This window comes from Dromiciops gliroides, chromosome 5 (assembly GCF_019393635.1).
Source record: "Dromiciops gliroides isolate mDroGli1 chromosome 5, mDroGli1.pri, whole genome shotgun sequence".
NCBI lineage: Eukaryota > Metazoa > Chordata > Mammalia > Microbiotheria > Microbiotheriidae > Dromiciops > Dromiciops gliroides.
In genome coordinates, this window is record NC_057865.1 from 144,305,459 (window position 1) to 144,593,816 (window position 288,358).

Here is a 288,358-nt window from a genome sequence, read left to right on the forward strand (position 1 = left end):
CATGACCAAATGGTCCTGCTCTAGCTTCTGTCTCTGTTGTCTATTCTTTCCTGCTGTTGATGAAAATTTTCTATAGATGGAATACAATAGGCTGTGACCTTGGTAAGTGTCAAAATATCTTGCAGTGGGAATCTATGCCTCCCTGCTGTGCCACCTGCTCTCCAGCCTAAGGTGAGAAAAGGAACTAGACCTTCCTCTGACTGGACTCTTTCCACCTCCTGCTTTGCATGTCCCTTGAGGGAAGATGGCTAGGGGCCAGGCTGGGCCAACTTCAATCTCTCCCAGTGCAAGGCAACTTCTACCTCCTATTGCCAGCCTGATCTCCCAACTGGAATGCGGAGAACTTTTGGTGCTAGGATGGGCAACCTTCCCTTTGACCTCAGGTCTTTGATCTCCTACTGTACCTGCCCCTTGAGGTAAGAGGAAAGTCAGTAGGAAATGGCACTTCCTTCCCCTACTGTGCAGGGTCAACTTCCATCTGCTGTTCCATTTCCTGCCTGGTTTCCAGCCTTCAGAGAGAAGAGTAGCAGTACAAAGGGGCCTCCCATCTGACTGCCTTCCATCCCATTCTACACTTGTCTCCAGCCCAATCTCCAACCTTCTTTGGGAAGAGCAGTGACACCTTCTACTCATTCAGTAAAAATCTCCACATCCCAGGGATTCTGAATCCCTGCAGGTCGTCATCCAAACCCTACTTCCCATTCCCACTATGCAAATTCTTTATTCCCATCATCCTCAACCCTCCACCCTGAAATACTATTTTCCCCCTTCCCCTGGCCTTCTGGAATGCTTGTTCCATTGGCAACCAACTTCACTTCATCCTAATTTTTTTCCTTTCAATTCCCCCCATATTTTAGCTATTACTAAAACCTACCCCCTACCATAGCCCAATGACACAGCACCCCTAGCCGCCTTTTTCAGTACTGGTTGTACCTTTCCTCATTCCCCTAAACTCACTGGTAAAGGTTGGGGGAAGAGGGGTGGGTTGGAATACTTCTTGCTCCCCACTGCCACTTCCAGGTTCTTCTCCTACCTCTATCACTCAATAACTTTTCCTCTTTTGAGGTTCACAATATTTATCTCTACCACCCAATCAAAATTCTGATAGCTCACAATTTTCCTCTCCTCCACAATTTAGTTCCTCAACCTACTCACTTCTAATGACCTACTACACCATACCTCAACCACACTCAAAGATTGTCATACTCTTGCCATCACCCACAAATGTACCACTTGCATCTTCAAGAATTCCCACATCCCCTTATCCAACCACAATCTGTTGCCTTTCAACCTCTCCCTCTGCTTTCCTTCCAAACTCTACTCTTAATCCAAACTGTGACCACCAATCCCTTGACCCCTCAATTATTTTCCAGGCCTTCTCCCCTGTAATCCTCATTCTCTCTGCTTTTCCCCATCTTGACCCCTGAATGACAGTTTTATTCTATTCTGTCCTCTCTTCTTAAGTCCCTAACCCTCTTATTTCACCAGTTGTGTTGATTGCTCTCTTCCAAGCCTCAGCCTTGGATTACTCTCACCATCCACTACCTTTTATCCCACACATGTGCTGCTAAACGAAACTGAAGAAAATCACATAACCCTTTTGTCTTGGTCTGAAAATGTATGTTATACAACCTCCAGTGGGCCCTCGCTGTTGCTAAGTAGTTCTATTTTACCTCCCTTATCAGTTCACTAGAGAGAACAGCTGCTCTTCTAAAGCTTTTCGTCTCTCCTCAAACCTCCTATAGCTCCCGCTCTAACCACTATCTCAGCTGAGAACCTTGCCTCATATTTTATGGGAAAAAATGAGGCTATTCATTATGAAGTGGTTCTTCTCCCCTCTTCTTCAAGTCACGGCATTTCTCTAGTTTCTGCCACTATCTCCATCTTAACCCATTTCACATGAGATGGCTTTACTCCTTACTCTTCCTGTTCAAGTAATCCCATTCCATCTTGACTCCTCCAATAGATTGTCTCCTCTGTCATCTTCACTCTATCACTTGTTTTTTTTTCTTTCTTTCTTTTTTTTTGGTGGGGCAGTGAGGGTTAAGTGACTTGCCCAGGGTCACACAGCTAGTCAGTGTCAAATGTCTGAGGTTGGATTTGATATACAACTCTTCAAGAGCATAGTTATTGCCTTAAAAGAAGTGTACAACCATGGCATGATTAAATAGCAGCCTCCCTGACCTAAAAGAACTAATGGACCCCTAGGGATATGCAACTGACTCTCTTAATTGGCTATGGAATCAAGCCAAGTTTCCAATGTCAAGAGAAATAGATCCTCACTGATATTAAACATAATTGTGATTCTTGTTGATTGGATTTTTACACGCACACACACACACACACACACACACATTAATTAATGAAAAACAGTAATGCTTACTCTGTGCCAAGCCCTGTGCAAATAGAAAAAGGAAGATAGTCCTAGGTTTCAAGGAGCTAAATGGGGTAGACAACATATAAAAGGAAGTTCAGGAGTAGGGTGAATGTAAAGACCAGAAAATCCTCAGAAGGCATGGTTTGACAGGTGTTAAGTTAAAGGGGTCCTCAGCATCTTTCTTTATATAAGTTAAACACACAATTCTCTTTACTATTCCTCAGGTAACATGGCTTCCATCATCCTAGTCATCATTCTCTGTATATATTCTGAATAGCAAATGAGCCTTTTGAAATGCACCATCTGGACCTGTGCTCCATGGGTAATCTAATAAGGATAGCATAGAACCAGATCATTCCCCTTGCTTTTACATGAAATAGAATCATGGGATTTATGCAGAATTATATCCCTCTCTGAAAGCCTTTTCAAAATAATAATAGCATTTGCATAGGCTTTAAGGTTTGAAAATCACTTTACAAGTATCTTATGCTCATAATAACCCTGTAAGGTAGGTGCTATTATTATCTTCATTTATCGATGAAGAAACTGAAGCAGACATTAATTAAATGATTTGTTTAGGGTTGCACAGAGCTAATAATTGCTTGAAGCTGAACTGGAACTCAGGTCTTCCTGATCCCAGGTCCAGAGCTATGTGCCACTGATTTGCTTTCAAAACAGATTTTAAGACTTGAGTCACTAACTGATTCATGATGTTTAAAAATTTTTTTTCAATACTGGACAGTGCAAATTTTCCTTTTTTAAATGAAGTTTTCTCTTTTTCAATTGATAAGCATTTATTTTCTCTCTCCCAGCAATATTTTCTGTCTCGAAAAACCATCAGTACTACTTAGCTCGGTCTTACTGGCATTGGCTTTGGCTGTGGCCACTTTAACCCAGTAGTTTGCTTCATTTCCTTGTCGGTGCAGCCTGAAGCAAAGCTCAAGCCACAGACGAGAAAATTTCAATTCACGGGCTCTGCTTTACTTTGTTTTGAGAGTGCAGTGTGTAAACGAAATGAGATTTTTACTCTCTTCTAGTTAAGAAAGTTGAGGATACATTCAGGGTTTCTCAGTCTGTTGTAGTTGTTATTAACACCATTCAAGTTGTATCTGTCAAAGAGCTTCTGTTCTATTAATTACATGCCACACGTCATCACCCGTATGAATGTTGTCCATTGTTCTCTTCTAGGCGATGCAGGGGATTTAGAAAACTAGGTAGCAGTTCCAAAAGCATTTCCTAAAAATGAGTGACATCAATAGTTTACTAAATTATAGTTTCTTGCTCTCAAAATATTCACTATTTGCATTTGGGGTTTCATATTTAGCCTGTACATATGTGACTCACTATACCAACCATTATCATGGGGGTGATGGTGTGAAGAATCTGAGATGTGGGTCAGGAATTAGACTGGGAACCAAACATTCTCTGCTTGATCTGTCAGTGACTCACAGTTGGTCACTTCCTGGCAATATAAAGTTGAATTGTTTTGAGTCCTATATATTTGTGTGTGAGTGGCACCCATTGGCCATCCCTAATGATCACTGAGGTTTATAAGCTAGCTTAAAACAATTCCAAAGTTTGAACTCAATCATTTTAGTTTTCTGGAAACCTTTGAAGATGTAACAATATATAATTTGAGCTGTCCAACCAGTTTTGCTGCTTTTAAGTCTTGTGAAACCAGTAAATATTGTCTTGCTACTATCATTTGAAATCCTCTCCTTTTGCCAAAATAACGCTGTTTGTTTTCCATTGCAACTTCTTTCCCTGACCCCAGAGTTGTATATGACATCCTTCTTTACCAGGTTAGTAGCCATGCCTGGAATGCTCTTCTCCCTCCCCTCTGTCTTCCCTGGCTTTCCTCAAAAATCAGCTCAGATCCAACTGTTGTATAGGAGATGTTTCCTGGTGCTCCTCCCTCCTCCAGCTGCTAATGTCTTTCCTTTTTTTCCACATTTTTCATATACTACTTTATATGTAACTTCCATGTACCTAGTTATTAGCATGTCTCCACTCTTAGGATGTATGCTCCTTGAGGTCAGGGATGGTTTTATGTTTTACTTTGCATCCCCACTGCTTAATATGTAGTATGTGACTAATAAATGATTGACTTCTAATTAAAAAACCAAAAAAACAAAGTCTTGTCATTTTGTACTGACATGCTAATTCATGAATATGTGTTTAGAAGAATAACATGTTATTTTACAAAGCTTTGGATTATCCAGGAATGACTTTACCCAGGTTTGCAGACTTCTCATTGGCTATGAGAATACTGAAAAGTCATTCAACTTCTGGAATAAAATAGGTGCTTTCAAGGTCAAGTATATATGATTAGCTCTCCTGTGAAAATTAGGAGAAAGATGAATTTTCAATATACGGAGAGTTTCTACATAACCCTTAGTTTTATACCTTTTCTTATAGGCTGGGTGCCTTATCCTTTTCCATGGTATATTCCACTTTCCACATTTTAAAATATCTGAGAATTAGAGTTCACAGTGCTCAACAACATTACTTTGATGCATAGATAATACTTGAAACCCTAAATACACAAAAATGAACTGAAATGATTACTATTAACCTTGGGTAAATCACAACCTTTCCATGCCTCAATTTCCTTATCTGTACAATGAGGGGTTGAAATTAGATGGCCTTTAGAGGTGGCTCATGGATAGGAGTCAGGACCTGAGTTCAAATTCAAACTCAGATACTAGATGTGTTATCCTGGGCAAGTCACTTAATCTCTGTTTGCCTTAATCCAATGGAGCTGGAAATGGCAAACCACTCCACTGTCTTTGCCAAGAAAATCCCATGGACAGTACTGGAGTGCTGTGGTCCACTGGGTCATAAAGAGTCCAACATGACTGAACAGCAACAAGGTTCATTCCAACTCTATAATCCCAGGAAATGATTTGAATTTACACAAAATATATTTAATTCAGTCTTTTTCACCTAATACAAAGTAGAATTTACAACATGAAGTATGTCAAGTAGCTTAGGTAGTAAAATGGGGAGAGCTGATATAGTCAGAGAATATCACAATGATATTCTCTGAAATTGGCTCTTCAGAAACAATGGGATCCAATGTTTTGTAATATGTCATCAAAATGCATATAACAAAGGAGTAAAACATTCAGGTCTGAATTCTGAGGGCCAAAACAAAACTACAGCTACTCATTAATTAATAAAGAAACCTCCTCTTGTGGGTCCCTCTCTAATTTTTCTTAAGTAATATTTACACCTACCAGTGAAAAGATTTAAGAAGTCTATTTTTCTAGATTTGTTTCATTTTAAAATATGGGCATACTAAAAATGCGATACATTGCTACTAATAAAAGGCCCATCTAGTTGAAATACATATCAAGTATTTGTAACAAAACCAACAATAATTTTTCCTTTTTTTCAAGTTTTAGAAAATTTGAAATCCTTACAATGCATAGAAATGAACATCAGTGGCTCCAAGATGTCGATTACTGCCTTAATACTGTTTCACATCTTAAAATTTACATTATGTAAATTACATTGTGATAGAACTCATCAGGTGCCTTGGATTTTATTAACATCTTTTTTTCTGATAATTCTCAAATCTACCTTTCCTGCCCTAGTTTCTCTGGGGACCTCCAAGTTCATGTTTCCAACTGCATTTCAGACTTCTCAAACTGGCTGTCCAATAGACATCTGAAACTCAATATGTCCAAAACAGAACTCATTCTCTTCCCCCCTAAATCTTCCCCTTGCCCTCTGATCTTTCCTATTACTGGTGAGGGCAACACCTTCCCCCCAATTCCCCAGGCTCACAACCTAGGGGTCATCCTGGATTCCTCATTATTTCTTGCTGCTTTCCCCTGTTCTCCCCCCCTTCCAATGTGTTGCCAAAGGCTTGTTGATTTCAGCTTTGCAACATCTCTCCAATACACTCCCCTTCTCTCACAGATACTTGCTACCACTCTGGTGTAAGCCCTTATCCCCTCATGCCTGCATTATTGCAGGAGCTTGCTGGGAGGGAGGGGGAGGTCTGCCTACCTCAAGTTTCTCTCCAGTCCAATCTATTCTCCATTTAGCCACTAAAGTGATTTTTGCCAAAATGCAGATCTGACCCCCCACCCAAAACCAACCAACCAACCAACCAAAGAAACAAACAAACAAAGAAACAAAAAACGTCAGTGCCTTCTTATTGTTTCCAGGAAAAAATACAAAATGCTCTGTTTGGCATCCAAAGTCTTTCAAAACCTAGCCCCCTCCTACCTTTCTAGTCTTCTTACACCTTCCTTCCCAATACTTACCCTTTGATCCAGTGACACTGGTCTCCTGGCTGTTCCACAAACAAGAAGCTCCAGGCATTCATTCTGGCTGTCATCCAGAATGCTCTGCTTCCTTTAAATCCCAGCTAAATTCCTGCCTTCCACAGGTAACCCCTCTTTAATTCTAGTGCCTTCCCTCTGTTAACTATTTCCCACTTATATATATATTGCTTGCTTTGTATACATTTGTTTGCATGTTGTCTCCCCCATTAGATTGTAAACTCCTTGAGGGTAGGGACTGTCTTTTGCCTTTTTCTGTATGCCCAGTGTTTAGCACAGTGCCTGGCACATAGTTGGCAATGTTTATTGAACTGAAAATTTAAATTGTGTCTTCATTACTTTACATAGGTAGTGGAAGGCATGACAGAAAGCTGGCCTCAGGATCATAAAGACTAGGGTTCAAGTCTTACCTTTGACACATACTAGCAAGTTACTTATGTTCTTAGTGTCCCTGAGGCAACTCTCTAAGCCTTTATTCAATAAAGTCAATAAACATTCATTTCTGTCAATAAACATCCAATGTCCTAGTTGGGCAGCTAGATGGTGCAGTTCATAGAGTGTCAGTCCGGAAGACTCATCTTTCTGAGTTCAGATCTGGCTTCAGACACTTCCTAGCTGTTTGACCCTGGTCAAGTCACTTATGCCTATTTGCTTCAGTTTCCTCATCTGTAAAATGAGCTAGAGAAGGAAATGGCAAACCACCCCACTCTCTGCCAGGAAAATCCAGAAAAAGGGGTCACGAAGTCAGACACAACATGTGGTAGGCACAGTGCTAAGCTCCAAGGATAAGAAAAAGAAAGAGTCCCTGCCCTCAAGAAACTCACAATCTAAATTGGAGAAGACAATACACAAAAGGACACTGACCCCCTTCCCAGATTTAAAAAAAACAAAAACAAAACGAGGGTAGAGGAGGATTGAGTGGAAGGAGCGGTAGGGGAATGATGTTTGTGTGTTCTTAGAGTCAAACAAAAGGAAGGCTTTGGGAGGAGTTTATTGCCACACCCTCCAGCTCTCCAATTAGAGGAGAGAGGCAACTGAGCAGGCTGAGGAGGTGTTGAGTATCAAGGCTGACTTAATCTACAAGATGATGATGATGAGATTTCAGGTGAGGGCCAAAAAGAAAATAAAGAGAGAGAGCTGGTTAGCATTGGTAGGAGTTCCTGATAGGGAATTTCCTACACAGATGAAATTCCAAATCTAATTAAAACAACAACAATTGAGTGCATTGCAATGAAGCAAATTATGTTTGATTACAAATATGTTTCAGAGTGCACCTGGGTGGGATGGGGGGGGGGCGTGAAGGTGTGGGGGAGCTATAGGGATGTGTGTGGGGGTATATTTTAAATGTTACAAGCTATAAAATCAGTTGGAAGGCCTATGGAACAGTAGAACTGGGATATGAAATGAAAGTATTATGCTCAGCACCTGACCCCCTACACATGGTGTCTACGGTCTTAGGCAATGACACAAGATATACACACACTCATCTCTACCATTTTCCATTATACAAAAAAGGCCTTAGGGAGGAAACACCTGTGTTTTATTTAACAAGTCCTCAGATGGAAAACCAAGCATTTCTTTAGCCAAATGTAAAGTTTCAGGAAGCATATTTTCTTGGATAAGATTTTTACAGAAAATTTCCACTTAGCAAGGCCTACTGAATACTAATTGAATGAAAATATGAAATCCACAAATCCAAACTACAGGGATGCGTGTGCATGTGTGTGTGTGTGTGTGTGTGTGTGTGTGTGTGTGTGTGTAACTTTCCACATATACTAGCCAGCTCAGTTAAACCTCCTCCTCTTGAGCATTCATAATGGTCAAGTTTCGTCTGCCAAAAATACAAGATTTTTTCTCATGAGTGATAAAGAGTAATATAAGAAATGGTAACCTAGCCATACCTTGTGCTTCATCATATCCAGCATTCCGATTCTCTCCTTTCTCTTTCTTTCTTTCTTTCTTTCTTTCTTTCTTTCTTTCTTTCTTTCTTTCTTTCTTTCTTTCTTTCTTTCTTTCTTTCTTTCTTTCTTTCTTTCTCTCTCTCTCTCTCTCTCTCTCTCTCTCTCTCTCTCTCTCTCTCTCTCTCTCTCTCTCTCTCTCTCTCTCTCTCTCTCTCTCTTTCTTTCTTTCTTCCTTTTTTTCGATTGAATTACCTTATCTTTGCAGAGGCCACCCATGGACCCTGTCCCATTACTGATCAGCACGGGAACTTTGATCTGCTCCAGTTCTCTCCTGGGCCAGTTTGCCCCTCCTTAGGTACTTGTTGGCTCTAGCTCTCAGACACTCATCTTATTGATACCATATTTAATGCCAATACCTAATCTGTTTAGTCAGCTGTATCTCAGGACTCGTAGCTCAAGAGATCTCCCACATTTAGCTTCCTTGTGTAATGATTGGAATGATGCCACCTACTGGAGACTTACTATAGGAAAGCTCCACCATGAGGAGAATGCCTCAGAGGGCAAGGCCATGTAGCTTTTCCTTGGCGTCAGGAAATGATGTTTGCTCATGGGTGCTGTCTATCAAGGCTACCTGCCAATCAACTTGAGGAGCCTCCTATTTTCTGGGAGGAGAGAGGAAGGAGGAAAGAGGGCCTGCGTGGAGAGTTCTGTCTCTTTTGGGTTCCTGACTTGATGGTGGTGGTGGCGGCAGAAGACTTCACAGGAAATTTGAGGAAAGATAGGAATGCCAGGCTGTTGGAATTCTGTTCTCAATCTTTCTCTTTCTATTTTTCAATAAACCCTTAAAAACCTAAACTCGTTTTATCAATGATTTTAGTCAGTTTCCCCCAAAACTAGGGGAGCAGATTAGAATCCACATTTAGAATCTTAAATTACACACTTGGTAGGTGGGATTACAGGCACACAGCATCGCTGATAATAATGTAATCTTTTCATAAGACCTTCAGTTCTGTTCTGTTTTATGAATCATAATCAAGGACAATGGGGAAAAAACCACTGATGTGTATTAAAAACAACAATTAAATCATTTACTATAAAAGTGATTTATTATAAGGAAACTTTAAATATAACCAACAATACTGAAAATATTGTGACTGGCATTTACAACCTTGATCAGAATTCTTTGTTGTACAAGTATTTATCATTCTATGAATAGTTAACAATAAACTAGTGCAACAGAACAGATAACCTGTTTAGAAGTAAGCATACAGAATGATAAACTGAGAGTTATGGTTACTTAGTGTTTTTCTCCTTGTCTAAGACACAGCATTTTAAAATAAAATCTGAAGTACAAAGGCTAACAAATTATCATCATGTGTGGAACTTTTTTTCTCCCTACAAGTTAGCATGTGTTAAAAAAAAAAAAGTTAATACGGTTAAATTTGGCTGAAGTTATACTTTTAATTATGTTTTGTATACAACTTCAGATAGGTACATTGTTTTCTAACCATGGTTTTATATTCAAATAAGGCTGAAAAGATTTTCCATACAGAGCACAGTAAATAAAATATTTAATTAACCTCATCTATGTTGAAGTTGAAAACTTGTTTTCAAGGAAAATGAAAAAAAAAACACCATTCATTTATTTTAATCTTAGTGCAAACACACAGCTTGTTAACATGAATATTGTTAGTGAATGATATGACACAAAGACATTTCTTACTAACTTAAGGGAAGAGGGCACATTTTGTGAAGCAGATAAAGTTCTGGTCAAATGACCTGAATTTGAATCCTGCCTTTGTCACTTACAACCTCTCTAGGCTTCTGTCCCCTCTTTGTGTGACTTTTAAATTCCTTTCAGCTCTAAATCTAACATCCTATAAACTAACTTCTTTCCAAATTAAAACAATAGGAACATTAAACAAGAAGAATATTCCTTTTCACTTGGCAATAAACTAATGGTTTGTGCTCAGCTCCTTATTTAAGTATGTGCCCTCACATAAGCAAAGAAAAGGGTGGGGTGTAAAGTGGTATAATCATGATATATGCGGAGGGCTGGGGATAATAAGATCACAAACCAGATTCATTTTTGTTCTCATTTCACTCCTTTGCTATTGTTTTTGAAATGTTTATTTCTGGCATTCTGATGGGAGTCTTCTCTAACAAAAACCGAGAGACTAGCTGTTGATTGAGAAAGTTGCTGTTCAGTCTTAACTTTCTACAGACAGATACCACAGTTAATACATGAGAAGATAGAAGCATTTTGGTTTAAATGTTGGAGAGATTCAGCTTGTGTAAATCCAGCCTAAGGATATAGAAATAATATTCACTTAGGTAAAATATTAGACTTATCAGATTAATCTTGCTATGGGAAATATTTTATGGCAAGTAAAAGATTTCTGGGATTTCAAACATAAAATGTCACCTTTAATAAATGTTTAACGTTTTATCAATAGTTCTCAAAACATGAATTTGTACTGATAGTTATTTTGTGGTCCAGGAATGTGGACTTATTTTTATTTGAAATTTGAAAGAAAAAAAAGTAACCAAAATCTGCTATGAAAAGGATATCAAAGTCTAAAGCAAAACGTAGAATTTTTTAAATGTGAAAAATAGTAGGAATTGCAAACGATAAAACAGGAAAGAAGGGAGAAAAGGGTAAGATCAGGTTGCTTAGGAAAAATGTGACAATTACTTGTCCAATTAGTCAAAATGTGACAATTACTTGTCCAATTAGTCAAAATGTATTTTTTTTTGCAAAAATATATGAGGCCTTAACATTCCATGTTGAGTTTTATGCTATTTCTCAAAGAGACCTGCATCAAGCCAGAAACTAAAAAGGATAAAAACAGACTCACCACATATAGACTTTTAGAAATAATGTAATATCATGCTTTATAACTATGATCAGCTTCCGAGTTCCTTTTTGACTTGGTCATAATAATTTGAATCCATCAGAATGAACCCACTTTTATATTCCTAGTACTATGAGTATTTTACTAACTTTGTACGTACTAATACTTCTAAGATGCCACAATCATTAGAACAAACTTTTCAGCAAATCTTAATAATTTCGTAGAATAGAAACTAATTTAATTAACATAATGATTTTTAAAAACCTGCTCTTTCTGAAGTGTTGTAGGTAAAGCCTATTATCTATAAAATCACTATTTCAGTTACTGATACATTATATTGTTATGTAAAAAAAGCAAAAAAAAATTTCTGACATCACAGGAAATGCTCGGCATCTACAACAAAGACAGGTTTTCAGTGGACAACCACTACTGTGCTGTTCTGTGATATTAGCTCTTGTCAAGTGATATTTCTCCTTCACGCTGTGGAATCAACAATGTCCATGTTTGTTCCAAATAACGCAACTAACTGTTCTTCATAGTTTGCAATGTTCCTTTTCATAATTTCCATGCAGGGTCCCAAAAGCCTTTCGAATGCTTGCACGTCCATGGCTAAAATTGATCAGGGCAAGGGGAAAAAGAAGAAGAGAAAAGAAAGTATTATTTGCAAATTTGTAACACTAGCAGGAATTCATGATTGTAAGACAATATCTACAAAATCATATAGTATGTAATCATTTATGTAATACCTTATGACAAATGAGTCAACAGCCATTAAGTGCCTACTATGTGCCAATTACTGTAATAAACATGTAACATATATAAAAGCACACAAACTCATCCAATTTCAAGAGCAATCCATGCTATGCTCATCTTCTGGGCAAAGTCTTATAAGTTCCACGTACCTTTGTATGTAATAGGATATGTGCTGATTTAATCTTGAGATCTTGGTTCCAAGAAGAAAAAAGGACATTGAAAAATAATAGTGTTTTCACTATTGTTAAACTCTTAAATTTGTTCATTTTTTTAAATGAGTTGAATTTATTTCAGCTTCTCCTTTGACTGTGAGTAGGACCGCATGGAAATTTGGCTTTCTAAAAGATATCTCTACATCCCTGGCTATTCTCTTTAGTTTGGTCTTTCTCTTCTCATTTCCCACTCCCCCCAGTACACTGGGCTAGGCACAGGCTGCCAGATCTGTGCTCCCCAATGCCAATTCTGGACTATCCTCTGTCACCTTTTTTGAGGGGTAGACTCAGTGGATGTACTTATTTCTCAAATTCAGTTCCTTGTTGCTGTGATCTATTGGCCTCTAGCTGATTCTTCATGCTTTCCTCCTGGCTCAAAGTCTTCCCCTCAACCCCTGACCCTGTCCTCATAATTGAGGATTTGTTGGCCTCCTAGTGTTTTCATCAAACTCCTCAAATACTATGACCTATATTTTTGCTCCACCTTAGATCTCACCATCATCCATAACTCTGTTAAGTCAATGATCTTGAACCCTGAAATTCCTTCCTCTAATTTCTTGTCCATCTTTTTCCTGTCTCATTTCTTAAACACCTATTTTTCATCATTCATTCACTGAGCAAGTATTTATTTTATTCCCTGACCCCCCCCCTTTTCTTTTGCAGGGCAATGAGGGTTAAGTGACTTGTCCAGGGTCACACTGCTAGTAAGTGTCAAGTGTCTGAGGCCAGATTTGAACTCATGTCCTCCTGACTCCAGGGCCACTGCTTTATCCACTGCACCACAGCAAGTATTTATTAAGCACATATCGCAAGAATGCTAGGAACCGAGGATACAAAACCATAAAGGAAACAGACTCTGCTTGAAAGTAACTGACATCCAAATATATAGAAAGATATAGTAACTATATTGTAACACACAAACACTATATATAACATATACATATACATATATAAACTAAATACACAATATATATGGAATAAATGCAGAGTAATTGGTAGGGGGTAGCACTAGAAAATGGGGAGACAAGATCAGCCTTGGGTAAGAGGTAGCACTTGAACCGAAGGAAATTGGGGATTCTTCATGCCTCCCAATTCTCCTAGTCCATCACACCTACCCTGGCCTTGTCCTTCTCTTCACTCCCACAGCCACCACACTAATTCAGACCCTTTTTATTTCTTACAAATAGCAATGTCCCCCTAATTGATCTCCTTGCCTGCCACCAAAGTGATGATCCAGGAGCATAGAGCTGACCATGTCCCCGACTAAGTTCTAGTGACTTCATATTGCCTCTGCGATGAAGATTGTACTACCGTATTTGGCATTCGATATTCTCCACAACCAGGCTCCAATTCAACTTCTTCTGGACTTATTATATATTACCCTGTTTCATACATTCTTTGATACTACTGAACCGGCCTTCTTGTTGTTCCTCACATACAACATGTTCGCAATGTCTGTCTGTCTGTCTGCCTCTCTCGCTCTCTGTTTCCCTCCCTCCCTCTCTCCTTTTTTTCCTTGCCCCTCCCCCTCCCCTAGCCCCAATAACTCTGCACTGTTTGTCCCCTAGCCTGGAATGTAATCCCTCTTCAGATGCACCTCTTATAATCCCTGCCTTCTCTACACTGTATCTCCTCCAGTGCTACACATAGTGGCTTGCACATAGCAGGCATTTAATAAATATCTGTGCTAGTTTATGGCTTAAAGGCCTTTATACGGATAGCTTTTTTATGACTGGAATAATCTAATATCCTTTATGTCCATGTAATTGTTCATTATAAAGTTGTTTAATATCATTCTTAAGGTAGGACTCCAAGCTCAAGATGAGTCAACCATATAATATGGCAGCCAAAACCCCCTAATATGATATTAAGGATGAATGAAAGAATCCAGGCCTGTGACAGTCTTACTGTATTCTAACCTGGTCAGATCCCATCTGTAGTATTGTGTGAGGCTCTGGGTGCCACATACTAGAAAGAATATTGATAAGAAAGAGAATGTTCAGAAGAGAGAAGTGAAGATGGCAAAGGGCTTCTCAATCACCCTAGAACAGGATCAGTTGAAAGAATTGAGAATGTTAAACCCTGAGAAGACTTAGGAGTCGATGTGATTCCTGCCTTTAAGTATCTAAGGGTGGTAAGACTTATCTATGAAAGGAAAAATAGAACAATTAGAACTTCCTCAAAGAGGGATGAGTTGCCATTGCTCATAGCTAGTGGACTCTCCCTTTCTTCAAGTAAAGGTTGGATGTCCACTTACTGGAGAGTCACAGAGGGGATTCTTATTAGGTACAGGTTAGATGAAAAGGTTTTGGAGACACCTTTCAACTCTTCTGTGCTTTCCAATCTAATATAAAGCCACAAAGCCGTTTAAAAGTGTTGAGTCTTACAGTAATAATAAAGTAAGGAGCCAAACCATTTCTCTTATGAAATTACTTCCTCAGACATTTAAAAATTCATAATTCTGTTATCCTACCCCTTTCTTTGGTGTTTCAAACTTTTCTTTCAAGATCATTCTTTTTTGGGGGGGGCAGGGCAATGGGGGTTAAGTGACTTGCCCAGGGTCACACACCTAGTAAGTGTCAAGTGTCTGAGGCTAGATTTGAACTCAGGTCCTCCTGAATCCAGGGCCAATGCTTTATCCACTGTGCCACCTAGCTGCTCCAAGATCATTCTTTTAATATTTCTTGGCCTAATAGACATAACACAGATATATGTATAGTCTTATTTATGTATAGTTATAAAATTTATTTGGGAAAAAGATTGATAAAAAGCACTGAAAGTTATTGTGAAATGTGTTTTCTTCCTAAAAGAAATTAAAGTTAACAATATAGTAAGGAAGGATTTAAGCACACTCCCCAAATACATTTATTTCAATACTTTAAAAGCTAATATTGGACAAAAAATATTAAAAATCCTTTTGCTCAGTGGCATTTGCTGAGCCTCTAACTGGTACAGGAAGTTAAAAAGAAGGTAATAAAGTCAGTGATTAATGCCTACGAAAATGCAAACATGATGAGAATTTATACATCATTTTGACAAATCTAAAACTTTTCTTCTTGACACAGTAGTGATAATTCTTACATTTGAGCTTTCATCACTCCTGACCAAATCTTGCTCTTTCTAGCTCCACATTTCCCATGTCTAATCCCTTCTCTCTAGCTCTATGGAGCTACCACATTAGCTCAGGCAGCATCACCTCTCACAGAGATTACTGCAGTAGCCCCCAATAGGTGTGTCACTGCCTTAAGTCTCTGCACTCCAGTCTACCCTCTCCATAGCTGCCAAAGTCATTTTTCTTAAGCATTGATCTGACCATGCCACTCTCTCCTCTCAATAAATGCCACTGGTTCCCTTTAGGATTAAATATAATCCTCCTTTCCTTTTTAAAGCCCCTTCAGAGCTTGGCCCCTACTCATCTTTCCAGACCCACAGGTCTTCCCCTCCTCCACTCTGTGCTCTTGCCAAACTAGCATCTCTCTGGGCCTTTCTCACATGACACTCCATCTCCTGTTTCAAGCCTTTGTACTGGCTGTCCTCTAGAAGCTAGCTTCTTAAACTGTGAGTTGAGTAACTGAACGTGGTGGGGAGGGGGAGGTCACGAAAAATTTGGCAACAGTAAAAGGTTAAGAAACTTTGTTATATACCTACATATCTGGGGTTGTGTAAAAGTTTCTCAGGTGAAAAGGGATCACCCCTTTTGGAAAAAATTTTAAGGAGCTCTGCTCTAGAACACATTCCTTCCTCATCTCTTCCTCATTGAAGCCCTGTCTTCCTTAAAGAAACACTTTCTACATGCAGCTTTTACTGATCTCCCTGCAGCTAGTGTCCTGGCTCCCCAGCTACCCTGTGTTTATTTGTATTTATTCTCTCTACACTTAACTTACTTGCTATTTCCTCATTAGAATAAAAGTTCCTTGTGAGAAATTTTTTTCATTCTTTATTCCCATCACTTAGCACAGTGCTTGGCACATAAAAGGCACTTAATACTATTAACTGCTTCTGCAAGGGAGGAGCCACCACTACCAAAGGTTGGAAAAGAAAGTCCTTGGTACTGTCCAATGGTACTATATCAGAAAATTATATGATTTTATCAGGGGAAAGGACATATTTAGCATCTGCTCTGCTGCTGCACTCAAAGGACCATGGGATTTTTCCATCTGACTTGCACCTGTAACCTCCTGGAAGTGCTGGCACCATTAGAACATGAGTTCCTGGAAAGCAGGGACTGTCTTTCCTTTTTATTTGCATCCTGAGCATTCTGTACACAGTCAGCACTTAATGTCATTCATTCATTCATTTATGATTATTCTTTGATCACAAAATCTCAAAGAAATTTAAAAATAATGGCTTAGCTCCCTTTATGATTCTATGAGACAGGGAATAGTTATCCTTTAGTTTTTTAAAAAAATGAGCTGTTGATCAAAGACCAGGAATGGCATTCTGAGTTATATTGATATTCTAATCACTAAAACATGATACCTTTTCATTTCTTCATTCTTTAGTGTATGTAATGCAGCAAAAATGCAAATTAAATGTGAAAGCTTAAAAAAGGTTAAGTAGATCTAATAAGTTATTTCAATAAAGAAAAGAAACTAGAGCTCTCATCAGAAAACATTCAACCTATAAGCATAGCAAAGTTATCTGTAGCAAATAAATTAAGTACAGCTGTGATCATTTGAACCACATGAATTATACTTGAATTAAATACCTAAACATTTGACAGTTCCAACAGCGTGGGCTGAAGCTGCTCGGGGTTTGTTTGTTACCAAGGCGAGTTCTCCAAAATACTGCCCCCTGGAATATCGGGCAATTTCAATGGCACCATTCTCTTCGACTTCCTGTTTGTTCTGGAAATGCATTAAACATTTGTTCAATTTCTTTAAAATAATTTAAACATTAACATAAATATGCAAAGGAAATCTAGATCAGTGTTCTGTATATGTTATTATATGGATTTTAGTGGATTAAGGAATCTTACCTTCCTTTTCATAGATATTTTCACTTCTCCAGATTCTATAATGAAAAAAGAATCAGCTGAATCTCCCTGGTAGGGGGGGAAAACAGGAAAAATTCAAGCTCTGTTCTTTTTATTTGCTTACTTCAACCTCTGCAGTCTTTAAACAACCCAACCATGAATATAAAGCTCAACTTCTTGCAAAAACAAAACACAGTATAATGAGAAACTTTTTTTTTCTTGGCAAAAGAAATGTTGTCAATTACATTATAATAATAGTGGCATAATATTTTGGACAGTTCTGCATTTTGTATCCCCCAAATACAAGCATCCCTTCATTAGACTAATACATATTCCTCTCTTTCTGGATGTGTATCTACGTACATATTTATTCATTCATTTATTATATATATATATACATATACGTGTACATATGTATGCATGCACATGTGTTATAGATCTGTGACTTCACTGTTGTAGGCAATTCCTAGCATGAAAACTCTCTCTACTGATGAAGTTTAGCAACCCAGCCTTCATTTGTAGTCCTAGATTTCAACCTGGGGCACTGACAGGTTAAATGACATGGCCATGGTCATGTAGTCAGTACATGTCCCAGAGGTAAGACTTGAACTCTGGTCCTTTCTGGCTCCATGGCTAACCCTTTATCTACTATATCATGTTGCCTCTCAAGCCTATGAATACATGAGTACAATAATTTTAGCTTGGGAAATAACTATTTGAAATTGAAAACCTGGCAGTACCACTCTGGGTCACAGCCAGGAGTGTGCTAGAGCCAGCTCAAATGGGCTCATAAGAGCCAATTGTTAAATTTTGAATGTGAGCATTTAACACCTCAGAAATTGGCAAATGCTATAAATCAGGGCTTATTGTTTTGTTGATTGCCTAGATTTAAGAAAGTGATGGAGAAAATGTTAATAATCCAAATTAAACTTAAAAGTGAGTCACGTGCATTTTTTTCCTCCAGAGAGCCAGTTGTAAAACACCTACCAGCAGACTCCTGGATATATATGATTTTATACAAGGATCACAGGGCTTAGAGCTGAAAAGGACCTTAGAATTCATCCAGTTCTTCATTTTACAGATAAGGAAACAGAGGCCCAGAAAAACATTAAAAAGCATTCCCACCATCATACAGAAAGTAAATTCTAGAGTTTGGGCTTTATTCTCCATCCTTGAACTGCAAATCCAACACCCCTTTCCACTATGACATACTATATACCCCTTGACACACTACAGAACTGCTGTCAGAAGTGTTTCTTTGGATTTGGGAAAGGAATCCTATAGTTTCCTTCATGCCTGGAACACTTGTATGATCTGATACAGAGTAAAGTCAGCAGAACCAGGAAAACAATATACACAGTGACTACAACAATGCAGATTAAAAAAAGAACAATAAAGTGAAAGTGAGTCCTATGCAACTATAAGGACCAAGTTTTACCAGAGAAGATATGAGAAAATAAACTCCTTTCACTGGAGAAAGTTATAGCATATGCTGCTAAATAGGATATATATGTATTTTAAAAAACTAATTAAACTTAATTTTTTTTTGGCCACATGGGAAAGTTTTCTGGTTAGGGGAAGCATACATTAAAACATGTTACAGAAAATGCATTAATAAAACAAAAACCAGTAACAACATAACCCCCCCATACCATCTGTTGCCCATGTTTTAAGGGGATTTTGTGGATGTTGAATTCAATTCTATTGCTTTCTTTGTAATCTGTATGCATACGTGCAAGCTGATAAAACAAAAGTCAGTCAAATTGTCTTGTTGCTCTTCAGGATTTCTTGGCGTCTTAAAATATTTTTGGAAATAAGCTTTTTTCAGATTCTTTTCACTATTTTTGAATTTAAATATATAGCTGTTTTGATTCTCTTTACAATAAGTTAATAAATCATGTCACAAAATAACCTATATTGGGGGTCAAAGTTTACATAAAATAAGATTTTTAAACTTACGCTTTTGTCTAGACCAAGAAATCAGGCACCTGTCTAATGAAAAGCAAGGAACAGATGTAGAGATTCTAAATTTTATTAACTAGAATAGGGGGTCTTCATGGGAATATTTCTATGGTGAACTTTCCAGTGTTAGAGGACTAACCTCCAGCCATGTAAATCATTGGTTTCTTAAAATGTTCTCTAAGTTTATCACTTTGTAGGGAATAAACCAGCCATCTTCTCTACCTCCCTCAAACTAAAATAACATTCCTTCTGGCCAACTCCAAGTACCTATATCAAATAAAGTGGGGAAATTTGCTTGTTTAAATATCTCTGAAACAATTAGACCACCTGGTAAGCTGACTCAGTCAAGAAGATGAGACCTTTTGGTATGTCTCTTTATATTCAGCAGTTTATGAGATCCAAAACAGTAATTAAGTGTCTTCTTTTCTCTTAAATCCAGTGGAGAACAGTTTAAAATGTGTGAATAGTTAAAAGTAGTTTGGGGTAATACTTTAAATGTAAGAAAGTTCACCAAAAGTGTTAAAAGTTGGTAATAATTTTGGAGGAACTGATTTTTAAAAATCCATTCAATGATATCTATAAAAATAGAACCATCATTGTTTGAAAGTGATATATAATTAAAATACATGATAGATACTATACCTGAGCAATAATCTGTTCTCCATCTTTGTATACTTTGGTGCCTATCACATCAACCACTTTCAGACGTTCTGAGACCTTCATGAAACAAAAAAGGTGATATTGAGTATTAGGAATACTCAATCTTCGAATTTTATTTTTGATGTATCCATTTTTAGTGAAAAGCATAATGGTTAATTCAATGACTATACCTATCATAGAAAATCAGTTGACTTGTACAAATGTACTTTGTAATAAAAATTTATTAAAAATCTTGCATAAATTTGAAAAGTATTGAAGCCTCATTTATTAGTTACCCAGAGAATGGCATGCACAAAGATGCCTTTCCTGCTTATAGCTACTGATCATGTGCACATGACTCAATATCAAGGCTTTGAGATAACAAGTTAATCCCCGCAATGGCCACTGAATAGTTAGAGTTGATAACTCAGTGGACCTTTAGGGGTATTTGCATTGGTCAGTCAGAAGCAGTAATGACTATATTTTCATCCCCTTCCAAGTTCATAATGAATGAAAAAGCCTTATTATGTGTCAGTCACTGTGCTAAATTCTAGAGTTAAAAAAAGAAGCAAGGAAGATAGTCCTTTCTCTTATAGGGATAACATTCTAATAGGAGAAGACAATACATAAAAGGAAACCAGACTTGGTAAAGGAAAAGGAAGAGAGAAGGCTTTGGAAATGGATAGGAAGGCTCATGGTAGCCTGCTTTTGAGATTCATTTATCAGAGCTCAGGATCCCAGGAGTAAAGTTTGAGTTTCAATGGAAAGAAGAGGAAGGCCAGAATGATACTTTTACAGGGGAGTATGAGAAATAAAATATTTGGGGTTGGGGATGGGGATAGGGGTGGAGGGAAGAGGGAGAATTATGACAAAGCAACCTACCATTCCTTCTCTAATGTCTCTGCTTCTGGCCTCCATGAACTTGAACCATATTAAGTGCATGGAGATCCCCATTTAGCTCATTCACATGGTATCATGAGTTCCATCAACTGCTAAGAAGCATTGTCTTTTCCTTCTAAATACTTTAAAAATATTTCTATTTTATTTTAAATATTTCTAATCTATTTTGGAATTTTCAATATCTATTTTATTTTATTTTTTTTTCTCTTAATAGTATTTTTTTTCCTCTTAATAGTATTTTATTGGGGGCAGCTAGGTAGCGCAGTGGATAGAGCACCAGCCCTGGAGTCAGGAGTACCTAAATTCAAATCCAGCCTCAGACACTTAACACTTACTAGCTGTGTGACCCTGGGCAAGTCACTTAACCCCAATTGCCTCACTAAAAAAATAGTATTTTATTTTTTCCAGTTACATGTAAAGATAGTTTTCAACATTTGTTTTAATAAGATTTTCAGTACCAAATTTTTCTCCCTCTCCCCTTCCTTCACTGCTCCCCAAGATGGCAAGCAATCTGATGTAAGTTATACATGTACAATTACATTAAACATATTTCCACATTAGTCATGTTTTAAAAGAAGAATCAGAACAAAAGGGAAAAACCTCAAGAAAGAAAAGCATTTAAAAGTGAAAATAGTATGGTTCAATCTGCATTCAGATTCCACAATTCTTTTTCTGGACATGGAGAGAATTTTCCATCATAAGTCCTTTGCAATTGTAAGAAGCATTTTTTAAAGAACTAAAATACATAATGTATGTTTTTTCTATATTTGTATGTATTTTGGTGATAGGGAAAGGTGGGAAAAGGCAAGATTTGTAAGAAGTCTTTTTAAAAAATTTCAGCTAGAACAATATTAATAAGGCCAAAGTTTGTCAAGCTCCATCCTTTGCTCTGGTTCAAGATATAGATCAGATTTTTTACATGCCACTGATCCTAAGAGGGGTCAGAGAAAAAGAATCAGTACAAATTTAACAGCAATCTAGAAAAAACACCCAACCCAACTCAAGTTGCATACTCTAATGACTTTTTGACTATAAGCATTTATATTATTGGGATAGAGGGAGCATCCTTGAGAACTGGTAAGCACCATGAAGGCTGGGGCTTTTGCTTTTTTGCTTTTGTGTCTCCAGGGCTTTGTACAGTGGCTTGCAAAAAGTAGGTGCTTGATGGCTATTTGCCAAATTGAACTGAACTAAACCAGGAAAGAATCATCCTGTAAGGAACAGGAAGAAGCAAGAATAGGGCTATTCAAAAGGTGAAGAAAACAAAACTTAAACTGGGACTCAAATGGGCCTTCTCATAATACTGTGTGTAGAAGACAACATTAGAATCATGCATTTTTATGTGTAGGAGAAGGAGATACAAATGCATGAAAATAAAGGATTGAGAACTCCCTCTTTGTCTTACTTGGTCCACAGTGGTTTATCATATTAAGTTGGTAAACATCAAGGGGATATGAACTGTGGAAAGCTGAGAGATATCTGTATAGCAAAGTCAGGCTCTTTGAAGAACAGAACTAGACTAAGGAACGAGAACAGTGTACAGACGTTATAGCATATATTTTGGGTCACTGGCTTATAACTTGAAAAGGAATATGGTATGCAGTAAAAATCTTTGAAGCTCATGCAAAGGGACACTTTATAAGGAACCCCAACACAAGTCCCTGGGCTTCTACCTATATGAACAAACTTTATTTATATAATCCATAATCTATAAACAGCAACTGAAAGCTCTGTATTTTTGTAACTTTTTAGCATATATTTGTTTTGTTTAGATGATGAATTTCTTGAAGGAACAGCTACATTATAAATATGTTAGAGATCTTCACCAAGATTTAGTGGGCATTTAAAATAACAAAACTAAAAAACCGTGGTAGACAATAATGGCAACTATAAGTAGGTTTAACAGTAAAGATCATCAGTATAATCTACATATAGTGCTCTGATATTTTGAAATGAAAAATGTTGGATGCACTGGCTTCATCTACAAGGGATTTTATGCATACCTAGGTTAAACTAATCTTATAACAGACAATTTAAAGAAATCTTAAAGAATCACTAATAGAAATACTTACTTCTAGAGATTTAAGAAATGGTAGTGACTCAATAAAACTTTCATACATTTTTCTTTTTTTGGCATTGTTTTTTACGATTATCCTCCTGAAGGTTACCCTGTCCTAAAAAGCAAAATATGAGATAGAACAATAGAAAAGGTGAATGACAGAGACAAAAAAGATAGTTTAATTTACTTGAATTATATGGCTTTAGTTAATTTCCAGTGAGTAGCAGACCATGCTCTAAAATCAACCCAGTTTGTGAGTTGTGAGACAAAGAAATTATGTACTTCTAGATAATTAAATACAATTAACTTATTATTTTATATTGAAATACATAATATATAACAAATTCATATAAAAACATTCTGATGTTCTGCATGGCATACTTTTATGATAAAATGAAAATGCTAGTTAGCTTTTGTTTCTAGACACCCAGAGTTTAGAATTTTATTGAGAATATTAATCTACCACTAGGGGGTGTTGTCAAACTTCAAAAAAATAATTCACATTGGCCATGAAAGCTGATACTGGATTTCTAAGACATTTAGAAGTCACATGTTCCAGTTTCCTGACTTTATTAAGAGTAAAGTCTAAGACATATGGTTATTTTCTTTATTTGAAGCCTTCTAGGGGCTCAAAAACTACAACCTTTCAGGATAGGGCCTTTCAATGTTTTACTATAAGATCTCAGGACTCAGAGCTGAAAGAGTCGGAGTTCTTCCTTATCTACATTATAAAATACCTCAAACTGCAGAAATACATATAAACTATGGGGGAAAACAACAACAGTTTAAAAAAACCCTTCAAAAATATTTTGCTACAAATTTCACTCACTGTGAACAGATTTCTCAAAGTGTTATTTAAGTCTTTAAATAAAACTATCTTACTATTTGTTAGTTATGTAAAAAAACACTGAATCTGAAATCAGATGCCTAGTTCTGAATGTCTGTGACCTGTGTGACCTTGGTCAGATCACTTAACCTCCTTGGGTCTCACTTTACTCACTTAGGAAAGGAGACAGTTGGACTAGCTGGCCTCTGAGGTCACTTTCTGCTTTAGTCCATGAACCTGTCTACATACCTCAGATATGCATTAACTCAACTAATAAATAAATTGTTATGGCAAAAAGACAATACCAAAGATGTAGCCCACAAAACCACTTGGCTCCTAAATGGTTTGAGTCTCAGCAGACACTTGATACTAGTGCTCCCCAGCCTGCAGAATCCAAAATACCCATCCTAAAGTCCTAAAATTCTCTGATAGATGCAGCGGACCCTGGTCATTTCATAAGTTGCCTCGCACACAATATAACATTTGAGACCAGCTAATATATTGCTGCTAACAATCTCCAGATTTTTGTTTATTATTATTTTTTCTACCCACAAGGTCTCCTTGATAGAATTGCCATCATTTTTGCTCTGGTCTGACTTTCAGTTTTAAATGCAAAATTCTGGTTTGTAAATGTGTCTTTCCTGAGAAAGTTGTGCATTAAACAAGCTCCCTGTACTGATTGCTTTTGGTTATTTAAAAAAATATTATGCTTTGTATGTAGCACACTGAGGTGGTTATCATAAACGATTCACAATTGACAAACCGATCATAAAAATGCCTTGCTTAAATGGTATTCTAGGGTCTTGAAACAGTGCTTTTCTGGAATACCTAGCACACAGAACAGGGAATGGTTAGCCTTCATAGTCATCTAAAATTTCCTTTAAAAAAACCCCACACATTCTTTAAAAAAGTGTTCCAAATTCTCTTCCTCTAGCCCTCCCCCTTGATTAAGAAGGCAAGCAGTATGATACCCATTATACATGTGAAGACGTGCAAGACATATTTTTATATTAGCCATTCAATTAAAGTTTTCATCAGAGTTAAAGATTTTCCCTGAGGAGAAAACCTACCTTCAAAACAAAGCTGGTCCCATTGATTAAATGAAAGAGGTTTCCTTGGTCCTATTTTCATACTTGACCCAAATGATTAGATTTTATAACATTTACCTTTTTAGATTATTAGCATCATTTTCTTCAGATGACTTTACCAGTTTGAAAACAAAAGCCATCCCCTCAATTTCCCTTTTTAGTCTATTTCATGTTTAAATTAGTTTTGAGATTATGATGTCTTCCCATTAAGTAGGTTTGATTTTTCTTCTATAATTTAAAATAAAGGTTCTAATTTCAAGAAATTATTGCTCAAGAATTGTGATCATTTGTGTCCTGGTAGGGACAGACTATCTACATTCCTCAAAGATAAGAATTCTTGAAAACAACCAAAGAATCAATTCTTTATAACTTCATTTAAATTTCAAGAAAAAAATGTAAACGTTGCCCCCAAATATATACTGGACAGAGGCAGGCCTTATGTGTAGGAAAAAAAAACTGCTTTCCAGGTAGGATTTGCAAAGCATAGGTAAGGCACCCTTCCCCAGAAACATTTCCTTAACCCAATGCCAAAAAACCTAAAATCCTAGTATTATCAATGCAAAAGTCTTCTATAAGACTTATTTCTTTTCAAATGTGAACTTACTGGACAATCATTTAGAGCATTTTGAATTCCTCTGATATACTTTCTTATAGCACTATGGGTACAAAGGAAATGGGAAGAATTGGGTGGGGTGATGGCATGAATGTCAGAAGGAAGTAGTTGTTTTGGAGCATGGAATACTGCCAAAAGATGGTGTGCCCACATAGATCCCAAAATGGTAAAATGGGGATAGGTAAGGAGGATACAAAGAAAGGGGAGATGTTAGGGTAGAGAATTCAATTTACCAACCTAGGATGATAGGTACATAGATTTAGAGCTGAAAGAGGACATCAATCCAACCCCCTTCCATTACCAATGAGAAAATCAGACACAGAAAGGCTAAATGCCCTTGCCTGGGGTCACACAGCTACTAAATATCTAATACAGGATTTCTACTTAGTACTATGTTATCCACTGTACCACCTAGGTGGCATCTAATGATGCTATATTCTACTGAGCAGGTGATCAATAAATATTATTAAGTTGTTAATAGATTCAAAATAAAGGAGGGGGTAGTTAACACATTGTATGATAGCGTCAGAATTCCAAGGTGTGTAAAGGCTAGAACACTGTACCACATTTGAAGAAATAACACTGAACAGGAATAAATATAAAGACTTACATTTGGGTTGAAAAAAGGTTTTTCTGGTATAAGATCAGATTTAGAAATATAAGAACATATATGTAGAGATGGAAAAGAGCTGGGAGATAATCTGGTTCAACTCCCTCATTTTACAGGTAAGTGATTCAGGTGGCAGAGTGGACGAGGCAAGGAGGGTTAGATATTAGTGGAAAAGACCTAGAGGTTTTAGTGGACTGTAAACTCAATATGAATCAACAGTATTGTGATCCAATCAAAAATGCTAATGCATTCTTAAACCTCATCAATAGAGGAATCCCATTAAGAATGAGAGAGGGAAGCGTTCTACTGGATTCTGCCCTGGCCACATTTTAGGAAGGAAGGACATTAATAAAGTCCAGAGATGGATAATGAGGGTAGTGAATGGCCTAGAGTTCATGGACCATGAGGATCAGCTGAAGGAACTAAAAAGATTTAGGCAGAATAAAAGATGACTTTAAATATTTGAATGGCTATCACACGAATCAGAGATGAAATATTTTACATGTCAGCAAAGGGCAGGACTAGAGGCACCTGACAGAAGTTACGGAGAGGCAGACACCATAGAGAAAAGATTTCTGATCAAGCACAGGTTACACTAGAAATCTTTTGAGGTCCCTTCCAAGTCTGAGATGCTGTGATCCTGCAAAGTCTACTGGTAAGTTAAAACTTTCAAAAAGGACTCCATCTATCCATTTGCTGTTGTTCAATTGTTTCCGTCATGTCTGGGGAAAACCCGTCTGGGGTTTTCTTTACAAAGATCCCGGACTGGTTTGCCATTTCATTCTCCAGCTCATTTTACAGATGAGGAAACTGAAGCAAACAAGGTCAAGTGAGTTGCCCAGGGTCACACAGATAGTAAGTATCTGAGGTCCTCCTGACTCCAGGTCCAGCACTCTACCCACTGTGCCACCTAGCTGCCCTAACACCTATCTATTATTCAAAGATAATGATAATTAAACAGGTTTTCAAATAACAGCCATAATAAATATTACTTACCAAACCCCATAGAGCACCAGGAGAGGTAGCAGTGATTGTAGCTGCTCTAGGTGTATTGTACATTAAGGCCAATTCACCAAAGCTTCCACGGTTATCATAGTTACCAACACACCTTCCAACACCATCACACTTTACATAAATATCATAGGTGCCCCTGTTGTATAAAAACTAAAGTTAAAATGATATAAGCAAAATCTCATCACGATAAAGATGAGTACAAAGAAGAGTTCTGTAGAGTAAAGCTCTTTCTCTCTAATGTTAAAAGGTATTTAAAATTAGCTAAAGTGGTATCAGGTTGCCAGAGGCTATTGTGCATGTCAAAGTTTAGCTATTATGGACAAGTGCAAGAATTATTTCTCCACACTTTTAGAGGAGGCACACAAATAGACTAACCAAGGATGATAGGTATATCTGGTAGGAAAAATGAACCAGAAATAGAACAATTTTTTTGGACAATTCACAACTAAAAGCAGCCAAATGTAATTATGGATACAACTATAGCTTTGTTGGCTAGAAGCTGTCACAAAGTACTAGATGTTCCAGAGGTTACTTATCTAAGATTCCTCAAAATATAAAGGGCTAGAAATGAAGAGTAAGCTTGAATTTTAAAGTGCTTAATATACTGTTAGATTATGATGATGTTCATATCATAGGTCTTTTGTTTGTGCCTGTTTTCTAATTTGCCTTTCTTTTCCATACAAATGAGATTCAACAGAAGTGAATTTGCATCTTAGGGTACTTTCTGCAGCCTACAATCTGTATTTATATAAACTACATTTTGTGTGTGTGTGTGGGTGTCTTCCCACACACTATCTTCTAGTGGGGAGAACACCATTTTAGGACCTACTTGAGCATATGTGAATGCAGGTGTTAGAGGATTTCTTCTGTTGTAGTGTGGCTATTCCCTAAAGAAAATAAAAATCCCAGGGATACTTGAAAAGTAAAAGGATTAAAGATGAGAAAGGATTAGAAAAAGAAGGGGACATGTGAAACAGAAACAGGGTGGCTGGGAAGAGAAGTGAATAATGTGTTTTCATAATTTAATGACAACTGAACCTTTCATAGATATCAGTTAATACTGAATAATTATTCACACTACCTGTTTTATTTAAATCTGACCACATTCCTCTCTTTTGAGGAAAAATAAAGTTTTCTGTATTTTGAACATAAAACCATACACAATGTAGTGACTACCAAGAGAGAAGTGAGTAACTGAATTAAAACATATGGAACAATACATCATTCTGATATTAGTGACCCATGAAGCACGGTCTGGTCAAAATAGGACCAGGAATCTAGAGAATTGATTCTCATTTTAGCTGTGAGTCATTATAGGCCATGTGACTCTCTCTACTTCAGTTTTTTTATCTGTCAAACTAAATGCTTCTCTCTTAAGGTTGTTTTGAGGATTGAAAAGAAATAAAAACACTCTGGAAAGTTAAGAGTGCGATGCAAATGAAAGGCTATTATTATTACTTACCCAGTAAAAACAATCATATACTCTTTTCTTATTGTACCTCCATAAATCGCAAAAGTTTGAAGATTGAAGCTCTGTATATTACTGCATTTTATTAATGACAATAAGATCATTGGTTTGATCCAAATGTGGACCAGACAGCTTGGAAATGTGCAGTCTTGGTCACGTGAATGAATGTGTGTGTGTGTGAATGTGTACAAATTCTTGATTATTACAGGAGATATAACCCAAAGAACACGTCATAGCAGATGATGTTCATTTGTTTATATGACTTACTACCTATGCCTACATATTACATTTCAAGAAACAAGATGGTAGGAAATAGGGACACAAGAGGTCTAATAGGCACATTTCTGTATAGTCTGCTCCACTTAGAGAGGACTTGTGAATAACAAACATCAGGATGTCTTTAATTCATCACCGCTCACCACAGGCAGCCTAGGAAAGCAGATCTGTTTACTTAATAGAGGCAAACTGTGCTTCACTGTGATATGTTAGGGTTAATGATTCCTACGTTATCATTCTGCATGCATTGTTGCGTTCTGCTTACTTTTTTTTTTTTTTTTTTTTTAGTGAGGCAATTGGGGTTAAGTGACTTGCCCAGGGTCACACAGCTAGTAAGTGTTAAGTGTCTGAGGCCGGATTTGAACTCAGGACCTCCCGATCCACTGCGCCATCTAGCTGCCCCTAAAATATTTTTTGTTTGTTTTGTTTTGTTTTTTTCACACAGCTAGTAAGTGTTAAGTGTCTGAGGCTGGATTTGAACTCAGGTACTCCTGACTCCAGGGCTGGTGCTCTATCCACTGTGCCACCTAGCTGCCCCTCTGCTTACTTTTTAAATAGTAGAAGTATACAATTTGGCAAATACCCCTTACCAGTTTTTTATTTACTTGTTCAAGACTAGCACCTATTTAAACATACTTGATAAGGCATATTTCTATGAAGTTAATTTTTCAAAGATTTAGTTTCAGAATGACGGATTAGTTTGTGTTTGGGGCTTGAAAAGCAGTTATATTTTTCTCCTAAATTTTCTGTATTGTAAAATACAGGGTTTTCAATTAAGCTGCTGTTTTTATGTGGAGGTTTTAAAAATAAAGTAGTTAAATTAAAACACCATCAGAAAAGGGAAACACATCTGTTTATACTGTGGGGGCAAATCCAGTCCTCTGTAAATCCCATTTTCCTTATCAAACCATCTATAAATACTATTTTCTCCAAACTACCCCGCTATGTTGTGGGATCAAACAGATATATAAAAAAAAACAGTCAGCCCCTGGACATTGCTTGCTGTTCAGACTTGAAAAGTAAGTCAGAAACCCAAAGTTCCAGTTCCAGCTTTGTTACCACCTTAAGCACATCACAACTTTTGTGGACACTTAGCTTCCTCACCAGTAGGAAGGTGTAATACTTATAAGACCTATCTCACAGGAATATCTGAAAGGAAAAAGTATGATAATGTATGCCAAGCATATGGTAAACTAGAAAGTGTAATGAAAATATCAACTGTTATTTAAATGATAAATAAAAATGTACCACTACAATAATCCCAAGGTCAGAGGACAGACCATGACACTAAACACTTCCCAAGATTCCCTCTTGTTTCTAGGATAAAAAACAAACTCCTCTGGTTGGCATTGAAAGTTCTTTGCATGCTTATTGCATATCATTTCCCGTTACACATTTTATGTTCCCACTCACGCTGGCCTACTTGTATTTCCTTGTACACAATATTCTAGCTTTTGCTTCTGCTTGGAATGTATTCTCTCCTTAGACTCCAAGCTTCTTGTAAAACTCAGTCCAAGGTCCACCTCCCGTATGAGTCCATTCCAGACTTCCAAATCTACTAAGGCCCTTTGGAATTTATTTTTATTTGCCTTGTATACACTTTTTTCTGACATATGGATATATATAGTTTGACCCAATACAACATAATCTCCTGAGTGCAAGGACTTTGTATTTTGTTGTCTAGCTGCCCGACACTATTTTTAAAACCCCTCTATTAGGGGGCAGCTAGACGGTGCAGTGGTTAAAGCTCCGGCCCTGGATTCAGGAGGACCTGAGTTCAAATCCAGCTTCAGACATTTGACACCTACTAGCTGTGTGACCCCGGGCAAGTCACATAACCCCGACTGTCCCGCCAAAAAACAAACAAACAAACAAACAAACAAACAAACAAACAAACAAAAAATGTATCAAAAATAATGTCAGTGCTATGGCTATAAGTAACTTACCTGTCAATGACGTAAAAGTTGTCACCATCATCCCCTTGATCAATTACATGCTCTCCTTCTTTGACCAGCTTTTCAAACATGGCATCCAACACTTGAGACATCTGCTCCTATTTTTAAAAATGCAAATAATACAACATATAATCTTTACAAAATTATATTACATATATGTAAACCTGTGGAATCAAAGGCTGTATAAAACCCCTAACAAAGAAAAATGACAATAGAGAATCATTGTTATTTTCAGTAATATTACATGAAAATTATGTTAAAGCCTAAAAGTACCTAGCTACATATTTTTTATATCTTATTGGATAGTTAATATCAAAATGAACATATCAATACAGGCTTATATTCAGAATGATCCTCATGTACAGGTCTGACCATGCCCCTTCTCCTGCTCACGAAGCCTTAGTGACTCCCGAACACAACTTCCTCTAGGACTTTTAATGCTTTTCACAGTCTGGCTCAGACTTATCTTCCCAGGCTGACGACACATTATTCCTCCTACAAGCTCTGCCTTCCAGCCCATGAGGCCTACTTTCTGTAACCTCTACATGACACTACATCTCCCACCACCTGGAATCTTTTAATATTGCTGCCTTAAGGTTCCCTCCAAAATTTTGCTTCTCTGACACCTCCTACAAGGATGTTTTCCTGATCTTTCCTGGTATTAGTTTGCCCTTCTCCAAAAGTCACTTCACATTTTAAATATATCACGTGTGTTTTGTTTTGTTTCTTCTTCTTCTTTTTTTTTTTTTTTGGTGAGGCAATTGGGGTTAAGTGACTTGCCCAGGGTCACACATCTAGTAAGTGTCAAGTGTCTGAGTCTGGATTTGAACTCAGGTATTCCTGACTCCAGGGCCAGTGCTCCATCCACTGTGCCACCTATCTGCCCCTGTTTTTTTTTTTTTTTCAATCAGTGTATATACTGTTCCCCTCAGTAGAACATAATCTCTTTAACAATGAAAGCTGTTCCATTTGTTCCTAGTACGGTGCCTGGTGCATAGTAAATGCTTAACAAATTCTGGTTCAATTGAATGCTTGCCTCTGTTCCTGTTTTAAATAGAATAAAATGCCCATCCTCAAACTGTCATGTAGCTTATATACAGAATGACAATCATGCCTAAAGGAATGAACCCATTTAACAAGAAACTACGTGTTTGTTTTTGGTTTTTTGCAGAGCAATGAGGGTTAAGTGACTTGCCCAGGGTCACACAGCTAGTAAGTGTCAAATGTCTGAGGCCGGATTTGAACCCGGGTACTCCTGAATCCAGGGCCGGTGCTTTATCCACTGTGCCACCTAGCTGCCCCCTGTTTGCCTGCATGAAAGACCATTTAAAAAATCCTACTGTTACTCCTCTAGATTTACCCAGGAAGTCTTATGTTTGCTTAGTGAATTCACCGACTGATCCTAAACATTATGATTATGTGTATGTACACAAGTTCTCCTATATGCACACATATCTACTCTGACAGATGTAATTCAAATACTGGATATGTCAACAGGCAGTCACACCTTCATGAAACTTCTGTGAAAACTAGGTTTATAACAAAAGAAATGAACATGCATGTGGAAGCCAAAGAGTTCACAAGCCATACAGAAGTTTGTATTTTTATAATAGCAGCACAAAGGAAGGAGGAGATATCAGAAATCAATAGTTACTGTATCTATTTATCCATCTTTCTATATACTTACATTTTTATGCATATATATACATACAAAAACACATTTATGTGTATAACATTTTCTAAGTAATGACTCTTTACCTATGTAAAGCAGATTTATTACAACTAAAAGCTAGAAACACTCCTCAGTGCATACATTAAAAATATGACATTATTTCTCAAGTACTAAATTGTTAATAAGGCTTAGAGGTAAATATTAATGCATCACCACTCTATCCTTTTTAAGAAAAAAATAATAGCTTGGGGGCAGCTAGGTGGCGCAGTGGATAAAGCACCAGCCTTGGATTCAGGAGTACCTGAGTTCTAATCTGGACTCAGACACTTCACACTTACTAGCTGTGTGACTCTGGGCAAGTCACTTAACCTCATTGCCCCTCAAAATAAATAGATAGATAAATAAAATTTTAAAAATAAAAATAGTAGTTTAATCTGCTTCAGGCACATAACCTTTACTGTACAAGTAGCAAACAAATATACTTATCTGGGAGATTTTGGTATCTGGAAAGTTTTGGAGGTTTAGGGTAGAAAACAAAAATGAAATGAAGAGACATTCCTTCTTGTGTCTCCCTCTTTTAGGTGGTCACATTCTTTCGAGACCATACCTTTCTCCTACCACTAGGGTGGCCAAGAGGAATAACCATCCTTTGCTTCACTCCTCTATTCCAACCCTCAATGAGAAGACTGCCCAGTCTAAAACACCTACTTCTGGTTCACTTATGACTCCTTATCCCAGGCTTCAATGGTCCCCAGTCATGTGTTTTTTCTATTTTTGCTATTTAGGACTTATAAAAGGTATTAATAAATAAACAAAAGATTCTCTCTCAATTGATTCATTCCACAGTGGGGGATGGGAAGAATGATGATTTAGAAAGAAGGGTTTCTTTCTCAGATGTAATTAATATAAAGTTTGAGAATGCACTGCAAATGCCAATGTTTAAAATCAAGGACATTTGAAACATTTAGTGATGGTAAACAAAAGTTACTTTAAAAAGGATGACAAGAGGCAGCTAGGTGGTGCAGTGGCTGAAGCACTGGCCCTGGATTCAGGAGGACTTGAGTTCAAATCCAGACTCAGACACTTGACACTTACTAGATGTGTGACCCTGGGCAAGTCACTTAACCCTCATTGCCCCACCCCCCCACAAAACAAACAAACAAAAACATGATGAAAACCTAAACCAGGACAAAATAGAGAAACTCCAATCCTTGATTTTTTTAATATGATTTGGAAAAAATATCAAGCTTTATGTTTATGTCGCACCTTTCACTATTGTAATGACAGCTTCAATAACCTGCCCATGTAGTATAGATACTGTTGCTGTGTCTTTAAGTGGATTTTGAATCTTATATAATTTAACAGTCATTACTAGAGGAGTCTGGGAAGAGATGGAGAGTTTTAGCTATCATTTGGTTTTTTGTTCCATAAAAGTATTTTGTCATTTTCCAGTTACATGTACAGATAGTTTGTAACATTTGTTTTTATAAGATTTCTAGTTTCAATTTTTTCTCCCTCACTCCCCTTCCTCCCCTCTCCCCAAGACAGCAAGTAATATGATATAGGTTATATATGTACAATCACATTAAACATATTTCTTTTAGCTAGCATTTGTAAAGAGAATGTGCTTTAACTGTTTTTTGTAAAGAAAACGAGTTTTAATTGCAACTGTGAAGAGGCACTTTACTTGTTATCCATGTAGAGTCCATGGAGAGCTGTTCATGGATCAAGAGAAACTATGAGAGAACAAAATGAAAGAACTTTTCCCTGAGAGAACTGGGTTTACCCTTTACATTGAATACATAAGAAGAGAACTTTTGAGAGACTTTTTGCTGTTTCCCTGAATGCTGAATTATGGGATTATGTTCCAGAAGTGAGAAGTCAAAGAGAGGAGTGATGGTTAGAGATGACCGTGGCTATTATCTCGCTTAGCTGAAACTTTAAATAATTATTTCTTTGTTTTATTACTTCTTATACTGATAATGAATCAATAGCAAAATTTTTACTTATTTAAGAAGAGATGGAGAAAAGGAGAGGGGGAGGGAGGGAGGAAAGGAAGGAAGGAGAGAGAAAAAAGGAGGAAGGATGGGAAGGAGGAAGGGAAAGAGAGACAGAGTGAGATCAAAGCACAAATGCTTATAGAAAAAGAGGTTTCTTTTATTAAATAAGGGATAGTTAATAAATTGGGGGTTAGAACTTGATTAATGAAATATTATATTATAATTTTACTATTAAGGAAATACCCAAACATACCACGTGATTGCTTTCTAACTCAGGATGATAAAATTAATACGGCAACAAGTACCAGGCTGAGGGATAACCATCTTTAGGCTCCATAAAAGTCTGATCAACTCTGAAACCTTCCTATTCATGGAGCTCCAGTAGGGCTCCTAGAAATCTAAGAACCTTTGGCATGACAGCATTCAAAGGGTAAAGGTATAAAAATAAGAGGCTGCTTATATAGTGTGGTTTGAAGGGTGTTAAAAAGCCCCCATGCACAAAGGTTTATCTTTCCACTCTTTCCACTCCTTGAGATGTCTGACATTTCATTATAAGCTTATTAGATTTATAGCTACAGGGGACCTTAAGATAACTCTAATTGAACTTCCTCATTTTTTGTTTTGTTTTTGTTGTTTTTTTTTTTTTGTGGGGCAATGAGGGTTAAGTGACTTGCCCAAGGTCACACAGCTAGTAAGTGTCAAGTGTCTGAGGCTGGATTTGAACTCAGGTACTCCCAAATCCAGGGCCGGTGCTTTATCCACTGTGCTACCTAGCTGCCCAGAACTTCCTCATTTTTAAGAAGTGGCAACTGAGACCCAGAGAGAGTAAGTGACTTGCCTAAGGGTTTTTCAGTTTTCAAAAATCTCCTATTATTAATATTAACTATTACTAATACTTTATATTTACCTATCTCCCTATGGTTACAATGCATTTTCACATATACTAACTCATTTAATTTTCATAAGAAATGGGAGAAGTATTATTATTGCTGTTTTATAAATGAAAAAAACAAGGTTCATGGATATTAAGTAACTTGTCCAAAGTCCCAGAGGCAGTAAATTATTAAAGGCAAGATTTGAACCCTAATAATGTGACATCAAATCAGTGTTCTTTCTACTACATTACCAGTTTTCCACCTAGTAACATCTTTAGTTATTATTAGAAAATATTAGAGTATTTTCCTTATTAGGAAATAACAACTAGTGATTTTTCAACAAGATAATACAAACAGGGAACCAAAAAGAGCAACAGGACACTCAAGGTAAACTAGTCCTACTTAATATATATTGATTATTAATATATTAATATTTATTTATTTATCTATCTGGCAGGACAACAAGGGTTAAGTGACTTGCCCAGGGTCACACAGCTAGTAAGTGTCAAGTGTCTGAGGTCAGATTTGAACTTAGGTCCTCCTGAATCCAGGGCCAGTGCTTTATCCACTGCACCACCTAGCTGCACCACTACTTAATACTTTTGTCTGCTGCTGGCCCTGTTTAAAGGATAATCCCAAATTAGGGATTATTAAGGGGACCCCATATTAGTTCCAGTTAAGAAATTAGAGTGATATTGAGTCTTTCAATTAAGCAGTTCAGAGATTGAAATAAATTTTTAAGTATATTTTAAAAGCTGACTATTCTGCGTTAGTTCTTTGATCTCCCATGTCCTTGGCTTAACCGATGCAAAATAATTTTTATCTCATTTGTCTTTATAATCACAAGATACAATAGTTTCATTTCCCTTTTTTCTAAACTTTCTCAGCTACACTGAAGTTACAGCCTAAGGAAACAACATTATGAGTAATCACTAACAGCGCCAGAATCAGTTTTCCTAACTCCCAAACACAGAACTTTATAATAAAATTTTATATATTATTTAAAAATATTTGGAAATTTTAAAATATATTAAATTATAATAAATAATTTCCTATTAGACTGTCCACTCCATAAATACACTGGTCATGTCACAATCACCTTCTATCCCATCACAATGTCTGTCTGATTTCATGAACAGTGAGAACAGTGTGTCTGGCAGTCTGACACACTCTGCTTCTAGTAGTCTAAACACACACATACACACACTTCACAGTTCATTGTCCAATTAAAACATTTTTTTTAAAGCAGCAACAAACTAGATATGATATCACTTGACTAAAAATTTACATTCCCTATCAATCAAAGTTCTCTTGCTAATGATAATGCCAACTAGCAGGGACATAGACAAATTCAAGAAGATGGGAAAAGTACAAAAGGGGTATAATACATTTTTACTGAAGAATAGTTTATTTTGGGGGCAGCTAGGTGGCGAAGTGGATAAAGCACTATAGCCCTTGATTCAGGAGGACCTGAGTTCAAATTTGGCCTCAGACACTTGACACTTACTAGCTGTGTGAACCTGGGCAAGTCACTTAACCCTCATTGTCCTGCCCCCCCCCCCGAATAGTTTACTTTAACAATGGACCATTATTTTTAAGTGTTTTTCTTTGCCTATTACTCATCCATACAAGCCTAATCATGATATTTACTTCCTTTTCTAACAAGGGTAGTAGATTTATGCTAAGCTAGTTTCACTTTATTCCCCATCTAACCATATCATATATCTGTAAAGATGGTTTGCTGTGACTAAGGGTGCTGTCTGTGTGGCTATAGAAAAATTTCTCCTCTTTTATGAAGCCAATTTGGCCTGTAGCCATTGTTTTAACCAAATGTGCTTATCAGCCCAGACATTACATTATTATCGTCTTTATCAATATTGTCATATCAGTTTTCTCTTGCATGACAGAATTTATAAATTTTTTTTTTTTTTGGTGAGGCAATGGGAGTTAATTGACTTGCCCAGGGTCACACAGCTAATAAGTGTCAAGGGTCTGAGGTTGGATTCGAACTCAGGTCCTCCTGAATCCAGGGCCTGTGCTCTAACCACTGCGCCATCTAGCTGCCCCGAATGACAGAATTTAGATATAAAAAGTGCTGGACTAGTTACTATCTTATCTTCTTTGATATTTAATGTTATGTGGAGCATTGCAGAGGTAGATTAAAAAAACTTGGGGTTTTTTTGGTAACTGAATGAATAAAAGTGATAGGGAATAAACTCATTCTGTTGTTAAACTTCAGCAGCATGAAAGATAACAGGGATAATAGGTACTTTTATTTCTTTCTCCACATAATTTTGGTTAAAAATGGTTTCATAGGTGTTAATTATTTGAAATGTGTCCATTCCAGTCAGATTTGATTTCAGGGTACCAATAAATTTTTCATATGTTTAGCTATAGCTTTCTCACTGATAGCTTTAGGCTTAATGTGTCTTGCTTAGGAGAAACCAAGATATATGTAGGCATGACCTTTATTCACCGGCTCAATATGATCTTCAGATTCAAATCTGAAGCTTTAAATCATTATCTTTCCTTGGTATCCATTAAGAATTTATACCTTTGAGGCAGCTAGGTGGCGCAGTGGATAAAGCACTGGCCTTGGACTCAGGAGTACCTGAGTTCAAATCTGGCCTCAGACACTTGACACTTACTAGCTGTGTGACCCTGGGCAAGTCACTTAACCCTCACTGCCCTGCAAAAACAAACAAAAAAAAGAATTTATACCTTTTAGGTTCAAATGACATTCTGATATAATTGAAGAAAATTACAAGATGAAGGAGTTTTTGAGTGGAGTTTGATATTGTATAGGTACATGAAGTCTGGTTTTGTTTGGTTCCTTTTTTAATTTGCAAGCCATATTTAATTATGTTTAGGATAGATGATAAGGAGAGGCTGATAATTGAGAGAGCCCAGTGTAATTAACAGAATGCTGGACCTTCAGTCAGGAAAATATGGTTTCAAATTTTACCTCAGACACTTTGTAGCTATATAGCTCTAAGTCATTTTATCTCTCTGTTCCTCAGTTTTCTCATCTGTAAAATGAATGGGCAGGACTGAGTTATGTCTATCATCCCTTTCAGCTCTAAATCTATGATTATGATCATGAGTTTAAGGCTAGACAGAACATAATGGACTTAATCTGTCTCCCTGAAAAATACTATATTTTGTTACAATTATTTTTGTTATTATTATCTTGATTTCACATTTTAGACAAAGAACTTCCTATGTAGCTATAAAATACTCTAGCATTCTCAGTGTACTAGGATCTATTTTATATATTTGCAGTATATAAATAAGTCATGTGTGCAGAACTGAGTCAAAGGTTTTGTGATAATTAACCATGGCAGTATTAATGTTATAGTACTTTTGAGTGGCTTGTTCAATAATTACCAAATAGAATAGTAAGTTAGCTTTTATAACCCTGGGACTTGTTGGCAATCCTTTTTGCCCTTCACACACTTTACTGTTTTCTAATAAGTGTTCATAGATTTTGTTAGTGATATAGCAGTGAATGCTTTGTATAAAATACATAATCGGGTATGTTCAGGGACGTCATCAATGTTCTCATCTTGTAATACTACACATGTGATTCCTTCTGTTATGATGAGGGGATCAGGCTCGAATTTAAGAGGAAGCTGGTAAAGTACTTTACCATTAATTTGTATGTCATTGTGTAAGAAGATCAGCCAATAATTATGGACCTTATCTGGCTCCACAAACCTTTTCTGCAGAGAAGTTAGAATTTCAGTTGCTTCTCACAGCCTACCTATTCTGTTGTTCATTATAATAACTGTACAAGCTTTCTGTTTCTTGTTTGATCTAATCCCCATTTTCATCATTTTGGACTTCTTGCAAATAGATAAATAACCTAAAATTCCCCACATCTTCCTTCTATGGGCTTGCTGAACTCTAATAAATGTACTTCTCAAATCTCTATAGTAAAGATTTTAATGTCAAATTGTTTATTTTCTTATTGATGCTTCTTTGAGTCCTTTTATCACCTTAACCTTCTGACTTGCTTTCAGTGCTGAGTTAGGAAATCATCCCAATGCCTTCATTTATAAAGGGCTGAAATTGGAATCTCAGTTCACTCCACTTTTCATCTTCTGCCCTGCCTGGTTTCAACCCCAAGGAACAATATGGCCCACCCAGGAGAAGCTCATCCCTTCTAATTTTATCACCATGATGCTAATTCAAGCCTTGATTGACACCATCTCCCTCAGCCTCCTCTGACTGGAGGGCCTGGAAGGCAGAGTACAACATTCCTTCCAATGTCTTCCTTTATAGAGGGCAGAAACTAGATTCATCTCATTCCATGTTGCATCTGCTGCCCGGCTTGGGTTTTAATTCCATGGAACAAAATGCCCTTGTCCCTTGTACTCTCTGGTGTCTCCCCACCTAACTTCTCTTTGCTGCCATCTTTTGTGTGTTATTTCTCCCTTTAGATTCTGAGCTCCTCAAGGGCAGGGACTATTTTTCTTTTTATTAATTGTATCCCCAGTGCATACCACAGTGCCTGGCACATAGTAGGTGCTTAATAAATATTTATTGAATTGGATTGCCATAGTGCTGTTTGTGGCCTGTCTTTAGGGATATACTTTAGGGATATTCCTCCTGCATATACTGTAAGGTGTAAATCCTGAAATGTTTTTAAATGTTCTATTAAATGTTGTGGAGGACACATCCATTCATAATGGTTATAGCAGATATTAGCTTTTTTGAATTACTCTTTGCTGTGATAGCCTATCAGATGAATTTGTGCCACCACACACAAAGTGGGTTTTTCAGGTTTACAGTCTTAAGTGTACCCATCTCCTTTTCAAAATCATTTGAGATAACGGTACTGTTTTTGATATACAGTTCATTATCTGGCATATCTGGAGTTTGCTATAAGTAATGATTTTCAATGACATTAGGGTCTTCAATTTTTCCCTCTTCAGATTTTAGTAGTCTAAAATTTTTATCTCTTATTTGTCTAATCTAGGATTAAGGATAAAGCGTTTTTATATGATTGCATGATGGTACCATTGATCAAGAGGATCATGAAGTCCTTGATTGATAAGATCAATTTCCAGTTTTGTTATGATACAGAATTCACAACTAATGAAAGTATTTACATATTGAGTCCTTTTCATAGTTAGCTCTTTTTCTTTGTCAGTGCAATCTACACTGAATCATTTCTAGTAGGTGGGATATTGGCATTTTTGTATTGTTCCAACCTATCTTTCTTTCTTGTAGCACTAGAACACAAAGGAATACCAACTCTATGCCCTCTATGCCCTCCTGATCAGAATGAGATGAAATAAGTAAAGCTCTTTGCAAACCTTTAAGTGCACTAGAAATGCAAGTTGTTGTTGTTAGTGTTAAAGTGTTTGGGTAGGGACAGGTTGCAATCTCATGTCATCCCTACTCAGTTCTTAGTTTCATTTCACTAGGCTGGATGTGATTCCAGAATTGGCAGAGTTCAAATGGGCAGCATTGCTGGCTTCTTGCCAAGCTTTCACAGGAACCATAGCAATTTCAAGGAACACAGGGTTCCTGCTGTACATCACCCTAGCCTGCAACTCCTTAGAGTTTATCATTTCTTCTTTCAACACACTGATGATGGGTTGGGCCTGGAGAGTTCTTGTTATAATTAGTCTAGATTTCTGATTTCATTGAAATGGCTGAAGTCCCAGAGTTAGAAACACCCTCTACTAATGCTGTAATCTGTAGTTTTACCAAGTTGTATGGGGCACAAAGAGATTAAGTGACTTGGTCACAGTCATATAGTCAGTATGTATTAGAGGAAGGACTTGGACCAAGGGCTTCCTGGCTCCAAGGCTATCCTTAACCCACTGTATTACTCTGATTCTCAATTTAAATTAGATGAGAGACAAAAAAATAATTTGTGGATTGATATATTCTTCCTCTCTACCCCCTATTTAAAGTTGGTGTAAAATCAGTTATTTTTGTTAATTAGCAGTTCCTGTAAATGTCAGGTTTAGAAGTGGTCCAAACTGTGTGTTTTAAGGTATTTGTGGATCTGCTTAGCTATAACATGTCTCTTAGTTGCATCTGTTAAACTGAATATAATAATATGGAGAGTTCACGCTTGGATACCTGAAAAAGCAATTTCAGAAAAGTCAAATGCTAAGCAAACATTTCTTTCTTAGTGTTTCTCTTTAGTGTCTTAGTATATGACATATGTCTTTATAGTCAATCAAAATCTAATTTCCCCATAATTATGAATATAGTGCAGAGAACTTAGGAAACATCTAATATGCTGGGGTTTATCATAATGACTGACAACTACTTTAGGAAATCCACGGTGTATTCTTAGTTCCTTGTTCCCACAGTATGCAAATTGAACAGAGCTAAGTAAAAGGGTTCTTTGACTCATCTGAAAACAACAATTTACTCTACTTTTAACACAAAGAATCTGGCTTCTGTAGCATGGAAAAATCATTTCAGTATGCCTCAAATTTAAAATATTGCAAAAAGAAAAACTGCCTACTGCGTCCAGCAATGAAATATTCATGAGAAAAAAAAACTTCAAAGAGATTAATCTCAGAATGCTGTGCTCTAATATATGAATGCACAGCACTCTAAGGAAATAATGTACTGAGGCATAGTCTGATGAGAATTTTTAAGATGAAGAATGTGACTTCAGAAAGTCCAATGAAATCATAAATACCAATCTAGCAGCATTCTTCTTGCTAATTAATGAGGACAATAAGAAAAGCCAAGCATATAAACTGAACATACCTAATAAACTGCACTCTATAGTATGCAAGGTATTGTGAAAAAATAGGTATGTCTTATTATGAAGAAAACCAAAGTATTAAAGACTATTGTATCACTGCATGATTGAAACTGCATGGGTAATATTGCTTAAAAAATGAGTTTTAGGATAAAAACTTTAGTTCCTTGGGTTTTAGGATAAATTATTTTAGTTAAGAAAAAGTTGTTTTTCCCTTGAATTTTTTTTTTTTTGGGGGGAGAATCATTTAACACCTAGTGTCCACAAAGAAGTTTAAAAAAATAATAGGATGTTCTCAAAAATCCTCTTTCAAAGCATTCAGAAAAAAATAACCAAAAATCTAATTTTTGTGCCTGTGACAGAAAATAGCATTCAGGAACACTTTGATACTTACATGTAAGCTTCTCAATTTCATGATGAAAGAGACATTAAATATCTTTTTTTGTATTGCTTCAAATGTTCAAATACTTTCCCCTTTCAAAGCATTTAAAAATAGTAAAAATTATAATGGTAGGGAAGATTCAATTAATTTAACAACTGGAACAGAACAAGCTGCATATCAGAAAAGTCAAACTGACATTTAACTCTGCCTGACGTTGCTGATGGGGACAACACTACAGCATTTAAGTGGGTATGGTATCTGATTGTACCATAGATTAGTTACTAAAGACTAATCAACAATTTTAATCAAGTGGGAATCAAAGGAAATGATAAAAAATGGAGTTTAACATATCACCAAAATATGAAATAAGAAAGAGTACTTTTACATCTGGATCCAATAAAGCATTTTCTCTTGCCAGGCTCTCTGAAATTCTTGACTTTTATTCTCAAGGAAAGTTCCCTTGATTTACTGAGTGTAGTCACTTAGTATATTGTACTCCACAAGACCTAAGAGAGAATACTTGTGACGGCTGCCTTAGTACAGTATTTGCCTCTGTAGCTAGCTATATAACCATAGCTATCATTTACCAGGATGAAAATTATTATGTTAATCAAAATTACTATTATTATTTTTGATACAAATGACTGTCTTTTTAATCTTACACTAATGGGTCTTTGGAATTGTAGGAGGGATCTTTAATGCTATCTAATAGAACTTTGCTCTCCTCCACTCCTTCATTTAGTCTCATTCATCTTTTTTTTTTTTTGGTGGGGCAAAGTGGGTTAAGTGACTTGCCCAGGGTCACACAGCTAGTAAGTGTCAAGTGTCTGAGGCCACATTTGAACTCAGGTCCTCCTGAATCTGGGGCTGGTGCTTTATCCACTGTGCCACCTAGCTGTCCCCTCATTCATCCTTTAAGCAAGATCAATGCTACCATGCTAGAACAGTGAGATTTTGTCCTACTTTTAAGTCAATCCTAGGAAACTGTATAACTTCTCCATAGTTAATTCTTCCATTTTTAAAACATAACAAAAGCAGGTCTTCTTTATATAATTTAAATTCCTTCCTAGCTCACAGTCTCCCTCTCCACACCAACTCCTCTCCTTGTTCAAGGGGACTTCGATATACATATTGATACTCCCTCAACTACAGTATGCTGATAATCTCTCACACACCCTAATTTACCAGTTTTTAAATATGTTCGATTGACTTGACTTATGCCTCAACTTTACCTGATATTCAAAGGATAGTCAACACCTTTGACCATGTCAACATTCATAAGTGTTCCACTTTTATGATCAAGAACTTGAAATTTGTCTAATTACAAACACCGATCATTCTATTTTTCCCTATGTCTTATCCCCACCAAACTTGTTCTTTGTCCTCATCTTGAACCAAAATCCCTTAGTACTTTGTTAGGTCATCACCTCTACTCTGGCTACTCTCTCCTCCCTTCCCAATCTTGACCCCTTAGTGAACCAGTTCAATTTTACTCTATTCTCTAATCTCTTGTATCCTTGTCTTATTATCACTTATACCATGTCAAATTCCAACCCTGGATTAATCTCACTATTTGCTTTCTCTGCTCATACTTGGGTGATGCATAAAGGAGATGAAGGCAGTCATGCAAGTAGAATTTGATGCTTCAAGGAAAATGGGGATTCTCTGAGGCAGAGGTGAATTCCAAGTAAGGAGCCAATATAAGAATACAGCAAGTGTGAGAAACAGAGAGAAGGGCAGTTTGGTTGGACCACAGAGAGTAGCAAAGGGGTAATATAGAAGGAGAGTGGAAAGACAGATTGGGACCAAATTTTGAGGGAATCTTCTCAATAAACATTAGAGGCTCTCTATTGCTCTATAATCAAATAAAAACTCCTCTGCTTGACATTTTAAAGGTCTTCACAAATTGGGCCTTTCCCTTCTAATCTACTTACTTATTACTCGCCTCTATTCACTTTTATATCTATCCATCCTGTATTATTTGCTGTTGCAATGTAGAGTGGTGGCTCTGTCCACATAATCAAAATGATCATTGTTCACAAGATGCTTAGCATCATAACCTTTCCCATTCATATTACAGGACACACAAGTTTGAAACAAACATCTGGATAACGAATTCTAAGGACCTAATTATTTCCCACATTAAAAATGTAAATTTACATCCATAAGTAGCAGTTCTTTCCTTCCCCAAATGTATGTTTACCACTGTTGTAGGGAAAGTTTATGACTTAGGAAGTTGAAATAATCTAGTCAAATTCTAGGAGGTCTGAGGAGGCATTTTCATACACTCATATGGATCTTATATTTAATAATTTTTTAGTACCTGATACACAGGATCAAATAATTGGTACCTAAAGCAAAGGATCAAAGAGTTTTTGGGAAATCCTTTTTTAAGTAAATAATTGATTCTCATATTGAAAGCCAATTATCCCATTATCTTTGCAGATGGACATCTTTTGTAAAGCAGCAATCTATAAATAATTACATATAATTATTGTTACCAGCATTGAAAAATCATGTTGATTATGAAGGTTTCTCCTACCGGATCTAGGTTCTTAAAAAGAAGGATGTCTTTGCAAGCTTCCTGCAACCTATTTCTTTGATCATCTGTCTTCGGGTGTATAATCTAAAAAATAACAATGATACAAAAGATATAAAAGGACATATTTTCCCGTTGACCTCTGAAAATAGAATTGTCATAAATATAAAAAATTTCCAAGACTTAATAGACTAGTGAAGTTTGTATAGATGATTCATCTCTTCACCCTGGACACCTAAGAAGCCAAATTCCCTATCAGAAAATCAACAATGCCCAGAGTGTTATGCAGGAAACAGGGAATTATAAGAATTTTCAGGGATACATTCAAATAAAAAAACCAAAAGATTAAATAGAGGTTTCTCCTTCAGAAGATTAACAAGTTAAGGCTATGTCTATACTGCTAAATGAAAAACCAGTCCAATTTGATTCTGGAAGCCTTCATTCTCCAAGGTGTATGCCATTTTTTCTACATTGGGTTTGGTAAATTCATTACATTTTAAATCTCCCTCATTTAGAAATCTTGGTTAAGTAGAAAAACATGTGAAAGGAGATCTATTTTTGATATCCATACTGTCCTTCCAGAGAAGGTGTTCTTGTTTTCCTCCAATGAGCTCACATTCTCAAGAATTTGCTTTCGACAATTTCTTCAATTAAAAACAAAGATTTTTTTTCCTTTGGAGGTGAACAAATTTGGAGAAAAGCTCAATTTCACTCAAGATTAAATACTTTTAAAAAATCCATACAAATGGAAACTACTCCTTAAACAGGAGATGCCCAAGGCAGTAGCATTCTTACAATGAAATAGAAGACCTGGATACATCTCACTCTTTACTTAGCCAACAGAAACCAGACTTGATGAGCAAATTCTTTAAACTCTCCTTGAAGAACTAAAAACTTGATCAACTACCATAACTCCACAACAATGTAATGAGAAGCCCTATTGATTTTTTTTTTAAGTTGGGTAAGGAAAGGCAGAGTTCCCACTAAGAATGTTGCTTCATGTCAACTAGTGACTAATATGTAAATCTCAAGGTTCCAATGATTCAGACCAAAGGATCCCAGTGTTCTCTCCATTTTGGTAAAGTATGTAACTATAGGTAATAGGAGATGTTGGCAAATCATATCAAGGGCAAACAAATTTATAGGTCAGTTTTTTGAGGTCAGTTTATAGGTTGCATTTTGAGGTCAGTATTTGAGTTTTGTAGAAACACTGTCTTTTCTTACCCAACCATTAACTCACATATTAAAAAAAATCCGAATGCTGTCAACAAAGGTGATGATGAGGTTACTTTGATTTTGTTCAACATCCTATAGAGTACAAACAATAAAAACAGGCTACATAAAATAATGTTAATAAAGGATTGATTGATGATATAGAGAGAGACTAATCAATCAGATTATAGTTGTGCGCTGATCTGATCCTGACTCCTTTAAGATAAAAGAAGTCCTTATCTTATTGTTAACTGGTCAAATTGATCAACATTATGAGCAATGATGATGTTGAATCAACTAGGACATTTTTAGGTTTTATATATATAGCTTTTAAATACTGCATCTGAAAGAGTACCAGTCTTTGAAAGTTCAATGTGACTCTGTTTTTGAAAAGATTTAAGTATTTGTGGCCTTTTCCCTTCTTATTTGGAAAGATTTAACTGCCTTTTACCAAATATTCTTCTCAGTAAAATGAGATATAAAAAGCATTTGAGACTATATGTGTAAGCATATAACAAGAGGTAGTTCCAGTTACTCATTAAATAAAACATTCTATACAGTTTAAGAAGTAACAGCTAAGCCATGTAAACCTGGAATTCACTTCTTTCTATTCCAAATTCAGTAAGTTACTATATAACTTTATAACAAAAGTGTTCCTTACTTAAATTTTGTTGTTGTTGTTGACCAGACCAAAGCAAGTCAGCAACTCTCTGCAGAACACAGTCTTTGGAAACTGTTTGGAGAAACTGAGGAATTTGCCCTTGGTCACAGAGCCAGAATTTGTCAGAGGTAGATCTAGAACACAGGTATTACTGATTGAGGCCAGTTCTCTACCCACCACTCTACACTGACCCTCCCTTAAAATTCATTGAACAAAGTTTGAATTAAAGGAATGTCATATTTTTTCTTTAAAGAACATGAAATAAAAGCTGATGGAAGTTGAGGCTTACTTGTCATTATTTTGGCCTATTATACTTCAGGATTTCTTCTGACCAGCATTAAGGGCTTGGTTTCTAGTACTTGTTTTCTTAGATCACTAAACTCTAGCAGTTAGTTTATATATAAGAAAAGGATTTATCACTTTACCACAGGCTTATCAAATACCCATTTTTATGTAGTAATAGCTCTTAATGAGGCCATCAGCCTTCAGTTAAATAAACTATGTGGCTGATATAAGGTCAAAAGAAACACAATTTATTTGCTGATCAGCATGAGTTATTGAATGGATTGTGTTGGTCTGACCTGATCCCCAGATAGCTACAAATATCTCAGCAGACAGAACCATCCTTAGGAAGGTCAGAAGCCAAGATGAAACTCTATCAGTTCCACCCATTTTTATACAATTAAAATGTGCAGAGGATACACTAAATGGGAAAAGAAGTTATAACACGTGAGCTTGATAATTGAAATGCTAAAGCTTTAGGGAAAATAAATACCATGTTTTGTGTATGGTGGATTTATTCTGAGTACATTATTATTATTCATCCATTATCAGAAACCTATTATTTTTCTTTAAATGCTGTAATACCTTAATTATGTGGTAGTGCTGGAAAATGAAAATTCTAAATAACTCATTTTCCAGATAACTAGAGGTTATCTTACTTTTATTCTAAGGTTATTCTATTTTTAAAAAAACACAGAAATCTTCATGAAATGTATTAAATGCTACCATGACTTCTAAAAATGCAAAAAAAAATCGAACATTTCTTGATGACTCTGAAACATCAGTAATTGTACTGTAGATGAAAATTAAATAGGACTGATGGTGGAATAGGTATTAACCCCAGGAATTGTCTTAGAAGATGTTATCTTTGAAAAATATTTTGATTTAATTTCATGTTAGGGTTATATTTTACATTCATGAGAAAATAGGCACATAGGATATACAACTCTCTAGACCTCCTGAGAAGTATGACGTAGGCGCCTTTTTGAAAAATTAAGTACTGAAGACCAAAGCATCTTCTTTCAAATAGTTATTTTCTTCTCTGAGAAAACTTCTCTTTCATGAGTGCTAGAAGTACTTTCGGCTTATCACAAGTTTTCAAAGCACAGCTAACTACATTGCTGATGCAACGGGCTGTAGACACTTCCTCGTCAGCTTATACCCACTCATTTGCACTATTTACTGATAGGGTTTATTAGCATTCATAAATTCCTGCTAAGGTATTTTGTATGATCTTCCTTTGAATATTACAAATATTTCATCATCAATGCATAATGATGACAATGACACCACTGAAAATGCAACATCAGGCCCCATTTTTTCCCAAGGCCCTCTTAATTAATGATTTCACATTTAACAGAACTACAGGCATATATCAATCAACATTTAACATTTACTGCTAAAAAGTTAATGTCATACTTCTATAGTATATCAATTTTCTCATGCAATCTACTATAATAACATAAGAATTGTAGGGGTTCTGGCTTCTAATTTATTTTGTCACTGATTCAGGGGCTACTTCTTTACTTTTAGAGCAGTGTCTTTGATAGGGGTTTTCACAGGTGGGGAGATTTAACTTCCAAATTCAGTGCTGCTGTAGATTTCAGAAGTTGCCAGATGTCTGAACTCCAAATAATTAAGTTAACTTTATTTTTCAGCATTAATGTAATATAGTTAGAGATTAATTTTTCTATTAAAGGCTTTTCTGATTTCACAATTTAAATTAATAGGAAATTGTGATCAAGAGAAATTTCCTTTAAAGATTCTGTGAAATAAGAAAGTGATCATTGAAGGTTTTTGCACATGATATCCCTTTTCTACTTGTCGGGAAGACTTCATTCCTAATTTTACCAGATCTTCTACACTATATTGTTATGAATTAGGTATGCTTAGCTTTTAAAAAAACTTGACTTTTAGAGGGACCACACTTTCAAACATAAATGTCATGTCAGAATGTATCAGAAATACTTTGGGTTTAAAAAGTAAAGGGAAAAACCCCCTGATATATCTCTGAGAGGAAGCTACTGTTTAGATGAATCTTCTGAAGATGTAATGAAATAATGAAATGCAATTTAATCTAAGGAATGTCATATCTACAAAGAATGCCCAAATGAAATATTTTATTCTATCAAAATAGATACATTGCTTTTTCTTCATGAGGTACTTTTTTTTAACAGTACGAAAAAGGTCATTACTTCAGATTCTACTAATTTGGAATTTGTGAGATTTATGAGTATTTGGGCTGAAATGTACTTGTATTGTAACTATGAAAAAAGTTTGCTGAACAAATGTAATTTATTTTGGATGGATTATGAGAAGAACATTTGATCTACATAGTTAGATGAAGCACTTTATCACCATCACTTGCATATAATTATTATGTTATAAAAATAAACCATCTATCAACTAAAACATCTCTGTTAGACTCTCTGAGAACAACATTGTTATCAGTCAATTAGAGTTCATGGAATATAGTTCATATGATGAAAAGGAGTACTTTGAAAAAAAATCTTTCAGACTTTCCACTAATTCATAGTAGATTTCCCCAATGATGGCTAGCAATTCGTCTGAATTAGCATGGTATTACAGTATAGGTCTGTAGATATGTGTCAGATGGCCCTTACGTGGGACCTTTTTATTTTATATTAGATCCATAACCTAAAAGAAAATGAACCTAAATCTTTTAATTATGTTTATCCAACATCCAAATAAGATATTAGCAGCAGGACATGGCAAATCTGTCATGCTCTTGAGGATATAAACTTAGCTGCTTTGAGATGATGAATGATCATTAAATGCTCTTACAATATTAAAGTTTCACTGTGTGGAATGTAATGAATAATTCTACCTTATCCCCAAAGTTAATTAGATAAACATTCTAGAATATCTTCATATATACATACACATATGTATCTATGTGTATATACATATATGTGTTCATATTTATGGATATACACATTTAGAGGCACCAAGAAAATCCCACTTTACTCTCTCTCTCTCTCTCCCATCTGTTATCATCTATCTTATATCTATCCATCCATCCATATATCCAATGCTGGATGGGGTTTAAAAATGTAGAAATGGGAAATTGGGATTTTCTTGATGCCTCTGAACAATTCAAGGCTATAGAAATACTTCCACAGGTATAAGAACCTGTAACTCAAATAAGGTGTCACAAGTATAGGAGAATCACCCTTGAAGTACTTCCATATATCATTCCTTCTTCCATCAGCAATAGATTTTAGGATGCTGTTTCATATATATTCCCAGAATCTTATGGCCAGTGTATAAATTCTTTGGCTGCTTAGGGTTATAATGCATAAATTATTCATATCCGTTCCAACCACTCAACATTATTCATAATTTTTAAACTACTCTAATAGATCTTTTAAAAAATGAAAATGTGCAATCAAAGGCATCCTTTTACAGAACATAGAGATAAAAAGAACTGATATTTCTTTTATTTGATAGCAATATCTTTTAATTTTAATGAAAAAATAATGAGAAGAGAATACACCATGGCAAAACAAAAAAGGGAAAAAATTGCTTCACATCATTTCAGAAAGCTCCTTCTTCCAAAAATGTAATGACATAAGAAATCTCTTTCTTAGTTAATGCAAACTACTGTTCTCATAGGAAAAAGTAGTATTCTACCAATAGCACAAAGCCTTATTCATTCATTTATTTGTGAATTTATTTACCTAGTTATTAATTTTTTATTACTTATTTGTATATTTTGATAATTTTTATTTACATGTTATATTGTACTTTTGTAAGTATATTACTTGAAGCAGAGGTCTTTCCCTAAACATTTTCTTAGTTTAAGGAAATGCTCCTTTAGATCAGAAGATTACAAATAACAAATGATGAAAATAATAGCTAAAAAAATCAATTTACAGGTTCTTTTTCCACAGTGAACCCCCAAACAAGTAAATAAGTCAGTTGTGTACTTAGTGAATTTTATATATAGTATATATGTATAATAAGTACATACACATATATGTATAATTTCTATATAAACATATAAATATATAGATACATATGTGGAAATATACATATTATTTTGATACTTCCAGAGCTGAATATGTTCTGTACCTCCCAGTCTGTCAAAGCTTTCCCTGAACTTCAACACTCCAGTGGGATATCAAGAAAAGAAATATACTTTAGTAAAATTGCCAGATTAGCAAAGAGAGTTGATGTGGAAAAAGTTGGGACTGTCCCAATATGCATTCTACCTGTTGTTTACTTGCCCTGCTATTATTATCTTCATATTTTATATCAAGCTTTAAGTAAACTACATACCCTGGATTCTGCATCATCTTCTTCTTCATCTGGATTGTAAGCTTCTGCACATACTACAAACAGAAAAAAACACCAAAGTGCAATAAATAAACAGTATTAAAAATAACAGTCCTTTAGTAAATCAAGTCAGAGCAAAGTACTTAATAAAGCTCTTAAAACTAAAATGTTCTCCATGATCAAATGAATGAATTATTTAAAAACTGAATTAATAATCAATATAATAAGTAAAGTTGTACACCAAGCCAGAACCCTTGCTAATAATTTCTTCCTATTGACTTAAATTAATTTAAGAAATATGCTTGGAAAAGCCACTACTGCTATCGGTCACACTATTGATCAGTAGTTTGAGTTTGCAAATATTAGCTATCCATATTCCATATCAAGGGCTGATAGATGACAATGTGAAACTTTTTATAGATCTTTCATCCCTTGGTTGGAAAGGGAAATAATCACACATCAGTGGTTTGTCAGTATCCCAAGTTCAGATTATAATGTAAGGTTGTTCTTCAGTCAGTTTTCAGTTGTGTCCAATTCTTTGTGACCCTTCTTGGGGTGTCCTTAGCAAAGATACTAGAGTGGTTTGACATTTCCTTCTCTAGCTCATTTTACAGATAAGGAAACTGAGGCAAAAAGGGTTAAGTGACTTGCTCATGGTCACAAAGCTACTGTCTGAGGCCAGATATGAACTCAGGAAGATGAGTCTTCCCCACTCCAGGTCCAATACTCTATCCACTGCACCACTCAGCTGCTACTTTATGCATGGTACTGGGTTCTTATATGGGTGGCCTAGAGAATAAAAGAGCACCGTGATTTAGGGGAAATGTTCATCTTGTCTAGATTAAGCATCTAATTTCATAGCAGATACACATTTTGGCTTCCAGATGATTATATATAAATATAAAACTTTTATTTTAGTTATTTATCATTTGGTCTCTCCCATATGAAGAAACCTTTTAAGCCTACAATGTTCCAAAAGCAGAAAAATGCCTAAAACAATCTTAAGACCCAAATTCTAATGTCTGCTATGTAATGACTAATTTAAATCCGTTAGCTCATGAATTCAGTTCAACAGGCCTGAAAAAACTACATGACAAGATGAAAGAACTGGCAAATGTGATATTGAGCCACTGCTTCTGTTGTTCAGTTGTTACAGTTGTCTGACTCTTTGTGATCCCATCTAGGTTTTCTTGGCAAAGATACTGGTGTGGTTTGCCATTTCCTCTTCCAGTTCATTTTACAGATGAGGAACCTGAGGCATATGGTGTTATGTGACTTGCCCAGGGTCACACAGCTAGTAAGTGTCTGAATCTGGATTTGCATTCAAGTCTTCCTGACTCCAAGACCCGTACTTTATCCACAGTACCACCTAGCTGCCTAAAGCCACTGCCAGTGATCTTTAAAAGATTGTGTCTTTAGAGCACTGGCCCTGGAGTCAGGAGTACCTGAGTTCAAATCTGACCTCAGACACTTAACACTTACCAGCTGTGTGACCCTGGGCAAGTCACTTAACCCCAATTGCCTCACTAAAAAAAAAAGATTATGTCTTGTCCATGATAGGAACTTAATAAATGTTTATTGAATTATGGAAAATGGGAGTGATGCGATGGGATTAAAGAAGGGCAATGTTATTCTGACTTACCAAAAAAAAGCAAAGACCACAAAACCTGCTAAATATAAGCTAGAGAGTTCCTGGCAAAATTCTAGAACATGATTGTATTAAGTATAGCTAACAAGAAGTAGCTCTAATATTTCACTTCTCATGATTGTTGTGACCCAGAGAGCAAGCAACATTTCTCATTGGGAGAAATTCCCTTAACCACACTTCCCAAAAGGTGTGTCCGGATGCAGAGTGGAAAGTAATTAGACAAGGACTCTGGTGACTGAGGATTCTTTTGAAGTCTAAAAGTTTAAACAGTGAGATTGTCAGAGGAGTGTGTGTGTGTGTGTGTGTGTGTGTGTGTGTGTGTGTGTGTGTATGTATGATGGAGGAACTGAGGTAATGGTATGGACATTCTTCTAGGAATCCTTGAATTCTGATGCACCCAAAGCTGAGTAACTTCAGCAGCTCCCAGTTTGCATTTATTAAATGCCTACTATGTGCCAGGTGCTGTGCTAAAATGGGAGGGAGAATGAAGTGGTACAAATAAGAAAAAGTTAGTCCCTACCCTCAGGAAGCTTACAATCCCCCCATTGGAGGGGGGATAATCACAAACAGAAGTTTAAAAGGGGTGGGACTACCAGAGGTAACCCAGTATGAGGTTTCCTAGAGTTGAAAGCAAGCAGATGGAAAAATGAATGGAAATGGAAAATGATGGAAATAGCTGATAGAATATTGTTAGCTGGAAAGTTCTGAGCCTTCTATAAAGGAAGACTATGGGAGGAGTTTATTGTTCCACCCTCTAGTCCTTTAATCAGAGAGGAGAGGGAACTGAGAGTGCTAAAAAGGTGTTAAGTATCAAAGCTGAATCAATCTCAGTTAATATTATGAGATTTCAAGTGATGAATTCAGCCTGAGGGTGAAAATTTCACAGAGCTTCATGGGACAGATACCATGAAATCCTAAACTTTTTAGCACTCAGTATGAACTAGCTGATGTTGATGCTGATGTTGTTTGTCCTTTGTTCTCAGAGAGGACCGTGACATCAGGGTAATGTCATGATTTGTACTGAATTGGATTTAATTGAGGGAGAACTGTGCAAGGTCACCAACCTCATTCTTTCCTCCATAGCCATCTGGGTCCAGTGACAAGAAATACATCAGGATGACTGGAAATGGTCCCGGATGTTTAAGGCAATTGGGGTTAAGTGACTTGCCCAGGGTCCCACAATTAGTAAATGTTTGAGGTCACATTTGAACTCAGGTCCTTCCAACTTCAGGGCCAGTGCTATATGCACTGTGCCACCTAGCTGCCCCATGAACTAGCTATGTTCCTTCTGAAATACTGTTGGTGGGAATAGGGGGTGGTTAGGATTAGATTATAATACCCTTCAAACCCGAAGGGGACTTTAACTCTTTTGAGAACTATGGAATAAGAACAGCTCTCTTCCACCTTGTTATTTTATAACTTAAGTGCTCTTGCCACTAGATTTTTGACTTGCATGGTTGATAAGTAGAGACTCTTGCACTGGTGGTTTCTCAGTCTGGGATTTGCAGAACCAACTGCCCAAAATATTATACTGTGAACATGGTAAGAATATCAAGAAACTGTACATAAAGAGCTATCCTGCCTATTTCTGGCTGAGCATGTGTGCTGGTTCAGCACTAAAGGACTTGCGTGCTTTGCAATGGTGAAAAAAGATTCGTATTCATCTTTTAGCATCATAATAGGGGGGAAACATTCATTTAAAAAGGAAAAATAACTTTTGGCTGGCTCATTTGCCCTGTAGCAAGGAGCTGCCTCTCTCTTTCTCTGGGCATCCCAGAGAGGGGTGGGGTGTTGTGCTCTTCCTTCAATCCTGGAAGAAATGATGAACTATATGCACACTGCTGCTAAAGCACATACTTGGCAACAGGGGAGTCTGAGCCTAGCCCCCACACTTCCTTTTACTGTTTTGTGTTTCCTTCCCTGAGCATAGGTAACCAAACATCAATCCCAAGATGAATCTGTCCAGGCTTAGGAGCAACCTTAGAAGTTTAAGAAGTTGGAAGATCCAGAGTACCTTAGTAAGAGCTGACTGGGCAGGAGGAATTACTATCACAGAGAAGATGACCACCAACAGAGGGAGAAGATCAACCTCTGGCCTTACTTAGGCATGGACTTGGAGGGAATTGTTAAACAGTGCAGAACTAAAGTCAATTGTAAAATGCCTATTTAGCAGTTTTTCAAACTGTACTATGTCTTGATATTTTAAGTATGAAACTCCTGGAAGATTGTAATAATAATTATGCTGTTAAAACTGCTTCTTAGGTTTTTTTCTCAATGCCCACTTGTGAGTCTTTTGTTTGTTTGACATTCCATTTGTGTAGAGGAAATAAATAGCTGTCCTATAAAATTTAAACTGTGGTTTTGCCCCCATATAGGGTTGAATAGCTAAATGTGAGGGGGGTCTCGAAAAATTTCACAAAATTAAAGGTTATGTGTGCCTATTTTATATATCTATCTACCCAGGGCTGCACAAAGGGATCGTGAGAGGAAAAAGTATAAGAAGCCCTGCTATAACTTTACATGTTTAAAGTACCTTTACATTTTAAAGTACCTTTCTATTTCTTCCTTGGGGGGGGGATTAAACCTAAGCTTTAAGTAATTAATTCCAGGGCATAATGGTAGAGGTATAAAGGGCCAAAGAATGTGAAAAACCACCTAACTCTTCTCATTAGAAGTTGAGATGCTTAAGGCCTAAACCTGGTTCATGTGGATGGGTCAGGGGTAAGAGCAGCTCCTTTGTAAAGAGGGAGAGGGCAAATACTTCCACCCCCTTGTGGTGGCTATAAGCATTGCGATAAAGAAGTCTTGCATTGAATCCTCTTCATCCATACTCACAATACTAACATATAAAAAAGGAAATGGTGAGGAGTAACAACTAACATGGTTTCATCAAGAATAGGTCATACAGGGGCAGCTAGGTGGCACAGTGGATAGAGCACCGGCCCTGGAGTCAGGAGTACCTGAGTTCAAATCCGGCCTCAGACACTTAACACTTACTAGCTGTGTGACCCTGGGCAAGTCACTTAACCCCAACTCCCTCACTAAAAAAAAAAAAAAAAAGAATAGGTCATACCAAATGAATTTAATTTCTTTTTTAAAATTTAAACTGGGTAATTAGTTTGATAGATGAAGAGAAAGTTGGATATACTATTTACCTATATTTACCTTGTGGACAAAATGATGAGATACAACGTTAAGTGACAGAAGGGTTAAAGTAGATTCAGAACTGGCTGAAAGCCTGACTGACCTACAAAGTAACCATTAATACATCCATGTCAACAATAAACAAGGTCTCTAGAGAAGATCTCCATGGTTCATCTTGGCCTTATGCTGGAGATTGGATATAAAATCTGCAACTGTGTCTCCACAAAACTGGGAAAGACAACTAATGTGCTGGATGACAGAATGGAGAGATCTAAAAAGATCTTAAAAGATTAGAACATAGGGCCAAGTGTAAAGTCTCACAACTGGGCTCAGTAATCGACTTTACTAGTCCAAGGTTGTGGAGACAGAGAAATTTTTCTGAAACAAACAAAAAAAATATGGTGATTTTAGTGAATCGTTTGATATGAGACAATAGTATACTCCAACAGCTCCAACAACTAATGCAGTCTATGGCTGAGTGAAAAAGAAGCAGTTTCCAGAAGAAGGGAAATGATTTTCCCTTGTATTCTTGTCCCGTACAGATTATATCTGGAGTACTGCAGTCAGTTTTGGATACCAGATTTTAGGAAAGATATTGTGATGTCTAGAGAAGGGTGACAAGAATAGAAAAGATCATGCCATTGGGAAATGAAGGAATAGGGGATATTTAGAATGAAGAATAGAAGACAGAAGTCACACAGGATAACTTGTCTTCAAACTTCCAAAGGTCTATCTTGTGGGCAAGGGAGCTGACCTTCTTCTTGGCCACAGAGGGTAGCTCCAGGAGAAATAACAGAGAGGCAGTTTTCATCTCAATGTAAGGATGACTTTTCTTACAATTTGAGCTATCTTAAAAATGGAAAGAGTTGCCACAGCAGGTAGTAGACTAGAGGTCTTTAAGTGAAAGGTGCAAATGTTGAAGTTATGGAGAGGATTTTTTTGTTGTCGTTGTTTAGATTCATGTAGTCTCTGAGGTATTTTCTAACTGAAATTCTGTGATTCTAGTCTTTGAAAGCTCTGAAATCCTATGATTCTATATGGTTTTCCCAAAAGATAATGGTGTTTTTGACTAGTGAAGAGTCCAAAAGAATGCCAAGTCTTTCTGATGCTAAAATTTATCAACACTGGTTATTTAGTTAAGTACCTATCTACAAGGGTGGCAGTCTATGCATGTTGTAATGCATGTGCAGTCTATGACCATGGGGTATGATGCTATCATAAGCAAAGATATTTGGATGGTCAAGTTTCCTCACAAGTCCCCAACATCATTAGTGTCCATTAAAACTACAATGAATACTTTAAGACAAGAACAGTGTTAGCTTCTTGAGAATCGGGAATTCCTTTTTGTTTGCCTTCTTTCTATCTCCCAGCACTTACTAGAGTGCCTGGAACATAGTAAGCACTTACTTAAATGATTGTTGGCATTACCAATAAGCACCAAACCAGAATAAATCATGGTAATGTATAGAACCCACAATCAAATCTCCAAATTCCTCTGAATAGTAAACGTACACTTCTTTTCTTAAAATTACAGAACCAGAGCAATAAAATATTATTAAAATTGGGCTAATTTGATTTCACTTTGTAAATGCTTAAAGTCTCAGATTTTCAGCAAGCTCAATTATAAAAATCTTTTTGTTTTTGTTTTTGTTTGTTTTCTGCAGGGCAATGAGGATTAAGTGACTTGCTCAGCATTACACAGCTAGTAAGTGTCAAGTATCTGAGGCTGGATTTGAACTTCAGTCCTCCTGACCCCAGGGCTGGTACCACTGCACCACCTAGCTGCCCCCATAAAAATCTTTAAGTATAATTTGCTAAAATAAAATATCAACAAAACTTAGTAAGGCAAAGGATTTCTACATGCAAACAACAGTTTTTCTATATCTTTCCTTTATTAAGGTTAAAACCCCAAATTTCATAAGCAGTTGTTTCATTCTTTTAAGAACAACTAAATTTATAAAAATACTTAAGTTTTAATAGTTTTTTTTAATGTATGAGGTATTTTATTTTTTCCGTTACATGTAAAGATAGTTCTCAACTTTTGTTTATACAAGCTTTACAACTTCAGATTTTTCTCCCTCCCTCCCCTCCCTCCCCCCCTCCCCTAGACAGCAGGTAATCTGATATAGGTTATATCTATATATCTCTATACATATACATATAGATATATATATACACACACATATATATATATATACACATAATAACATTAATCATATTTCTGCATTAATCCTGTTACAAGAGAAAGAATCAGAGCAGTGATGCAAAACCTCAAAATAGAAAAAAAAAAACAGCACCCAAAACAAAAGAAATAATATGCTTCAATCAGCATCTATACTCCACAGTTCTTTTTTTTTCTTGGATTTGGAGATCCTCTTCTATCATGAGTTCCCTGGAACTCTTCTGTACCATTGCATTGGTGAGAAGAATATAGTCCATCACAGTAGGTCAACACTCATTGTTGATGATACTGTGTACAATGTTCTTCTGGTTCTGCTCATCTCACTCATCATCAGCTCACGTAAGACCCTCCAGGTTTCTCTGAATGCTTCCTGCTCATCATTTCTTACAGCACAATAGTATTCCATTGTATTCATATACCACAACTTGTCCAGCCATTCCCCAATTGATGGGCACCCCCTCAACTTCCAATTCCTTGCTACCACGTAAAGAGCAGCTATAAATATTTTTGTACATGTGGGTCCCTTTCCCCCTTCCATGATTTCTTTGGGCAAAAGACCTAAAAGTGGGATTGCTGGGTCAAAGGGTATGCACAGCTTTATCGCCCTTTGGGCATAATTCCAAATTGCTCTCCAGAATGGTTGGATCAGCTCACAGCTCCACAACAATGCATTAGTGTTCCAATTTTCCCACAGCCTCTCCAACATTTATTATCTTCCTTTTTTGTCATTTTAGCCAATCTGATAGGTGTCAGGTGGTACCTCAGAGTTGTTTTAATTTGCATCTCTCTAATCATTAGAGATTTAGAGCATTTTTTCACATGGGAATAGATAGCTTTGGTTTCTTCATCAGAAAACTGCCTGTTCATATCCTTTGACCATTTCTCAATTGGGGAATGACTTGGATTCTTATAAATTTGATTTAATTCCCTATATATTTTAGAGATGAGGCCTTTATCAGAAGCACTGGCCTCAAAAATTGTTTCCCAGCTTTCTGCCTCCCTTCCAATTTTGGATGCATTGCTTCTGTTTGTACAAAATTTTTTAAATTTAATATAATCAAAATAATCCATTTTGCATTTTATAATATACTCTATCTCTTGTTTGGTCAAAAACTGTTTTCCTTTCCAAAGATCTGATAGGTACACTATTCCTTTCTCTCCTAAATTACCTATGGTATCACCTCTTATGTCTAAATCATGTATCCATTTTGACCTTATTTTAGTATAAGGTGTAAGATGTTGGTCTATGCCTAATTTCTGCCATACTGTCTTCCAGTTTTCCCAGCAGTTTTTGTCAAATACTGAGTTCCTATTCCAGAAGCTGGAGTCTTTGGGTTTATCAAACACTACATTACTAGTGTCATTTACTACTGCATTTCCTGAGCCTAGCCTATTCCATTGATCTACCACTCTATTTTTTAGCCAGTACCAGATAGTTTTGATGACTGCCGCTTTATAGTAAAGCTCCAGGTTTGGTACCGCTAACCCACCTTTCTGTGAATTTTTTTTCATTATTTCCCTGGATATTCTTGATTTTTTGTTTTTCCAGATGAATTTTGTTATTATTTTTTCTAGCTGTATAAAATAATTTTTAGGTAGTCTGATTGGTATGGCACTGAATAAGTAAATTAATTTAGGCAGTATTGTCATTTTTACTATATTAGCTCTGCCTATCCATGAGCAATTGATATCTTTCCAATTATTTAGATCTGATTTGATTTGTGTGAAGAGTGTTTGGTAGTTGTGTTCATAGAGTTCCTGGGTTTGTCTTGGCAAGTAGACTCCCAAGTATTTTATATTATCTACCATTACTTTAAATGGAATTTCTCTTTCTATCTCTTGCTGCTGGACTTTGTTGGTCATGTATAGAAATGCTGATGATTTATGTGGATTTATTTTATATCCTGCTACTTTGCTAAAGTTGTTAATTGTTTCAAGTAATTTTTGACTTGATTCTCGAGAATAGTGTTTTTTAAAGAAAAAGGAAATATGTTATATTTTAAATGCTACAAAGTCACAGAGAAAAACCACACACTACAATTCTATAATTCAAATCTCCACCTGTAGGAATTATTTGAAAAAAGTAAAATAAATCCAATGATGTAATGGTTTCTAACAATAAACAAAATCCCCCCCCCTCAATTTTTTTGGCCGACCTTTGATTTCATTGGTATTAGGAGTGCCCAGGGAAGAACTTCCTTTGTCAATGCAAATTAGGTCTGCAACCTGCTCTTAAACTTGAATCTTAGAGCAATACTCTATAAAATAACTGGAGGATTTTTATTAAATTAGAATAAGAAGAGCACCTATCTCATCCGGTTGTTGTGAGGACAAATGAGATAATTTGGAGAGTTCTTTGCAAATCTTAAAGCACTAAATAAATATTAACTATGATGATGATGATAATCATCAGTAGATTATACTAAGAACATGAAGAGAAAACATAGCACTTGCTGAACACTAGCAATGTGCCATACACTCTCCTAAACTAATTTTCTTAATGCATACTTATGCTGTACTAGATTACAAACAAAGGAAGATAACGGCAGGTGAAACTCTTATTAGATACCCAAGTGTTCACCTAGTTCCACTTATTAGCTGAAGAGCCTGCACAAAGTCAAGTGGACATTTAGCAATTAACAGGTCTACAGGGTTTCATAATCATTATTTCACTTTGCATTGACTGCATGCAACCAAGTTAGGTGCAACTGAAATATGTTTGGGAATAATATGAGATTTATTTTTAAGATGACTATGTACTTTTATTTATTTCATTTGAATCAGAATTTTGACTACTTTGATCTAGGCAGAGTCTTTGTGTAAAGGTTTCATAAAAGAAATGAATTGAGAAAAAGTCTTTTAAAAGGAAAATGAAAAACACCAATAAATATTCTTCCCTTTATACAAAATGCTTGAATTAAAGGAAAGACTCACGTTTCCTTAGAGTATAATAACTTCACATGCTAATCATTCTATTTATAGCATTACCAAAAACTATAACTCTTCACTATATGCTTGCTTGCCACACATACTCTATCTAGTCTGACACCTACCATTAAATAAAATCATCTCTAGCCCACAGTTCCTAACATTATGTACCTCTAACTTAGCCTGGTTGAAGTATGATTTTAAAGTTGGGGGTCAAAGGACAATCAGTTGCTAGGGGACTACTTTTCTGGAGACCACATTTAGCCACATAAAGCTCTGATTCTTTTGCTATAGTAGGTCTTCAGGAACATGTTAAATGTGGTTGGGGCTTTCATTTGTAATAGTAATAGAAATGAGATGACCTCTTTTTTTGGGGGGGGATAAAGATGAAGATGAAATATTCTTTAACTTTTAAACTCCTATTACAAATTCCCTGTTATTAGCATCAACCCATCAAACATCCCCATTCAAGTCCACTGAAGGGATTTCTATGTGGACATAAGAACTGTAGAAACTCAAGACTTCCATTAACTAAACATTATCACCCCCCCCCGCCCCCCCCCCAGCTCCTATTATCAAAGATCCCCTCCTCCCAATTCTAATCAACTGAGGGGATCTCCATTTGGATGACCACTGACACAGATATTTTAAATTCTAAATAGAATTTGGAGGTCAATTTACTGCATAAGCTTCTCAAACATAACTTGGCACTTCCCTCAATCTATGCCTAGCCAATTACAGTCTTCTGCACCACCTAGCCTTGTTCTATTTAGTCTTTACAAAGCCAAGAAGGCATTAGGAAATTAACAGTTCCACATGATTGCCAAAATCACTTTGTCCTGTGGAGTGCTGCTATTCTGCTGTTCCCAAGGTCTGCTTCATTCTAGATCTCTTCCTGCCATACTCTTTCCCTCTTCTGACATTCAGGTTTTTCCCTAAAGGTATTTTATTCCTTTCCTTCAGTGTTAGGGGCTTCTTTTTTCATTCTCCTCTGACACACTGGGACAGGAAGAGGAATTGGTGTACTTTGTACTATTACTTCCAGGCACTTGCTCTGCTGCCCCTCACTTAGTAGCCTTTCTTTCTCTGAAGTATCCTACCATTTGTGTATCTCAGCCTGCCCATATCCTTGTTCCTGTCATCCATCTACCAACTTCCAGGTTACCTTTCTCCATCCTTCTGGCATCCTCCTCCTCCTTCTGGCAATTGGGGTTAAGTGACTTGTCCAGGGTCACACAGCTTGTAAGTGTCTGTGGCTGGATTTGAATTCAAGTTCTCCTGACTCCAGGGCCAGTGCTCTATCCACAGTGCCACCTAGCTGCCCCATCTCCTTCCCTTCTTAGTAAATTTAATACCCAGCTTAGAATTTTCTCATTTCATTCCTCACCCTTATCCTTGGTGACTTTCATGTCACTTTGATGCCTCTTTGAACATCCTGGTTCCTTGGTTCATCCACCTCTTTAACTATCATGACCTTCATTTCCATTCACTTCAGTAACCCATAGGGTGTCCACATCCCAGAACTCCCAATTTATCCTAATTTTAAACTCTGAAATTCCAACATATCTCTGATCCTGTTTCTTCCACACCCACTTCCTCAGTCCTCCTTAACCTGTTCTTTCTCCTTAACTTGGCCTTTAACATGATTGTTGATAGCTTCCCTGGAGCATAAGATCCTTCAACCTTATCTTTTTTTTTGCGGGGTGGGGGGAGGGGGTGATGAGGGTTAAGTCACTTGCCCAGGGTCACACAGCTAGTAAGTGTCAAGTGTCTGAGGCAGGATTTGAACTCAGCTCCTCCTGAATCCAGGCCTGGTGCTTTATCCATTGCGCGACCTAGCTGCCCTCAGACTTCCTTTATTTTTATAAAGTATTTTGATGTTATGTTCACAATTCCAATATGTCTTGGCGAGTAGACTTACAGATTGTTTTTCCATTTTATTTTCTTTTGGTCCTGAAGTTAAACACCAAATAAAAGGAACATTTCCACATATAGAGTGTAAAAGAAGATTGTACCTGCTTTTATATGAAAGAAACCTAGGAGATAATTTAAATATGAAAAACCAACAGCTGTATGGTAAATTTCTATCACGAAGAGTTTGCTTCTCTTATAAAATGTAAAATAAATTCAAAATACTTTCAAAGTGGCCTTGCTTGTCTGTGCATCCTTCTGGCTTCAATTCAGGTCTTTTCCCGTGGGGGTTTGGAGATCCTATCCCTAATCCCACTCTTCTCACCTCCCCATTCCTCTTTGAAGAAAGCAAAAACCAAACCTCATACTGGATATGCACAGTTAAGCAAAACAAATTCCCACATTGACCATATAAAAAACCCCCCAAAACCCCCACTGCACTCTGCATCTCAAGTCATTGCCTTTTTTTTCCTCCCCAAAGAGGTTGACAACACTTCGTCCTAGCACTGATCAGAATTCTTACATTAAGTTTTATAATGCTGTTGTTGTATAACGCAATCTCCTGGAACAGCTCACTCTACTCTGTATTAGTTTATATAAATCTCTTCAGATTTCTTGAAAAACTTCTCTTTCATAATTTCTTGTGGCACAATAATATTATATTATATTAATAAATCATAATTTGTTCAGCCATTCTCCAACTGATAGGCACTCATTTCCAATTCTTTGCTACTACAAAAAGAGCTGCTCTAAATATTTTTGTATACGTGTGTCCTTTTCCTCTTTCCTTGATGTCTTGGTGGTACAGGCCTAATACTGGCATTGCTGGGTCAAAGGATATACTACTACACAGTTTACCGACTTTTTGGGGAATAGTTTTGCACTGCTTGTCTGATTAGCTGGACCAATCCACATATCCAATAGCAAAGCATTACTGTGTTTGTTTTCCCTGAAGCCCCTCTAACATAGGTCCTTTTCCTTTTGTCAATTTGCCAATTTGATGGGCCTGGGGCAGAACCCTCAAGGTTGCTTTAATTTGTATTTCTGTAGTTATTTGAGATTAGGAGCATTTTTCCCATAGGTTTGCTGAAAGATTGGATTTTTTTCCCTTGAAAAATGATTGTTTATATTCTCTGTTAGAGAATAGTGCTCATTCTTAGGAATTTGACTCAGAGAGACCTAACACAAAGATTCCCCCCACCCCCGGTTAACTGTTTCTCTTTTAATTTCATCTGTTTGTTTTACTTGTAAAAAATCTTTAAATTTTATGTAATCAAAATTATTCATTTTTTCTTCTGTGATCTTTTCTGTTCCATGGTGAGTTCTGAACCCTTCTACTATACAAGGTTCTAAAAGGAAATGTCTTCCTTATTCCTCTATTTTTTATGATGTGATCTTTTATCTCTAAGTCATATCCATGTGGAGCTTATCTCCATATGTGGTATAAGACATTAGTCTCTTAAACCTAATTTTTGCCCAATTGCTTTTCAGTTTTCTCAGCAGTTTCTAGAGAATAGTATATCTTTACTCCAATAGCTGGGTTTTCTATATGTTGAATACTTAAACTACTTCACTGACTGACCTCAGTCAGTCAATAACAATTTATTAAACACTTACTATGTGCCAGGCACTGTGTTAAGTATGTCTACAAATTGTTATGAAAACAGACAAGCTATTTGGGTAATATGCTTGTCTTCTGTAATGGATTAAGATATTATAGGTCAGGCAGGATTTTATTTCAGAAGTGTAGCTTATCTGGGGCTTGGGTGAGGCAGTTATTACAGATAGGGCTAGGAAGGAAGGAGTTCTTCTTGATCCTGCCTTCTTTGCAACCTGTAAATGCAGCACACAGAAAAATGGAATGCTTTCATGAGCACTGAGTAGTAAGCATTGTGCATCACATCATTGACACATTTATACATACATTCAAAACAATTCTGCATTACATAAAGGCATGATATCTACATTAGCATTTTCATATTGAATGATTGGAAAAGGAGTATGACAAGGCTGTATATTGTCACCTGATTTATTTCACTTATATGCAGAGTACATCATGTGAAATGCCAGGTTGGATGAATCAAAAGTCAGAATGAAGGTTGCTGGAAGAAATAGTAACAATCTAAGATATGGAAGATGATACCACTCTCATGACAGAAAGTGAAGAGGAATTAAGAAGCATCTTGATGAAGGTGAAAGAGGAGAGTGTAAAAGCTGGCTTGAAGCTAGGTGGCACAGTGGATAAAGCACCAGCCCTGGATTCAGGAGGACCTGAGTTCAAATCTGACCTTAGATACTTGACACTTGCTAGCTGTGTGATCTTGGGCAAGTCACTTAACCCTCATTGCCCCGCCAAAAAAAAAAAAAGAAGCTTAACATTAAAACAAACAAACCAACAACTAAGATCTTGGCAACGGCCCCATCACTTCCTGGAAAGTAGGGGGAGAAAAAAATGGAAGCAGTGTCGGGTTTTATATTCTTGGGTTCAAAGATCACTGCAGACAGTGACTGCAGCCATGAAATTAAAAGACACTTGCTCCTTGGAAGAAAAGCCATGGCAAATCTGGACAGCGTACTAAAAAGCAGAGATGTCACCTTGCGGACAAGGATCCATATGGTGAAAGCTATTGTTTTTCCAGTAGTGATGTATGGTTGTGAGAGTTGAACAAAAGGAAAACTGAGCAATGCAGAACTGATGCTTTCAATTTGTGGTGTTGGAGAAGACTTTTGATAGTCCTGCATAGCAAAGAGATCAAAGAAGTCAATACTTTCAAAAGTTAACTCAGACTATTCATTGGAAAGTGAAACACTGAAGCTGGAGCTTAAATACTTTGGCCAAATAATGAAAAGATGGGACTCGATGAAGAAGACCCTACTGTTGGGGAAGATTGAAAGCAAAAGGAAAGGTAGATGGAAGAGGATGAGATGGTGAGACAGTATCATGGAAATAATAAACATGCACTTGGATGGACTTCAAAATTTAGTGGAAGATAGTAGGAGCTGAAGTACTATGGTCCATGGGGTCATGAAGAATCATACACAACTGAACTGAACCACAACCACACTGAAGGATTAGTTCCAAATATGAGCTGTGTGTCATACTGTGTAGTTAGCTATATTAACCTCAACCCAGAAACCATGCTTTTTATATATTAGAACAGACCCTTAGTTTTCCAGTGGTTTTAACTATTAACATTTTTAGCTTATTCATTTAAATAATAATCAGCTTTAAAACAGAGCTTGTTACAAAAGCACAGGTGTATCTGACAGCAGCTTTCATTATATCACTGAGATTAAATTTAGAGCAATATGAAAATGAAATGTCACCCACATTAATGAGAAAAATTTATCTATTTTAGCTAAAGTAAATTATTTTATAGCTTAATGAGATAATATCTGTTATTAGTTATGTGTGGCAAAGGAAACAAAATCAAGGGAAAAGTATACAGTAGCTAGTGGTTGAGTTTCTCCTATATACAAATTGTGAGTATTTAATGGCACTCCTTAGCTCAAACAAGAGAGGAGCTATTCTACTCATGAATAAGGAATTAGTAAAACAGACTCTCCTTTATTTCTGATTCCATGTAACTGAATGCTGCTATACCATTGAGATTTACACCTCTTTTTCCCCTTCAGTGCAGAGGCAGGGCGTGCAGAGGGCACAAGGTAACGGTTACCAAGTATATGGTAAACATTAGAATATTAAAAGTATAGGCTGGATAAGATCTTTAGAATAATGGTCTTTCATAAACTCAGAGAAGTACTATTATCTTCCATTAGAGTCCCTTTCTAGTTTCAGTGACATTTTTCATTTTTTTCTCAAGATACTCTCTATTATTAAAACTACCATCATGTTCAACCCTGTTACTGGCTATATCTCCAAGATAAAAAAAAAGTTGTATAAAGGTATCCTTTATGTAGCAGATTTAATTTTATTTGTATAAGGGACCTTTCACTCAAGATATTCCCTCTAATACTGTGAAGCAATTAATCAGCTAATAGATCAGCAACTGATCGGATGCTTATCGTCTTAGAAAGCTGCCTAGGAAATTGAGAGATTAAATGACTTGCCCAGGGTCTCACAGCAAAGTATGTAGCAGGCAGGACTTATAGTCAGGTTTTCCTGATTTAGAAGCTGGATGTCCATCCATTAGGGCAGCTACTTTTACCCATGTTGCAGAAACTGTAGAATGATTTATTAGTAAATACTCATATGAATATATAAATCTAGGATATATTTAAGACCTACCCTCTTACTTTCAATAAGTTTGTATTGAAAAGATTTGAGATTTGAATGCATAGCACTGTACCAGTGAAGAGATATAAAAGTGCCTTTTGATCTACCTGGGATGTTTTTCCTTTGCTGAGTGTTGACAACAAAGCATTGGGAGCTGCCTAGTTCACCAATGATTGTTTGGCACTCCACTCTCCCCTTTTTTTATTCCATATTTATCTTCATAGAATCAAAAATAGGACCTTGTGCCTAAAACATCCCAAGTATGTCGTTAATCCTCTTTCCCTTAAGAAAATCTCTAAGGGGCAGCTAGGTGGTGCAGTGGATAAAGCACTGGCCCTGGATTCAGGAGTACCTGAGTTCAAATCCGGCCTCAGACACTTGATACTTACTAGCTGTGTGACCCTGGGCAAGTCACTTAACCCCCATTGCCCTGCACCAAAAAAAAAAATCTCTAGAGTAGGAAATTCTATAGTTTCCACCATAAAAATAAGAAAGTGTTTAATAGCCCTTATAATTAAAAGGTTATTTCTCCCTAAACTAGGTTCCTCTGCTGTAACTTATGCCTATTTTTTCTTCTTCCCCCTACCCTCCCTGCCACGGAAAAGCATTACTAACATATCACTCTGATGATGCCAGATTTTGGATGTGTCTACCTTAATGATAAAGAGGCAGGTTATACATCAACATAAAATTGATGATGGTGACAGGTAGCATGTCATAGTAAATAAAGTGCTAGACATGGAGTTAGAAAGACTCATTCTCCTCTTGCCCCTGGCATTTACATGCTAGATGACAATGAGCAGGTTACTTATTCTTTCTGAGCCTCAGTTTCCACATGTCTAAAACAGGACAACAACATCTATAGTTCTTTCCTCACATGGTTGTTGTAAGGCTCAAATGAGATAAACACCTTGCAAACTTTAGAGTACAATATAAATGTCTAGTCTGACGATGATGCAAATTAAAGTCATAAAACAAATGGCCAAGATATGGCAACATAGGAAGGCTGAATGACTAAATCATTAAAAACTATCTAATTTTAAACCTAGAATTGATTTCTGGAATTAGAAGTGACTTAATACTCCTGATACTAATTCAAGCTATAAACACAAAAGCTTAGCATGATCACAAAACCAGCAAAAAGAAGGTGAAATTCCTTAAAGTCTCTTGTCAAATTTCATTATAGAAGAAACATTGTCTTTAGTATGAAAATTTGACTTTGAACATCTGGCTTTTCCTAAAATTTAGATCCATTTATACCTCCTTATAAAGGGTTTATTTCTTTGTTTAAAAAAAGATGAAATGATAGAAACTTTATAAATTACATAAGATTGTGAGCAATAAACCTAACAGTCATTCTGAAGAAAACCTACTGACATTTGAACTTTAGGAGTTTGCTGCCTGTAACTTCCTGATTCATGCACAGAAAGAAATGCGCAAAAAACTCCAGGAAAAACAAACAGATTTGTCAGCCACATTGGTTCAAGTGTTGGTTGTTAATACTTACTTACCTGGTCACTTTTTTACGTCTTGAAAATTGCACAGTTATCCAATATACAATAATAGTAAGAAAAACTCAAAGAATAAAAAGGCATTGATATTCTAAAAATAGCTCTTGCTGAAGTTATCAATCGTTTCAATGGCATAATATTCTTCAGTTATAACTATGTTAACACTAAAAGGGGAAAAGCTCACAGATAACTCTAGGGAAGAAGATTGTTAATGTTCAAATTATACATGCCTCAGTACTATCTTATATATCTCTGACTCCTTTCACATCAATATTATGACTTTTCCTGTGCTTCAGCAATACTAAGAATTCGCTTAGAAACTGGTTATTTGGGCACAAGCTGAAACATTATATAGAGATGTCAAGAGAACAGATTGTCTTACATTTCACAATACATATATTTATTCGGGGTTCTCAGAAGACAAGTGTGCTCTCATTAGTCAATATTTTATATTATAGCAACTTTTTTAATACTTCCCCCAATCCTGAGTAGATTACAAGATAAAATAAGGAAAAGAATTTTAAGGAGACTATAAACCATTCTGGAAAAATTTTAGACCTTGGGAGGAAAACAACTTTTCACTTAATTGTTGAACTTTAAACATGAACTTCATTCAGCATGAGAAATATAGATGTATTGAATCACATTGCTGGGTACTCTACCTCTATGTACAACTGAAGTGCTTAAAACATTCTATTTTCAGTGTCTGGGACACAGTCGGTACTTAATAAATGCTTACTTGATTGACTGATTAAACATCTCCAAGAAAGATAATTATAAAGTTTCCCAGTTTAAAGCTGGAGCATTCATCAGGAAATTTTTGCCTACTATCTAATCTACAACTGAATACTCCTTACTTAATTATTTGACCATGGCAATGCACGAAACAGAGTAAAATACAAAATGTTCCTCAGTCTTGCGGCCCCTCCCACGCCTTCAGTGACAGTGTAAGAAGATAGGGCAGAAGGTATGAGGCACCACGGTTTTTAGGCAATTTAGAAGACCTCAATTTAGCTGTGACTAAAAGGAAGATCCTGGTCAGAAGACCAGTGAGTGGATATACTACTGAAGAAATGGAATCATATGAAACTTGACATTCTTATAGTAAATTGTGTTTTATTTTTATTTGGTTTTTTGCATGGCAATGAGGGTTAAGTGACTTGCCCAGGGTCACACAGCTAGTTAAGTGTCAAGTGTCTGAGGCTGAATTTGAACTCAGGTCCTCTTGAATCCAGGGCTGATGCTTTACCACTGCGCCATCTAGCTGCCCCCCGTTCTTTTAGTAAATTAAGCTAGAGGAAAACTGGTGCTAAATGGAAGGATGGATCACAGGTTTTATCAAAGGTCCAAAGGCAACAACAACAACAAAATCATGTGTTCATCTTGTATCCAACACTCATAATAGGTAAATTCAAAAAGAACACCATGATCAATAAAATGTATTCATATATTTCAAAAGACTAGCATGGAGATCAGTTTCATCTTATGCTCCAACATCTGTTGTAGAGGCTAAGTAAAATAATTCTATGAAGAATTCTATAAAACCTTTCCAAGTAAAGCAACATATACTTCAATAGTGTCATCAGTACAAAAGTGGAGGCATTTAAGGTTCGGGGAAAATCTGTTGGAAACTTTGAATCAAGAATAGGAATGAGAGAGGCCAAAGATTTGGGAGGTTTCACAGAAGCCTCATGCCTATGTAAACATTTTCTTCAAGAAAAGAATTTGAAAGCTCAAGACATGCATCATTAATTTCTTTCTTTTTTTCTGAGAGGCAATAAGGGTTAAGTGACTTGCCCAGGGTCACACAGCTAGTAAATATCAAGTGTCTGAGGCTGGATTTGAACTCAGCTCCTCCTGGATCCAGGGCTAGTGCTCTATCCACTGCGCCACCTAGCTGCCCCCCACCATGATTAATTTCTAATAACCTGCAACAAATGAAACAGATTATAACATAAAAGGCAGGAAATGACTTGTTACTCATCTGAAATTTATTCCCAAATTAGCTGTCTGTGTACAGTCAGATCACCAACTTTCTAGAATAAATGTTCAAATTAATTCAAAACTCAAATAGTTAATGTATAAATAGTATATGGAAGAAGATAATTAAACAATTCCACCCTTAACCTATTTTTTTAAAAAAGATGAGAAACCCAGCTAAGCAAAATAATCTTGAGGGCACATAAAGATGAATCTGGAAGAAAAACAAAAGAAAACAAAAAACCACAGAAGAGTGGCACTGATTCTTTTTAATATCAAACTTTGTTTTCACCATTAAAGATAAGGAATAGCCCACATTTGGCTATTCAAATCAAAGACCTGGATGCATTTCTAGAAGAAATGGAAATGGTGCCAAAGAAACAAAATTGGGAAAAATAGATGGACTAGACAAATTAATCAATTTAGCAAGTATATACAAAGAAATCTATACAGAGGAGGGGACATTGATGACATTGAGAGATCAGTTCTCAAGGTATCTGAATGAAGGGATGATTTACAACCAGAAAAAGGAGAACGAAGAACCCCAGTAACCATTAATCCATTTGCCTACTTTCTCATTTATATTTTAAAAAATTTTGAGAATAATCTACAAATATATCCTTGATGAGAGTGATAGAATGGAATAAGCAGGGAAGTCCATAAACATTATTTCACAGTATAGAAAGACATTTTTACCATCACACAATGACTGAAAATGTAAGGGATATAAGATACTGCTATGCTAGTTGTTTGCTGATTATAAAAAAAGGCATTTGATTCAATGTAGCAAAATACCACCTTAAGTTTTGTCCTCCAACAAGGTGTCCCCCGTGTATAGGTCAAAATTAAACAAGTGTCCTTAAATGATAATAATTTTTTGAAAATGGTGTAAGTCACAGGATAAAGATTGCTGCATTAGGAGGGTTAGAATTCAAATCTTATCTCTGCTACTTATTCTCTCTGTGACCTTCAACAAGTCACTTAAGCTCAGTTTCCTCACCTATGAAATGAAGGATTAGACTAATGTCTCTTCTAGCTCTAAATTTACGATCCTGTACTTTGACAATAGAAATGGTCCTGTACAATGACCCTCTATAATCAGGGTTATCAAGCAAGACATAAAACAGAGAAAGAGAAAGCTTTTTGCTGCTGTCTCAGAGGAGATTTAGCAGGGTTCAAGTCAAGATCATGTCCTACTATAGGTAGTGAGATACTCCAGATGTTCACGTTTGGGTAGGACATTGTGCTGATTACATATAGCTTCAGCAACCTGATGAAAACTTCCTAAATGATATCTGTCATCACTCAAGAGTTTGGCTTAATTAGCTTAAGGAAAATCCAAGGGAATGAAAAAAAAAACCTCACCCATTTCCCAGACTGTGATATTTTGTCATATAGTCGATCTCCAGAATTTAATCAACAGTAGTCTGGACAAATATTGTAAGTGGGCAAGGAGTTAAAGTTAGGATTGACAGGGAGAATAGAAAAAGCTGGATTACTTTCAGGAAATTACTAAATTCTTTGAATGATCCCCAGTTTCTTCCTGAAACAAAGGCCCACCTTTTTAATACAGACATTCTTTCAGTGGTGATGCATAGCTTCAAGTCATGAAACACTATTATATCCAAAGAAATTAAACTAATTACCCAAAGGGCAAATGAAAGTCACAGAGTAGGCACAAGCAGGTTGCAACACATTGCAATGAAGGAATTGTGAATAAACAGTACAGAGAATGCCATCAAAGAACCAATTGTGAGTAAAAAAGAAGAGGAACTGTCACACAAAGAGAGCTAGAGGCTACCAATGGAAAGCCTGAATGCTGGGAAAGAAGGCTCTCAGCACATTGGTTGGGCCTTCCGTGGAATACCAGATAATACATGGAATACATGAAACAACATGGGCAAGTGCCACAAAGGACAGGCAGGATGTGGAATAGTTGGGATCTATATCATCTGAAGGAACAATCAATGAAATCATAAATCAATGTGAGTATTTTAGATCAAGCTTCTCTTCCTCAATGAAGACAAGACAGTAGTAGCTGGTTAGCTTCTTCTACATAAAAACACATCAGATGGTTTAAGAATGTTTATCCCTTGGCTTGCTTTTTTACAAGTTACACAAATCTTAGTTACCTCAGTTGTTTTTTTCTCTTATATAGTTTTCCATTGTCAGTATAGACACGAGACAATTTTTTCCCACTGTTCTGCCAGGAGTATATTCATCCATTCTAAAGGCACTTAGTAAATTATACAAAGATGCTGTATTTTAGTGATTATGATTGACTACTACTACTACAACAACAAAATAAGATCAATTGTTAACTTAAAAGAAAAAAAAATCATCTTGAATAAAATTTTAGAAAACACATACAAGGTAAGATAATTTGGTAGTCATAAAATCATAGTAATTTGGTCATTTAACATGAAATGCATTGACCATAAATATAAGCAAAATTGTTTTTAAACAGATTTTGAACCTAGGATCCCAGAGTCATCCAAGAATAAGATATTATATACCCTTTGACCCAGAAATACCACTATTAGGTATTTTTTTTCCAAAGGAAAAAGGACCCACATGTACAAAAATATTTATAGTTGCTCTTTTTGTGGTAGCAAGGAATTGGAAATTGAGGGGATGCCCGTCAACTGGGGAGTGGTATATGAATGTAATGGAATACTATTATGTTGTAAGAAATGATGAGCAGGCTGATTTCAGAGAAACCTGGAAGGACTTACATGAACTGATGCTGAGTGAGATGAGCAGAACCAGGAGAACATTGTACACGGTATCAACAACATTGTGTGTTGATCAACTGTGATAGACTTGACTCTTCTCAGCAATACAATGGTCCAAAATAGTTCCAAAGGACTCATGATGGAAAATGTTCTCCAAATCCAGAAAAAAAGAACTATGGAATCTAGATGCAGATTGAACCATACTATTTCTACTTTTTTTGTTTTTCTTTTTTGCTCTGATTCTTCTTTCACAGCATGACTAATGAAGAAATATTTAATGTGATTGTACATATATAACCTATATCAGATTGCTTGCTGTCTTGGGGAGGGGGGAGGGAGGGAGAAAAATTTGAAACTAGAAATCTTATAAAAATAAATGTTGAAAACTATCTCTACATGTAACTAGAAAATAATAAAATACTTTTATGATAAATAAAAAAGAATAAGATATTAGTAATTTTGAATAAAATGATGAATTACATTGGGTGGCATCAATAAATTGGCTATTTTTGGAGTTTAATCAAATATAAAATATGACCTGGACTTATGGAATAAAATTCTAGAGATGAGAAAACACAAAGAGTCACACAGTTTCCATTAGTCCAATAGTTCTTAATTAAAAAAAAAATCTATAAAATGTTTTCATGGAAAAAAGCCATTTAAAACTATGTATTTCACTTCTTTCTACTTGCCACTAACAGAAAAAATAACCCCTAAACCTAACCAATATTGTAAGAATAGTATTATTTTTTAAAAATAATAAACATTTGGGGCGGCTAGGTGGCGCAGTGGATAAAGCACCGGCCCTGGATTCAGGAGGACCTGAGTTCAAATCCGGCCTCAGACACTTGACACTTACTAGCTGTGTGACCCTGGGCAAGTCACTTAACCCCCATTGCCCCGCAAAAAACCCCACAAAACCCCCCCCAAAAAATAATAAACATTTTTATTTAAAGTTTTGAGTTCCAAATTTTATGCCTCCTCCCCTCCCTCCCTCCTTCCCCCTCTCCTCCCTCTCTCCTCCCTGAGGTGGTACGTAATCAGATTTAGGTTATACATGTACAATTATGTAAAACATTACCATATTAGTAATTTTGTATAAGGAAACTTGAATAAAAGAAAAATCAAAGAAAATGAAAAATAGAATACTTCAGTCTGTGTTCAATCAATATCAGTTCTTTTTTGGAGGTGTATAGATAGTATGCTTCATCATTAGTCATTTGGGATTGTCTTGGATCCTTGTGTTGCTAAGAAGAGTTGTTATTCACAGTTGTTCATCAAATAATATTTCTGTCTCTGTGTACAATGTTCTCCTGGTTCTGCTCACTTCACTATACATTAGTTCATACAAGGCTTTCCAGGCCTTTCTGAAATCATCCTGCTTGTCATTTCTTATTGCACAATAATATTTCATCACCATCATATACCACAGTGTGTTTAGCCATTCCCCAATTGATGGGCATTCCTTTGATTTCCAATTCATAGCCATCACAAAAGCTGCTATATTTTTGTACAAATAGGTCTTTTACTCTTTTGTGGGATGACTTTGGGATATACACCTAGTAGTGGTATTGCTGGATCAAGGGGTATGCACAGTTTTATAGCCCTTTGGGGATAGTTCCAAATTGTTTTCCAGAATGGTTGAATCTTTTCAAAACTCCACCAACAGTGGATTAGCATCCCAGTTTTCCCAGATCCCCTCCAAAATCCAATATTTTTTTCTTTTTTCTTAGATTTGCCACTCTGATAGGTTTGAGGTGATACTTTAGAATTGTTTTAATTTGCATTTTTCTATTCAATAGTGATCAAGAGCATTTTTTCATATGATTATAGATAGCTTTGATTTCTTTGTCTGAAAATTGCTTGTTCATATCCTTTGACCATTTATCAATTGGGAAATGACTTGTATTTTTATAAACTTGACTTAGTTCTCTATATATTTGAGAAATGAGGCCTTCATCAGAGATACTTTTTTTTTTTTTGGTGGGGCAATGAGGGTTAAATGACTTGCCCAGAGTCACACAGCTAGTAAGTGTCAAGTGTCTGAGGCCAGATTTGAACTCAGGTTCTCCTGAATCCATGGCCAGTGCTTTATCCACTGCACCACTTAGCTGCCCCTCAGAGATACTTATAACAATAATTCTTTCCTGGTTTTCTGCTTCCCTTACAATATTGGTTACATTAATTTTGTTTGTGCAAAAACTTTTAAATTTTATATAATAAAAATGATCTATTTTACATTTTGTATTGCTCTCTATATCTTCTTTGGTCCTAAATTCTTCTTCTGTCCATAAATCTTACAGATAAACTAATCAATGCTTTCTTAATCTCCTTATGGTATCACCCTTTATGTGTAAATCATGTACCTATTTTGACCTTATTTTAATAGAACAGTGTTATTTTTGATTTATAAAAGTCAGTTACCTTAGTGGTATCTAAATATTACTCATGTCAGAATCAGTTTTGAGGATCACTGTCTTGATATGTACAAGGCTAAGATTTAATGTACAAAAGGGTTGGTTCCCAACCTGTGAGCCATGGGTACCTAGTGTAATACCCTGATATAATAATTATCTCATTTAAAGCCCATGGGGACATTATAATGGCCCCTAAATTCCTAGTTCCTTCCTCTTTAGCTTTAGGAAGTTTTAGATGAAAAGTAATACAGAGTAACAATAGCTTTGCATCCCTAATTGGCTAAATTCCTAACATTTAGGCAGAAATTGGGCTCTCTGCCTGACTTTACATTTATATCCATCTCTAGTTAGTACCTAGCCCCTTTCTGATTGAGGCAAAATTTACTTTGCTGGAATTGTTTGAGTTATGAAACAGCAATTATACTGTAGAAGGACAATTGAAGAGACAGCTGATCTTATCTTGGGACTTTTCTTAGTCTGGACCTGCTCTGAGATGCCTAATTCTTCTCATATCTTTCTTTCTTGTCTTCCATAGCTGAATCTTCTGCTCCTGAGACGTGTACTGGGACCCATGCTTTCTCCAACTTCTTCAGTTTCTGACCCTCAGAATCTATCCCTACTTCAAAGATAATGCCTTCCTAGGGGCAGCTAGGGGCAGCTAGGTGGCAAAGTGGATAGAGCACCAGCCCTGGAGTCAGGAGGACCTAAGTTCAAATCTGACCTCAGACACTTACTAGCTGTATGACCCTGGGCAAGTTACTTAACCCCAGTTGCCTCAAAAAATAAACAAACAAAAAGATAATGTCTTCCCTTTATACAAATTCCATAGGGTGACCAAGTCTCATACAATGGCTTTGACTGATTCAAAAAGGCTGTATAGGCACTGTTCACACTCAGGTCTGATTGACTGATCTAAATATAAGTGCTCTTATCTAACAAAGATAATTTATTTAATGTGGATGGGATAATAAATGGAGTCCCACCCTTACACTAGGAAACCACAGAATTATTCCAAAAGGTTTTGAATACATACATGCACCAAGCATCCTCATTCTGGTCTTAATCTAGTTCCAACAAAACATGCAGTGTAAATAAGGAATTTTGTGTTGATTTAAAAATGATCAATATTCATTTGTGCACAATAGGAAAAGATGATTTAAAACAAATTTTCACAGAAACACTTGACTGATTTCCAACTACATGTTTATTCTGTGTACCCAGCACTGCCTGAAAAAATTATGAAGCTGATGTCTTTTCCCACAATGTGTGATTATAAAAGTAGGTTTTTTGCACTTTTTGCACTGAAATATAAATATCTAAATGAACAGGATGTGAAGCCAAATCTCACCAGACTCTAGGTCTCTTGACAGCTGCACAACAGTACCAGCCATGTCATTAAATGACTCAGTAAAATAAATAAGGAAGGCTATCTTCCATAAACTGTAGTCTTATACATATAATTATTTTTCAAATGTATGTTACTGCTTCTGTGATTAATAAAATACAAATTCATCGAAAAGCATTACTAAATTCATGGTGACTTTTTGTCAACATGCATTTACCTCCATCAAAAGGTAGCAGTAATACAACTACTTTTGTGTGGGGTTCATTAAATCTTTTGACACTAAAAAGTCTCTCAACAAATTCAGATCAATATTTAACTATAACCATCAAGTTTAGCAAAACTTTATTTCATAATTACCTTCAGGAATGAGCCTCTGCTAAAAAAACAACTTTAGAGCTTTCCTATTGTCTACTAAAAAACTTTGGTACTTTTGGCCTGGCATTCAGGATGCCAGCTAGGTGGTGCGGTAGATAGAGCACTGGCCTTGGAGTCAAGAGGACCTGAGTTCAAATCTCACCTTAGACACTTACTAACTGTGTGACCCTGGGCAAGTCACTTAACCCCAATTCCCTTAAACATCCAGGGCCATCCCCAGTTGCCCTGATAGCTCTCTTGCCACTGGACCCAGATGGCTCTGGAAGAGAAGAGGGAGTTGGTGAAGGGAGGTCTCACTTAAATCTAATTCAGTGCAAGTCATGACATCACCCCAGTGTCATGGTCCTCTGAGAAAGAAGGACAAACAGCAAAAACAACTACAACCCCACCCTCTCTAGCTGTATTTCAAACCTATTACTGACATATTTTACTTTCCAGCCTAAACTGGATGCTCCCTATTCTCTGAACACAATGTATTCCTTCCTGTCTCTGAAACTTTACTTTTGTTGTTCCAATGGTTGGAATTTCCTTGTTCATCTTTTTTGCCTGCTAAATTCCTACCCATCTCTTAGCCTAATTCAAATATCACTGATTCCATTAAATCTTTCCTAATTTCTGTTCCCCCAGGTCAGCAAGGTATTTTCCACCTCAGATCCCCCCAAAAGCATTTCTTTAATGTACTTTTCATGTCTTGTCTTTTAGTTATTTGTATATGTCATATCCTTTGCTAGACTCCGAGTTCCATGTGAACAAGGAATGTGTCACACCTTAACTGTATCTACACAAATACTGTGTTCTGCACATAGTAGGCACTTAAAGAAATATTTGTTGAGATGAGCAGGCAGATTTCAGAGAAACCTGGAAGGACTTACATGAACCGATGCTGAGTGAGATGAGCAGAACCAGGAGAACATTGTACACGGTATCAACAACATTGTGGGTTGATCAACTGTGATAGACTCAACTCTTAGCAATACAATGGTCCAAGATAGTTCCAAAGGACTCATGATGGAGAATGCTCTCCAAATCCAGAAAAAAAGAACTGTGGAATCTAGATGCAGATTGAACCATACTATTTCAATTTTTTTTTGTTTTTCTTTTTTGAGGTTTTCCCTTTTGCTCTGATTCTTCTTTCACAGCATGACTAATGCAGAAATATGTTTAATGTGATTGTACATATATAACATATATCAGATTGTTTGCTGTCTTGGAGGGAAGGGAGGGAGGGAGAAAAATTTGAAACTAGAAATCTTATAAAAACAAATGTTGAAAACTAAAAAAAAAGAAAAAAAGAAATATTTATTGAATTGGAAATATTTATTGAATGAATGGACATTATTGCCTAATTTCTGGTTGTATGGTTTCTAATGTATTGTAGGTAACTATAATTCACCACAAAGGCAAAAAATATTACAATGAGGTTGGAACTATATTGGTAGAATACTAGGCATAGACCATTTGTACTAATTATATATTTGCAAATAAAAGTTCACAAGTAAGGAATACTGCTATATGTCATTTGAGCTGTCTACCGCCAACATACCCTTTTTTGTCCAGACTTGAGATTTCATCTGCATAGGAACTCTTAGTGTTTATCAGTCCCTCTACCAATGCAGACTGGCACCTTGATGGTAGGAGAGTTGCCTAGGGCACCAAGAGGTTAAATGCTTAGCCCATAGTTACATAGCTGGTACTTGCCAGAGGCAATACTTAAACCGAAGTCTTCTTGGCACCAAAGAAGCCCTCTCTTCCCTATGCCACACTGGCTTTTAGCTTGGCCCACTAAATGGAATCATTTTAGGAATAACAGAGAATACTTCTCTGAATCCTTTACTGCTTATATAACTTTCAATTGTGAAAGCAAACTTCCCATGAAATCTTGTCCATGTTTATTTCCTCCGATGTGCTCTTTCTACTGAGACAACTATTTTCCAAATGGTAGGCTGCCTATTTCTTCCAGCTTGGCACAATGCCCCCACTTCTGATCTAATTAGTACTAGAGTTAACAAGAGCATAAGTACGTGTCTTCACATATAAATCTTTATATTGAGAGAGTATTTTCCTCTAAGGATTTCCCCCAAATTCTTTTCAACTACCATAGCATTCATAGGAGATATAGGTAGCTTTCCAAAAACCCTAACTCAATTTTATAAATGAGTAAATTAAGAAAATAAAATTTGGATACTGAGTCTTGGCATGCATTTCAGTTTTCTTCTGCTAGACCAATATTTCCCAAATAATGTACCAATACACAGCAATATTGAAGGAAGACCTAACTATGAGAGTAAATAAGGATTTTATTTCAAATCAGGCTCCCTCTCTGCATAGACCAACACTCTTATCAGTGTGCCCTACATACTTCTTTTTCACTTAAACTGAAACAATGTTCAGGGCTCATTTGAAGAATAAGTAGTCAGGACATCTAATCTCAAATTATCTCTGGCAGCTAAGTGTCCAATTCTACTCTACTCGATCCAATTTCATAGTCAGGTTCTTTTAGAGGCCTACTTCAAGGCCCTCTATCCTTTCTTGTGATTTTCACCATCTTTAATGTATATTGTAACCAAAAATGAGAAGTTAATTAGCTCCCCATGAAATGAAAAGAGTTGATAGGGATAATTCTGGTTCCTTTTTGAAATATCATCTTTTGGGTTGGAACACGAAGAGGACCACAAATGGAGACTATTTCTCCATTTACTTTATTATTTGGTATAACCTTCATTTATGAGTTGTGATGGGTAAAACTAAATGTGTGTGATCACTTTACCTGGCCCATGTGTGGGGAAAGCTAGTGTGAGAATATTATTATCAGGGTCCTCCTGCTGAGTGAGCATGAGGGGTCCCCTGATAATAATATTCTCACAGAGTGTAACTTTCTTCCATATGGTCAGGACTTGTAATTCCCTGGTTATAGAACTCCTAGTGAAAAAAACCTCCCTCTACCAGATAGATGCAGGTCATGGCCTGATGCCTTGAGAGGTGAGGTGACCTGAGCAAGATCACAGAACTGATATGTGGCAAGTGGTGAGGCTTAAACCCAGACTTTCTATCCCCTGTGCCAAACTACCTCTCCTTTTCCTCACACTAACTTTTTGTTTGTTTGTTTGTTTGTTTTGCAGGGCAATAAAGGTTAAGTGACTTGCCCAGGGTCACACAGCTAGTACGTGTCAAGTGTCTGAGGCTGGATTTGAACTCAGGTCCTCCTGAATCCAAGGCCAGTGCTTTATCCACTGTACCACCTAGCTGCTCCCCACACTAACTTTTTTTGTAAGCATAGTCAAACATGCTTTATAAATCACCCCATTTGGACCCTACATAGTGATAGCTTGCCTGCAGATGAACAGGTGGAAATAGACTGACCAGCCTTCGTTTTTAAATTTCTCAATATCACTGTTACTGGTTCTATTTTTTTAAAAAAGTGAAAAATTAAAACTTTACAATTATAAGGTATTTGATCAATTGGATTCTTACTCTAATCTGAGTTTCCAAAATATTTAGAACCTTTATTTATAAAGATGTTCCCACTAATACCCATGAATATGTGTTTCCATTAATTATCATATGTGTATTATCCATTCTCATTCCTTAGCTTTAAACTTAAAATTTTTTATAAAGTTTTAAAGTATGGCAAAATTAAGACTTCAAAGAACATCCAATAGGTTTATGAAATGAATCCATATTTCTGAATTGAGATTTTCCATGAGAAAGAATCTTGTTGATGTTAGGTGTATGATGTGTAGGAATGGGGTGAAAGATACTATAGAACACCACTGTACATACATTATGAGTAGCCTGTGGGATCCAGAGAATGGGGGGGGGGATATACCATATACAGAGCCTCCACTCCCTCACAGAGGTGCATTTGTCCCCCGCAGTTCCCAGCCGTTTTCTCATATCTGAAAGGATATAATAAGAAAATGCGTAACATGCAAGATCCAAGAGAGGACTGATGCATGTAGTTGGGATTCTCTTCCTCAATACTCGTCAAATACTCTGATCTTCAGCTCACCACTCTATAAACTAAAGCCATAGAAAATTTTTCCTCTAAGAGAAGGTAAAAACTAACAGAAGACCAGTTTTAAGAAGGAAAGAAATACGAAGAAATACCCTACAGAATTATTCTAGTGAGAATAGGGTAAGAATACAAAAATTCCACGTTTTAGTCAATTAGCATTGGTCATCATAATCTTTCAATGATTTTTCTTCTCAATTTATTAAAGGCAATTAGTAGCTCAATTTTTCTCGTCAAGTGTGGAGTTATAAAGTAGTATTTTCTTATAAATGTTATCAGATGGAGATTTTTAAGAAGCATATGAAAACTAATAAAGGTTCTAGGAAACTGAGGCTAAAAAGGAAAGGGGACCAGTAAATTAGAGCATTTATCAAGAAACAACTCTGATTTTAGGATAAAATAAAACTAAACATGGTTGTATTATTAGACCAAAGGTTTAGAAGGTACAATCCTTTAATTGTTCAGGCAAATTTGATCCCAGGTTGTTTTTTTATTAACAGCTGTTTGGGACTTTCCAACCCAGTGAAATAATATAATAAAAATAGAAATGATAAGACCACATACATCATTATCATCAACATTTTCCCTGAATAAGCGTTGGTTCTACTCAAAGGATGAATACATTTCAAAGGATGAATTCTTAGAAGGCTTTCATGAACAGAAGCAAAGTAATATCATCTTTCTCTTTTCCTTGACTCAACATTCTGAAGGTTCTTACTATCTACAATTCACATATAGAGTCTTAGAGATATAGGCATTATATGCATTTCTCTAACTTTCATATTTAATTCATGATCTCACAGGATATAAACCTTCTATGACAATCATAATGAAAAGAAAAAGCAATCTCTTAAAAACTGCAGTTCCTTAAATTATTTTGTCAAGAGTTTGGGTATCTAATAAACTTCTGAGAACTCCCTTGGAATATGAATAAATTTTACTGCTGTTCTTTTGACATCTATTCTTTTTGGGGGGGGCACAATGAGGGTTAAGTGACTTGCCCAGGGTCACACAGCTAGTAAGTGTCAAGTGTCTGAAGCTGAACTGATATTTATTCTGAAGAAGTCACCCAAATGTTACCCAACTCCTTCCTCACTTCCTGATCTCACAGCTTCATATTTTGCTATCAAAATAAATCCACAGTCCTGCTCCTTTTCCTTCTCTTACTTGAAAAATCTGACACTTAGCATTAGTATGGCCCCATATCCTAGTCCTTTTGTCTTTTATTATCAAACCCTAATGCTTGCTGTTTTAGCATGGAATCAATGTATCATGTTTTAGCTATGAATCATGGAATGAAGATTTTAGTGAGGATCATTGTGATTTAAGTCATTCCTACCTGAAACCTGATATTTTTCTTGCCCTCTCCTTCCAAATTACTCTGTATTTATTTGGTATTATATTTTTAAAAATTTATTTTGTATTATATTTTTACTTAGTTGCTTTCCCAAATAGACTGTAACCTCTCTGAGGGAAAGGACTCTTCTTTTTGTCTTTGTAACCCCAGATCCTAGCATAGTACCCAGCATATAATAGGTAGTAAGTAAGTGCCTATTGAATAAATGAAGTAAGAGGGAGAACCTACTTCCTCTAAAAGAGAAAACCCATAATGTATCTGACTATCATTCTTCACCATATTGTCCAAAGGCAGATGGCACTCATATGATAAAATGAAATATGACCATTTACAATCCAAGAAAACAATTATCTAAACTTTTTAATGTGTTAATGTAAATTATAATACCACAAATTAGTTTCTGTCCTATGGTAAGTGGAGCTTCAATTTAGCATAAGATGACATACATTAGGGTAGTTCCATCAAACTACTTTTCCCAAATCTGAAAAGGCTACCACACTCTTGTCCAAGCTTTTCATAATATAAACAGGGGTCTAAGGTGAATTCTGAAACACTTCATACAAAAGTGTGACTAAGCTGTGCTAAGCTGCATCATATTCAATAGTCATTATATAGACTCAAAACAAAGTCATTAACATGCAAAAACCTCTGACAAACATTTATTGCATACATTTAAAATAAAACATCAATAACTAATTTTTTAAATCAAAAATACTTTGGAATTTTTTTAAATAGGGAAAAGAGCAACCTGAATATATCAGTTTATCTATCATCCTGTTTTCATTATTTCCCTTGATAATCTTGATTTTTCTTTTGCTCCTCCAAGTGAATTTTGTTATTATTTTATGTAGTTCTATAAAGCATTCTTTGGGTAGTTTGATTGGTATGACACTAAAACTATAACTTTCATACTATTGTCATTTAATTATATTAACTTATCCTTATATTCATATAGTATATTGGAACATTTTCCTTCTGGAATGTAAATAACTTAGGAATAGTCTAACTCCTGCTTCAAGTGCCTGCTTTTTTTGGTCTGATAATCATGCTCTAGTTATCTGAACAAATGGCATTACACTAAAAGAACTACTAAGAGAACTTTTCTTTTACATGTATGTGCAAATAACTGTATAATTAAAACGGAGTTGGATAGGTTCTGAAAATCGTGATAACTAAGGCACTTATTTTCAAAGTACAGTAACAAGTATTCTATACAACCCAAAGTAACTAAATATCTATATGAACATAGTTTTATTTTGCAGATTCAAAAGCAGAAACAGAGTTCTTATGTAGGGCAAGGACTGAGAAAAAGCCCCTATATTTAGCTAGGCAGTCACTCAAAAATGATCTAATAGTATTTATTCCTTGAGACAGAAACATGGACTAGGGAGCTTTTTATCTCAAGGGTTTTTCCAGATCTTGGAGTCTCTACTAGAATTTGTAATCCAAAATATTCATAAATATTTATCTAAATACTTGATAAATTCAGAGGAAAATGCATCTCTCTCTCTCAATGATGGTGGTGGTGGTGGTGGTGTTGGTGTTGGTGTGTGTGTGTGTGTATGAGAGAGAGAGAGAGAGAGAGAGAGAGAGAGAGAGAGAGAGAGAGAGAGAGAGAGAGAGAGAGAGAGAGAGAGAGAGAGAGAGAGAGAGAGAGAGAGAGAGAGAGAGAGAGAGAGAGAGAGAGAGAGAGATATGCTGGAGCGGTTATTTCATCTGAACACCACTCACTCTTTCCAATGTTGCTTAAAAAGCTTTTAAACTACAATTTATTTGACCTCTTTGGACCTGTTTCCTCAACTATAAAAAGTGGAGATTGGACGAGATGGCTTCTGAGTTCCTTCTGGCTAGTTCTACGACTCTGCATTCACCTAAGCAGCTACCATACCCCTTATACAGTACCTTCTCTCAGCTAATTAAACTGTTAGGCTACCTATAGTTGTGGCATTTTTCATTCTAATACTTGTATCTCTCTGTGATCTAGTAACATACAAAAAATAAGCTTATTAACACTTCCTTTGGAGAAATTACTTACAAAACAACAAAAGACTTTTAAAAGTGTAGAATTTTTATAACTGCCTTATTTTGCCTTATATTGCTACAAATCAACCAAATATGTTGCAAATATCTCTTTGCTTCTTTACAATACACTGATTTTATCTCTGCCTGGTTAATAGGCATTTAGAGATCACTAAAAATTTAGTCATTGTCTCAAATTGAATGAAAATTTTGTAATCAAGAAAAAGTATGTTCTTCCCCCTCCAGAAAGACATTAAATAGTAACAGGAATCTGCTCAAATCCCATACATCTCCTTTCTAGAGATATAGTTATTGATTCTACCTACATATTAAAATCATGTGATTTCCTAACATTTTTGGTTATTGTATCAATATCTTATAAAATATGCTATTATTCAAGATTCCTAGTTTAAAAATAGCATGCTCATTTTGTTTAAACCTAGAAATTAAAATTACATTTGGAGCATATGAATGCTAAAAAGCATTAAAATATAAATTACTTTGCATCAAAGCACATAAATTTGAATGATGAATTAATTAAAACTGAAGAATATCATTAACATAAGAACACATTTTGATGCTTTCTTTAGAACAATGCATCTAGAAGAATAATATAAATCTTGGGAACCAATTTCAAAGACAATCTCTATTTTTTATTGTTTGAAATTTGAAAAGAATTCACAAAAACATAGAATTCAGATAGAAGATTAGAACAATGGGAACAAACAAGCTACATGTAGTTGATTTTTGAATCCAAGTCATATCTTTTTTGCGGGGGGGTGGGGGTGGGGGAGGCACTACTGAAGTATTTTGATTCAGGCATAAGAACCTGTGTAATTTGGCTTCAGAAGACCTTAAAGGTTTTATTTTTTAAAACATTTTAATGTTTTTTTCTTTGGAACTTAACAATGACAGCAACAAGAACTTAATAAGCATCTTCATGTAAAAAGAACAACAAAAAGAGAGTTGCACATGAAACCATGAACTCTGGTTCTGAGGCTATTTATTTTTCACCAGGTAGGAACAAAATTGTCCTGTGTTTCCTCAATTTTTCCTTCTGTTTATTTTTTTATTTTACATTTCTGTCCCTATCCATAAACTCACCCTCAAAAAGAAAAGCTTTCCCATTCAAGCTCAATCCTGTCCGCTAATATTCCATTATCTGGTGTGTAAATTGTCAAAGATTTTCCTCTTTTTCACTAACTCACAACTCCTAATTAACAAAACAATGAAATGAAAGTTAAAATTACAACATCCAGCTTAACTTGTTGACATCTAATTGCATAAACTAGATTTTGCACTGCTTAGGCTAAAGAGAAAGATACTTTTAGAAATTAGTACAAAGTGCTGTAGGTGGAACAACAAACTTTACTTTTAGAAAATCTTTTGCCCTAAAAATATATATGTAATAATAAGGGAAGCTATCAAAGGGGAAAAATTGGCAACAAATTATCATTTCTGATAAGGGGATGATATGTAAGATATAAAAGGAATTAACATAAGTATATAAGACCCATGAACAAATGGCTAAAGGACATGAACTAACAATTCTCAAGAAAGAATGACAAACTATTAACTATTATATGACACATTTCTCCAAATCACAAATAATAAGGTATATGCAAATCAAAACAACTCTGAGGTTTTACCATAAATCCAGCAAATTGGCAAAGGTGACAAAAGAAGGGAATAATTAATGTTGGATGGGCTAAGGTAAAACAGAAACACTAATACATTGTAGGTGGAGTTGAGAACTAGCATATTATGAAAAATAAATTTGGAATTATGCTTAAAAAGGAAATGACTAAAATGTTCATAATCCTTGACTCAAATATGCCTCTACTAAGTATATATGTGAAAGACATTTTAAAAAATGGACAGAAAGGTCCAAAATATTTATAGTCACATTTTTTTGTGGTAGCAAAGAATCAGAAACATAGTAGATGCCCATTAATGTGTAAATAACTTGTAGTACATTAATATAATGGGATACTATTATGTTAAGGGCTAAAATTCTAGCTAGTCTGTCTAAAATATCTAATGAGTGGTCGCCAATAAATTATAAGCTTTAGTAAGAGTTAGACTTTTAAGCATTTATTAAGGAGAATAAGAATTTGGTAAAGAGAGAGAAAGGCCTAGATTCCTATCTATTAAAGGGAGAGCACATTTCTAGCTCCGCTCTCCACCAGAGTCCAAAGGTAAAAAGCGCGCGAGACTGAGCCCAGTCTCTTCCTTCCTCCTCCCACTAGCCCGCGTCACTTCCTGATGCCAAAGAAAAGACTCCTGGTCTTGCCCTCAAAGACCTTCGCTTCATGGGCAGAACTCTTCTACAGTAAGTCTTCCTCAGGTTACAATTACACCATAGAAAATTATGACTATGAAGAATTCAGATGAATTTAGCAGTAAAGTAAACAGAACCAGAAAAACAACATACAAAATAAAAACAATAGAAATGAAAAGAACAAGATCCCTTAGCAAAATGTTTAGTAGATATTAAGCACCTGATAAATGTTTTTTCAATCCATTGATAATAACCCAGGTTGCCCTCCCTCCCTTCTCTGCAGGTGTGTGTGTGTGTGTGTGTGTGTGTGTGTATGTGTGTGTGTGTACAAGGAGGGGAAGGATATTGGTGTAGGACATTTTATATGCTGTTAGTGTGTTAGTTAATTTTGATTAATTGCTTTCTCCCTCCTCCCTTTTTTCTTTTTTGTTACAAGAAATGAGTTACTGAAGTGGGGAGAAGGAGGGATATGCTTGGAAATAAAAGTAATGTAGAAGAGAGACCCAGAGACTAATAAACAATAATTAAAAAAATTAAAAAGGCAATTAATGAACAAACCTGCAACACAATTTGATTTAGTCCAGTTTCTGACTAGCTATCTAAAACAACATGCAGGCTTATTTTTAATCAGTTTTTAATCTCTCTGTTCTATAATATGAATTGCTTTGTTACTCTACTACCAAAATAGATATATACTGTAAAAAATAAAATTACATTAAGGAGTTCTTAAAACAACAACAAACATTTCAAGGAATGTTTTTTAAGCTGCTGCTACTGGCAAGCAGGAATTAGGGATATAAAGATATGACACAGAGGGCAGCTAGGTGGCGCAGTGGATAGAGCACCGGCCCTGGAGTCAGGAGTACCTGAGTTCAGATCCGGCCTCAGACGCTTAACACTTACTAGCTGTGTGACCCTGGGCAAGTCACTTAACCCCAATTGCCTCACTTTCAAAAAAAAAAAAAAGGTTAAAAGATATGACACAGAATCTGCTCTCAAGGAACATACAATACAAGAAGAGGAAATGCAATGAAATTCAGGCAAAGTACGACTAGAAATTAGTGTCATTTTAGCTGGGTCATTACAGAGGGAATGGATGATCCTTTGAAACTTCAAGAATGAAAAATGAAGTAAAAATTCAGCAGATAGAGACAAGTTGATTCTGGGTATAGGGTAGGTAACATGAAGACAGGAAGAGAGAAAAGGGTTCTTCCTGGCTTTAAGATGAATAGGAAGCCTAAAAACTGGTTCTGTTTGACTAGAACATAAAGAGGGGCAAGACCAGATCAAAGCTGAAAAGGTAGGGTTGAAGTCAGACTGTGGAAGGACTTCAATGCTAGGGACACACTTTACTGTTCATTGAGTAAACAGCTGAGACCTCCTAAAGCTTTTAAGTGGACACCTGACATGATCAGAGAGGTATAGTAGGAACATTACTTAGACAGTAGTATAAAGCTAAGTTGTTGGCTAAGCTTAAATTTGGCTTATTTCAACAGGCTTAAAGATCTTTTCCTTTTGTAAAATATGACAGGCACTCATGAACCATAAAATCCAATTACAACTTAAATAATTGAAGATTAAAAGCATATAGTGCAAGGATTAAAAGGGATAAAAAATAAACCTCTGTCACAGTCACTGAATCAGGAACTAAAGGAAGTTGGAGCTTAGAAACAGATTTCTTACAACCTTCCTTATCCCCAAGGCTAATCCTTCAAAAAATATATATGTTTTATTGTTAATTTGTGTTTTTATATTGCTTATATTTTCCCACTAACCTTTGCACCTCCCACCTCTCCCTCACTTCTCTTATTAGAAAAATGGATATAATATCTAATTAGAGAGGAAGGATATAAGTATTTCTTAAGCACCTACTATGTGCCAGGCACTGCAAGCAGTTTACAAATATTATCATACTTAATCATCACAGAAACCCTGAGAGGTAGATGCTAATTAGTATCCTCATTTTATAATTGAGGAAACTGTGTCCAGGGTCACATAGCTAGGAAGTATCTGAAGCTACATCTGAACTCAGGTCTTCTGACTCCAGGCCCAGAACTCTACTTATGGGCCACCTAGCTTACCTCTAGACAAGGGTCAGTTTAACCTGCTTTCATAAAATTAAACTCACATAATCTTGAGAATTAAGACCCCTTTAAAAAGGCTGAATTGTATAACTAATAATCAAGTTTACTTAGTCTTTCACTTAAAGACTTTTATTTGCCTGTTTTCTTTTTTGATAGGATGTAAAAATAGAACATCACCAAGAACCACAATTCTTTGGTTCAGCTTCTTCATATGCTCCTCCTCTACCACATATGCTTACATATAATTTGTTCCAGTAACCCAGGAACAACAAAAACTGTGAAAAAGAAAAAGATAAACATTCCCTGATTTCCTTCATAATTTAGTTGAGAAAATAAAGACATGGGAATATTTTGTTTGTCATCATATTAAGGGAAAAGAATGTAGCTTTCTGCATAAATCCTATGGAAGGGATTTATGAGATTCCAATTAATAAGCATTTATTAATCACTTACTATGTGCCAGGTACTATTTTAAAAATTTAATTTGATATATATATAGTTACATTTAAAATTCCAAACTGTTTTTCTCCTTCCCCATCCCATAGTAGAGAAGGCAAACTATTTGACACAAATACACACACGTGTGTGTATGTATGTATGTATGCATGCATGCATGCATGCATGCATGCATGTATATGTACAGGCATAGGTATATGTTTAGGTGTATGTATATACGTATGTATATATACACACATACACATGTGTATATGTCTATATGTCAAACTATACTATGCGTATACTTCTCTTCATCAGTTCTATCTCTGTAGGTGCTACTTTAGCTGTTGAAGATAAAAGACAAAACTGTAATGGCATTTTCCCTCAAGGAGTTTATCTTCTAAAATGTATACATAAGTAGCTACAAATTATTTATACAATAAATAAAAGGTAATTTGTTTATTCTGGTGAAGTGGGCAGTCACCAGCAATTTGGGGTTAATCAGAAAAGCTCTCATGGTAGTAGCATATGGGGCTTGAGTTGAGCTAGGAGTTCTAAGGAAGTGAGGCCAGACGTAACAAGGCAGTACATTCCAGCCACTGGGGCAGCCTACACATAGGCACTATAATAAGACTCGAGGGGGGGCAGCTAGGTGGCACAGTGGATAAAGCACCGGCCCTGGATTCAGGAGGACCTGAGTTCAAATCCGGCCTCAGACACTTGACACTTACTAGCCGTGTGACCCTGGGCAAGTAACTTAACCTCCACTGCCTTGCAAAAAAAAAAAAAAAGAAAAAAAAAGATGTTGAGTACCATGTGTGAAAGTCAACAAAGAGACTAGTATGGCGGAACTGCAGAGTCTATGAAGGGGAGCAATCTATCAATTAAGAAGCATTTATTAAACTATGGCTATGTAGCAGGCCCTGTGCTGGATTACAGAGATAACAAAGACAGAAGCAAAACCAGTCTCAGTTCTCAAGGAGTTTGCAGTCTAGCCAAGTACATAGATAGGCTTACAAACTGATACAAAGTTACTTTGAAGGGAAACATGATGGCAGTGGGGGGTATCAGGAAAATACTCATCTAGAAAGTGGTGTTTTTGCAGAAGGAAACTAGGTTTTCTGAGAGACTGGAGGTGAAGATGGGATGCATCTTGGGAATGGAGAATAGTCCCTACAAAGCTACACAGGTGGCAGGACAAAGGGTAGGTACCACATATGAGATGGAAGGTCAGTCTGGCTGGAGCAGGGTTTCTTAAACTTTTCCCCCTTGTGACCTCTTTTCACTTTAGAAATTCTTATGCGACTCCAGGTATAGAGGTATATAAAATGCATAACCTCTTACTGTTGCCAAATTTTTCACAACCCCCACATTCATTTACTCAACCCACAATTTAAGAAGCTAGGGGCTATAGCTGTGTGACCCTGGGCAAGTCACTTAACCCCAATTGCCTTACTAAAAAAAAAAAAAAGAAGAAGCTAGGGGCTAGACCACAGTGTCGGTGGAGAAAAGGGCTGTTATGTATAGACTGGGGTCAGATTGTGAAGGCTTTTAAATTCCAAAGTAGTTTCTGTGTGGTCTTAGAAGAAATAGGAAGCCACTGGAATTTATTAAGAGTCATCTCTAGTTGTTCTTACTCTCCCAAATTACGTTGCATATATAAAAGCCAGCATGGGGAGGGCTGGTCTCAGTCAGTAATAGTTGTTATTCAGTCATGTCCTACTCTTCATGAGCCCATGGACCATAGTATATCAATACTGTCCATGGGGCAGGGGGTGGGGGTGGGGGGGCAAGCTAGTGGTTTGCCATTTCCTTTTCCAGTTGGTTAAAGCAAACAGAGGTTAAGTGACTTGCCCAGGGTCACACAGTGAGTAAGTGTCTAAGGCCAGATTTAAACTCAAGTCTTCCTGACTCCAGACCCAGTGCTCTAACCATTGAGACACCTAGTTGCCCTGGGTCAGTAATACTTGAGTTTAAATCCAACCTCTGACATGGACTAGCTTTGTGACCCTGGATAAAGGACTTAAATTCTCAGTGCTCTAGGAAACGTTAAAGCTTTAACTTACAAAAAATAGCAAGTACTGTTATGGTACCTGTGCGTAGGCTGCCCCAGTGCCTGGAATTTGCCCCTTGTTACTTCTGACCTCACTTCCTTGGAATTTCTAGCTCAACTCAAGGCTCATCTAACACTACATGAAACCTTTTCTGATTAACCCCAAATTGCTGCATTGGGAGAGGAAATGTTCTCATCTGTAATTTGCTTATTCCAGGGAAATCACAGGTCCAGGACTTCTTTTTACTTACATACATCTATATTAAATAATCTCAGTAGATAATGCTGTTTGAGAGCAAGGATAAGAATATCCCCACCACACACACACACACCCTGAGCTTAGCCCATAGTCAGAGACTTTGCACTTTAGGAAAACTGGTGGGCACATGTGTGAAGGGAAGAATCAGGAAGAGAAAGCTGGAAGACCAAGAAGAGTTCAGGCGATGGATGAATTTGTGTAATGGCTTTAAAAAGTGAAGAAAATAAGTCTGAAAAGGAAAAATGAAGTCAGATTAGGAAAGACTTTCAGGGACACATAAAGGAGTTTTTCTTAAAAACCTTATGGGCAATAGGAAACTACTCAAAAACAAGTACAATAATTTTACAAATGAAAAGTCAAAGAGAGGCTGTGATCTATAAAGACCTATGTGCTTATGAAATCATGAATCTATAAAAATCATAAAACATGAAAAAATCCACTTAAAGGAAAATAATGTTGGGACATACTTATCATTGTTGTTTGTTGTCCTTTGTTCTTAGAGGACTGTAACATCGAGATGATGTCATGACTTGCATTGGATTGGATTTAAGTGAGGGAGGGCTGTGCATGGTCACTAACCTCACTCTCTCATCCAGAGCCACCTGGGTCCAGTGGCAAGATGACATCAGGATGACTGGAGATGGCCCTGGATGTTTGAGGCACTCGGGGTTAAGTAACTTGCCCATAGCTAGTAAGTGTCTGAGATGAGATTTGAACTCAGGTCCTTTTGACTCCAGGACCAGTGCTCTATCCACTTTGCCACCTAGCTGCTCTGTTGGTATATGCTAATTTGAGAATACCAGTAGGTTAGTAACAGTTTCCAGTTATCAATGCTAATACAGTTGGTGAGACATACAAATACTCTGGTTGCACCCACCCACACAAACTAGTCTGGAAGAGGAAGGGATTAAATTCAGGCAAAGCTGGGTATGCCTGACTCAATTCAACTGTTTGTTTTCAAAACAACCTGAAAAATTTTCAAACTCATTTGTGTCTATCAATATTGCTTGCACAAAGATCTATATTAATCTAGTAATTCATTTGGGAGAACCTCACGCTCTCTGACTGCTTTAAGAAATCAATCAAAGGAATTCAGTAGCATTTGTGAACATTTCATTAGCATTTGTAAGAAACACACAAATAGAAGCAACAAAATATTAAATAAATCCTGATTTTTAGGAATGAATTCATTTTAACTCGATTAAAGCAATGTTGTTATATAGTTTCTTGAGTTTAGACCTATATTTTATCTTTAGAGAGGCAGTTGTGAATGACACATAAAAATAGGGTTATACTTTGGTCATTCAAAAGAGAGCAGGATAAATGAACAGGACAAAAAGATAGAAATACTAAATGAAGTTTTGGATGGTTTTAGGACTAGGCACACCAGACCATTAAGCAAATACTAGCTGGGGAAGCTGACATGTAGAAATATGAATCTGGAAAAATTAGTAGCTTAGGATAATACATTTAGAGAGGGAATGGGACTATAGAGATCAATTCTATTCCATCACTTTACAGATGAGGGAACCAGGTCCCACATTTTTTGTTTGTTTGTTTGTTTTTGTGGGGCAATGGGGGTTCAATGACTTGCCCCAGGGTCACACAGCTAGTTAAGTGTTGAGTGTCTGAGGTCGGATTTAAACTCAGGCCTTCCTGAATCCAGGGCTAGGTGCTTTATCCACTGCACCACCTAGCTGCCCCCCAATATTTTGTGGGGCAATGAGGGTTAAGTGACTTGCCCAGGGTCACACAGCTAGTAAGTGTCAAGTGTCTGAGGTGGGATTTGAACTCAGGCCCTCCTGAATCCAGGGCTGGTGCTTTATCCACTGTGCCACCTAGCTGCTCCAGGTCCCACATTTTAAGTTACTTTTTGCCCTAGGTAACAACAGGAACTAAGTGCCAGAGCCTGCATTCAAACCCAGGTCTTTAGACTCCCAATTCACTTTGTTGTTCTCCTGTATGCCAAGAGTAACTCCTTATTCTGTGTGATTTGCATTTTCCCCTCATAAAGGTCTTTTATAAAGGATGAACCCAATGCCTTATTCTGGTCATGTTAATATCTTGTTATTTCCAAAAGTAAGAAGGAGAAATTAAATTTTATCTTCTTCAGTAATGGTCAAATATAGCATTACTACCTCCAGCAAAAACTTGGGGGATTTAGGAAAGATGATGGGACAGTACAGAAGGGAAGGTTGAGGGGTACAGAGGAGAGAACTGAGACAATAGACAGGGAAAACTGTCCTTATAAGTAGTGACCAGACTGCATAAAGATCTGAAGAGGGTGGAAAACCAAGAGTGATGGAAAGCAGAAGACAACCCAATAGAGAGGAGAGGGGAATGTGTTCCTATGAATGAAACTGACTTTTCTGATCATTCTTAGCCCAAATGCATAGTTTTCAGATGAAGGTCAATGATGGGTATTGCATCAGCAGCAGCAGCAGCATCATCATATTTCCAGGGCAGTGAGGGTTAAGTGACTTCCCCAGATCACACAGGTAGTAAATGTCAAGTGGATGAGGCTGGATTTGAAATCCAGGGCTGGTGTTTTAACCAATGCACCACCTAGCTGCCCTGGTGCCACAGACTTCTGCCACCTTTCCAATCAGTCAGCAAATTGAAATTATCTTTAAGGACAAAGGGTCTCTACAGAGAATCACTGAACGCCACATTTATTTGTATGGCTGTGCCATATAAATTCCTAGTTAGGGGGCAGCTAGGTGGCACAGTGGATAAAGCACTGGCCCTGGATTTAGGAGAACTTGAGTTCAAGTCCAGCCTCAGACACTTGGCACTTACTAGCTGTGTGACCCTGGGCAAGTCACTTAACCTTCATTGCCCGGCCAAAAAAAATATCTGGAACATTTCCCTTGGTAAAGCAGAAAATAACACTATCAAGTAAACTGAAATCAAAAGAAGAAATGGTTCTGAATGGTTCTACATTCCTGGGGTAGGCCCTCATCAACTCCTCTTTGGATTCTGCTATCTCTGCCTCCAGTTTTCCTTTTCTGTAATACATTTTTCACACCACTGCTGAGGTAATCTTCCTAATGCATAAATTTAATTATATTACTTCCATGCTTGAAAAAAAAAGTCTTCAGTAGTTTCAGATTGCTGATTAAATAGAATGCAAAATTCTTAACCCAGCATTCAAAGGCCTTCAGAAATGTGGCTCTAATCTACTTGGCAAGACTTCTTTGAGACTCTTCCTCCTTCACTTGCTCTTTGGTACAAACGGAATGACATATTTTCTGATCTAATCGTGCCCTTTCCTACATAGCTGTGAGTGCTATCTTCTGTGCCATGAATGAAGTCTCTTACTATGCCCGCAGATCCTCATCATTATTTTTTTAAATTTTTCTGCAATATGCGATACTGTTGACCACCCCCTCCTTCTGGATTCTCTTTCTTGCCTTGGTTTTCATGTCCTTGCTCTTTTTGGGTTCTTTTCCAGTCCCATTAATGCTCCCCACCTCCTCTGCAAGGTCATCAGCCATATTGTCAAGTCTTGTCAATTTTACTTCCCCCAAATTTCTCAGATCTGTCCCCTTCTCTCTACTCACACTATAAAACTCTGGTTCAGACCCTCATCACCTTTTGCTGGAACTATTACAATAGCATCTTACAGGGTCTGCCTTCCTCAAACTGCGTCCCCTACCCCCAATCCATCCTCCACATAGCTGCCAAATTAATATTCCTTAAGCATAGATCTGAGGCTGATTGTGACATGATCATGCTGACCATGATCAGGAAACTTCATTGGCTCCCTATTGTCTCTAGGATAAAATAAACCTGCTTGCTTGGTATTTCAAGCCCTTCTAGTAAGGCTCCAGTCTATCTTTTTAGGCTAATTATATATTATTCCTCAAGCATTCTGTGTTCCTGCCAAACTGGCCTACTCATTCCATGTACACAATATTCTACCTCCTGTCTCCATTTATTTCAGTACAGAATACCCCCATGCCTGGAATGTTCTCTTTCCTTTATAGTTCCAACTCTTGGAACCCCTTAGCTCCCTTTCCAGGCTCAGCCCAAGTACTACCTCATACAAAAGTCTTTCTTGATTTCTTTGGTATTTATTTTGCACATATCTTTTTTTGTGTGAGGCAATTGGGGTTAAGTGACTTGCCCAGGGTCACAGAGCTAGTAAGTGTTAAGTGTCTGATGCTGGATTTGAACTCAGGTCCTCTTGACTCCAGGGCCAGTGCTCTATCCACTGAGCCACCTAGCTGCCCCAAAGGATATATCCATTAGACTACATTTTTTTTTGCAGGGCAATGGGGGTTAAGTGACTTGCCCAGGATCACACAGCTAGTAACTGTCAAGTGTCTGAGGCCACATTTGAACTCAGATACTTCTGAATCCAGGGCCAATGCTTTACCCACTGTGCCATCTAGCTGCTCCCTATTTTGCACATATCTTGAATTTATTCATCTGTAAACAGGTATATTCCTCCAACAGAACAGAATCTCCTTGAAGGTGAGGCTAACTCAATTTATATATATATATATATATATATATATATATATATATATATATATATATATATATATATATATATATATATATATATCCCCTGTCCTAGCACAATGCTTGGCTAAGAGTATGTGCTGAGTAAATGCCTGCTGGATGAGAAGATATGGAACAAAGCTTGAAGATATGCCAAGGTCAATGGAAGGGTTTTTTTTTTTTAAGATGGAGGGTGATATGGTTATGTTTTTAGGTAGAAGGGGAAAAGTCAGTAGATAAGAAGACATTAAGGTTGAGAAAGAAAATGTTCAAGGAGGCAGTTCTCAGAATATAGAAGAAGAGAGAGAGTAGGAACAGACATAAAGAGAGGTTGATGTTGGGAAGAACAGAGTTGGAGGCAGCATAACATAGTGGAAAGAGCACTGGTTCAGGAGTTAGTGGACATAGGTTCAAATTTCACCTTTGATATCTGTCTGTGTAACATTGGTTGGGCATGTCACTTAACCTTCCCGTGCCTCAGATTCCTTATCTATAAAGTCAAGGACTTAAATTCTATGGTCTCTGACATTCCTTCCAGACTAGGATCACACTGTGAGAAAGGCTACTTACTCTTCCAAAATCAGAGCAAAAGAGAATAGAAGATGGCATGCAGATGTTGTGAGGCAATGAACTGGAGAAGAAAGAACCCAGGGGAAAAGACTTTGATCACTTCCTGGAGGTGAGATCATCTGATAGGGAGATGGGAAGAGGTGGTATTAAGGGGAAGGAATAGTGGCTGGGGATAGTGGTAGGAAATGAGAGAGAAGCAATCAGGAAGAATAAAATGATTGCCCTGCAGCAGTGAGGGCCTAGTTAAATTGGATTAAATAAATTTGTAATAGACCTAGTCAGGTTTCTTCTAGAGGTGTTCAGTAATTCATGAAGAAAATAAAAGAATGAAGGTGTTGTGATATGCAACTGGATAGGAATACTCATTGAATTAATTACTAAACAACCACATACACATGTTAGACAAGCTTCAGATGGATGATGAATGAAGCCTAGAACTGAGAAGATTAATTGGATTATATTGAGAAAGCTGAATTATTTTTAATGTTCCCAAACTGCTTACTATCAAAAAAACCCATCTCTCATATGTATCTACCTGTCTATCCATCTACCCTTCTACATATATGAATAATTAAATTTTATTTTAAAAATTATTTTGAATTTATAAATACCAACAAACAGAAAAATATCATTAAACAAAGAACAGAAAAATAGAACTGTATATGATACTATAAATCTCCATTATGTACAACTTGTTTTTTTGACAAAGTATAATGTATCCTGTTTAGCTGTTTCACCTTCTAAGCTTACACCTCCTCTCTTGGACATTAAAAAAAATGTTTCACTGACTCTGCTTTCTTTCTTCTTTTTTTGTATCATTACTTTACTCTCCTTTCAAAACACTCATTCATTCTCCTCCCACAGAAAATAAAATTATTCAGTTCTCATTGTCTTAAATTTCTATTGTATCTATTTTTTAAAGAGCAAAATAAGATTCCTTTGTCATGGATAAACACATAACAACTGTGAAGAGAAAAATATACTTGGAAGAGTTAAGACTAGTATAAGGAAAACATAATAGAGAGAGTTTAATTAACCAACAAGTATTTATTAAGTGTATACTATATGCCAGGCCCTGTGTATCAGAAATATAGAAACACAAAGTAAAATGCCAAAATTCAGAAGATACGATCCACTGTATTTATCACTGGGATTCACTAGTCTTAAAACAGAGAAGAAACATTCCTAGTTTTGTTGTATACGAATATGCTTTAGTTGCAGAAAATATAAAAACTAATAAACTAAAATATTTTGAAAGTATATATACAGAAGGACAAGGTAAGTTTTCCAGAGAAAATTTGAATCTTTTAATAAGTAAATCAACACTCTCCAAAAAAACATGTCTATGACTTCAAATGGATTGTTCATGATATATTAAGGTTGCTTACAGAATTGTTCAGTGTCAACCATGTGATAAGCTTTGATGCTACCAGTAGTCTCCTGATATGGGTGAAACAATATTTGACCAATTATATGCCAACCAGCTTGTATATGTAATATTGTAGGAAGAAGAGCTATTTGCATGTATGAAGACCAGTAAAATCAGTTAATGAATAAACTAAAATCTTCCTACTTTATACTGTAAGTAGATGAATGAGAGGGGTGTGAAGATATCCACATGATTAGATGTTGTTGAAAATGATGTTAAAGAAGATGTCACTTTAGAAAACTTATTGATGGCAATGCAAAATAAAGAGAAAATTTTAATATAGCAGGCAGATTTTAAAAGAAAATGATATATTGCAGGAGACCCATATTTGACAGATCTGGTGCTGACTGAACTCAAATGATGTCAGGATAAAATGTAGCTCTAAGAACACTCGCCCTTCGTGTGATCTGGAAATAATGCATGCTTCATAGACTGTCACTCATATTGACAAATATGTGTGGGACTAGATAGAGACTTCTTCAAGTAGGTACAGAAATAATCAATCACAAATCATCAGTTATACTCCTGGAACCAGTCTAGGTTCTAATGGCTGAGTTTTTAATTTATCTTGCCTGTACCACTCTCCTCCCCACTCTCTGGTTCTCCTTTATGTCTAGTCTTCCCTATTAGAATGTAAACTCCTTGAAGGCAGGGACTGTCTTACATTCTTGTATTTTTATCCTTAGAACCTGGGAAAGTGCCTGGCACATAGTAAGCACTTAATAAATGCATTATAATTCATAAGAAAGTCTATTAAAAGGAAGGCTATTTGCAAAATTGTGTGACATGTAGGCAAAGTACCATGAAATACACAATTTTTCTAATGCAAAACTACTTCAGAGTGTTTGAGCAATTAAATAAATGCCATTTTTCTTAGTGACAATAAAATATGAAGTAAATTCATCTTATACCAAAAATTTCCCAATGAAACATTTATTTGAAGGATTTTTTTAATGGAGGGCTCTAAATTAAGACAAAATCTTCAAATTCATACTCTGATATAGAAAGGTAAAGTAACTATATGAAAAAAAGTTAGAGCTGTGTATAATAAACTTACAAAATAATATTTTTATATATTTCCTCTTTAAAAATATACCTACTCTGAAAATGAAAAGGAAGAAAGTCAAGACCTGCTTATTAATCAATCAGTTGACCAGTAATTGTGGCACAGTGGTAGGCCACTGTTCTTTTTTTCCTTTTAATGAACAACACTAGTGTCCCAGGGCAGGATGTGTGTTAATTAGATGGCCAAATGAACTCACATTTAATGTTAGCATCCATCAATTCCCACAGTGCTCAAGTCTCAAGTCTGAGATAAATAAATTTGATCTGCAGGGAGTAGGGGCCCTGGGACTAGCTTGATTGCCCAATCATGAACGCAGTGGAGATTCCGGGCATGGGCTTTGGCAGGCTTCCTGATACTCACAGTATTTCCAAGGAAGGACGGAATCAGCATGGCTACCTATGGTCAAGAGCAAAATGTGTGGAATGGCTCGAAGCACGCCTGGGACAATGTAGTGAATGGAATGGGATCTGCTTCAATTGACCAAGGGATGCAGAAATGATGTGGAGTCAGCCAGGAAGCCCTGAGAATCATTAGGAACTAATGGCAATAAGACAGTGGTAAGAAGTCCTGGACTGCAGGGAACTCATGAACAGTAAAGGAGCATAAGATTTAGAGTAAGTGAATCTGAGTTCAAAACCCAGTCCTACTACTTGCTACTCATGTCACCTTACCTCTCTGGGTAGGTCACCTAAGTGCTCAGTGTGTCAGATTCCTCATCTATGATCTTTGTTGTCATTTTGGTTGTGTCTGACTCTTTGTGATCCCATTTGGGGTTTTCTTGTCAAAGATGCTGGAGTAGTTTGCCATTCCCTTCTACAGCTCATTTTACAGATTTGAGGAAACTAAAGCAAACAGGGTGAAGTGAGTTGCCCAGAGTCACACAGCTAGTGAGTGTCTGAGGTCAGATTTGAATTCCCAAAGATGAGTCTGCCTGACTCCAGGCCCAGCACTCCATCCAATGTGCCACCTAGCTGCCCCATCTATGACTAGATTGGACTAAAAGATCTAATCAGGATTCAGTAGCAAGATAAAGATTAACACTATGCAACTTATAGTTTCTTACAGTTTAATCACGATCCTCTACCAACTAAGAAACTAAAGAATGTTTGCCCTTTCCCAAAGTTTCTTTCTTCCAGTCAATTCTTCTCACTTTAGGCCCAGATTTGCAATTATATTTTCATAGCCATAAAGGTGGCCAGGGCTGCCCTTTGGAATCTTATGAAATCTGCTTTCCTACTTTTTAATATGACCTAGACAAGTTTGGACCTAAGAAGGGGCAGTGCACATGGTTTGGTGTTCGGTCTTTTCAGGGATTCGTGGTCTGGCGGGCAGTTTGGGATTCAGTGAGTTTTATAAAGGAATAGACTAAGCTTAGATCTAAGATTATTCATTTGTATTTCTCCTTCCTTATTTTTCTAATTGGTTTCAGCTCTTGTTGTCTAATTAATCTCCAAGCAATAATAAAAAACTGACCCATCACAGATTAAAGCTCAGGGGCTCCTTTTTCTTAGGGAAAGATAAAGGGGGAGATTAATGCTCTGTATATCCAATTTGGCTCTCTACTCCTCTCCCCACCCCATAAGAGTTCAATTATTTTGGGGAACAATCTCCTCTATTTACTGGGCAATACTGGTAAAAAAATCTGTCCAGCCTATCCATATATTTCCTGGGAAATATTGTTCTCCTCTGATACATAACCATGGAAAGATGTTTGTTGCTACTTGGCAGTCTTTCTTCTCCACTCTTATTGACTCCACTTCCCATGATAATTACTTCCAACTACCTCCTTCCCACTCACAGCAGATAATAGTCTCCTTCTTCGCTGAGAAGATAGAGTATTCTCTAAAAGAAAAAAAACCCAAACTCTTCCTTTGACCTTGTACCCTTTACATCTCCCATCTCTTCCTTTTCTTTTATTGTTCAGCTTTAAAGAAAAAGTTGTCATTCAATTACTATTTTTTCACCACTATCTCCTCAACCCACTGTAGTTTGGCCTGCATCCCTATCACTTTATGAGTCACCACTGAACTCCTAATTGCCAAATTTAATGGCTTTTTTCTTTTTTTTTAAACCCATATTTCCACATTAGTCACGTTGTGAAAGAAGAATCAGAACAATAGGGAAAAACCATGTGTGGTAAAAAGTTTTAACAGTCGGTTAGCGATAATGGAGAGACGCCAGTTTTTCTTTAAGGACCACCCTTTTGGGGAGGAGACCAACGGCATGAGCTATGCACGCCAGTCGGCCTGCTAGCACTCCACTTCCGGGGTGCGAGCTTAAAAGGCAAGGAGAGAACGGAAGTGGGACCTTTTTCCTGCTCTGCTGATCTCCAGACTGCGCTGCACAGACAGACGCTGACTGGAGTTCGACTCGGCCCGGCTCACGGTTAGCAGCAGCACGCGCTTGACACAGTCTCTCTCTCTCCCCAAAGGTGGTCTTGGGTTTTGGTGAGTTTTATACGGAATATAGACTAAGCTTAGACTTAAGACGATTTGTTTTGTATTTCTACTTTCCTATCCCTCTAATCAACATCACCTTGTAACTACCATACAATAAAAGCTCTAACTAGAAAACCAGAAGCTTCTTCCATTTACTAGTCTGGGAGATAAATTAAGGGAAAGGTTAAAGAGGGGAGATTTACAATCTAATATCCAATTTAAAATCTCACACATGAGAAAGAAAAAAAAAGCAGAAACAACCAAAAAGTGAAAATAATATGCTTCAATCTGCATTCAGAATCCATGGTTCTTTTTCTGGGTATGGAGAACATTTTCCATTATTAGTCTTTTGGAATTGTCTTAGATTATTGTATTGCTGAGAAGAGCTAAGTCATTCACGATTGATCATCATACAGTATTGCTTACTGTGACAATATTCTCCTTGTTCTGCTCACTTCATTCAGCATCAGTTGATGTAAGTCTTTTCCAGTGGCCTTTTTCTTAGCCATCATCCTCTATCTCTCTATAGCAACTTTTGCTATTGACCAGTTACTTGGCTTTGGGGATACTATATTTTCAAGATTGTCCTTCCCCTTTAACTGTTCTCTTCTCCTTCCTAATCTTCTTCTGGATCCCTGAAGGTAGGTTGTCTACAAAATTCTATACTAATTCACATTTTTCTTTTCTTTCTTTCTTTCTTTTTTTTTGGCAGAGCAATGGGGGTTAAGTGATTTGCCCAGGGTTACACAGCTAATAAATGTCAAGTGTCTGAGGCTGGATTTGAACTCAGGTACTCCTGAATCCAGGGTCAGTGCTTTATCCACTGTGCTACATCTTTCTTTATGGACATTCTTTTGGCATTCTCATTCATGTTCATGGCATCAACTGCCACTTCAATGGAGATGATTCCCAAGTCTCTATCCCTAGTGCTGGCCTCTCTTCAATTTTAGAACTGCATTTCCAACAGTCCACAGGCCACCCTTATGGGCAGAGCTCACCTCAGACTCAAATTCAGCATTTCTGAAGTTAAACTTATTACATTTCCCTCTAAGCTTTCTCATTATTCTGGTGTCATTAATTGTCAGAAAGATTACTAATTTCTCAGCCTCTTGTTTGAAACCTTGATTTCCGGCCCCCCTCCTCTAACTTCCCCTATCCAAGTTGTAAACTGAGGTAAATGCTCTCTTAATGGCATTTAGATATCTCTTTCCCCAAAGGGGAAAACTGGAGAATGCTAAGGCCAATTCTCAAGATTTAAATCCCATTCTTCTGAAAAAGGGAAGGGAACCGGAAAAAGACAATACCTGTAAAATTACAGAAAGGGTTTTTTTTTTATTTTTATTTTTTGGTGGGGCAATGGGGGTTAAGTGACTTGCCCAAGGTCACACAGCTAGTAAGTGTCAAGTGTCTGAGGCCGGATTTGAACTCAGGTACTCCTGAATCCAGGGCCGGTGCTTTATCCATTGCGCCACCTAGCCGCCCCCCAGAAAGGTTTTTATTAACCAGGGAAGAAAAGGAAAATGTAACATGCTGCATGAGTACTATGCAGCCTATGCTGAATAGGACCCCAGGTAATAGATTGTGTGGATTTATATATATTTTAAATAAGGTGGGTTTGGAAAGGAACTAGCTAATGGGTTCCATTCTCGAGAGGCGGGTGAGTGAAGAATTCCAGAGGCAAGGATGTGGCCTTTGATACACAAATCAGCATCCTTGGTGACAAGTAGTTCACAGTTCAAGGCTTGATTAGGAGATGTCTTGAAAAAGAGGTCTCTAAAAAAACAGGATAATTCTGAGAGCTCCATGGCCAAAGTTAGGACAGTCACTAAAGATAAGGATGTCTCAAAAAGACTATAAACAGTATATATTCATAGTCTCATAATTTGCAGTCAGGTAAGTCTTTGAAGATAGGGATATCTCTTGAAGGTCCATAAACCACCACCACCAAATGGCTCGAGATCTGCTTCAAAGCTGGTATAAGTTTAATTGACTTCAGAGTTACTTAATTTTTATATGTCCAGGTAGATTTACTTTGGTCACCACAAAGGACTGTCAAGCAATTTTGCTCCTTAGTCAATTCAGCCAGTCCTCATATAGCTCTTCTTGGTTACCTGGATAATTAGGGAGCTCAAGCAAGTCATGGTATTTAGTGTACACATTTATAAATGTACTCATACAAAATTATCACCAGTTTTTTACTGATAGTATCTTTATAAAATTTTTCACGTCTTTCCCCTTCTCTCCATTCCCATTATCATCACTCTAATATAACATATTATTCACTTGAACTATTATAATAGCCTGATAACATCTTCCCAATTCCTTTCTCTACTTCCAATCTGCCCTTCATACCATCACTAAATTACTCTTCCTTGTGCATAGATGTAGTCATGCCACTTCTCTGTTCAAAACAATCCTTAATAATTCCTGACTGCACACCAAATAAAGCTCAAATTTCCTCGTTTGGCATTCAAAGCTTTACACAGCTAGGCACCACATTTTCTTTGCAGAATTCCTTCTATTACTGTACTCCACATAACCTTCACTCCAGATGAACTTAGCTACTCCTTATCTTCTCCTAGTGGCTTGAGTTTCCCCGACTTGTCTCATGATGTTTCCTAGTGTTGGAGTGCATTCCCTTTCCCTGTCTGCTAAATTCTTACCTATTCTTTAAAGCCCAACTCAAATGCCACCCCTTCCACAAAAGCTTCCATGAACTCCCCAGCAAACAAGGATCTTGGACCTTGGACCCTGCATAGTCCTTTCTTTTCTTTTTTTTAGGTTATACATTATGATCTTATTAAACATATTTCCACATTAGTCATGCTGTAAGAGAAGAATCAAAACAAAAGGAAAAAAAACACAAGAAAGAATGAACAAGAACAATAACAAAAAAGCAACAACAAAAGTGAAAATGGTATGCTTCAATCTGCATTCAGACTCCATAGTTCTTTTTCTGAATGTGGAGAGCATTTTCCACCCTCTTGGATCAATATATTGCCAAGAAAAGTTAAGTCTATCACAGTTGATTGTCACAAAAGGTTGTTGATACGATGTGCAATGTTCTCTTGGTTCTGCTCATTTCACTTAGCATCAATTCATGTAAGTCTTTCCAGGTTTTTCTGAAATCCATCTGCTTATCATTTCTTACCGCACAATAGTATTCTATTATATTCATATACCATGACTTGTTTAGCCATTCCCCAATTGATGGGCATCCCCTCAATTTCCAAATCTTTGCTACCACAAAAAGAGCAACTATAAATATTTTTGTACATGTGGGTCCTTTTCCCTTTTTTATGATCTCTTTGGGATACAGACCTAGTAGTGGTATTGCTGAGTCAAAGGGTATGCACAGCTTTATAGCCTTTTGCACAGCCCTTTATTTTACTACATTCTAAAAGACATGCTATAATGTCATGTATTGTCATTTTCTCTGCTTGTATTTTTTTTGGGGGGGGGGGCAGGGCAATGAGGGTTAAATGATTTGCCCAGGGTCACACAGCTAGTAAGTATCAAGTGTCTGAGACTGGATTTGAACTCAGGTCCTCCTGAATCCTGGGCTGGTGCTTTATCCACTGCACCATCTAGCTGCTCCCTACCCTCTCTATTTGTATCTTATCCCTCTATTAGAGTGTCAGGAGGACAAGGACCTCATTTTATACAAGCTTTGCATCCAAACCAATGACCATCACATGGCTCTATACAAAGAGCAGCCCCTTCACCTCCAATTTATGGATTTCCTTACTTCCTTCAAGACTCAGCTCTAGTGCTATCATTTATCTACAGGAAACCTTTCCTAATCTCCCTAACTGATAATGCTCTCCTTCCCCCTAATCCTCTCCTTCTCACCTTGCATTTATTCTGTATATACTTATATGTGTACATGATGTTTTCCCTCTTAATATAACGTAAGCTCCTTGAATGCAGTCACTGTTTGTGGTAAAATATGAAAGTTTTTAACAGTCGGTTAGGATAACTGAAAGACGCCAGTTTTTCAAGGACCACCCTTTTGGGGAGGAGATGAACAGTCCGCCTGCTGCGCATGTCAGATTGCCTGCCGGGTACAGGCCGCCTGCTGCGCATGTCAGACTGCCTGCCGGGTTTTTTGACTTCCGGGGTGGAGAGAACGAGAGGAGGCCTTTTGCCTGCTTGGCGGGACTCCTGACGGCGCGGCACAGACTCTCTCTCCAAAGGTGGCCTTTTTCGGTTTGGTGAGTTTTTATAAGGAATATAGACTAAGCTTAGACTTAAGACGATTTGTATTGTGTTTCTACTTTCCTATCCTTCTAATCAACAACACCTTATATACAATAAAGGCTCTATCTAGAAAACCAAAAGCTGCTTCCATTTACTAGTTTGGGAGATAAATTAAGGGAAAGGTTAAGTAGGGGAGATTTATGATCTAATATCCAATTTTAAATCTCACAGTTTAATATTTGTCTTTATATCATTCAGTTTGTGGCATGCAATAGGCACTTAATACATGCTTGTTAATTAATAATATATTTATGACATGACTAAAGTTTTTAAAGGGTGTAATTTCCATATAAGAAAAAAAAGCATTAATTAATCAAAACTCCATCTATACTTCTATTATGATGAGTAAGCATTCGTCAGCTATATATGTGTGCAATATAGAGAACATCTGGGTGAAGACAAAAAGGGAAGAAAGAGAAATAATAGTGTTGTGGGCAGATTTCCTGGCCTGTTGGAAGATATGGATAATGGTTTTCTGAGGCAAATCAGAGAATTTACAAGAGTTAAGAAAGAAGATGGACCACCAACTATGGAGAGAGTTATTAGAAATCAATTTATGCTAAAAGCAGAACACATGATACATCTGCAATTCACCTTCCTGATAATTTCCCTTCAGAAATTAGAGGAAGTAATTAGAGTGTCTGTTACTCTAGATGTTTAATTCTGACCAATATGGAAGTGACAGGGATCATACTACCTTCATTTTAAATAGTAGAGGAAATAAGCAGTGGTGTGCTGGCGGACAAGTAGCCGAGCTTTGAAGAAAAAAAAGATTCAACAAACAAACTCTGAGACAAGATCAGTTTGATTGGATGCTATTATAAAAGGTAATAGGGCTGCAGAGCAGGAGTTTTTCATCTTTTTTTGCGTGACATGGGCCCCTTCAAGGATCTTGTGAAGCCTATAGACCTCAGAGTGTTTTATAAGTGCATAAAATAAAATCCATAGGATGGCAAAGGAAACCAATTGTATTGAAATACAGTCATGAAAATACTTTTTGAAACTAACGCACGCCCTGTTACGAACTCCCACTATAAAAAAAGTCAAGAAGCACAAAAATAAAACTCTGCATTTAAGCTGTAGGTAATTCCAAATAAAATAAAAGAAGATGCTAAAGAGGCCATTGTATCCTAAACAGAGACTCCTCTGATGGGCTCTGAATTTAAAAAAAAAAATATTCAAAAGCTGGAAGGAGGGCTACATAATTAAGATAAGTACCAAAGGAGTAGGCTAGAATACTATAAGGAATATGAAAGTCCCAAATGATTTAAGACTTAGAAAAATGCTAAGAATAATAAAGGAGGAGTTTTAAAAATTGTTAAATATAAAAATTTTTGTTGTTTGTCCTTTGCTCTTAAAGAGGATGATGACATCAGGGTAATGCCATAAGTTGTACTGAATTGGATTTAAGTGAGGGAGGGCTGTGCAAGGTCACCAACCTCACTTTCTCCTCCAGAGCCATCTGAGTCTAGTGGCAAGATATATATCAGGATGACTGGAGATTGTCCTGGATATTTAAAGCAACTGGAGTTAAGTGACTTGCCCAGGATCACACAGCTTGTGTCTAAAGTGATATCTGAACTCAGGTCCTCTTGACTCCAGGACCAGGGCTCTATCTACTATGCCACCTAGCTGCCCCTAATATCAAAATATCAAACAAATAGATATCAAAATCACATAGTTTGACCAATTATTGTTGTAGTGAGTTAAATGATCAAAAGCTATATAATCATCAGTGTTCATTCATGTCCTCCCCTTTCTTTGTGGGAAAAAACCATTCTAGGCATATGGAAATAAATAAAAAGCAAAGAGTTAGAACTTAGATATGTAGGAAAAGATAGTATCATGTTCAAAGATGAGAGAGAAGGGGAGCAGCTAGATGGTGTAGTGGATAAAGCACCAGCCCTGGATTCAGGAGGATCTGAGTTCAAATCCAGCCTCAGACCCTTGACACTTACTAGCTGTGTGACCCTGGACAAGTCACTTAACCCTTATTGCCCCACAAAAAAGATGAGAGAAATCAAAAACAATACACCATCTGAGTTGCTTCCATGTTATGCATTTAAAGGAAACGTCCTCCAAATTAGAAAGAAAAAGTACTCAGGTAATTGAAACCCAAGATATGTTACAAAATAGTAAGAAATCATCCAGCTGTTTTTGATTGATTCAAATCCCAGGCCAAAATGAATTACACCCCAAAGTACTATGGTTAGTTGGTTCTTGTTCTTTGTACTCAAAGAGGACTAAAATGACATCACTATGTTGGAGTCAAGGTGCAGTGTGTCCAACTATGGCTGATCAGACCAATATGAGCTTGGAAGGCTCTACCACAGGGTGGGCACAAATCCATATGAACATTTGAACTGGAGATGTCTCTAAATTTGCATATCTAATTTCTTTTAAGCTACTGCAATTCTGCTTTGCTCATAGAGCACACCTTCTTGAGAGCATACTTGTATCACTTCTACTGATCTTCATGTGACAGCTTGCCTTGTGTAAGTTCTCCATAAGATAGTCAAACATACCTTTGGCATTTGAATAATGTGGCCAGCCCATCAGAGTAACACTCTCTGCAGTAGAGTTTGAATACTTGGCAGTTTAGCTCAAGAAAGGACCTCAGTGTCCAGTACCTTATCTTTTCAGGTGATTTTCAGAATCTTCCTAAGACAGTTCAAATAGAAGCAATTCAGTTTCAATCTCTTCTTACACACCAGGTTGTTAGATGGTGGACTGGGTTCATAAAGGAGGTTATAGAAATTCCTCCTCTATAGGCATTTTAAAATAGTTTAGATTTCCATTTGGTGACCATGAGGAGGAGATAGGTTAGATGTAAAGAGATGGTATGTCTATGTACATCGCACATTAAGCATATCTGATTTTGTCCACAAACTAGAAAATCCCTTCTAGCCTTATGATTAAATTTTATTTCATGGACATCTTTAAAAAGTAAAAATTATAGTCAAAACATACTGTAAATCTCCTGGATACTATAGTGGTCTCACTCCTTCTGTCAATGATAATTGTTATTTTATATATTTTCTTTATATATTATTATATATTTTTTATAAGAAGATGACCTTTGAGTTAATCAGTATTGCATTTCCTACCAGCTATGAAGACTGCAACCCTTATATGGTTTTAGAGTTCAGTAAGGTTCTTAGAACTTAAATGATTTGACAATGGTCAAAAGCTAGTATCACAGGTAAGATGGAAAACCCAAGTCTTCTTGACTTCACTTTCTCCACTGTACTACATGGACTCTCACAATTTTATTTACTATGTTTAAAAGAAAACTCGATCAGAAATATAATAACCAATTAGGGTTTGGCATATTATGTTACTTAGTTAATAGCAATAATTCCCATGTATAAGATCTTCTATATATTGCCACATAATTTTATTAGCCTAATGTTTAGTTTATTTTGTTTCCTCTAAGTACAGCTAATTTCCTAATGATATTTCCTGGTTTCTTTTATCTTATGCTACCTATGCAGAACTGAAACGTTCAATTTTGCTATTTCTTTTTTTGCTTTGGCATTCCATTATCTTCCATTATCATTGTAGTCACAGCTAAATGCTTCTGAGATATACTGAACCTACATAGCTTTGCTTCCTGTGTACTAACAAGAAAGATATGTCAGACTAAGCCTTTATTTTGGAGCTTCTGACCTAACAATCAATGCTAAATACAGTTCATGGCTGTCACTAATCAAACTTGTCTAGAAGCTCAGTATTTTAATGGGCAGTGGAGATCAGTTCTCATGTTAGTATAGTCATTGATGGAAATGGAGATTATGTTCTCTGGGAAGCCTGACAATCAAACTAGTAGATTATTTGTCTATCTTCTGACCAGATGGTCTTAGTACCAGTTTTCTGTGCTTTCTTCTTTTGTCTACAAAGACCCACACATATGTATATATGCACACATGTGTGTACTTGTTTATAATGATGATAACTTTCTAGAACTTCACTTTTACATATAAATGACACCTGTTTGACATCAGATATCAGAAACAGCCTACAAGCCTGACAAAAGACATTTTGTCACTTTCTTTCCAGCAGTTATAATGAAAGTAAAATAACCCTCAAGATTATAACATTTTCAGGGGCAGCTAGATGGCGCAGTGGTTAAAGCGCTGGCCCTGGATTCAGAAGTACCTGAGTTCAAATCCAGCCTCAGACACTTGACACTTACTAGCTGTGTGACCCTGGGCAAGTCACTTAACCCCAATTACCCCGCCAAAAAAACCCCAAACAAACAAACAAAAAGATTATAACATTTTCAGGAGACTATAACGGGTTCCACAATAATCAGGTACATTTTCTTAAATGTTGGGCTTTGTTCCACACAGCCCTAGTCAACTCCATAAGGACAAATTTCTCCAACAACTATTGGCAAATTTAGAAATTAATTTTAATGGAGCAGCTAGGTGGCACTGTGGATAGAGCACTGACTCTAGAGTCAGGAGGACCTGAATTCAAATGTGGCCTCAGATGCTTGACACTTACTATCTGAGTGTTTGTGGGCAATTCACTTAATCCCAAATGCCTCCCCAAGGAGGGAGGGAAGAGAGATAGGTAGATATATAGGGAGAAAGAGAGAGAGAGAGAGAGAGAGAGAGAAAGAGAGAGAGAGAGAGAGAGAGAGAGAGAGAGAGAGAGAGAGAGAGAGAGAGAGAGAGAGAGAGATCAGTTTTAATGTATCAAACATTATGATACAATGGAAACAAAGTAGTCCTTCCAGAACTAATTATTCCTTTTATAGTACAAGCAAAGAGATCCAATTTGAAATTTACCACTTCAACATACCAAAATTTGTTTTATTTGAAAAGTTTAAAAAGTTTTTCCTTGTTCAAAATTATTAAAAATATTCTGGACCTTGAGGAAGTAAATTTTCATTATCTGAAAAATTCACACTTCATTCATTGATGTTTTTAAACAAACAAGGTACTGTTATATTTGTTGTCTGAAAATCAACTGCTAAAATGTGAATTTAAAAAGAAGATAGAAATGACAAACACTACCCTTAATGCATTATCACCATGCAGGCCAGTGCAAGCACAAAGAAAGCAGACTTACCTGATGCACGTCTAGTAAACCGATTTATCACTGGAGCTATAAGAAAAAAAATGAATATGTGATTAGATAATTTATTTAAAACATGAAAATGGACAAATAAAATATTAAAGTAAACTAAGTTCTTCAATTCTATTGACAAAGGAAACCAAATTTTCTGTTACTTAAACATCAAAACTGCAGTTTGATCGATTATTGTCGTAGTGATCAAAAGCTATATATTCATCAATGTTCATTCATGTCCTTCCTTTTCTTTGTGGGACAAGACCATTTCAGGCATATGGAATAAAGTAAGCGAAGGCAGCAAAGTAGTAGAGGTGTTCAGGGATTGGCAAGTGGGTCATTTTAGCTGTGTAAGATTAGTTTGAAAATATAGGTAGAAGCCAGATTACGTAAAATTCTGAATACCAAGAAAAGAAGTCCAAATTTTATCTGGTAAACAGTGGTGGGTTTGAGCAGAAAAGTGACTTGATTAAATTTGTGCATTAAGGAACTTCATGTAAAATGGAAGAGAAGAGCCAGGCAAACATGGGGAATGTAGCTAAGGAAATGTTAGTATAGAGAGAAGAAAGGGCCTAAACAAGTAGGCAGCAGTGGGAATGGAGAGGTATCATGTGTAGAATTTGTAGTTAGGACCTAGGTTCAAATCCCAGCTCAGTCACATGGGATCTTGGACACATTTCCTAACTCAGTTTCCTCATCTGTAAAAAAGGGCAGAAGGAGAATGGTGGACTAGTTGACCTCTACTATCCCTTCCAGTTCTAAATCTATGATCTCTTTAATTCCTACTTATTCTTTGATGCCTAACTCAATACTCACCTCCTATATGGAAAGCTTTCCTTGATCCCAGAGATAATCTTCCTTGTATACTTCACAAAGCACTTTGTTTTGCAACTATCTAATTCACTCATGTAATAGCTTACTTTATAGTTTCCCATGTTTATGTCTTATTTGTACATGAGGCTACAAATGCCAGGAGGGTAGGGACCATGTCTTTTATCTAAATTTTACATTTCCCCTAGAACCCAGAAGAACATTTGGCATATGAGATGTTTAATAAGTATTTATTGAATAATTGAACATTTCACTCAATAAAGAAGAAATGTAATAAGTATTTATTATGTTGGTAGCATATTACTAGCCATCATGGGTAGGTGGGAACAGGAAAATCAAAAAGGGACAATACATAGTCTTCATCTTAAAGAGGTTGAGGAGAGGACTTTTGCGTACATTTAAATTCCTTAGAACCACTTTTTTTTTTTTTTTTTTTTTTTTTGCTGGGCAATTGGGGTTAAGTGACTTGCTCAGGGTCACACAGCTAGTAAATGTTAAGTATCTGAGGCTGGATTTGAACTCAGGTCCTCCTGAATCCAGGGCTGGTGCTCTATCCATTGTGCCACCTAGCTCCCCCTAGAACCACTTTTAAAACACTATGTCAGCAAATACAAAAATATCCCAAAATGAAGAAGCCACATCAAATATGTGGTACAGAAGAAAAAGTGTTGGACTTTAGTCAACAGAATCCCTTGGTACAAAGACCAGCTCTGTTATTTATTACTTGTGTGACCTTGGGCAAGTCAATTTACTTTCACCTCTCTGGGCCACTGTTTTGTTTGAAAAAGTAAGGAGCTGGGGGCAGCTAGGTGGCACAGTGGCTAAACCGTTGGCCCTGGATTCAGGAGTACCTGAGTTCAAATCTGACCTCAGACACTTGACACTTGCTAGCTGTGTGACCCTGGGCAAGTCACTTGACCCTCATTGCCCTGCAAAAAAAAAAAAAGAAAGAAAAAAGAAAAGGAAGGAGATGGTCAAGATACTCCTCAAGATCTCTCTTCCAAACGTGTGCAAAGAAATGCTAGGATTCAAAATAAACCCATGTTTCAAACCTCATATATAAATGAACAATGATTTGTGTCCTGAATTGAATGGGATTTGAGCTGGCTTGTTTGGAAGACTGAAATTCTTTTAAAGACCTCCAGCTTCCAATGAAGTAAAGACCCATATTTTTAAAATCAATGTTTTCCCTGGGATGTTGTAGGGCCACAGATCATGGAACACTACAGCCTTCAAAGAGCTGAAGTTAAGGATTAACCAAAGAGCAAAGGAGAGACACTGGGTGGGTGAGAACATTCTGTGATGCATTACAAACATGAAAGGATAAAGAATAAATTGTATAAAAGATGTGAATAAAGGAAAAAATACTTCAGAAGTGGTGGTCTGGTCACAGGACATGAGTGAGCCATAACAAATAGACAGCCCCACATACTTCACAGGTATTAGAAATGTCAAAAGAATGTGAGGAAAATCCCCAGACTTTTGCCTTTTACAAACTTATGGGAGGACATGGAATAGTCACATAGATGAGGTCAGAAATGTATTGGAAAACTGGAATATAGTTTGCATTTATATCTCTATGTACATGCTGCATTCTCCCCCCTCCACCCAGTAGAACATAAGCTCATAACAAAAAAAGAAAAAATTGAGGAAGTTGAAAATATTGTTCAAGTTTAAGAAATGAAAGAAGTTAAAGGCTTGTTAACCTTTAAGAAAACTCATAACTATTTATCATGAATATTTTCTTCCAAAATCAAATCAGAAAGCACAAGACATCGAGCACCAAACATTACAAAAACAATGTGATGTTATCTCAATAGACAGGAGATTATATTCTTTTGGGAGTCATAGAAGGTCAGTCAGACCATTGATTAGTTAAAGCAAATGAGAAGAAAGGATAAAGGGAAGATAACACTGGAAGCAAAATCTTTAATCTGACTCATCAGAATGATGCCGAAAAATGGTCAATGGAAAAAAAAAGGCAAAGATGTTGACTTTAACTTTTGACATTTCCTGAAAAAGTTTAACTCCCAAGCCCAGAAACTACCTTAGGTAAAAAATACTTCATGTTGCCAACGAGAGAGATGGAAACTACTTTGGAACACTGGTTTAGAACATAAGCTCACTTGTAAAACCCTATGAGAGATGGATGTCAGAACGTTGCCAACCTCTATCAATATCACATCATAAAAGAGGGATGGCAGGATCCAGCTCACTCACATCATCTGAAGACAATTCATAGATTCCATTGGCAGAAAGATAACACAGAAAAATGAAGGAAGTCTGGCTATGTTTCTAATCTATTTTCTTTGTTAATGATAATGGAGCTACTAGTCTTTAATATATTAAATGAGAAAAGTGAAATAATGTTAACTCAGCAATGGGCTAATATTGCCAGATACTAATGAATGAATGAATAAGCATATTATGTTTGTATTTCATATCTTCTGAATTAAAATGAGGATATTAAAGAATTATTGACTGGCTACAGTTCTTAACCTCCAGGCTCATTTACAACACCCTAAACTCAGGCTTTTTCCTTATGCCTTCCACTTATTCATTATTTATATATGTTGGGTATTCAGGGGTGTCTTGCTAAGGGACATGACCAACACAGCAACTCCTGATTGGTTCCCCTGGCTCAGTGACTATGGCATTGTATTAAAAATGACTGATGACTGATTTGAGAGTCAATCATTGTGTGGGTTCTAAGAGGAGCTGAGTAGAAACAGCTCAATTCCTTTTGGAGCTACATCTAGCACTTTCTTTGCCTTGGGCTTTCAGCAAGAGAGAGTGAGCAGAAGATAGAATTCCTCTCTCCTAAACTGGTGGTAAGAGCAACTATAAACATGTGACAGCTGGAATATATGCTTGTGTATTTAAGGCTGAGTCCTTACCCTCTTATCTTTTCTGGCAGCTAGGCAGCACAGTGGATAGGGTGCTTGGTCTGGAGTAAAGAAGACCTGAGTTCAAATCCTGCTTCAGACACTTTCTAACTGTATAAAGGTTGGCAAGTCACTTAACCTGTTAGCCTCAGTTTCCTCATCTGTAAAATGGGGATAAAAATGGCAACTACTTGACAGGGTTGTTGTAAAGATCAAATGAGGTAACACTTCTAAAGCACTCAGCACAGTGCCTGGCACATATGGGTGCTGAAGAAATGTTTGTTCTCTTCCACTTTGCTAGTAAATTTTTTTTTTTTTTTTAGTGAGGCAATTGGGGTTAAGTGACTTGCCCAGGGTCACACAGCCAGTAAGTGTCAAGTGTCTGAGGCTGGATTTGAACTCAGGTACTCCTGACTCCAGGGCCGGTGCTCTATCCACTGCGCCACCCAGCTGCCCCTGCTGCTAGTAAATTGTTTAAGTGTAAAATGTCTTTTTCTAGGAATCTCAGAATGCTTAATAAATAATTTACTATTTTCTCCTAGTGTTCAAAGAGCACTTTATTTTGGAGGTGATAATAAATTCTAAAATTCGACTAAAACTACAATGAAAGTCTGAAAATTAATTCAGTTCCTTAATCTTAGGGTTCTATCCTCTATCTAGGCAGGCATTTAGGGAATTCTAAAATCTGACTTCAAACTTCTTTTCTAGGCTAATTTTATATGAATTTTCTTCACATACTACGGTATAAGTTTATATAAGAACATAAGTTTCTGGAGGTTAAGGTCTATTTTCATTTTTCTCTATATACCTAGTGTCTAGCATAGTATTAAGGTGACTTCAGGAACTTTACTGCTACTCAGTCAGCTTGGATAATAGGAAAGATTTTAGGTATTTTACTTTTCAAATCTTTAAGAGTCAAAGTCAATGGGAAAATTGGGTTCAGAGTTAAGAAATCAAAGAGGTCGAGTCTCATTAACCAATGGCCATCTACAGGGAAGGAAGCCAGCCTAGGTGAAATAGCATATCACCCTGAAGGAAAGGAAGGAGGCAGCTGGTGCCTGGCATCTCAAAGAACTACCACATACCTAAAGACCTGAACAACGGAGGCCCAAGAGTCCTGGAAATAGACCATCAAGCCTTGCTTCCACCCCCAGCCCATGCAGCCATCATTGAGTGGTGTGGTCCTTGTGGAAAAGGGACCCACCTTCCTTGCCATAACCAATACCAATGGCTAACCGGCGATTACTGATGTACAAGCAGGGAAGCCCAAGTATGCCGGGAGTGGCCGCACTTCCCCAGACAACAGTCCTGCTTTTAGCCCATCCCCCACAACCGACAACGGAGAAGTTGCACTTGTGGAGACTAGACCTGGCAACTGTTTCCGCAGGGACTGTACTCCCTGAATACCCCACAGCCACAGCTACTGAAGATCCAGAAAAGAAAGTTCTCACCACCAAAGCCTTCTGCATCATCAAACCAGTCAACATCAGAAACAGGGAGAGTTTTATCACTAGATGTGACATTAAAGATGTATTACCATCTGTTTTTTATTTTATTTTATTTTTTTTAGTGAGGCAATTGGGGTTAAGTGACTTTCCCAGGGTCACACAGCTAGTAAGTGTTAAGTGTCTGAGGTCGGATTTGAACTCAGGTACTCCTGACTCCAGGGCCGGTGCTCCATCCACTGCGCCACCTAGCTGCCCCAATTACCATCTGTTTTGCCACTGTCTTGAGGACCTCAGGACTTTTCCTTCTGACTTGCTCTTCTGACCCATTTATATGTATTGTTCCCCTTGTTAGAATGTAAGCTCTTTGAGAGCAGGGACTTTCTTGCTTTTGTATCTGTATCCCCAGGCTTAGAGCAGTGCTTTACACACAGTAAGACCTTAATAAATGCCTTTTCTTTTTTCTTTCTTTCTTTCTTTCTTTCTTTCTTTCTTTCTTTCTTTCTTTCTTTCTTTCTTTCTTTCTTCCTTCCTTCCTTCCTTCCTTCCTTCCTTCCTTCCATTCATTCATTCATTTATTCACTCTATGCTACCCAGAAACCTTCTGCCTATATAATCTTCTTATTTTCTTTAAGAAGAGAGTCAAAGACAGTGGTTGTGGAAATTGCCAAACATTCCAAAAAATGAAATGGATTACTATTTTGGGAAATGAACTGGCTAATGATATCATTTATTTGCAACAAGCTTGATCATTAGTTTCTTATAGTCAAGTTCAAAATCAACATGAACTTAGAAGAAAGCATAAGATGAAAAGAATACAATAATAACCCTCAAGAGCAAATCCAATACCACTATTTAAAATAAACCACCCAATTTGAAAAATAGGAAACGGACAAAAGGAAAGACACCATTAACATTTCTTAGAGAGGCTTTTAACCAGCATGAAACAGTCATTACAAATAGCAGGTTAAAAGAAGCCAGAAATCCCCTGAGCCAGCTAACCTTCAATGTCCATGTCAAACAATTTTATATATAACAACCCACACATGTATATATTGTCTCCTACGTTACGAGGATAAGCTTCTTGAGGGCAGAGACTGATCTTTTTGTCTTTGTATTCCTGCAACTGAGTGCCTGAAATGTCACAGGCCCTTAATAAATGCCTCCTGATCAAGGGAAATGGAAACACGAGGCAACCACAGTTTAGAGTACGAGCTCATTCATAAGGAGAAGCAGGTGACAGGAAAGTTTGAGGAGAAGTTGGTATGAGACTCAACTAAGACAAAAAAAAAATCATTCCTAGGGTGACCTAACTGGAAGGAGAGCCATACACATAATTCAATACGGAACAGCCCTCCCCCCACAACATTTCTATAGTGAACCATTCTTATCAGTGACAGCAATATTGGGTACCTGATACATGAACAAGTGACCAGGGTGAGAGAACAGACAACCAAGTGTTACTCTGGTACCACCCCCTCCCATGACTAAGAGTGTCACAGGAAAGACATCAACACTCAGACTTTATGAAAGGTTTATGGGAAAAGGATTGAGCATGAGGAAGCCTGGAGAGGTTGCAAATTTCACTGGAAGACAGAGTTTTCAACCTTTTTGAGGTTACAAGTCTCTAGTATGTGCACTCAGTTGTTCTATAGTTTTCTGAAAGTCTGAAAGTCTTCCTTCAAGTAGTCAAATAGCTACTCATTAGAAAATTAGGTAAAAAAGAAATCCAAGGGAAAAAATACAAACCCAAGAAAACTTAAGGCAGCCTATGAAAATTTAACACAGACAATTCTACAATATGAATCAATCAGAACAGATGTGATCTTCAAATAAAGAAAATAAAGGTTGATAGCTACATATGTGTGTAAAGGTGGTTTGAAATTACCTCTACCTCCTTTAGCCCATTTATCAGATGAGGACACAATGCACTAGGTGTGAACAAGGCCTGAAAAGCTCTATTCAGTGAGAGGCTTGAGCACACCCTAAGGGACTTGTATAAAATGAAGAGCTATCTCAGAATTGAAGTGAGATTTCAGGGTGTGGCACTAGAGAGAGGAGTGGCTGAGCCAAAGAATCAGCAGCCCAGATGCAACTGGTGACCAGGGTGTGAGAAAGAAAGGAGAGACTGAGAAAGACCAACAGCCCCATAGATATCTCAGAGCAGGAGACTAGGCTACTAACTGTACTGCCCTCCTCAAGTACTTAGGAAAATTCCAAGGAAAGGTCTGCTTCCCCCCCCCCAACTTCCCCTTTCAAAACCCATTCATTTTTTATAATTCATTTTATTTTCAAAAAAATTAACAGAAATCCTGCCCCCCCATTCCCCAAAATCCGGGGTGGTGGTGGTGATTTTTCTTATAACAAATATGCATATTCAAGCAAAACAAATCTCTCACTGTCCATATATATGATATATAATATATATTTGTCCATATTATCTCACTGTCCATATTAACATATATAAATATATATATATATGTGTATATATGTATGTCTCATTTTGTACCCTGAATCCATCACCTCTCAGGAGATGGATATATCGCATGAAAGCTATTAGGGGCAAGTGACCACCAGGGATAGAATCAAGAAGGCCTGAACTGAAATCCAGCCCTAGTCACTTACTAGCTGTGTGACCAGGGCAAGTCACTTAACTTCAATTTTCCCCAGTTTGCTCATCAATAAAATGGGGATACTAACACTTACACCTCACAGGGTTGCTGGGAGAATCAAATGAGATAATATTTGTAAAGTACTTGGGATGGAGCTTGGGACAAAGCAGGCACTATAAAAATGTTAACTATCGTTGTTACTGTTTTAGGGTTGTTATTCTTGTTCTAGTTATAACTTGCTCTAGTTGTGCTCACTTCACTCTGCATCAGTTTGTACAAGTCTCTGAAATCTTGTCTCTTTGAAATGCTCTATTTCCTTATTTCTTACAGCAAAACAGTATTCCATTACATTTTTATATTCACAATTTCTTCAGCCATTCCCCAACTGACGAACATCCACTTAGTTTCCATTCTTTTTGCCACCACAAAAGGGGCTGTTTTAATGTTTTGTGCATACAGAACATTTTCATCTTCAGTCTCTTTGGGGCAAAGGCCTAGCAGTGGTTTAGTGAGCTGGGTCAAAGAGCATACATTATTTAGTAACTTTTTGTGGAGAATTCCAAACTGCTTTCTAGAACAGCTGAACACATTCTGAGTCCAACCAATAGTGCATAAATGTGCTGGTTTTCCTACAGAGCCTCCAACATTTGTCATTTTCTTTGTCATCTTTGCCAGTCTGAGGTTGAACCTCAGAATTGGTTTAATTTGTATTTCTCTAATTTGTAGTGACTTGAAGCATTTTTAGTATGGCTAGAGATGGCCTGAGTTTATTCTCATGAGAAATGCCTGTTCATATTCTTAGATTATTTATAAATTGAAGAATGGTTCTTATTCTTATAAATTTGCTTCTATTAAAAGACACTGTAATATACTCTGCTGCTTCTTTACTCAAATGAGTTATGTAACCTTAATTTTGCCTCAACTACAAAGATGCCAGGAGTTACCAAGAGATAAGTATAAGTGTAAATTAAAGTAGAGAGCCAGACCTCTGCCTAAATATTAGGAATTTTTCTAACTGGGCAATTGTGATTGTACTCTTAAATTTTAATTTAAAACAAACTCCCTAAACAGAGGTTCCTAATCTTATTTGTGTCATGGACTTCTTTGGTGGTCTGGTGAAGCCTATGGACCTCTTCTTAGAATGTTTTAAATGCATCAAATAAAATTCATAGGGTTATAAAGAAAACCAATTATATTGATATAATCAACCAATTAGCATTTATTAAGTGCCTACTATGTGTCAGGCAGTACGTCAAGCACTGGGGATACAAAGAAAGGCAAAAGACAGCGCAAGGAAGAGAATGTGCAAACAGCAATGGAAAAACAATATATACAGGAGCTCACCCAGAAAGAAGGCAGTAAGATTAAGGAGAGCTAGGAAAGCCTTCTTGTAGAAGTTATAAATAACAATAGCAACAAAACAGAAAAAACCCAAACAAGTTCATGGATTCCAGATTAAGGACATTGCCTTAAAACACAAGGGAGGAAATAATGTAGAGAAATGTCTGTAGGCTTGAAACAAGCTCATAATAGTAACACGAGTATTAGAAATACGTGTGTGCACAAGAATACATGCCCTTAAACATCGAAGAGAAATTCCTAGTAAGTGCAAGAAACACTCTGAGCTGGTATATATAGTAGTGTAGTCTCATTTTAAATTGAACTAAATGATCTAGGTTAATTAAATGTGCTTTTTTGGGAAACAGTTCTATTTGGGCTGAGGTGACATATACATAATAATCTTCTTGGACTCAGTTGAATAATTAGCACCCTTAACATTTCATTTGCCACTTTTTCTAGCAAACAAACACTCTCTGATTCTATAAAGTAACTAAATAAAAATTCAAAAGAATGTGTGAATCGAAACAAACACTGATTACTTGTGACATACTGTTTAGTTTAATATTCATTGATTCTTCACCAAATCTTGAAAGTTACTCCATCCAACATTCCCCCACTCCTAAACCCCTCCAGTCCCCACAGTGGTCATGCAACCCTCTGCCAGAACATCTTCAGTGAAGCTACCCTACAGGTCAGATTATTCCATTTTTTAAAGAAAGACAAGTCTAATAATAACTAATGTTTATGTACCTTTTTAAGTTTTCAAAGTACCTTCTATGCATTAACTCCTTTGAGTCTCACAACAACCCTGTGAGGTCAGTACTAGAAGTATTACTGTCTCCCAATCTGTGGATGGGAGAACCAAGCCTAAGGAAGAGAGGGTGACTTGTACATGGTACTATCACTAGTATGAAAAGCACTCTAATCATTATGGAACACTTTTCCCCTTGAAGTCATGTTTAATCTCGTCCTTAGATTAAACCAAAATCTGCTTCCCTATAAATTCTAACCATTGTTCCTAACTGAGCCCCTCACTAAAGTCTTACAGAATAATAAGTCCCTCAACCACCTGACAATTCTACAAATATATGGACGTGTACCCTGTCTGCTCTTGTCTCTTCTTCAGGCTAAAACATCCCCAAATGCTCGAACTTTTCAATTCAACAAATGACAGTGTTTCATATTCTCAGCATCCTCATCATACTTCAACTTATTAGTAACTCAATTTGTCTAGTGCACAGAATTGCACACAGTACCCAAGCCAGAGTATGGTCTGATCAGCAGGGAGTGGCAGGAAGCCACAGTATTTCTAATGCTGGATGCTACTATTCTTTTTATCCTAAGTGGTAGGACATAATTGAAGACCTGTATTCAAATTTTGCCTCTGATACACCAGCTAGGACCCTGGGCAAACCACTTAAACTCCAGTCTACTTTAATAATGAAGTTCCCTACACAGATAGAATTACAGGTTAGCATCACCTCCCCTCAAAAAACAAACAAGAAAACCCACAATGTGATAACCATTGAGATTTTCATATAACCTGTTTTAACCCATAGGTCCCTATTCCTTCACTTACAAATTGATTTTGTGAGGTGCAGAATTTCTTCCATACCATCCTTCCCCTCCCACACTTTCTCCCTTTGCCCTCTTTTCTTTCTCCTTTAATGGCATCTGCCCACCATCTAGAATAAGATTGTAGGACGGAAGCTGCTGGATCCCTCCAACTGAACCTATTTCTTTCTGGGGTTCTCAAATAATTGTATGCCTGTCAAGAAATTACACCTCTCCCACCCTGCCCCAGCCTCCTCATTACTGGGTACAAGATTCCTAGGAACAATTCAGTCTCCTGAAAAAAGTAAAAGTGGAGGAAGATGACCCTGGAGGATCTGTTGGGAAGACAAAGCTGACCCTGAGACTTCTCCCTGTGTGTTCTGAAGAGAGCTCCAAGATTTTAGGTGAAGAAGCATAGAGCTTAGATCAAAATACACTCCAAATCATCATGCCCAAGACGATGCAGAACTGGCTGAAATAATAGCTTTTTGAGAATATTCTCCTTTTTTCAAGACTACTCTTCAGGAGGCAGCTAGGTGGTGCAGTGGATAAAGCATTGGCCCTGGATTCAGGAGGATCTGAGTTCAAATACAACCTCAGACACTTGACACTTACTAGCTGTGTGACCCTGGGCAAGCCACTTAACCCTTACTGCCCCACCCCCACCCCCCAAAAGACTAGTCTTCATCAGGAACACAACATGGATCAATACAAGGGAAAAGTTGATGAGTTCCTGAGACTTGGATCCTAGGAATCAAGTGACATTCAAGGAGGCAGTTATGGATTTCTCCCAGTAGGAATGGAAGTAAGTGGAACTTACTGAGAAAGTTCTGTAAAAGAGATGATGCTCGAGACTGACAAGAACTTGGTTATGCCAGAGATTGTAGTTTCCAAATCTAATGTCATCTTTGGAACAAATGAAAGATCCATGTATGCCCAATGTACAGAAGACTGAAAAGGAAGATGCCCATGAATCACCCATCCAGACTAGGTGACCAGACCTGAGACCAAGGCATTAACTCCAAAGTAGAGAATTTCTGAAAAGTTGTCATTTCAAAGTCTAATAATGGAAAAATCCATCAAGAGTGGTCCCTTGAACTCTTTTTTTTTTTTCAGCTCTTTCGACCAATTTATTTTATAGCCACTTAAAATATCATCCAACAAAGGACAATGTTTACAGCTGGGACAGGTGTACACAACGCAAAGGTATTTTACAGTCCATCGTGCCCACTGAATAATAACTTTGCTGCTGAAATTTCTTAAAACTTACCAAACTTAAAAAAAAAAGCTGAACAATACAAGAGGAGGGGAATATTTCGGTGTGATCTGTTCTTTCCAATTTGCTTTTTTAAAAAAGGAAAAATGTCCTGTTTCCCCCCAAACCAGTAATAAGCAAGAACTACATGCAGCAGTATGGATGTTAAGACATTTCTCAAAGTCTTTGCAAATAAGTCCAAGGTGGAGGATGAGATGGGGAGGAAATCAATAGAGAAACATTGCTATAGACACCATAATACACAATAAATTTAGATAATTTAAAATAAAAAAGGGGGGAGGGGAGGCAAGAGGCAGCATTTCAGCAGCAAAGTGCTCAATAAAAAGTATATTGTAGAGGGGTAAATACAAGGAATTTGGGGGAGGGTAGGAAAAGGGATCAGCAGGATGGACGAAGGCCTCAAAGGAAATACGGCGTAGTTGTTCTAGGAGGAATTACACGTTCTGAATCTGGAACTGCCCGGAATAACTTTGGTTCTCTTGTATTTACATCTTTGAAGACCATGATTGAGGCGATATTTCCACAACGGTAGCAACAATTGGGAGCTGACCATACTGTCACCAGCTTTTCATCAAACATAAATTTATACCCTTCATGTACCAGTTGATGTGCTCTGCAGATGAGTTTTAAGGTGTTGATGTGAACAAACTCGTTTGTGACCTTTGCTCCAAAAAGCCAACCTGCTCCCCGAGGACTAATTGCCCAAGTATCTACATCTTCAGGATCTGACCACACCAAATCACAAAATGCTCCTTTGTGAGGAATTTCCTGATTCCTTTCAATGGTTCGGATTTGATCCAGTGTTTTGATGTCTGGAGAGAGACCACCATGGATGCATAAAATCTGCTCATCTATTAAAGCTGCTACTGTGAGCATATCAAAGACTTTGGTACAATATCTCCAAGCATTAGCATTCCCATATTTGGTTTGGCATTCATCATAAAATCCATAAACCTGTGTTATCTGTCTACTCTCGTGATTTCCTCGCAAGAGTGTAATGCGATCAGGCCATTTAGCCTTTAGTGCAAGAAGGTAAGTGAAGGTCTCCAAACTGTAGTAACCTCTGTCTACAAAATCGCCCATAAATATGTAGGCAGAGAAACCCGAGAAAGTGTAGACATGGTAGAGACAAAGCAATTCTCTATTGCTTAAGGACCACTAGGCACCAGGAGCTTCCTGGACAGAAGCTATATTATAAACTCTTTCCTCCTCTCCACCACAGACCATAAGGCAACAATCTAGTAAATCTAGTATTCTTTCAAATCATTCTTAGAAAGCTGAAGCCTTTTCTTCTCTGGACTCCTGGAGAGCCCATTTACCTTTATTTTAAATATAATTTTGTCTTTATCAAGAGTACTAACCATAAGCTTTATTAGTCCAGTTATACTTATTTGAACTATAGCTGGAAGGAGGCAACCAAAGGGGAAACATCTCTAGGGAAGAGAGAGAGAGATCTAACAACAGGTTCTTTTCACCAAAACCCTATTTCTGCTTGGAAGTTTGGGAGATAAAAAGATAAAGAGAATTTCATATCCATTCATACCACTTCTTAGAAAAGAGAATTTTGCAGTCAGTGACAGAGAGAAGGAATAAAAATGAGAATGGATGAATTAGCTCATTACCATGCCATCCTTTAATACTGCTGTGTGTGCATTTTATGAATCTTTTGCCTCATGAGAAAGAATTGGAAGGGAGAGTACTTGTGATTTAATCTTCTACTTAGCTGCAACTTCCTATATTATAATTATTACTAATGGTATTAAGATCATTAAAGATGAACAGAACCATGGACTCCATATAAAGAAATGTAAAGACAAAAATTTATGGAGGGATTCATTCTGTCTTTACTTTCTGTGGGGTTGAAAAATTACAGGTTGGGGCAGCTAGGTAGCGCAACAGATAAGGCACTAGCCCTGGATTCAGAAGGACCTGAGTTCAATTCTGGCCTCAGACACTTGACACTTACAAGCTGTGTGACCCTGGGGAAGTCACTTAACACTCAGTGCCTTGCAAAAAAAAGGGAGAGAAAAAAAGAGGAAAATTTCAAGTTGGTGGATCTCCTGCATAAAACCAAATACTAATAACAGCAAACTAGGATAGATATAGGTTTGTTGTTAACATATATTTACTTTTTCTCAAAAACTTTGATGTTAGATGATAGCAATAATTTGTCAACTTTATTCAGCAACATTTTGCCAATTTATATTTCTGGCACCACCTTCATAAATGTTTTCACTAGAAACATCTGCTTTGTTTGAATTAAGTAGCTATCTTTTTGTTACTTCTACAACATTTACCTAAAATTCCAAACAAGTGCATGAAAATTTTTATAAGATAATCTCAAGAAAACACCCAGGAAATGTCCCATGAACTCACAGATTTTATGTATATATGTATTAAGTGAGAGGCAGAGTGGTAAGGTGGATAGCAGAGCTAGCTTCTGTGTCATCAAGAGTCGTTTGGGCTAAATGACATTTGAACAGTCTTATCTCTTGGTGCTTCTAGGCAACCCTCCAAAACTGTAAGTTGCAGAAAAGCTGCCTTTATCCACTCTGCTGGAAGGTATAGTCTCACTGGGAGTTGCCTACATAAATGAAATCACAGGTCCAAACAAAAAAAGGGGGGGATATTTAACTTATTAAAATTGGAATAAAGTAACAAGACTGAGCAAATTCCACCGCCAAAATCCCCAAAGCTATTAGAAGCTAGAAACACATGAAAGTCTTAAGCATTAAATCTAGGCTTAAAAGGATCTGTTCAAGTCTTTAAAGAAAAAATAATTCCAGAAGTGTTTTTTTTTTCTTTTAAAAACACATTTCATTGATTTCTATTGTCTTTGCAACACAGTAAAACATTTTTTATTTATTTTTTTTTGCAGGGCCATGAGGGTTAAGTGACTTGCCCAGGGTCACACAGCTAGTAAGTGTCAAGTGTCTGAGGCCAGACCTAGCTGCCCCCAAACATTATTTTCAGACTTAATTTAACCAGGGGTGGATTTAGTAGATTGAGCAGGGGTAGGGAATCTACTATCTCGAAGCCCTACCACAAAAGTACAGAGCAGGATAGCTCAAAAGAGATAAAGATATTTAACCCTTCATTTATAAATCTTTTCCTAAGAAATTGTGAAATTTTCTGCTTTTTAATTTTTAAATCTTTATAAAAAGGGAGAAAGCTATGCCACTTAAATTAAGAAAAAATTACTCTAATAACTCTAGAGGCCACTCCGGGGTTACTTTTTTTTTTTATCACTTATTACTTTGTCAGTACTTTGAAATTATTTCATTGTTTTGTTTTCCCTAGTCAACTCTAGTTTTGTACATTGCTGATGAAGTTTTATTTGTTAAGAACTTGTCATTTCTCTAATTTCTGAAGCTTCCCACTAAGTTGGGTTATGAAAGACATTGTTTTTCATATAAATTTATTTTAATTTTTATTAACAAGACTAAGTTTTCAAGTATATAAATGGCATTAAAAGAAAAATAAGCATGTGATAAAACAAAAAAAAGTCTTGTGTTATTGTAATTGATTGTATCTATCCTCATTAATTTATGGTATTCACTGTTAATTGCACTCACAAAAGATGGGTCTGTTGACTTCAACAAATGAAGGAATACAAAAGTTTAATTTGTGCCAAGCTTTGTGCTAAGCACTGGGGACACAAATACAAAGGCAGAGAAATACATCCCTGGTTGTTGTCCTGACACCTTTTAATCTAACTTTTCTGTATCCGGTGCATGGATCAGTGGCCTATAACTACATAGTTATGCTCAGTGTGTATGATGGCTTTCGGAATATGCTATCACTTCATATAAAAAGTCCCACATTACGATGAATTCTTCATTTTCACGCTTAGAGTAGAATAAAATAACATGATGTTCATAAGCCATAATTCGTCCAGTCTTTCCCAGTGTTAGGGTATACAAATACAAATAACATTTCAAGGAATACTTTCATAGAGATGGGGCTTTTCTGTCAATAATCTCCTTGGGTTATAGTTCTGGGACTGGAAGCACTGGTTCAAAGGGTAGTCATATTTTATAACTCACTCTATAAGTAATTCCATATTCCAATTCACAAATTCTCCACCAATGCAATATGTGCCTGGAACACCAAAGCATACCAACAGTGAATTTTAACTTTTATTATCCTTACCCACTGCCTGGGTGCTAAGTGGAGTATTTGCATATCTGAGTTTTATAGGTTTTAAACATTTTTTTTTCAAGGCAGGTAGGCAGTATAGTGGTTAGAGAACCAGGCCTGCAGTTAGAAAGACGTGAACTCAGCTTCAGATCCAGCTTCAGATATTTCCTAGCTGTGTGACCCTGGGCAAGTCACTTAATTTCTGTTTGCCTCAATTTCCTCAACTATATAATAGAGGTAACAACAGCACCCACCTTGCAGGATGGTTGTGAAGATCGAATGAGATAATGCTTGTCAAGTCCTTAGCACAGTGACCAGAAAATAGTAGTTGCTATATAAATGCTTGTTGCCTTCCCTTTTCTTTTAAGTAGGGCCTGCTATTTTGCTTCTTTTACAAAACTCAATATTCAAAGATTTTAACCATTTATCTTTTATAGCTTTTATAAATTTGTTGCTTTCTTATAAATCTTAGATGTCATACTTCAGGTTCAATGCAAAGATTTTTCTCTTTGAACTCCTTTCCTTCCCATTCAGGAAGTCAGGAAGACCTGAGTTCAAATTCAGCCCCAGACACTTACTAGCTGTGTGATCCTGAGCAAGTCATTAAAATACTGTTTCCCTCAGTTTCCTTATCTGCAAAATGGGGATAATAACAGCACCTACTTTCCAGGGTTATCATGAGGATGAAATGAGATAATATTTGTAAAGCACTTAGCACAGTGCCTGGCACACAGTAGGTGCTATATAAATGTTGGTAATTATGATTTTATGATCACTATTATTATTATTATAAATGAACTGTTTTTACTCTATAAAAGTTTCTTAATATGACCAGATTCATCTATTTTCTTTTAATTTCCTCTAAGTCATAGCCCAAGAATTTATCCTTTCCAGAGTTATGAAAAATATATCGGGGGCAGCTAGGTGGCACAGTGGATAAAGCATCAGGCCCTGGATTCAGGAGGACCTGAGTTCAAATCTGGCCTCTGACACTTGACACTTACTAGCTGTGTGACCCTGGACAACTCACTTAACCCTCATTGCTCCCCCCCCAAAAAAAAAATCACAATCCCTTATTCTCTAGTTTTTTGCATTTTTTTTCACATTTGTAGGTCATTGGTCCATTCAGAAGCCCATGGCATAAGGGGCTAATTCTGTTTCCCTTTTTTTCATCAAACTTTTGCCCAGTTTTGCCATTCTTTCCCTAAACAATGACCGCATTTCCTAAGTGTTCTGTGATTTTAGATTTCTCAAAGAGCAAACAAACTGTATGCAGTTTTAGCTCATTACTGCCTAACCTGTACCATTAATCTTTCTCAAAATGTCATCACCAAGACTTTAATATTAATGATTTGATATACGGGGCCCTAAATGCCACTGTTTTTATATAGCTTTAGACCAGGAAGGGATCTCAAAAATAATTTTTAAAGAAACTGAAACTAGAAAAGTTAAGTAAATTGCCTAAGGTCATACATGTAGCAACTGAAAGAGAGAACTTGAACTGAGGACCTTTGACTTCTGACCCAGTTAGTTCTTTTTTCCATTGTACAACACATAATTGCTCACTACTCTTTAGGGATTTTCTTTAATTCTTTGCTATTTGTTGCCATTGACCTTTCTCATATTTATTTTAGCAATTTAGTTTACCTTTTCACTTTGGTTTAATTTTATTGGTTGTCAACAAAAACAGACAAATAGAAAAACCTGGTTCTGTTTTGGTTCTTAATTCAATTGGTTGTGAGTGTGATGTTTTTAAAAATGATTTTTTTCTTTCATAGACACAGATGGAAGGAACTTTGTTATTTTAGAATAAGGAAAACCATAGAAAGGTTAAATTACTTGTCCAAGGTCACATAGATTGTAGGTATTCTGCTCCAAATCCTGGACTCTGAATTTTCACTGATTTTTCCTCTGATCTTAGAGATATCTTTTTTTAGCTTTTCCTAACTTATCAACATTCTGATTTCTTAAACTGCAAATTCAATTTCCCTTTATTTTGTTAATATAAGCATTCAAGAAAATAGGTTCACTTATATGAACTACTTTAGCTACATTCCATAAAATTTGATGTTCCATTGTCGTCATTATCTTTCATTTTTAATTGTTTCTATGAATTGGTATTTGATACAATCATTCTTAAGTTAATTATTTTTACTTTCTATTTAGGCCTCCATCTTTTGATCTTATTACCATTACTGAATTGAGTTGAAGTAATGTTCATAAAATTTCTGCTATTCTCCTTTTATGAATTCTTTATATCCTAGAATACAATTAATTTTTGTAGATGTTCCCCGTACATCTGAATAAGAAGTAAATTGTCTATAAATCCATCCCACCCTCTTTATGATGTAGCAAATGTATTTTTTCCCATTCTGTTCAGTCTAGTAATTTGTTTCTTATTTATATTTGTTAGCCTTTTAGTCAGTTTCCTCTGTTAAATGAAGATAGCAGCCCCCAACTCAACTCGTTCACAGGGTTGTTGTGAGAATCGGTTTTGATAGTATATGAAGGCACTTTGCAAATCATAAAGAACTATATAAATGTAGGATATTATCTATTATTCCTCATTGAAAATGTATGAACCATTTCTATCTAGAGAGAAATTGTCATTTTATTTGCTCTCTTGTTTCATAATGTCTTTTGAACTGACATTACCTTTGGCTGGCTGGTAGGGTATTATGGGTACTGAATCAAACTAGGGAAGCTCTTCTAGGGGGTTCATGGGTAAGGAGCTACTCCAAGGTGTTACATAAAATCTACTTTACTTGTCTTTAGTTAATATAATTCCAGATCTTATATACAAAGAAATGCCTCAAGCCTCAGAAAACAAATTAAAGTCCAGGCTTTACAGAAACTGGTTCCGACACCTGTCCACAACAGTACTTTAGTTTTGAAATTATTTTAATTATTATTTTGTTTTTGCTGTTAATGTTACGATCTTTCCCCTACCCCTTCCCCTGTGCCTTTTTTACCAAACATTTCTTTTTAGCACTTTCTATGACCTAGGTACTAGGGATACATAGCCCAAAGTCCCTGCCCTCAAGGAGTTTACATTCTTTTTTTTTTGGTGAAGCAATTGGGGTTAAGTGACTTGCCCAGGGTCACACAGCTAGTGAGTGTTAAGTGTCTGAGGCCAGATTTGAACTCAGGTCCTCCTGACTCCAGGGCCGATGCTCTATCCACTGTGCCACCTAGCTGTCTCGGAGTTTACCTTCTAATGGAGGAAATAGCAGATACAGATACAGACATAGATATATAGATATGCATACATGTATCTATGTTTATACAAAACACAGATAAAAGGTAATCTTGGAGGGAATTAGAATCTATGGGGGCCGGGAAAGGTCTCATTTACATGGTGGCAATGGATTTTAAAAACAGTAGGTAAGGAAGGAAAGCATTTCAGACATAAGAATGGCCTGTGAAAAGTCCCAGAGGTGGCAGATGGGGTGTTGCATATGAGGAACAGCAAGAAGGCCAGTATGACTGGATTGCCGAATATGTGGAGGGGAATAATGTATGAGAGGATGGGGTCAGGTTATCAAGGGCTTTGGATGCCAAACAGAGGAGCTGGTAAATACCAACTACCAAATAAATGAATAAATAACAAATGTTCCTAGATATATTTGGGAGTCACTGAAATTTACTGAATGACATGGTCAGACTTGCACTTTAGGAAAATCACTCTGGCCTTCATTGTGTGGGGGATGGATTGGAATAGAGAAAGACTTTAGAAAGGGCAATCAAGTAGGAGGCTATTATAACAGTTCAGGTCAAAGGGGATAAAAGTTGAGCTACAGTGGTAAGCTATATGAGAAGAGGGTACAGATAGTCAAAGAATATATGCGCGGGGGGGGGGGGGCAACTAGGTGGTGCAGTGGATAAAACACCGGCCCTGGATTCAGGAAGACCTGAGTTCAAATCCAGCCTCAGATACTTGATACTAGCTGTGTGACCCTGGGCAAGTCACTTAACCCTCATTGCCCCATGCAAAAAACCCCCCAAAACCCAAAAACAAAAACAAAAAGAGTATATGCACAACATTAATTCCAATTCCTTGGGATTATTCACTTATCTCTGAGGTGGTTTTCGGTTTTGGTTTTTAATGTGCTTACCCCCTCCTCATTCTTTCCCTCATCATTAGTTAAGTATTTTGTCTCCCAACACAAACTTGCTTATTCCATACCATTGTTGTTGTTGTTAAGTTGTTCAGTCCTGTCTGACTCTTCATGAACCATAGCACTCCAGGCCCTTCTATCCTCCGCTATCTCCCAAAGTCCATCCAAGCTCATGTTCGTCGGTTCCACAACACCATCTATCCATCTCATCCTCTGCCATCCCCTTTTCCTTTTGCCTTCCATCTTTCCTAATATCTGGGTCTTCTCCAATGAGTCTTGTCTTCTCATTATGTGGCCAGGATATTTAAGCTTCAGCTTCAGTATTTGACCTTCCAATGAATAGCCTGAATTAATTTCTTTGAGTATTGACTGATTTATCTCCTTGCTGTCCACAGGACTCTCAAAACTCTTCTCCAGCACCACAATGTGAAAGCATTGATTCTGTGGTGCTCAGTTTTCCTTACAATCCAACTCGCATAGCCATATGTTACTACTAGAAAAACCACAACTTTGACAATACAGACCTTTGTCAGCAAGATGATGCCTCTGCTTTTTAGTCTGCTGTCCAGATTTGCCAAAGCTTTCCTTCCAAGGAGCAAGCGTCTTTTAATTTTATGGATGCAGTCACCATCTGCAGTGATCATTGAGCCCAAGAATATAAAATTTGACATTGCTTCCATTTCTTTTCCTTCTATTTACCAGGAAAATGTGGCCAGCTGCCATGATCTTAGTTATTTGTTCTGGTAAAAGCTGGCTTTTACACTTTCCTTTTTCACTTTCATCAAGAAGCTTCTTGGGGCAGCTAGATGGCGCAGTGGATAGAGCACCGGACCTGGAGTCAGGAGTACCTGAGTTCAAATCTGGCCTCAGACACTTAACATTTACTAGCTGTGTGACCCTGGGCAAGTCACTTAACCCCAATTGCCTCACTTAAAAAAAAAAAAGAAGCTTCTAAATTCTGTACTTTCTGTCATCAGAGTGGTACTGTTTGCACAACTGAGACTGTCGATTTTTCACTCAGAAAGCTTAATTCCAGCTTTTGATTTGTCCAATTCCACATGATGTTCTCTGCCTGTAAGTTTAATAAGATAAGGTGACAGCATAGAGCCTTACTGTATTCCCTTCCTAATCTTAAATCAAACAGTTGTTCTATGTGCGGTTCTAACTGTTGCTTCTTGACCTTATGAAGGCCTTCAAAAGACAAGGAAGATGATCCTGTACTCCCATATCTTTGAGGACTTGTCATACTTTGTTTTGATCTACACAGTCAGAGGCTTTAATATAGTCAATGAATCAAAAGTAGACATTTTCCTAGAACTCCCTTGCTTTCTTTATAATCCAGTGAATGTTGGCCATTTGGTCTTTAGTTCCCCTGTCTCCTCAGAAACCAGCTTGTGCTTCTGGTAATTCTTTATTCATATATTGCTAAAGCCTAACATGTAGAATCTTGAGCATAACTATGGGGGTGTGTTAAATAAGCACATTTTTTTTGGTAATTTAAACATTCCTTGGCAATCCAGTGGTCACTGTTGAATTTTCCAAATTTTCTAGCCTATAGAGTTCAGTACTTTCCTTTTCAGAATCATCTTTTAGGATTTTAAATAGCTTAGCTGGAATGCCATCATTTCCAATGGCTTCATTGTTAGCAATGCTTTCTGAGACCCACTTGACTTCATTCTCCAGGTTGTACGGTTCTAGATCAGTTACCATATCATTGTTGTGATCAGTGATATTGCAATCCTTCTTGTATAGTTCTTCCATATATTCCTGCTACTTCTTAATCTCTTCTGTTTCTTTTATGTCCTTGCCATTTTTATCTTTTATCATGGTCATTTTGGCATGAAATTTTCCCTTGATTATCTCTAATTTTCTTGAAGAGATATCTGGTCTTTTCCATTCTATTGTTTTCTTCTATTTCTTTGCGTTGCTCATTTAAGAAAACCTTCCAATATCTCCTTGGTGTTCTTTGGAATTCTGTATTCATTTTGGTATATCTTTCCCCTTTTCCTTTCCCTTTCGCTTTCTTTCTTTCCTTAACTGTTTGTAAAGTCTCATCAGACAGTCGTTTTGCATTCTCACTCTTCTTTTTTTGGGGGAAAAGACTTACTCTTTCTTTTTCTTTTCTTTCTTCTTTATTTTTTTGTTACTGCCTCCTGTACAATATTGTGAACCTCTGTCCACAGTTCTTCAGGTACTCTAATTCCTTAAATCTGTTCATCACCTCCACTTCATATTCATAAGGGATGTTATTTAGGTCATACCTATACAGTCTGATAGTTTCACCTACTTTCTTCAATTTCAGTCTAAATTGTGCAATTAGAGGCTCATGATCTGAGCCATAGTCAGCTCTAGGTCTTGTTTTAACAGATTTTATAGAACTCTTCCACATTTTGTTGCAAAGTACATAATCAATCTGATTTCCATATTGATCGTGTGGTGAAATCCCTACGTTGAATCTCCTTTCTGCTTTTTGAAAAAGAGTGTTTGCTATGACCAGTGAGTTATTTTGACAAAACTTGCTTAGTCTCTGCCCTTCATTTTGTACTCCAAGGCCAAATTTGCCTGTTATTCCAGTTATCTTTTGGTTTTCTATGTTATCATTCCTATCACCTATGATTTTTCCAGAGTTAACAAGTGATCTCTTAAATCACAAAGTTGATGGTCTTTTCTTAGTCCTAAGTCTTTTAGACATTTTTTTTTGCTGCATTTAACATTATTGACCACCCTCTCCTCCTGAATCCTCTATCCTTTCTGGATTTTCATAATACTCCTCTCTCCTGGTTTGCCTCCTACTTGCCTAACCACTCCTCCTTAGCTCACTCATCATTGATATCATGATCCCTAATTATGGGTATTCCCCAAAGTTCTATCCTGGGCCCTCTTCTCATCTCCCTCTATATATTATCTTGGTAACTTCATCGGTTTCCATGGGTTTAACTATTATCACCATGTAGATGATTTTCAGACCTATATTTCTAGCCCCAGTTCATCCCTTGAGTTTATGAGTTTTAGATGGTTCCACATCACCAATTGCCTTTTAGAAATTTCAAATTGAATGTTCCATACACATCTTAAACTCTAAATGTCTAAAACTTAACTCATCATCTTTCCCCCTTTTAAACCCTCCTCTCTCCTTAGCATCCCCATTTCTGTCAAAGCACCACAATCCTTACAGTTTCCCATATTTGTAACCCTGACATTATTCTGGACTCCTCACTTACCCCCACTCCACATATACAATAATCACATCCTAAATCTTGCATTTCTACCTACATAACAAATCCCCCATATGGCCCCTTCTCTCTATTCACACAGCTCTACCTTAGTTCATGCCTTCATTACCTCTTCCATTATTGCAACAGATGCCCAACTGGTTTCTCTGCCTCAAGTCTCTGCCCACGCCTGTCCATGCTACAATGATAAACTACTGTTACCTCTTCATTTAAGCAGGTCTCCTCAGGACCTATCTAGAATTGAAAGTTTGATTTCACTACCCTAAACTTTAATATTGTTTATATTTCTCTAATCTGTGATATCACCAATATGGCTATATTTTCCAAAGATGCAGCTGTCAATTTAGCTACAAAGTCTTTCTTTTTTCTTTTTCTTATTTGGTTTCATTTGTAGTAAGCATGTCAAGATTCCAATCGTTCAGTTCCTCTAGCATAATATCAACCCAGTGATCACTGGAAAAGAGTCTCACATCTAGAGTTCCTAATAATCAAAAGTCATTGATAGTCTAAAAACTAATTCTTTGTTCCCTTCCTAGTCTGCTACAATCAATGCAGAGCGGTAAGGGATCACACAGGACTGAGAACTGAGGACTGAGAACCATTAAAAATTTCTCTTTGTCTCATGGTTTTCCATGAACAAAAATGTAATGATCTATATAACAACAACAACAACAACATAATAATAATAATAGCTAGTATTTAAAGTATTTAGGGTTTGAAAAACGATTTACATATAGTAACTCATTTGATCCTCACAAACACACCTGTGAGATAGGTGCTATTATAATCTCCATTTTGCGGATGAGGGAACTGAGGCAGAGAAAGGTTAAGTGACTGGACCAGAGTCACACAGTTAGGGAGTGTCTGAGGCGGGATTCAATCTCAGATCTTCCTGACTTCAAGACATGGGCTCTATCCACCTAGCTGTTTATGAAATTAATGACGCCTCTTTTTAGAGAAACCGTTCTAGTTGAGATTGATTACCACCTATTTAAAATGTTGTGGAGTCGATCCTTTTTTTTCCCTTGTACTGATTTTATTTTTTTTATAACATAGTATGATAAAATGATAGCACATGAAACTGTACATCTATTATGTACAACTTGCTATTCCTTTTAAATATATAATAAATCTATCATGTAAATTTCTTCTCCCCCTCCTCTTTTTTCCTTCCCACCCCTAGCCCTGTCCTAGAGATGGCTACCATTCTTTCATTAAGTGGGAAGTTAGGTTATAAACTTCCTTCCAACTTCATTTCAATGAACTGATCAATCCACAAGAATCAACTACGAAAAAAAATTCATATTTTAGGATTCTATAATGTGTCTTGATCTTTACATTATAACATAATTATTATAGATATAGATATAGATAACATAAGCTGTTTAGAAGGTCATCTGAGATTTTTCAGACCTAAAATTTTTGAGGATATTTATATTAACTTAAATGTTGTTAAGCTATTCTAACTATTATGATGTTTGGTTAAGATTAGAGGCTCAGAGGGAGGGAGAAAAATTTGAAACTAGAAATCTTATAAAGACAAATGTTGAAAACTATCTCTAAATGCAACTGGAAAATAATAAAATATTTATATGGAAAAAAAGAAAAATAAATAAATAAATTACCCAGGGGGGAAAAAAGATTAGTGGCTCAGAAATATGCAGCTGCTCCTTCAAATATGTTCAGAATTTCTGCATGTCTAGTAGTCTGATAAAAAAAGACGATGAGGGACTTTTTTTTTTTTGTTTTGGTTCTGAGGACCTAGAAAGATAGTTGGAAAAATAGACAGTGATTTTAGTGATATGGGTGAACAATCATTACACACCTTTTAAAAAATAGTATTCTTTTATTTCCTTTTGTTTTTTGCCCTTTAGTGAGCTTTAGAATAACCAAAGAAAAAACAATTCACTATGAAAACTCTCTAGCAACTGCCAATCACTAATTCTCCTTTTTGGGGGGTTTTGGGGGTAGGGAGGCTTGGGGGGTTTGAGAGAAATCTCTTCTGTAACCTAGTAATTTAAAGTGAGTCAGACTGTTTTTACTATAAGTATTCTGTGGAAAGAATCTGAGATAAAAATTTTCATGTCAAGGCTTATATGAGAACAAGCCAGTTTAAAAAAAAATAGACATATAAACACAGTTGGTCTAACATTTACAAATATTTTAGCAATAGGCTATGCCATGTATATGGTAAAATTTTGGCACCCCTCCCCCCAAAGAAATCAGTCTGCTTACTCCTGTGTAAAAATATTTCTTTATTTTATTTTAAAAAGAGACAAAAGGTCAAAATGTAAACACACATTCCACATAAAAATGAGGCCAAAAAGACTTAGTGTATGCAATTATCCCGGAAACTGTATTTTATCCTTCTGGCTAGGAACTGACATTGTTTAATTTACATTAGATGTTCCAGAATTGTTCATGGAAGTAAGAGAGAGGTTATTTTTTAAAAAAAGATGGGGGAGAAAAGCAGCTTCAATTTACTTGAATAAATTTCAAATAGAAAAAAAACTTTTTAAAAGGCCCTTTTGGGATAATATGACTTGTTTTAATTTTAAATTTCTAGGAAGATCATGTTTGGCTTTTTAATTTTATTAGTATTAATTTATAAGTACTATTAAAAAAAATCTAATAAACAATGATGGCAACTCTGAAAATAACAGCAGACGTATCCCAACATAAACCTTCATTTCTTTCTCCAAATGTACAAGAATTGACTTCTTCCTAATTTCTTTTACATTTATTATCTATGCTACAGTATACTACAATTAGCATTGTTTTCAATATCATATTTTCTAATTCTCTCTACCTTATAATGTTCCATTCAGGATCATACACCTAGAGCTGTAAGAAACCTAGAACCAATCTCACTTTACACATGAGGAAACTGAGTCCCACAGAGATTAAGTGACTTACCCAAGGTCACACAGGTAGCAGGAGAGGAAGGATTTTAACCTGAGCAATTTGGCTGCAGAAACAGTTCTCCTTTCACTATACTCTGTTGCCTTCTACTAATATAGGATATAATGTTATTCACTAATTGTTTCACAAAAGTAAATCTCTATCTATACATCTTATCTCCCTTTTAAAATCACAAGTTTCTTAAGTACAAGAACCTTCTATTATATTTCTTTTGTGGCCTGCTAGTACCTAGCAACATGCCATGGTACACACACATACAAAGTTTTTAATGGCTAGTAACATGCCAAGGTACACAGGCACATAAAAATAACTTAATGGTTAATTCAACAGTAGGATAGATGTTTAAAGGGATAATTATAACCTATAAAACAAATGAATTCCTATACTTGAGTATGAATTCTTATTTTTGAATTTGTCTATACTTTTTTATTCGGAACACTGATCTTAAGATGTAGCTAGGTGGCGTAGTAGACAGAGTATGGGCCTGGAGTCATGAGGACATCAGTTCAAATCCTTCCTCAGACCTAAGCATGTGCCTTTGGGTGAGTCATTTAATCTCTGTATGCCTTAGTTGCCTATCTGTAAAACGTGGATAGTAATAGCACCTACCTCCCAGGATTGTTGTGAGGACCAAGTAAAATAATAATTACAAAGCACTTAGAATAGTGCCTGACATGCAGTAAGTGCTATATAAATGTTTGCTATCATTAGTTGTTTTATTATTATTATTATTAATTACTATTATTATTACTGCAGAGCAATGAGGGTTAAATGATTTGCCCAGGGTCACACAGCTAGTATGTCTCAAGTGTCTGAGGCTGGATTTGAACTCAGGTCCTCCCGAATCCAGGGCCAATGCTTTATCCACTGTGCCACCTACTTGCCCCTAGTTATTATTATTAAGAAAGATCTAAAAAGAACATTGCCCTGGCTAGCAGAAGACTTGGATTCTGATCTAGGTTCAAATACTAATTGATCATAAGACCTTGGGTCTCTGGGCTTCAGCTTATTGTGTATACCTCCCTTCCTTCCTTAAAGACAGCTCCAGCACCACCTTCTTTCTGGGTGAAGCCTTTCCTGATCCCCCAAACTGCTAGCCTTCTCCTTTCCTGACTAATTTATTTTAATTTATTTTCTTTATATTTATTCCACTTATATCCTATTCTGTATATAAGTATCTGCTTGCCAAAAGTATTCAGTACTGTGAGAGAGGAAATCCAGCACAAAGTCCGGTTTAAAGAGGGGATTCCTTGTAGATGGTGAGGTCCTCCAGATCCTACTGTTTGCAGATGACATCATACTGGTTGCATCAAGTCCCCAAATATTGTAGAGCTTCTGGGATCTGTAATCACTCAAAGAAGTCTGACCTGTGCATCAACATAAGATCAAATAGGCAAAGAATATCTATTGGCATCTGAATGGACAACCTCTAGAGTTTGGTCAACTGTACATGTTAGGTAAGACAGACAGAACAATGAGCTTAGCCAAGAGTTGAAAAGGAAGAAGAGAGTTATTATTTGGAAGAAATTTCAAATAACCTTTACTGACCCCAAGTCTTCCATAATGGCAAAAGTCTAAAAAAAAACATAAATGTTTTGTCAGTATTGCTGTATGTCAGAGAGACATGGAACACTACTGCTTTTGAAGAACTAAAGAACAACCCAAAGAGGATAGTGGAAAGGCATACAGTGGGTGTGAATAGGTTGCAACATACAACCAAAGGAGAACTCTAGAGAATGGAAGTTAAAGAATGGCTTCAAGAAATTGTATGAGAAAGAAGATAGGCTGATGAGAAGAGAATAGTGAGGGATGAACCTTCTCACATACTGAATGAACCCTCCTTTTAGGAGGATACAGATGAAAGTAGAATAGGATGGTCAGAAATAGATGGTTTGAAATCTGTATTATTGGAACTAACTCTTGAATCAGTGAGATCACAGATCCATCTGATGAATTTGAGTATTACTAAGTGTTAACAAGTTCATATATTGAACCAGAATCAGCTTCATTGTAATTTCCACATATTGTACCTAGTTCTGTGTTCTAGAGCTAAATCTAATGCCTGTTCTGGAAAATACACCTTCAAATATTTGAAAACTGCTATTTTTGAATCCTCAAAATCTACTCCATTTCTTCAGATTAGATGGCCTGAGGTCTCTCTATTTAACTTCCTTTAGTTTAACAATTCCCTTGAATTAAATTACGGTGTCCAGGAACGAACATAGTAAGACAAGTGGCAGATTAGAGATCTTTACTATTTTGGCAACTATACTTCTATTAATACAGCCTACATATATTGGATTTTTTTGGTGGGTACTTTACACTGGTGAGTCATTATGAGTTTGCAATGAATCAGGTATATTTAGATAAATTTAAATATTTTTTCACAATTAGCAAGCCAGTTCTTTATCTGTGCAATTGATTTTTTTGAACTTCTGCAAAGGCCTTTACATCATCAGAGAACCACTGACCTTACCCATTAATATTTTTTGAATCTAGATTCTCTCATATAATGATTATACTGTATTACAGATTTGTTACAAATTTGGCATGTATCTTCTTATATCTTATACAAATTATTGGTTAAAAACATATCAAGGCTGAGCTCAGAGTCCTCGATCCCAATGACTCCCTTTGAACTCTCTCTCTCTCTCTCTCTCTCTCTCTCTCTCTCTCTCTCTCTCTCTGTCTCTGTCTCTCTGTCTGTCTGTCTGTCTCTCTCTCTCACACACACACACACACACACACACAATCTCTGTCAGTCTGTCTCTCTCAATCTCTCCCTGTCTCTTTCTCTGTCTGTCTTGCTCTCATTTTTCTTTATTTATTGGCTCTTTCCCTAACCAGCTATAAATATAAGCTGATTTTGCATATTCTTTAAAAACCTTGGGGCAGCTAGGTGGTGCAGTGGATAAAGCACTGGCCCTGGATTCAGGAGGACCTGAGTTCAAAACCATCCCCAGACATTTGACCTGTGCCAGCTGTGTGACCTTGGGCAAGTCACTTAACCCTCATTGCCCCACAAAAATTTAAAAAAACCTTCAGTTGACCCCACCATTCCCTTAAGATCCTGTCCTACATATGTTTTTCCTTTCATAAACAAACTCCTAAAAGTCACTTATACTCATTTTCTTACTCATTTAACCTCACAATTCTTAGTAAACTGTGTTCATTCAGGTTACCAGTGACCTTGATGCTAAATCTCTTGGCCTTTTCTTAGTACTCATCTAATTTGACTTCTACAACCTTTAACAATGTTAACCACAACATTACTTTAAGATACATACCACCCTGCAGAGTCAGTGTGGTGTTACAGAGTAAATGGAGTTGGAATCAGGAAGACCCAGCTTCAAATCTTGCCTCATATTTACTAGCTGTGGGACCCTAGGCAAGTCACTTAACTTCCATGGGCTTTAGTTTCCTGGTCTGTAAAATTAAGGGGTTACACAAGATGGCTTCCAAGGTCACTTCCATATCTAGAGCTAGGGTTTTATGATATGCACACTTCTAATCTCTCTCCAGAATACTAGTCCTGCATTAACAACTGCCTGCTGGACATCACCTAGATGTCTTATCTGTATTTTAAACTTAAAATGGAAATCATCTTTCCCTCCCTCCAAACCGCTTCTCCTCAAAATTTCCCTATTGATGGTGATGGTAACATTATCCTCCCTAGTTTAGTACTTGGGTATCATCTTAGTCTCTTCACTCTTCCTTATTCTTACAATTGTCAATCAATTACCAGTTGTTGATTATATCTCTACACTCTCTCTTAAACCCTTCTCTGGTTTTGTTGTTCAGTCATTTTCTCCAAGGTTAGGTTCTTATCACCTCTTTCCTGGATTAGCTGATATTTCTGTTGCTATTCTTTTCTCCTTCTAATCCATATTCCACACAGCCAGGAAATAATCCTCTTAAGCAGGAGTCTGACCAGTCACTCGCCTCTGGTTAAAAATCTGGTTTCCAAACAATTTTTACTGTTTTTTAAAAATATTAATATTCTTCACATACATACTCTCTGTTCCAACCAAACCAGTCTACTATGCCCCTGAACCATTTCATCTCTCATTTCTCTACAAAGAATATCACCAACTCCTCCCAACCCCACCCCCATATCCCTTGCCTGAACTACACGATGGCACTTCAGCTAAATCAGAAAGACTCATCTTCCTGAGTTCAAACCTGGTCTCAGACATTTACTAGCTGTGTTACCCTGGGCAAGTCACTTAGCCCTGTTTGCCTCAGTTTCCTGATCTATAAAATGAGCTAGATAAGGAAATGGCAAACCATTCCAGTATATGCCAGGAAAACCACAAAGGGGGTCACAAAGAGTCAGACACAACTGAAAACACCACTTCTTCACCTGATTTCCTTATAGTATTCATGTTTCTTCAACAATCTGCTCAGGTTTCTCCTCCACTACTAACCTTCTGTGATACCTCCACTTGAGAGCTCTTTCCCTCATGAAATTACTTTTTACTTATCTATCTACAAATTGAATTCCCCCACCCCAGAAGAATATAAGATTCTTGAGCAGAGGAACAATTTTAGTTCTGTCTTTGAAAGGTGTTTTGCTAAATGCTAAGAGCCACATGGTAGATGCTTAATAAATATTTGTTTAATCAAGTCCTAGGGCTTCCTTTAGCTACTTCTGTTCAAATCAGATCTAATCTATCCATCAGGCACTTCAACTGTTGTCAGGTACTTCACCTTGTGATATGACCTGCTAAGTGCCTTTTCTTTTGATACCCTGTCTCCAATAAACGGTTAGTATTGTGATCAGCAGAACATGTGTTCATTTTCCATGTGGTCCTGGCAGAGTGATGTTGTACATTGTTCCTCTGATGATATAATGACTGCAAGTCTTTGCTCTTTAGATTTTGGATTTGAATCAATATTATAATGTAGATTGGTATAACCCATAGCCATTGTTTACTGTCTTGGGGTTTGGGGGGGGGAAGGGATAGAATTTTTAACTCAAAACTTTAAAAAATGTTATAAATTATTTTAAACATATAATGGGGGTAGAATATTTTGTAAAATGCATTGGCTTTCTCAATATACTGGGCTAGCTTCTGCATACCAAGATGAGTTCTTAAAAGAAGAGGAGATAGAACCATTGGAAACAGATGGGCTGTTGACACTACAGAAGTATCTCACACATGAACCTAAAGTACATTCTTATTTCATCAGGAATAAAATGTCTTGGGGCAAAAAGGAAAAAAAAAATCTAGTGCATATGTCACTCTGAGAAGTTCTGTGAAGTTAAACATTCATACTCTGAGCTTTATGAACACCTTTTCACCAATCACGGTTGTATAAATGTGACCAAGAACAACTTAGGAAGTTTTGTATCTTTTGATGCCCTCTTTTTACATACTAACTTAGAGAGTTAGTTGTACCTAATTCAGCTATATCCTGGACTGCAAGATGAGAAAATGTCCTTTTTCTATTGTGCATGTTTAACTTGGGCAATAGAAAGTAGCTAGACCAAAGAGTATATGAAGAGATGCTACATGGAATAAGTCTTGAAAGGTGAATTTTAGATGGCTTTAAATGCCTGGCTAAAGAATTTCTCTTTTGTTGTAAAGGTAAGAGGGAACCATTGAATATTTTTCAGGAAAAGACTGATAAAATATAAGACCCCCAGTATTTTGGGAATTTTATTTAGGAATATTACTTACCAATTATATGATAGATTTGAAAAGGTGGAGATTGGAGGCTGAGAAACCAATTTGAAGGCTACTGAAATTATAAAGGAAGAGGAAATATACATTTATATAAGTGCCTAGTATGTGCCAGGAACTATGATAAGCGCCATTGACAAATATTTCCTTTGAGCATCCTGGCAAAACAGGCACCTTCTCAGCAGTAGCTGAGTGAGTTGAGATAACCAGATTGATGTGCATTTATTCCCATTTATCTAGCATAAAATGCAAACACCTCTCTTTCACTTTTAAACCTGTCACAACCTAGCCCTACATAGCTTTCCAGTCATACTGAATATCACTCTCCTTTCTACATGTTCCATTTCAGCCAAACCAGCTTTCTCTCTGTTCTTTACGCACAACATTCCTCCTCTCCCCTCTATGCCTTTGCTAGGCTGGGAATATATTCCTTCATCTTTAACTCACTGAATTGCTCTCTTCCTTCAAGATGCAGCTCAAACACCACTTTCTACATGAAGTTTTTCCTGATGTCCCTATTTGCTAGTGCCCTCTGTCCTCAATTATTTTGTATTTAATGATATATTTACTTATTTTCATTCTCTTTACATTTATTCTGTAAATATAAGTATATGTATTTGTCTTCCCCATTAAAATGCAAACTTCTTGGGAGGAGAAATTCTTTCATCCCTTGTGTTTTTATCCAATAGCTTAGCACAGAGCCAGTCACAAGCAGGCACCTAATAAATGCTTGTTGACTGATTGTATAGAGACAATCAATAATATTTACCAACTGGTCGGATTCCTTCATTCAATCAACTCTGAATATATGATTTATCTCCCTACATCCAATCTCTTTCTCTTCCCATCAATAGTGCTAAAGTGATAGTCCTAAAATATAGGCCTGAACATGTCACTTCCTTGGTCAAGGAAAGACAATGCCTGCCTCCCCCTTGCCCAAAGGATAAGATACAAACTCCTTTGTATCTTAAAAGGCTTTCACAACTGGCTCCAAACTACTTTTGCTAGTTTTTCCACACATTCATCTCTTCTCTTAATCTGCATTCCATCAGGGCTGCTGTCTCTAATGCAAAGGATGAGCTTATTCCTCACTTCAGTCTCAAGATTTCCTTCAAGGCTCAGTTCAGGTGATACTTCCCTACAAGAAGACTATGCTGACCTTTCCACCCCCAGTTTCTAATACTTTTTTCCCAGAAATTATTTTATATCTACTTTATATGAGAGACAATGAGGTATGGTTGATAGAGAGTCATTCTTGAGGTCACTAAGACCTGGGTTCAAGTCCTGCTCTGGTACTGTGACCTTGGGCAAATCACAATCCTCAGTGCTCTCTAAGACTATGAGCTGCAGAATAGGTGACAAACTGCATTACTGGGGGGACAGTACCAACGAAATAACTACTAAAGCTTAAAACGACACTGGGGGGGGGGGAAGCTAGATGGTGCAGTGGACAAAGCACCAGTCCTGGATACAGGAGGAACTGAGTTCAAATCCAGCCTCAGACACGTATTAGCTGTGTAACCCTGGGCAAGTCAATTAACCCTCATTGTCCTGCAAAAACAAAAAACAAACAAAAAAATGACACTAAGAGATTTGGGATACCCTGTATATGACATTTATTTAATATTCTGTGTACATACTATTTCCAACAGAATATAAGCTCTTTGAAGGAAAGGATTGTTGCTTTTTTGTCTTTGTATCCTTAGTCCCTAGAAGAGTACCTGCCATACAGGAGGTCCTTAATATAAATACTTATTGGGTGAAGTAAATATTAATTATCAGTAGATTACTCATACTTACTTACATAAATTCTTACATGAATATCTATCTTCTGAATTTCACAGAGCTCTCAAACATTGTTATGTGAAAAAACAAACATTAAGGAAAAATATTTTTGGATATATATGATTTAGGGTTCCAACATAATACCTACATGTAAAGAGACTGCCAGTTCACCTGGCTGGTACATAGCTCTGCACAAAGTCCTAAAAGAAGCTGTTACTCAGAGTGCTAAGACAGTAACTGCTTGTTTTGAGTGTGACAAGCAGTACATTGGAGTGCTATGAATATAAAAACTGTTCTATGATTATGGGACAGGCATAATTTATCCAATTATGGACCAAAAAATGAGAATTTATGTAACTTTCAGCCTTGTTAAAGAAGGGTAGGGCACACATTTTAACTTTCATAATACAATACCAATATTGTGTACCATATATTACTCTGTAAAGTAACTTTCTGTTAGCTAGCTGTCATTTAAAAAAAAACAACTAGCTTCTCAATGATTTAATCTCCTTAAAGGTGCAGGTACTAGGTTTATTTTCTAAAAATATAAAAAATCAGTTTTATAAAAATATCATTTTTAGTTAATACTTTACTTTTTCCAAGTTTATTTGGGCTAGGGAAAACAAAAAAGACCAAAACCTTGTACACTATCCGATGCAAACCAATACTGTCATGTTTAATTTATCTAAATGTAATCATAATGGTAGTCTAAATGCAGTGAAGAAGATATTTCAATTAGCACAATGCCTCCAGTTCTTAGCATAGTTCCTGGCACACAGTGGGTGCTTCATAAATACTTGCTAATTCACTCTTTCCCCAAGAATTGTACAGTCCCTAAAAAAAAAAAATCCAAAGAAGAAAACCTCTCACCTTTTTTTTTTGCCATCTATCTTGTAAAATAGTACACACTGCATATTACATAGAGACTTTAGCCAAGGCAGTGTAAGGGGCATTACCAGGGGCAAACTTGATCAATGGTCTTGCCTTCCAATAAACTCTTATCAGCCAGAGAAAAAGAACAGGCTTTTTGATGCTGGTGAATGGGTATTTGCCTGGAGTGAAATTTACAACTATTCTTTGTGGACCTTGAATCAATGATTGCTTCTTGGAACTTCCTGCTGGGTGGATGGATGGTTTGACTGTGAATGTTAGAGGAAAATACTATTTTATACTTCTGGCATTTCACTGGAGTAGTATTTTCAGTCACTCTTAGAATCGCACAATATTAGTAATAGAAATCTTGAGAAGTTGTCTTGGTCTATTTTTCTTATTGCTCTTCCTAACTCATTTCAGGCAGAATTTTAAAAAATACCCCCACCACCACCATTTCAAACAGACAAAATATGACCTGCTTTTAATAAACTCCAGAGAACCTACTGCAACATTAAACAACCCTTACACAAAGTCTGGTCATGAAATCCTACAGTTTAATTGGAAAAGCTGAGGAAGCAGAAGCCTTTCCTGGCACAGTTTTGCAAGGCAGACATCTTCAGAGAGAATTCTGTTGAGCAAGACATATTGAGGGAAATGGTGTGGCGCCTCATTATCACACTGCCACTGCCACTGGGCCTCCCTACATCTCCTGAGGCATTTAGACACAGTGATCTCCTGACTACTCTTAGGAAAATGACATTTTAAAACCTGTCTCACAGCTGTGCCTCAGTGATAGACTACCTGGCCACCAACTCCTCAAGAGCTCTGAGGAGGAAGTAGATGTGGAGCTCATGTGAATGCCTCAGGTGCATATGTGGGCACACACACACACACACACACACACACACACACACACGGAGGTAGGGCAATAGTCCCTGCTCAGATTTACTACTATCTCTCTGATGACACTATTTATCTCTAATAAAGCACTGGATGTGAGAGTTAAAAACAAATAAACAGGGCAGCTAGGTGGCACAGTGGATAGAGCACCGGCCCTGGAGTCAGGAGTACCTGAGTTCAAATCTGGCCTCAGACACTTAACACTTACTAGCTGTGTGACCCTGGGCAAGTCACTTAACCCTCATTGCCCTGCAAAAAATAAAAAATAAAATAAAAAATAAACAAATAAAACAAATAAACTAAAATCAATGCTTGAATGACCTTATAGAATTCCCTTTCTGTGTTTTAACTCTGTGCTGGATATCCTCCATGACAATCCAACACCTTTGGTGGACATACATTTAATGTCTTATTTGATATTAGTAATCAGTGAGTCAGACAAGAAACTGAGCCCAGAATTGGACAGGAGGAAGAAAGAGAAAACAATAGCTGAAATATTTTGGGAATGTTTTGTTTTTTTTTTTTGCAGGGCAATGAGGGTTAAGTCACTTGCTCAGGGTCATACAGCTAGTAAGTATCAAGTGTCTGAGGTCGGATTTGAACTCAATTCCTCCTGAATCCAGGGCCAGTGCTTTATCCACTGCACCACCTAGCACCCTCGCCCCACCCCCCCGCCCCACCCCGGAATGATTTTTTAAAAAGTTTCAATTTAACATTGATATTTTTATATATGGCTACAAGTCATAGAATGCCACAACTTCTAAAGGAATTAAAGTTGTTTGTTGCTCAAAGAGCAATGGAGAAGTGTGTACAGTGGGCGTAAAGAGTCTACAATATATTACTAAGGAAGAATTACATATAAGTGGTGGATATAAGTGATGTAAAGGCTGTCATTAGGGATTCATGATTAGAAAGGTGGGGCTGATACATAGTGAGGAACAACTAATTGATGGATAGCCTCTGGGGTTCACTAGCATCCACATAAATCAAAAGGGCCAGAGGGAAGTCCTTAGCACCTTGTATCAAAGTGCAAACTGTACTTCTGGAGGGACAATCTACCACAAAAGAACTATTTCAGGCCTGTATTTGCATCTTCAGCACCTAGGACAGTACTTGACACAGAACAAGTGTTTAATAAAAGTTTTTTGATTGGACCTTAGAGATCACCTGGTTTGATCCATGACTTTTAGAAATTTCCTTGCGGGCCACAGACACATACAAGTCTTCTCCATCCTTAAAACAAAACAGAACAAAACAAAACAAAACAACCTTCATTAGACTTTTCCATCTCCTAAATTTGTTCTCCCGTGCCTCTTCCCTTTTCAGCCAAACTCCTACAAATAGTTGTCTACACTCATGATTCAGTTCCTGCCCTTAACCTCTCTACTAAACCCTCTACAATCTGGCCTTCAACACCACTCAATTCAAACTGCCCTTTCCAAAATTACCAATGACTTCCTATGTGCTGCATCTGATAGTCTTTTCTCAATGTTCATTTTTGACCTCTGCATTATTTGACACTGTTAAAGCACCCTGTCCTTCTAAAGACTTTCCACTTTCTTCCTGCTCCTCAACTTTATATAGATCATCACTATTAATATGACTACAACGGTGAAAAAAAAGACTCCAAACTTTTCTCTAGTTGACATCATTCACTAATATGATTTTAATTATTGTCTCTATGCTGATGACGCCCTGATCTTTATTTCCAGCCCCAGTTTTTCTCCTGAGTTCTAGTCTGGAATTGCCAACTGACTTTTTTTTTCTTTTTTCTTTAAAAAAAACTATTCCATGCTCACTTAATTTGCTTATGGTATCACCCTTTATGTGTAAACCATGTGCTCAATTTGACCTTTTCTCGGTATATGGTGTGAGATGTTAGTCTATAAACTAGTTCCTGCCATACCTTAGTTTTTTTTAGTTTTCCTAGCAGTTTTTGTCAAATAATGAGATTTTGTTCCAAATATTTGGATCTGTGGGTTTATCATATACTAGATTACTATGGTAATTTACTATAATGTAATTTGTACCTAATCTATTCCACTGATCCACCACTCTATTTCATAGACAGTACCAGATTATTTTAATAATATCCACTTTATTATACAGTTTGAGGTCTGGTACAGCCAGACTACCTTCTTTCATATTTTTTTCATTGATTCCCTTGATATCCTTGAGCTTTTGTTCTTCTAGATGAATTTTGATTTTATTTTTTCTAGTTCTATAAAATAATTTTTGATATTTTGATTGGTATGGTACTGAATAAATGGATTAATTTAGAATTGCCATTTTTAATATATTGTCTTAACCTACCCACAAGCAATTAATATCTTTCCAATTGTCTAGATCTGACTTTATTGTTTTATAGTTGTATGCATATAATTCCTGGGTTTTTCTTGGCAGGTAGCCTCCTAAGTATTTTATGTTGTTTACAGTTATATATATATATATATTTTTTGCGGGGCAATGGGGGTTAAGTGACTTGCCCAGGGTCACACAGCTAGTAAGTGTCAAGTGTCTGAGGCTGGATTTGAACTCAGGTACTCCTGAATCCAAGGCCGATGCTTTATCCACTGCGCCACCTAGCTGCCCCTTACAGTTATATTAAATGGAATTTCTTTTTTATCTTTTACTGTTGGACATTGTTGGTAATATATAGAAATGCTGATGATCTATACAGGTTTATTTTATATCCTGAAACTCTGCTACAGTTGTTAATAATTTCAAGTTGTTTTTAGTTGATTCTCTAGGATTTTCTAAGCATAACATCATATCACCTGCAAAGATATTATAGTTTTGTCTCCTCATTGCCTATTTTAATTCTTTTAATTCTCTTTCTTCTCTTATTGCTATAGTTAACATTTCTAGTGCAATATTAAATAATAAAGGTGATAACAGGCATCCTTGATTCATCCCTAATTGTACTAGGAAGGCTTCTAGCTCATCCCCCTTCCAGACAATGCCTGCTGATGGTTTTAGATAAATATTACTTATCATTTTAAGGTAAACTCCATTTACTCCTATGCTCTCTAATGTTTTTAAAAGGAATGGGTGTTGTTTTTTGTCAAAGGCTTTTTCTGCATCTACTGAGATAATCATATGGTTTTTCTTGGTTTTGTTATTGATATGGTCAATTATGCTGATTGTTTTTCTAATGTTGACCCAGCCCTGAATTCCTGGTATAAATCCTACCTGGTCCTATGATCCTTGTGATATGTTGCTGTAATCTCTTTGCTAGTATTTTATTTAAAAATTTTTGTATCAATATTCATTAGGGAAATTGGTCTATAATGTTCTTTCTCTGTTTTGGCTCCTTGTTTAGGTAGCAGCACCATATTTGTGTCATAAAAGGAATTTGGTAGGACTCCTTCTTTGCCTAGTTTCCCAAATAGTTTATATAGTATTAGGATTAGTTGTTATTTAAATGTTTGGTAGAATTTGCTTGTGGATCCATCTGGCCATGGGGATTTTTTTATTGGGTAGTTCATTGATCAATTTTTTTCTAAGATTGGGTTATTTTGACTACTGGATTATTAAAATTTAAATGTGCGGGGCAGCTAGGTGGCACAGTGGACAAAGCACCAGCCCTGAATTCAGGAAGACCTGAGTTAAAATCCGCACTCAGACACTTGACACTTACCAGCTGTGAGACCTTGGACAAGTCACTTAACTCTCACTGCCCCACAAAAATAAAACAAAACAAAAAAAATTTAAATGTGCTATAGGCATCCCAAGCACAAAATGTGCTGAACTGAAATTATTGCCCCCACCCCGAAAAAAACCCCAACAACTACATTTTGAGCTTCTTTTTTTTTAATCGAGGGCCCAAGTTCAAAACCTTGGTGTCATCTTCCACTCTTCACTTCTTCACTCACCCTACATATACTATGAGTTGTCAATTTTGTCATTTTGTCCTCCACATCTCTTAAATTTATCACTTCTCCATTCACACAGCCACCATCCTAGTTCAGGTCCTCACATCTCTCTTGGCTGGACATTCACAATAGTCTCCTAATTGGTATTCCTTCTTCAAATATCTCCTTTCTCTAACCCATGCCTCACATAGCTGGCAAACTGGTGTCCCCAAAGCACAAATTTGACCAAATCATTCCCTCACTCAATAAACTTTAATGCTTCTTTATTACCTCTGTGAACAAATATAAACTCTTCTTATTGGTATGTGAAGCCCTTTACAACACGTTCTCAAACCTTTCTAACCTTATCATACATTCTTCTTTTCCATCCATTTCCATTCTTCATTTCCATACTAGAGTCCAGCTTAAGTGTCCTTCTTACTGTTTCTCACAGAGGACAACCTACCTCCTGTGCCTGTGCTTTTGCACTGGCAACTATTCCCTATGCCCGAAATGTACTTTCTCTTCAAATCTGTCTCTTAGAAACTCAAGTTTCCTTCAAGGTCCAGCTCAAGTGCCAGCATCCACAAGAGGCCTTTCTTCACCCCCTCCCCCACCCACCAAAATCACTCTTAAGGGGTCCTTAACTTTTTTTGTGTCATGGACCTTTGGAGCTTGGTGAGGCATAGGGAACCCTTCTCAGAATAATGTTTTAAAATTCATAAAATAAGATTACAAAGGAAACCAATTATGTTGAAATATAGTTATCAAAATATTTTTTAAAAGTTCATTAAGCATGCTTAATCTACCTAGAAGTGTACTGGCTGTCTTTCCTTGATAGATTGTACATTTCTTGAAAGCAAGGACTGATTTTGTTTTTGTTTTTGTAGTTCCAGTGCCTAGCACTGTTCTTCATACCCAATAGGAATTTAATAAATGCTTACTGATTGACCCAACGAAATTAAGAGATCAGCCCAGGTTCACATAGATAGTAAAAAGCAGAGCCAGGATTCAAATTTAAGTCCCCAAATGCAAATCCAATACTCTTTCCATTAGACTGAAGCCAGATTGTGAAGGGCCTTGAATAGCAGGATGAAAAAAGTTATACTTATTCATTAGACAACAGGAAATCACCAAGGGTTTTTGAATAAAGGAATGACGTGATCAGAGTGATATGGTGGCATTACTCAGTCAGCTATACAAATAATGGATTGGAAAATGGAGCAAATTGAAGCAGAATGAAGAATTAGGATGTTAGTCTTATATTCTGTGCAAGAAGCAATGAGTTGTAAACTAGGGTGAACTAGTAGGATTGCAAAGGATAAGATGGCAGCATCAAAGGACTGCTGGCAGCTGATTGGCTGTGGTGCGTAGAGGAGAGGAAAGAGTCAAAGATGACTCTGATCTCTCCACCATAAGGCATAGGAAGATGGCTGTGTCATCATTAGAAATGGCAGAGATAAAGGCATATTTCTGATGGACAATAAGTTTTGATCATGTTGAGTTTCAACTGCCCAGAGAGACAACCATATGAAAATGTCCAGTGGGTTACTGAAAACATGGAACTGGAAATTTGGGGAGATCTAGAGATATAGATTAGTAAGGCTACAAAGATAGTCGAAGAAAAAATCTTGGAGGACAACCATGTTTAAGGGCTAGGGGGAGGGTGAAAAGAGAGACAGAATGAGCAGTCCGAGGTCAGATCAAGAGCATACAATGTCAAAGAAATCCAAAGAAGAGAATATCAAGAAGTAAAATATAATCAATAGTGCCAAATGTTACAATTCATTCCTATTCTACCTTTGCATAATTTATTTTTTCCCTCCTAGATATATTACCTCACACTTGCCCTTAAAATTTATTTTGTTTCTAAACATGTTTCCAAAGCATAAAGGTCATTTTAAATTCCAGTCCTACCTCCCCAGATACCACTTACCACTTTTTCCTACTATGCCTTAGTAGCATGTGCAAAGTTGATGAAAACAATAAACTACCTATTTGTAATATCACAGGAGATTTCTATCCTAATATTACAATGTACTGACCAACAGTTATCAAAAACCAATGCATCAGTAACACAAATGTTGTTTTTAAAATGCTTTAAAATCTGTCCTCTCATTCTATATTTACAAGAACCCAGTGGTTATAAAAAACTGTTATCCCCATTTCACAGTTGAGAAAACTATAGCACAGATAGAGTAAACAGTTTATCCTAGTTCATACAGATAATCATAGAGGTATATCATATTACAATGCTATTCAGTTTTTGTTGTTGCTTATCCTTCATTCTCAAAGAGGACCATCACATTGGGGTGATTTCATGACTTAACAGTGAATCGGATTTAAGTGAGGGAGGGCTGTTCAAGGTCACCAACCTCATGCCTCCCACAGAGCCATCTGGGGCCAGTGGCAAGAGATATATTAGGATGACTGGAGATGACCCTGGATGTTTAAGATAATTGGGGTTAAATGACTTGCCCAGGGTCACACAGCTAGTAAATGTCTGAGGTGAGATTTGAACTCAGATCCTCCCAACTTCAGGGCCAGTGCTATATCCACTGTGTCATCTTGGTATTCAGTTTACCTATCAGGTAAATGATAAAAATATTAAGTAATACAAGAACAAAATGATTAACATAATATTTTCCATCCCAAGTCAGTACTGATTCAATTTTTTTTATCCAATTATACAACCTAAAAACTCAGTCCAGATCAGAGATCATCAGCCTTTCAGAGGCAGTTTGCCAAGTCTTCCATTTTTTCATTATCCTGAGGGAAGTCACACTTTAAATCATTATCAGCTAACATCTGAATTATGGTTTAGCATATTATCAAGAATTAGTTGACAGTCAGCTCAGTTCAGGGTGGAGGGGGGAGGATAGGTGGCAAGTAGTGAAAACTATACTATGCTGCTAAAAATTATTTCAACCCATACATAAGAAAACAGACAGGGTCCTGGGTTTTCTTAGGCAGATTTCAAAGTTGACTGATTGTAATAATGTGAAAACCAAAGAGAAAAAAAAACTGTCAAATTTCCTGTCCTGATTTTGGGTTCAGGAAAATTATGAGCATTAAGCTTTGGAGTTAGAGAACCTGACCTGCCTTTCACTTTCTACCTCTGTGACCTTAACCTTTTGGGGACTCAGTTTCCTCATCCTTAAAATAACAGGGGTATACAATATGATTTGTAAGGTCCCTTTCACCTCTAAATCTATGAGCCTGTGGTCACAGTAGCCTTAAACTGTCACACCCTGGTCTGGACCACATTTCTCCAGTTTATTATCTGGGCTTCTTGTCTTATTTGGTTAAAGCCCAGTAGCAATGTGGTCAAGGTCACATGCTTGTCCTCAACTTGAGTTAGTTAGTTCCATGGCTACATATTACACTCAACATTTCAAACAAGGGGAATAAGAAGAGAGTATAAATGGATGAGCACAAATTCTTCACCACTACTACAAAAATAATGAAAAGGAAATGCTTCAACTGAAGGTCAGTAGTGTCATTTTCATGGAGGAAGAACAGCACATTTTGCATGTCCTTTGAGAAAGGCTTAAATGCTAAAGTCAAGCTAGATTACATCTTTCATTATGCTTTGACCTCACAGGCCTTCTGCTCTGTCATAGTAAATTAGATTAGTTGGATGGGGCTCTATCTTGTCCTGCTAGTTATATTCAATACTCAATTGTCTTTAAGGTGATTGACAAATTTACATTATGTTTTTTTCCTGGAATTTTTCTGTGTGCAAGAGTAAAATTTATAGGACCATGATCTTTTAGCCTCATTCTTTTGACTTTTTTTAAGTGGCAATACCCTAGCTTTTTTTTCCTTTTCTTTCTTTTTTTTTTTTTTTACAGTCTCTGGACATTTCCATATTCATGTTTCTGCTCTCAGCAGCACTTTAAAAACATTTGCCAATTCTTTTCGTATGTTATGATGTAAACAATCAAGGTCAGTGAATTTTGGATGGGTAAGTAATTTAATTTTTGGAAGGGCTGTTACTCTGGGCAAGTCACTTAACCTCTCAGAGCCCTGGGCAATTCTCTAATTAATCTAAGTACAAATTGCAAAGCAGGTGCTGATCAATATTGGCAGAGCGAGTTTCTCATAGCAATGAAACCACAGGTTGTGGTCAAATATCTTACTCAGTTAATACTTATTAAATTCCTCCTATGTGCTGGAAACATATGGTTACAAAAATATCTGTCCTCAAGGAGTTTAAAACTTGATCCCAGTCTCCAAAACATGAATATCTGTTGAAATGAAATAATATGGACCAAGTGCTAAGGACAGTAAAAAAAAAAGTTTTCTTTTCCCTCCAAACTTATTCACATCTGTGTAAAAACTGTCTTGACCATATAGTCCAACAATTTAAAAAATAATTTATTGTTTTAGAGTCTTGTCTGGTTGTGCTGAAAGGTTAAGAAGTGAGTTGCCTATGGTCACCCATTTAGTCCATATGAGAGGCAGGATTTTAAACTGTCTTCCTTTCTCCAAAGTTAGCTGTCTATCCACTTAACCACATCGACTCTCAAAAAAGCACGGTGCATCTAGAAAATGTATATTATAGTAATCTACCAAGTCTTCCCTCTCTACTTGGCTTTCCCAATCTCACAATCTGAGCATCTAGTCCCTTTTTATAATTTCCTCCAAGGAGAGAATAATAGAAGCATAGTTGCCTCTGCCTTTTTGATTTTATCTATTATTTGTTCTTCCTTCCATTAAATAAAAGCACAACATTTTACTTTACCCTCTTGTTCCTGCTAAGAAAACTTAATTCCTGTGGAAAAAAAAAAGACACCACAAGACTAATTACTCTGAACTAACAGACATTAAACGGGTCACAACAGCTCCCTCCACCAAAAAACAATGCTAATTGCTCTGAGCTAACAGATATTAAAAGGGTCACAAACTACCCTCACTGAAAAAGAGTGAAGAGAAAAAACTTGCTTCTCTTTCTCATCATACAGCAGTAATTTCAGGGTATTGTGAATAAGCTTGAAATAATGGGCTTTTCAGTAAGCTTATAATATGGGTTTCAATACATGATTCTGTAAAGAAAGGAAATGTCTTTCTGGAAACATGAAAGAAATTCAAAAGACCTATATTAAAATCCGTCCACTGCAGACTATACACAATAGCAATATTACAAGAGAGAAAATAAAATCTGGTGCAATGCTATTTGCCTATGTGCCACATAACACAAGAAAACACATACACAACATGTTATTCTAAGTTTGAGAAGTGGAAGAGATGGAATTCGGTCATATTGTGTAAATAGAAGAGGGTGAGTATGTGGTAGAGCTTGAGGAGTGTAAGCAGAAGGGGTGGGACTTGCCAGGATCAGCTATTTGCAAAAATGCCTTTTTCTTCTCCATTCATTCTCTTCATAGTTTTTGGTGTCTGGCACAGTCCCTTACAATTACTCACCAGCTTTCCATTCTCAAGCTTTAGAAGGTACCTGGAGTGTTTTCCCCCCTCACACATTAAGTAGAAAACAACACTACATTCAATGTATGATTTAAATTTAAAAAGCTGTTTCCCCTTTTCTCCATTCTAAGGGCCTCAAGGGTTGCAGGCTAAGAAAAGTCCTTTCATTTTGTCCCAAACTCAAAAATCGAACAAAAAGGATAAATTGGGAAGTAATGAATTCTGTTGTTTCAAAGACAGTTAAGTAATTTTCGCAAAATGCTTCTGATTCTTTCTTGCTTTCCTGTGAATCATTGATACTAAGATCAGCAACAAAGGATTTGATGTCAATCCTATTTTTCATCTCAGGACATTCCAGATGCCCCGAAAAAAGGGCAATGTAGGCCAGCAAGTTCCCCATATCGCTCCACGCAAAACACGGTTTAAAAAAAATCTTTCAAACCACATCTCTGCACCCCATTAAAAGTTGTTATTACGAAGCGCCCTCCTTGGCTGCCTCCTCTCCAACCAGCCTCTAAACTCAGGAAATTAAAGGTTGAAGGACAAGGGAGAGGCTTCTTTCTTTCACGTCTTCCATACCCAAAGATGAAGGGGGAAAAGAAGGAGGTAGTGACACCAGGGAGAGCAGAAATGGCAGGTGGGCGAAGAGAAGTGACAGAAATGGGTGACGAGGAGGTAGGAGATGGAAAGGTAGGAGAATGGGGGAAAGATGTGGGCGCAAGAAGTAGAGAATGAAAGGAAAGCGAAAGACAGCAAGGGGTGGACGGGGTAAGGGAAGGAGACAGGAGGCGGGGGGAGACGATGCAGGGCCGGGGGGACTCCGTGGTCCCCATCCAGGGCACTGTCAAAAAAGGGAAGTGCTCACCGTTAAACGCCCCTGCGTCCCCGGGCTCCTCCTCTTCGTCGTCCTCCTCCCCGTTCTCTGACTCGGTCTGCACGGGCTCCTCCGCAAAGTTGACCCCCCGGCTGGGGGTGCCACCCCCAGCGGCTCCGACCCCGGCCAGGTCACCAGCGCCATGGCCTCCTTTATGCCGGTTCTCCTGCTGGAGGCGGGTGAAGTGCTGCAGGGCGAACTCCAGCAGGTCCCCGGGCTGGTGCCTCAGCACCTCCACGGTGAAGCTCTGCAGCAGCTCCGTGAGCCCCGCGGGGATCTCGATGCTGCTCATTGCGCCGGCCGTCTTCGCCCCCGCCGCCGGGGGCAGCGGGACTCCGCGTCCTTCCCCCGGGCGACGACTGCAGCCGACGGCCCCGTACCGAGGTCAGTCGCCGGCAGCGCGCCTAGACCTGTGAGAGCGAAGCCAGCCGCAGGCAGGTGAGGGCCGCTCCCTGGGCACCCACGGCTCGCTTGCCCGCGCTCTGGCTCCAAGCGAGCTGCTGCAAGGGAACTCAGCCCCCGGAGGGGCGGCAGCATCTCCGGCTCCTCCCGCGCCCGCCCTGTCTCTCCTCTACCCCCTCGAGAGCCCAGCCCAGCCCAGCCCAACCCACGCCCCGCCCGCTCCCGCAGGAGGGAGGGGGCGAAGCATCCATGTGACCCTGGAAACCATGACAACCACCGCCCGACAAGGGCGTTGCATCTCCGCCCCTCTGAGGAATACTCGGCTCCCCAACCTCGCTGCCCAGGGGGAGAGGGCTTACGGTGCAGCGCTGGGGAGCTCCCGCGTCCACCCCTTCTTACTCTCCTCCAGATACTTCGAAGAGGCCCTAGTGCCTGTTTTCAACTCAGCACGCCTAAAGTTGCGCTTGTTCTTCCCACAGTGCTCAAAGACTCAGATGTGTCTCCATATGTCTCCATAGCCCCTCACTCACAGAACCTGTCCTATTGAGGCCACCTGCGTCCTCGGGCATTATTTCTACACTAGCAATTTCTGCAGTTCCAGTAGTAGTCCCTATCCATAAGGCTTTACTATCTTTCTATATGAATGGTGGGGGAATCTGCAGTTTCCTTTTCAACATATTTTTCTCCAGGACTCTAGAAGTAATCATTAGAACCAGTAACATTAAGTATTCCACAGCTTTGTTTTTACATTATTTCGTTCTCCTTTATCCAATGTAGTGACCCTCCGCCCTGACAGCTTCACGATTTTTGTATTTCCACATTTCTCTTGCCTTTCCTCATTCTCCCCATTTTTGTTTGCCATTATGCTATAATGGCTTTCATATTTCCTTTAACCAAGTTCATGTTTTGCATCCTGTATTTTCACATTTTTTCATACTCCAGCGTATCTAAGGGACTGACAAAAGCATTCTGACAAAAGCAGCCAAATTAATAATAGCACGTATAGACTACTTTAAAATATGCAAATCCCTTTACAACTATAACCCCATTTTATCCTCATAATTACCCGTAGGGGTTAGGTGCCATCACTATCACCATTTTTTTTTTTTTAGTGAGGCAATTGGGGTTAAGTGACTTGCCCAGGGTCACACAGCTAGTAAGTAAGTGTTAAGCGTCTGAGGCCGGATTTGAACTCAGGTACTCCTGACTCCAAGGGCCGGTGCTCTATCCACTGTGCCACCTAGCTGCCCCACTATCACCATTTTACAAATGAGGAGACTAAGAGTTTAAGTGACTTGCCTAGGGTTGGTCACACAATGACTGAGGCCATATTTGAATACATCTTCACGACTCCATATCCAGAAGTCCATCTTGTGCCACCTTCAACCCAACTCACTGGGTACCATTAATTTTGAGACAATTACCAAAGTGGGCTAGTGTCCCACTATCCCTGTCTGTGGCTTGGAAGGTGGGATTAGAAAGTTGTCAGAGATGCCCAAGGGGGCAGCGAGGTGGCACAGTGGATAGAGTGCTGGGCCTGGAATCAGGAAGACTCATTTCTTTGAGTTCAGATCTGGCCTTAGATACTTCCTAGCTGTGTGACCCTGGGCAAGTCACTTAACTCTGTTTACCTCAGTTTCCTCATCTGTAAAATGAGCTGGGAAAGGAAATGGCAAACCACTCTAGTATCTTTGCCAAGAAAACTCCAAATGGGGTCCTGAAGAGTCAGACAGACACAACTGAACAACATCAATAAAAGTGCACTGTTTAGGATAACTGAAATTCTGGTGATGCATATGTGTATGTATATATATATATTTATATATTTATTAATTTATATATAAAACTGGTAATTTATAACAATCACAACAGGAACCTTAATCAGTGTAAGCAAATTACGTCAAGACGTACAAACGTGTGTGAAAACATCAAAGTGTGTTGATTCAAACCAAACTTTCCTCTTAGCTAAAAGTTGTTCTTTCAAGCAGATTGTCCCTGGAACAGTTTCTGCCTATGGATGGTTTATGATCTGCATCAGTGAAGGGAATATCCACATCACTGAGGTCATACATCCTTTGAAGTATTAAAGGGAGAGCCTGTGTCAAGTGCTAGGAATATTCTGAAGTTAGAACACTAAGATCCTATTAATTTTAATTTTAAAATAGTGAATATGACTTTGTAAAAAAACAAACATGCTTACATATCATAAATTTGCCTAACCACAATCCTCACCAAAATCCCTCTAATTGCCCTCTCATTTTGTATGTCATCCCTACAGCTTGACTCTGCATTACTTTCCCCAAATTGCACCCAGTGCAAAGAATCATCATAAGATTTATTGCCATGATCATATTTGCATATGATGGCAATAATTCTCCCCCACAGTCATCATAGCTCTTTAGAAATTATAAATTTTATGCAAATTAAAACTACTCTGAAGTACTACCTCACACTATCAGATTGGCTAATATGATAAAAAGGAAAATGATATATGTTGGAGATGTGGGAAAATTGAAACACTAATACATCATTACAGGAATTGTGAGCTGACCCCACCATTCTGGACAATTCATAACTATGCCCAGAGGGCTGTAAAACTGTGCCTACTCTTTGACCCAGCAATACTACTATTAGGTCTGTATCCCAAAGCAATCATAAAAAAGGACCCATATGTACAAAAATATTTATAGCAGCTCTTTTTGTGGTGGCAAAGAATTGGAAATTGAAATTATATCCATCAATAGGGGAATGGCTGAACAAGTTGTGGCATATGAATGTAATGGAATATTATTGTGTTATAAGAAATGATGAACAGGTAGATTTCAGAAAAACCTGGAAAGACTTACATAAAGTGATGCTGAGTGAAATTAACAGAACCAGGAGACCATTGTACACAGTAACAGCAATACTGTACAATGACCAACTGTGATAAACTTAGCTCTTCTCAACAATACAATGATCCAGGACAATTCCAAAAGACTCATGATGGAAAATGGTCTCCTCATTCAGAAAAAAGAGCTATGGAGTCTGAATTTAGATTGAAGAATACCTATTTTCACTTTTTTGGTTTTTTTGTCTTTTCTTTCTTGTGGTTTCCCCCTTTTGTTCTGATTCGCCTTTACAACATGACTAATGTGGAAATATATTTAATATGATTGTACATATATAACCTATATGAAATTGTTTGTTGCCTTTGGGAGTATGGAGGGAAGGAAAGGAGGAAGAAAAATTTGGAACTCAAAATCTTACAAAAATGTTGAAAACTACCTTAACATGCAATTGGAAAAAAAATACTATTAAGTGAAAAAAATGATAATTTTAGCACTAAAAGAAACTTAAGGAAATCATATAATTAAATTTCCTTGCTTTACCCATGAGGTAACTGAGGCACAGAAAGATTATATGACTTGCCTGAGGTCACACAGCTAGAGTCAGAAATGGCATTTGGGTATCTTAGTGTTTTTTCCATTATACCATACTGGTTTTCATGAAAAAGGACTTCATGTCTCTTTCAAGCATTAGTGAAATAATAATGCAGATTTCATAGTATTTCTCATATGAAGAAGCAGTGCTTAAAGGATAGAGTGTTAGACTTGGAACGAGCAAGTCCTGGGTTTTATATCCTCTCTTGGACACACATTAATTGTAAGAATCTTAGCACGTCACTTAACTCTACTGAACTTTAGTTTCCTCATCTGTAAAATGGGGATAATAATATCTTCTATTTCCCAGGGTTGTTGTGATGCTCAAATGGGATAGTGTATGTCATCCCATTTGCAAACCTGAAAGGACTATGTTAATGTCAACGATTATTTTCCCCTACATCCCAGTAGAAAGTAAGCTCCTTGAGGTCAGGAATTTATTTTTCATTTACCTTGGGATTGTTCTCTTGCCTCACTTAGTAGCTTGCACATAGTAGACACTAGCTAGATGGTACATTGAGCACTGAGCCTGGAGTCAGAAACACCTGAGTTCGAATCCAGTCTCCGACACTTTTAGATGTGTGACCTCAGGTAAGTAGCTTAACCTCTACCTGCCTCAGTTTCCTTATCTGTAAAATGATGATAATAATATCACCGATCTCCTAGGGTTGTTGTGAGGATTAAATAAGAGAGTAATTGTAAAGGATTTAGCACAGTCCTCATATAGTTAGTGCTATATAAATGTTAACGATTATTATTATTATTAGGTCCTTAATAAAAGTTTGTTTAAAATTGAATGAAGGGGGGCAGCTAGGTGGTGAGGTGGATAAAGCACCAGCCCTGGATTCAGAAGGACCTTAGTTCAAATCTGGCCTCAGACACTTGACACTTACTTGCTGTGTGACCCTGGGCAAGTTACTTAACCCCCATTGCCCTGCAAAAAAATTAAAATAAAATAAAATAAACTTGAATGAAGTATATTTTGAATGCACTTGCTGTCCAACTACTCAATTACTGTTACTTCTATGAAATTTAAAAATATTAATGTAAATATTAATACAATATGTATTGTAGGTATGATAAAAAAGTAATACTTTTCAGGATTCTTTTGATTTTATAAATTTTCCTGAAATGTGGTGCTGAGGGGGGTGGGAAAGGAAGTATTTGACACTATCAGCAACGTAAGCCAGACACAGAAAGAATTCAGTGGTTTCTTTAACATTTCTTATTAAAGCCTTTTTAAACCTTTTATTAAAAAAAAATTATCGCAGATAGCTAAATCTGCAAGGGCAACCTCATGTGACAAATCTAATAATCTTCATGGTTTTCCTTTTTTTGTATTTTTTTTTTTTGCAGGGCAATGAGGGTTAAGTGATTTGCCCAAAGTCACACAGCTAGTAAGTGTCAATTGTCTGAGGCTGGATTTGAACTCAGGTCTTCCTGAATCCAGGGCTGGTGCTTTATCCACTGCACCACTTAGCTACCCCCTATCTTCATGTTTTTTAATGCTTGCTATTTACTGTACACAAAGTAATAGAGAGATATAAATGTTATGGCATTTAAATGATGTAAATGTTGCCTTAATAATTGCATTATGCTAAGAATCAGGAACTACCTTACTCAAACATGGTCATGTTTCTTTTCATGGATTTTCATTTAATTAAAAATGATGGTGAATTTAGCAGTCATAAATTGCTCATCTGTGGAACTGATTCTTCCATTAAGTTATTTTTGTTCTTAAAAATGGCAATAGTTTTATTTATTTAACAAATACTTGAATAAAATGTATGCTTTGGGCTGACTCATATTTTGATTTTTCTCCTTTTCTCAATCAACAAGCATTTATTAAAAGCTTGTTATGTATCAGTCACTGTTATAGGCTGTGGATTCAAAGATAAAATGAAGGAACTTTCATTCTGTGGAGGAATCAACATGTAGACAGATGAGTACATGTGTTCCTTATACATGATACTAGCCCCTTATCTCTATCCCTTTGCATTAGCTATCTTCCATGCCTAGTATGTATTCCCTCGTCACTTCTGCTTCTTACGATCCCATTTCCTTAGAAACTAAGCTCCTTTCATCTTTGACTTGAAGGTTTTCTGGACTTCCCCCTTTTATTTAGTTTACACACACACACACACACACACACACACACACACACACACACACACAGAGTTTCCCTTGATTTAATGTAAGTTCCTTGAAGGCAGAATTTTTTTCTTTCTGTCTTTGCATCTCAAGAATCTAGTGTAGTATCTGGCCCAAAATAAAGAAATTGTTGATTGATTATTATAAAATAAACGCAAGGGAACCCAGAAAAGTAGGATGTGAACAGATTGTGATAAGCTTTAAATGCCAAAGAGAGTTTATATTTGATCCTAGAATCAGTGGCATATGACCAGTGTTTATTGAGTAGCAGAGCGATGGGGTCAGACTTTAGAAAAACCACTTTGGCAGTTGATTACATATATGGGATGAGTGAAAGTGAGGAAACAAGGATGACATGCAAAAGAGTGATGGTACCCTCAAATGAAATTGGGAAATTCAGAAGATAGGAGTGTTGGGAGGAAAGATAATATAAGATCTTTAAGTGGAGATTGCAACCCATGTATGCCTTCTCTTGTGTGATTCTGTACCACCCAAAAAGAAAATGGGAGTATGTGGGACTTCCCCACTGGAGAGGGGGTCACAGTGAGTGACTGTTGGAAAATAATGGTGTTCTTGTATTGGAGACATCATGAAATATCTTCTTCTTGACTCCCATCCTGAAGAAGTCACTTGTACCTTTGGTGTTTACCTTACAAAGTTAATAGAGTCATATCTTTCTTTTCACATTGGAACAACCACATTAGAAGTACCCTCTTCAGGGGCGGCTAGGTGGCACAGGGGATAAAGCACTGGCCCTGGATTCAGGAGGACCTGAGTTCAAATCTAGCCTCAGACACTTGACACTTACTAGCTGTGTGACCCTGGGCAAGTCACTTAACCCCCATTGTCCTGCAAAAAAGAAAAAAAAGAAAAAATAATAGATATGGCCATATACGTATCTTACAAGGTAATAAGTATCTGAGGCACGATTTGAATACAAGTTCTCTGACTCTAAAACTAACGGGCTTTCCACTATACTATATTGTCCCTCTTTAGATAATAGATGGATATCTATCTATGGACAGACTGACCATTCATTTTGATATCATTTAACGTTTATAAAGCACTGTCCTTACAATAAGCTGGGGGAAGGTACATAAACCCAAGAAGTACAAGGTATCCCAAAAGACTTTGGGGACACCCTACATTATTATTTACTTCTATTTTATAGTTAAGGAAGTTGAAGTTTAGGGAAGTTAAGTGATTTATCTAGGATCACATTGCTAATTACTATCAGATCTAAGATTCTGTTCAGAAATTCTTGGTTAAGTTTTACATTATCAGGAAGAAATGCCAATACAAATATCACTCATATATTAAGCGAATAACTTCCTCCTCCTCCCCCTTACCTCAAGGTTCAAAATACAGATACTTTACTTCAGCAAGGATTTATCAAACATGTACTATATACTTAGCACAGTGTCTGGAGCATAGGTGCTTAAGAAATGTTTACTATGTGCCAGGCATAGTGCTAGATTTGTATGTGTGTGCGCGTATGTGTGTGTGCATGTGCAAAGACAAAAATGAAGACAGTTGTTTTCCTGAAGATATTCACATTCAATGGGGGAACAGCACAGAGTCTGTTAAGTAAATACCAAATATACATATAAATTAAACAGAAATAATTTTTTTAGGGGAAAAGCAGTAACAAGAGGGAAGGATCAAGAATGGCTTCATGTAGGAGGTGGCACTTGAGTTGATCTTTATAGAAAACTAGGAATTCTAGGAATTGGAAGTGAGAAGGGACAGCATTCCAGGTATGAGGATCAGCCTGTTGCAAAGGCATGGAGGTAGGAGACAGAACATTATGTAAATAACTAAAAATCAAAGGATTATAGATTTGGAGCTTAAAGGGACAAAGGAGATCATAGTCCCTCTCAACATTTCAATCTTGGCAACACAGTGCTAAGAGCTTATATTCTTTTTCCTCAGAGATGTATGTACAGGATGAATCTTGACCTAACATTTCTATATTTTGTATCTCATTTAAAAAGTTTATATAGGTAAATATAGCTTAATTGATGATTTTTTAAATTAAAAATAAAGTTTAGTTAAGTTTAAAATCTGTTTGAGGAAATTCTATTTTCTTTAGATTGATGGGGAAATGGCACTTATGACTGAATATTCAATAAATGCTTTAAAAATTAAATGCCCTGGGTGCACCCACTAGTGAAATATAATGCCCATGCCCAGGTTTTCTCCCTTCTGCTCAAATCCTTCTCTTCCTTCAACTTCTTAGGTTGTTGTGTTTCAAAATTCCCAAGCCTTTCAAGTCTTTACAATTTCCAAAGTATCTTACATATATTATTACACTTGATCCTCACAAAAAAATCCTGTAAGGTGTGTAGCAGGTTTATTATTACCACCAATTTACAAATGAGGAAACCGCAGGTCAAAGAAGTTGTGACTTGACTGAGCTAATAAAAATTAGTGGCAAGCTCTGAAATTAAACCCAGGAAGTCCAGTTCTGACCCTGATGTTCTTTCATGCTGAACGGCATCCTAAATAGCATTATTATGAAGTTGAAGCCAAATAGAAATAGCTAGATGATCTAGATGAATAGAAAGTAAAATAAAGAATGAGGGATGGTCATAAATAAGGGTTAGGCTATTACTTGGATTGATTTACACAAAAGTGATGTAGTTAGTGTATTTAGAGTACAGGTTCTATGCCCTTCTCTGTTACTATCTGAGAGACCTTGGGCAAGATCACAGAACTGTTCTTTGCCTCAGTTTCCTTATATGTAAAATGAGGGGGCTGTACTAGATAGGACTTAGTAGGACTAAGAATTCTGCCAAGTCTAAATCTGTAATCCTATTCAGTGATGTTCTTGCAGTCAGGAATCTTTGAACACCAGGAGGGAACTATTTCCTCTTTTGTGTGGGTGGACAAACACATGAAACAAGATGAATAAACCATATTCAACTACTTATTTACAAAGACATGCTGGCTAGGGACAGTAAAATAAAATATTACAGTATGAGTGTTGCAAAAACATTTTATGAGCTAAATAAAATTTTCTTTGACACAAAACTCACAACCTGCAAACAAAGTGTAAGTCCCATTCAAATGGAAAGAAAACTGATGAATGAGAAAATGGGATGCAAAGTCCTGTTTCTTTCTACAGTAATAATAATGTTAATATTGTGCTTTGAGATTTTTGGGGTTTTTTTTAGGTTTTTTAAATAAAAAAACATTTTTATTTAAAGTTTTGAGTTCCAAATTTTATCCCTCCTTCCTTCCCTCTTCTCCCCCCTCCCCGAGGCAATAAAAAGTCAAATACAGGTTATACATGTACGATTATGTAAAACGTTACCATATTAGTAATTTTGTACAAGAAAACTTAAATAAAAGAAAAAAATGAAAGAAAGTGAAAAATACCCTGCTTCAGTCTATGTTCCATCATTATCAGTTCTTTCTTTGGAGGTGGATAGTATGCTTTATCATTAGTCCTTTGGGATTGGCTTGGATCATTATATTACTGAGAACAGTTGTCATTCACAGTTCTTCATCAAACAATATTATTGTCACTGTGAACAACATTCTCTTGATTCTACTCACTTTACTATATATCAGTTAATATATGTCTTTCCAGGCCTTTCTGAAATCATCCTGCTTGTCATTTCTTACAGGACAATAATATTCTATCACCATCATATACCACAGCTTTGTTTGGCCATTCCCCAGTTGATGGGCATTCCTTTGATTTACAATTCTTAGCCACTACAAAAAGAGCTGATATAAATATTTTTGTACAAATGGGTATTTTCTCTTTTGGGGGATGTGTTTCAGATATAAACCTAGCAGTGGTATTGCTGGATCAAAGGGTATGCACAGTTCTATAGCCCTTTGGGTATAGTTCCAAATTGCTCTCCAGAATGATTGGATCTTTTCACAGCTCCACCAATGGTAGATTATGTGCTTTGAAATTTAAAAGTGGTTTCATCATGGGGCAGCTAGGTGGTGCAATGGATAAAGCACAGGCCCTGGAGTCAGTAGTACCTGAGTTCAAATCTGGCCTCAGACACTTAACACTTACTAGCTGTGTGACCCTGGGAAAGTCACTTAACCCCAATTGCCTCACTTAAAAAAAAAAAGTGGTTTCATCACAACATTATAGTGAAATTAGTAGTGCAAATAGTATGACCCCCACTTCAAGATAGAGGCTAAGAGACTTATCTATGGTCATAGAGCCATGAAGTGTTCAAGTCAGGATTTTAATTTAATTAAATATATATTAAGCACCTACCATGCACATGCACAATGTGCTGGAAATAAAGACTTTAATACCTTCAAAAAAACTCACATTCTTCTGGATTTGAACCCACCTCCCTTCTGATTCTTAAGTCCAGTGCTTGTTTGACCAAATACCCCTGTCGCTTCTATATAGTCTATATAGAATAATCATTTGATGACAGTGCCAGCCAAGTCAGAATGTATAACTGGCCAAGTTTTAAGTCTAGATTAGGCAAGCAAATTGTTTTGTCGTTGAGTCATTTTTCAGCTGCGTCTGACTCTTTATGACTCCATTTGAGGTTTTCTTGGCAAAGATACTAGAGTGGTTTGCCATTTCCTTCTCCTGGTCATTTTATAGATGAGGAAACTGAAGCAAGCAGGGTTAAGTGACTTGCCCAGGGTCATATAGCTAGTAAATGTCTGAGGCCAGATTTGAACTCAAAGAGATGAGTCTTCTTGACTATACTCTATCTGCTGTATCACCTAGCTGCCCCCTTAGGCATCTCTGATAACTTTTTAATCCTGCCTTCCAGGACACAGAGAGGGATAGTGGAACACTAGTCCACTTTGGTAATTGTCTCAAAATTAATGGTACCTAGTGAGTTGAGTTGAAGGTGGCACAGGATGGAATGCTGGATGTGGAGTCAAGAAAATGTGTCTCTGTCATTGTGTGACCGGCCCTAGGCAAGTTACTTAAACTCTAGGTACCTTAGTCTTTTCATCTGTTAAACTATGATAGCAATGACAACTAACTCCTAAGGGTAGTTATAAGAATAAATGAAGTTATAGTTGTAAAGTGATCTGCAAATTTTAAATAGTCCTAAGTGCCAATTATTATTAATTTAGCTGCTTTTGTCACAATGGATAAATGTCAGTTCCCTAGATACACTAGAGGATGAAGAAATGCGAAAATAGAGGGTATAAAACATGAAATTGATTAAAGGAAATATGAAAGCCATTATTGCGTATTGCCTATGAAGTATACCCCCTAGTTGCCCCAGCTCTGCCCCAAACTAAATTTGCTCTGGGCACAAGAATTCTGAACTTTTGCTCTGAATTGGACTCTTCCTTGTTAGCAATTATCTGACAGCAAGTATCATTACCTTCTCCTTCTAATGGAGCCAATGTGAATCAGAGGACTTAATCTTTTCCCCATAACTCATCTAGGTAAGGCTCTTTTCAGAATTCACATCTTAACTTCTAATCTTTTTTTTTTTTAATTTTCATTTGGCTCCCCAGAACATTTATTTCTAGAACCTGAGAGTACTTCAAACATTTTATATTGTATTTACATTTGCTCGAAGAATAATTGTTGCTAATTTGCAAAATAGTCAACGTTAGTTTCTTCAGGGACTGGATAATGAGCAGATATAAAAACTGGGGCAAAATGAAGTTGGATGGTCCTAAATTATCTTAATACATGGGAAATTAATTAGGTGTTGTAAAGTTACATAGGCCTTTTTTGTATTCTGCTGCCAAAGCAAGACAAAGGTATGAACAGGTCCATTATTTGGGTTATGACCAAATCCCTCAGGGAACTTCATACAGTTAAGATGGTCCTTTCACAGACTTGTCTAAGAACAAGCAGCATAGTATAGTGGATAGAGAGCTGGCTTTCAAGTCAGGAAGAGCTGGGTTCAAGTTTCACCTCTGGTACATACTGACTGTCTGGCCTTGGGCGAATCATCTCACCACCTGGCAGTGCCCTAGGCAGCTCTTTAAGACTATCAAGTTGCTGAGAAGGTACTGATCTGCATTGGCAGAGGAATTCCCTCACCAGGAATTTCCTTATATCAATGAAATCACAGATCTGGGCCTAGCTGAAAAAAAACAAAGCTTTGTGAGTTGTGTATCCTGATTTAGGGAACGGAAAGCAAAACCTGTCTAAATTGCTGTGGCTGGGGGAGGTTAACTGTCTTTCCTAACCTCAAAGCAAAAGATTTCTTTGGGTTCCATGAGGATTGAGAATTCATTTTAAGACTTCCATTGAGAGACTTCAGAACCTAAAGAAATTCTCACAATTAATAGGGAAACCCCACTCTGGCATCATATCCTATCAATAAATTCAGATTCTTTAGCATAAAATGTGACTTCCAAAGCTTCCGACTTCTTGTAATTATGGATTTAAGGGACCATATAGTTGATGTCTTTTCTAACCACTAGGGAACCCTAACTACCTGGGTAACAGTTTAGTAGGGAAGTCATGAAACCCAGATTATCCTCAGTGATCAGAATAGGCTAGATTTGCATACTAGATTTGCGGTTTATATGTGGCTTTCCTTTTAATAGCCCTGTAAGGATTTAGTGAAATGACTTGTATTCCCACTTTACAGATGAAGAAACTGATGCTTACGGAGGCTAAGTGACCTGCTTGAAGTCACATAACTAGTTATGACGTAGCTGGAATTTAAACCTGAGTCTGAGTCAAAGTCCAGGGCTTTTCTTATGAAAGACAGAAATAAAAGGAGCATAGTTTGGAGCTTCAGGGTGTTTTGCTTTGTTTTGAGCTGGAAGTGACCTTAGAAATGACCTCAATCAACATTTCTTATATTAATTTGACCCGCAAATTACTTTGAGACTTGAACTATATGGAGAGAACCCCTGAAGGCAAAGAGCTTCACAGTTAACTGTGGGGAGAGGAGAAGGGAGAGGACGTCGGGAACAGAGGTCATATTGTGGAGGTGGATGGCCCCTCAATAGGTAGCTTTTATTGGACATAAACACAGAAAAGTTAGTGCAGAGTCTGGGGTAGCCCAGAGTCAGGCACAGGCCTCCCTGGATGAGAAGAGCTTTGGCTTAGTTGGGAGAAGGAACTCAGAACGCCAGGGTTTCATGGAACTCAAGTCTGGAAAATGTCTGTTTTACTGAGGATATCGAGGCTGTTTTCTAAATATTCAATAGCGTACTCACTTAAGGGAATTTTTATAGAATTTTCCATTTGTTTTGTGATTCCTTTCCTGTTTCTATAGTTACCTTTTTAACTTTTTTTTCTCCCAAACCTAGCAGCTCAGCTGTCACTCAGCTGTCCAGGTAGTTCATTAACCTAGATTCCCAAGAGAAGAATGATTTTACTTATCAACAATCTAAGCAGGCAAAATATTTCACTTCTGCTTTAACCCTTTTAAAATTACCTTTTTTCTTAAGATCATTCTTTTCCATGCTTTAGCATTATATTTTCTTTTATTTATTTTGCTCTCTCCCCCACCCCCAAATGAATTGTACATGTACTGAAAAACACAGACTAGATTAAAATGTTTTGTTAACCTTTTTTTTAAAGGAAAGTCTTTTTATTTTTTCAGTAGAATAGCACTGACATACTCTATGCCAGTACAAATACTAGCATAATAGTAGTTTTTTTTTTTTTGAAGGGCAATGAGGGTTAAGTGACTTGCCCAGAGTCACACAGCTAGTAAGTGTCAAGTGTCTGAGGCTGGATTTGAATTCAGGTCTTCCTGAATCCAGGGCCAGTGCTTTATCCACTGTGCCACCTAGCTGCCCCAACAGTAGCTTTATATAAAGAGCTCTACACATTTTCAGAGCTAAAATGGATCTTAGTAGCCATCTCATCCAAAGCATATCTGAAAAAGAATTCCATCTTCAACACACCTGTAAAATATCATCCAGCCTTTGCTTGAAGACTTTTAGTAAGAGGAATTTCCCAAGGCAGCCCATTTCATAACTGTGTTCTAACTTTTACAAAAAGATGTTTATTGAAAAGATATAGTGGGGCAGCTAGGTAGTGCAGTGAATAAAGCACCAGTCCTGGAGTCAGGAGGTCCTGAGTTCAAATCTGACCTCAGACACTTGACACTTACTAGCTGTGTGACCCTGGGCAAGTCACTTGACTCCAATTGCCTTACCAAAAAAAAAAGAAGGAAAAGATATAGTAAGAACAGAAATTACAAAGCATCTCCCTCTCCCCCAACTAAGGGCACACACTCCCCTATCTATCACCTCAGTCCCTGGGAAGAGTAGATTCCCACTTAAAGCACTTACTAGAAAGCATTCATCCTGCCAAATTTACTTCCAGATGTAGTTAGCTGATTTATGGTTGAGTCCTTGTCTCTACTAGGCTGGGTGAGAGTCAAGCAAGTCAACCTTCATGGCTACAGCTGTTCCCTACATCCACACTCAGCTTCCGGAAAATCCTGGCATGGACTCTTGCTCCCAACCATCTTGTGCTCAATATTCCAAATTTTCACCAAAAAGAGACGCAGCAGAAATAGAACCATGGGGAAGAAGCCTATTTGCAGAGATATACTGCTTGAGGTCTCTTTCCTCTTTCCAGAGGGCTTAAAGCATTCTTTGCTTCCTCACTTGAACATAGCCAGCAGGCAAGTAAAGGAAAAAAACCTGTTCCATTTTTGGATAGCTCTAATTGTATGGAAGGTTTTCATTACTTCCACTCACAGCTTCAAGTTTTCTTCTCTGGAACCAAAAAGATCAGAGCTAATCCATTTTCCAGATATCAAGTGCTTCAAATACATGAAGTTATCATGTTTGTAATATACTTGAGAGCAAAGATTTCATTTTTGTCAGGCTATCTTCAGGACCAAGCAAAGCATTTTGCACACAGTAGGTGCCTAATTTTATTACAATAAATACTATGTCTCTTCCCTAGGCTAAGCATTGCCATTTTTTAAGCTGTGGCATGAGCAAGAGGTTTTCCTCTTCTGCATATACTCTAATTTATCAATGTCCTTCCTAAAATATATTCTGCAGAACTAAACCCAACACCATGTGTGGTTCAAAAAGGGCAGAACACAAAAGTATAGTGATAGTGGCACTATCTCTTCCCTATTAATGGATTCAGTGCCTCTCTTAGTGCAACTTTAGATTGGATGAGTTGTCTTGGCTGATGAAGGCCACTAAAACCCCCAGATCTTTTTCAGACAAAGTGATGTCTAGTTATCCTTCCCCTATCCTGTCCTTGGGAAATTGATTTTTTGAACCTTCATGTAACACTTGATGGTTATCCTAGTGATATTTTTATCTTATTAAATTTGGTCCCGTGTTCTAGCCATTCCCCTGGAGTCTTCATTCCAATGTGATATTGAATCATTAATGGCTATTCTTTGGGTCAAGCCATCTAACCCTTTCAGAATCCATCTAACTGTACTAACTCGTACTCCCATCTTTCCACACGAATAGCATGAGGGACTTTATCATATGCTTATTAAAATCTAGGTTAGTCATATTTATTACATTTTCCTGATTTACCAGTATAGTAACTTTATCAAATTTAAAGGAAATAACATTAGTCTGGTCCGACTTAATGCCGTGCTGGCTCTTTATTATAACCATTTCCTTTTCTGACCTCCACTCCAGATTAGAAGTATACCTTGCTAGTCATGAGATTACAGACTCCATTCTTTCCCCATTTTAAAATATTAGGACATTTTCCCTTCTCCATTTGTGAAGTATTTCTGACATTCTCCATAATCTTTCATGGTGTCTCAAAAGTCACATTGGCCAGTTCTTTCAATACATAAGAGTGTAGTTCATTTGGACTGAGTGACTTAAATTCATCAAGGGTAATTACATGTCTGTGTACTATCTCTCTAATTGGGTGTTATCACACCAGGCAAAAGAGTATTCTTAATGGCTTTGATGCAAAATAAGAATAGAAATTCTAACTTTTCTGTATCATCACTTATTATTATCTTGCCCATATCAAGTTCCACTTCTCCTTTTTGATCCTCCCCTTACCCCCAATGCAGCAAAAACCAAACAAACAAATGAAGAAAAAGAGCCTATTTTTGTTGTATTTAGTTTTATTTGTCAGCCTCAGGCCATTTTGAGATTGTGTTCCTCATACCATCCTTACTTTAGTACTTGGGTTGTGGTTTTTCTCTCTACTTCTTCTCCACCCCATTCCCTGCCACCATCCTAGCAGACTCAATATTCATGTTGGCAATCATTTTACAAGCTGATTTCATGACTTCTCAACCATGTCAACTCCAAAGACTTCCTTCTCCATGTCACTTAGTTATTTACCAGCATGGTCATGCCTTTGGCATCGCCAGTCCTTGGAATTATACCATTTCTAAGATTCCTGATGCTGAAATTCAATTTTAAGATGACAACTTTCCACCCTTTTTACCTTCATAATGAAACTACCTATTCCTTTTCTACTGGCTTATTTTTCCAACTCTGACTTCACTTTCCTACCTATTCAATTTCAATACCATGATCTATAATTTTAATATCTCATAAGCATTGCTGGGTAAAATAATAACATTGGGTTAACTTCACTTACTATACATTTTCCATATATAATCTGAGATGGTATGTAAACCTAAACCTTAACCTAATCCTAACCCTAATGTGAACCCTTTTGCTTCTGTTCTTCCTACCATATTCTCATCGACAACATGCATTGTTCCTGACTCATTTCTTATATTGAGTGATCCAAATCTCTTAGCGCCCTCTTTAAAATTCTAGGCACAACCTCACCTCCATTACTACAGACGACTTATTCTTCTAATTAATTGAGAATAGTGAGAATGTCCAAAGTGCTTTCTCTCTTGGGTTCCTTTCTCCATTTCCAAAGATCTGCATTATACTTCATTCCCTTCATTTTAGTTATGTTTGGAAAATAGGATTATAGGTTTGGAGCTTGAAAGGACCTTAGAGACCATAGAGTCGAACACCCTCATTTTGTAGCCAAGGAAACTGAGACTCAGAGAGGTTAAGTGATTTACCCAGTGTCTGAGAGGAAATTTGAACCTAAGGCATCTTGACTCCAAGTTCAATGCCCTATCCACTGTACCATATTACGTTTATCAGGTATTTTTGAAAAAAAACCAAACAAACAACATCCCTCTTTTTGTGCTCTTGATCATATTCCAGCCTACTAGTACAGCCTTTCCCTTTCTCACATTCATCTTAAAACTTCTACTTTCAACTAATTCTTCCCTATCTGCCTATGAAATGTTTATATCTCCCCATTTCTAGCCCATACATATAGCCATTAGCCCCATTTCTTTACTCCTTTTTAGTGCTATTTTAAAAAAATTGCTACCATTCCTATTTCCATAGTACCCATTTTCTTCCCCCTACAATGTGACTTCTGCTCCTTCAAAGATCACTAATGACCTCTTAATTTGGTTCAGGTCTCATCCTCTTTAACTTTTCTGCAATATTTGACACTGCTGACCTCTCTCATCTATTAGGTACTATCTCCTTCCATGGACACAGAGACACACAGTTTCCTGTTTTTTCCCTATCTAATGAATTGCTTGTGCTGTCTTCTTCACTAGCTTTTCATTCTCTCTTGTTCAGCCCTTAAGGTAAGTTTTCCCCATGGTCCTTTGGACCTCCTCTCTTCTCTATACTTTTCCTGCCTTGGCAATCACACTCACATCCTTTGCTTCACTTACTTCCCCTACACAAGCTCTAAAATCTTTATCTCTAATCTTGACTTCTTTTTTCTGAATCTCATATCCACATCTCTATTTGCCTATAAGACACCTCCACTTGGACTTCCCATTCTCACCCTAAACTCAAATTATTAAAAATAGAATTTATTTTCTCTCCCCTAAACTTGGCTCCCATTTTAATCTTATTACTTCTGATAGTGAATCCACTATCCATGTAGGCTCTCCTGTTGGAAACTTTGGTGTTGTCTTTGATTTTACCTTCTCCTTCACCTCTCATATGCAAGCTATCCTCAACATCTTGTAGCATTTGTAGCTTCTATCCCTTTTTTATATCTAATGCCACCACCTTTAGGCATGTTCTCATCACCACCAGCCTGAACTATTACAACAGCCTCCCAATGGAACTTTCTGCCCTTACTTTCTCCCCACATTCTATACATTTAGATCTTTCAGAGTCATTTTTAGTCATGTCCAACTCTCTGTAACCTCAGTTGGGGTTTCTTGGGAAAGATACTATAGTGGTTTGCCATTTCCTTCTCCAGCCCCAATGCTCTATTCACTGTGCCACCTAGCTGCCCCATTTAGAACTACTGCTAGGTTAATTTTCCTTATGCCTCAATCTATTCATGGCCTTTTGCTAAAACAAAACAAAACAAAACTTCTATAGCTTCATATTGCTAATAAAGTAGTTTAGACTTCTTTGACATTCAAGGACCCCCATGATCTGGCATATCCCTACTTTTCCAGGTTTATCTCTCAAATTATTTTCCTTATGTGCTTCTAGTTCTAGCCAAATTGGACTGTTATTTGTCCTAAAAACATTCTTCTAAAACATGCTTTCTTGCCTCATGTCTTTTCTCATGCTATTTCTTAACCCTGGGATATCCTCCTTCTTTTTTACCTTAGTAAGTTCCTTCCTATCCTTTAATATCTAACAATATGATAACTCTTTTAAGATTCCTTCCTTGATTCTTCCTATTAGTCGTGCTTTTTCTCCCACTGGGACCTCACAGATTACCTTGTTCTATATCATTCTAAAATACTGGTGGTATAGTTAGGGATTGCCTTTATCTATGCCTGAGCTCTTTAACATAGCTTCAAATCCTTATAATAGACAAGCAAGGGAGGTAGTGTTGATTAGAGAAAGAAGTCTTAGAATGTCAAAGTTCCATGGGATTTTCACTTGGACATAGGAATTGCATCAGTAAACATAGAAAGGTAGAAGCAAACAGATAGGAAGCTGTATGCAAAGGTGCATCTGGGGGTTTCCTTGCGCTGCTATGGGTAGAGTGTTGAACTTGACCAGCTTATTGTGGGATGCAGTCTATTCACTGATCAGAAGGTGCTCAAAATCATTGCACTCAAGTTTTGCACATTATAGTAGGCAGAAACTCAGGAGACTCACCTCAGGAGATTGTCAGTGGAATATTAATATGGAAGAAGCATAAGGAGGTAGGGGAATGACTGATAATTTCCTCACTCTATCCACCCATTCTTAGACTGGATAGTTTTCATATTCTCACTTAAGTTTTCCCCAGGGAGATTCTCTGTCCTCCTCCCCCAACTACCTTAGGAGGTATAGGAAATTATAGCCATTTACATAAGGGACTATTGTATAACTTTTCCCTCATTATTTATATTTTTGCATGTCTTAACTAAATACTTTGCTATCTAATTAATACCTCTTCCAAGGTTATTAGAGAATGTTGTACTAGTTGAGTTTGGGCTATGATTTGCATAAATGACTGCTGGAAACAGCCCCGCACTAAACCTAGGAAAATTTGACTCCAGGACCGGTATTCCCAGGGAGACCTTAGGGTTCTCTTGCTAAATACCATCTACAATTCTGCATTACAAAGTATCTGAAAGATCCATGAAGGTAGGTACCACAGTTTATCTGAACTTTATAATACCGTCACACAGCTAGTGACTATCCTAGGGTCCTTGCACCTGATAGTCATTCAACAAATGTATGTTGCTTGAATGTTGTGGTGGGAATAACATTGGAGTTTTAAAATTTTTTAAAATTTATTTTATTTTAACATAATTTTACTTCTACTGCCTCCTTAATCCAACACACCCTTCTAAGATTTCCTTCCTTATCTTATCCCTTTGCCCTCCTCAATAAGTTAAGAAAACTTTTATATCCTACTAAATGTATATGTCATTCCTTCTTTTGAGTTCTGATGACAATGAGGTTCCTATATTACCTGTCCTCCACTCTATCCTCCTCTCCACCATAACAGGTCTTCTATTCCTGACTATTTTGCATACAATAATTTGTTTCATTTTTCTTCTCCCTACCCAATTTTATTTTTTAGGAACATCCCATCATAATCAACTCAACTCCAAGTCTTTAATTTATGTATATGCTTTCAAACTGGCCTAGAAATCATAATATTCTTCAGAGTTACAAATAACATTTTACCATATAAGAAGTAAACAGTTTAACATTATTAAATCCTTTATAATTAGTTTTCATGTTTACCTTCTTATGTTTCTCCTGATTCTTTTAAGTCAGATTTTCTGTTCAGTTCTGGTCTTTTCCTAAAAAATACCTGAAAGTCCTTTGGTTAATTAAATATACATTTTTTCCTTGTAGAATTATACTCAGCTTTGCTGGGTAGGTTATTCTTGGTTGGAAACCCAGCTCTGTTGCTCTTTGGAATATTATATTCCATGCTCTTTGGTCTTTGAATGTAGAAGCTGCTAAATCTTGTGTTATCCTAACTGTAGCTCCACAATATTTAAAATATTTCTTCCTAGATATTTTTAATATTTTCCCTTTGTCCTGGGAGCTTTGAAACTTAGTTATAATGTCCTTACAAGTTTTAATTTTGGGATCTCTTTCAGGTGGATTTTTTTCAATAACTATTTTACCCACTAGTTCTAGAACTTCAAGGAAATTTTCCTTAACAATTTCTTGAAGTATAGTGTCTAGACTCTTTTTTATCATAAATTACAGGTAGCCTGGAAATTTTTATATTATATTTTTCTGATCTGGTTTTTCAAGATCTTTGCTTTTCTAATGCACTATTTCACATTCTTTTCTATTTTTTCATTTTTTAAATTTTGTTTTATTATTTTTGATGTCTTATAAAATAATTTGCTTCCCCTTACTCAATTCTAAGTTTTAAGAAGTTATTTTCTTCAATAAGTTTTTGGATCATTTTTCCAATTGGTTGACTTTCTTTTCATAATTTTCTTGCATTACTCTCATTTTCTCCAGTTTTCCCTCAACCTCTCTTATTTGATTTTTGTTTTTGTTTTTTGTTTTTTGGTGAGGCAATTGGGGTTAAGTGACTTGCCCAGGGTCACACAGCTAGTAAGTGTTAAGTGTCTGAGGCTGGATTTGAACTCAGGTCCTTCTGACTCCAGGGACAATGCTCTATCCACTGTGCCACCTAGCTGCCCCTCTTTTTTGACTTTTAAAGTCCATTTTAAGCTCTTCCAAGAACCCTTTTTGGGCTTGTGAGACTTTTACATTTTTGAAATTTTGTAGAAAACTGTTTAGTCTTCTCCTGAGTTTGAACCCTGACCTTCTGGATCCCCATAGTAACTATCTATGGTCAGATTCTTACTCTGTTTTTACTTATTTTTTGAATATCCTATGTCTGATGTTACCAGGTCTGGGTATGGGGAATAATGTCTGAGACTTCAGGCTTTTTGTACTCTTGACCTCTGAGGGCCTTTGACCTCTTAGTGCTTTTAATGTTGTATAATCCAAGACCAGGTGTAATCACTGCTTCTCAGGTTCACACCCTGCTCTATAAGTGACCTCAGGTACTTCTCACCATCCCTGAACCTCAATCAGGGACCCTAACACATTTGCCACCACAAACACCATTGTTCCCTGGTGTCCCTTAGGTAACTGAAATCTTCAGCTAACCCCTATGCCCTGGAACCCAAACCAGGAATTCTGCTCACCTGCCAGTGTTCACAACTAGCAGAACTGCCCTTCTAGACTGCATTCCCCAGCAAGCATACTCAAACATCCTTGTGTGCAGCCACAGCCTAGGACCCCATTTGGTCAGAGTACCTGGGTCTGCAAGTAGCACTAGCAGAGACCCTACTCCTTCCCTTGCAATCTCCCCCTGATCAACCGCAGGACCTCTATACATCTGTGGGGCAAAATCTCCTGAAGTTAAGGCTGACACTTACACAACTGTCCCCAGTGCTTTTTTTAAACTCTGCATTTTAATTCTTAATTCTTAATATTCTCCCGTTTTCTGGGGCAGCTAGGTGGCGCAGTGGATAGAGCACCGACCCTGGAGTCAGGAGGACCTCAGTTCAAATCTGGCCTCAGAAACTTGACACTTACTACCTGTGTGACCCTGGGCAAGTCACTTAACCCCAACTGCCTCGCCAAAAACAAAAAAAATTCTCCCATTTTCTTAGGCTGGATGATTGATTTACCCTGACTTTTAATTGTTTTCACTATGTTAAAACTTATTTTAAGGCATTATTTCAAGTTATTTGTGGCAGAATTTGGGAAACAAAGTAGTTTTTTTGCCTTATTTCACCATCTTCCCAAAGTTCCCATAACACTGGATTTAGAGGCAGAAGCTTTGCCACCTCAGTGGCCCGCAAGGTACTTAATCTCTGTGGGCCTCAGTTTCCTCATCTGTAAAACAAAGGGGTAGAATCGATGCTTCCTTAAATTTCCTTCTAGGTCTGAATCTGTGGTTCTATGTATGGAGAAGTTATGTGCAAAAAAGGATAAATTATCATATAATAAGTGTATATGAAGAATTAAAGTGTTTGGAAAATTGAAGAAGGCTTTATATATGGAAGAAGGAACATTTGGGCTGGGTCTTAAAAGGACAGATGAAGTGGCCTCTCATATCCCTTCAAATTCTAAGGTTTTATGACCCTTTACATAGTTTGAATGAGGACAGCTGTCCTGATTCTGAGTTTTGTGGCTTTGCCACAAAACCAAGACATAAATAAGAAAAATAGGTGGTACAAGAAATAGAGGCTAGAATAATAAGGAAGTTAACCAGATCAATAGCACAGTATTCCTGTATGAGCTAAAAGCTTTCATATTGCTATTGGAAAAGGCAAGCCTAGAGGTAAAATAAATTATAGCAACTTCCAGGGTGTGGATAGTTATAACTCTGTAAATCACTTCTTCCAGGAAGAGTTTGGTTCCATGAAAAGCTGAAATTACTTAAGGAATGGATTATTTACTGTGAATCCTAATCAAATAGAGATTTTGTTCTAAAAGATTGGTTATACACTATAAGATGTAAGCAAGTTAAGAAGATACAGAAATAAGAGTCCTCATCAGTTCCTTTTAGTCCCAGAAAGAGCTATGGGTACATGTAGTATACAAGTTATTAAGACCACAAACATATTTATCATTTGTGTATGTCTAGGTAACTAGTCAACAATTATTATTATTATTATTATTACTAAAATATGATTTCTTGATTTTTAAACTTTTTTCTATTCCATATTACCCACTTACTAAGATTCATTAAATCTTCTGTAGCAAGAATATAATATCAAGGGGGAAAGTCACACAAAGACCAAGGGAAGGGTGAAGATACTATAAGACCTTGTGGGGACCAATTTTTAATTGGGCAGTGCTAGCTAAGCGGCTCGCCGCAATATTGGGGCAAGGAAGGAGATCAGCAGCCTCCCTCAAAACAGAACAAGATTTATTTTAACAAGAGCGAACTTAAAAAAAAAAAACCCAACACAAACAGGATCAGTAGGATCAAGGGAAAGGAAATAAAATGGGGAAAGGGAAATTATAATACCTGAAAAATACCACCACCCAGGAATCAGCTGAAAATACACAGCAGAATGCCTGATGCTTTCCAGCTTCCACCTAGAATGCCCAATTCTCCTCCCCCAAACCTAGAAACACCCCATACAGTCCCAGCCAATGGGATGGCCGCTCTGACAGTCACATGATTGCCCTCACTAGGCTTCCAATCATTATAATTTTGCCAGGCCCATGTGGGCGTCGGCAGCGAGTGGTGATGATGTGAGGTGCCAGAGCCCTGGCAAGGGCTACAACCAGTGGGTGAAGCACAGTGCAGTTTGCAGAGCCCCAGGCCAGTGCGCCCTGAGGCATAAAAACCTCAAATAACAATTCTTTACAACCTATAAGAAATTTCTGGGACACTAATGGTTTCCAAGCCACATTTAGGAGAACATTGTCTTAGAACATAAACTCCTAAAGAATAGAAGTCTTGTTGTTTGTTTAGTAGCACAAATAAGGGGGAAATCACAAGAAAACCCCTATGCAGACAATAGTTTTCTGCTATCTAGTGACTTACAGAGTAAATGACTTAGAGTAACTTTCTACATCTATAGAGACACGACTTCTGAAAGACAATACAGGATAGTGAAAATAGCACTAGACAAAAGACCCGGATTCACGTTCTTGTTCTATTACTTACTGGTTAGATGATGTTAGGCAAATCACTTAACTTCTCTGAGACTGTCTCCTTACATGTAAAATGGGAGCCAGAATGAATCTAGTGGCTCCACTTGCAAAAAAAAAAAAGTACCACAGGAGAATAGATTTATAAAAGAACTCAGAAATCAAGCTATCTACATGCTCTGCCTTAGCAATCTCACTCAATTCTATGTTTTCAATTATTTCTCTTACACACAGCTCTCAAATCTTTATCTTTAGTCCTGATCTGTCTTCTGAACTCCATATCCACATCACTAATTTCTTATGACATCTTACACCCATCACCTCACACCCATCAGATTGGTTAATATTACAGAAAAGGAAAATGACAAACGCTTGAGGGAATTGCTAAAATTGGGACATGAACATACTGTTGGAGTTATGAGCTGGTCTAAACATTCTGTAGAACAATTTAGAACTATCCAAAGGGCCTTAAACTGTGCATGTCCTTTGACCCAGCAATACCACTACTAGGTCTGTATTCCAAAAAGATCAAAGAAAAAGGAAAATGACCTATAGGTACAAAATATTTACAGCAGCTCTTTTTGTGGTGACAAAGAATTAGAAATTGGGGAGATGCTTGTCAATTGGGGAATGGCTGAACAAGTTGTTGATGGAATATTATGGTGCTATAAGATATGACGAAGGGAATAATTTCAGAAAAACCTGGAAGCCTGATATAAACTTATACAAAATGAAGTAAGATGAAGAGAACATTGTACACAGTAACAGCAATAGTGTAATGATTATCAACCGTGCAAGACTTAGCTACTCTTATCAGTACAATGATCCATGACACTTCCAAAGGACTCATGATGAAAGATGCTATCCGCCTCCTGAGAGAGAGAACTGATGAATTCTGAGTGTAGACTGAAGCATACTTTTTCATTTCCTTTATTTTTCTTGCTTTTCCTGCAACATGGTTAATACGAAAATAGGTTTCGCATGACTTCACATGTAAAATGGGTATAATATTGCTTGCCTTTTCAAATGATGGGGGAGGGGCCGGAAGGAGAAAGACCATTTGGAACTCAAAAATGTTAAAAAAATCAATAAACATCATTTAAAAAAAGAATATCTTCACCTGGACCTTCCATAACTACCTCAAACTCAACTTATTCAAATTAACCTCACTTTAGACATGTGGAAATGAGACATTAAATGACCTTGATAAAGGTCAAAGAACTAGAACTTGAACCCTGACCCTCCAGCTCTAAATTCAGCACTCTCTCCACTATAGTTTGCTTCATATTGGGGGGGGGGTCAAGGCAGCATGGTATCGTGTAGAGGTTCTTAGCCTTTAGTCATGAGCCCCTTTGGCGGTCTTGTGAAACTCACAGATCCCTTCTCAGAATAATGTTCTTACATGCATAAAATAAAATGTATAGGATTGAAGGAAAAGCTAAATGTCAATTAGAGCTTAGTGAAAATCAAGATGACATTTCTCCTGTAACGATTGGAATGACGCCACCTGCTGGAGACTTACTGTAGAAGAGTTCCGCCCATGAAGCCAAGGTCTTTGAGGGCAAGACCAGGAGTCTTTTCTTTGGCGTCAGGAAGTGACGCGGGCTAGTGGGAGGAAGAAGGAAGAGACTGGCGGCTCAGTCTCACTCTTTCCTTTGGACTCTGGTGGAGAGCGGGGCTAGAAATGCGCTCTCCCTTTAATAGATAGGAATCTAGGCCTTTCTCTCTCTCTTTAGCAAATTCTTATTCTCCTTAATAAATGCTTAAAAGTCTAACTCTTGCTAAAGCTTATAATTTATTGGCAACCACTCATTAGATATTTTAGACAGACTAGCTAGAATTTTAGCCCTTAACACTCCCCTATTCATATTCATAGACTCCCTGAAATCTTTTCATGGTCTCTTGTGATTATCGGTACATGAGGTTAAGGACCCCTAAATTAGTTGATAAAGTATTGGACTTTGAGTCAGGAAGTCCTGAGTTCAAATTCCTCTAGCTGTGTGTCTCAGGGAGCTCTATGTCATTTATCTCCTAAGTCATAGATAGTTCCATTGCAAAGGCAATACATTTGCATAGTATGGGAATCATGGTACCTTACTACTTACTGTTTCAAAATTATTGTGAAGAGAAAATGAAATAAAAAATATAAATAAAGTGTTAAATCAATTGGCATCGAGCAGCTAGGTGGCAAAGTGGATCAATCACAGACCTTGGATTCAGGAGGACCTGAGTTCAAGTCTGACCTCAGACACTTGACACTTACTAGCTGTGTGACCCTGGGCAAGTCACTTAGCCCTCATTGCCCAGAAAAAGAAATAAACAAACAAACAAATAAATAAATAAATAGATTGGCATGTTGTTATTTTTATTCCCTAACTCAGATTTAAATGCAAGTCACCAGAACCTAAGAGTATCCAATCCACCTCTAGTCCTTTATAGCATTCCTGACCACAGTGCAAAAAACACTAATGCCATTGTCAGGGGAATTTGGCTTCCTCAATTGCAACTTAGAATTTATTTTTTCATAGGAATGATGTCATAAATGTCAGCTAGATATAATGGAAATAATACTTGAGAACTCTACTAGAGGTACATTATGGATTACATAATCCATTGTGTCATTGCTATTTCTCTCAGTTCTGTTCTGAGCTGTGACCAAGATGGGGACCCATCATTTTATTCTACTCCATTCCATTCAACAAGTATGTATTAAGGTCCTACTGTTTACAAGGCATTGTGCTGGGGATGTAAAGACAAAAGTGAAATGGTTCCTCCCTTCAAGACATTTACTTTCTACAGGGGACAAAATAACATGTACATAGATATATACAAAATCAGGGATGGACTAAGGTTGAGCAGGGTCCATAGGGCTGATTGAAGCCTTCCATTAGATTTGTTGTAGTAGGAAGAACACTAGATTTGGAATCAAAGACCTTGGGTTCAAGTCCCAGCAACTTTTCTCAATCTCTAGTCAGCTATAGGAAGGGTAGAATAATGCCACATCTGTCACCAATAGTAACCCAGGTGCTCCCACAAAGAACAAGATGCTGGTGACATTGACTCATGTTACTGGGACACCCCCCCCCATCCCTTTGGTGAGTGAGGAGATATGGTAGTATTAATAAGAAGGAATGCAAGACACAGGAAAATTGCATGAGGGGCAGGCATTAGTAAGTAGTAGCATTTCCTATTGGAAGAATTCATGACAACCCATCGCTTTCCAATTTCCAAATAATATAGGCATGAAAGGTAGTAAGATTGTTAACAGTAACTCACTGTATTAGCAGTACAACCTGATATGACCTATGAATTTAAATAGTTTCTTGCACTTAAGAACCTAAATGCTTTGTCAAGCATGCCACTGGGGATAAGAAATAATTGAGAGAGGCAAGAAATTATTAGGGTGATAGAAGCTGAGTTTATTATAGCCAAAAAATAATCCTATGACTAGAGGATCTCTCCCTGTGGAAATTGATGCATTTAAACTAGACTTTCTAGTATTGGAGCACATACCTATGGGTCAGTCCCCAAATTAAATATGTGAATAAAAAAGGCTGCTGAATAAATAATGAGAGCATTCAAATCCAGTGAATTCTCAGAACTACAAATACAGGAAGTCTCACCTAGGAGAGTCTCACCTACATGGCTCACTTAGAGGAAATATCACATTCTCCATTGCTCTGCTAGCCCTGCCATCTTTTCCTACTTAATGATGTCTTGGTATTGACAGGGCCCATTTACAGCAGGGCACTGTTACCGGAGCAGCTGCTTCCATTCGGCAGATTACTGGCCCTGTGCCAAAGCCTGAGAGGCAGCAGTTGGTGACGACATAGCCTTTTCCCATAGGGCTGCCTTCCCTAAAAGACAATGTGCAACCCCTCACAGCTTGCAAGGCCTGACAGTCTGGCTTTCCCCAGCTGACTTAATTGCATAATCATGTAAGCCTTTGCTTCTAGTGGGACACAGAAGAAGGGAACAGTAGTGATGAAAAAGACTTGGCCCTTTGAAAGCACTTTTCATCTGAAGAGCTCCAAATGCTTTATTCATGAATCCTCAGAGGTTCTATTTTGTTTTGGTTTATCAAAAAAAATATATTTTTTGTTTCCTGGAGTTATATATTAATAGGGGATGCTTAAAATATCTTAAAATGAAGATCATCCATTCTATTCTCAGATTATTTTTGTTTATTCATCAATTTCTATTTATTTGAGAAACCACATTTTTGGCATTGCTAATATAATATCTGATATATTGTATAAAAATGGATTATTTTCCTTTTTGCCCAGAAACTTGCTTATTTTTACAAGTATTTGTTATCTCTCCCTTTCAATGTCCCCTTCCATTGAACTATATCTACCCCTAAATAAAAGACAAAGAAAGTCCATGCAATAAATAGGTACAGTCAAATAAAACTGATTCTCACAACAGTCATATCCAAAAATGTACATCTCATTTTATTTATTTAAGTTCATCATGTCTCTGGCAGGATCATCTTCAGTCCTCTGTACCTGTGGTTTATCAATTCATCCATCAGAGTTCTGAAATTTTTCAGTTTTTAAAAAATATAATGCTGTCATTGCATAAAATGTTCTCCTGGTTCTTCACTTTGTATCACTACATTGAGGACTTCCCAGTTTTCTCTGAGACCATCTATTTCATAATTGCTTATGGCATGATTACATTCCATAACATTCATACACAACAATCTGTTTATCCATTCCTCAATAGGTGGGGGAACTCTTTTATTTTCTAGTTTGGGGCTACTATGGGAAAACTTGCTTTGAATACTTTTCTACATGTGTATCTTTTTCCTCTTCCTCTTATTTTTTTCTCTTTGGCCTACAGGTCTAATAGTGGTATTACTGGATCAAAGGGTATGACCAGTTTAGCAACCTTTTGGTTCTAGTTCCAAACTGCTTTCCAACACAGCTACAAAACTCAGCTTCACAAATAGCACCTCAATGTCCCTGTTGTCTAGTAGCCCTCCAACATTTGTCTTTTTCTTATCTTTGCCAATCTGGTACATGTGAAGTAGAACCTCAGAGCTGCTTTAATTTGCATTTCCCAAATTATTAGTGATTTAGAATATTTTTGTCTATGCCCTATGATGTCTAAATATTTCTAGCCTATTTCACTGCATGTGAATAACTAGGTACATGTATGATATATACCAAGTAGAAACTAACAACAACAGTTAACATTTAAATTATGTCTGTTATATTCCAGACACTGTGATAAGCATTTTATTTTATGATTTCATTACCTCATTTTATCCTCACAACAACTCTGAGAGGTAGATACTATTATTACCCCCATTTTACAGATGAAACTGAGGCAAACAGAAGTGACTTGCCCAGAGTCAAACAGGTAGTTAATTGTCTGAGGCTAGATTTAAACTAAGATCTTCCTGACTCTAGGCCCTGCACTCTATTGAGTGTACCAGCTAGCTGCCCCCATGGAAGGTATTCTTAGAGGAGAAGGCACTATCAGCTGGATGGACCAGGAGAGGCCTCTTGCAGAAGATGTGATTCAAGCTGAGTCTTTAAGATAGCCAGGGAAATTAAGAGATGATGGTTAGGGGGGTAGAGTGTTCGAGGTATGGGAAACAACCAGTGAATAGGCACGGAGTCAAGAATAGGCATGTTCAAGGAATAGCAAGCAAATTGACATAGCTATCAATCGAGTGCATAGAGAAGAGTACAGCGTGAAAAAGACTAGAAAGGCAAAAAGGCAATAGATGGTGAAGGACATTAAGAGACAGAGGAGTTTATATTGATCCTGCAGGTGCCACTTCCAGACCCTCAACCTATATCCATTATTCTACGATACCTCCTACTTTGAGATTCATTCCATCTGTCTATGACACCAAGCTTGCTGTAATCTACTGGTTATTTACCAGGTGGGTCATTCTCTAATTTGCTAAATTGTAAAGGAATTCAGTATGTGGCTCACAGTCTTTTTCTTTGCCTCAACCTTGGAGACATCATTATATATTTTGTTATGATGTTCCCTCAAACATACTTGGTCTTCCAAATCATCAACTTAGCTCCCACGACTACATGTTTCATTTGGTCACTCCCAGTGGTTTTGTAGTTTCATTTCTATAGTTCTTGTGTGTGCCTGGGAAGCCAGATAAGTATTTCATACATTCTGTAGTTATTTCTTTCTTTTTTTTTTTAGTGAGGCAATTGGAGTTAAGTGACTTGCCCAAGGTCACACAGCTAGTAAGTATCAAGTGTCTGAGGCTGGATTGGAACTCAGGTCCTCCTGACTCCAGGGCCAGTGATTTATCCACTGTGCCACCTAGCTGCCCCCATTCTGTAGTTATTTCAAATGGAATTTCTATTTCTATATTTTCTTGCTGGGTTTTATTGGTGTTATGTTGTTGTTTTTTAGTCATTTTTTCAGCCATATCTAACTGTTTGTGACCCCATCTGGGGTTTTCTTGGCAAAGATACTGGAGTGGTTTGCCATTTTCTTCTCCAGCTCATTTTACAGATGAGAAAACTGAGGCAAACAGGTTAAGTGAATTGCCCAGGGTCACACAGCTAGTAAGTATCTGAGGCCAGATTTGAATTCGGGAAGATGAGTCTTGTTGATTCGAGGCCCTGGCAATTCTTACCACACTGTAACACCTAGCTATTCTTTATTGATGTTATATAAAAATGCTATTTATATTTTAGCAAATAAGTTTGCTAACGTTATTAACTATTTCAATGAATTTTTAAGCTGACTTTTTAGGCTTCTTTAAATATACTATCATATCTGCAAAGAGTGATAATTTTGTTTCTTCTTTACCTATGCTCATTACCTCAATTCATTTTTCTTATTTTTTTCAATAGTTAGCATTTCGGGGCAGCTAGATGGTGCAGTGGATAGAGCACCGGCCCTGGATTCAGGAGTACCTGAGTTCAAATCCGGCCTCAGACACTTAACACTTACTAGCTGTGTGACCCTAGGCAAGTCACTTAATCCCAATTGCCCCACTAAAAAAAAAAAAAGTTAGCATTTCTAGTATATCAAATGGAAGTGAAAAAGGACATCCTTGTTTTACCCCTGATTTTATTTAAAATTATTCTACTTTATTACTATCTAAAATGGTAGTTCTTCCTTTTAGAAGTATACTATTTATAACTGGAAGGAAAAGTCCGTTTATTCCTACAATTTCCAGAGGTTTTTTTTCTTAAGAAATGGGTATTGTATTCTGGAGAGCAATTTGGAACTATACCCAAAGAGCTATGGGACTGTTCATACCTTTTGGCCCAGTGGTACCACCGCTAGGTCTGTATCCCAAAGAGACCATAGAAAAGGGAAAAAGACCCACATGTACAAAAATATTTATAGCAGCTCTCTTTATGGTGGCAAAGAATTAGAAATTGAGGGAATGCCCATTAATAGGGGAATGGCTAAACAAGTTGTAGTATACGAATGCTATGGAATACTATTGGGCTGTAAGAAACGATGAGCAGGAGGAGTTCAGAGAAACCTGGAAGGACTTACATGAACTGATGTTTACTGAGAGGAGCAGAACTAGGAGAGCATTGTACACAGTAACAACAACAATGTGTGATGAACAATGGTAAGAGACTCGGCTCTTCTCAGCAGTGCAACAATCCAAAACAGTTTCAAAGAACTAATGATAGAAAATGTTCTCAACATAGATAAAAGATAAAAGAACTGTGGTTTATGAATGCAGATTAAACCATACTGTTTCTACTTTTGGTCTGTTTTCCCCCTTCGTTTTTGAGGTTTTCCCCTTGCACTCTGATTCTTCTTTCACAAGATGACTAATGTAGAAATATGTTTAATGTAATTGTACATATATAACCTATATCAGACCGCTTTCTGTCTTGGGGAGGAGGGAAGGGAGGATGGGAGAAAAATTTGGAACTAAAAATCCTATGAAAACAAGTGTTGAAAGCTGTCTTTATATGTAACTGGAAATAATAAAATACTTTAAAAAAAGAAACGGGTATTGTATCTTGTTTAATGTTTTCTTTTCTGCATCTATTCACATAAAACATGATTTTTGGTTGATTTATTTATTAATATGGTTACGTTTTTAGTTTTCCTAAAATTATTCCTGGTATAAATCCAATCTGGTCTTAGTGTATAATCTTTCTCTGTTTTGACTCTCCCTGTTTTATATATCAAGACTTTATCTGTATCAAAGGAAGAATATTGTAGGATACCTTGTTTAGATATATTTTTAAAAACTTTATATAATATGGAAATTAATTGTTCTCTGAATTTTTGATAGAATTCACTCGTGAATCCATCTGGTCCTGGGTTTCCTCTTCCCCCTTTGGAAGTTCATTTATGGCTTGTTCAGTTTCTTACTTTGAATTTGGGATTGGCTCACTATTTCTTGTTCTGTTAATTTGGGCATTTGATAATTTTTACAAATATTCATTTATTTCATTTAAGTTGTCACTTTTATTGACAGTGGGGCAAAATAGTTTCTAACAATACCCTTTATTTCATTTATTGTGAATTTCCCTTTTTCCTTTTTAGTGATGATAATTCGTTTTTCCTCTTCTTTTAAATGAAATTACTTAATAGTTTATCCATTTTATTGATTTAAAAAGCTCCAAGTTTTATTTATTCATTCAGTGGTTTGGTAGGTTGCTGTTATTTTCAGTTTTGTTAATCTTTTTCTTGATTTTCAGGACTTCTCTTTTTAGTGTTTAGTTTTATTTTTTAAACAAAATGCAATTTTTCAAATATTTTTGGTTGGTTCCCCAACTCCTTGATCTGTTCTTTTTTTTTTTCCTTTTGGTTAATGAAGGAATTAAAGATGTGTAATTTCTCTTAAGGACTGCTTTGGTTGAACCCCCTCGCCCCTCCAAATTATGGCATGTTGTATCCTTGTTGTAATTACTTATAATTAAATTATCTATGCTTTCTATGATTTATTCTTTTCTTGGGAGGTGGATTATTAGTTATCATTTATTATATTGCTTAAAACATTATTATACTATTTAAATCTAACTTTATATGATCAGAGATTTTTGAACCCAGTATATCACCCTAACCCTCAGTAACTCTCCAGGAATTTGGGGTTCTCCCAGATCCTTGATCTACCCCAAATATTCTTGTTTTGAGTCCCCATACTCAGGTCTTATTTCTGGGTCCACCCAAGCTTGTGTTTTGGGTCCCCTTGTGATTCTGGCTTTCTGCAAATTTTATTGAATTTTTACATTTACATTTCATCCATGTATAACTTATTTTTTAACCTGCCAATTCTTTTTTTTTTTTTTTGGCCAGGCAATGAGGGTTAAGTGACTTGCCCGGGGTCACACAGCTAGTAAGTATCAAGTGTCTCAGGCTGGATTTGAACTCAGATCATCCTGAATCCAGGGCCGGTGCTTTATCCACTGTGCCACCTAGCTGCCCCCTAACCTACCAGTTCTTTAAAGTTATTTATTTAGTTTTCAATTGCTTTTTAATGATTTTTTAATTGACCCTTTATTTAATATGATTTTTATTGTATTGGAGGATATGTATAATATTTCTGCTTTTCTGCATGTGTTTGTGAAGTTTTATGTTATAAGATATGACAGTTCTTTTCAATGTGCCACGTTCAGCTGAAAATATGCATGTTCCTTTCTATTTCAGTTCATTTACCCTTTTCCTAATCCTATCTATATCCATTTTTAGTTGAATGTGTTCCTTCACAAAACTCTTTAAGTGTGTGTAATTATATTCAATTTTATGGATAAGCTATTCTTGCTTATTATAGACTATCCCTTTTGCATTTTGGAATATCCTATTCCATGTTCTTTGTGTTTATATGGTGATAGTTGTTAAATCTTGGGTGATTCTGTGGGTAGTTCCTTAATATCTGATTTCTTTCTTGATGCTTGCTGTATTTTTCTTTTATTTTAAAGTACTGGATTTTGGCAATCACATTGTTTAAACATTATTTTGGGGGTTCTTTGGTGATCTGTGGATTCTTTCTATTTTTGTCTTGCCTTCTTGTACTAATATGTCTAAGTAATGTTCTTTAGTGATTTCTTGAAATATACTCAGGGTTGGTTTTTGGGTTTTTTTGCTTGTTTTGTTTTTTGGTCCTTCATCTGTTTTTTTTTTGAGATAACTTACATTTTCTTCTATTTTCTCAGTCTTGCTACTTTGTTTTGATAATTCTTGTCTCTTTTTAGGGAGTTTGCTACTAAAACAAGTTTTGCACCTCTTCTGTTAAACTGTGATTGCTTTTCCCAAATCTTTCCTTCATTGCTCTCTTTTTTTAAAATCCTCAGATTATTTTCCTAAGCAATTCTAATTATTTTTGTAGACACACTGTTTTTGTTTCCTTCATGTTTTGATTGTAGATGTTTTTGAGTTTTTCTCTTCAGGATTTGTGTCTTGGTCATACATTTTATGGCATCACAAAATTTTGTTTATTTGTTAACTCAATTTTGTTTCTGAGGTCTCAAGAAGATGAATTCTAGGTCTCCCCTACTCTGAGCATAAGATTAGATTGAGGACTTTCCTTTGCTCCTGGATCTTTCTTTACTTCTGACTCTCTCTTTTATTTGGGAACAGGCTAAGTTTAACTGATTATTTCTTTTGAACCACACTCACAGGTTAAATCTATCTTTTAAGTGTGCTTTATTGTTTCCTTTAAGGTGACTAAGTCAGAAGTCATATTTTTCTTGTACAAGTTGGGCTTTCATGTATCATTGTGTTACTATCACTATTCCTTTCAATAAAATTATGAAAAAATATTTATTCAAAAATTATGGATTCAATAATGTTAAGAGCCTGAAAGGAAAACTCTTGTGTCATGGACTTTATAATTTCCCCCTTTTTCAGTTCAACTGGAAAGTTTTAATTTAATGGTCAGTGATTTATTTTTAAAAATTCATTGGTTAGTTCTTTAATTCCAGGAACTCAGTATTTCCTCATAAATTTCACATATGAATATAAAATGTAAGACAATTACTTCTTACTCTGGATACACTATTTCTCACATCAACAAATGTTGTACCTCCAAATAAAAACAACAGAAAAAGGTTCATAACCCAATTTTTGTTGAAAAAATAATAAAAGATTCTCTTTTTCATAAGTCTTCCTGAAAGGAGGGTATAAAACCATTTGGAAACATATCACTCCTATGTTCTTGATTTTCTTTTCTACTCATTGCTCATTTCTCTTTTTTTCTGAATAATCCTCAGAAAACTTTGCTAATATATCTAATTTTAAAAATTGATCTTATTTTTCTTTTAATTAAATTTTCCTGTACAAAATGACAAATATGGTAATGTTTTACATAATCATACATGTATAACCCATATCTAATTGTTTGACACCCCAGAGAGGGGGAAGGGGAGGGAGAGAAGGAGGGAAAAAATTGGAACCCAAAACTATAAATAAAAATGTTTATTACATTAAAAAAAATTGATCTTGACAATAGTTGTCTTCTAACTTTTAAAGCAGCCATAATTTCTTCTTTCCTATAAATCATGGGATGTTCTAATAAATTTAGAAGTAAAGCTTTTGCTTGTAGCTTAAAAACAATTCACTAAATATTTATTAAACATCTACAAGAATACATAGTAGGTACTTAATAAATACTCATTGACTGACTGACCAGACTACATGTAAATTATCATTTTAAGGGACATGGATACAAAGATTTTTAAAAATAACCCTCAAGGTGCTTCCTGCCTTGGGCATGGGTATCAGAGGTGTGAAGATGAGGCAAATATATAAATAAGTAATAGAATAGGTAGAATATTATAAGGACAAAGAGTAGATCCAGACCAAATGGTATAAGGAAATTTGAAGGGAAAGAGATAATTTTTAGGTAGGAGTATCAGGAAAGCCAGTGACCCTTGAGCTGTGCCTAGAGGGTAAAATGATTTCAGCAGATAAGAGAGCTGAAGTTAGAGGGTTTTATATAAGGGGACAGACTAAGTGAATACATAGAGGCAGGAGAGAGAAGGTCAAGATTAGTTAGACATTTAGTTTGGCTGGAATAAAGAATTTGTGAAGAAGAAAGATGTGAAATAAAGCTAGAATTATAGGCTTAGGTTGAGATGGCTCTGAAGTCCAGCCCTTTCCCTCCTCACCCCATCAGGGAAACCATAATTAAAGGAGAAAGAGTCAGAAAGTGAGCAATATAGGAATATAAGGAAAAAAAAGAACTGACATTACCAAAGATATCAGGAGGAAAAAAACTTAGTTAAAGGTCTTGAATGTAAGCAGAAAAACCAATAGGAAAGATATTAATAACATAGGAAGAGATTAATAAGAGAGCCTCAAGAACGACTAAACAAGACTGGATATCTATTAATAAATATTGTAAGACAAAAGAAAGTGAATCGACATCTTATGAGTCAGAGGACACTGTGAATTCCCAAGAGAGCATGAAACTACAGTATTTTTCTGAGTAGTTTAAAAGAGAAATAAGAATTATGAAAGCAGAGTTTATAGACCGGACAGCCAAAATAACTGGCAGAAAAGAATAACCTGAACCCATAGTGACAAGCCTCATTGGAAATACAAATACACAGAAGTGAAGGACAATCTAAAAGAAGAAAAGCCAAAACAAAACCCATTCAAAGAAATCATGATCTCCACACAAGAAACATGTTCATTTCAAAGACTGGATGTATAGAGATGATTTAAAGATTACACATCTCCCAAATAAGACAAGTCAAAACACTTAAACACTATAATGCAAGAAATAAATATGAGAAAACTGCCCAGAACTTCTGAACACAGAAACCAAAGTTCTTATAGAAAGAATCCACAGGTCACCTCCAGAAACCTTTACTACTTACTGCAAGATGCAAAGTGGTTAAGTTGAATAATTATTAAGCCCCTACTATGTGCAACAGTGTATAGGATAAATTGGAGTGGGGAGAAACTTGAAGCAGGTAGACCAATTAAGAATTAAAGTAAACTCCTTAACCTTTTAGGGTTTTAGACTTTTAGATGACCTCCAACATCCTTTCCAACTCTCAAAGAAATCTGTAGTTGAAGATATTGCAATGTTTTTTCATTAGAAGAGTAAGACACTGGGAGGGGCAGCTAAGTAACTGAGTGGATAGAACACTTGCCTTGAAGTTGGGAGGATCTGAGTTCAGATCTCACCTCAGACACTTATACTAGCTGTGTGACACTGGGCAAGTCATTTAACCACAATTGCCTTAAACATCCAGGGCCATCTCCAGTCATCCTGATATTTATCTTGCTACCTCTGGAGGAGAGAGTGAGGTTGGTGACTTTGCACAGCCCTCCCTCACTTAAATCCAATTCACTGCAAGTCTTGACATCACCCCAATGTCATGGTCCTCTTTGAGAATGAAGGACAAACAACAACAACAACAAACAATACACTGGGAAGATGCAGGATTTTTGTTGTTTATTCATGTTCGACTCTATATGGACTCTAAAATATAAGCAAGAGAAAACGCTCTGATACATGGAGGATAAAATAAGTCACTGCCTGAATCAGAGGATTTGAGTGAGATTTCTGTCTCTATATTTTATTGCCTATAAGACTTTGAGCAAGTAATCTAAGTTCTCAGAGTCTGCACAGAGTTAATAGCTGTTCAAGGTCTTAGTATAGACTGTCCATGAAGGAGGCCATGTTGTCCAAGAGCGAGGGCATACAAACAAGCTTATTTAGGTTTTGAGATCAATAAGAAACTTCTCTTGAATAAAGCTCTGGCTGAATTGGGTGTTAGTAGACTGTACTTAGCTCTCTCACAGTGTGTTGTTTTCTGAAACCATCCCCCTCATCATTTCTATTCCACCACGATCATATGCCACAACTCATTTAGCTATTCTCCAATTGATGGGCATTCCCTCAATTTCCAATTATTTGCCACCACAAAAGAGCAGCAATAAATTATTTTGTACAAATAAGTCCTTTCCTTTTTCTTTGATCTCTTTGGGATATAGACCTAGTAGTGGTATTGCTGGTGTGCACAGTTGAATAGATCCAAATTGTTCTCCAGCATGGTTGGATCAATTCACAATTTCACTAACAATGCATTAGTCTACCTGTTTTTCCACATGCCTTCTAGTATTGATCATTTTGCTTTTCTGTCATGTTAGCCAATCTGATAGGTGTGAAGTGGTACTTCAGAGTTGTCTTAATTTGTATTTCTCTAATTATTAGTGATTTAGAACATTTTTCTTATGACTACTGACAACTTATTTTTTCTTTTGAAAACTGCCTGTTCATATCCTTTGTCTAATGGTTAATGGCTCTTATTTTTATAAATTTGGCTCAGTTCCCTATAAATTTGAGAAATGAGGCCTTTATCAGAAAAACTTGCTGTAAAACTTTCTTCCCCAGTTTCCTACTTTCCTTCTAATTTTGGCTATATTGGCAAAGGGCTGATTGTTAAAATTTCAGTGTAATTATTTATATCTCAATAATTGTCAAACACTACCAATTGGGGCTTGATTTATTGTTTTTTTGATTGTTTAGACTTAAGAAAATGATGTAAGAAAATATTAATAATGCAGACGGTGTCATATTCACTTTTTTGGCAGGGGTGGGGGTGGGCAAGAGCCAGTTGTTAAACATTTATCAGAATACTCCCAGCTAGTCATTTAAGTTTTGAATGCTTCATTTCCTATAACTGAACATTGGGATGATATCTATATACGAAGAGGCAGTATGGCTTAGATCAAGCTGATTGATTGGTTAGCAAAGGTCATATAGCCAATATTTTGGCAGAGCTGGGATGGTAACTAAGGTCTTCTGATTTTAGTGTTCTTTTCACTAGACCACACTGTGTACATGTAATACTCAATGTTGGATCTAGCAACTATTTCATTACTAAATAATATATAAATGATTTTCATCTTTGGCTGGCACAGTGCTTATACACAAAGTCTAGCTGGCAGTTCTCAGTATTTTTCTCCAAATGTTTTCTCCCAAACAAATGACAAATTGCCCCATGCCTGAAGCTTCTGTCCTGATCTTTCACCTCTGGCATCTAAATGAGTTCAAACATTTCTTTTGGAGACTTCCCTAGTGATTTTATAGTCTGGGTTCCCAGAAAAAAATCCTTGAGTAGGCACTTGGCAACTGCATTTAATCCTATCTCAATGACAAGTAGTTCTTTGGATGCCTTCCCTTTAGAGACTGCACAATTCTCTTCCCTCTGCGACCCCCCTTTTCACCCACCTCCCACCTCTGTGATCAGTATAATCTGTGTAAAATTTTGGGGCCTTCCCTTTGTATCAGAGAAGTAGTCTGATTTTTTTTCTTTTATGGGATGTTTACAGTACCTTATTGTGAAATTTGGGTTAAGTATTTGGTCATAGTCTGTATCATATGCTGGCCTTCTTATGTCATCAGTTTCTGTAAAACTTCCCCCAGATTCTCATTTAATTTCTTATGCCTACTAGTGATATATCAAAACATGATGGGGGCACCTAGGTGGCGCAGTGGATAAAAGCACAGGCCCTGGATTCAGGAGGACCTGGGTTCAAATCTGGCCTCAGACACTTGATACTAGCTGTGTAACCCTGGGCAAGTCACTTAACCCTCATTGTCCTGAAAAAAAAAAATCGGGGTAGCTAAGTGGTGCAGTAGATAGAGCACCGGCCCTGGAGTCAGGAGGACCTGAGTTCAAATCCGACCTCAGACACTTGACAATTACTAGCTGTGTGACCTTGGGCAAGTCACTTAACCCTCATTGCCCCACAAAAAACCCCACCAAAAACCAAAAACCAAAAAACCAAATCCGTGATGGGGAAAATCTTGATGTGAAATGGATAACTGTATTATCTTCATTTTAGATATAAAGAAACTGAAGCCCATAAAGATTAATCCCAGCCACACAGCCAGTTAATAGCAGGCACAGGACTCCATACCAGCACTTCTGATACCAAGTCCAGTACACTTGACACTACACCATGATGCCTCTTTATTATATGTACCTTTATCATCCATTTGCATCTCAGTCATTCAAATGTTGTCTTCCTGGTGAGATTGTGAACTCCTTGGGAGCAGTGACTGGCTGTTTCTGCCTTTTTTTGTATCTCTGTTGCTTAGCACAATGGCTGCCACATAGTAGGAGCTTAATCAATATTTTTAACTGACTCCACAACTTCTGAGCCTTCTTCAACCCGGACAAAACAGAAGAAGTCAACACGAGATGAACCGATTCATGTATCCTTGCCTGCTAGTTAGCCCTGTTGCCATTGGCTACCCTCAAAAAAATACTATAGGTCAATAGGGTTGTCATGTGGTCTTTCAATAACTATCTTGAGATAACAATATGCTTGCTTAAGCTGTTGGTATTGGTTGTTCATAAAGAATGCTATGGTTCTCAGGTTAGGGAACCTTAGGACATAAAAACAAGCTTATATAAATTTTGAAGAAGACATTTAATTAAGCAACTGCTGTTGAACAAAGTTTTGACTGGACCAATGGCTAACTCTATTCAGTGTTTTTAAATGTTCTCTTTGGATATGGGCTAATCATTCAAATCTCAAATCCTTTGATATGTCAACAAGCCCAGCTTTGCACATCTATTGTATACAAGCTACTCTGCTGAGTGCTGGGAATACCAAGACAGGTGAAAACACAATCCCTGCCCTTACAGAGCTCACATTCTAACAGACATGTCAACGATGAACATGCAAAATTTATATGGTATGAATGGGATATAATTCAGAGGGAAGCCACTCAAAGTGGATGTGGGGGAGGGAGGAGGAGAAGCAGAAAAAGCATCTTGCAGAAGGCAGGATTTGAGATGCCTTGAAGGAAGTCAGGGGAGCCAGGAAGTAGAGATGAGGAGGGAAACCAGTCCAGGGACTAGGCACGGAGTAGGGAGAGGGGAGGAGTGACAAGGCCAACATTGCTTGATTGGAGAGCACATCAAGGTGTAGTATACTATAAGCGGACAGGAAAGATTAGAAGGGACCTGGTGGTGAAGATCTTTAAAAGTCAAATGGAGGATTATACATTTGATCACAGAGGTAATAGGGAGCCATTGGAGTTTATCTAGCAGGTCAGTGTCATAGTCAGATCTGGGCTTTAGGAAGATCTCTTTGACAGCTGAATGGAGAATATAGTGGAGAGGGGAGAGAGTTGAGTCAGAGAAAACATTTAGAAGGTGATTGCTGTAGTTTAGGCTTTGGTTCCTACAAATATATACATATATATACATATATATGTGTGTGTGTGTGTATATATATATATATATATATATATATATATATATATAGGATGATGACTACTCACAGAAAGGCAGTATAAAATAGTGCCATAGAAGGTAGTGTACTGGGGGGGGGGGAGGGCAGCTAGGTGGTGCAGTGGATAAAGCACTGGCCCTGGATTCAGGAGGACCTGAGATCAAATCCGACCTCAGACACTTGACATTTACTAACTGTGTGACCTTGGGCAAGTCACTTAACCCTCATTGCCTCACCAAAAACAAAATAAAACAAAACAAAACACAAAAAAACCAAAAAACAAAGATAGTCTACTGGACTTGGAATCAGCAAGGTCTGGGTCAGGGTCCCACCTGAGACATACTGGCTGTGTGAACCTGGGCAAGTCATTTAACTGCTTTGGGACTCAATTTCTTCATCCGTAAAATGAAGGCTCTCGAGGGCATACTGCTTACTCATTTCTATAAGACTTTATTTATCACAGAAATAGAAACCTTTTTACTCTGGAAGCTCCCTGCACCCTGGGCTACTTCTCACACTGGGAGTACTCTCTAGTCATGAGGTGTCACCTTCTGATTTATTGGTTCCTCCCAGAGATTCCAGTTGAAGGAGGAGGGCCAGACCAGAGATGTCTCCATTTCTTTCCAGGCTGCACGTCTGATTCATGTCCACAGGACTTTCTCCACAATGGCCCCCACCCCAACTTCTCCTTCCCTACTCCTCTCTCCCTTTTCAGCTCCCTTTTATGTGCTGTTTTCCCCCATGAGGATATAACCTCCTTGAGGGCAGAGGGGTTTTTTTCCCTAGCATTTACTACAGTGTCTGACACATAGTGATTTTAATTAAGAACTTGTTTAATTTAATTTAACTGACCACTTGTTTAATAAGTGCTTGTCAACTGAAAATGGAGCTAATGTGAGCATTTACCTTACAAGATTTGCTCATAGGGAGCAAATGAGATAATGTGTATAAAGTGCTTTGCAAACTTTAAAGTATCAAATGCTTTGAGCTCTTACTATTATATTCTAGCTATTAAAAATAAAAATAATGTTAGTGTATATCAGTGAAATTTCTTATGGCTAAATACCATGTGTTGTGTCTAAGAATGCCATTGATAATAACTTGCTGATAATAGCATTGAAAATAACTTATTAGTGCATACATAATAGGAATATTTGCTGATGTAAGTTCTTAATTATATTTGTATCTCTGTAGCACCTAGCACAGGTCATTCATTGCACATAGGTGCTTCATTGTTGCTCTTGAAGTAATAACATGTTTTAAATCAAATCCAACATATATTTTCATGATAGGCTGCATTTTTTCTTTTGTGCCAGACCTGTGATTTTATCAGGGTAATGGGTTATAGGTAAGACACTTGCTCTACCTGTATAGGACTCTAATGAAGAGGTGACCCTTCTACTTGCCAAGGCAAACTCCTCTGTGGCAAACCCCTCCATGTGTTCTATGCATTTTCACTGGCTGTTCCCCTTGCCTAGAATTATTTCCCTCTTCATCACTATCTTTTGGCTTCTTTGAAAGTCTCAGTTAAAATCCCACCTTCTGCAAGAGACCTTTCCTGATTCCTCCTTAATGCTAGTGCCATCCTTCTGACATTCTCTCCAAACTGTCTATATCTGGTTTGTAGTTATTTTCCTGTTGTTTCCCCCATTAGATTGAAAGTTCCTTGAGTACAGGGAACTATATTTGCCTTTCTTTGTACCCTCAATGCTTAGCATAGTGCCTAGCACATAGTAGGCTCTTTATAAATACTTGATACCTTGACTACATGCATTCTTGTTTTTTCCTCTTTTTTTTTTTTGTGGGGCAATGAGGGTTAAGTGATTTGCCCAGGGTCACACAGCTAGCAAGTGTCAAGTGTCTGAGGTCAGATTTGAACTCAGGTCCTCCTGAATCCAGGGCCAATGCTTTATCCACTGCGCCACCTAGCTTCCCCAACTACATGCATTCTTTTTTTTTTTTTTACATATAAGGTATTTTATTTTTTCTGTTACATGTAAAGACAGTTCTCAACTTTTGTTTATACAAGCTTTACAACTTCAGATTTTTCTCCCTCCCTCCCCTCCCTCCCCCCTCCCCTAGACAGCATGCAATCCGATATAGGTTATATCTATATACATATACATATATATCTATATACATATATATCTATATACATATACATATATATACATATATATATATATATACACATAATAACATTAATCCTACTTCTGCATTAATCCTGTTACAAGAGAAAAAATCAGAGCAGTGATGCAAAACCTCAAAATAGAAAAAAAAAACAGCACCCAAAACAAAAGAAATAGTATGGTTTAATCAGCATCCATACTCCACAGTTCTTTTTTTTTTTTTTCTTGGATTTGGAGATCCTCTTCTATCATGAGCTCCCTGGAACTCTTCTGTACCATTGCATTAGTGAGAAGAATATAGTCCATCACAGTAGGTCACCACTCAATGTTGATGATACTGTGTACAATGTTCTTCTGGTTCTGCTCATCTCACTCATCATCAGCTCACGTAAGACCCTCCAGGTTTCTCTGAACTCCTCCTGCTCATCATTTCTTACAGCACAATAGTATTCCATTATATTCATATACCACAACTTGTCCAGTCATTCCCCAATTGATGGGCACCCCCTCAACTTCCAATTCCTTGCTACCACGTAAAGAGCAGCTATAAATATTTTTGTACATGTGGGTCCCTTTCCCCCTTCCATGATTTCTTTGGGAAAAAGACCTAAAAGTGGAATTGCTGGGTCAAAGGGTATGCACAGCTTTATCACCCTTTGGGCATAATTCCAAATTGCTCTCCAGAATGGTTGGATCAGTTCACAGCTCCACCAACAATGCATTAGTGTTCCAATTTTCCCACAGCTTCTCCAACATTTATTATCTTCCTTTTTTGTCATTTTAGCCAATCTGATAGGTGTTAGGTGGTACCTCAGAGTTGTTTTAATTTGCATCTCTCTAATCATTAGAGATTTAGAGCATTTTTTCATATGGGAACAGATAACTTTGGTTTCTTCATCAGAAAACTGCCTGTTCATATCCTTTGACCATTTCTCAATTGGGGAATGATTTGGATTCTTATAAATTTGATTTAATTCCCTATATATTTTAGAGATTAGGCCTTTATCAGAAGTACTGGCCTCAAAAATTGTTTCCCAGTTTTCTGCCTCCCCTCTAATTTTGGATGCATTGCTTCTGTTTGTACAAAAATTTTTTAATTTAATATAATCAAAATCATCCATTTTGCATTTTATAATATACTCTATCTCTTGTTTGGTCAAAAACTGTTTTCCTTTCCAAAGATCTGATAGGTACACTATTCCTTTGTCTCCTAATTTACCTATGGTATCACCTCTTATGTCTAAATCAACTACATGCATTCTTGATCCCATCATTTCTCATACTCTCCAGCAAATTGTCCCCACTCTCATCCCCACCCTCTCTCTACTCTTGAATTAATTTCTCTCTATTGGCTCCTTCCCTCCTACTTACAAACACATCCATATCTCCCCTATACTGAAAGAACCAAAATTTGATCCCACAATCTCTATCATATGTCTTACCTCCCCTTCTCTGCTGAAATCCTTGAGAAAGCTCCTTGCAACCAGTACCACTTTCTTTCCTCTAACTCTTTATCTAAATCTGCATTTTGACTTGACTTCATTATTCAACTGAAACCGTACTGTCCAATGTTCCAGTGATCTCTTATTTGCCTAACCTTTTCTCAGTCCTCATTCTTCTTCACCTCTCTGTACCCTTTGACACTATCACTCTCTTCTGGGTATTCTCTTCTCTTTGGGTTTTTGTGACATTATTCTCTCCTAGATCCCCCCCTTTTTTTTTTTTTAGTGAGGCAATTGGGGTTAAGTGACTTGCCCAGGGTCACACAGCTAGTAAGTGTTAAGTGTCTGAGGCCGGATGTGAACTCAGGTACTCCTGAATCCAGGGCCGGTGCTTTTATCCACTGCGTCACCTAGCTGCCCCCCTAGATCCCTTTTTACCTCTCTGACCTCTACTCCATCCCCTTTGCTGGTTCTTTATCAAAATCACGACCACTAATTATCAGTGTCTGCCAAGGTTTTTACTAGTCCTTCTCTCTTCTCCTTCTTTCTTGTTGATATCACCAGCTCCCATGGGTTTAATTATCATCTCTATAGAGATGATGTCCCAATCTACATATCTAGCCCTAACCTATCTCCTGAGCTCATTCTCAAGTCACCAACTCTCTTCTGGATATCTCAAACTAGATGTCTTGTAGATGTCTCAAATTCAACATGTCCAAAACAGAAGTCATTATCTCTTCCCTCTCTCCAACTATCTCATCTTCTAAACTTCCCTGTTATTAAGCTACCCAGTCTCCCAGTTACTCTCTCTTACCTTCACTCCATATATCCAATATGATGCCAAGTCGTGTTTCTGCCTTCACATCTTTTTTATGTTTCCTCTCCACTCACACAGCCACCATCTCATGCCTGGACTATTGGAACAGCCTTAGAATCTCTACCTCAAATCTCTACCCCCTTTAATCCATTCTCCACTCTGTAGCCAAAGTGATTTTCTTAAAATAAAAGTACGATCCTCCCCCACTCAGTAAATACCAGTGACTCCCCATTACTCTAATGACCAAGTGTAAAAGCCTCTGTTTAGCTTTTTAAAGTTCTTTATAACCTATAAGCATCCGATTTCTCCACTTTTCAAAAAAAATTATTTTTTCTCCATCCATGATATCATCCAGTGACAATTACATGGTTCTTTCTCTCTTAATGTGTCTTTTCACTGGCTGTCCCACATCCCTGGAATGTTCTCCCTCTTCAGATCTGCTCCATGGAGTTCTTCAAAACTCAGCTCACACACACACACACACACACACACACACACACACACACACACACACACACACACACACACACCTTCTGAAGGAAGTCATAGTTTTTTGTACCTTGTTTTCCCTATTAGAATATGAGGTCCTTGAAGGTAAAGTTTATGGTTTTGTTTGCTTGCTTTTTTTTTTTTTTTGCCTTCCTTAGTGCTTAGCACTGCCAGTGTCTAGAATATAGTAAGTGCTTAATCAATGCTTTTAGAAGACATCAGCAGCCTTCCTGTCATTTATAGTTTTAGAGGGCTGACTGAAACAGAGCCTGGAATAGAGTCACTTGCTCAAGTATGTATTAGAAATGGTGATTAAAAAAAAAAACAACAACAAAAAAAAATGGGGCTTAAACCTGTAAAGAATTAATTGTTATTTGAGGTTTTTATGCCTCAGGGCGCACTGGCCTGGGGCTCCGCAAACCGCACGGTGCTCTACCCACTGGTTGTAGCCCTTGCCAGGGCTCTGGCACCTCACGTCATCAACACTCACCAACGCCAAATGGGCCTGGCAAAATTATAATGATTCGAAGCCTAGTGAGGGCAGTCATGTGACTGCCAGAGCGGCCATCCCATTGGTTGGGACTACGTGGGGTGTTTTCTAGGTTTGGGGGAGGAGAATTGGGCATTCTAGGTGGAAGCTGGAAAGCATCAGGCGTTCTGCTGTGTATTTTCAGCTGATTCCTGGGTGGTGGTATTTTTCAGGTATTATAATTTCCCTTTTCCCATTTTTATTTCCTTTCCCTTGATCCTACTGATCCTGTTTGTGTTGGGTTTTTTTTTTTTAAGTTCGCTCTTGTTATAATAAATCTTGTTCTGTTTTGAGGGAGGCTGCTGATCTCCTTCCTTGCCCCAATATTGCGGCGACCCACTTAGCTAGCACTCCCCAATTAAAAATTGGTCCCCACAAACCCAAGTCTTCCTGATTCTCAGGTCAACTCTTTATCTACTATGACACATTGAATCTCTATTTTCAGGATGGTTTGTATCAGTTAGTTTAGATTAATGTATGTTGTGTTCAAAACCTAATTCTAAAATTGTAATGTACTTTCAACTTTCAGGACTCTTTGGATTTCACCTGTTCAGGTAATTCCTGCCACAGAAACAGATCGCAACCCTCTCCATGCCATGGTAAATGTGTTTTTGAGTTTCTGTGGCCAAAAATAAATTCAACATGTGGTTTCCAGACCCCTGATAATGAACCTCTCCACATTTAGGTAAGTAGCTTCTTGGATAGAAGACACATAGTCCAAACCCAAATCCATTCTTCAAGCCCTGATAGAACCTTTGATAGCATGACTTTGAGAAATCCAGGGTTGCCTCCCTATCACAATGAGGCAGTAGAGAACCCTAATGGAAGAATTTAATGAAATAAATTCCACATCCTAGGATGAATATATTCAAAGCCAATATGTAGGGTTGTTATAATCTATGGAATAGTTAGTAGCTTCCCAGCGCTGTCCTTTCAAATCAGAGAAAGTTCTAAGGGCACAGTGTATTTAAGGAGAGAGGAATCAAAAGAGGTACTGTCTGTGTGAAAGCAGGAATGGCCAAATTTCCATTTTAATTAGTATAAACTCATTTATCATCTTGATAGTTTCTCTTAGTTCAGTAGAGCAGATGAACCATCCCTATTTCTTATGCTAAATTTTTATTCTTAAAAAATTGACCCAATGCAAAATCTGACATATTTATGAATACCATCCATTTGTATTTCTTGCCATATTCCTTCTCTCCTACTGCTCCCTGTGTCACTTAGCTAAAAAACACACACACACAACAGCATCACTCTGCAGCTTTCCACCAAGAATGGATTCCCACAAAAGTGAACCATAGAAAAGGAAAGAGAGAATTCTGGGAAATTTCTTTCTGACCCAAGGCCTGATTGTCTTGCCTTTCTTTGGGTCTTGTAGATGGACATATTAGTTTATGGTGTTGCCTTGATTTATATATTTGATTTTCTCTCTTGTTCTTGACAACATTACTCCCTCCTTTCTATCTTCTTTCTCCTTTTAACTATAAAACTAATTTCTTCACTCAAATACTTGCCTCATTATTATCCATTTCTCTTAACAACCTGGGTCATCTTTGTCGCTTTCCCTTTCAGATTTTGTTTCTCTTCTCTATCTTCGACTTGCTGAGCATTCATAGGAAAATTATTTAGGTTCATTCTACCTCAATTCCCTACTTGCAGAACATATGGTAATAAGGTTGATTACCTGATAATTAGTAAATCCCTCAGGACAATGTAAGCTTCTTGGGCACAAGTACTATTGTATCTAGCCCTAACACATAGTACAGTGCCTCCTGCATAGTAGATATTTAATAAATGTTTCCTGAATTCAATTGAATTGAAAATGCTTCTAACTTGTCCTGAAAAATCTGATAAGGAGAGCATTAAACCTGTTCACTATGTGGACAAATGTTGCTTGAATAATGTACCATACACATATGTGAGATTTACAGCTTGATGTTAGTCATCATTACAATAAATAATGTGCTATTTCTATAGATTTTTTTTTACTTTCTATGTTACTACAACAACTTGCAGCTATTTAGAACTTTTCAGATGAAATGAGTGAATTGCTCCTTTATGTGTAATTCATCTCCCTCTCCCACCTCTTCAATCAGACACTTAAATAGCACAGCAACCAGGGGATAAGGCTTTGGAAGAAGGTGAGACACAATGCCTAATTTCTACTCTTCCCTGACTCTTATGAATAGGACTATCTCTAGCCCCAGCTTTGGGAATAAGAACCATGTACCAGCACTCAAGATGAACTAATACTGCTTAAAACACCCTCCTCAGGGTCAAGGTCTCTCTCATTTTCATCTGTGAATCACCAACACCTAGCATTGTACTTGGCAAATCGTATATGTTTAATAATGCTTGATGGATACCATCAGTCTCATTTGGGGCACCACACTGGGGCTGTAGGGTGGATGGAATCAAGGATTCCGAGCCAACTAGTTCAGGCCCTAAACCACCTTTGTCCCAAGGTCTTGCAAAGTACAAGACCTCCCTCTGCTCGGAAGAATAGTTTGCATCCGATGTTGGCAAGCCTGAGAAAAGGCCTCAGCCAGAGTTCCTGCTGCTCATTATGTTAATCTTCTCCCATCAAGGACCTGACAACATCATTTGTTGATTGAATTGACACTGGCAGCAAAGCCTGCAGGGTTGAGGTTTGGGATTTTTTTTTCTCCTTTGTGTCTTAAATGAGAAGTACAATCTGGTTCCAAACATTTTTTTTCTGGGCAAGTTACAGTGTCTTGACCTCTTTGTGCAAAAGGGAAGGTATGATGGCTCAGAAAACTTATTTCTATTTTTTGGAAGCTTATTATGCTTCTTTAATATTCCAAGTAGTTAGTGAAAAGTTCTTTGGTTTTTTTTAAAAGTGTAAATGGAATGCTGTAGGGAGGGCATCAAAAACTTTTAAAAATCCCCTATTAATTCTTTTCAATTAAAGATAAGTAAACAGAGATTTAAAATCACAACCAAATTGAGAAGCCAGTTCTTTTTTTCTTTTTTTTTTTTTGCAGGGCAATGAGGTTTAAGTGACTTGCCCAGGGTCACACAACTTGTAAGTGTCAAGTGTCTGAAGGTGAATTTGAACTCAGGTCCTCCTGAATCCAAGGCTGGTGCTTTATGAGAAGCCAGTTGTTGAGGGAAACCTTGACTTCTTTTCACTTAATTAGACTTCAAATGCTCTCCTTAAAAAGGTCACTTAAAATTGGAAAAGGCAATTGATTCCAATTATACCAATCTAACATTTGCTGAATTTTCTCTAACGATTATTTTCTCATATTTGCTCAGATTCATTCACCCCTACTGCCAGCAGGTCAGCAAATAGGCTGAAATCTGGGGCCCTTAAGAAACCAGGTGATCATTTAGACAGTCATTATTAATCATGGGAAGGGATTCACATCCAATTCTGGTTTCAGATCTGCTACCAATTTGCTGGGTGCAAATTGTTTGTGCTACTGTACAGGTGCCTGTTTCCAGTGGCTAACCCCTGGGAAGATGTGAATGTAAAGATGACTTGAAATCAAAAGATCTAAGCTGAATCCTCAGTCCCCTGTAACTGGCTTCATTATCACCTCCAGCAGGGGATTAAAGTGCTTTTACCAGCTGGCAGTCCAAAATATATACACACTTTACAGGGAGGAGAGAGACGGGGGTAAAGGACTCATCAAACCAGGTACATCAGTGAGCTGCACTGAAGCTGTGTGGTCCATGGATAAGGCTGAGGTTACAACTAGAAGGGGTGTGTGTGTGTGTGTGTGTGTGGGAGAGAGAGAGAGAGAGAGAGAGAGAGAGAGAGAGAGAGAGAGAGAGAGAGAGAGAGAGAGAGAGAGAGAGAGAGAGAGAGAGGGAGGAGAGAGAAGCAGAGAGAAGCGGGTGGTTGCCATGCCAACAGAGGTAGTTCAAAGAATGTGTCCAATTCTAGGACTGTTCCCTGCTTGGCACTGCCTGATAGCCAAATGCTCTTTAAAGGTGAAGGGCTGTCAGATGTTGGGACTAGAGCATATGTGATCTTGGGGAAAGTCAATTAATTTTTCTGAGGCTCACTTTTCTCATCTGTAAATTGGAACTTGTAATGCCTTCCCTTCCTAATGCACAAGTTTTCTTTCAAGGATATTCAATTTTAAATGCTTTATTAAAAATTAAATTCAGATTAAAATTTATTTATTAAAAATTCAATTTAAAGAGTTCTATATGTACAGTATTGTTGTTATTACTCTTCCAGAGAGGCAACCTGGGGAAGTGGGTAGAGAACTGACCTATGAGCCAAGAATGCCTTGGGTAAAGTCCAGCCTCAGTACCTACCGGCTGTGACATTGGGCTAAGTCATATACTCTTTTTTATTTAATTAAAAAAAAGTCATATACTCTTGCAGTGATTAATTGGAAGGGGTTTTGGCAGCCATATATAGAATAGCTCATACCCAAATGGAATCCCTACTATCATATACCATCCAGCTTTTTTGCTTGAAGACCTCCAAGCATGAGGTCCCCAACACCTCTAAAGGCAACCGATTTGATTTTTGGACCGCTTTAATCATTGGGATGGGACAGGTAGGTAGTGTAGTAGAGAGAGCACTGAGACTGGAGTCAGAAAGACCAGAGTTCCAATCTGACCTCAGATACTAGTTGTATGACCTTAGGCAAGATACTTAATCCCTTGCCTGCATAAAACTGGAGAAGGAAATGGCCAACCACTCCAGTGTCTTTCCCAAGAAACACACACACAGAGTTGGTCCATGGGGTCATGAAGAGTTGGACACAATTGAAACAATTGAACAAGAACAATAGTAACAATCATTATGAAGTTTTTCTTAACAGTAAACCTAAATTTGCCAATTTCCATCAGTTGCTCCTGGTTTTGTCCTTTAGGGAGATAGAAGTTTAATCCTTCTACCACAAGATAGTTCTTCAAATACTTGAAGAAAACTATCTTGTTCAGTCTCCCTACCCCAGTTGCTTCTTCTCTATACTAAGTATTCCCAGTTCCTTCAACTGGTCTCACATGGGATGGACTTCAAGGTCTTCATCATCCTGGCTGCTGTCCTCTGGACCCCCTTCACCTTATCAACTCCTTTCTTAAAATGTGGAGTCCAAAACTGAACAAAGGTGAGGTCTGAGGAGGATACAACACAGTGGGACAATCATCTCCTTGTTCTTAGAAGCTCTCCCTTACAGAACAGGCCCAAATCCAGAACGACTTCTACCACATGCCACATTTTGTCTACAGTGATGGATCATGGTAGTGATGACTCTAGATTCTTTAAGGCTATCCCAGCAGAACACCAGTTCCATTAGGTCTTACCAAGGTAAAAAGGTTCCAAGTATGATTCAGCAGTGGACCTAAGTGTCTGTTTTCCAAGGGCTAGTTTAGTTAAATTGGGGAAGACATCAGGAGAAAGTTGGCAGAAGAGTGATGCTTTTTTTTCAGCCTTACTAACCCTCAAAGCCTGTCTACTCAGAAGATCTAGAGGAACTGTGATCTTTACTGGTCACGGAGAATCCATAAAAGTGAAATCACAGATCCTCGTAATATAATAAAGCATCTCTTCCATTATTTTCTAGAAGTTTATCAAGGCAATTATGATGTCAAATAAGGCAGGGTCTATAAAATGTCTCTCCACTTGGAGGTTCATAGAGATATCTGGGTAATCAAAATAGTCATCTTTCCAACTAGCCAGTGTAAAATGGGAAGTGCGGCTGGAGGAATGCAGCATCATGGAATTCAAAAAGGGGTAAGAACATTTGAAAATCTGTGCTGTGGCTCTCCTTGGCCTCATTTCCTCATGCTGATCAAACAACCAAGATATTTTTTCCTTGGGCCCTTCTATATTTAAAGAGGGGAGTCCTCTAAACTTTATGGATGAACTGGAGACAGACTTCAATTCCCTTAAATTATGATGTCAGTTTAGTTTGTAGGAGAAAATGTAAAAAAAAAATCCCAAAACCCCAAAATGTGTTAGGCCAAAAAAGCTATAATATGATTAGAAGATCTCGGATACAATCTAAGTAACAGTTCAAATAAATACAGAACCTTGAACATAGTGGGTCCTTAATAAATATTTATTTAATTGAATTGAATTTTGTTGACCCATGTAAATGTAAAAATAGCTATGGGTTGTTAAAAAGTAGTTTAAAAGCAAGTGTCCCATAACCCCTCTCAAAAACCCCTTTCCTCCCCTAAAATTAAGTGAATCACATTCATACCTCTTAGCAGCAGATTTAGTCATTTTGCTACTTTTGTAAATTTGACTAAATTTGTTTGGTCCTGCAGCTCAGTTGGTGTCTGAGCTGTCATGTTACCAGAGGCCTCTGAAAGGGAAAGGTTAGCCACATCTAAGTTTAGAAATGGAGAAAGCGATAGGAAGGGTATGGCCACTGTTGCTAACAGTACTGCACCAGCCTTGATAAGGACAGAAAGAAGGAAACCAGTCATGGGTCCAATGCCTTGAAGACCTAGATCTGTCAACACATCAGCCCTGAAGAGTTTATCTGCAAACAGCTCCCAGAGCAGTTGTGGACAATCATTTCAGGATGACCCAGTTTCAGCAGGAAGAGTCTACTACTCTCCCTAGTTTACAGTTAATCAGCTCTGTATGCCTGACAGTTTACTCTATGGAGTCCAAGGGACTAAAAGTGGTAATCATCATGATACCATTACCAGCAGCAGAGGAAGGGGTCCCATTAGGATTTCATTCCAGAGCTTGCCATATTTGAGTCATTATATGAAAATGCTGAGGGGAGTGTCTAACCCCCATACAGGAGCCCTTTGTAGCATGCCTTTTCATTTATAATTTCCCAGGTCTTCTCAAAAGACCAGCTCCAGAATCCTTTTTTTTTTTAAACATTTTTTTTTGTGAGGCAGTTGGGCTTAAGTGACTTGCCCAGGGTCACACAGCTAGTGCATGTCAAGTGTCTGAGGTCAGATTTGAACTCAGGTCCTCCTGAGTCCAAGGTCAGTGCTTTATCCACTGCACCACCTAGCTGCCCCCATAATCCTTTTTAAGGCAGAAAATATAAGGGACCGAGAAGGGATGGAGTGGATAATAAAGTCAGACCCAAGCAAGACTGAAGGTGGGGAAATTGGTCTTTGGCTGCCACTTCTCCGTGACCTCTCTTCTCTCATGCCATTTTCTTCTCCCTTCTCCCCTTTTCTTTACTCAAATTCTTTCTCATTTGTCTCACAGTAAGACTGCCTACTTATAAAACTCTGGTGAGGTCCCTTAACATCTCTGGGTCTCAGGGGTTGGACTAAATATGGGGTTCTTTGCCTTTTTGTGTCATGAACCCTTTGGGCAGTCAGGTGAAGCCAAGGACCTCTTCTTAGAATGTTTGTTGTCTCGATTTACAATACAAGGAAATGTTAAATTTTAGTCAGATGTTAGTGAAAAGAAAAATATACTTTTTTTTCTTATTCAAGTTCATAGACATCCCCCCCTCTAAAATCTACCCATAGATCCCTAAGGGGTCTGAGGTTAAGAACCCCTGGTCACTAGCTAGACTCTAAGGTCCCTTCTAGCTCTAAATCTTATTCTGATCTGATGAAGTCAATTTACTATATCTATATCTACACACACACACACACACACACACACACACACACACACACACACACACACACATATATATATATATATCTGTGTTAAATCATAAAGTTTAATATATTTCCTTTCCTGGGGTTATTTTATTTTATCAAGGGGAAAAAGAATGAATTTTTCATTGTGGTATTTCAGGTACCAAAAATGTTTAGTTGTGACTTTGTGTTTCTGTGAAATAGAATCATAAAATCTCAAAGTTGCAAGTCCCCAAGGAGACCATCTGGTCCAGCCCTTACTTGAATAAGAATCATCTTTATATCATCTCTGACAGCCTATTCTTGTAGTCCTCCAAAGATGACCAACCCTATTACCTCCTGAAATAGTCCATTCTACTTCTGGACAGCTCTGATCATTAAGAAGGCTTTAAAAAAATGTTAACCCAAATCTATCTTTCTCTAACTTCCACCCATTTCTACCCATAGGTTTGTTCTCTGGAACAAAACAAAACAATTATAATCTTTCTTCCACATGACATCCTTTTAAAGAGACTTGAAGATATAATGGTCTCCTTAAGTCTTTTCTTCTCCAGGCTAAAAATTCCAAGTTCCTTCAACTCAATCAAAGCATTTATTAAACACCTGCTGTTTGCCAGGAATTATGCAATGTGCTGAGGGATACAAAATCATAAATGAAACAGTCTCTGCCATCAGGGAACTTGCATTCTAGAGGGGGAGGCAATGTACACAAAAAAGTATACAATATATGCACATGCAAGTACATATATACAAAATGCTTTGGAGGAGAGACACTAGAAGATCAAAGAGGTTTGAAAGGCCTTATGTAGGAAGTAAGGAAATTAGGGATTCTAATTTTCATCCTAATATGGCATCGTTTGGGGACTTTCTTACCATTATATTTACCTTTGCTGATCAATAAAGATTTATTGGCACCTACTATGCCTGTATGCTTGATTTCTTCAATCCACATTCAAGCACCTAGCTAAGACTTGACATTTGTTCCTATTTAATTTCATTTTATTAGGTTTGGACCATTTTTCTAGGCTGTTAAGATTTTCTCTGATCCCAGTCCTAACATGTTTGGGGTCACTCCCACATTCACATCATCCAACAGCAAATTTGATAAACATGCCATTTATGCCTTTTTCTAAAACCTTAATAAAATTAAAGACAAATTGAACAGGGAAAGGGCAAAGACAAAATGCCAATGGATTCCACTAAAGACCTCCCTCCTGGTTGATGTTGATCTATTAATCACTACTCTTTGGGGATGGCCATTGAACCAATTCCAAATCTGTACTGTCATCCAGCTGACACCCTTGTTTTGTTCACAGGTCTATCTTGGTTAGGCCTTGTTAAAATCCAAGTAGATAATTACTAGTCTAGTAAACCTGTCAAAGAAGGAAATTAAGTTAGCTTGGCATATGTTCTTGGTAAGCCCTTGCTGGCTCTTAGTGATCACAGTTACATTCTGAGCTTCCTTTTAATCTTCTAATCTACTCAGGAGATCCATTAGGGAAAAAGCACATTCAAATTTAATCTTGAATGACTTACTTATTTATGATTTCTCTGATATTTTGGACCTACTAAGGATGTAAGGTCTACTTCAAGCCTACTTAGTTTAAATCTGCCTCTATGAGGGATGCAGAAAAATTAAGGAGAAGGGTGAGAGGTCTAGAGATACTTCCCTCCCTTCGTTGAGTAGGCTGGGATATTTTGTGGTCTAGAAACACTGCTCAAGTATAAGCATCATGACTTACAGCGATTCATCTAAATATAGGCTAACGTAACATCTATAGTACTGTTAAAATTCAGAGCAAACTGGAGACACCTATCTCCTTTGGGTGATTCTCCCTGTGGCCTCACAGTATTTTAATAAAACTTGGGAAACTGAAAAAAAAATTCAGAGCAAACTGGATCTACCTGGACAACTTTTTTTAAAAAGTGAGGCAATTGGGGGTAAAGTGACTTGCCCAGGGTCACACAACTAGTAAGTATTAAGTGTCTGAGGCTGAATTTGAACTCAGGTCCTCCTGAATCCAGGGCCAGTGCTCTATCCACTGTGCCACCTAGCTGCCCCGTTACCTGGACAACTTTTGCCAAATCCATAAATGTAAAAGATCTCAATAGTAATGTGGACTATCTGAATATTATGCACATTACTCTGAACTTCTGCTAAGTTGACAACTGAAGCGTAGAATGCCAAGTGACAGATTCAGAGGGAGATTGTGGAGCAAGGTGGGAAATTCTCCCATTTCTTACCTGTTGGTAGATAAACCATTAATATGAGAGATACTCTATGAGGGACACAGTGATCTTTCAAGCTATACTGATATTCTTTGGAAATTATACCTTTAGTAGCTGCAGCTTTTAATAAAAACATAATGCCAATTGGGGACATATTCTAATTTAGATAGTCAAACATATTCAGTAACTTTATTTCAAATACATTGTGGTCCACCCTAGTAGACAGGGAACCTTAGGAGACATCTGTTCTGTTCTCAGCTTTATCCTCAACTAAGTGATCTTAGGTGAGACATTTATTCAACTCTTGCCTGGGTCTTTTCTATCTGTGCCATTATATTTGTCCCTTACACATCTTTCAGGAACATAATGTGTGAGAACAAAGTCTGCAAAGCATTTTGAGCTTCTTTGAAACAAATGACATTATGAAACTGTGAGACATTATTATACTTGTTGACACGGCTATTGTATTTGGCTCTGGTTCTACAGGTTGATACGGGGTTTGTGAGCACATTTAGAGGTGCGTTTGGACATTCTGAAGCAGCCGGCACATTTTCAATAATCTCAATATAAGGAGGACAGGGACCTGGCTGTAACTAGAGGCCTGTGAAGCATAAGTCACCAGTTCCAGCATTGCTCAACATCTTTGAGCAATGTCTAGTCTAGGTTTGAATTGCTAGTTGGTTGGCACATAGCAGGAGGTGAAAGGAATTTTCTGCTCTCAATCTAAATATCAGTTAAGCCTGGGGGCCACGGGGTGGGCATTTCTGCTAAGAGAAAGTGAAGTTGTTGGAAAGAAAGATATTTTATTTGTTATTTTTGTTTGTTCTAGCATAGAGATCCACTGATGTGGCTTGGAACTATGTTTTTGAAATAACAAAAAAGTCCCTCTAACCTACTAAGTAGTGAGGGGGCTCATGCTACCTCAAAAAGAAAAGTTTCCAATAAACTTTTTAAAGCTTTTACAACATGCTGGAGTTGGAACAATGGCCTCTAAGGTCCCCTTCAGCTGTAGATCCAATGACCCTGCATATTTTATAACCCCACCCTCAAGCACCTGGAATGAAAATATGCTCCACTTACTCTTCAATAGTAGGTATTTTAGGGGGCGGCTAGGTGGCGCAGTGGATAAAGCAACGGCCCTGGAGTCAGGAGTACCTGAGTTCAAATCCGGCCTCAGACACTTGACACTTACTGGCTGTGTGACCTTGGGCAAGTCACTTAACCCCCATTGCCCTGCAAAAACCAAACCAAACCAAAACAAACAAACAAAAAGAATGAATAGTAGGCGTTTTAGACTAAATTATCTGGACAGTGGACTCGACTCTGCATTTTGCCTTAGTATACTTAGAAACTGTCTTTTCCACCTCATTCTTTTAAGCAATAGATAACAAGTCAATTGGGCTCTCTGTGAAAAGGAAGAAGCATAAATATATACCAGTTGGATTAAAATAGTTTAATCTGAAACTTTAAGCACTGACTTAAATTTGAAATAGAATTCAATTTCTCTATGGAACAAGCTCACCAATTCTTTATAGTGTTCCAGTTAGCAGTCTTTATACTATATTATACTAGTATGGCACCAGGCTGGGCAGCTAGGTGGTGCAGTGGATAGGTTGCTGGGCCTGAAGTCAGGAAGACTCCTCTTCCTGGGTTCAAATCTGGCCTCAGACACTTCCTAGCTCTGTGACCCTGTACGAGTCACTTAACCCTGTTTGCCTCAGTTTTCTAATCTGTAAAATGAACTGGAGAAGGAAATGGCGAAGCACTTCAGTACCTTTGCCAAGAAAACCCCAAACGGGGTCACAAAGAATTGGAAATAACTGAACAACATGTGCTAGAAACTGTGCTAAGCTCTTTAAAAAGCATCATCTCATTTGATCTTCACAACAGTCCTATTTATCCCAATTTTACAATTGAAGAAACTGAGACAGACCAAGGTTGTGACTTGTTCAGAATCACAGTAAGTGCTTGAGGTCAAATTTGAGTTTAGGTCTTCTTGACTCAGGGTCTAGCACTCTATCCACTAGGCCACCTGGCTGCCTATCGTTTACACATTCTGATGAAAGAACCGCAAATTTTATCAGTTATGCCTTTCTCCTCTAATCAAGTCTTACTCTAATGTCTCCTCCCAGCATAGAATTTGTACATAAAAAACTAGCATTAATATACCTTCCATGAATGTGCCAAGCAATTGGTCAAAAAGCAATCAGCTACTTTGTGCTAAACTAAGGCCTGGGGATAGAAAGGGAGGCAAAAGATGGTCCTTGTCCTCTGAGGGGAGAAGCGCTCCATACCTTTTTATTCGGTGTAATTCTTGATCATTGTCTTCCCATGAATCTTTCATGGAGGTTCATCTTATACATTAGGTATAGATATATATTATGTAATATATGTCTAGGTGTAGATATATATTATATAATATATATCCAGGTACATGTATATATATAAAACATAATATATATCTACTTATAGTGAGCTTTTGATATTTTATTATTTATAAAATATATCTTATATTTCATATATGCCTATGTATTGATAGAGCTTATCGTATATTATCTATAGGTACGGGTACATTATTATATAAATATATTATCAATAATGTTATATCTTATATATCATATCTAATATGTTATAGAAATATGGATTATATCTGATATAATCCATAGATAGAGGTATCTATCTATTTCTCCATTCTGTCTATTGCTGGGTCCTTCTTGTTTGGTAGATCTGCCAGAGCTCTAGTTTCAAAGATATAGTCTTCAAACACCCAGGGGCATCTCTGTACCACAATGTGTATTTAAGGATGGAAATGGAGGAGATAGGAATAACTCTCACTAAAATTTGTAGTTCTTTTGTTAAATAAATAGCCTGAATATTATTGGCTTAGAACCCTGGTAGTTAGAGGCGATTTATTGGAATGATAATTTGTCTCTGGGTATCTATAAAACTTTAAAGTCAATGATAGAATCATTTAGATGTGATACTATACAAAGTGCTGATGGGCCTAAGGAAAATGCCTCAGCAATAAGGTTACCAATTCCCTTCCTAAGGCTTAAGTGTTTTAAGTCCAGGAACAGGGGAGATGGATAATTAGGAATTAGCTACAGATTAACCCTCATTTCTCTGAACATTAAAAAAGTTGGTTTAGGGGCAGCTAGGTGGTGCAGTAGATAGAGCATGGGCCCTGGATTCAGGAGGACCTGAGTTCAAATTCGGCCTCAGACACTTGACACTTACTAGCTGTGTGACCCTGGGCAAGTCACTTAACCCCAATTGCCTCGACCAAAAAAAAAAAAAAAAAAAAAGGTTGGTTTGCTACCAAACCAGTGTTTCCTCCAAGTTGGGCCTAGTGGTCATGGATTGGTCAGACCCTTAGACCTAACTTAGTTGTCAAATTGGCTCTCAAGCCAAACAGGTCTTTTCTAGAGATCACAGAGTCATAGACTTAGCGTTGTTGGTTGGTAAACTTCGAGGTCATCTAGTCTAAACCTCTCATTTTAATGTTGAGGAAACTAAGAACTGGTCCAGTTCCACAGAGGTGTGGTTAGCTCCTCTGACTCCAAACTCATCACTCTTTCCATGGTACCAGGCTGTCAGGGTCAAGTTTGTTTCAGTAGAGATTTCTGAGGACAACTCTATATATGAATTCACTTTTATCCTGCTTCTTGACAAGTCCACCATCATCTAGTCCTAAAATTCAACCTTATCCGGGCCTGTCTTCAGGGATGAAGAGGTAAGGCCAAATTTGCTGGGTATTTAGCTTGGAGACTTTCATTTACATAGGCCATATTCTCCAAATGAAGTTATTCTTAGAATATGAACTGAGGGACAAGATGGTTTAAATGTTTATATGATAGAATGTAGAATTTTAACCCCCCCCCAACCCAAAACAAAACTGATAATCTCATTGATGTACTTGCAAAAGTACTTGCAAAATTATTCCCCAGTAATTATGATGGTGGCAGAAACATATGGGGTAGGTGATCTGTTGGAACTTTTGCCTCAATAAAGTGATTTATAGATTGGCAATTTGAAGAGCACTGCTCCAGACTGTAAGTTGAAACCCTGTGAATCAATCATATACTTTTTAGAGTAGTATCAACATTTGCAGTCTATTATATAGGACCATTTGGTCCTCTAAGCCAAGAATTTGTGCCACTTAAGGATCTTGAAAGGGCAAATGCAGAGAGTAGCTTAAGTACTTGGGAGACCTTGATTCAAAGATTATGAAATTTCAAAGTAAGCAGTGTAATGATTTTTTTCCATTTGGTCTCCCAGGGATTGAATATGCCTAGTAATACAAATTACATTGATAAGTTTCCACCTATCAAAAACAATTCTTTGTAACTACAATTTCTAAACAATGCCCTGGGCTAGTAACTAATTTAGGAATGCAAAGTGATCAATTTCTTCATCTGTAAGATGAAGGGGCTGGACCAGCTCTAGATATTTGGGCCTGTGATTCTGTTAACAGTCCTAAAGTTCCAACAAGTCTCTCACCTAAGGCACATCCAGCCACTTAGCAATTACTCAAAAGGTGCAACACTTTGAAAGGTTGGAAATTCTGCATCTCCAAGCTTTAAGGTTTCAGGAATTAAGTCAAGATCCAATAGATGTGAATCTACCAACTTTCTTCAGAGATAAACACCAGCAAGGATTTGTTTCACTAGCATTTAGGCCAGGGATGTAGGAATGTTTCCAGGTAGACACATTTAAATTAGAGACAAACTGACCAAATTAAAAGGATAGATTTTACACACACACACACACACACACACACACACACACACACCTTATTAAGACATGCTTTCAGTACTTTCCAATTTTTAAAATACTGATTTCTTTATTTTGGGGGGGTTAAATTCTTTATTATAAGGTATGAATTTCTAAGAGAAGGGAGGAGGCAGGATAAAGGGGGAAATGTAGGTGATATAAAAACAAAATATATTTAATAAAAATATTTTAAAAGAATATACTGATTTCTTTAAAATCTTAGGAAACCTCCCCAAGAATTAGAGATAAACTTTTACTTCTAAAAGTCATGCTCCTTTTATAAAAGACTTTCAGTACTCAGTGCTACAATGTGATGATCTTCACTCTTAGGATGACAGAAGGGGTTAAAAAAAACCAAAACCCAAACCCCAAATGCAAGCATACCACATATTCTTGCCAAATCATTCTCATTTTGGATTCCGACAACATATCAATTTCTTCATCTCTAGAAATGGCATTTTGAAAATTTACGAGCATATGGAAAAAGGGAGTTGTATTTAGATAGTGATTATTATATTGAATGGAGACTAGCAGTTTGCGGCCCATTGTTGGTGTTTAGTAAATGGTGAAATTGCAGTAGCAGTAGGGACAGTTTGTAACTGTAGTGTTGTTCCCTGCTGTGGTCAGTGAACTGGAGTCTTCTGAGTATTTCTCTGGGACAATTCCAAAATGGCTTTTTTAGTTCCATAGGTAGATAAATGGGTTTACTGTGTTATCCCTTTTTAAAAACATTTTTTTACTTTGGTCCTTGTGAAGGAATCTAAACCATGCCAGTCTCATGGGATACTTGTTGTTGCTCTGAACGAGATCTATTTTTATTTTAATTCTATGGGAACCACACATAGTTTATGCATTCGTCATACCTTGACTTTCCAATGCCATTTGCTCATTTCCAAGGAGCTAAATTCTTTAGATTGTGGTGACCAAGTAGGAGGAAGACTGTCAAAAAACTCCAATGAGCCTAACATTCTGAAATCTGGAAAATAAACACATGGGTTTAGGGTTTGCTTCTGCGTCTGCACAGTTCAGGCCGAATGTACTTTAAATATGCGACTCCAAAAACAGGCATCTTAATCACCTTAACATTAAATGAAAACATTGGATTAGATGAGAGCAGAGTCCAACTGCAAGCTTGTAGCATGGGAAAGATACAAACTTTGACGTAACTGCGTCTTCAAGACATCAAGAGCTTCAGAGTTTATATTCTACTCAACAGAATGAGAGAAGTATATAGTGGGTCAGTGGCCAGAGAGCTGAATTTTGAAATAGGAAGCCCAGGTTTTAGACCCTACTTCAGATACATGACCGTAGGCAAATCATGACCTCCTAATGCCTCAATTTTCTCATCTGTACAATCAGGAGGTTGACCTGTAAGGGCCTCTTAGAGGCTCAGTGGCCTCTAGATTTCCTTACAGCTCTAAATTTATGATCCTATGAGAGAATCTTAAAGGACAAGAATCTGAGCAAAACCTATAGTCAAATCAATCATTAATTTAGTCCTGAGAGTTAAGGGTTGGGGGGACTCAGTGGGGAAAGAAATGCAGAAATGCAGACTGTCCACAAATAGTGGAGGCACCAGGGAGAAAACATTGGGGAAACAAAGGCTTAGAAAGTGACTTAGCTGAATCTAGCAAAGGTCCTGCCTCTGACACATATTGGCCCATATATGCCCCTGCACATGTGACTTAAACTCTCAGATTTCTAGGCTACTCTATGGGACTATAAATTGCAGAAAAGGTCCTGATCTGCCCCTTGATAGAGGAAGTTTCTCATTAAGAAGTTCCCTCCATCAACTGGTCTAGTCTTATTCCTATCTTGTAGCAAAGAAATAAATGTGGGTTGTTGATGTTCTTGTTTAATGTAGCTGAAGCTGAGACCATAAATATTTGGATTAAACCTGTTGTGAACATAAACTCCAACCTAAATGCCTAAGGCATGGGAAAAGATCAGCATAGTCCTAAGGTCAGAAAACATGCTATTTGTTGACACCACTTCTCTCCAGAAGAGATGGCTATTTCCACTTACAGGGAATATGGGAGTGCATTTGTTTTTGGTGAGTGTGTGTGTGTGTTCTCTTTGGTCAAGCAGGAATTCCTACAAGAAGAAACTGCCTTTGTAAACATGGAAAAAAAAAACACCAAACCCAGTGAAAGTTTCTACAGGCCTAATAAATTTTGGAAACAACCAGAAAGGCTGGATTAAACTAATAGCTACTGCAAGTATAAAAAAGGAAAGCTATCTCTATACACCAGGTAAACAAACCAGGAAATAAACTGTTTAATATAGTCATTACAGGTAACTAGGCAATTTAAGATTATAATTTTCAAGCTGGGAGGGACCTTTGAAGTCAACTAGCCTAACCGTTTCATTTTATTGATGAGGAAAATTAAGGCCAGGGAGCTTGTGTCACAGCTCCCCAAAGTCAAACTGCAAATGGCAGATCAGTCATTCCAAAACTGGTTCTCTGACTGATTTGAGTCTGTTGTTTTTCTGCTGCACCACAAGGATTCCATTAGGTTAGGTCCTAGAAGAGGAAGGAACTTTTTGCCCAACATGTCTCTCTCAGATTATTTCTTGAAATTCTTCTAATATTTTCCATCCCATAGTGATCAAATCACTTCACAAATGAGCGCTGATTAAGTACAAAAATGGACCACCAATCCCCAACTACAACACAAGATTGTTGTGAGAATCAAGAGTATGTGTGTATGAACGATTCATACCCTGTAAAACATCATCCAGACAGAATCATGGAATTTCGGAGGGAGAAGAGACTTTCTAGTTAATTTTGTCCAATCTCCCACTCAAAACACGAATCCTTACTACAACTTCCTTGTCAAGTGGCCATCCAGCCTTGGCTTGAATATCCACAGTAAAGACAATTCACTATGCACCAAGGTAGTCTCTTAGTTAGCTTGAGTGGTTGGGAATGTTTTACTTACATTAATCAGCTTCCCTGAAACTTCCTTCAGAACTTCCACCCATTGAGTATGGTAATAAGGTATTCTGTGTTAGTTTCTGGGGATACCAAATTGAAAAGGGCACATAATTGTGTGTAGAAAGCAAAGAGGCCCTGTAGTAATTGGTAATTACTCTCTATTGTCCCTGGCAGGGTCAGGAACAACATAGAAGAGATTTGTTAAAGTGCCTTATTGAGGCTGCTTTGCCTAATAGCTGCTGGGAACAAGTTTTTTGCCTGCACATAGATCAAATCTAACTTTCCTTCTGAATAGAGGACCTCGTGGTTATAAGCCACATCTTCTTCCCTGATAATAAAGTATTTTAGCATAATAATTACTAGCATTTTTAATAGCACTTTAATGTCAGCAAAGCCTTTTAAATATGTTATCTCATCTGATCATCATAACAACCTTGGGAGGTAATAATAATAATAATAACAATAATAGGTGTTATTTAAAAATCTAAATGTGGGTTCTAATCTCCTCCCCCCCCCAGTTTTGGGGGGAAACTGGCTAAAATCACTGATAAATTCAGCAAGAGTTTAGGCTTTTAAGGATTTATTTAGAGATATATTATAAGAAAGTGAATAGTGAGAAAGATTGAGAACAGATTCCTTATAGCATGGAAATCCTAGCTTTCCTAGTAGCCCACATGAAGGTCTGTCACCAAGCTGATATCTTGAACCAAAAGAGCAAGATCCAGTCCTCCAGCCTCAGCTTCCTACTTCCTGTCCTCCTCCCAGAAATGGGAGATTCTTCAAGTTGATTGGCTGAGAGCAGTTTCCTGTTGATGTTGCAGTCCACAGCCTCTGAGAACATACCCCACTCAGGGTTGGCCATGTGTGGTCTCAATTTAATCAACCTTAACTAGGTTCAACTTCTGAGAACAACACCCTACTCAGGGATGGCCAGGTATGGTCCTGATTTAATCATCATTAAGTAGGTTCTCAGTCTCTCATTCTCACCCAATTCAATCAATTCCAAATCAAACTTCAGGCGGGGGCTCCTGGGCGTCTGCCAAGTCCCATTATTTTATCACAAATAATAATAATACTGATAATAATAGTTAACATTGTATAGTTCTTACTATGTGCCAGGTACTGTGCTAAATGCTTTACAATTATCTCATTTGATCCTCACAACAATCCTGGGAGGTAGGTGCTTTTGTTAAACCCATTTTATAGATAAGGAAACTGAGGCAGACAGAGGTTAAGTGACTTGCCTAAGGTCACACAACTAGTAAATATCTGAGGCTAGATTTGAACTCAAGTTTTCCTGGCGCTAAGCTTGACCTCTATGCACTGTATCACCTAGCTGCCTCAAAAATTCAACACACAATGAAGCAGAAAAAGCATTATTCCTCCTTGTTTACCTTAACATCCTATTCCTTGTCCACATCTAAGTGTATATATACATGATTAGGCAGCTCAAGAGAGTCTAGAGCATCTGACCATGGAATAATAAGAACTATTACTTCCACCATGAAGTTGGACAGTAGGCTTCTCAAAACTTTTTGGGGCTGTTTACACCTATAGTGATGGCATAGTAGATAGAGCACTGGGATTAGAATCAGGAAATCTCATCTTCTTAGTTCAAATCTGGTCTTAGACTCTTACCAACTGCGTGACCCTGGGCAAATCACTTAACTCTGTTTGCCTCAGTTTTCTCATCTATAGGATGAGCTGGAAAAGGAAATGGCCAACCGCTCCAATATATTTGCCAAGAAAACTTCAAATGGGTTCTCAAAGAGTTAGAACAACAACAGTCCACTGAAACTCCTACATTTTTTTTTCCATATGAATGGCTATCTAGCCATACCTCCACTTTCCTCTGTTGGTGAACCTGATCTTTCAAATGCAAATGTAGAGCTTTAGGTTCATTACTATTACATTTCACCTGTTTTGATTCAGCCCAGGAATCTAGCCCACCAAGCTCTTTCTAGATCCTGACTCAATCCTCTAACATGTTAGTTATCCCTTAAAATTTTCTATCATCCCCAAGATAAGGTCAAAAGGAGTACATGATTTGGACATAAAGGTTGATACCATAAACAAATTAGAAGAGCAAGGAATCTATGTCAGATTTATAGAGAAGGTTAGAATTCATGACAAAACAAGAGATAGAGCACTATGAAATGTAAAATAGATAATTTTGATTGTATTAAATTAAAAGACTTTTGCACAAACAAAACCAATGCAATGCAAACAAGATTAGAAGGAAAGAAGAAAGGTGAGAAACAATCTTTGCAGCTAGTGTTTCTGATTGATAAAGGCCTCGTTTCTCAAATATATAGAAAGCAATCAAATTTATAAGCACATAAGCCATCCCCCAACTGACATGATTGAAGAAAATGAACAGTTTTCAGATGAAGAAATCAAAGCTGCTCTAAATCACTTTTTGTTGTTTTAATAATAAAATTTAATAATAAATAAATATAAATTATAAATAAATTTAATAATAAAAGTATTTTATTATTTTCCAGTTACATGTAAAGATAGTTTTCAACATTTATTTTTATAAGATTTTTAGTTCCAAATTTTTCTCCTTCCCCCCTTCTCTTCCCCCTCCCCAAGACAGAAAGCAATCTGATATAGATTATATATGTATGATCACATTAAACATATTTCTGCATTAGTCATGTTGTGAAAGAAGAATCAGAACACAAGGGGAAAACCTCAAAAAAGAAAAAAAAAACCAACAACCAAAAAAGTAGAAACAGTATGCTTCAATCTGCATTCAAAGTCCGCAGTTCTTTTCTCTGGATGTGGAGAACACTTCCATCATGAGTTCTTTGGAATTGTCTTGGATCATTGCACTGCTGAGCAGAGCCATGTCTATCACTGTTGATCATCACACAATGTTGCTATTACTGTGTACAATGTTCTCCTGGTTCTGCTCACTTCACTCAGCATCAGTCCACTTAAGTCTTTCCAAGTTTTTCTGAAATCTGCCTGCTCATCATTTCTTACAGCACAATAGTATTCCATTACATTCATATTCCACAACTTGTTTAGCCATTTTCCAAATGATGGGCATTCCCTCGATTTCCAATTCTTTGCCACCATAAGGAGAACTCTTATAAATTCTAAATCACTTTTGATTAGAGAAATGCAAATTAAAACAACTCTGAGATACCATTAAACACCTATTGAATTGGCTAATATGACAAAAAGAAAATGATAAATGTTGGAGAAGATTTGGGACACTAATGTGGTACTGGAGTTGTAAACTGATCCAACCATCCTGGAGAGCAATTTGGAACTATATGCAAGGGGTGACCAAACTGTGCAAACCCTTCAATCCAGCAATACCACTACCAGGTCTGTGTCCCAGAGATCAGAAAAAGGGGAAAAGGACATGTGCAAAAATATTTATAGCAGCTCTTTTCTTGGTAGCCAAATATGGGAAACTGAGTGGATGCCCATCAATTGGGGAATGTAATATATGAACGTAATGGGTGCTGTGAGAAATGATGAACAAGCAGATTAAAGAAAAACCTAAAAAGACTTGTATGAACTAATGCAAAGTGAAATGAGCAGAACCAGGAAAACATTGTACACAGTAACAGCAACATTGTGTGATGATCAACTATGAATGACTTAGCTCTTTCTTAACATCATGATCCAAGACAATTACAAAGTGCTCATAATGGCAAATGTGATCTACATCCAGATAAAAGAACTGATAGGCTCCGAATGCAGATCAAAGTATGCTTTTTTACCTACTTAATTTTTTTCATGTTTTTTTCCTTTTGGTCTTTTTCTTCTTTCACAACTGTGACTAATGTGGGAATATGTTCTGCATCATTTCACATATATAACCTATATCAAATTGCTTACCATTTTAGGAAGGATGGAGGGGAGAGAGGGAGAAAATTTTTGAAAACAAAACCTTTTAAAAATGAATGCTAGGGGGCGGCTAGGTGGCACAGTGGATAAAGCACTGGCCCTGGATTCAGGAGTACCTGAGTTCAAATCCGGCCTCAGACACTTGACACTTACTAGCTGTGTGACCCTGGGCAAGTCACTTAACCTCCACTGCCCCGCAAAAAAAAAAAAAGAATGCTAAAATTGTTTTTACATATAATTGGAAAAAATAAAATACTATTAAAATAATTTTTCTATCATCATCCAATTGCCCTATCTACAAAATTTCCAATCTATCTATAGGAATTCCCTATAGAGGGTAACCTCCAAATGCTCCTGTTTGTAGGTAACTTTGGACTCATTGTGTCACACATGGCCTACCAGTGTGATCCACAGATACCTAAAGAGAGCAGCATAATAATAAACACAAGAAAAACTAAGTGAATGAATGAATACATTTTATACAGATGTTGATGCATAGTTGAATGGGCAGCTTCTTGAGAGTTCCATTAGTATATAAATGAGAGAGAGAGAGAGAGACAGACAGACAGACAGACAGACAGACAATACAACACAGAAGAAAAAATGCTGTATTTGGAGTCAGAGAACCCAATTTAAAATCCAAATTCTACCTCTTGCTACCTGTGAGACTTTGGGTAAATCACTCTCACCAAATTTCTCTGGGCTCTGGTTTCCTCATCTGGGAAATAAGAAGGTTGGGCTAGAGCAAAGATGTCAAACACAAGGCCAGGAGGCCACAGGTAATCCACAACACTCCCCAATGTGAACTGAACCAGATTAAAATGTAGATGGGAAAATATTTAACAAAACAAATAAAAATGCACTAAAACATAGATAATTTCAACATGTGGTTTTCTTTTTAAAATCTTTTTAATACTATTGTATTTTTCCCAATTATATATAAAGATAGTTTTCAGCATTCATTTTTGTAGGATTTTGAGTTCCAAATTTTCCTTTCTCCCTCCCCACTCCTGTAGACAGCAAACAATCTGATATAGGTTATACAGTACAATCATTTTAAATATATTTCCACATTAGTCATAACATGTGGTTTTCTAAGTCAATATGTGCCTGTAGGGTTCCTTATGTATGGTATAATGATCCCCATTTCTTTTTTTAAAATTTGTTTTAACTTTTTTTTATTTCCCCAAGTTACCTGTAAAAACAAATTTTCACATTGATTTTTTTTTGCAGGGCAATGAGTGTTAAGTGATTTGCCCAGGGTCACATACCTAGTATCAAGTGTCTGAGTCCAAATTTGAACTCAGGTCCTCCTGAATCCAGGGCTGGTGCTTTATCCACTGTGCCACCTAGCTGCCCCCTCCAAGGAGATATTTCACATTGCCCTCTATTTTTTCATTCATTTGGATTTGCTTTATTGTGTCTTGATTTCTTGTAAAGTCTTCTGTTTGCTCAGTCCTAATTTTTAAGCAATGTTTTTCTTCAGAGAGCTTTTGTACCTTCTTTTTCATTTGGCTTTTCAAGCTGTTGACTATTTTTTCATGACTTTCCTGCATCTTTCTCATTTCTCTTTCCATTTTTTCCTCTACTTCTCTTACTTTCTTTTCAAAGTTCTTCTTGAGTGCTTCTATGGCCAGAGACCAATTCATACTTTTCTTGGAAGCTTTGGATGTAGGAGCTCTGACTTTGTTATCTTCTTTTGAGGGTATATTTTGTTCTTACTTGTTACCAAAGAAACTTTCTAGTGTCCACATTTTTTTCTGTCTGCTCATTTTCTTAACCTATTTCTTCACTTTTTAACTCCTTCTTAAAGTGGGGGATTGCTTCCAGGATGCATTGTCCCAAGCTTCAGGGGGTCCAAGGTGGTATGATTTAAGTAGAGGCTTGTTCCCCATTCCCCCTGGCCTGGCTGTGGTCTGCAAGCAACCACAGGCTGGTTTGCCCTTTAACCTGGGAACATAATTCCTATTTCACTCCAGGAAGCCATGCCCCTCCCCAACCTGGGCCGTCCCATGACTTTTTCTTTTTCTTTTTTTTTTTTTTTTGCGGGGCAATGGGGGTTAAGTGACTTGCCTAGGGTCACACAGCCAGTAAGTATCAAGTGTCTGAGGCTGGATTTGAACTCAGGAACTCCTGAATCCAGGGCTGGTGCTTTATCCACTGTGCCACCTAGCCGGCCCCTGTCCCATGACTTCTTCCTGGGTCTGAGTACCAGCAAAACAACAGAGTTCCACCTCGGCACCAGCAGAGACCCCTGAAGTCTCCACCTGGCCAACCATGCAACCCTCCTCACTGTCCATAGGCTGAGTTCCAGAAGCAGCCACAGCCTCAGCTTCAGTCTCAGCTGCAGCTGCAGCCAATAGGCTGCTCTGGAGCAGCCTGCCTGGGGCTGGATCTGCAAGGCGTGGCTATAGAGCTGTGCTCTACTCTCACCCTGGCACAACAGGTCTTTTCTGCTAACCTTCTAGGCCGTCTTTGGCTGTAAAATGATCTCATTTTGTCCTTTTGTGGGTTCTGCTGCTCCTGGAAATGTCTTATGGCATTATTTGGAGGTATTTGGAGGGGTTTTGGGGGAGAGCTCCAAGAAGTTATTGTCTTTCCTCCACCATCTTGGCTCTGCTATGACCCCCATTTCTATTTGAGTTTGACACCACCAGACTAGAAGACTTCTAAAATCTCTTTAAGCTCTAAATCTATGATGCAAAAACCCTGTGATGAACTATAAATAGCCATATACACACATATAAACACTCCAGGCTGCTAGTACTCAGAGAAATGTAAATCAAAACATCTTTGAGGTATCTCACACCTGGTTGTCCAAGATGGAAATAATAATTGTTAGATTTTTACAAGACAAGCATGCTAATATACTATTGGTCTATCTGTATGTTGAACCAATCATTCTGTGAAATAATTTGAAATTATGCAAGAAAAATTATTAAACTATTCACACTCTTTGATCTAGTAATTCTACCTTCTTAGGCTATATAGATGAAGAAGGTTAAGAATAAATAAAAAGTAAAAAGAATTAAAAAGAATAAATAAAAAGTTCACAACCTGACTAATGTGGAAATCTTTTGCATGACTGCTCATTTATAGCTTATATTGAATTGCTTGAGTTCTTGGGGGGCGGAATGGAGGGAGGAAGAGAATTTGGAACACAAAGTTTAAAAAACTTTTATGTCAAATTTTGTATTTACATGTAATTTGGGAAAATAAAACTTAATGGCAAAAAAAGAAAAAAAACAAATAAAAAAGTCCCATCTTTACCAAACTAACTGCACTATTTGGTAGTAGTAAGAAGAAGGAAACAAATTATATACTTGATCATGGGTAAAATGACTGGACAAATGAGGTCATATGAATATAATGGAAAATAAGAAAAATATGAAGAATTTAGAGAAATGTGAAGATTTGTATGAACAGATGGAGAGGGAGGAAAACAGGTCTAAAACAACAACATAAATAGTAACTAAATTGACAGGCAACAATTTAGGTCAAGTAAAATGGACACTGTTGATTTCCAAATGATTATGACAAAAATACCCTTCCTTTCTACTAAGGAATAGTAAACCTCAAGAGCAAGGTCTGTCAACAAATGGATTCTGTATTTCCCAATGCCTCTTTTGCATATTTGGGCAAACGTATAAAAATAAAGTACTGGAAGAAGGGAGCACCTCAGAAAGTGAGGAAGATCTGAGGTCCGCTTCATTAGAGGGGACAATGAATGCTTTAATAAAGTGCCATTGGCTCAGAGCTCTGCCTCAGTGGTTTGTCTTGTAGGTTGGGCAATTTTACTCCCCACACATCTTTGTTACATGTTCGTCTAACACAGGCGGTGTTCCTAAACCATCTTGTGGTAAAAAGAGCAATAGATTAGAGTCAGGAAGCCTGAATTTGAATCCGGATCTTGAAACTTCCCAGCTATGTGAGTTTGAGCAAGTCACAATCTCTCTGGGTCTCAATTGTCATCCGTAGAATGGGTATAATAATGTGTGTACTACCTACGTCCCATGGTTGTTGTGAGGAAAATGCTTTGTAAACCTTAAATTGCTATATAGATGAGAATGGTTGTTGTTACCGTTTGTATTCTATTTCTAACATAGTTGAAAAAACCACACCCTTTTTGTCATCCTTAGCACTCATTGCCGGCCTCAATTCCTTTTTTCAGAGATTTTGTGTTCCTGACGCTAACCTTATAGGACCACCTATTCTTTTGTGTCCACCGTCAGTTCTTTAGCCTTGGTTCCATCTTGTCACAATTTGTGTTGATAAATCCCACACCCATCTTTTCCCTCCTCCTCATAATCATTTAAGAAGATAAGCAATGAATTTGAATGCTTCACAAATATAATAGGAAGTTATACCTAATCTATAACTGCTCCATTCCTCAGTACACATTGAGAACAGTGAGTTGTCATCCTTAAATATTCCTCAGTGTATCTGAATATATTTATTAGATATCCTAGCATCACCAGCCTTCTCTTTGTGAATCTAAATAGAGTCCATTCCGCCGGGCTTTGCAGACTGAACTTATATAGCTCAGCTGTAACCTCCGTCATCGCTGTCTTCTGGGATCTTTCCAAGAGCTTCCCATTTCACTTAAGTTCTGGGACCCTCAAATGACCACATAATCTAATAAAGTCCTGACCAAAAAATAAGTACAGTGGAAAGCAGAGTGGGAAGATCACTGCAGCTACACTGCAGTATAGTCTTATACTCTTGTTCATGCATCCTACAATCATACTGGCTTTTAACAAACAAACAAAAAGCTATCAGAACTATATCTGAGTCATATCTAACTTGTGACCTATTATGTAAGATCTTCAATTTGTGCACAAAGCTACACTTTTCATACTTGTATTAGGGAAATTCACTTTTCATCCAAAATTCTTTCTTCTACTAAACTTTGTCCTGTTTATACTTGTCCACTTTTTCTACTTGGCAAAGTTGAGTTTCCTTCAAAAATGGTTATTTAAGGTGCCAGCCACCTTCACTCGTTAGCATTATTGGCAAAGGATCATGTCCTTTATTTCATCATCTAACTCATAACTAAACAGTTATAAGCTCAGTAATGTGCCCTTACATGACCTCATTTAATACATTCTACAGTGTTATGTAGAATCATGGAAAACAAACTCAGTTCATTAGAGTCATATAATTAGTGGGTACTCAACAAATACTGGTATGGTAATATTGAAAACAATCCAGAGTTGAGAATAAAATAAAGTCTTCTAATAAACTACTGAAAGGCAAAAAGAGGAAAAAAATAGTTCAAATGGGTGATATTATCCACCCTGAGAGCACACACAACAAACGACAGCAGTGGTAAATCTCAGTGTCAGGCTGAGCTGGTGGCAGGGCTGGCATACCCAAAGCAGATGCCAAGATCAAAGAGCAGTGAAATGCAAATGTACAATATGGAATCCATCAATGAGATACAGAAGTCAGTGATCACAAGTGGAGTGGAAACTCAAAGGTAAGGAAATGACCGAAACACAGAGATTTTATAGGTACTTGAGTTCCGAGACAGGACAAAACCAAGCCAAACCAAAACCAAAAATTGTTGGTTCTGGTATCAGAAACAAGTAAAGAAGAAGGCTTCAGGACATCTATTTTATTTCTGCACAACTACTTTGGAAGTCAGAGCAATATCAACAACTGGAATTTTAAAAGTATAGGACACAGATATTCTGTGAGGAATAATAGCATTACACTGCATCACAATACCCCACCCTCCCCCCATATTCACAAATAATACTGCTTCTCACTAAACTAGCAATTTTTTAACTAATCACAGAATACTGTTTTATATCTGTGACAGCACCATTACATAGCAGTGTTCCCTCTATGCTCCACTCACAATGGGAATGAGTTTTGCTTAAAAGCTGTTCCCCAGAACTGCCCCTGCCTCTCTCTACATTCTCCTGCTCATCTAAGAGCACAGAAGGTTCCACCCATATGGAATTGGGGCCCTACCAACTTTGTGGTTCTCCAAATACCACTTAGGCCATCACACCTGCCCTACTAAGGTGACAAATTTCCATATGGAGAAGGGATGGGAAATGTCTATAAAAGGTAAATGCCACTGTATCTTTGTTGCCTATCCTTGCTTTGTTAGGCCTAAGTTAACCCTTTGCTAAGTATTCAATGACTTACGAGGGTCTCATTTTATTCCAAAAAGAACCTGAGTTAACAGGATAGTAGCGTCAGGTCCACCCCTAATAATGTCTATTTCTGTCACATGGGGCTGGGCATAGAACTGACAGATGATTTCACTTCAGAGGTTTCCGGTATTCATAGAAGCATTTTTGTTTACTTCTTTTCTGCTTTAAGAGTACACTGCTGGGGCAGCTAGGTGGTGCAGTGGATAGAGCACTGGCCCTGGAGTCAGGAGTACCTGAGTTCAAATCTGGCCTCAAACACTTAACACTTACTAGCTGTGTGACCCTGGGCAAGTCATTTAACCCCAATTGCCTCACTAAAAAAAAAAAAAAAAAAGAGTACACTGCTCCTCTCCCCATCCCCATTTAGCTGCATCTTCTGATCTTCTTCCTCCTTAGAATTCAGTCCATTGACAAAAAATTGGAAACTAAAGGGATGCCCATCAATTGGAGAATGGCTGAACAAATTGTGGTATATAGTTGTGATGGAATAATATTTATTGTACTATAAAAAATGACAAGCAAGATTCTTTCAGACTTGCATGAACTGATGCAAAGTGAAATGAGCAGAACCAGGAGAATATTGTACACAGTAACAGTTTTTTTTTTTTTTGTAGGCAATGGGGGTTAAATGACTTGCCCAGGGTCACACAGCTAGTAAGTGTCAAGTGTCTGAGGCCGGATTTGAACTCAGGTACTCCTGAATTCAGGGCCGGTGCTTTAACCACTGCGCCATCCAGCTGCCCCCCACAGTAACAGTTTGTAAAATGATCAACCATGAATGACTTAGCTATTCCCAGAAATACAAGGATCCAAGACAATTCTGAAGGTCCTTTGATGAAAAATGCTATCCACCTTCAGAGAAAGAACTGATGGAGTCTGAATGCATATTGAAGCATATTGTTATTTTGCTTTTTTGGTCTGTGTTTTCTTTCAAAACATGACTAATATGGAAATATGTTTTGCATAACTGTACATGTATAATCTTTATCAAATTGCTTGCCTTCTCAGTGAGGGGGTAGGAGAGAATTGTAAAAAACAAAAGGTTAAAAATTGTTTTTTCATGTAATTGGGAAAAAGTAAAATGTTAAAAATTTTAAAAAGAATTTCCAGTCCAATTAATAGGCTTGGAATTCAGGACAGTTTTCTTGAGGGAAGGTGGAGTAATTAGTATAAGATAGCTAGCATGCTTAATATCTATGCCACCATCATATTACACTTGAGTCACATAGTCCACCCTGATCATTCTTAGATTCCAATTTCCTCTCTTTATGCTTCTCCAACACCCAACAGTAGAACAACTGACCCAGAATCCTATAAAAATAGTTCCAACTACCTTGCAGAATACCTGGCCCTATGCTGCAGTGATGTTTGTCTAAAGGGAGATGCTGCCTGAGAAACCTATGGATGACTTAATATAGTCAGCTGTTTCAATGACATGAAAGCCCTGGGCACTCATTCTTAGTGGTGTGAACCAACTCCTTCCTAAGAAGCTTGTGTGCAACCTTCTCACTGCTCCCTACAAATTCCATACTATCCATTCACAGCAGAGTTTTAGTAGATTTGACTGAGTAATCCCTGTAATCTTGGAGTCTGAATGGTGGATTCGATAACTTTGGCAAAGGCTTTGATAAGATTTGTGTCCTAATTATTTACCCTACCTGAGCCAACTTCCACCTATAGTCCCTGGCTACTTATGAGTATTGTAACAAATATTACAGTCCTGAGACATGCTTGCCATTGGTTCTTTGAATATGATGTAAAGTTTAGGCTTTACTCTTAGATAAACAAGGAAGGTCACTGTACTCTGGGTAAGGGAAACCTCAGTGAGAGTTCCTAGACCTCTTTAGGATGGACTTGGAGCAGTATACTTTCTCAAGGTAGCTTTTCTTAAAGCACTGAACTTGGAGTCAGTTAATCCAGGCCCAGCTCTCTACTCAGCCACTGTCTCCCTTTCTGGGCCTGTTTCCTCTTCTCTAAAATGAGGGATTTGGATTAGATCAGGGTTTCTTAACATCTTTTGTGTCATGGACCTCATTGGAAGTCTGATGAAATCTATGGGAATCTTTCTTGGAAAGTTTTAAAATGCATAAAATAAAATAGGCAGAATTACAAAGAAACCAATTAGAGTGAAACACAGTTACCCAATTAAAAAGAAAAAATAAAAAGACTTCAGGGATGTTGGTCTTCAGGTCAAGAGTCCATGGATTAGATCTTTAAGGTCCCCAGGATTCTATGATATTGTGAATCTTTAAGCAAAGCATTATACGGTGTCCCAAAAAATCTTAGTGTGCCTTAAAGCTATACTGCACTAAGACTTTTGGGACAACCTGTATAAGCATTTGGAGCCCAGAGAGCTAATGACAATATGCTTGAAATGATCTGTAGATACCACAGAACATGTGTTTCCTATGTTCTGACTCTCTTGACAAAAGCTTCTGGGTACATACTATGGACATTATTAGTTATAAAAGATGCTGTTAATTTTTGAGGTATTTGGTCATGTGCTTTCACTGGAATGGTCTTATTTTGAGCAATTATCAATACCAAGTTTGGATCCATCAAAAGGTCCATATGTTTTCTTTTTTTTTTGGCAGGGCAATGAGGGTTAAGTGACTTGCCCAGGGTCACACAGCTAATAAGTGTCAAGTGTCTGAGGCTGGATTTGAACTCAGGTCCTCCTGAATCCAGGGCCAGTGTTTTATCCACTGCGCCACCTAGCTGCCCCCAAAAGGTCCATATACAAGACAATCAGTCCTCCATATATCATGGGAGACTCTGCTTTCCTTAGAGAGACAGGATGCCATGATGGATAGAATGTTGAATTTGAGTCAGAAATACCCAGATTTACATCCCAACTCTGATAAATTTGATGATTTAAGTCACTTAACCTCTCTTAGCCTCAGTTTCCTAAACTGTAAAATGGGAAGGGAGCAGAGGGCAGCTAGGTGGATAAAACACTGGCCCTGGATTCAGGAGGACCTGAGTTCAAATCCAGCCTCAGACACTTGACACTTACTAGCTGTGTGACTCTGGGCAAGTTGCCTAAATCTAATTGTCCTGCAAAAACAAAACAACCCCCCCCCCCAAAAAAATGGGAACAGAGCAAATTTTTATTAAGAACCTACTACATGCAAGGCACAGTGCTAGGCACTTTTCAAATATTATCTCGTTTGATCTCCACAACCTGGGAGGTAGGTGTTATCATTATTCCCATTTTACAGTTGAAGAGACTGAGGTTAGAAAGAGGTTAAGTGACTTGCCCTGAGGTCACACAGCTGTTCAGTGTCTGAGACTGATTTTGAACTCAGGTCTTCCTGACTCCAGGCCCAGGCCTCTCTATCCATCATACCACCTAATATTTGGGGAATCTGCCATCCAGGGTTAATGTGAGATCATGTGAGATTGTGTATATAAAGTTTCCTGTAAATGTTGAAGTTCTTATCAATATCAATATCAATTGCAGTATTGAGAAAGACTGCACAGCTTTAGCATATAAACCACAATGACTTCATCAAGCTGTTGATTCCATTTGTAAAATTCCAATCAGAGAATGATGACTGAAGATGCTGGTGAGAAGTATGTTTCTCGCTAAACCCCTCAAGTTCATCAAATGTTGTAGTCTCAGATGAAGCAGAGCCTGGGAGGATCTTACTGTGTGTGACACATTTTCAGGCCCTGCAAAGAGGAAGGAGAATAGTTCTCATCTGTTCAGGGGCCTCCATCTTGTTTGCTTCAAAACAGGAGAGTTGCCCTGCCCAAGGATCCCATCAAGACAGTGAGGTGCAGGGTCTATGCAGGCTCCAGCAATGGAACCCCATTTATTTTTTTAATCTGGATACTTTTTTTATTTTTGGCAGAGCAATGAGGGTTAAGTGACTTGCCCAGGGTCACACAGCTAGTAAGTGTCAAGTGTCTGAGGCCGGATTTGAACTCAGGCCCTCCTGATTCCAAGGCCGGTGCTTTATCCACTTCGCCGCCTGGATACTTGGAAATGGAGTTACTTCTGTCTGTGGTCATTCAGCTCTTACTAAAGCTTTTCTTGGTCACTAGGACGAGTGGTGCTGATTACCAGTGCCAGGTAAGAGTCAAGCAGGCCCTCCTCATGAGAAAAGGTCATTAGCTGTATGCAAACACAACTCAAAGGGCAATGGCAACAGGCTGTGTCACAGCGCCCCCTGCCACAAATGTACAGGTTAGAGTCAAGTGAACCAGAGCTAGGCGTTATACTGGAAACAGAGGTGAAGGCGGAGCAAGCAGTAAGACTAAAATACCAGCCATCTAACTAGATTATAGGCTTTGGAGCAGGAGGGGACCTTAGAGATTATCTAGTCTAATTTAACATTTTCTAGATGAGAAAATTGAGGCCCAGAGAAATGATTTGCCCAAAGTCACAAAGGTACTAAGTAGCAGAACCAAGATTTTGGACCTAGGTCCTTTAATTCCAAGTTAAGTCAATAAGCACTTTTAAAGCACCTACTCTGTGACAGGCAGATCTTACTCTACTGTGCTAATTTTAGAGGGAAAGGAAAAATTGATACTGTGTACCAGGAAGAAAAATACTGAGAAGAATTCACCTTTTGGCAGGAAGGCTTATTCTTTCTGCTCTAATTGAAACTGCTGACTGATTCTGTAGGGCATTACCAAGTCCAAGGCCTGGATGCTCCAAGATCTGTTTCAGGGTGGCTTGATATGGATCTGGTAGATCCTGGCACCTGGAAGGTTGAGAGTAGGGCCATCCTCAGGACAAGATGGAGTAGATTCAGCTTCTCCCCAGTCCCAGCCATCCACTAAATTGAGGTTGTGTCAGAAATTTAAATTGATGCTCCCAAGCAAACCCAAGAGGCCACCCTCTAATCTCCTAATCCCAGAAACCTCTTTGCTTTATACCACTTTGTGAGCCTTCCCTTCTGTCCCTCTCCTTCCCCCAATTCTCCCCAAGGCAAAGTCATATTTAGGGACTTAGGGAAAACTTCCAGGGATACCCTTTACAGCCCCAATCTTTCCCCACAGGCTTCCAGAATTTTCCAGACCAGTGTGCTGCTCTGGTTCAAATCTGAAGAATTCACCACAGCTTGTTTGCTCTCTAGGCATTCAAGTGTGCCCTACTTTAAGTGGAACCAATAAATGAAAATCCAGATTTAATGAACAGATAACTTAGAGTGGATGATTCATGGTACTGGGAACTATTCCCTTTCCAAAAGGATTTACCACAGTTTTGCTTTAAATAGTGGGTTCCCCTGGTGCCCATAAAACATGATCCACTTTACAAGAATGCTTTCCTCATAACTTTCCAGGAACACACTGACTTGTGGAAATCGCAGTACACCTGTTCCATGGAGAAACTAGATTGTGGGTGGTATAACACAAGAGCAGCCAGGTCATAAAAGAAATGGATGAAGGCAACATGAGACAATGATTAAACTGGGCCATTCCAATGAAGTCGCAGTTACACAATGGCAAGTTATTTCTGCAAGAGGAAAAGAAAATCACAAAAGCCCTTTTCATTCCAGCCCTGTGAATCAACAGCAGCCGTCAATGAGCAATGTTTTTTTTAATATTTTTTAAGCCAGATAGTTAAACATTTAGAGAAAGACAGTTGAATTGAATGTCATTGTGGAATAGGAGGTATTGGAAGGGGAAAGAACTTCTATGGGCATTGACTTTCTGGGGAGAAATAAGGTGTAGCATAAAGAGTGCTGGATTTGGAGTTTGAATTCACATCTCGGCTCTATCACTATCTATGGGCCCCCTGGCAAATCACTTGACCTCTCTGGGCCTTTGTTCTTCCATAAAATGAGGGGGATAGGCTAAATGACCTCTAAGGTCCCTTTCAGTTCTAAATCTGTGGTCTTATGATACAAAGGGGTTATTAGAACCATATAATGTTAAAGATGGAAAGAGTTACCTGGTACCACTCTCTCATAATAGAGATGAGAAAACTGAGACCCAGGAAAATCAAACACTTGTGAAGTGCTTTATTTGGACAGTTGGGTGGCACAGTGGATAAAGTGCCAGACCTGGAGTCAGGAAGTCTCATCTCCCTGAGTTCCAATATGGCCTCAAACACTTAATAATTATGTGACCCCAGGCAAGTCACTTAATCTGGTTTGCCTCAGTTTCCTCATGTGTAAAATGGGCTGGAGAAAGAAATAGCAAACCACTCCAGTATCTTTGGCAAGAAAACCCCAAATGGGGTCATGAAGAATTGGATACGACTGAACAAGTGCTTTATTGCAATAAAACTCCATATACATGTGGGTTGTTATTAGTATTTCCTATAACCTGGCTAATAAGTTAAAGGGTCAGAATTTTAGTCTAAATCTCCTGATGCCTACTCTAACATTCTTTGCACCAACAGTATTTCACCATTTTTATTTACCATGAAAATTAGTAACAGTGACTATCGATTAATACTTAAATAAGAAATTTGTGTGAAAATCCATAAATGGCTAGGCATGGGGAAAGGAGAGAAGAATAAAGCTGGTATGGTGGTAGGCATATACAATAGGCTGTCAGGCTAACTGGAGGAACTGGACAATGATTTCTTTTTAAAATTGTTTATTTATTTATTTTTAACATCTTTTTTTTTCTTTTTAGAAATTTTGAGTTCTAAATTCTCTCCCTCCTATCCCTCCTCCAACCAGTGTGAAGGCAAGAAATAGGATACCAAATATACATGTGAAATCACGGAAAACATATTTCCATATTAGTAATGTTCAAAAAAAAAGAAAGAAAAAGTGAAAAAATTATGCTTTAGTCCACATTCAGGCTGCTTCTTTGGGTTCTTTCTCTAAAGGTAGATAGCACTTTTTATCCTAAGCCCTTTGGAATTATCCTGGATCATTGTATTGATCAGAATAGCCTAGTCATTAATAGTTGATCATTGAATAATATTGCTTTTACAATGTACAATGTTCTCCTGGTTCTGCTTACTTTGCTTTGCATCAGTTCATATAAGTCTTCCCAGGTTTTTTGAAAACTATCCTGCTTATCATTTCTTATGGATAATGAGTTTTTGATGTGAATTTCAATTCTGGCAAGAAATCAGGCTGTAATTGTGAGAGGACTTTAACTATGCAGGGAATGACTGGTAAAAGCTAAAAAGTAGCATAATTAATACATTTTCAACTTGATAGACTGATAATTCCACCTTTCAGAAATAGAAGATACAAAAATAATAACTAACATCTATTACAGCATCTTAAGGTCTGTAAAATGCTTTATAAATATTATCTAATTTTATCCTTTCGGCAACCCTGGAAGGTAAGTACTATTATTATGTCCATTTTACAGATAAGGAAACTGAGGTGGACAGAGGTTAAGCGACTTGTCATGGATCACACAGATAGTAAAGACTTGATGTTGGATTTGAACTCGGGTCCTCCTGACTACAAGTCTAACACTCAATCCACTGCATCACCCAGCCTCCTAAACATGAGATACCACCATTCTAAAATTGATTCTGACCAATAAAGAAGAAGTAGTTGATGAAATTGAAATAAGGGGAACATTGAGAGGTGGCAGGGAGTTTGCTTGAGAAAATGGGAGGAATTAGTTTGATGAATGCCTTTAGGAGAAGGGATTTCACAGTTCAAATAAAGGATAACTAGGATCTTATTTATAGCCTGAGATTCCAAAATGGAAGTTGATGGGGCATAAGAACAAAATTCTTGTGAGACAGTTGCAACTGATACCAAAGAGGGAGAAAAGGGGATTGCATTTAAAAAAAAACACCCCCCCTAAAAAAACCCCAACAACCAGCAATACCCTGATATAGCATCAAAGGGAAACTCATTAGTACTTTTGTATTTTTTTTTTTACTTTTGTATTTTAAAAGAACATATTGAAGAAAAAGAGAGTGGCAAGTTTCCGAATAAGAATAGTGTCAGGAAAGCTGAAGCCCAGCATGAGCTAAGATTTGCAATAATTTTTTTGTCTGAGCCTGTAATTTCATTAGTGTAGAGAGTTCCTGATAATGGGACTCCCTTCATCAATGCAGCTGGCAACTGCCCTGCAACCTATAGTCTTATAGGGTTGGCTGGGGTCACTGAGATGTTAGGTGACTGGTCCATGGTCACACAGCCAGCATGTTTCTGACAAGGACCTTGAGCACAGGTCTTTGTGGCTCTCTGGCCTCAGTGTCTTGCTGTTAAAAACAATAAAAGGGGACTTTAAACAAGCTATGTTGGGGGGCAGCTAGGTAGCACAGTGGATAGAGCACCAGCCCTGGATTCAGGAGGACCTGAGTTCAAATCCAGCCTCAGACACTTGACACTTACTAGCTTTGTGACCCTGGGCAAGTCACTTAACCCTCATTGCCCCACCAAAAAAAAAAGCTATGTTGGTAGCTTTGGGGCTGAAAATGACCTTAGATGCCATCTAGTTTGTTCTGCTCATTTTGTAGATGTTTGTAGACCGGAGGAGTTAAATGTCTTGCCTAAGGATATATGGCAAATTGTTCAGATGTTTTTATCAAGGTCCAAAGCCTTTGGAGGCTCCCCATTGGCTGTCAAAATCCAAACTTCTTTTTAAAAACGAATAAAAATATACATTAGATATGAGAGGGATAGTGAAGAAGGGGTAGGACCCCAGCTTGATAGGAAGACACATAATTAGTCAACAAGTATTTAGAACCGGCTAAGTGCCAGACAATGGGCTAGGTGCTAGGGATACAAGTACAAATAATGTGACCATTAGGAGATTCTATTTAAATGAGGGACATAAGTCTATATAAAATACATGCAGCATGAACATAAAGTTAGCAAAAACAAAATATACAACACAGTTAAATACATTGCAGTTTGGAAGGAAGGGAACTAGCAGCTAGGGGAGGTAGAAATCATGAATCTGCATGTGGAAGATAGAGTTTGAGCTGCATTTTACAGGAAGAGAAGAACTTGAGGATGGAAGGCTAAGGCAGGGAGGGCATTCCAGCTAAGTGTGACTACCAATGCAAAGGTACAGAGACCAGAGAGGGATTATCTTGGGTGATGATAATGGATGATGGTGGCAAGGTGGTGTTGTTGTTGAGTCATTTTTCAATCAAGTGTGGCTTTTTATGAGCCCCATTTGGGGGTTTTCTTGGCAAAGATACTGGAATAGTTTGCCATTTCCTTCTCCAGCTCATTTTACAGATGAGGAAAACTGAGGCAAATAGGGTCAAGTGACTTGCTCAGGGTCACACAACTGACCAGATATGATGAACCCAGGAAGATGAGTCTTCCTGACTGGGATGTCTAGCATTCAATCCTTTGTATCACCTAGCTGCCTGAGGTAGAGTTTCTCATTTCCTATTTTCCATTGTTTTTTTCTATCAAGGAGTATGAATATGAATAATTTTACTACAATCAGAGAAGCAAGGTAGTCAATCTGTTGTGGAAATCAGGCAGCAGTTGGCTGCCAATAACCCTAATGAAGATATTCGCCTCTCCCCACTCTGAGGTTGCTTGCCGGCAGCTTGTAAAATTAGGGAGGACCAGACACAACCTCTGGGCTGCAGTTAAGCTGGCTCATTATAGTACAGTTACAGAATTGTGCATATTGGAAGACGGGTAAACAAGACCAACACAAGGATCCCTCTTCATCACAGAATAGTGTAACTGTGGGAGGCTGGTGTTTCTGGGTCCGTTTCCTTGTGCACTGGTATTTGCATTTCCCTGCATCGTTCCTGTCCCTGGAGAAGTGTCAGGTCACCACGTTGGTGACAGCTGGATTCTTGAGGACAGGCTCTCTGAGCCTTTCCCTATTCTCTCAAGTGGTCCTGTCTCAGAAGCAGCAGGCTTCGGGCTGGCAGAAGTCACAGAACCTTATTCGATGGGACAAAAGTTGTTAACAGGGAAATGAAGCCCTGGAAACCAGATGTGGTAAGGGCAGTTCCCTACCTTATAGTTAAAGTTAGCACATCAGATAACTATGTCCCAGAGTACTAAATCGGTGTGTAGGTGTCTTTGCTGAATCACTCTCATGAATTGTGCCTTAGGAGCATAGGTGGCCTAATATTGCCTTCATTGGGGGGGGCGGGGAGGGGTGGCAGTCTGTGTTAAGTGATTTGCCCAGGGTCATACAACTAATATATATCTTTTTTTTTTAATGTATAAGGTATTTTATTTTTTCCGTTACATGTAAAGATAGTTCTCAACTTTTGTTTATACAAGCTTTACAATTTCAGATTTTTCTCCCTCCCTCCCCTCCCTCCCCCCCTCCCCTAGACAGCAGGTAATCTGATATAGGTTATATCTATATATCTCTATACATATAGATATAGATATATACACACACATATATATATACACATAATAACATTAATCCTATTTCTGCATTAATCCTGTTACAAGAGAAAAAATCAGAGCAGTGATGCAAAACCTCAAAATAGAAAAAAAAAACAACAGCACCCAAAACAAAAGAAATAATATGGTTCAATCAACATCTATACTCCACAGTTCTTTCTTTTTTTTTCTTGGATTTGGAGATCCTCTTCTATCATGAGTTCCCTAACTAATATATTTCTAAGGCTGGATTTGAACTCAGGTTCTTCTGACTCCAGGGCAGGTGCTCTATCCACTGCACCATCTCCATGCCCCTTGTCTTCCTTTGAAAAAACAACAAAACGAAACAGAAATATGGTAAATATTCATAGGCTGATGATGCTCGGTATTAATTTCTGGCAGAATTCTAGACCATGTTACTAAAAGGATGTTTTATGAATACTCAAGAAAGGAAGGGAATGTTCATGAAGCACCAGCATGAGCTCATTAAGAACAGGAAATGCCAGACTAACTTGATTTCTGTTTTTAACAGGACATCAGAAGAATCCATCAGGGGAGTACCATGATCAGAGTATATTGGAATTTCATCAGGAAAATGGACAAAATTCTGATATCTCCGTGACCGATGGAGAGAGATGGGACCTGGATGATAGTGTGGTTAGATGGGATTTTTGCTTGACTCAGAGCACATGCAGAATGTTTGTCAGCCTAAAGAGTGATATCTGGGGGCAGCGAGGTGGCGCAGTGGATAGAGCACCGGCCCTGGAGTCAGGAGGACCTGAGTTCAAATCCAGCCTCAGACACTTAACACTTACTAGCTGTGTGACCCTGGGCAAGTCACTTAACCTCAATTGCCTCACTTAAAAAAAAAAAAGAGTGATATCTGGTGGAGTGCCACCAGACTCTGCCCTTTTCTAGTCAACATTTTTGTCAATACCTTGGATAAAAACATAGATCTTGTGCTTACGAAATGTGCAGAAGACAAAAAAAGTTTTTGGGGACAGCTAATGTTTTGGAAGACAGAAATTGATTCCAAAAAGTTCTCAGCATGCTGCACCTGTTGAAATCTCTTAGGGATGAAGGGGAATCTAAATGGTACACCAGGAAGGATGCTGAACTTGGGGTCATGAAGACCTGAGTTCAAATCTTGCCTCCGATACGTGCTAGCCACGTGGCCCTCTCAACCCCAATTTTATCATCGTTAATTTGGGGATAACAATAGACCCTCTCTCAAAATTGTGAGCATCAAATGATGGTATATCCGAGGTGCTTTGGGAACCTCAAAGCTCCATGTACTGTTGTGATTGTAATGTGCTCCATTTTAGCTAAAAAGTAAATGATAGAATGTGCATGCATATGTAGAATTAAGGTATGGGGAAGGAGGGAGAAGAAAGCATTGAATGTGAAGAAAAGACTCATGGATTCTAGTAACCAAGAGCTCAACATGAATCAGAAATCAGCTGTGTTTTATGACAGCCCCTCCCCAATTAATCTGATTTTTGGCTTCTTAAGTTGAGGTATAGGGGTCAGGTGTGGGTGCTACAGTTTTTAGGAGAAACACCGACAAGACACAACATATCCAGAACAGTACTATAAGGATGGTGAGGAGACTTGAAACTGTTACATACCAGGGTACTCCTAGGATCTAGCATCGCCCTCTGCACACAATTAGCACTTAATACATGTCTGTTGAATTTCACTGAATCACTTGAAGGAATTTGACATATTTAGCCTGAAGGAAAAAACTTGGGGAACATGAGAACAATTATCAATCTGAATATTTCTTGTTTGTACATAGTTATTTTCATTTTATTTCCCTTATTAGACTGTGAACTGTCTTTTGTATTCCCAGAACATACCCTACTATGCATACAGTAGGCACTTAATAAATGACTAGTGACTGACTGATGTGTAAAAAAAAGATTAGCCTTTATTGTGTTTTTAGCTCTGGAAGATAGAAGGTAGAAGTGATAAAGAAGCATTTGCCTCTAAAAAACATTTCCTAACAGCTGTTCCAGCTAAGTGGGTGGCCTGTGGTGATAGTGATTTTCCTGTCCCTGAAGGCTTTTAAGTTGAAGTGGGATTTATGACTTGGAAAGTGTCATAAAATCATAGAATTTAGAGGATGGGAACTAGACATCATCTATCTGGTTTAATTTCCTAATTTTATAGAAAAGAAAGTTGAGGACTAAAGGGTTTAGGTGACTTGCCCAAGGTCACACATTAAGTAGCAGGGGAAAAATTTAGACTCAGGTTCTTTTACTCTAAATCATCTTAGCTTCCTTCCAATTCTAAGATTTTGTGACTGATTCTGCAACCATCTGAATGTCACTTTGGATAGCATAAAGAATGGAAAAAGCTGTGCTATTAATTACTCAGTTGCATTTATTATTTCATAGGTATTCCTCTTTTATCCAGAGTTAGGCAGAGTAGTTGAATACATGCTGTGATTTGAGGGGATACCTAGAAGCTGCCCTCACAAAATAATTGTTGAGGATGCATGAAATTCATTTAATTACAGATTCATTTCTTTGGTTTCAGACTTCACTGTCTATCAAAATGCAAATAGCCCTGGGTAAAATATCATTAAGCTTTATAAATCATTTGTGCCTTATTATGTGAATGGGCTAATTAGATCTTTTCTTAAAAGCAAATTGTTAACTAGGATAGAGGAAAGAGCAAGAAATCCCTCAAAGTCTATAGGGAGGGGCATGGTCTCTGAGGAAGGAGAAGTTGGAATTGCAGGAGGAAAATGTGCTGACTTGACAGTTTTGACATATTTGGGCTCAAGCTTGCCCTAGTTTACCATCATTATAGCCTAGTGTGAAAGGATGGTGTTAAATTCTGCCCCCCATATACCCCCCCTTTTAACTAAGGAGAGAAACAGAAGGTCTGGGCTCAATGGTAGAGCCAGGATTAGAATCCAGAGCTGAAGGCATAGATTTTAATTAGAAATTAGAAAAGGAAAGAGGCAAGTTTGCATTAATTTTTGCTGTGGGCTAACTAGATCAAAGATAATTAATGTTAATGTCTAGATTATTATTATAATAAATTAATCTTTGTCTAATGAGTTCCCTGCAAGGTTTAAATAAAACTAAAAGTCAAATATCCCAACTGGGCTGGTCAGATATTGAAATATCTTTCTACAAGGTGCCAACATTTTTAGCAAAGAAATTTTTCATTTGGCAGGTTGCTTTTTTTTTTTAAGGAAACATGTTGTTTTCTGTTCATAACACTATTTAGTAATGGGCTGATGAGCTAAAAATAATAAATCAAGGACATTGAAATTTTCAAGCCCAAATCGCAATTAAAATAATCTACCATGTTATGAATCAAGCAGGACTGTCTAACTGGATTAAGAGTAGTACCACAGAGAATCTGGAAATGACCTTGGAGGTCAATTAGTCCATTTTCCTCCCTGGCCTACATTCATGTAAATCTGTAAGTACATATGCATATATACATGTATATGTATGTGTGTATATATGGTATATATGCACACAGTATATGTACATATGCATACATACATATACACACAGATATATAAACACAGTAGAGATAGCACAATACAGGGCAAAGAATGCTGAACTTAGAGCCACAGGAACTGAGTTCAAATTTCAACCGCCACTTTCTATCTGTGTGGCCCTGGGTAAGTCAAACTCTCTGGCTCTTGGTTTCCTCATCTATAAAATGAGGTTCCTTTTAGCTTTAGAATCTTAGAATCTTATGATCTGTCACTAAAGTACACATGTAGATATTGAATCTATCTGCATGTATTATATAGAAATAAAGCACCAGAGAAATATGAGCTGTTATGAATTATATAAAATACTAAGCCTTGAGAATATTTTTGTCAGATCATTCGATAATTAAATATTAATTGAGGGCATTCTATAAGCAATGGTGTGGGGGGGGTGTCAGGGGACAAAAAAGAATATAGAACTCTCCATGCTTTCATGTAGCTGATGGCAGTGTTTGACTAGTGGTATGGAAAACACAACTAATACATTTAAACTGAGTGTAAATATGGTCCCAGGCAGAGGAGTTCGATTTGGAGAAGAGGAAGCCTTTTTGCATTCTCTTCATTGGTCATGTTCGCTCTTCTCAAAGTATGTTGTGTTCACTTATCTGTGCAAATGTTGCCTTTTCTCCAACTGGAGCTTTAGTTCTTTGAGGACAAGGGATTTTTCTTCCATGATCTCTTTATCTCCATTGTCTAGCAGAGTGTTTGGAACCTGAGTAGACAATTAGGTAAGGCTTGGTTTGAATTGATTCCTCTTTTCCAAAAAATGGCATCTAGCTTTCGGGTGTAAAACATTCCCCAGATGCTTCAGTGTCTACCAAGGCTTCCAGATAAATGGTGCAGACTTATGGAAGCTAATGGGTGAAAGAATTCCAAAACGTTCTTGTCTCAGACATAATAGGGCTCCAGCAGTCAGAAATCCCTGAAGCCTGCCCAACAGGACCAGAACTGAATTTCAGGAAAAGAGATGAAGTGGGGATCAAGTGACAGTTTGTGACAGCAGACCTACAAATTGACTTGTGCTTATCTTCAAAAATGGAGTGCCTAAGGATTGTATTTGGTGTGAGCTTTGAATCTGTGTCAAACAAAATGGATGATGGTAGGGCTGCAAAGACAAGCTGGGAGGCGTTCGGGTCCTGAATAGAGATACAAATAGGGGAATGATAGAGTGTGTGTGTGTGTGTGTGTGTGTGTGTGTGTGTGTGTGTGTGTGTGTGTGTGTGTGTGTGTGAGAGAGAGAGAGAGAGAGAGAGAGAGAGAGAGAGAGGGAGGGAGGGAGGGAGGGAGGGAGGGAGAAAGAGATTGAGAGAAAGGGGGGTAGGATTCCTGCTATGAGAGCTTAGCCTCAGGAATATAGAGTTTGACTGTGTAGGAAATCAATAACAAATAAAAGTGTTATTCCAGACAAAGAAATACTTAAGTAGCAACTCAAGGAGAATAAAAACACAACATATTTAGGCAAATAATCCATTCATATTAAAATATTTCAGGGCAAGAAGTTCTCAGAATGCACTGGAAACAATTTTTTGATAGAGAAAGGAGTGTGGAATTTCTTATTTACTTTTTCTAAATATTATTGCTTGTGGTTCTCCTCCAAACTGTCTGACTGCTCCTTCTCAGTCTCTTTGCTTGTTTCTTATCCAGGTTATACTTATTAACCATGGGCTTCTCCTAAGACTCTATCCTGGACTCTCTTCTCCTGTTTGGTGATCTCATTAGCTGTTGTGGCTTCAGTTTTTATCACTATACCCATAAGCTATTTATGTTAGATAAAAAGCTCCATTAGAGTTATTCCCTCAGCCATAACCTCTCTCTCAAACTCCATGCTCATGTCATGCACATATACATACATGTATATATGTATATATACACTTACACATATATTGAGAGAGAAAGAGGAAGAGAGAGAATTAGTTCAGACTCAACATATCCAAAACAACTCATCTTTCTCCTCAAACCATTCCCTCTGAACCTGCCTATTACTGTTAAGGGCACAGCCATACTCCAAGTCACCCAGACTTGGAGCTGAGATGGAGTGCTGTGTGGAATAGCAGCAAGGAAGCCTGTGTCACTGTCCCACAGATTTGTGGAGGAGAGAAAGGTGTAAGAAGACTAGAAAGTAGGAAGGGGCCAGGTTATAAAGAAGTCAGAGAATTTGATATTTGATCCCAAAGATGATAAGACCCACTAGTATTTATTGAATGGCATTGGGGGAGGGATGACATAGTCACACCTGCACTTTGTGGGGTTACCTTGGTCAAAAGGTTACCTGGCCGGGGACAAACCCAACTGTCTGTGGTGAAGAGAAATTCCTCTTATCCCTCCACCTCAAACTGAAGACCCTAATCTCCTGCCAAGTCTGATCCCTCAACTCCTTCCCCTCATTGCCACACCTATCTCATCTCCCAACCCCATAATTGTGACTGGGAAGGGTGTAGAGTTTAGCATTTTTCTCCTTTAGCATACCAGTGATAGGTTATGTAGTATAGTGGTCTGGAAAGGAGGAAGACCTTGGTTTAAGTCCTGCCTTTGACACATACCATCTCTGTGACTGTGGGCTAGTCAATTCACCACTCAATGGCCCAGGTAACTTTCTAAACCCAGAAATTGCAGAGCAGGTGCCAATTTGCATTGGTGGCAGAATTTTCTTCACTGGGAGTTCCTCATGCCATTGAAATCATAGGTCAGGTCTAAAAAAGAGGCATGGCAGCAAACATTTTTTAGGAAAAAAAGCTGGTAATAGACTTTTTTTTTAGTAATAGACTTTTTAATCAATAAGTGACATTATGATGAAAGATGTGTCAGCTCCTTAAGAAAAGAGACTTTCACTTTTCTTCTTTGTATTCACAGAGCCTGGCCCATAGTAACTCCTTAATAAATGTTGGTGATTGATGGTCAGGAAATTAGTCCAGTTCTGTATCTCATGGAATAGAAATATAACCTCTTATTACTTATAAAGCATCAGTGGTACCCATAAGAAGGATGCAAGTATCCCTATGCCAAAAGGGTCCACCTCCTCTTTCATTATCTAGTCTGGTTCCTGAAAGGCAAATTAGGACACAGGATCTAGGAAACTCTTACCCTATCCAGAATACAGGATAGGCCCAAGGGATTGAGAGGTACTGTTTTATCTTCAGAAGGGCAGAAGGAGCTGGAGTCTTTTTCCAGGGTATTGGCAGACCTCGGTCACATTTTTAATATACTAACCATGAATCAACTGGATAAACGTGTGCACAGGGATCAGTAGAGTTTTTTGATGTAAAGGTCTAAGGCTTTCAGTCATTTTAACCAGAGTCAAAACAAGGATGGGGCCATTTGAAGGGGGCTGCTAGTGTTTGCTATTCTTCTGCAGGTGGTAGTAGGTTCCTATATCTTGTTCTGCCCTCCCCCTCATCATCCAGTGGATTCCCTTATTTGGCACATGTTAATCAATAAGCACCTGTTAAGTTCATTCATTCTATGTGCCAGACATTGGGAATACAAGGACATCAATGAATCATTCCCTTCCCTCAAGGAGCTTGGATTCTATCAGAAGAGAAATGTTCACATATACATAATATGAATAAATAAATATTAGGTAATTTGGCTGGGGAGGGGGTTGTAATATTGAGATAGTTTTGAAAGGGGAAGGAGATCAGGGAAGGCCTCATGTAAGAGATGGTATCCGAGTCAAGTTTTGGAGTAAACTAGGGAGGGCCAATTTCTTTCCTATAATGACTCCATGTAGCAAGAAGAGTAGCTTAGACTTTACTTCATTCCCAAGATAAAATTGTCAGTTTTATCTTCCATGATACTCTCTGTCCCTTGGTCAGACAGCAAAGATGCCAAGGTCATCAGTTGCATCCTGGGCCATTGCTGGTTGCCTTGACTTTTGCCTTTTCATTGGACTTTAATGACTTTAGAAGAGAAGGTGAAACTGACCACTTTACTTAAGTGCCTCCCTTAAGTCCAGTTCATGAATAAGTCAAGATATCACCTTATAGGGCAGCTAGATGGCGCAGTGGATAGAGCACTGGCCCTGGATTCAGGAGTACCTGACTTTAAATCCGACCTCAGACACTTAACACTTACTAGCGGTGTGACCTTGGGCAAGTCACCTAACCCCAATTGCCTCACCCCCCAAAAAATAAATAAAATTAAATTAAAAAGATATCACCTTATGACGTCCCTGGTCTCCTTTGAAAATGAAAGACAAACAACAAGAAGACTCCGTAGTATAGCCCTCCACCTCAAGCAGAGTCTGAGCCCTGGCCCTAAGTCATGGATGAGAGGACCTGAGATAGAATCAGTCTTCCCTTCCCTAGGGGACAACAGCACTGAACCCTAGACTGTAACTCCTCCCATCTTCCACTGTGTCTGTGCCAGCTTTGTTGAGAGAAGCATTTTTCCCTAGAAAGGTAGACATCCGTGATATCACTAATCTAGCCTGACCTTAGTCTAAGTTTTGATTCTATCTTACACAATAACTTATTCATCAGCAAACTTTAAAAAATGTGGTTTAGACCCAGAGAATAGTTATTGATGAATCAGTGTTAAACTTGGACAAGGGCTGGCTTGAGGCTCAGGGTTATTTTATGTTTTCATCAGTAACTTGTAAGGTGGAATGGAGAACATGTTCATTAATTTTACAAAGGACACAAAAATGGGGAACACCTTCAACATGTTGAAAAATAGGACCCAAGTTAAAAACAGCCTTAAGTTGAAGGTGTCTGAAACTAACAAGGAGGCAGTATAATTGAGTGGAAAGAACAGAGGAGAGTTACAACTCCTAAGCCTTGCATGTTCCATCAGTGAATGAGAGGACTAGACTAAATGAACTCTAAGGTCACTTTTAGCTATAAAATTCTAAGAAGTAAATAAAGATCAGACCTTTGATTTCATTGGTATAGTGAACTTCAAGGTGAGAAATTTTCCCCCACTAGTACAGACAGGCACCTTCTCTGCAATGTATGGACTTAACAAGTTGCCCAGATCACTGAGAGATTAAATGACTTGTCCAGGGTCACACAGCCAGTATGTGTCAGGAGCAGGACTTGAATTTAATTCTTTTTTGGCTTTTAGGTTGGCAATCCATCTATTTTGTAACACTGCCTTTCTGGAGATAACAATGCATGAGAGGAGGGCAAGTGAATATAGGATTAACAGTTTGAAGATCTAGAGGTTATAAAATGACCACAAGGCAATTATGTAATCCTTCAGTTATAAAGGGGAAAAAAATGAACATGCAAGGTGGAGAGGGTGAGGGGAGTGGCCTTAGGCCCAGTGGGTTTCATTGCCTTTTCTATCAGTTAGCCAACAACCAAGGGGAAGGAGCAGCTTGGTATCTTTCCTGCCCCATCCTGGGATCTAGAGCTGGAAGCTTTTAGAGATCGTCTTGTCCAGGGGTACTTAATATTTTGTGTGTCATGGACAACTTTGGCCGTCTGGAAAAGCTTATGGACCTCCCCTCAAAATCATGTTTTAAATGAATAAAATAAAAAGCACAAGTTATAAAGGAAAACAGAGGTTGATGAAAATAAGATGTAACTATTTTCTAATCTAAGTTCACAATCCCTCGTGAAATCTTTCTGCAAATACCAGGCTAAGGACCTCTTGCCTAGTCTAACTCTTAATTTTACATATGAGGAAATCAAGTCCCAGAGAGCTGCAGTGATTTGCCCAAGGACACAAGGTGAGTGACAGAATTGCAGTGACTCATTTTCTGACTCCTAATTTAGCACTCTCCATTTCCCTCTCTACTTCTTCCTTTCTTCCTCCCTTTCCCTCTCCCTCCCTCTTTCTCTCCTTCTCTTCCTCTCTGACTTCCCCCTCTTTTCCTCTCCCTCTCTCTTTCTCCTCTCCTTCTGTCCCCTCCTTCCTCTCCCTACATCTCCTTCTTTCCCTCCCTGTCTTTTCCCCTCTCTCTCTCCCTCTCATCCCTTCTTCATCTCCCCCCTCCTCTCCTTCTCCATCTCTTCCTCCCCTCTACTTCCCTTTCTCCCTCTTCTTCTCTCTCTTCTTTCTTCCTCCCTCCCCTTATTTCCCTCCTTATTCCTTTCCTTCTTCCTTCCTTCCTTCCTTTTTTTTTTGTGGGGCAATGAGGGTTAAGTGACTTGCCCAGGGTCACACAGCTAGTATCAAGTGTCTGCGGTCAGATTTGAACTCAGGTCTTCCTGAATCCAGGGCCAGTGCTTTATCCACTGCACCACTTAGCTGTCCCCCTCTTTCCCTCTTTCTTAGCAGAAATTCACGCCTTGAAAAGCTAAAAAAGCATTAGAGCCCACCCAGAGCTGAGACCTACGAGGAGAGCATTTTGGAGAGGGGGGCTAATCCTTGCATTATGATATTCAATATAGATCTGGCCTACTTCTAGACCACACAAGGAAAGAGGAGTATATTTAGAGGAGAGCCACAAACATTTGGGGAAACAGAAACCTATGTGGAAAGAATGAAGGAACCAAGATCCTTCACTTGAAAGGGAAGATCAACAGCCAACTAAGGGCTCTTAAAACCAAGGATGGTAATTCTCGAGCCCAGAGAGTCAGGTTTAATCTCCCACAGGAGGGATGTAGGTGAGACAGATGATGAGTTTTGGGTGGTGAAATCCATCCAGTATCAGATTCCTTCAGGATGCTGGAAATCCTTCCAGAGACCTTTAAAAAGAGGATAGTTTCCCTTGTGTGTGTATGTGCTGGTTTAAATGTCAGCCTAGTTGCTCCCAGCCCTCCCATCCTCTGATTCTCTACAGAAATGACAGAGGGCAGCAGGCGGGAAGTCCACGGAAGTTTGAAGGTCTTTCTCAGAGCAGACTATTAAGGCCACAGTCATGCATTTGGCAGAATGTGGCCTCTGTGCTCATATTCCTCTGGGTTTCTCAGTGAAAACGCAGCAGCCGGAAAGGAGGTCAGAGAGGACCCGGGGCCAGAGTGGGCAGAGAGAATACTAAGGCAAATTTCACGATAAGGAACAAAAGGGTGAGTTAGGTACAAGGTCAAGTCTGTGGAAATAGAGTGGAAAGAAGAAATCCACATGCATGACCAAGCTATCTTGCAACAGACTAAGAAGGGCAAAGAGCAAAGAGACTTTGATGGCTTTTCTTGGTCACTGATGCAGAGTATGGGAAGCAGGTGAAAATAGGAGGAAACATTGTTGTTGCCTTCAGTTATGATTCGACCTGGCTTTTCTGAAGAGCTTTTCCTAGTAAGCAGAGTTCGACGACCTTCTTTTTTTTTTTTTTTTTTTTTGCGGGGCAATGGGGGTTAAGTGACTTGCCCAGGGTCACACAGCTAGTAAATGTTAAGTGTCTGAGGCCGGATTTGAACTCAGGTACTCCTGAATCCAGGGCCGGTGCTTTAACCACTGCGCCATCTAGCTGCCCCGATGACCTTCTTTAAAGGAATGAATGTAATAACTATTGGCATAGACCTTAACTGATTTTCAAAGTGTTAAATACATTATCTTATATGATCCTAACAGGTTTGCTATTGAAAGGGAATTTATGTTACATATGTGTAGCTATAACACAAATGTCAAGGCTGGCAGGTGGACTGAGATCAATCTTGGGGATTCTTTGTGGTATAGTAGAAAGCCTGCCAGATTTTGAGTCAGAAGTCCTGAGTTCAAATCCCAATTCCCCAGTGATAATCTGAATTGTTTGGGAAAAGCAATAATTTTAATATGGTTTCATTTTGTGACAGGGTTTTAGGCTGACTTGGAACATATGCCCCTGACTAGAGGAAACCAGATTGAGCTGGTTATCCCCTTTTTGCTTAGTTCTCTCTCGCTTGAGTGCTAGATTTCATTCCATACATATATGTCCCATTGCTTTCTTTCATTGTTTTTAATTCTGTGGTTTTGAAGAATGGATATTATTCCTCACAAAAGCTGTAAAAGTTGGAGCTCTTAAAGAGCACACTTCAATGACTGTTAGAGATATGACAGGGACTTTTGGTTTGGGGAAGTCAAATGTTTCAAAGGACAATTGAAGTCCACAATGAAATAGGATCAGCCACATTGAAGCAGGCTCAAAGGGAAGAATTGTTGAAAATGAAAAAACGCCTGACAAACAATTGCTGCAAAACTGCCTAAGTAATCCTCAGAAGACAAGCAAAGACCTTTGTTATTGATTCCTTTACAATGGGGTAGGGTTCTTGGAGGTAGAAGAACATTAGACAATCACTAACTATTCCTATGAAGGAAAAATACTTGTTATGGACCAGAAACCTCAAAGATTAGAATATTGTTAAAAGGTAATTTTCACTAATTAAATTTAGTCTTTCATTAAAGGTTATACTAAAACCCTTGGGCACCTTGGTGGCACAGTGAATAAAGCATTGGCTTTGGAGTCAGCAAGACCTGAGTTCAAATATCACCTCAGACACTTACTAGCTGTGTGACCCTGAGCAAATGACTTAGCTGCAATTGCTTTAAACATCCAAGGCCATCTCCAGTCATCCTGATTTTTATCTTGCCACTGGACCCAGATGGCTATGGAGGAGAGAGTAAGGCTGGTGACCTTGCACAGCTCTCCCTCACTTAAATCCAATTCACTGCAAGTCATGACATCTCCCCAATGTCATGGTCCTCTTTGAGAATGAAGGACAAGGGGGCAGCTAGGGGGCACAGTGGATAAAGCACCAGCCCTGGATTCAGGAGAACCTGAGTTCAAATCTGGCCTCTGACACTTGACACTTACTAGCTGTGTGACCCTGGGCAAGTCACTTAACCCTCATTGCCCCACAAAAAAAAAACAAAAAGAGAGAGAGAATGAAGGACAAACAACAACACCAAAACCATTATTGGAAGGAATCTAGGGATGCCTGTAAGACATGGACATTTTCATCAGACTACAAAACATCCACCACAAAAAATATTTTAGGGATTTAAAAAATCTTCTAGTGGACTTAGAAATCTTGTCTTTATTAAGGCAATAATGAACCCTAACAAATATATGGATATAACAAGAAGCAAAAATGTTCCAGGTAACATAATAGATAGACCACTGGGCCTGGAGTCAGGAAGACCTGAGTTTAAATAACATATGAGTTCAAATCTGGCCTCAGACACATACTAACTGTGTGAGTCTAGGTAAGTCACTCAATCTCTGTCTGCCTCAGTTTCCCCATCTGTAAAATGGGGAAAATAATAGCACCTATCTTCCACAGTTGTGATGATAACATATTTGGAAAGCATTTTGCAAACTTTTAAGTACTGTGTAAAGGCTAGATATTATTATTATTATTATTATTATTATTATTAGTAGTAGTAGTAGTAGTAGTAGTAGTAGTAGTAGTAGTAGTAAAATTCCCAAAGGAAGGGTTTGGGCTATAAACTCTTCTGTACCATCTCTATGATCTTGTTTTGCCCTGACTTAAAGGTCTTCCTCTGTACTTAGGGAAGCATGTGAATCTTGCTTGTTTCTATATGGTCCACAGGAATATTCTAATTAGCTCACCTGATAACAACCAAGGTTAGCAATAAATATTTACAAAACATATCGATTGCTAGGCAGCTATGAACATAAACGGGACTCTCCTCCAAATAAAACATGGAGGAATACAACTCACAATACCAATAGGGGAAATCCCTATAGGCTTGGGCAGATTTGGATGGAGACTTTCAATGAAGACAGTCTGTGTCCCATCTTGTCCCCTTCTTTCTCTTCAGTCTGAGCTCTAATCTCTTCCTTCCATGTTCAGTGACTACATTAACCTCCTTTCTAGTCTTTCTTCCCTCTCCCACTGTTGTGGGTCTCTGCTGTTTCAACTCATTTTCATCACAGACACCTGTGTCCCTGTGCACCTGGCAGAACTTCTTCCTTCCCTACTGCTTTCCACCAATCAGCTCTTGTGTCTGTGGCCCACAGCATCATGGGAAAGGGAGTCCTTGTCATCTTCCATCAAGGCTCATGCCTTGGGTCTGTGAGATTTAAAATTGAATACAAGAGCATTAAATTCCCCTTTAACCTTTCCCTTATTTATCTCCCAGACCAGTAAATGAAAGAAGCCTCTGATCTTTAGTTAGAGCTTTTATTGTTTGGGAATTACAAGGTGATGTTGATTAGAGAAATAGGAAAGTAGAAATACAAACAGTCTTAGATCTAAGCTGAGTCTATATTCTGTATAGAACTCACCAAAAACCCAAGGCCACCTCTGAGGCTGAGAACCGCGTCTAGCACGTGCTGTTACAGCGAATGGGCCGAGTCGCACTTCAGTCAGTGTCTGTGTGTGCAGCGCAAACAGTGGACAAGGAGAGCCGACAGAAGACCTCACTTCCGTTCTCTCCTTGCCTTTTAAGCTCGCACCCGGGAAGTGGAGTGCCTAACAGACGGACCTGGCGGTTTGTCACAGTCTCCTCCCTGAAAGGGTGGTCCTTCAAAAAACCGGTGTCTTTCCGTTATCGCTAACTGACTGTTAAAAACTTTCACTTTTTACCACAGGTCCATAGCAGGTGTGTCTCTTCTCCAGTGGGTACGTCTGCTACACAATTCTTCCTTATACCCTTCATGCATCCTCATGTTGCCTTTTACCTAGCATCTACTACTTATTTACATAGGTGAAAATCTTTCAATCTTCACAGCAACCTTGGTAGATAAAAATGAAAGATATCCCCATATGACAGATAAGGAGGAGGCCTAGAAAGCTAAATGATTTATCCAAAGCCATGTCACTCTCCAGTGCCAGAGTTATGAATAAAATTCAGGTCTTTTGATTCCTCCAGTTCTTTAATTGGATAGCATGGTTATGGTAGGAAGAGCATTCACAGCCAGAATGTTGTTGTTCAGATGTTCAGTCATGTACAACACTTTGTGACCTGTGGACTACATCATGCCAATACTGTCCATGGGGTTTTCTTGGCAAAGATACTGGAGTGGTTTAGCAGCCAGAATACCTGCTCTCAAGTCCTGTGTCTGTCATTTAGAATCACAGAGTCTTAAAGACTAGGGGTTAGAGGTCATCTAATCCAGTCTATTTCAGAGTGGAAAACTGACCTAGAACATCCCTGATAAATCCTTGATAAATTCAGGCCTTTGCTTGAAGACTTCTAGTGATGGAAAATTTCCCACTTCCCTGTCAAGCAACTTTTGGCTGCTCATGTTGTTCAGAAGGGGTGTGTGTGTGTGTGTGTGTGTGTGTGTGTGTGTGTGTGTGTGTGTTTTAAATTAAGCTGAAATCTTTACAATTTTCACTCGCTGCTCCTACTTCTCTCTGGTACCAAACAATTTCTTTTCTATAGGATTGGATGAGCTCAGGGCCTGACACAGGAATGGCTGAAGCAGGACCCTGCCCATGACCAATATTGGAATATCTCTGTCAAGGGGAGATAGAAAATGCATATAGCTACAGCAGAAAGCCTGAAGCTTTGGGGAATTCAATTGAGTCAGACCAGTGGTTAATGCCAGGCCTCGATACATTTTGTTCTCCTCGTTTAGTACAAACGTTCCTCTCCCCAAATCCCTGTTACAAAGGCCACCAAGATTCCTGCTTGCCTCAGCTCCTCATTTCATGGTGTTTCACAAGTCTGCTGGGACCAACCCAACCTGGCTTGTTCATTTCTACTTGGTCTCCTCCCCTCCTGGGCCCCAAATGTCGACTGCTCTTCTACCCTACCTTGCACGCCACTGCTCAGGGATCTTCTTTCCATTTGCATATGACAATGAAAGCACTTCAAATACTTAAAAATAGACTCCTTCAGCTCATTTTTCCCCTCAGTTAACTGGCTCCAGTCCCTTACTCATTTACCTTGCTAGCTGTGTGGTACTGGCAAACCACTTAACCTCTCTCCATCTACTCCCTTGTTTAGATAATGGAGATTATAATACTTGACCTCAACTTTAGAGATCTGTGTAGGATCACAGGTGAGGAAATTTAGGCACAGAGCAATTAAGTGACTTGCCCAAAGCCATATAGCTACTAAGTATCTGAGGCAGGATTAGAAATCAGATTTTACCTAACTCCAAGTCCAGTGCCCTATCCATAGGAAGAGAAAATGAGATGATATAGGTAGAAAAACCACGGACTGTTGTACAAATGTTAGTCATTGTAATTTTTCCTCTCTCTACTATATTGCTTCACAGTTAGCCAGCCATACGTGCTCCCACAAGGACAGGAGCATGTTTTCCCTCTCCACTACTAAACTGCCCTGTTGAAATTCTCAGTCTGAATGGGACACAATTGTGCCTTCAGTATTGTGAGGAAAACAACTCCTGCTCAATAATTCTCTGGAACTCCGCGGTTGTGATGTGTCAAAGGCTCATTTATTGTCATTCTTGGGAGAACGGGCAACCCAGTTTGCAGCTGGTGGATGCAAAGAATGGGGGCTCGAAGGCCCTTGTTTAAACCCAAGTCCTTAATGCGAATGGACCCTCCCCTTTTTCATCACTGGTCTGATTACTCAAGGTTTACAATCTATGCGCAAAAACTAGCTAACCAGAATGCAGTATTCCTAACCCTAATTTCCATAATTATTCTTTGGGTTCTCAGCCAATGGGGGAGGTGACACAGGGGCATTTCTTCAATCTTCCCTCATATGGACACAGCCCAGGAGCAGACCTAATTGAGACCAGCTCAGGGATTCTTGAACCATGTGATCTTGTTTGCTGGAGGGGAAGGAGGGGAAGGAGATCTTTTTCCTCAAACAGTTCTGGAAGAGTGTAATTTGAATGTTGACTATTATATTTTTATTGAGAGGAGACCACTCCACATTTCCTCACAAGTATATTATTCTCAGTAGCATCTTCACTTGTTCCCTTGGTTGTTCCTTCTTCTCAAGGAACTGCTTCAGTTAGTACCTAATGGGACATCCAGTTGTGTTAAAAGCTGTTGGGCCTACCTTTCTCCCTCCCCACTTAGCTTACACAGAGCTGTTTTGGGGGGCTTTTTGTTATCTGTTCTGGGAAAGGAAATTCCCTTTGTCTGAGAGAGGTATGGTTCTCACCGACCTCTTTTTACTGGACAAGCTTGGTACTCATCTCTGGGCTATCATTCCTTTCTCTTTGTGCTTTTGAAAAATAAAATTTTGCTGGGCCTGGCAAGATGACAGCCTCTGCTTCACATTCGTCTGCTCTCTAGCTTGGTATTGCTTTGAAACAAAATGTTTTTGACAAAGCCAGAATGGTGGTAAATTAGAATTTTAATTCATTCCTGGAGCCAGTATGATCTATAGGTGGGAAGTAAATCTTCTAGCCTTACAGATGAGGGGACAGAGAGGAAAAGCTCCTATTATATGCAGCAATTATTTCTTGGGCCTCCTTGGACCCTACAAAGTCAATGGAAGATGTTTGAGTTCATTTGGACAATCCCAAGCTCATAATCTCAAAAACCTTTGCTACTGGTGATTTTAAAAAGAGAGGGACTCATCCAGTTGGAGGCCTTCAAGGAAGGGAGTTATCCAAACTGCTCATTAGGTGGCTAGAGTGGCTAGAGTACTAGGCCTGGAGTCAAAAAGACACAACTCCCTGAGTTCAAATCCAGTCACACTTAACTATGTGATCTTGGGCAAGTCACTTAACCTCTGTCTGCCTTGATTTCTTCATCTGTAAAATAGAAACAATAACAGCACTTACCTTCCAGGGTTGTTGAAAGGATCAAATGAAATATCATTTGTGAAGTTCTTTGCAAAACTTGACGTCTATGTAAATGCATGGTAGCGATTTATACCATGGGGCTTCTCAGATATTGTTCAGTCATGTCCGACTCTTCATGACACTGTTCGGGATTTTCTCGGCAGAAATCCTAGGATGTTTTGCCATTTCCTTCTCTAACTCATTTTAAGATGAGGAACAAGCAGGGACAAGTAACTAGTCCAGAGTCACATAGCTGGTAAATGTCTGAGGTTGGATTTGAACTCAGGTTTTCCTGACTGCAGGCCAGGTGCTCTACCCACTGCACCACCTAGCTGCTCTGCTTCTTGGTAGCTTTTCAGTAAATGTTCATTCTTGGCCTCTATATAGGAGACAGGGCAGAATTTTACAGACCACTGTCTCTAGCGTCAGTGGACCTGGGTTCTAATATTGCCTCTGACTCTTATTTACTTGTGTAATCTTGGGCAAATTGCCTAACCTTTCCAGTCTTCAGATTATCACGGCTTAAAAAAAGGGCATTGGAGTAGAGAATGTGAGATCCCTCGCAGCTCAAGATCTGTGATGCTGAGACACCACTGCTGACCCATGTGGAACCTACAGTCATTACAACTCCCAATTTTTTTTTCTTCCAATAAACTGCTCTCTCGCCACACCAAGCCCACCTACTACTTGTGAAGGTAATTTTTTTAGAACCCAAATGTAAGCCTTTCTATTTCCCCCATTACAGCTTGTTGGATCTAACTTTAACATTTTAGCCCAGCCAAGGACTTTTGGGACCCTGGCTTCGTCCTCCACTAAGTGTTACCTAGCTCTTCCTATTCAGTGATCATGATGAGCATGTCATCTGTGTTAAACAGCATGAGGTCAGGCAAAGATCTCTGGTACATTTCAGTGGATACCCTCCAAACTGACAAAAAGTCACCAATGACTAAACCTTAGTATCTAGTCATTCAGCTAGTTCTGAAGCCACCCAAGAGGACTAAAGGTGGTACAGTAGGTAGCATGCCAGGCCTGGAGGCAGGAAGACCCAAGTTCAAATCCTACCTCAGATACTTACTAGCAGTGTGCCCCTGTCAAGTCACTTAATCTTTGCCTTAGTTTCTTCATATGTAAAATGGGGGAATGATAGCACTGACCTCTCAAGGTTATTATGACAATTGAGATCATTTTAAAGCATTTAGCCACAGTGCCTGGCACATAGTAATCACTATATAAATGTTAGTTGTTATTACCTCCCAGGGTTTTTGTGAGGATCACATGAGATAATTGTAAAATGCTTAACACATAGTGTGGGACATATAGCAAGCACTACACAAATGTCAGTTCTCCTCCTCACTATTACCTCCCAGGTAAGTTGTTGTGAGGATCAAATGAGATGATAATTGTAAAGTACTTAGCACAATGCCTGGCACATTATAAGCACTATATAAAAGATGTCTGTTGATTATTGTTATTACTTTTTTATTGTTAGCCTATGTCTTTCCATCTTTTCAAGAAGAAAAGCAAGAGAGACATTGTCAAGGGCTTTGATCAAATTAGGTAGACTATATAGAGAGTGTTCCCCTGATCTAACACTCTGTAACCTTGTCTGAAAAGGAGATGAGATTGTTCTCAATGAAGACATTTTGGCTCTTTCTGATGCTAACCAACCTTCTAATAATTCAGCAAGTGTTTATGGGCAAAACACTTTTCTAGGCTCCAGGGCTAAAAAACAAAAACAACAAATTAAGCAGTTCTTGTCCTGAAGGAGCTTACATATTCTGCTGAGGGGATAAAAAAAATACAGTTGTATAATTTAAGCCTCATTTTCCTAAACCCAAATCTCTTGTCTTGTGGTCTGGTGACAAATGGCCCCAGCAATAAATGCAATGGGTACATGCATAAGGAAAAAGGCAGTGTGGTGTTAAGACCTGGGACAGGTCTGATGGAAATTGACACTTTTACTGTGGTCACAGCCTCAACGCCTTGGACAGTTGTCAATGATCAACTTGCAAAACGGTTGCAGATATGCTTCAGTAGAGGGGCTTTCCTCACTGGGAGTTCCATTCAACTGTGAACTCCTCCACTTGACTGTGAGCTCCTTGAGAGCAAGGATTGTTTTTGCCTTTCTTTGTATTCCCAGTGCTTAGCCCAGTGCCAAGCATATTGCTGTTCAGTCATTTCAACTCTGTCCCACTCTTTGTGACCCCATTTGGCATTTTTCTTGGCAAAGATACTGGAACGGCTTTCTGTTTTCTTCTCCAACTCATTTTACAGATGAGGAAACTGAGGCAAACAGGGTTAAGTGACTTGCCCAGGGTCACACAGCTAGTCTGTGACCAGATTTGAACTCAGGAAGATGAATCTTCCTGATTCCAAGCCCAGTACCCTATCTAAGACACTACCTAACTGACTGCCTAGTTAGTATAATAGTAGGTGCTTAATAGATGCTTGATGACTTGATCTGACAGTACTAATGGAACCACAGGTCTAGACTCCTCCTCTTCCCCCAAATCACCTACTATGTGCATGACAATTGGGATATAAAGCAAAAGCAAAAAAAAAAATTCTCAGGGTCAAAGGAATTAGAGAGGTTTAGCCCAAAGAAGAGAAAGCACACAGAGAAACACAATAGCTATTTTAATATGTTCGAAAGGCTATCATATGGGAAAAGGATGGCATGTATTATGCTTGGTCTTAGAGAGAAGAAGCAGAAGCAAAAGGTGAAAGTTTCCACGAGGTAGATTTTGGTTTGGACAGATCTCCGGCTGATTCTAGTTGTCCCAGAGTGGAATGGATGGTCTTTGCAAGTAGTGGGTTTTTCTCAGGGAGAAGCTGGATGAGCATTTGTTGAGTATGTTGTTGAAGGAATTTCTGTTTGGGTATCAGTTGGATTGAGGTCCCTTCCAACTCAAAAAAAAAAAAAAGTTATTTCTTCCACATCGCAGGTGTTAGGGGTTAAGCACCCCCAGGTCTGGAAAATCCATGTAAAAGTGTTTGACCCTCCCTTTGTAGCAGAAAAGCCAACTTTCTTCTTTTTTCTTTTATGGGGTACTTACAGTACCTTGTTGTAAAATTTGGGTTATTTGGTCATAAGTTCTGTGTCATCTGCTGGCCTTCCGATGTTGTCTGTGACTTCCACAATACCCGCCCCCCCAATTCCCATTTAATTTCTTATGCACACCGGAGATATATTGAAATTGTGATGGGGAAAGTCACGATGTGGAAGGGATAACTGAATTACAATAATTCCTTTTTGAGAGCTGAAGCTAACCAGAAATGACACACTCAAAAAATTACCAACTTCCTAGAAAGTCACTTGAGTGGAACTATCAGAGTAGACCCTTGAGTGATCAGCTTGCTAGAATAATCTCTTCTGTGCCTTAGTCTCAAAATGGGGATAACTCTGAGGGTCTATACCTTCCAGGTAGAGAAATCCATTCATTCCTTTATTTGTTCCTTATGTTATAGAACCCTAAAAAACAAACCCTACAAGTCGATTTATCAATTTCTGAACCCTAAAACCTGGCAGATTTCTCCTATGCATGTCCTTTATAAATATGAGAGAAAATGGTACTGGATCACAGATCACTGATAGGCACCTAAGAAATCATCCAGTCTAAGATGCTCATTTTAAAAATACACAGGCCCAGAGAAGTTGAGACACTAATTCCAGATCAACGGCATGATCTGAATTCCCCATCTTGTGGTTCCAAGCTTAGGGCTCTTCCCACTGCACCATACTGCATGAAATGTGTTGTTTTAAAACAGTTTAATTAAGAGCCACAATGCAGCTGTATTTATTATTACTAGGCACACTAATTAAGAAAGAAAGGGGTGGACAACAGGTCCTGTTACTCAGCAACAAAGGAGATGATAAAGATAGCTCTCCCCCCTCCCTTGGAATAGGAATTCCAACCTAGTGAAGGAAATGAAGAGGTAGGGGAAAAAAAATAAAAATGGAATTTCTCATTCATTCCTTCCTTTCCAGATTAACCCTTTTAAGGCCATAGAAATCCTCAAGAGGCTTTTCAGATTCAGAGCCACATAGGCAGTGATTTGAAAAAAAAAAAGTAATAATAGAATTGCAGATAAGGGGTTGCCAGCTGGCGATGGCTGGTGTTTCCATGGAGACAGCCAACCCAACTCAGATTCCCCTGCACACCAGCCCTCTGCTCTCTTTTTGTTCTGTAGAACAGCCATTAAGTAGCAATATTAATAAGGCAGAGGCATTATCATGAACTCAGGCATGATGTAGAGAACCCAGAGATGATTAATGGGGACTGACCCTGGCCCTACCATCTCAACTTTAGTCCATAATCAGAGAGGAGCTCCGGGAGGTCAAGAAGCGTTTGTCCCTTTTGCCAGAAAGAGTGAGAGTGTTTTGTCCTGTACATCTGAATTCCTTCCCTTGATCCCACTTAACCCTTCAGAAGAAAGGCAAATTTTAAAGAGGACGAGCAGAGGTCATGGGACTTCTCAACCAGCTATTCCCAGTGACCTTGGTCATGTTTAAACTGTGTTTGGGACAAGCCCAGGCTTTAGCTTATTGGCTTTAATTGAGAATACAGTATGTGTGCATTTTGCAAGACTTCCACCAAGGAACTCTGCTCATTAGTTCTCATTTCTCTCTTCCCTCCAGCCTCAGGCCCCCTTCAGAGAACAAAGGGATCAAGAAACCTACCTCTAAAAAACCATTAGGAATTTATACAGGACAATGCAATGGAGTGCTAATGAGAAGACTGTAGATCCCTCCCGGGGACACTGCAAAGCCTGCAATTACTGGGCTTCGGAGAAGCTGGAGCTTCAAAGTCTGGGGGAGCTTCAGAAGCTTTTGGGGTGGTACCCCCCTTGGCTGGCATTAAAACAAAGACCCCCTGAGGCTGATAGATGGAGGAGCAGGCTGATGGAATTATCTGGTAATAGTTATATACAAAATTCCCTCCAGCCCCACCTCTTCTCCCCCTCCTCTTCTCCCCCCATTTCCCCTCCCCCACCATGTACTTGATGGTTACTTTCAATAGACTTCACCTGTAGAAAGACAAAGTTGAGTAGAAACAGGAGAGTGCATGACCCGCACCATTGTTTGCCTCAGCTGTCCCCCACCTCGTCACTCCTGGACTCTTAAGGGATGGCTAATTCAGAAGAACATTATAATCTAATAAACATAAAAGACACTGGAAGCCTTAGCAAACAGTAAGGAGACAAGAGTCTGATATGGTGGCTTAAATTTTGAGCCCTTCCCCTTTATAGTATTTCCCTAAACAGTATGTTCCAAAAAATACCGCACGTTTTAGCTATGCCTATGGCCAAATGTAGTTTTTCTCTTCCAAAAGAATAAAACAGACCTATATTAGAATATCATTTTCAGAAAAGAGGGATCAATGATATTTAGATAGATTTAAAAATACATCAGAAGTCTTTCCTAAGGCACCATGTTGGATTATGTGAGTTACAGGAGTCTGGAGAAACAAGCCAGACAGGAAAAAATGCCTGATGGCTTCTGTCACAGTTCCATGATTCTGATGAATTGTGGAATTGCCTGTTTTTGCACTGAATGGTGGACACAGATATTTCACTTTATAATAAAAAGGGCAATTTAAAAAATCACCTGCAAAATAATGTAAAGCAGGTTGGAGACAGCATCTCTTTACCCAAATGGATCCAAACTAGAACTTCCCTTTCATCTACAAATGAAGCACAATACGAAAATGCCTCATTCTATGTCCTCAAGGCAGGGTTATACTACCAAGATGAATATGGATGCGAAAACAAAAGGGAAAAAAAACCCCCAATTAAATCCCAGATCACTTCTTTGTCTCTCCTCCTCTCCCCCATCAGAATGGGGCAAAGGAAAGAAAAGAACCTACCTCTTCTCTAGATTGAAGTGGTCATTTTCCTGAATACCACCTGGATTCTGAGGTAGAGATAGATGCTCAGGGATTGGAAATCAGTGTAAGCTTCTAAATCAAATATTTGTAGAACTTCTATTTCCAGATACATTTAATATCACCTCCCTTCATGCACTCTGGGTTCCAGCCAATCTGGGATACTGGCTGTTCCCTGAACTCAATGTTCCATCTCACTTCTGTGCATATGCAGCATTCATTCCCCTTACCTGAAATATACTCCTTCTTTATCTTTACATTTAAGACTATTTATCTTTCTCCAGGGCAGCTAGATGGCTCAATAAAAAGAGTACTGTACCTGACATCAACTGAGTTCAAATCCAGCTTCAGACACTTACTAGGTCTGTCACCCTGGGCAAGCCACTTAATCTGATTTGCCTCAGTTTCCTCATCTGTAAAATGAGCCAGAGAAGGAAATGGCAAACCATTCCAGTATCTTTATCCTTAAAGGGGTTTTTTTTTGGGGGGGGAAGGGGAGGCAATTGGGGTTAAGTGACTTGCCCAGGTTCACACAGCTAGGAAGTGTTAAGTGTCTGAGGCCAGATTTGAACTCAGGTCCTCCTGAATCCAGGGCCGGTGCTCTATCCACTGCGCCACCTAGCTTTCTCCCAGTATTTTTATCAAGACAATCCAATGGATAGCATTGGCGTGCTATGGTCCACAAAGTCATGAAAAGTTAGATATAACTGTACAACAATCTTTCTCCAAGGTTCAGTTCCCATGTTATCTCCTCAAAAAAAACCCCCACAAAACTCTTCTTGTTGGAAACAGGTAAACTGAGGCATGATTCTCTGTCTGGTGCAAAGAAGGAAGACCATTTTATTATGATATTGTAAGAAAGGGCACACACTTCCAAAGAAGTTGTGCAAAGCTGTGCTTGTAGGGGGCAACTAGGTAGTGCAGTGGATAAAGCACTGGCCCTGGATTCAGGAGGACCTGAGTTCAAATCCAGCCTCAGACACTTGACACTTACTAGCTGTGTGACCCTGGACAAGTCAACCCTCATTGCCCCATCCCCCCAAAAAGGGCTTGTTTCAGGAGTTTATATAGGTTAAACATGTATCCCATTCTCCCCCTCCCAACTTCCCCTCAGACAACCAGACTAAGATTTTACCATTCTTTTGTTATCTAACTTTAGAAAACTATTGCTAACTCAGCAGGAAAGGGAAGGGAAATTTGGGGAAGGAGATAAGTCCCTGGGACTTGAAAAATGTGGTCTGCTCCTATCTGAGAGGAGCATCCTCATGGTGGGGGAAGGGGAAGAAGCCCCTTTGAACTATGTGGAGAGCACATTTGATTCTCTTATTTCTGATGCTTACAGTTGCTAGTGCTCTCCTTTTCATGAAATTCTCTAAAAGCCCTTTGTTCAAATTCTCCCTTGTCCCCCTTCACTCTCCTCCTTGTATTTATCTGTATATGTTGTATTATCCCAATGGAATGTAAGTTCCTTGAAGTCAGGGTCTGTTTCATTTTTGTCTTTATATCTGTAGCATCTGGTAGAGTACATAATATGCAGAAAAAATAATAAAAATAAAACTTAATAAATGATTGTCGAATTGAAATAAACTGAATGTGGGAGCCTTATGTTAAATGGTATGGGTTATATAAATATGAATATTAGTTCATCTGTCCTCAAAGAGCTTGTAATCTACTAGGGAAGAGAACTATGAAAATAATTATAATATATAGTAGCATGTGGTAAATGGGCTAAGACAAGAACAAGCAATATCTAATAGAGCACTAGAGATGGAAGAATATATGACCATATGTCTTTGGGATTTAACCATAAATACCAACATTGTTGCCATTGGCTAGGTACCATCTTCTCTACCCTTGCATTGTACAACAAGTTTTCTGCCTCACTGTATTGTATTCCTTTAATATTCTTGTTCCTTGGGGCAGCTAGGTGGCGCAGTGGATAGAGCACCAGCCCTGGATTCAGGAGTACCTGAGTTCAAATCCGGGCCTCAGACACTTGACACTTACTAGCTGTGTGACCCTGGGCAAGTCACTTAACCCCCATTGCCCTGCAAAAAAAAAAAAAAACAAAACCCAAAACAAAACAACAACCAAAAAATATTCTTGTTCCTTACCATCTTGTGTGTGTGTGTGTGTGTGTGTGTGGCAATTGGGGCTAAGTGACTTGCCCATCGTCACACAGCTAGTAAGTGTCAAGTGTCTGAGGCTGAATTTGAACTCAGGTACTCCTGACTCCAGGGCTGGTGCTCTATCCACTGCGCCACCTAGCTGCCCCTCCTTACCATCTTTGATATCCTGCCCCTAATTGTATATAGCCAGATGATGACATTCCTTGAGATGGGCTAAATTTAAAGAGATTACTTGGATTCTTCTCTTCAGTCCTAACTCTGGCTGGAGGTTTCTGCAAAGCATTTAAGTTCTGTAAGGTACAGTTATCTTTTAAGTATTGAGGGGATAGTTTTCCCCTTTACAGTATGAAATGCCCTTACCCTCTTGTTTTCAGGAGGCACAGCTTTGGACACAGTGAATATAGAACAATGATATCAAAAATGTAATGTCGGGGGCAGCTAGGTGGCGCAGTGGATAATGCACCAGCCCTGGATTCAGGAGGAACTGAGTTCAAATCCAGCCTCAGACACTTGACACTTACTAGCTGTGTGACCCTGGGCAAGTCACTTAACCCTCATTGCCCCACAAAAATAAAAATAAAAGTAATTAAAAAAATGTAATGTCCCTGTGCTCTCAAAAGGAGGATTTAGAAATGTTTAGCAGAAGGGTCTGTTTGGTAAAATCATTTCTTTGTGCTATCTAATCGTCCTTCTGCTATAGTTGCTGGCTGGTGGCTCACTGGTGTTCACCTTTTCTCCATCACCACTTCTCCCTGTTTAGATCTATGTCAATGTAGCCTTGGTGGATGGATAAAAGGTGGTATGAAGTGAGGGTTGTGCTGGTGCCCTTTTCTTTAAACTTAGGAGCGATCATAGATTTTGAGTTAGAAGGAATCTTTGAGATGGTCTAGTCTAACTGCCTCCTGTTTCAGATGAGAAAAACTGAGGTCCAAGGAAGTTAATTGGCTAGGTATCCTTAGCACTTAACACATAGTAGGAACTTAATAAATGCTTGTTGCTTGATTGTCCATGGTCACACAGGTATTCATTGTCAGGGGTGGAATTTGAACTTAGGTCCTCTGACTCACAAGTCAGTCTTCTTTCAATCATACCCTGCTTTACTTGTTGGTAATATTATAATATTTCTCAGATATCCTGGCCATCTAGTTCCTCAAATATTTCCACAGAAGCCAGTCACAAGGATCTCAGGGATCAGCACTGGAGAGGACAATAATCTGTTAGAAGACATCTGACTTGAGTGAAGAGAAAAATTCTATTCCACTGTTGTGATGAGGTACTGAAGGATTATTTAAACAGGAAGGAAAAATAAAGGAGAAAAAGAGTCTCTGAAAATGTGCTTGCATGTATGCGGTTAATATTTATAATATAGAATATTATATATCCTATAGAGTATAGCATATAATGCATGTACAAATATAGTATATGTATACAATATACACATAATGACTATTATATATGTATGTTTGTATATGTGCCTGTATACACATGTATATATATACACACATAAACACATATAACACTCCCTATTACATATAGAATACTATTTATGGTATACATATACTATGTATGTACATGAATTATGCTATACTCCATAGTATATAGAATATATACAGTCTAGTATAGCAATACACTATACTATATATGTATATTATATGCTATACTATATTATACACACACATATATAATATATATTATATACACATGCGACACAAAGACGTGCAGACACACACACACAGAGACACACACACACACACACACACATACACACACACACACACACACACACACAGTTCAGCTGAATTTGGTAACGTAAGACCTGTGCAAGATACTGAGCTAGATGTTTGGGACACATAGACAATAACTAACGGTACCTATCTTAAGGAGCTTATATACTACTGGAATGACTTAATATTTACATAAATAAGTAAACTATAAGGGAAAAATTGAGGCTAGAGAAAGAACTAACAAGCAAGGGCATTCCTGAAGTATTCCTAGAGGAGGCAGCATCTGAATTAAAACTTGAAGGAAAACAGAGATTCTGAGAATCAGAGATGAGAAGGGCAAGCAGAAGGAGACTAGGGAAAAAAGTGGCTAAAGTATAAAGATGTTGTTAGATTGGGGAAAGTGACATTGGGGAAAATGAGCAGGGAGAAAAGATATAGGGGAATATAAAAGTAATGTGGATTTATCTATTGCCACCAGACAATAGTCTGGGTACAGGGAGGAAGAAGAAAGGAAGGTAGATTCAGGTACCCATCGTCATATAGCTATAGCTATATGATAATATGATATTAGTTTGTTTTGGATTATTTGTGAGTTCTTTGTTAGTTTATTGTGAATTAAAATGAAGTACTCACAGCATACCTCTGATCTGACCAGAGCTGAGAAGGGAACTTAAAGATTAACTCTAGTTAAATTACTTTATTTTACATATGAGAAAACTAAAGCCCCATGAGGTGAAGGGATTTGCTGAAGGTCACATGGTTCAATTTAATTTAATTCAACAGGCATTTATTATACAATCTTTATGTGGAAGGTGCTAGGGACACAAAAACAGCATTTAATATTTTAATGATGCTATTTTTTATCTGTGTCACTACCCACTAATTCACCCTTCTCCCCTCAAATAGAAACACTTTTTTGAAAAAAAAATCAGAATTGTCAAGCAAAACAAGGTCAGATCTGAAAGTGCATTTCTCATTTGACTCTCCTCTTAGTTACTATGTCTCTGCCAAGAGGTGTGTGGCTTGCTTTGTTGTCAGTCTTTTGAAGTAATGATTGGTAACAGCATTAATCTGAGTTTTGTAGTCTTTCAAAATTATTTTCCTTTAAATTATTGTGGTCATTGTATAAATTGTTATTCTGGTTCCACTCATTTTACTTTTTATCAAATCATTCAAGTCTTTTTAGAAACTGGGTCCACCCTGGACCCAGGAGCTCCCCAACCCCAATCTGGCCTCAGACACAAGACACTCACCCAGGTATGTACCCCAACTCCAATTTTTATGGTACTTTAGGGTGTTGTATTTGAAAGTCAAATTTTCCATTCAGTTCAGATCTTTTCATCACAAATACCTGAAAGTCTTCTTTTTCATTGAAGTCCCATTTTTTTTCCTCTGAAAGATCATACACAGTTTTTCTGGATAGGTGATTCTTGGTTGCAATCCCAATTCTTTTGCCCTCTGGAATATCATATTCCATGCCCTCCAGTCCTTTAATGTAGAAGCTGCTAGATCTTGTGCTATCCTGACTGGGGCTCCACAGTACTTGAATTATATATTTTTGGCAACTTACAATATTTTCTCCTTGAACTGGGAGCTCTGGAATTTGGCTATAATATTCCTGGGAGTTTTCCTTTTGGGATCTCTTTCAGGAAGTAATCAGTGAATTCTTTCCATTTCTATTTTACCTTCTGCTTCTAGAATATCAGAGCAATTTTCCCTGACAATTTCTTGGAAGATGATCTCTAAGCCCTTTCCTTGATCATGGTTTTCAGGTAGTCCAATAATTTTCAGATTATCTCTCCTGGATCTATTTTTCAGGTCAGTTGTTTTTCCCAGAAGATATTTCACATTGCCCTCTATTTTTTATTCATTTGGATTTGCTTTATGGTGTCTTGGTTTCTCATAAAGTCACTAGCTTCCATTTGTTCAATCCTAATTCTTAGGCAATTATTTTCATTAGAGAGCTTTTGTACCTCCTTTTCCATTTGGCTATTCAAGCTGTTGACTTTTTTCTCATGTCTTTCCTGCATCACTCTCATTTCTCTTTCCATTTTTTCCTCTACCTCTCTAACTTTATCTTCAAAGTCCTTTTTGAGCACCTCCATGGCCTGAGACCAATTTGTATTTTTCTTGGAAGCTTTAGATGTAGGGGCCCTGATGTTGCTATCCTCTTCTGAGGGTGCACCTCTATCTTCCTTTTCACTAAAAAAACTTTCTATGGTCCTCACCTTTCTCTTTCTGCTTATCTTGCCTGTCTTTTACTTGACTTTTAGTTCCTTAAAGTGGGGCACTGTTTCCAGGCTACACTGTCCCAAGCTTCGGGGGTCCCAGGTAGTATGATTTAAGGAGGGGCAGGTTCTTCACTCACCTGGCCTATTTCCTGGTCTGTAGATAACCCCAGGCCAACTTACTAATTAACCAGACAGCAAAACTTTTTGTGCTGTGGTTGTTAGCTCTGATGAGCCTGTCCCCTTCTCCCACCGGGGCCACTGCTACTCAAGCCTACCTCCTGGTTCCCAGCAGGAGTGAAAAACTCAAGTCCTGCCTCAGCACCAGTAGAGACCCCTGTAATCTCCCCCCTGCCAACAGCTCAGCCCTCTCACCAGATTGTGAGCTTAGTTCCAGATGACACTGGTGCTGCAGCTGATTCAGAGGCTCTGGGGATCTATTTCTCTGGTGAGGCCTTCCTGAGACTGGATCTGTGTCAGTGTGACTGTGGGGTTGGACTCCAGTCCTGTATCAGCACAACAGCTCCCTCCTTCTGACCTTCTAAGCCATCTTTGGTTGAAAAATGATCTCAGCATGTTCTTCTGTGGATTTTGTTGCTCCAAGAGTTGTCCTATGGAATCGACTGGAGGTTTTATGGAGTGATCATGTACTGATTTTGAGAGCTCACTGCCTTTCCTCCACCATCTTGTCTTGAATAATTTAATCCCAAAGCTCATATTCTCTTCAGACTCACTCTCTCTTCCTGAGTCACTGAAGTCCACCCCAAGCCACCAAATCAGCTGCAATGCAGGCATCTTACCCTAGTTGAATTAATGGGAAAAAAGACCTTTTGACATTTATTTTGGCCTTTGGCAGTTTGTTACTTATGTTTAAGGTTGTACTTAGTAGTGCTCAAAAGTGGAGAGGTAAAGGTGGCAAGGTTTATTCTGCATTTATCCTGCTGCAGTGGCAAAAATTTGTTTTCCTTCCATGGTTTTAGAATATACCTCCAATTACCTCCTTACTGATCTAGATATAATTTTCCTTTGTTAGTTTTTGTTTTGTGTGTGTGTGTGTGGTGGGGCAATGAGGATTAAGTGACTTTCCCAGGGTCATACAGCTAGTAAATGTCAAGTGTCTGAGGCCGGATCTGAACTCAGGTCCTCCTGAATCCAGGGCGGTGCTCTAGCCACTGCGCCACCTAGCTTCCCCTGAAAGAACAACTGTCTTTAACATAAAAGGTTGTTTTTTACTTATTCTCTTTTTTCAGTAGTTTGTATTCTCATCTTTGAGGTTTGACTTTACCATTACTGGGTATTTTTCTAGGTCCCTGTTGGTTTAGAACATATCATCCCAAATAATTATATTTGCTTCTGGTATAAGCAGTTTGTTTCAGTGCTTCTCTAAATAAAGATATGTTTTGGCTGCTATGCCTACTCCTGTTTTTGCTCAGCTTTGAATGACTTGGTTGGGTTTGCTGTAAATTTAAACTGCAATTTCCCCTTCTTCTCGTCTCTTTCATTTGTGCTGACACCTTTAATCCACATTAATTTTCTTCCCAATAAAAACAGTGTATCCTTCTCCTTCCAAAAACTTACAGAAAACTTTTATCAAATTGATGTTGGCTTTTGATGAACTGATACTTTTTCCTCTAGAAAGGGCATTTGTTCCTGGGGATTATTCAAGAGTGTGTGGGTTTTGGATTGTCTGGACTTAAGAAAGTGATGGAGAAAATTTCAATAACATAAGTTAAATATAAAAGTACATTGCAGGGGCAGCTAGGTGGCACAGTGGATAGAGCAGTGGCCCTGGAGTCAGGAGTACCTGAGTTCAAATCTGGCCTCAGACACTTAACACTTACTAGCTGTGTGACCCTGGGCAAGTCACTTAACCCCAACTGACTCACTTAAAAAAAGAAGTATATTGTACCTAAACTTTTTTTCCTGGAAAGCTGGTTGTAAAATATTTACTAGCACATACCTACAACTATTATAAACTATAAGAGCTGGAAAGGTCTCTAGAGATCAATCAATCCATTATCTTATAAATAAGGAAATCAAGATAAGGTAAAGGAAAAGTAAAATAACTTAGGAAAGTTAAGTAACAAAGGAAAGGTAAAATAACAAGGAAAGGTAAAATAACTTTCTTTAAGTTAAGACAAGTTAAAAAACTTGACTAAAATCACATAGATATTTAGTAGCAGGATTACACAGGATTCAAAATCTCCATGGATTGACTAGTTCTCTTTAATTCTGGAAGCCTGAATTAGTACTTCTGCCTTTGTACAATGCCCTGTACAATCTTGACAAGTCTATAATATCCTAGTATGTTCATCATCCCTTCCTGGTGGCCCTGATAGTATTACTCTGTATGAACTAGGATTACAGTGACACCTCACAGTTTATAAATTTAAAGCTCTTCTCTCAGTATCTCTGTGATAATGGGCTGAGTCAGGCTAACCATATTTCCATCTTAGTTCAATCTAGCAAATATTTATTGATAATCCACTGTTCTAGGGTCCCTGGGGAAGTATAAAAATGTATAAGCCAACATGACATTAATACCTCAGTTAAAGCAGCACAAACTTGTAGACAAATGGAACACAAAATGCCTGAGTTCAAGACCACTAACTGTATTTTGGGGGCTTACTCTCTTTGTATGTTTCATTTTGGGGGGATAAAAATAGAGATACAAACTATAACTAAACTACAAATGATCCATACACACAGTGACTTCGTTCCTTTCTTTCCTTCCTTTCTCAAATCCTACAGTCAATGCAAATGCTTGTAATCTTTCAAGAATCTAAGGGAATCAAAGGTAAAAGTAGGAAAAAAAATCTATTGATACCCTGTCACAATAATTGGCTTATTTAGCCTGGGGGTTGTACTGGATGGTCTGGAAGGTTCCATTTTGCCTTAAAGTCTATGATCTTATAGGATGTTGACTGGGAGTTCTGAATTACTCAAATTATTTGATTCAATAAACATTCATTATGTGTTTTCTGTGTCCTAAGACTCATGACAGGGTCCCACCAATAAAATCTGATTCCGGTGTCTCACAGTGGTGTGGAGATGGTCCCAGTTTCTCAAAGGCTATTTGGCCCCGGAACCTAAGCTCTGGTACATCTTACCTTGCTCAAATATAAGCTTGGTTACATTGAGTGGCCAGACTTAGTGACATATTATATCCCTGGTACCTCAGGATATATGGAGAGGCTCCATCACCAATAGGTGAGTTCCTTTTTGGCTTCCTTGTGGCAAAAGTGAGGAGAGAGAAAGGTTAGAGAAGAAATGGCAAGAGGGAGAGATGGAGGGATAAAGAATAAGATAGGGGAAGGGAGGAGAATAAAAACTAAAGAGAGAAGGAAAGAAAGAGAGAATGAGTGGATAGGAAAGGAAAGGGGAGGAAAGGGCAATGTGAGAAAGATGGAAGGAAGAAAAGGATGGAGGGAGGAAGAAAAAGGAGGGAGAAAGGAAGTAAGGAAGAAAGGGAGTTATGGGTGAAAAGTAGGCAGAGAAAAGTTCAGGAAGTAATTTTCCACTCTAATCTTAAACAAACATCCCTGGACCCAATAGGAATCAACATCAATTGTTGATTTAGGGTACTTATTGTATTTAAATACAATAGCAAATTCTGCACATTAATCATCTCTCTGCCAGTTCCCTTAACAATAGCTATAACAGGATCAGCTAGAAATCTAAATTTTGAAAGAGTATTTTTAATTTAAAAAATTAATAACATTTAACAGAAAACATAAGAACATTTCTAAATAATTTACTGTGGTTTTTATCATATATAAATGCTGGGGAGGTTTCTTTCACATGAATGTGGGGCAAGAGTAATGTTTATTTGACTGGGCTTGGGGAGGTGAATGGCAAGTGAACTAACTAGAATGGAACCTGTTTGATACTAGCATAAAAAAAAACCTTCCCAAATCATGAAGTCAGTAAAAATTCCATGCATTATGTAAGACTAATTATTCTCAGGAATATGTCTAAAAATAGCTAATATTTCTATAACACTTACTATGTGCCAGGCATCGTGCTAAGCACTTTACAATTCTTATCTCATTTGTTCCTCACAAGAACCCTGGGAAGAAGGTACTAATTTTACAGAGGAGGAAACTGAGACAAATAGAAATTAAGTGAATTCCTGATTCCAGATCCAGCTCTCTACGCACTATGGCACCACCTAGCAGCCCTATGTGTAATAGCAGCCGACTTTCATAACTATCATACTTACATCCCATTTAAGCATCACAACTCTGTGAGGCAGGTTTTACAAGTATTATGAGAAACTAAGAGAAGCTGAGTGACTTACTCAAAGTCACACAGCGAGTAAGTAGCAGAGGCAGGATTTAAACACATTCCTTTCCTCATGAAGCCAAATCAGATACACAACCCCTAATCCATATGGCTTCATTCTCTTCTAGTCATTCCTATTCCTTACTATTCTCTATAGTCCCACTAGCTTAAAAGAGAGCAGCTAGGTGGTGTAGTGGACAGAATACTGGCCGTGGAGTCAGGAGAACCTGAGTTCAAATCTCACCTTAAACACTTACTAGTTGTGTGACCCTGGGCAAGTCATTTGACCCCAGTTGCCTTAAAAGCACCAGGGGCCATCTCTAGACATTCTGATATATACCTTGCCACTGGACCCAGATAGCTCTGGAGGAGAGAGTGAGGTTGGTGACTTTGCACAACCCTCCCTCACTTAAATCCAATTCAGTACAAGTCATGACATCTGTCTTGGTCTTCTTTGAGAATGAAGGACAAACAACAACAGCAAAACAGTTTAAAGGAACAGAAGGATCCAATCATCAAAAATGTACTCATCTTTCTCACAAGAATCTCACAAAACCAGAGTCCTGTGGTAACCAGGCAAAATGAGACTAGACTGGAGAAACAGAGGATATTCGATTTCTTTGTCATGTCAAGCATTCATTAGGATTGCTTCTTACTGGACCTTGATTTCTTAGGTTCTGGATATACAAGCTCCTATTTCTTTCTTTCTTTCTTTCATTTTTTTGCAGGGCAATGAGGGTTAAGTGACTTGCCCAGGGTCACAGAGCCAGTAAGTGTCAAGTGTCTGAGGCTGGATTTGAACTCAGGTACTCCTGAATCCAAGGCCTGTGCTTTATCCACTGTGCCACCTAGCTGCCCCAAGCTCCTATTTCTTTAAAGGACTGGACCCAGTTCACTAGGATAGTTATTTCTTTTATGTTACATGAATGACTTAAATTAAGTGGATCTATTCTGAAAGTAATGTTTTTCTTTCTGTTCTTTGTCCCAGTTTCTCATTCATTTGGGAAGCAATACTGTTCTAGTCCATCTCATTACTATGCACATGCAGCCTATAGGCCAGGATACCTAGGCCCGAATTACTCTGCCAGAAAAGAGGCCCACACAGGCCCACAGTAGCTCATTATGGTTAATGAAAATTTAATGCCTCTACCTTTTCTGTTTTGTTAACCCTGATCCTTGACTTTGTGTGATTGCATGGGCCATGATTTATTCAATGTCATAAGATTGTGGTGCATAAAACAAGGGTTGTTTTTTTTTTTTAGCACTGACTTTATAAAACAAATGTCAAAAGAACTGGAGTGGGAATATAATAGTTCAAAGGAACATGACTTAAGAGGATAGAACTTAAGTGGTTTATTACTAAAGTAGAGAACAAGGAAACAAACAAGATGCACCTTTGCCATAACTGAAGGGTGCAGTATTTATAGTGGTATGAATAAATGTGCTATTGGACAATTTATACCACCATGAACTTACGCATGTGTGTATATAAACTGTTTGCTTTTGTTAACTGATTCATGAACAAAATTGGTTCCTGTTAAAATATTAATGTAAAAGTGCAAAGATTAACCTTAAAAAAGAAAATTAATTCTTCTGAATATATATGCATATGAATATCTCTTTCTCTATATGAAATTTCTCCAAACTTATAAAAATAATTTGAAAGTTTATTTAAAATACTGATGTTTCTCATTGAAAGTCAACATAACCATACTCTTGTGATAAAAATCGCTCTAGTTATTTGTCAAACTTTGTAAAATCTTTCATCAGTTTCTTTTTTTCTGTGGGGCAATGAGGGTTAAGTGACTTGCCCAGGGACACATAGCTAGTAAGTGTCAAGTGTCTGAGGCCAGATTTGAACTCAGGTCCTCCTGATTCCAAGACTGGTGCTTTATCCACTGCATCAACTAGCTCACCCTCATCAGTTTCTACTCAACAACTGTGAAGATTGTTCTCTTGCTGCTGGAGCTAGGGGCACAGACAGAAAACTCTGGGGTCTTTAGGCCAGAGCTCATGGAGGAAGGGAGTGGCAGAGGGGGGAGGGGTAGGAGTGGAGGTAGTACAGTCCAGGCGTCCTCTGCCAATAATGGCTCCCACCGCACTAGAAAATAACAATTAATAAAGTACGTTGCTTTGACAAAGACCTGAACCCTAATGGTTGGAGTGGGTGTCACAAGAGGTGCAGTGTGTGAGTTATTGTAAAGTGGTGCCATATTCTATAGTAGCTCCCTCTTTTTTTCTGAAGAAATCTCAAAATGTTCCCCTTTTTTGTGTTTTTTCTTCCAGGGCAATGAGGGTTAAGTGACTTGCACGAGGCCACACAGCTAGTAAGTGTCAAAGGCCAGATTTGAACTCAGGTCCTCCTGAATCCAGGGCAGGTGTTTTATCCACTGCGCCACCTAGCTGCACCAAATGTTCCCTTAATGAAACAACTGAGTTGGACCAAATTCATGTTTTTGAAACTCATGTTATAGCAGAACTGACTTGTATATATGTATACATGTATATAGGTGTGTGTATGTGGGCCTCAGACATTTAAGTAGCTGTGTGTTGTTGGTGGTGGTGTGAGTCAGTTAACCTTTGCCTCAGTTTTCTCATCTGTGAAATGGGGTTAATAATGGCACCCACCTTCCAGGTGTGATAAAATAATGCAATTTGGCCGATGCCCAAAGATCCCACCTGATTTAGTATTGTTTGAGAAACCGGACTAAGTACCTACTTGGGATGATTAGATATAGGCCACACCTGTCCTGCCCTGAGTGCTGTATACTGCTGACATCAGCAGGGCACCTTGCAGCTTGAAGGAGCTCCCTTTTGGGGGAGAGAGAGAAAAGGTAGAAAAGAGGATGCTAGCTGAGAGGAGCTCTTCTTTCCTGTTGGCGAGCTTCCAAGAGTGGATTGGAGAGGGACTGCACAGTTGACTCCCATAGAAACTATGGACCCTAGGTGGTGAGTTGATAGAAACGAGGCCAGCTCTTAAAATTAGCTGAGCTGGAAGCAAGTTTGGGGATTGAGTCAGTCTTTGCTAGAGTCAGGGAGCTTATCCATTTTTCTCTTCCCCTATTCCCATGTCACTGGCTTTATTAACTTCACCTTTGTTGTAAATTTCATTCCCGTTAATAAAACCTGATTTGTTTGTGGAAAAGAGGCTGCTAATCTCCTTTCTTATTGGCCTGGGAGAAATAACTAAAAAAGGCAGTTTGGAAGGGAGGAAACTTTGGACCTAGAGATCCCTCATTATTTTCTGAACCCCAATATTACGGCCAGCCACCCAATTAACTCTCCTCATATTATGTTTGGCCCCTACACAGGGTTGTTATGTGGATTGAATGAAATAATATTTGTCTGATGTTTTATCATGATATATAGAGAGTATAGAGCACAGAATCTAGAGAGGCAATGTGGGATAGTAGATGGATTGCTGGCCTTAGAAGAAGGAAGCCATGGGCTCCAGTACCTCTGACACGTAGACTGGCAGTGTAACTAGCCCTGTCATCTTTCCTTGGCCCCAGGTATCTCGTTAAGACTAGAAACTGGAAATCAAGTCCTGTTCTATATGGGTAGAAGGAGCTTCCTCATTGGGAGTTCCCTGGGTCTGATCCCCCCAAATAATATAAAGAAATCATGGGTCTGATCCCCTCAAATAATATAAAAATATAAAATAAAATAAAATAATACAATAAAAAAATAAAAGCATAAATAATAAACTGCACAGTAAACTGTAAAGTCTTAGAGTTAGGAGATCAATGTTCAAATCTTGGCTTTACCATTTCTTAGCTTTGTAAATTTGAGCAAGCATCTTGCCTCCCCTGCTATTTTCCACAGACCCTCCTTGGTGGGTATGTGTCTCTTAACACTGCTAACTTCTAATCCTCTGTACAAGGTATCTCTCCAGGCAAGTCATCCTTTTTCCTTCTCTATGATTGAATTAGTCCTGTTCATCTCTTATCTTCCCCATTCTTGGGTAGTGTGAGTCTCAGTCTCATTAGCACTTCCCATGGAGTCTTGGATTTCCAAGGGGCATGCCAGCCTTCTCTTTCTCCCATTTCCTGCCCTTCTGTCTCCCATTTTCCTTGGGAGCATCTGGGGTGGGTTATACTAATTTCTCCAGGCTGCTGCTTCTCAAAAGATCTCCAAAAAAGGAGGGGCAGAGTCTACGTCTCTAAGTATCTTTTCCCAGTCTGTGACTCAAAGGGAGAGGGGCAGCCCTGCCCTATCAGCTAAGATTTATGCTCTCACTACAGAGATCAAGAAGAGACTGGGAGATGCTAGTCTGGTTTAATGTTAGGAAAAATTCAGGTTTTAGGAAAGGGTGACAGGAGATATATGCAAGGTTCACTGAAAATAGATGGAATTCATATCCTGGGATTTAAAGGCAGCTTTATATGCACCTTTGAAAGGAAAAATCTTTTTTGTAACTCTGCCAGAGAGAAAATTCATTGTTTTGACTTAACAGAACACTCCATTAATTCTGTAGCAAAGAAAGGGAGTTGGAATTTTGCATTTATCTGTGGATGTGTCAACTATTTATGCATAACAATAAGGACATTTTTTCAATGTTAGCAATATATTGTGTTTTTGTGATAGCTTTGTGAAGGAAAAGCCAATACTTTTGAAGGAATCCAAAAAACACCTGGCTTTTTTTTTTTTTTTTTTAGTGAGGCAATTGGGGTTAAGTGACTTGCCCAGGGTCACACAGCTAGTAAGTGTTAAGTGTCTGAGGCCGGATTTGAACCCAGGTACTCCTGACTCCAGGGCCGGTGCTCTATCCACTGCGCCACCTAGCTGCCCCAAACACCTGGCTTTTAAGATTTAATTAATGGTGTTCATAAAGAAAAAAAAAACACACTTAAGACTGGCTTTTCTATTTCCTCTGCTTCTGACTGTGCCAGGGTCTTCTTCTAGAGTGTTCAAAGCATTGAATGGTGAAATCAGTTTTCCACGTTAGGGCATTTGGTTTCAGTGATGGTGTTTTATCAGAAACGTTAACAGATGGTAAATTCATGCCACAGCCATAGGATAATTTTGTGTCTGCAATTCTTAAAGATTCATACTTTATATCCAAATTCCTAGAAAAGATTGTAAATTAAATACAGTAAAAGATATGTGCAAATTCATTCAATAAAACAAATGTTGGTTGACAAGAGCCAGTCTAAAAACCTTAATTTTATGCAAGAGAAAAACACTGCTTTCTTTGTGAAAGTGAGGCAGTTATAGAATAGGAATGTGAGAAAAAAAGAAAGCACCTTTAATTAAATATACCAGTATCTCAAGAGAGTTAATACCTTTGTTCTGGTGAACTTGCTTAGTTTAAATAAGAAATAATTTCTCTATTGTGGAATCCGTTGTGGAATTTTTAAAGGAATGGGGCAGCTAGGTGGTACAGTGGATAGAGTGCCAGGCCTGGAGTCAGGAATATCTTTGTTCAAATCTAGCCTGACACTAGCTATGTGACTTTGAGTAAGTCACTTAACCTTGTTTGCCTCAGTTTCCTCATCTGTAGGATGAGCTAGAGAAGGAAATGGCAAAATGCTCCAGTATCTTTTCCAAGAAAACCCCAAATAGGGTCCTGAAGAGTGGGTCATTACTGAAATGATTAAAGAACAGTAACAATGAACTTTAAAGGAATAGCTTTTAAGATAAAATAAGAAAGTGCATTGGGGGGAGGAGATTGTAATTTTTTTTTTAAGCTTTCCTGGGGCAGCTAGGTGGCACAGTGGATAAAGCACTGGCCCTGGATTCAGGAGGACCTGAGTTCAAATCTGACCTCAGACACTTGACACTTACTAGCTGTGTGACCCTGGGCAAGTGACAACCCCCATTACCCCGCAAAAAAACAAAACAAAAAAAGCTTTCCTTATATCACCATGAGATAGGTAGTGCAAATATTATTATTCCCACTTTACAGATGAAGAAACTGAGGTTCACAGAGGGAAAGTAATAGGTCCAATATCTAGTATCAAAGTCAGTATTTCAACCCAGGTTCTATGACTTCAGCTCCAATGCTAGCCCTTCTTCTACTGCACCGCATTGCCTCAGTGGGAACTTTGATGGATGAGCTAGAACCAGGGAGTAGTGACTGGAGCTTTTCACTGGGGCCTAAAATTTGTCCTAGGGTGGGGAATTTAAAAGGACACTGATAGCACTTTCACTTTCCTAGGGAAAAAGTGTGTGTGTACACGGAGGAGTAGAGTGCTGTGGTGGTGAGGTGTCACTGCAAGGATAGTAATATGGTCAGAGATTCAAATGGAAACCAAATTCAAATGGAAAAGATCCCAGAGTTCCTTGGGTGAGGAGAGAGAGAGAGAGGGAACAGAGGATGAGGCTGGTGGGAGTAGGCTCCAGCCCAGGCTATAGGTAGAGAGGGAAGCCCAGGTTTAGCCTGCCAGATGGTCCCCTCAATGACCAAAGTGGTGACCCTTCAGGGTTGTTTTTTGAAAGCACGTTATGTTCTAGGGATAAAGGCCAACTAGGGATTAGCCAATATACTGGGATGTGGCCAACCACTTCCACCTGATGACCAGAGAGGGTGTCTTTAGGAGGTGTCTTTGAGTGCCATCTCATTGGGGATGGGGTAGATCTCAGGCAGGTCAAGTCCCAAGAAGGGAGATATACCCTCAGCTTCTGGTTAGCACATAGTTATTGAGAACAATTAGTTATAATTGAATGTCCTGCTTCTTGGGGGTAGGTTGGGGAGTACAAAGGGACCATCCTGAGCAGTGACCATGGAGTAGCCCAGAGTCTTCCCCCCTCCCCATGAGAAGGGATATTCCCACAAGCAACTCAGGGTGCCTTTTGTGCTACTTGTCCTGAGCAGATTTTAGTGTTTTCCCTGGGTTCAAAAACTCCTAATTATGGCTCTAGTTAATGTAGAATAGATCTTCTGGGCCATGGAAGCCCAATTAGTATGATGAGAGAAGACAGGGATAGGGAATAAACCTGTGATTTCATTGGTATAGGAAACTCCCAGGTAAGGAAATTCTCTAACCAAAGAGATCCACATCTACTTGGCAATTTGGGGTGTTAGAGAATTGCCAGAGGCTTTGAGAAATTAAGTGACCTATCTAGGATCAAACAGATTGTGTGTATCAGAGGTAAGATTTGAATCCAGCACTTTCTGGCTGCAAACTCAGTTTTGTGTCTGCTATACCAAAGGTGTCAAACACCTGGCCTGCAACACACCTGAGTGCCTCCAGAACTAGATTAAAAAGTAACTGGGAAGTAATTGACGAAACAAAAATACAATAAAATATAGTTAATGGTTTTTTTGTTGTTGTTGTTTATTTCTTTTTTGTTTTGTTTTTGCGGGGCAATGAGGGTTAAGTGACTTGTCCAGGGTCACGCAGCATAGTTAATGTTAATATGTAGTTTTCTAAGTCAGTATGCCAGGAATAGGGATCCTTGGGTGACACAGCTGCACCATACCACTTTTACTCTCATGATGAAGAAAAAGACCAGAAATACTGAATGGACCTTGAAGGTCAATATTAGATTTCACTTTCTCTCCTTTTCATTGTCCTTTCTAGACTTTACCACTCTCTACCCCTATAGGAAATGGCCTTCACAGGGCCTTTTCCCTTATACTCTCAGGAAAAGGTATCATGCCTTTAAAAGACTGTAGGAGAGCCCTTCTAGTCTAAGATGCAATAAAATTGTAAATGAGAATACAGCATAGCATGGTAGATAATAGAGGGTCTGGCTTTTCGGGACATGAAGATCTGGGTTAGAGTCCCACCCTTGAAACGTACGTAGATGCATGACCCTGGGCAGGTCCTAACTTTCAGTAAACCAGACAGCACTCATAGATTATAAGCTACAGAAAAGGTACTGATCTGCTTTAGTGAAAGAAGTTTTCATACTTGTTTTTCTTTTTTCTTTTCTTTTCTTTTTTGGGCGGGGCAATGAGGGTTAAGTGACTTGCCCAGGGTCACACAGCTAGTCAAGTGTCTGAGGTCAGATTTGAACTCAGGTCCTCCTGAATCCAGGGCTGGTGCTTTATCTACTGTGCCACCTAGCTGCCCCCCACACTTGTTTTTCACACCAACTAAATCATAGGTCCCAGGTTGGAGGTGTGGGGGGGAATTATCCAAGGTTTCAAATAATCAATAATTCAGCAACTTTTGTAGCACCTGTGGAAAGAGATAAAAAGAAGTGCTTAAGTAGTTGGGGACATTCTCAACTAGAAATTAGTATCATAAGGATAACCAAAAAACAGGCCTACCATCCAATTTTCATTAGCAATGCTACAATTACTGGTCATGGATAGAACTAGGGCAGCTAGGTGATTCAGTGGATAGAGCACTGGCCATGGAGTCAGGAGGACCTGAGTTCAAATCCACCCTCAGACACTTGTGGGCAAGTCACTTAACCCCATTGCCTCAAATAACTGAGGCCATCTCCAGTCATCCTGATGTATATCATGCCACTGGGCCCAGATGGCTCTGGAGGAGAGAATGAGGCTGGTGACTTTGCACAACCTTGCCTTTCACTTAAATCCAACTCATTTCAAGTCATGACATCTGTCATAATCCTCTTTGAGAATTAAGGACAGGGGCAGCTAGGTGGCACAGTGGATAGAGCCCCGGCCATGGATTCAGGAGGACCTGAGTTCAAATCCGGACTCAGACACTTAACACTTACTAGCTGTGTGACCCTGGGCAAGTCACTTAACCCCAATTGCCTCACTAAAAAAAAAAAAAGAAAAGAAAAGAAAGAAAGAAAAGAGAATTAAGGACAAACAACAACAACAACAGAACTAGTTCAAACTGGCTCCCAAGAGCTGAATGTTAAATTTTCAGTATGACCATTTACACCCCAGACATCAGCAAATCAAGGCTTGATTTGTTGGGTTTTTTTTGATTGTCTAGATTTAAGAAAGTGATGGGGAAAATGAAGATTAAATTTAAAAGTGTATAGTTTGGTTCTTAAACATTTACCAGGATGCTCCTGCACTACTAAATTATAATGAGAATGTCTATTTTTCTATAATGTTTTCTTCCAGTGAATTTTCCCACTTGTCATCACAATATCTATAAGAATTGATAGGACTAGCTCACATCCTAGTTTTAGAAACAACAAAAAAAGCAAGACAGAATTTAAATGATTTGACCAGTGCAATGTAGTTGTTTTAGGTTATTAACTTGCCAGAGTTTTCTGCTTCTACTTCTTAGTTTGTGAGAAAAATCAGACTGAGAAAGGAAAAACAAAAGTGGCTGAGCATCTGAACCTCAAACTCTATTATCCTCATAATTGTACATGGATTTAGTAGCATTTTCTGCAAAAGTCAACATCTATTTTTATGTGTTTAGAATTTTTCTTAGTATTTTTTTTATATCACCTTTATTTTTCAATGTGTACTTCCCCTTCCCTCACCCAGAGGGCCATCTCTTATCACAAAAACATAAAAAAGGAGAAACAAAAAATGCAATTTAGCAAAACTGGCCAATATGTTAATCAAATACCAATAATATATGTAGTGATCTAATCCCATGGTCCCCAACTCCATCAAAGAAGGGAGGAATATTCATTCTCATATCTTTAGGATAAGTTTGGCCATTATATTTTAACAAACATAAAAAAAATTGAAGTAAGTTTTTAATTGATATATTTTGTTTTAAAAAATCACCGATATTTATCAAAGTATGCCTCTCTCCCAGATAGCCCTTCCATATCATAATGAATAAAAAGAGAAAAAGTTTGAGTAAAACTAGCCAACATAAAAAAATATATTCCATATCCCTCCCCCCCATTTCTGCAAAGAAGTAAGGAGAGATACAATCTCATATTTCTTCTTTGTTGTCAAGTTAAGTCGTTATCATCACACAACATTCATTTTCTAGTATTGTGTTGTTCTTTTCATTTACATTGTTGTATTCATTTGGTATAATGTTCTCTGGTTTTTGTTCATTTCATAGCTGCTCTTACGTCTTCCCATGCTTCTCCGAATTCATCATTTCTTACAGCACAGCAATATTCTATCACATTAGTATATTATAATTTGTTACTCATTCCTCATTTGGTGAGCAGCTGTTTTTCAACAAACAGGAAGTGCCTACCTTATACAAGTCCCTAGGCCTGTGATAAGCCATACAAAGATTGATACGACACAATCCATACTCTCAAGGAAATTTCAATCTAATGGGAGGGCAAGACAAGCATATAAACAGATGTGATATAAGGGAAAGAAAGAGAAAAGTTAAAAAGAGGTTTGGGCAAAGTACTCTTAGAAATTTGAGGAGGAAGAGCTCACTTTTAAAGGGATGACTTTTTAGAAGAGGTGGCATCTGAGTTGGTTCTTTTTTTTTTTTTTTTTTTTGCGAGGCAATCGGGGTTAAGTGACTTGTCCAGGGTCACACAGCTAGTAAATGTCAAGTGTCCGAGGTCGGATTTGAACTCAGGTACTCCTGAATCCAGGGCCGGTGCTTTAGCCACTACGCCACCTAGCTGCCCCCTGAGTTGGTTCTTGAAGGAAGAAGGAAAGTATCAAAGGAAAGGATTTCAAGGCACAAATGGTGTAAAAGGGAAAGAATCCATTCTTCCCTTGATGGACAGCATGAGAAAAGGCACAGAGAGAGACCAGAGAAGGCAAGATGAGAGTGGGGGATTGAGAGTAATCCATTTTGGCTAGGATATGGAATACATGAACTATCCTGAACAAGGACGGGAAGACAGGATTCTCCCACCAGTCTATTCCTGCTTCCCTTGATCTGGAGTTGGGATTCCTTTTTTTCTAATAATAAACATTTTTATTTATAGTTTTGAGTTTCAGATTTTATCCTTCCTTCCCTCCCTCCCCTCCCCTTCCCTAAGGCAGTGGGAATCAGATGTGAGTTATACCTGTGCAATTAAGTGGAACATTACCATATTAGTAATTTTGTATAAGAAAACTTGAATCAAATTTTTAAAAAGAAAGTGAAAGGGGCGGCTAGGTGGCACAGTGGATAAAGCACCGGCCCTGGATTCAGGAGGACCTGAGTTCAAGTCCGGCCTCAGACACTTGACACTTACTAGCTGTGTGACCTTGGGCAAGTCACTTAACCCCCATTGCCCCGCAAAAAAAAAAAAAAAGTGAAAATAGCATGTTTTAGTCTATGTTCAATCAATATCAGTTCTTTCTTTGGAGGTGAATAGTATGCTTCATCTTTAGTCCTTTGGGATTGTCTTGGATTATTGTATTGCTGAAAATAGTTAAGTCATTCACAGTTGTTCATCAAATAACATTTCTGTCTCTGTGCCCAATGTTCTCTTGGTTCTGCTCATTTCATTATACATCAGTTCATACAAGTCTTTCCAGGCCTTTCTGAAATCATCCTGCTTGTCATTTCTTATAGCACAATAATATTCCATTAGCATCATATACCACAGCTTGTTTAGCCATTCCCCCATTGATGGATATTCCTTTGATTTCCAATTCTTCGCCACCACAAAAAGAACTGCTATAAATATTTTTGTACAAATAGGTCTTTTTCTCTTTTTTGGGATGTCTTTGGGATATAAACCTAGCAGTAGTATTGCTGGACCCAAGGGTATGCACAGTTCTATAGCCCTTTGGGCCTAGTTCCACATTGCTTGGAGTTGGGATTCTGAATCTTCACTTTTCCTCTCATTCCTTTTCTTTGTAGCTTTTGAAATTTCCTTGATGACATCTGAAGGTCTGAGATCAAAGGACGTAGCCAGTGCTTGCTATATGGTTGTTAACTTGACATGGAGGTTAGTAGTATGAAGTAAAGCTAGCAAGGTAGGTAGGAGCTAGATTTCAGGCCACGGGGAGCCACTGAAAACATTTGAATAAAAATATGATAAAAATCAGAGTAGGACATTAGTAAGATTATTCTGGAGTTGATGTCAGGGATGAAGAAGGGATAGAGTGGAATTGGGAAAACTAGCTAGACCATTTTAACATACCAGTGAAGAAGAGACTGAACTTGAACATGGGTGGTAACAGTTGCCTCACATCAGTGTGTAATGTGGTCTCATTCATGTTTAGTAGAGAAACAATTGCCTCTGACATATTGATTTTTTCATTTCCTCCAAAGACCAATTCAGAAATTGATATGGGCATGCCAGGCAGGAATGGGGGCGGGGGAGAGCAGAGAAGGGAAGCAAAAGAATTACAACATTTTACAACACGTTTATTTTCCACTAAAGACAGCAGATGGGCTGAAACTCCAACATGAAAAACTCAGGTTGGCTATTTAGAAGTATGATCTGCACCCTCATCATGCTCCCTTATCTTTTTATTTTTTCAATTTTTTCAATTTTTAGTGAGGCAATTGGGGTTAAGTGACTTGCCCAGGGTCACACATCTAGTAAGTATCAAGTGTCTGAGGTCAGATTTGAACTCAGGTCCTCCTGAATCCAGGGCTAGTGTTCTCTCCATTGCACCACCTATCTGCCTCCTCCCTTATCTTTTAAATTGTTTTTTAGATCCAGGTTAGTAGAGTGGTAGGAAGAGAAAGATTGGCAAAGCAGTGATCTTGGCACACCAGGGCAGATTGATTTCCATTCTTCCTCTTACCAGTGGTTTCCTATGCTGAACCTGCTGGTGAGGGAGAGAATTTTCTCATGACAGGGACATTCCCCTTCTAACCCCCCACATACATTCCCACCCAACTCTTCTGCCCAATAAAAGAGAATGGCATGAGATCTTGCAGGACTAGCTTCTTCCACTGCTCTCAAGATCCAGAATTCCTCAATGCCATGAAGACAATTGGTATGATCTGAGTTTACTCAGATGTTGGTAGAGCTGGACTTGCTGATCACACCATGGGCACTGGCAAGGGCAGATGTCATTGAATTTGGACTGCCAGGTTTCCACGAGAATGACCAGAGTGGCTGTGGCTGTGGCTATAGTGGCAGCTGCTGACACTGTTATGGCCTGAGATTTCATAGTGAACCAGACTGTCAGAGCCCAGCCTAGGGAGGTGAGCCAGATCTTGGAGACCAGAGCATGGGGAGAGAAGACCATAACTTCCTAGATAGACAGCAATTGAAAATTCTCTCAGCTAGTAATCAAAGAGAGGAAGACCACCTTCATCCACCATTTTTTGCCCATTTTCCTTTGATCTGGAGCTAGGATCATGAGCCTATACTTCTTCCTCTTATTCTTCTTCCACATAGTTTGGAGGATTCTTTTGATCACCTCTATAGATCTGAGACGTTTGAGTGGGGCAGGAGGAAGGGGTGCTGTTTAAAGGGAGGAGGATT

The 288,358-nt window shown here is 37.9% G+C and overlaps 2 protein-coding genes across 2 annotated transcripts; both read right to left on the minus strand.

Moving 5' to 3' along the window:
• Positions 1 to 9,680: 9,680 nt before the first annotated feature.
• On the minus strand, positions 9,681 to 158,035 carry PRKAR2B (protein kinase cAMP-dependent type II regulatory subunit beta). The gene is made up of 11 exons (XM_043968323.1): positions 157,452 to 158,035; positions 111,704 to 111,739; positions 51,443 to 51,495; positions 44,989 to 45,072; positions 30,770 to 30,876; positions 27,062 to 27,215; positions 22,942 to 23,043; positions 19,973 to 20,047; positions 17,372 to 17,437; positions 17,102 to 17,240; positions 9,681 to 12,037 (listed from the first exon to the last, which is right to left on the minus strand). The coding sequence occupies exons 1-11, from the start codon at positions 157,750 to 157,752 to the stop codon at positions 11,904 to 11,906; spliced, it is 1,251 nt and encodes a 416-aa protein (XP_043824258.1). The 5' UTR covers positions 157,753 to 158,035; the 3' UTR covers positions 9,681 to 11,903.
• On the minus strand, positions 123,603 to 124,733 carry LOC122729440 (serine/threonine-protein phosphatase 6 catalytic subunit-like). Its single transcript, XM_043968324.1, has one exon. The coding sequence runs from the start codon at positions 124,728 to 124,730 to the stop codon at positions 124,047 to 124,049; it is 684 nt and encodes a 227-aa protein (XP_043824259.1). The 5' UTR covers positions 124,731 to 124,733; the 3' UTR covers positions 123,603 to 124,046.
• Positions 158,036 to 288,358: the final 130,323 nt, after the last annotated feature.

Coding starts and splice junctions, on each gene's coding strand:
- PRKAR2B (XM_043968323.1), bottom strand. CDS start 157,752: ATGAGCAGCATCGAGATCCCCGCGGGGCTCACGGAGCTGCTGCAGAGC. Junction 111,740..157,451: donor GGACGCAGGGGCGTTTAACG/GTGAGCACTTCC, acceptor TTTTTCTTATAG/CTCCAGTGATAAATCGGTTT. Junction 23,044..27,061: donor CTGGTGCTCTATGGGGTTTG/GTAAGTAATATT, acceptor TTTGCTTTTTAG/GACAGGGTAACCTTCAGGAG.
- LOC122729440 (XM_043968324.1), bottom strand. CDS start 124,730: ATGGGCGATTTTGTAGACAGAGGTTACTACAGTTTGGAGACCTTCACT.